General features: G+C 40.6%; 2 protein-coding genes and 1 pseudogene across 4 annotated transcripts in view; all 3 read left to right on the top strand.

Annotated features, from left to right (window-relative positions):
• The first annotated feature begins 2,656 nt into the window (after positions 1 to 2,656).
• On the top strand, positions 2,657 to 144,363 carry Pcl (polycomb protein Pcl). 3 transcript variants are annotated; one of them, XM_071669356.1, is made up of 13 exons: positions 2,657 to 2,780; positions 8,637 to 8,771; positions 11,290 to 11,368; positions 96,238 to 96,375; positions 97,146 to 97,346; positions 98,616 to 98,801; positions 106,562 to 106,734; positions 109,886 to 110,081; positions 118,693 to 118,760; positions 118,996 to 119,160; positions 128,181 to 128,373; positions 135,162 to 135,341; positions 139,396 to 144,363. In XM_071669356.1, exons 3-13 carry the CDS (start codon positions 11,345 to 11,347, stop codon positions 140,023 to 140,025), a joined length of 2,154 nt encoding a protein of 717 aa, XP_071525457.1. In that variant the 5' UTR covers positions 2,657 to 2,780; positions 8,637 to 8,771; positions 11,290 to 11,344; the 3' UTR covers positions 140,026 to 144,363. The 3 variants fall into 3 exon arrangements, with proteins under 3 accessions (XP_071525457.1, XP_071525458.1, XP_071525456.1); XM_071669357.1 differs by lacking the exon at positions 2,657 to 2,780 and adding an exon at positions 2,968 to 3,051; XM_071669355.1 differs by lacking the exon at positions 2,657 to 2,780 and adding an exon at positions 3,132 to 3,398.
• A 15,251-nt stretch (positions 144,364 to 159,614) lies between these two features.
• LOC139753171 (uncharacterized) lies at positions 159,615 to 195,757 on the top strand (annotated as a pseudogene).
• A 6,398-nt stretch (positions 195,758 to 202,155) lies between these two features.
• The window catches only part of v (Tryptophan 2,3-dioxygenase vermilion), a 65,806-nt gene continuing 50,461 nt past the window's right edge, over positions 202,156 to 217,500 (top strand). Inside the window, exon 1 of the mRNA XM_071669353.1 lies at positions 202,156 to 202,280. The gene's annotated coding sequence lies outside the window, so the exon portion shown is untranslated. The remainder of the gene's footprint in view (positions 202,281 to 217,500) is intronic.

Below are 217,500 nucleotides of genomic sequence, written 5' to 3'. Positions count from 1 at the left end.
CTGCGGAATATTTACACGCTTCATGTCACTTTTAATTTTTTTCTGTGACAGAACTTCCGTTCAACCTCATACTGAGCCAGCTTTTCACTTTGTGTGTGTGTGTGTGTGTGTGTGTGTGTGTGAGGAGGGGGAGGATGCAAGCACCAAATTACACCCAAAGCCAAATATTTCAGAAAGACCAAACATTGCGGGATATATCTGAAAAAAATCCAAATTGTGTATGTTCTCAATGCATCAAGAATCAAGCCAAATATTTTTGAGTAATTCGATACACTTATATATTTCGAATACCTTGTTTGTCCATATTATTATACTGACGCCCTAACAACAGATATGCTGCATACACATGTTTTCGCTAGATGTAAGTTACAGACGTGGTCCTGACGTACGAGGTATGCTGAGCTAGTCCTCCCACGTGTGACAACAAGCAGCATATTCTGTACAGGTTATGGCAGTATGGATATGTTGTGCATGTTCCAGCTAATATACATATGCTGTATAGGTCATGATAGCATGTAAATGTTGTAAAGATTCTGCTTCATATAGCATATGCTGTACGAATCAGGGCAGCATGAATATTACCTTGTTCAGGTCTTAGTATGCAGAATATGCTGATAGTATTTGGCGGATGTATGATACGCTGTGCCTGAAAGCATAAAGCGTATGTTGTATAAATCACGGTCGGTGGCATTAATACATGCACGTCCTGTAAGCATACAAGATATGGTTGACAAGTCATGGTAGCTTGTAGTAGCATATGTTGTTGCCATGCAGCATGCACATCAATGCAGTTTTTTTTTTTTAAGAATATCGAATATTCTTTCAGTTACTGACAGCATACCGGATATACTGTGCAGATTTTGGTAACGCGATATATTGTTTAGGTCCTGAGAGTGTGTAGGAATCTGTACAGATCCTTGATTTTCCCAAAGAAGGGGGCTCAAGAAGGATACTCCCTCAAATGCTCAGTCCTCTGTTCTTAACGCTACCTCGCTAACGCGTTAAATGGCGAATAGTATGAATATATATATATATATATATATATATATATATATATATATATATATATATATATATATATCCCTGGGGATAGGGGATTAAGAATACTTCCCACGTATTCCCTGCGTGTCGTAGAAGGCAACTAAAAGGGGAGGGAGCGGGGGGCTGGAAATCCTCCCCTCTCGTTTTTTTTTAATTTTCCAAAAGGAGGAACAGAGGGGGGCTAGGTGAGGATATCCCACAAAGGCCCAGTCCTCTGTTCTTAACGCTACCTCGCTAACGCGGGAAATGGCGAATAGTTTAAAAGAAAAGAAATATATATATATATATATATATATATATATATATATATATATATATATATATATATATATATATATATATATATGAGAGAGATTGATCGCCATTTCCCGCGTCAGCGAGATAGCGCCAGGAAACACGAAGACAGAAAGACCTATCCACTTATACATACACGCACATACACATACATGTACATATTAACATATACAAATATACCTACATGCACAGACATACATATATATACACATGTACATACATATTCATGCTTCCCTTAATCCATTTTCAGAGCTACCCCGACCCCTAGGAAATATATCTATATCTATCTATCTATCTATCTATCAATCAATCTATATATATATATATATATATATATATATATATATATATATATATATATATATATATAATGGAAAGGATCACAATTTTGTGCGTATATTCCTGTCATTTTCCCCGTGGACTCATAGGAATATCTTGATCACACGCAAAATTGTTATCCTTTCCAATATATATATATATATATATATATATATATATATATATATATATATATATATATATATATATATATATATTGTGTGTGTGTGTGTACGGGCGTTTATGTATGTATATGTGTATATGAGTGGATGGGCCATTCTTCGTATTTTTCCTGGCGCTACCCCGCTGACGCTGGAAACAGCGAATATATATATATATATATATATATATATATATATATATATATATATATATATATATATATATATATATATATATATATATTGGGAGAAGTAAGGAAAAATAGCTACACATAACTGTATCTACAATGTCTCGAGATCAAATGGGGAAGGTGTCATCTTATTGTTGATTGTAAATTAATGCATAATTCTAATTCTTTTCCAGCGGGAAGATTAGCGATGTTTGAGATGGGTCACAAGGTACATAAGAATGCAGGTTAGTGAGCCATTGTACTAAACATGTCAGGTGCAGGAATTCTGCACAAGTGGGAGGATATAAGATGTGCTGTGGTGAGCAGGGATGAAACCACATGGGAATTGGCCGGTGTTAAGCAGGTGTGTACAACGTGAGAGGACTCCTAAACGCTCCACCATACTACTTTATAGTCGCCAAGGCTCTGGAGACAACTATGACCATTACAAGTTTATAATCATCATTTATTTAAATGTAAACACTATTATTGTCCAGTACAATCACAAATAGATTAATTTCTAAGGGTTTGTTATTGATCTAAGATACTGTCAAACAAGTTTTATTGTAAAATCATACACATTTATATAAAAAATTTGATAGTATTTAGACTTCTAGTTAATGCCGTATATGTAAGAAAAGTATCAATATTCAACGAAGAGAGAGAGAGAAAGAAAAAAAATGGCGACTTTGCTTGAGGTAAGACACTGTCCTCAATGATGATGCCTGAATGCACAAAGCCTAATGCTGACGGCCTCGGCTGGGACGTATCTCAGCACCGTTTTCGTCAGTTAATGGTAAGTTAAAAGTTGACTCGGGGTTTAAATGTGATTACTAGACATTTAAAACCCGATGTTTTTAACTTCCACAAAATGTTTTGTTTATGCCTGCAATAGATAGTTATGTAAGTATTATACTGACATATCATTCGTTGTTTCCTGGCGACATCTGGTAGGTTCTCCTCAACTGAAAATGATGCATCAGTTCTAACCAGATATCTTGTGTGACTGCGTCTATAGTGTGAAGGAAGCAACCATACCCCATTTTTCTCATGCTGCCACGTGCAAGGTTTGCTTTAAGTGTCCTAGTTGTTTGTGTCGGAGTTTACATATAAATATCTCAAACGAGAGTCTGTTCCGCCGCTCGCCTTACGCCAAATGTTAAATGAAACTGAGAACCATATTTTCTGGATGGTATGGTAGTGTGTACAAAACAGTATTTAGGGGAACTAGAGGGAAAGTGAACAGGTTGGGGCAGTTTGAACTTGGCGGTGGTGGATGCTCGTGCGGGCCGTTACAATCGCTGGATTTCAATTCAGTGGAGGAATATGGCGGCTGGAGGTCCCTGGGCTGACCGCGGATTCCGTATTTGAAGACTGAAAACGCGTCGGCTTGGCTCAAATACATTATATAAAGGTGATATATGGAAAGCATGCTGTTCTTGCTGTAATGTGAGGTATGGTTGGAGGGGTGTTGTTGAGTGCTAGAGCAGCTGACGGTATTGTTATCAATGTGAACGTTAAACAGACTCGGGGGATGAATTGTTGACATTCTACCTCTCGGGTTTGTTGTGTAAAATTTTCAGGGGGAGAACTCGGGTTTGTGGCTCATGAACACCGTAAATTAACGCCGGTATGCAGGGCCATGTCTGTGGATGACGTTGATACCACGTAATAGTAATGAATCGCCAGGAGTATTTTTTTGAGGGCGGTGTTGGGGAGAGGAAGTGGGACCTTGGCAGCTATGGTAGAGAGACAAGCTATGGGGACAGCCTCTCTATCCCTCGCCCTACATGATCATCCATCACACTTTTCTCCCGTGCCCTTCCGCATGATGTTAGTACAGTATTTAAACATCTTCCGGGGAAAATATTCGTCTTCTGCTCCGGCACGTTGGAAGTGTGATTGTTTCTATAATCTAGGTACTTATCTTAAGTCCTAACTCCTTTATCATTTAATTATATTACTCGAGTTGATTTGTTGTATCAAAGATCTTATTAGAAGTTCTTCACAGGTTGGAAGATACTATTGAGGATGTATGCACCTGTTGTGCCTGTAATTAGCACAGTGAAAAAATAGGTCAGTAGGATGAAGTCTTGTGGGATGTCATGACAGAACCACTTGTCGTTACTGGTGACTTCATGTTTAACATATAACAAGAAACGTATTGCTTATGTGTGTTAAGTTAGGACAGATATTAGGTAAGATTGTAAATTATATCAGTGAATCTTTCCTCTGTGTTCTTAATATGAATTGTATGATAAAGTAATTAGAATAGATACTTGAAATTTTCTACTCATTCTTGACTTTTAAATCACTGCATGGGAGTTGACTAGAATGTGGAAAAAAAAGATGGTTGAACAAAGAAAATTAGATAAGAATATTGTAAGATAGCTTTCAGATTTCAGTGCATGCTAAAAGCTCCATATAAAGAACACCACAGAAACAACATGGGTTTAGAAGAGGCCTGTCATTTTACTCCCTTTAGTAAGTAGAAGTGAATTTGACTGGTGTTGCATTATTTGGAGCATAAATGTTTGCCCTGCAATGGTAAATGTGAAAGGGGAGAACTGTGAAGATTTGGGAAATGTGGGTTTCATTATCGTAAAAGTAGGTGAAACCTTTAGAAATCTATAGGATGCAAGAAATTTTCACCTAGCCTTCCCTGGGCACTAAGATTTAGAGTAAAAACATGATAACCTTATTGTGGTGAGCTGCCATAGGTCATGTATAATGAGTGCTTGTGGGGTGGTTGGCAGTCAGTACTGCCATCTGCCTGATACCACTTGCAACGTTTAAATTTTTGGGAGTTCGTGTGATACTGAAATTATTGATGCACAGGTACATTTCAGTATAACATTAGAAGTACTGCTGCATCTATTCTGCAAAGGGATATAGATGTCTTCCAATCTCATTTTGACGTGTGGTTTTCCTGAATAGGTATTTCACTTGTATTATATAACAGAGAAAACTGTTATAAACTTTTATTTTGTATTTCACTGTGTAAATTATGTTCAAATTTTCTGATACACGATGACTTCCAGTTGCTGTGTTGTTATATTGATGCAAGACTCCCAGCAGGTGAATGCTAGAGGCATATTAGGCTGTGGATAAACAGGTACTATTGCCACAGTGAATAATGGCCAAGTTTATGATACATGACATGGTCTTGATGTGGTCTTGACCTATTATTTCACTGGAGAGAGGCAAAGTGCCAAGGAAATGGAAAAGAAGAAATGCCATACCTGTCTCTGAGAATAGGGACTGGGAACAGGCACAGAACCAGACTGATTTCACTGATGACTGTGGTTTGTATGGTTTTGGAAAAGATAATTAGAAAGCAAATGGAGACTTTCTACAGAAGGGAAATTATCAGAGAGATAGCATTATGTAGGGAAAGATCATGGGTAACACACCTGTGAGAGAGTATGCTATGTTTTAGAGTAAGGGGAAGGCTGGATAGGTTTGTATTTTGACTGCCAGAAAGCATTTGTCACTACTGCATGTGGAGGCTGATTATGAAGCTGGATCGCCAGGGAGGAATAAGAGGGAAACTGATGATTAGAAGATTATCGTATTGAAATGGAATAAAGGATGCATAGGATCCTTCCCTAAATTGGTGTAGGTGACTAGTGGAGTGTTGCAGGGTTCTGCCCTGGGAGCAGTACTTTGATTTGTGTAAAATACTTGCCAGAATATTTTTGCAGATGATACAAAGGTCATGAGGGACATGAAAAGTGAGGAGAATTGCATTAACTTACAGAAGAACCTAGACAGACTCAAAAGTTGGTCTGATACATGGTTGATGAAATTCAGTCTGAACAAATATAAAGTCATGAGGATGGGACAGATTGAAGGGACTCAGTATCTAGCAGGAAATAAGATTCATGACTCTGTGCAAGAAGGACTTGGGAGTCGATATCATCTCTAACCTGTCATGAGAGTCTCACATTAGGAGAATAGCTAAGGAGACAAACTGTCTTCTGGCAAATACTACAATAGCTTTCATATATATGGATAAGGAAAAATTGAGCAAGCTGCCCATAAGGCCAAAACGAGATTATGCTTAAGTGTGGTCATTATATCTAAAGAAGCACAGTAAGCTGATAGAGAAGTTCAAGAGGAGGGCAACAAAGATGGTACTAAAGTTAAGAGAGATGAGATACAGGGAAAGGCTTGTGAATTTGAATTTGCCCACATTAAGAGAAAAGAGTGGGGGGGTGACTGATCACAGCCTTTAAATTATTAAACTAGATTGGTGTAGATACTGAACATTTCTCCTAAAGATGTAGGGATAAGGCATCCAGAGGACATAGCATGAAATAAGCAAAACGTTAAGTACTTTTATGATGTAAGAGGGGTGGAAGATTGGAATGAATTGACTAAAAGATATGGGTAATGCAGGCTGATTACATAGATTTAAGAAGTTGTTGATATAGAATATTTGAGAGATGTGGCTCCATGAGTATAGAACTTCTTCCCCTTACAGTACAAAGGGTAATTATATACTGTATCTTTTTAGAGATTTATTAAAAAAAGTTTAACTTTTTGTTGAGAATTTTACTTATGTGATTGCTGTGGAGTACTATTTTGGTAGAAGATATAGATAAGACCCAAGTGATAGATCTACATTAGTTGTGTGATTGTTTTCGCAGAGGTTATTTCACTCCAAATTCCCAGCCAGATAACCATAGGTTTTTCAATTGGGTTTTTTGGTTGACCTGGCCGAATAGCAATTGGTTATTCTGCTCGTTATTATGTAGTATTTTACCGATTTTAACATGTACTATATAGGTATTATGTTACCATGTAAGTGTTTATGATTTTACTGTATTTGTGTATGATTTTGCCATGTAGATATGTTTGATTTTACTATATATATTAGCAGTATGACTTTGTTATCTTAATAGATATGGCTAAGAGGAAGGTGCCCTGGGGTCATAAAGAGGGTAAATGAGAGCTGAGATGAATGAGCATCTGCAGACCTTGGAGAGCACAAGAAATGTTTTTTAAGGAGGTTAATTGTGTGAGGAAGACAAGAAAACAAATGGGAACCGGTGAAGGGGGGATATGGGTTTGTGGTAACAGGTAGAGATGAGGTGAAGAGGGGTTGGAGCAAGTACTTTGAAGGATCATTTAATGTGCCTGATGATAGAGTGGCAGATGTGTGGTGTTTGGGCTTAGGAGGTATGCGAAGTGAGGGGGGTCACAGTAGTTGGTTTAGTTAAAAGAGAAGAGGTATTGGACGCCTTGCATAAGATGAAGTTGACTGCATTTTTGATTGGCTTATTGGTATTTTTGATATATGCTTTTGTATGGCTCATGGTGAAGTGCCTGAAGATTGTCAGAATGCCTGTGTAGTTACATTGTTTAAAGGCAAGGGGGCAAAAAGTGAATGTTCAAATTGTAGATACTATATAAGTTTGTTGAGTGTACATGGTGAGTTGTATGGAAGAGTGTGTTTCAGAGCGGTGGCATGCACGGAAGGGTGGAGCAATGTGGCCTCAGGAGTTGTAGAGTGTGTGTTGCTCAGGCATTTGCTTTGACGAATGCCTCTGAGAAATACTTCATGTTGCTTTTATGGATTTAGATAAAGCATAACAGGGTTTGTAGAGATGCTCTGTAGAAGATATTACAAATATGTGATGGAGGAAAACTGTCAGAGGCAGTAAAGGTTTTTGTCAAGATTATAAGATGTGTGTATGATAAGGAAGATTGGAGGGTGAGTATTGGGTCTGTAGCAGGTTTGTGTAATGTCAGAAAGGCTGTCTAATGTATTTAGGTATGAGGTGGTGAGGGAGGTGAATGCGAGGGTTATAGAGAGAAGGGCAGGTCTGTGGTCTTTTGGGTGAGGGTTGGGGGATGAGAGTGGGTGAATGGGGAGAACCTGGAGGCAGTGGGATGTTTTAGGTACCTCAAAGTAGACATAGCAGTACATGGAACAATGGAAGCTGAAGTAAGCCGTAGGGTGAGTGTGGAGCCAAAGGGCTGGGTTCTTTGAAGAGTCTGCGGAAAGTTAGGACACTATTTGTGAGGGTATAGATGGGCATGTTTGATGGTGTAGTAGTCTCGATAGTGTTGTGTGGGTGTGTGCTCTACGTGAGATATTATAGATTATGGTGGATGTGCTGGATGCTCTCTTGAAAACTATGCAGGACTGCATGTAACACAAGCAGTCTGTGGAAATAAGACATATTTGTGTATGTAGTTTTTTCCATACTTGTTCACCATTTCCTGTGTTTGCAATGTAGTGCCTGGAACAAAGAAAAGGCCTCATTCACCCGAGCCCATTCTCTAGCTGTCATGTGTAATACACCGAAACCACAGGCCATATGTACAACTAGGCCCTTCAAACCTTTTTGTGGTTTTCCCTGGGTTATTCATATGTCCAGGTTCAGTTTTTGTAAGTGTTCAGTGGTATTAACTTTGGTTATGATTTTGTGTGTGATAGTTTGTTAATTCTGTGGTGTTAGAGAGAAGGAGAGTGCCAGTTTGTTTTATATATTTTAACCAAAATTTAAGTGTTCCCATGATAAACAATGGCAGGCTTAAAATCTTTAATTAGATTTAGTCTTTTTGATTGAATATTGATGCATCAAAAAAAAAATATTTTTAAAAATTTTGAACAAGGTGTTAAAGATTGACTTATTTACAGGAGGAATCTGATCGTGCAGACCCAATGTTTCAAGGTGAAATAAGTATGTTTGGGCTATGCCCAGACTAGGCTGGAATGTCTTTAGAGGAAAAATGAAAATATCTGGTGTCAAGTGCTTTTAAAGTACTTTGTAAGGTAAGTCTTAATATTATTGATGATTTTTTTGTGCCTGTATGGATTGATGTTATATTTTTTTTGTACAAGATATGACGTTTCAATACATTTTACTGGACAGCTTTAGAGTGGATATGTGCAAATGATGCTGCTGTTTGTTTGGTTTTAATGCTACCTTTATCAGGCGAGAGAATCCAGGAAACAGACAAAGAATGGCCCATCCACTCATATACACATATATACACAGATGCCCCTATACACACACATACATACATATACATATCAACATATACACATAAACACACACATTCACAGACATATACATATACATGTGTACATATTCATACTTGCTAGCCTAAATCCATCCGTGGTGTCACCCCGCCCTACAGGAAACAGCATCACTACCCTCTGCTTCAGCGAGGTTACACTAGGAAAACAGACAAAAAAGGCCACATTTGTTCACACTCGGTCTCTAGCTGTCATGTGTAATGCACTGAAACCACAGCACTATCCACATCCAAGCCCCACAGACTTTTCCATGGTTAACCCCAGACTTTTCACATGCCCTGGTTCAGTCCATTGACAGCAAGTCAACATAGGTATCCACATCGTTCCAATTCACTCTGTTTCTTGCACGGCAAGGAACGCCTCACCCTCCTGTATGTTTAGGCTCTGATCACTCAAAATCTTTTTCACTCATCCTTCCACCTACAATTTGGTCTCCCACTTCTTGTTCCCTCCACCTCTTATATATATATATATATATCCTCTTTGTCATTCTTTCCACATGTCCAGACCATTTCAACACACCCTCTTCTACTCTCTCAACATATATATACACAGACATATACATTATACATGTGTACATAGTCGTACATGCTATTCTTCATCCATTCCTGGTGCCACCCCACCCCACAGGAAACAGCATCGATACCCCCTGCTTCAGCGAGGTAGTGCCAAGAAAGCAGACAAAAAAGGCCACATTCGTTCACTCTCAGTTTGTCCATTATTATCTCTGTCCACTGTCCATTTTTATTTGTCACACCATAACCTTTTCATTGTGGCCATGAAATTTTCTCTGTTCAGTGTTTATCTATCTATCTATCTCTGATGCCCATCTCCTCCAGAACTCCCTCAAGGGGGTAGTCGCAGCAAAAGTCTCCATAACAGGTGAACTCCACTGTTGTTTCATATCCTTTAGGGCCTCAACCTTACAGGCCATTGACACAGGGCAACTCTAACTCAGTGTTTCTAGAGGCTCTGTTCACTGCATTTTAAAACCCATGTGAGATGTTTCATACATTCATATGTGGTAAATGTTGGCCATTGATGTTTTACTATTTATTGCTGTACAGTATTGACTTATGTTTCTTTATCATGGAGCAAAATCCTTTCATAAGATATTGCTGATGATAAGCATTATGTATTATATACAAGCATTATGTATTATATACAAAATCTTTTCTTTCATACTTGATTGCCATTTCCTGCATTAGCAAGGTAGTGCCGCAAGCAGATAAAGAAAGGTGATCTCTGCTCACACCCATTCTCTAGGTGGCATATGTAGTGCACCAAAACTACAGGTCCCTATCCATAACTAGGCCCTATGGACCTTTTCATGGTTTACCCTGGATGCTTAACTTTCCCTGATTCAGTCCACTGACAGCATCTCAACCCCTGTATACCATATCGTTCCATTTCACTCTATCCCATGCATGCCTTTCATCCTCTTTCATGTACAGGCCCTGATCACTGAAAATCTTTTTCACTTTATCTTTCCATCTTCACATTGGTCTTTCTGTTCTCCCTGTTCTCTCCACTTCTAACTCACATATCCTTTTTTGTCAGCCTTTCCAACCTTTCCTCACTCACTCTCTCTGTATGTCCAAACCATTTCAGCATACCCTCTTCAGCTCTCAACCACACCTTTTTTTTATTACTTCACTTCTCTGTTACCCTTTCATTGTTTACACAATCAAACCACCTCACACCACATATTGTCCTCAAACATTTCACGTTGAATGCTTCCACCCTCCTCTGCACAGTCTTATCTATAGTCCATGCCTTGCATCCATGTGATAATGTTGGGACCACTGTGCCTTCAAACATGCCGATTTTTTCCCTCGCAGGTAATATTTTCTTTTTCCACTTATTCTTCACTGCTCCCAGAAAGTTCACGCCCTCACCCACCCTATGAGTCACTTCCGCTTCTGTGGTTCCATTTGCTGCCATGTCCACTTCCAGGTATCTAGTACACTTTACTTCCTCTAGTTGTTCTCCATTTAAGCTCGCACCCCAAATAACCTGTCCCTCCATGCTGCTAAATCTAATAAACCTTACTTTTATTTACTCTCACACACTCTTTCAAGCTCATTCTCTAACTTCTGCAGTTTCACTGTACTGCACTGCAGGCAGTAAAAGTTTTTTGGAACATCCTTCTTATTGGTAAAGATAGCATATGATGGTTAATGCCAACACTGTAGATATACTTTCATAATGTAAATGCTCAATGTGTGTATAACAGGACTGTATGTTACAGGTCCATTAAGGAGCTGGCTGGCTGTTTTCACTGCAAGGACCTAAAGACAAGAACTATGATGTCCAGTTCCAGGAAGAGGGTAAGCTTGGCTACTTGGGCAGGCCTAGTTTTTAATTTATGGAAGGATTCAGCATGCACCATCTCTTTTGAATATTGGGAGTGGTAAATTGTTTTAGAATTTTGAGTAAATGTATGGGTAATGTTTGCATAAATAAGACATAAGCTCAGTGATTAAGCATTGAGTAGATATTAATTTACCAGTAGTTTAATTGGTTATTGTTTATGTAGAGTAGTAGCATGTTAGTTTATGCTTGTAAATATGATGTTATTTATTATTTTGTTATTTGATGTGTTAATGCTTTGTAGTTTTAACAGATGTTGATAACATGAAAACTGGTTTAGACTAAGGTGTTTTATACATGCATGGGTATACTTTAATGATTATTGTCCTTATAGGCCTTTTGAAAAGATTGTTTTTCTGACTACATGCCTGAAAACATTAATGGTTTATTGGGTCTGGATTTGATTTGTCATCACAAAATGCTTTATAAGCATGTTTGAGCTTATTAGATAATATAAGGTTTTCTCAATTTATTTGCACATGATGTGCTCATTATGTGCTCTGATGATTAGTTTTGCTGTTATGGCTGTCAGCCATACTTTATGGGCCATGATATTATGATTTTCTTTTGTCACTTATGACCAGAAGATTCAGGAACAAATTAAGGGTAGAATATATTAAATAAAGCTGTATATGAACTGTAAAGTGATCTTATCAGATATACTACACTAAGTGCAGCTAATCATAGGAATAACATAGGCCCTAGAGTATATGCAACTTTCCTTATGAAGCATTCATACATACGAATTTTCTAGCAGTCAGAATTGTATTTGTTGTTTTGTTGAGCATATAAACATTTTATTTTACTGTAGGGTGAATTGTCAGCATAAGCACAGGGCTTGTAGCCATAAAATTTTGGCCTAGTAGACAGTCAGAAATGCAATTTTTTGTATGGGTCTGTTTTCAGAAATATTAATGTGTCCTCATCCATTCTTATATTTTGAGCTCAGATCATCCTTGCAGTGTTTCTCCAGACTTCAAATTTAAAGTCATTTTCATTCTTTATATTATCTGTGACAAGATGAGATATTTTACATTTTTGATTTTAGTGTTGTACTCCTTTTTAAGTGATATCGACTGAGACTTGTTTTTGAATTCAGACGAGACAAGTTCGTGGAGATATTAATTACATGGGTGAGTGTTAGTACCCACGTGCTTGGTAATAAGATCGTTGATGAAAATAGTTCTTTTCGAGACAAGCTGAGTGATTGTTTTGGCAGTTTTGATGTGAGGAATTTAATATTGGTGCAAAAATGGGTTTAAGGAAATTGAGTCTATGATATGGGGCAGTGGGGTTCAAGGTTTAGATTTAATTAAGAGCTTTTCAAGTTGTATGCTGAAAGGGGAATAATGACTGGGAGTACTTGTTATAAAAACAGGTGCATACCTGGGTGAGTGGGACTGGTGGTCATTGTGCATTGTTGGATTATGTCTTAATTGATTGGCTTTTATAAAAGTTGTTAGATGTGATTGCTTAAATGGCCAGCAAATGAGTTGTCTAATCATTTCTTTCTTGAGGTGAGTGTGGAAGTTTATAGTGGTTTTAGGAAAAGAAGCGGTGAAAATGATGTGCTTCCAAAGAAGCCTCTGTGCATAGATATCAAGAGAGATTGCCAAAGAAGCTTCTGTGCATAGATAGTGAGATTAAGCAGAGAGTGGTGGAGAATATAGGAAAGAATGGGAGTGAGAGAGGATTGGAAGGTTTTAGCAAAGCAGTGCTTACATGTGTAGATGAAGGGTGTGGTATGCATGAGGTGGGACATGGTTATGTGAGGAATTATAGTAAGTAGTGGGACAAGTGAGTTGAACTGAAAGAGAAAAGAGAGATGTATGGACAGTATCTGCCATGAAGGAGTGCATATGATTTGGTGTCAAGAGAAAGTGTCAGGAGGTCAGTAAAAGATACAGGAGCTGAAAAGGAGGGCAATTGAGAGAAAAAGGGAGTGGGAGTATTCACAAACTTTTGGGAGGATGAGAAAATGTGGAAAAAGGCAAATAGTGTGAGTGAACCAAGAAAACAAATGAGAGTGACAATCAGGAGAGATGTGGAAGTGGTGACAGGAAGGAAGAGGTGAAAAAAGAGCTAGCTTAAGTATTTTGAATGACTGCTGAATATGTTAGATCATAGGGTGGTGGATGTGGGGTGTTTAGGATGGATGTGTTATATTTAGGGTGAGATGATATGTTAGGTGAGAGTCATGGAGATTGTTTTGATGATAGAGAGAAGGTAGCAAAAGCCTTGCTTAACATGAAGTGTGGCAAAACACTGGAGTGGTGTGGTGTACATGGGGTGATATTCTGTCAAGAGGCTGAACTAAGACATAGGAAGGAGCTGGTGTTGAAAACATGGGAAGGTCTCTGGGGCCTTGTTGTGGTTAGGGTGGTGCTGTTGTTTCAGTGCATCACTCAGGGTGGCTAGAGATTAGATGTAAGCAAATGTGGCTTTTTCTTTGTGTATTCCTGGTGCTACCTCACTATTGTGAAACCTGTGAACAAGAATGAAAGAAAGAAGAAAAAGGTAGAATATGATAATGATATTGCTAACACTGGATGTTGTGAAGAGGGTGATGAATGAAGGGGTTTTAGAGTAAGGGAGAAGACTATGATACTCTGGGGTGGGGTTGGAGCATTTAAGGTAAATTAGCTTTTGTTTGCAGATTATGTAGTTCTGGTGCAGAGAAACCCCAGATGCACATGACAGAGTTTGGAAGAGTTTGTGAAAGGATGAAGTTTAGAGTAGATGTGGATGAAAGAACGTTAGAGTGGATATGTGCAAAGGAGACTGCTGCTCTTTTGTTCCTGATTCTACCAGGCCAAGGCAGTTAGGTTGATATAAATGATAGAATAGTTGAACATGTTTGAGAACAAAATTTTTATTATTTTATCATTCTTCGACTCATTACCTTGCTATGCAAGAACTTGCAAACAAATATGAATGAAAAATAATATTTTAAACGATTAAGAGAGGTGATTAATGAAAACATGGTAAGTTTTAAGATGTTGGATTTCTAAAATGAGCCCTGATTCAGTTTTAATGGTTGTCCCAAAAGAATTTTGAAATAAAACATGGACGTATGTAAGAACTTTCTTGACGTGGGTGCTGCTGGTCTTGATAAAAAGAAAATATTAGATATTAAGAATTTCCTAGCAAACTGATGTTAATAAGAATTTCGGTAAATGCGGTTTCCTCCTATAGAAAAAGTAGTTAAATCTATACTGATAAATTGGTACAGAGAAAGTAATGAATTTCCAAATTTATTTTGTTTTTCATGCAGAAACTTTCTTTTTAAGAAAAAGAAAAGAAGTTCATAGAAGAGTACCTGCCCACTACTGATGCAGCATTTTATCATCCAGAAAAGTTATTTTCTTGAACTTTGACTTATTTGCAAATCATTGTTAGTAAGTTTGACTTATTTGATAAATATTATTAGTAAACACGTTCCTTTAAAGAAACCCCATTCATATGGACTTCTTGTAACTGAAATCCTCCACCAGCTGGATTAAACAGTATCAAGAGTGTTTAGTTTCAGGAATGAGAATGCAGAATGGAATTCCGCTTTAGTACTTAAGCAAGGAGAATGTTAAGGAAGAACAGTTAGCCAATGTCTGCATGATTTAAAACAGTGTGCCTCCTCAGATTTTTTTATAGCTAATTTTTTCTACCTTAGTGTGATTGCTATAAGAACAGATAAACAACAACCTCATATGCACACTTCCAGTATTTTGCTTTCATGTGTAATGTACTGAAACCAGAGCCTGCCATTTACAGCCAAGTTCCACAGACTTCTTTGAATTACTGTGGCAGCTTAGTGTGCCCTTGTTAAGTCCATCATCAGTATGTTGCCTGCCATATAGTATATTGATCAATTTCTTTCCATCCCATGCTCAGCTTTTACTTTCCCAAATGTTCAGCCCATTAGCTCAAAGCCAACTTCATTTCATTGATACACTGAACATTTTCACACACTGGCCCTTGCTGTGCCACCATGATTGTGCTATCTCCAAGCAGCAACTGATTCACTTCCCATGTTCCCTGACCCCAAGCTTACCATAGACCTGCCCCAGGTCCAAAGATCCTTGCTTTCATCTTCGAAAAATGCAAAAAAAAAGAGACACAAACTGGATGCAGACCCACCACACATGCTGTGCTCTCCTGATATAAATGCTTCATTACCATAAGTAACTTTCTATTTACTTCATATATTTGCAACATCTTCCATAAGGCTTCTTGATTAGCTATGTCATATGCTTTCTTTAAGTCCATGAATGTCACACAGAAGCTTAAGATATATACTTGACCTTAGTAATGAACAAGAATTAGTGTTTACTGAAACTGATAAGTAGTGTATCATGTGTGAAGGAAATTTTGTTAGTAATAAAATGATTAGTTATAAGTAACTTATGCTTCATGATTCATAAAGTAAAGAACCACTTTTTAAAAGACAAGTTTTTCGCTTTTTAAAAGACAAGTTTTTCACTTCCCTCAAAATTTGTAAATACTTTGCCTTGTCTCTTGCTTTTTCCCTTTCAGTGACCTTTATATTTCAATAAGGGGCTGACCTTTGCGTGGACTCTTGTCTGTGACTGGAGCCACCAATGAAAAGACTTCACCTCTTTAGGATTAACTTGTCTCTTAAAAGAAGACAGTTGGGGGAACTTCATATACAAGATAGACTTGTGGACTTGCAACACTTATCATTGCCTTTTCATGAATTCCACAGTAGAATTAGGGGATGACTATTATGATTCACTAGACTAAGTAACTGAAGTTTACTTATTGAAATCAAAGTTTTCTGCCAAAGCTAAGAAGAGCAGAGCAGCAGTGTAGGTCTTTTGGGAAATATGAATATGATTTTTAGGAGTATTTATGTTCTTGCTAATGATATTTCCTTTTAACTTTAACACGAGCTCGTTTTATCCCATTGAAATAGAAAGACTTGACTGAGATTTGATGTAATTAGAATCATAAAGAGTGGATACATGTCCAGACCATGTATGTATGCTCTCCATGTATAACTTTAGAGATGACAAAAATATTTGTCTATACAGATTTGAAGGTATTTGGTTTTTATACCTATTGCGTACGTATATTGCATATGCTCTGCAGTCACAGCAAATTTAGGGAGTACAAGTATGATTGCCCATTGATATTTTTCTGTGTTGAAGAGATCACCAGCAGTGCCTAGATAACTTGTTGAAGGGTTCTTCGTGTTGTTTTTGTTGTCACTAGTGAAGGTGATGGTATTTGCTTGCATTAGAGAAGGGAAAGTATTTTAGGAATAAGCTGCCACAACAGTGATGCTTGGGGGTAAGAAGGGGTAAGGAAAGCCTGTAATAAAACATAAGTAGGAGGGAAATCTGTAGAATTCATGAAAAAAGGAAAAACAACAGTAGGATTTGGGGGACATTATTGAAGATGAGAATATACATTAGAAAGTCAAGGTTCTGCTGTTTGTGTGGCTGAAGAAAGCAGCCATCAGTGGGATAAATGATAAAGCCAGAGCTATGATTTTCCCACGAGTGTTTTCTTCAATGACGAGTGCCCACCTTCATGATTTTTTACTTTGGAAAGGTTTTGGTATGAACAGGAATAGATGTTTGTATCCACTTTAGATAGAAATAATGGCCAGTATAAGTTGAATACTTGTTTTCAAGAATTCTGTTGAGACAAATGATACTGAAGTCTCTGTGCACCATCTGTTGATAGTGTATATTACTCATATTACCAGTTTTTATTGAAAACCAGGACTACATAATCAGGAGACTGTTCTTTGAAATATGACCTAGTAGCATGAAATGTTTAGATAAGGAATTAGATGAAGCATGACATTAAACTTTATCCAGACTAGTGCTGTTTCAGCTAATTTGAACAGGGGGGGTTCTGGCCAGACCTTAGGAAAAAATATATATATATAGGAATATATATATGTTTGAAGGAATAGTAGTTCCAACAATGTTGTATGGTTGCGAGGCGTGGGCTATGGATAGAGTTGTGCGCAGGAGGATGGATGTGCTGGAAATGAGATGTTTGAGGACAATGTGTGGTGTGAGGTGGTTTGATCGAGTAAGTAACGTAAGGGTAAGAGAGATGTGTGGAAATAAAAAGAGCGTGGTTGAGAGAGCAGAAGAGGGTGTTTTGAAATGGTTTGGGCACATGGAGAGAATGAGTGAGGAAAGATTGACCAAGAGGATATATGTGTCGGAGGTGGAGGGAACGAGGAGAAGAGGGAGACCAAATTGGAGGTGGAAAGATGGAGTGAAAGGATTTTGTGTGATCGGGGCCTGAACATGCAGGAGGGTGAAAGGAGGGCAAGGAATAGAGTGAATTGGAGCGATGTGGTATACAGGGGTTGACGTGCTGTCAGTGGATTGAATCAAGGCATGTGAAGCGTCCGGGGTAAACCAAGGAAAGCTGTGTAGGTATGTATATTTGCGTGTGTGGACGTGTGTATGTACATGTGTATGGAGGGGGGTTGGGCCATTTCTTTCGTCTGTTTCCTTGCGCTACCTCGCAAACGCGGGAGACAGCGACAAAGTATAAAAAAAAAAATATGTAAAAGACTGTCACTTTTTTTTTATTCACATATTTGTAAGAATGTATAATGTAATAAGCAGTACAAGAAAAGAGGGAGGAAGGGACTTTGCAGAGTTCCTTAAAAGTAAAAGTAAAAACTTCTGTAAGAGACTGTTCTATTCATCTGTCTGTACTGCTGACATCCACTCCCTCAAGGGGGTGCTCACGGCAAGAGTCTTCATAACTGAACTCCACTGCTGCTCTTCGTCTCTAGTACATCATCCTTAAGCCATTGGCAGAGGGCAACTCTAGTGCAGTTTCCAGAGGCTTCTACCTAATGTTCCTACTGGCTACTTTTATCTAATGTGTCTCCCTAAAGTTGTATGGATTTTTGTTATTAGCATACATCAAGAATGTATAAAACATCAAGCATTACAGGAAAACATGAAATGTAACCAAAGAAAACTTGCAGTGAATACATTTTGAAAGTATGGTGTACATATTAGATGTATTTGTGATATCTCTAGTACAGTACGTCCCATTTTACTTTAAATTCTTCAGAAATTGTTGTACTGTTGTCATCCCTTAAAGTCTTTTTGTGGCACTTATAGTTACCCTGAAAAGAAAATAACAAATTCACAAGAGTTCGTTTTGAAGTATGATAAGTACTGTAACCTTTGCTAAGTTTAACAAGGGGTTTCTAGCCAGACCTCTCTTTGTTCGGAGGAGGGGTTTATATAAAGAAAATTTTCATGTAGCCGAGGGAAAGATTAACTGAATTATGGTGAAATAAAAGATCTTGTGAGCAGGTTTTTTCATTATACGATAAGATTTTAAGAGTAAATGGGGAAGTACCAGATTCATCAAGGAAAAGGCTGAAGCAGGGTATCAGTCACTTTTCATAATATCCCATGACCATTGTGAAGTGATTATCTGTTTTCTTGGAAATGGTTGGACACTGCAAAGATTTAAAGTGTCCAATGAGTGTTGGATACCATCAGCTGTAGGATCAGTTCAACTCACAAGAGTTCGTTTCGAAGTATGATAAGTACTGTAACCTTTGCTAAGTTTAACAAGAGGTTTCTAGCCAGACCTTTCTTTGTTCGGAGGAGGGGTATATATAAAGAAAATTTTCATTTAGCTGAGGGATAGATTAACTGAATTATGGTGAAATAAAAGATCTTGTGAGCAGGTTTTTTCATTATACAATAAGATTTTAAGAGTAAATGGGGAAGTACCAGATTCATCAAGGAAAAGGCTGAAGCAGGGTATCAGTCACTTTTCAGAATATCCCATGACCATTGTGAAGTGATTATCTGTTTTCTTGGAAATGGTTGGACACTGCAAAGATTTAAAGTGTCCGATGAGTGTTGGATACCATCAGCTGTAGTATCAGTTCAAGCACTGTGTTGTGCTAGTTGCACTTAGAATTATGTGGTGATAGAAAATTTCTTTAGACTAGAATTATATAGTGATAGTAAAAATTTTCTCTAGACTATCAATTCATCAGTGCATTGTCTCCATTTCCACTGACATGGTAGTGGATCAAGTGTGTACAGTATTGTACCTCTTGGGGGATTTGATTTTACAGACCTAGAGTCCCCAACACCAATCTAATAGGCTGGAAAGGGGCATGAAATTCTGTTCAGACAATTGCTATTATAAACTGCTAAGCAGTAATATTGTGAACAGTCATACTGCATCTTTCATTTAAGCACTGGTGCATATCCATGGTTGTCACAAGCAGGAAAGATCTTAGCTTGCAGTCTTATAATCTTGTGTATTTTCACAATTATCTGATTGAGGAAATCAAAATTGTTCTAAGGAAGATTGAATTAAAGCATACTGAGGTTTGGTTATGTAACTGAGACTGCTTTGTAAGGGATTCTGTGGTTGCTTTCATTTTGTATGTGCATGCTTTAGAATAGTTTCCATGCTTACTGATTTATTTATGATGTTTGCTCTTTATACATTTAGGCAAATTTAGTACAATTAAAGGGATGGGTGTGAGAGGAAGACCACCTTTAACATGGGGAAATACGAGTGGAAGAGTACTGGAGGGAGAGAAATGGTAGGAGAACGCATGGAATTGGGTATGCAAGGGAAGCATGTAATGACAGGGTTAAGTGGAGGCTCTTTTGCCATGGCTGTCCTCTTGAGGGTAGTTCCCGGTGGGAATAGGCCTCAGTGATATAGGTGTATAGAATAGCCCTGCACCACTTACAATGTTAAAGTTTAGGAAGGAACTTGGTTAGGTGCACCTGAAATTGGCCTCATCCTTAGGGTTCCTGTGGATCTGCATAAGACTGAATCTCTGAAGTTAGCACAATTGAAAAGCTAAGGACTCTGGTTTCTGTGTATTATTTATCATATTTAGGGTGGTGTAAGCAAATGAAGCCATCTTTTTCTGTTTATGGAGCTACTTTGCTGCAGGAAATGGCAAATAAGTATGAAAAACATGCAAGTCCAGAGAATATGGGCTTGCTTTGAAACTGTTGGAACCTGAAAAACAGTTGTAACTGTTATGTTTGAAGTTCATGTTGTGTTTGTGAGCTTCAGGTTTCTTAGAGTTGATAATGCTCATATTTAGTATGCAAGTTAACACTGCTGCAAAGATCTGCTAGAAATTATTTGAAAGAGGTGTGAATTTTGATCATCCAAAACACAAATACAAAACTAGTATCCCCATAGTTTTATGTGAAAATATGAATCAAAATTTCCTTAGGCTCAATAGACTGATATTAGGGTGTTTGTGAATGCTTGAGTGGCATTAAGGGGAAGTCAGTTTGCTAGTGAAACTGAAAAAGCATGTGTTTTTCAGAAGTGTGAATGGTTGGGAGGATTATGAGAGAAAGTTGAAGGAGTCAAGAGAAAGGTATGAGAGCTGGAAAAGAGAGCAGTTGAGAGATGAGGAGAGATTATTCATGAACTTCAGAGAGAAAAAGAAAATGCTAAGAAGTTGAATAGTGTGAGAAGAACAGCAGGAAAAATGGGTGTGATAGAGAAGAGTGGGTGATGAATTGGTAAGAGACTAAGGATCATTGAATGTATTAGATAATGCAGAGGTGGATGTCATGTGTGTGGGTCAAGAGGGGTTGCAAAGTGAGAGTTGTGATGAATGGGATGATAAAAAGAGGGATGTTGGAGGAAGCCTTTTGCAAGATGAAAATTGGGATTGGTTTGTCTTTTTTTATCTTTTAGCAGGCTGTTTGATGTATGTACATGGTTTGAGGCATTGAGGACTGGTGGAATGCATGTACTATGCCCCCATATAAGTACGAAGAGGAACAAAATTTATTAATTTTCCTTGCTCCAGAGATTTACTCTGCTTGAGTTTTCTTATATGGAATGTATGGAAGAGTTGTGATTGATAGGATGTGGTGTCATGCATTGAATCTATGAATAGAGAGGAAGTGTAGGTCAGGAATTTGCTTTGAAGAATGTGTGAGAGGTACTTTAAGAAACATATGTGAAATTGAATGGGAAGGACCTGGAGGAAGTGGAATTCATGTACGAGTTACATCTTTCCATTGTTGCAAACATAGATGATGTATGTCACAAGACCCTTTTGCCCAAGGTGTGATTTTATACTGAAGGCACTGAAGACTTCATTCCTTAGCTGTCCTGTGCTAGCCCCACAAAGACACACACGCACAGCATCACTACATTATTTGACCTGTGGTCACCTTCATGTTGAATTGTTACAATTTGTGCTGTGGGTTTACTGGGGATACCTTTCTTTGGAGACATTATGAAAAAATTCATTTGACAATTGTAAGTATGAGTGTCTTATGTTCTTCATCTAGTTAGGTTTTACCAAAGTTGAGTTAGAAAATTTTTTAAAAGCACTCTTCACAAGATGTTTACCATGGAGTTATGCCCAGCTGAACTGGTCCTGTTTACTGATCCATTTAAGGGTTTCCTAAGTATACTTTAGATTGTCAAAGCCATTTACATTTATTGGCATCTTAAAACAAACCTGATGAAAATGAGCTAGGTTTTCTAACAAGATTGTCGAAATTAACCAAACACAACATCTTTTAGTTATGTATTATATCATTCAGTATAGATCCCGAAATATTGTTGCAAGAATGGGCTTAGAGTTTGTTAGCCACAACATTATTCATGGTACCTGATCAAGAGGCTTATAATCCAGCAGTCCAAATATGCTTGCTGGTATTTGATGCGTTAAAGTGAGAACTTTAATTCTTACATTTTTTATTCTTGATTCACCTTGAACAACTTTCATTTCTTTTCTTGGTGGTACTGGTACGTATGTTGGGGTCAGTTATAATTATTATTTATCCATTTATTTATTTATTATATGTGATTGTCATTTCCTGCATTAGTGAGGGGGAGGGGGATGTTATTTCATGTGTGGTGAGGTGGCGATAGGAATGAATGAAGGCAGACAGTATGAATTGTGTACATGTGTATATATGTATATGTCTGTGTGTGTATATATATGTATACGTTGAGATGTACAGGTATGTATATATTGCGTGTGTGGATGTGTATGTATATACATGTGTATGTGGGTGGGTTGGGCCATTCTTTCGTCTGTTTCCTTGCGCTACCTCGCTAACGCGGGAGACAATGACAAAGCAAAACTGCAGAAGCTGGTGACTGAGTTTGGTAAAGTGTGTTAAAGAAGAAAGTTAAGAGTAAATGTGAATAAGAGCAAGGTTATTAGGTACAGTAGGGTTGAGGGTCAAGTCAATTGGGAGGTAAGTTTGAATGGAGAAAAATTGGAGGAAGTAAAGTGTTTTAGATATCTGGGAGTGGATCTGGCAGCGGATGGAACCATGGAAGTGGAAGTGAATCATAGGGTGGGGGAGGGGGCGAAAATTCTGGGAGCGTTGAAGAATGTTTGGAAGTCGAGAACATTATCTCGGAGAGCAAAAATGGGTATGTTTGAAGGAATAGTGGTTCCAACAATGTTGTATGGTTGCAAGGCATGGGCTATAGATAGAGTTGTGCGCAGGAGGGTGGATGTGCTGGAAATGAGAGTTTGAGGACAATATGTGGTGTGAGGTGGTTTAATAGAGTAAGTAATGTAAGGGTAAGAGAGATGTGTGGAAATAAAAAGAGCGTGGTTGAGAGAGCTGAAGAGGGTGTTTTGAAATGGTTTGGGCACATGGAGAGAATGAGTGAGGAAAGATTGACCAAGAGGATATATGTGTTGGAGGTGAAGGGAACAAGGAGAAGTGGGAGACCAAATTGGAGGTGGGAGACCAAATTGGAGGTGGAAAGATGGAGTGAAAAAGATTTTGAGTGATCGGGGCCTGAACATGTAGGAGGGTGAAAGGCGGGCAAGGAATAGAGTGAATTGGATCAGTATGGTATACCGGGTCGACGTGCTGTCAATGGATTGAATCAGGGCATGTGAAGCGTCTGGGGTAAGCCATGGAAAGTTGTGTGGGGCCTGGATGTGGAAAGGCTGCTGTGGTTTCGGGCATTATTACATGACAGCTAGAGACTGAGTGTGAACGAATGGGGCGTTTGTTGTCTTTTCCTAGCGCTACCTCGCACACGTGAGGGGGGAGGGGAATGTTATTCCATGTGTGGCAAGGTGGCGATGGGAATAAATAAAGGCAGACAGTGTGAATTATGTACATGTGTATATATGTATATGTCTGTGTGTGTATATATATGTGTACATTGAGATGTATAGGTATGTATATTTGCGTGTGTGGACGTGTATGTATATACATGTGTATGGGGGTGGGTTGGGCCATTTCTTTTGTCTGTTTCCTTGTGCTACCTCGCAAATGCGGGAGACAGCGACAAAGCAAAATAAAAGAAAATTATTATTATTATTATTATCATGACAGCTAGAGACTGAGTGTGAACGAAAGTGTCCTTTGTTGTCTTTTCGTAGCGCTACCTTGTGCGCACGCGGGGGGAGGGGTGCCATTTCATGTATGGCAGGGTGGCGGCGTGAATGGATGAAGGCAGCTTGTATGAATATGTACATGTGTATATATGTATATGTTTGTGTATGTATACATTGAAATGTATAGGTATGTATATGTGTGTGTGGGCATTTATTTATATACGAGTGTATGTGGGTGGGTTGGGCCATTCTTTCGTATGTTTCCTTGCACTGCCTCTCTAACGCGGGAGACAGTGACAAAGTATAGATAAATGAATAATTGTTATTATTATTAACCCTGGGGATAGGGGAGAAAGAATGCCTTTCCACATATTCCCTGCTTGTCGTAGAAGGCGACTAAAAGGGGAGGGAGTTGGGGGGGCTGGAAATCATCCCCTCTCGGTTTTTACTTTTACAAAAAAAAAGGACGAGAGATGGGGGGGCCAAGTGAGGATATTCCCCCAGGCTCAGTCCTCTGTTTTTAACGCTACCTCGCAAGTGCGGGAAATGGCGAATATGTATAAAAAAATATGATTATTATTTTTACTATCCCTTGGGATGGGGGCAGGATCGGGGGGCTTTAACTCCTCTCGTCCAGTTTTACTTTTCCAAAAGAAGAAACAGAGAAGAGGCCCATATGAGATTTCCCTCTTAAGGCTCAGTCATCTGTTCTGGAATGCTACCTCGCTGATGCGAGAAATGGCGAATATGTATGAAAAAATTATTATTATTATTGCTTTTGTTTATTTTTGAATAGTAAACCTCAGTTTAATCTACTGAATACTGTTTATATGTGTTACCTATGTTCTTTATGTGGGTGTCTGCATATCCTTTTTGATATACTGGAGAAGATATTGCAGCTTTAAGTTCAGAGACAAGCATGTGGTCCAACTACAGGATATCTGATTTTGATTTAGGCATTCAGTTATGAAAGAAATAATATGATGGGTTGGGTTGTAGGTACATTGTATATATTAATGTAATACTTGATATATAACTGCATTGCATGTTGATATACTTCTTTAAAGTACTTGTCTACCTACGGACAAGTACCTATGATGAGATTTTGCCACTAGGTAAGGCTAGCATGTAGTGCTCACTGCACATCTTTCTTGATTAACAATGCTGTTTTTCTCTGTTGTCATGCACATTGTATTACTGCCACTCATGGTCTTATCTTAAGCTGTTTTCAGCCATTTATTAAGGCCTTATTTTTAATGTATCTGTGCTCATCCCAAGCAGATGCAGATTTTTTGTTTCACTTGGGATTTAGATTTTTTTCTTGGTATGTTCTAGTTTGTTATTGCTGACATGATTATTCTTATTTGCGTGGGTGCTTTTCTTTTAGATTATTTTGTTTTGGTACCTTCATTTTGTTGCCGTGCATAAATTATCGTATATCTTTTCTCCATTTCTCTAGGCTGTAAAGTTGATGTTCTTTTGACCTCATAGGATAATTCAAATGCTTCATTTCCTCATTTCTGCTTGTGATATGTTTCTGAATTTTTTCTGACATCTTGGTTTCTCCTTGTGCTGATGATCATTTTATATATTGACCAGCTTCATTGCTAGTATTCTGTATCTTTTGGTGAATGTTTTTATTATTGAATAAAGTGCTCATTATTTGACATGTTATATTTTGGAGGTGATCTTCATATTCTAGCTTTTCAAGTGTGAAATACCTTTGAGTCTTTAAGTTTGCCTTCTTCACAGATTTCCTTTCATGTTGGTCCTCTGAAGGGTGTAAACATTTCATTAGATGTCTCCATAGTGTTATTATGATGAGTATTAGGGCTTGAAAACTGATATCTTCCTCATCCAATTTAGTTCCATATGGTTTTACTTAAAATTTTCTCTTTGTTGGAAAATCTTTCATCAGTTTTCCCAGTTACCTCTTATGTTCAGTCTTACTTTTTTCTGTGAAAATCATGTAGTTTACCTTGTCAAATGCCATTGATAAGTAAAGAAGGATGATATCCATACTCTTTCTTTGCATTAGTGTTTCATTTATGATTTTGTTGTGAATTAGTATATGCATTTGTTTACTCCTGCCTAGTACAAATCTGCAATGACTTCCAATAATGTGGTTCTTATTGATTGTGTTTCATATGTTTCTCTGTTACTTTCAAAGACATCTTTGAAGTCAAACTTGCAGGTTTGTACTTTTTTTATAGGAGCTTAAATCATCCCCTGTGTATTAGTAACATGCCATTTTGTGTATTTCAGCAGCACTACTGTTGTTTAGGCTTTGTTTCATTATAAACATCAACGATTTAGTGTCAGTCTCTCTCATTATTAGGACGATCACTGTAATTCCATTTGGCTATGACGCTGAGTATTTTTGTTTGTCTATCACTGTTATATCATTCTCATTTACTTCAGTATCTTTGAAGTCATTCACATTATACTCATTGGATATTTCATCATTTATATTTTATCTAACTTTCTATATCTATAATGACTGTTCCCCCTGGGAGTTCCTTCAAGGGGATAGCTACAGCAAAAGAGTCTCCATAACTTTGTACTGATTTAATTTTTTGAGCATTTCTTTTTGTCAAGTCAATTGGGAGGTAAGTTTGAATGGAGAAAAACTGGAGGAAGTAAAGTGTTTTAGATATCTGGCAGTGGATCTGGCAGCGGATGGAACCATGGAAGCGGAAGTGAATCATAGGGTGGGGGAGGGGGCGAAAATCCTGGGAGCCTTGAAGAATGTGTGGAAGTCGAGAACATTATTTCGGAAAGCAAAAATGGGTATGTTTGAAGGAATAGTGGTTCCAACAATACTGTATGGTTGCGAGGCGTGGGCTATAGATAGAGTTGTGCGCAGGAGGGTGGATGTGCTGGAAATGAGATGTTTGAGGACAATGTGTGGTGTGAGGTGGTTTGATCGAGTAAGTAATGTAAGGGTAAGAGAGATGTGTGGAAATAAAAAGAGCGTGGTTGAGAGAGCAGAAGAGGGTGTTTTGAAATGGTTTGGGCACATGGAGAGAATGAGTGAGGAAAGATTGACCAAGAGGATATATGTGTCGGAGGTGGAGGGAACGAGGAGAAGTGGGAGACCAAATTGGAGGTGGAAAGATGGAGTGAAAAAGATTTTGAGTGATCGGGGCCTGAACATGCAGGAGGGTGAAAGGCGGGCAAGGAACAGAGTGAATTGGATCGATGTGGTATACCGGGGTTGACGTGCAGTCAGTGGATTGAATCAGGGCATGTGAAGCGTCTGGGGTAAACCATGGAAAGTTGTGTGGGGCCTGGATGTGGAAAGGAAGCTGTGGTTTCGGGCATTATTGCGTGACAGCTAGAGACTGAGTGTGAACGAATGGGGCGTTTGTTGTCTTTTCCTAGTGCTACCTCGCGCACATGAGGGGGGAGGGGGATGGTAATCCATGTGTGGCGAGATGGCGATTGGAATGAATAGGGGCAGGCAGTGTGAATTGTGTGCATGGGTATATATGTATGTGTCTGTGTGTGTATGTATATGTGTACATTGAGATGTATAGGTATGTATATTTGCGTGTGTGGGCGTGTGTGTGTGTACATTGTGTATGGGGGTGGGTTGTGCCATTTCTTTCATCTGTTTCCTTGTGCTGCCTCGCAAACGTGGGAGACAGCGACAAAGCAAAATAATAATAATAATAATATTCTTTTTGTGTAATTTTCTTACTTTTCTCCCCATTGTGTGTGTTGAAATAGTTTGGTCACATGGAGAGAATGAACGAGGAAACATTGACAAAGAGGATATATGTGTCAGATGTAGAGGGAATGAGTAGAAGCGGAAGACCAAATTAGAGGTGGAAAGATGGAGTGAAAAAGATTTTGAGTGATCGGGGCCTGAACATGCAGGAGGGTGAAAGGCAGGCAAGGAATAGAGTGAATTGGATCGATGTGGTATACTGGGGTTGACGTGCTGTCAGTGGATTGAATCAGGGCATGTGAAGCGTCTGGGGTAAACCATGGAAAGTTGTGTGGGGCCTGGATGTGGAAAGGGAGCTGTGGTTTCGGACATTATTGCATGACAGCTAGAGACTGAGTGTGAATGAATGGGGCCTTTGTTGTCTTTTCCTAGCGCTACCTTGCACACATGAGGGGGGAGGGGGATGGTATTCCATGTGTGGGGTGGTGGCGATGGGAATGAATAGGGGCAGACAGTGTGAATTGTGTGCATGGGTATATATGTATGTGTCTGTGTGTGTATATATATGTGTACATTGAGATGTATAGGTATGTATATTTGCATGTGTGTGTACATTGTGTATGGGGGTGGGTTGGGCCATTTCTTTCGTCTGTTTCCTTGCGCTACCTCGCAAACGCGGGAGACAGCGACAAAGCACAAAAAAAAGAAAATATATATATATTTATATATATATATATATATATATATATATATTTTTTTTTTTTTTTTTTTTTTTTTTTTATACTTTGTCGCTGTCTCCCGCGTTTGCGAGGTAGCGCAAGGAAACAGACGAAAGAAATGGCCCAACCCCCCCCCCCCATACACATGTACATACACACGTCCACACACGCAAATATACATACCTACACAGCTTTCCATGGTTTACCCCAGACGCTTCACATGCCTTGCTTCAATCCACTGACAGCACGTCAACCCCTGTATACCACATGACTCCAATTCACTCTATTTCTTGCCCTCCTTTCACCCTCCTGCATGTTCAGGCCCCGATCACACAAAATCTTTTTCACTCCATCTTTCCACCTCCAATTTGGTCTCCCTCTTCTCCTCGTTCCCTCCACCTCCGACACATATATCCTCTTGGTCAATCTCTCCTCACTCATTCTCTCCATGTGCCCAAACCATTTCAAAACACCCTCTTCTGCTCTCTCAACCACGCTCTTTTTATTTCCACACATCTCTCTTACCCTTACGTTACTTACTCGATCAAACCACCTCACACCACACATTGTCCTCAAACATCTCATTTCCAGCACATCCATCCTCCTGCGCACATCTCTATCCATAGCCCACGCCTCGCAACCATACAACATTGTTGGAACCACTATTCCCTCAAACATACCCATTTTTGCTTTCCGAGATAATGTTCTCGACTTCCACACATTTTTCAAGGCTCCCAAAATTTTCGCCCCCTCCCCCACCCTATGATCCACTTCCGCTTCCATGGTTCCATCCGCTGACAGATCCACTCCCAGATATCTAAAACACTTCACTTCCTCCAGTTTTTCTCCATTCAAACTCACCTCCCAATTGACTTGACCCTCACCCCTACTGTACCTAATAACCTTGCTCTTATTCACATTTACTCTCAACTTTCTTCTTCCACACACTTTACCAAACTCAGTCACCAGCTTCTGCAGTTTCTCACATGAATCAGCCACCAGCGCTGTATCATCAGCGAACAACAACTGACTCACTTCCCAAGCTCTCTCATCCCCAACAGACTTCATACTTGCCCCTCTTTCCAGGACTCTTGCATTTACCTCCCTTACAACCCCATCCATAAACAAATTAAACAACCATGGAGACATCACACACCCCTGCCGCAAACCTACATTCACTGAGAACCAATCACTTTCCTCTCTTCCTACACGTACACATGCCTTACATCCTCGATAAAAACTTTTCACTGCTTCTAACAACTTGCCTCCCACACCATATATTCTTAATACCTTCCACAGAGCATCTCTATCAACTCTATCATATGCCTTCTCCAGATCCATAAATGCTACATACAAATCCATTTGCTTTTCTAAGTATTTCTCACATACATTCTTCAAAGCAAACACCTGATCCACACATCCTCTACCACTTCTGAAACCGCACTGCTCTTCCCCAATCTGATGCTCTGTACATGCCTTCACCCTCTCAATCAATACCCTCCCATATAATTTACCAGGAATACTCAACAAACTTATACCTCTGTAATTTGAGCACTCACTCTTATCCCCTTTGCCTTTGTACAATGGCACTATGCACGCATTCCGCCAATCCTCAGGCACCTCACCATGAGTCATACATACATTAAATAACCTTACCAACCAGTCAACAATACAGTCACCCCCTTTCTTAATATATATATATATATATATATATATATATATATATATATACCTTGCTGTAGCAGCAGGTAGTAATTGCTGTGGGGTAGTTCCAGAAATGGACAAAGGCAAGGAAGTATGAATATATACATGTGTATATGTTGGAAAGAATCACAATTTTGCGCGTGATCAGATATATTCCTATGAGTCCACGGGGAAAATGAAACACGATAAGTTCCCAAGTACACTTTTGTGAAATAATTGCATCATCAGGGGAGACACAAGAGAGAAATATAACAGTCAGTTGATATACAATGAAGAGACGTAGCTAGGACGCCATTTGGTAAACGTGATTATTACGCGAAAGTGCACTTGGGATCTTATCTTGTTTCATTTTCCCTGTGGTCTCATAGGATTGTGTATATATGTATATGTTTGTGTGTGTGTATATATATGTTGACATGTATATGTATGTTTATGTTCATGTTTGGGCATTTATGTATATATATTTATATGTGTGTGTTTATCCCTGGGGATAGGGGAGAAAGAATACTTCCCACGTGTTCCCTGCATGTCGTAGAAGGCGACTAAAAGGAGAGGGAGCAGGGGGCTGGCAATCCTCCCTTCTCGTTTTTTTTTTTTTTTTTTGTATTATTTTCCAAAAGAAGGAACAGAGAAGCAGGCTAGGTGAGGATGTTCCCTCAGGGGCCCGGTCCTCTGTTCTTAACGCTACCTCGCTGGCGTGGGAAATGGCGAATAGTTTAAAAGAAAGAAAAGAAATGTGTGTGTGTGTATATAAGTGGATGGACCATTCTTCGTCTGTTTCCTGGTGATACCTTGCTAATGTGGAAGATGGCAATCAAGTATCATAAGTAATGAATAAATGATATATATATAGCGATAATGGGATGTCTTTGATTAGGGCCTCAGCTGCCCGTGCCATCTCGGCTGACAAAAAACATCATGGTGGATAGAAATTGATGGCTGGAGAGATGTAATTTAGTATCTAGAAAACTAATTATTCCATTTTGACTTATAGAGATGGGGAGAAAACCACCCCAGATATGGAAGCATCACTTCATACTTGGGTGAGTAGAATCCTAGTAGAAAAATAAGTGCAGCACTTGTGCAACATCCCCAGCTTTGGGGAAGCATATTTAGTAATGTTGGTTTTCTGGGGTAGTCTGAAAGATATTGTTATACCCAACATGCAAGTGGACCAGCTGATCTGTGGAGCTTGTCACCAGCACCTGTCTGTTTCAGAATGGAATTGTTTATGTGCAAAACTTTAATTTAATGTTCATCCCACATCTCCACAGCATCAAAATGAGACTTTACTGAAGACTGTTACTCTCTTGTGGTGCTCCTCTCTGCTCATACATCATAACTAAATCAAAGATGGAAATTGTGCTTTGTGTCTAGATGTATTTTGATGTCATCAGGTACTTCCAGTGATATAAGGTAACAGTTGGAAAAAATAGCATACTAGGGAAGTATCCATGGGGAGTTGGCAAATGGGTAATGATTCATAAGTGCCCACTTACCTTCTGGGGTCATTATTCTTCATATATTTTCAAAGCATATATAATTCTGCCAAGATAGGAGGGAAAGAGTAATATTAGTGATAAAATTAGTCATTAGAAACTAGAAACTATGTCTTCCTTTATCTTAACAGGTGTTAGTTATGGGATAGTTTCCTAGTGAAAAGCCAGTACTATATTCATTAGTTTATTTCAAGCTAAACATATGGTGTCATTTTCATACACAAGAAGGGTTTAGCTTATCTGGTTTCTAGAGAGGATGGATTGAAATCTAAGTAAATGATACAGAATGATTGGATCTGCATGGAGTTTTTGGATTTGCTGAGGTTTCTGGGTTATGAATGTATAAAGTGACCTCCATAATGTAGTAATGTGAACATTATTCTTCATAGTTGTCATTGTCATGACTATTCTTCATAGTTGTCATTGTCATTACCTAACCCTCTGACGGTTTCCAGTTTGATTTGAGTTTGCTATTCACAGTTTTAATATGCGAGTCTTTGTTGAGGGACTTTGGGTGAAGTTCAGCATCTGGGTCAAACAAATTCAAGTATTTGGTGAAGGACTTATGGTGAAGTTCAGGATCTATGTCATTTTAAGTTTTTGTGTTTTGTTGTGACAGAAACACACATATCTTGGTGCAGTGTTGTGTTGAAAATTTGAATTATGAATTATGTTTTGCCATGCAGTAGATATGAAAAATTATCCTCACCTTTCCGATCATGCATCACCAAACTCGTGTTAGTTATTGATTGTTTCATCCAAATTCTTAATTATTTCATCCAATATCAATTGCAGGAACCCTTTCAAGTGTTATGAATATGCTGGAGCTTTCTGATTATTGAGGATAAAATATTTGCCATTGTATGACTAATTATTGTACAGTACTTTAAAAAAACCTTGTTTTGCAATTTTAAACACTTCATAAAGAATCACAGAGAAAAGATAGGCCATTGAGTAATATAATTGTAAGCCTTTATGTTTCAGTACCTTTTTAATGGATTCTTATGCATAGTTGTCTTGCTATCAGAAAATGTTACTTCATTATTTCTTATGAATTTGAGGTTAAAGATTGATTTATTGTATGTATTAGTAGAAAAAAAAGCAGTGATGCTGTAATTTTTTTTTTTTTTTCTTATATGCATGTTCAGTGAACATCATCCCCAGACTTATATCCTCATTCTGCATTGTTTAATTTAATTTCTCTTCTTGTTTGTTTTGTTTTTATCATTTCAGTTGTAACTGGAGTTGCCCACTCTATGTCTTCTTCTTACTTAGGCAAGTGGTTCACGGTTTATCATTTTGCCCTTTTTTTAGCTTAGCAAGACAGATACAGAGTAGACCAAAGTAGACGATCTTTTGTGCCACATCTCTGACAGTGTATGTTGGTGAAAATGATGAGTCTTGGATTTCAATTTTAGAACTGTAATGTGGATGAATGCTCAGTATGCTGATTTGTAGGTTACTCCTTGTTTTCTAATGCAAAATATAGTGTTTATTAATAGAATATCTTATTTTTCATATAAATGCTCATTCATACTGATATGAGAATGTTTATGGGTCATCCAATAATATGCGGTTTGAAAACAGTTGCCAAATACAGATTGGCATGCAGTGACCTTCATAATAGGTTGTTTAAACTGCATTTGTTCTGGAAGTTGACAGATCCTTTATTCAGGACTCATTATCTTTCACCAAACATGTTTCATGCTTAAGTTAAATTCAGATTAGATATGGCTTGCTTTAATTTGCTCCTGCTTTTGTCAGTCCTTGGCTAAATTATGATTGATTAAAATGCACTTGTGGCTTAACATCTCCTCAGGATGAGTGTAACTGATAAGTTATGCTTATATGGATTTTGCTCAGTATTTTCTCAATAAAGACCGTATCCTGTACATATGAGTCATGTGCCATATTTGAAGATATAGTAGGATTGAGGGTTACTTGTATGATACTGACAATTATTGACAGTTATTGTGTTGGCTCTTCCTTTTAATGGTAGCACTCTAATGTGAATACATAACCTGATTTATGAAGTAAGTAAGATTTGTAATGTATGGCTTAAAAGTTTTCCTAAGCATTAAATCATTTTTGAAGGTTTTTAGGTGAATACATGAAAAAGCTCAGTGCCATACAGTTTTTTAGTTGTTTATCATGCAGCATTTGTAGTGATCTCTTCATTGATTCTATCACAGTGTTTTATCACCATCAGGTTCAACCTTTAGGTGAGAATATATGCTAATCTCAATTTTATAACAGAAGCTCAGCATTACTGCAATATGATGCTTCTGTAGTCATTTGAGCATCAGAAGCTTCCACTGCTGATATTAATTCCTCCCCTGTTATTCATAGTATCGTTGATCTTATTAGAACTGTAAGTCAGTCTTCAAATTGCCATTGATTTGTAGGAAGCTGTAGGGTATTCGTTAAGACTGCAAATTGAGGCACGTCAGCTGTAGAAGGTGTATACATATAGGTTTCACTGTAGTTACATTCTGATTCCACATTGGGATAAGTGATGTTATTCTCTATGGTTGAAGGACCAGCAATGCAAGTTAGATGAATAGATGAACCACATTAACATTAGCCATCGGACATGTCAGTTACTTGATAAATCTCAAATCGTCTACTCTGTGTCACTCTTCTCTGTGATACTAATCTTGAAGTTTGTGACTGCTTGTATCATGTTTTTGAAATGTGCAAGATGAAATTCAAGTAGGTTTTTAGGTAATGCTTAATCATTTTGTGTTGTATGCCATATGATATTAATGCTTTTATTGACCTCTTGTTTCATTTCTTTCATAGTGAGAAAGTCAGGAGAAAGCATGATTTAAATTTTGAAATGTAAGCACTGAAGAGTGGAATCCATGGTTTTCTTGGTACAATATGATTTAGGTGGGATAGTGTAGCACAAAAGGTAAAGGTGCTAATTGCATTTAAGAATTGTTTGCTAAAGAGATACTGAATGCTGTTACAAATAAATGCAAGATGCTGATAATAAAAAAAAGTCAAACATAGAGATGGATGCATGTAGAAACAATAGTTCAAAAGTACAGATGAGGAAGGGTATACAAATGTATGAGGGAGAGAAGGGCCATAAGTGAGTGCTGAAGAAAATGAATAAGGGAAAGAAACTCTGGTTAGTAAAGAGAGGACAGGTACCTGGGCTGTGGACAGTTTCAGCCAGAGAAGTGCATGGATGTAAATGAAAGATTGCCATTGATTGTTGATGACTGACGGAATTTATATGTGGGATTGAAGTTTGTGATAGATTACCTTATATGATTTCAGTGCTAAATGGTGTTCATTCCAAATTAGGTTTGGCACCAAAGTAAGAGCAAGTTTCTTGAAGAATGATCAGAATTTGATACTGATAGATAGGCAGTTAGTTTATAGAAACATGTCTAGATGATATGAAAGTGAAGCATTGTTGGATGAGCCAGCAGTTATGAATTTAGAGAAGAAACAGAATTTTTCTGCGTTTGTAGATTTACATTTAGCTTGACAAAATATAGTTTATGATGTAATAGCCATAATAGATATTGAGAATTCAGAAAACAGAGAAAATATAAGGTAATCATATATTCAAATGGTGAATTGTATGAAAATAAATATATGTAAATATATAGTTACCTCACGTAATTACCTGTTTGTACTATATGGAGAGAGAGTTTTACAGTCGTGGGGCCTCATCACTTGAACATTCTCTTCTGTCAAACACCTTTGTAAGATATGTATGCTGTCTGCATTAATAGTCCCCTCAGTCACCTTATTCTTTTCTTCCAATACTCTTGTACTATAAATGTACTTCAATACATCTTTTTTCCAACACGTTTCTTGCTTGATTTCATATTACATCCTCTTGTTACGCTGTCCCTGCATCTCTCTAGGATTGTTCTTTCTTTTTGTCCTCAGTCTGTTTTGATCAGGTTACTTTTCATTCTTCTCTTTTCCAAGGTAGACAAACTTAAAGCCTCTTGTCTCTCCCTGTAACTCATCTCCCTGTACTCTGGTTCTGTCTTTGTTGTTTTCCTCTGGACCTCTTCTGTAAGCACTTTGTGTTTCTTAAGGTTTGATGACCAGACTTGGGAAGCATATTCTAGTGTCAGCCTTATGTAGGATATGAACAGCTTGTTAATATTTCCGTGTGCATAAGATTGAAAGCTTTTACAAAATTTTACGGAAGACGTTTTGTTTCTTTAACTAAATTCATAATGTTGGACTCTGGTGACAGGTTATAAATGATGTTGACTCAGGTCCTTCTCACCCACACAGAATCCTGAAGCTTATTTCCTTGTAAATAACATTCATATTGAGGTCTTCTTTCAAATTGTCTCATCCTCATTGCCTTACGTTTGCTAATGTTGAATTTCATCAGCCTTGTATCAAATCAACTTTGTAGACTGTTTAGTTCCCATTATCAGTTAATGGATTCGTCCTTGCTTTTTACGTCCCTCACACTCTTTGCTTCATCTGCAAACATGTTCAGGAAGGAGACCATACCTTCAGGCAGGTCATTTACATAGATGAAGAGTAATATTCCCAGAACAGAAACCTGTTGCACCATTGCTAACCTCAGCCCGTTTTGAGAAGGCTCCTTTTACATGCATTTTTTGTTTCCTTCCACTGAGGCCATCTATCCATTCTAGGAGTTTATCCCCTTATTCCTGCCTTGTGCTACACTTTCTTAAACAGCCTGTCATGTTCCGCATTGTCAGGTGCTTTCAGGCATCTGACAATGTACCACAGTCACCCAGACATCCTTTTTGTCTGAGATTGAACTCATTCTCCTGTAGAAATCTAAGAGGTTTCTTACACATGACTTGTTCTCTGTAAAGCTATGCTGTCAGGTAATTTCTCCTCTGTAGAAAGTCATCCATTTTCCTTTTAATTATCTTTTCCAGAAACTTAACAAACAACATTCATCAGTGAGACTGGTCTGTAGTTCACTGGCTGTTCATGGTCTCCTTTCTTATATATAGCTATGATGTCCTTTTCCATTCCTTTGGCAGCCTGTCTCTCTCCAGTGACATCTTGAGCAGTTTCAAGATGTTTATATAGAATATTTGCATACGTCTACAGCACATATGGAGAAATTTCGCGTGGACCACGAGCCTTGTTAGCTGTCAGTTAATGTCTTATCTGATATCTCATGTGGTGTATGTAGGTGCAGCTACCACAGCAAAGATACCGAACACTACTCACTTGCTCTGCACTTCCTGCATGTAGATGAACACATATCATGACACTTTATGACCTGTGGTCCTGCCCAATGAACATGGCTATCTCCTAAGGTGCTGCGGGAACATCATAGAGATAGAATGGACTCCTGGGGTGGGAAGTAAGTAAGTATGTATAGGTGTTGCTGGAGTTCACCAACATGAGATTACACTGAGTGGAAAGTCACCTTTAGCAATGCTGTATCATTGGGATTGATATCATGTCCAAGAACTGCTCTTTCCAAGTCCATCCTTTCCCGATACTGGAAGTATTATATCCTTGGGCTGCCGTAGCCTCTGGAAAGGAGACCCTGGTTAATATGAGAACCCTTTCCTACATTTTTATTTTCTTTTGCATTTTTTTTGCCTTTTCCTCCATCAGTGGGATAGCTCCAGAATCAGATAAAGGATGGGCCTCATTCTCTCACATCCACTCTCTAGCTATTATGTATAATGCACTGAAACCAGGGCCCCTTAAACAGATCCCACACTCCTTTTCTTAGACATCCTGACTGCTTCATATGCTGTGGTTCAGCCTATTGATGGCATATCTACCCCTGTATACCACATCACTACAATTCGCCCTGTTCCTTGCATGCCATGCCCTACTCCATCCTTCTGCCTCTTCCCTAGCTGCCCCCTTTTTCTTATTCCTTCCACTTCCAAAATCATTAATCTCCTAGACAACCTCTCTTCAGTTGTTACCTCCATTTATCCAAATAATTTCAACCAACCCCATCAGCTTACAAATACTCTTACTACCACATTTTTCTGACCTTGTCATTTCTTATTTGATGAATCCTCCTAAGAACTCATATTGTCATCAGATGTTTCCTTTCCATTTACTCTTTTTAGTTTTATTTTTCTTTTATCTAGGGCCACACCCTGCATCCATTACTCTGTTTAGTATTATTTTTCTTTTATCTAGGGCTACACCTTTCATCCATACAGTACTGTCAGGACTACAGTACCATCAAACATACCTATCTGTGGCCTCATATAGTGGCTTCTCTTTCCACATACTCCTCAGTGTGCCCAGAATCTACTCTGTGGCTTACTTCAGCTTTTAGGTGTCCATCCATTGCCATGTTCACTCTCAGGTATCTAAAGCATGCCACTTCCTCCAGTTATTCTCTTTTGAAATTCAAACTGCAATCAACCTGTCTCTCTCCTGTACTGAACTTAACTGCACTTTTATTCACATTAACTCTCAACCTACTCCTTTCATATGCTTTCCTAAAGACAGACACCAGCTTCAGTTTTTCACTTGAGTCTGGCACCAGAGCTGTGTTATCAGTAAACAGCAACTGATTCACCTGCGAAGCCTCCACCTCCAACAGACTGCAGATCTGCCCCTCTTGTGAAATCCATGCATTTAATTCCCATACCACCACACCAATTAAGAGATTAAACAGACATCGTAACATTACAGACCCACATTCACCTGGACCCACTCACACTCCTCTCTTACTTGCACACAAGTCTTACTCTCATGATAGAATATCCTCATTGCTTCTGGTAGCTTACTTCCCACACTATATATTCACAACACCTTCCATAAAGTATCTCTATCCATCCCGTCATAAGCCTTCATCACATCCATGAATGCCACATGCAAATCTTTTTTTTTGTCTGTCCATGAGGTGAAGCATTCCTTTATTTAAAGGAAGTGTGATAAACTCTCCTTGTCATCCACCGATATGTTTCTGGTCTTTAGCAAGGGCATCTCAAACAACTTCTGTCGCTCTACCTTTCCTTCACGTTTCGGCTCTAATGGTACTGTAGCTGTCTCCCCATAGACAAAACAACTTTTGGTCCTGTTTTTCCTCTAACTCCACCTTTGATGATTCTAACATTCCTTCACCCCCAGATGCTTTTACTAATCCTGTGCCCTTTCCTGTAATCTCATTGGACTGTCCAAAAAGTGCTTCTTTCTCTGGACACAAGCAAGGCTTATGGCCCTGATGGCATCCATCCTTGTGTACTGAAATGGGGTGCCTTTGAACTTGCACCTGTGCTTGCTCAGCTGTTTTGTTTGTTTAAAAACTTAATTTCCTTCTCCTTGGAAGCATGCATTAATACATCCCATCCCTATGATGGGTGACTGTTCTGACCCCTCTATCATCCTATTGCTGTGACATCTACCTCCTCAACTCCCATACCCTTAAACACCTCAGAAATCAGTCTTCTCTCTGATCACCAGTATGGCTTCTGTAAGGTGAGATCCACTGGTGATATTCTTTCCTATCTTACTAATGTCTGTTCATCATCTCTTAAAGATTTTGGAGAGTCAAGTGTAGTTGCCCTTGACTTACCTAAGGCTGTTGACAGAGTGAGGTATTGGTGTCTCATTTCTAGGCTCCCCTCTTTTGGCTTCCCTTCATCACTTTGCTCCTTCATATCTAGCTTCCTTCTCTGTGGTTGTTGATGGATAGGCCTCCCCTCTTTACTCAAGCAACAGCAGTGTCCCTCAAGGTTCTATCCTTCCATTACTCTTTTTCTCCATTTTTTCAACAATTTCCTCTCCACAAATAATCCAATGCTCTCATATGCTGAGGACTCAGCACTGCATTCATCCTCATCCTTCAATTCTGCTCCCTCTTCTCTCACTTGATGTGCATCTCGTTTTGACACAGCCTTCTTCAATAAACTCAGACATAGACAGGATATCTTAGTTAGGTACACAAAATCTTGTTATGTTTAATGCCTCCAAGACCCAGGTTCTTCCCATCTCTCTATTAAAATCTCCAACTCCACACAACTCTTGTCTCTCCTTTGATGGTTCTGTAATTCCACTTCCTGACTCAGTGAACATACTAGGCATTACTGTTACATCCACTCTTTCTTGGATACCCCACATTACAGGTATTGCTAAGTCTGCCTTTAAGAAATTGGGTGTTCTATTTAGATGTTGAAACTTCTCTTCTGAACAGTTGCTTCCTTTATACACGGGATTGATTCGTCCTTGTATGGAGTACTGCTCTCACATTTGGGGTGGTTCGCTTTTTGCATCCTTGCTTGAGGAAGTTGAGTCTAAAGCGATCTGCCTGATAAACTCTGTCTTAGGCTAACTTCCAAATTTGACCCCCTTGCCCTGTGCCACAATGTTGGTTCACTTTCCCTTTTCTATAGACATTACAATGGTTTTACTCCCGAGAGCTGGCTGCTTGTGTGCCCCTACCACTGGCTAGACAACGCAATACTCACCAAGCTGATGTGGCACATGATTATTGTTTGGCCATCAGCAGTTCAAGGGTGGGCTGTTTTGATACCAGCTTCTTTCCTTACATGTCAAAGCTCTGGAATTCTCAACCCCCTCATGTCTTTCCCAATAACTATGACCTAGCACATTTCAAGAGACAAGTATTTCTCTTTCTCAAAAGTTTGTAACTACTTTTCCTTTTCTTTTTTTGTTTCATAATTCTGTATTTCAATTAAGGCCCGGCCTTGATGTGGACTTTTGTCTGTTACTGGAGCATTCAACATAAAAAGAAAGGTATTTCTCACACAGATTCTTCAAAGCAAACACTTTGCTTACACATCCTTCACCACTCCTGGTGCATACCACCACCCTCTCAATTGCCACTCTTTCATACAACTTAGTACATATACTTAACCATATTCATAACTTTGTAATTTGAACATTCATTTTTGTTCCCCCCCCCCCTTGCTTTTATGTACACTACTGTCACAATATTTTGTGCAATATTTTTTTTTTTTTTTTTTTTTTATACTTTGTCGCTGTCTCCCGCGTTTGCGAGGTAGCGCAAGGAAACAGACGAAAGAAATGGCCCCCCCCCCCCATACACATGTACATACACACGTCCACACACGCAAATATACATACCTACACAGCTTTCCATGGTTTACCCCAGACGCTACACATGCCTTGCTTCAATCCACTGACAGCACGTCAACCCCTGTATACCACATGACTCCAATTCACTCTATTTCTTGCCCTCCTTTCACCCTCCTGCATGTTCAGGCCCCGATCACACAAAATCTTTTTCACTCCATCTTTTCACCTCCAATTTGGTCTCCCTCTTCTCCTCGTTCCCTCCACCTCCGACACATATATCCTCTTGGTCAATCTCTCCTCACTCATTCTCTCCATGTGCCCAAACCATTTCAAAACACCCTCTTCTGCTCTCTCAACCACGCTCTTTTTATTTCCACACCTCTCTCTTACCCTTACGTTACTTACTCGATCAAACCACCTCACACCACACATTGTCCTCAAACATCTCATTTCCAGCACATCCATCCTCCTGCGCACATCTCTATCCATAGCCCACGCCTCGCAACCATACAACATTGTTGGAACCACTATTCCCTCAAACATACCCATTTTTGCTTTCCGAGATAATGTTCTCGACTTCCACACATTTTTCAAGGCTCCCAAAATTTTCGCCCCCTCCCCCACCCTATGATCCACTTCCGCTTCCATGGTTCCATCCGCTGACAGATCCACTCCCAGATATCTAAAACACTTCACTTCCTCCAGTTTTTCTCCATTCAAACTCACCTCCCAATTGACTTGACCCTCAACCCTACTGTACCTAATAACCTTGCTCTTATTCACATTTACTCTCAACTTTCTTCTTCCACACACTTTACCAAACTCAGTCACCAGCTTCTGCAGTTTCTCACATGAATCAGCCACCAGCGCTGTATCATCAGCGAACAACAACTGACTCACTTCCCAAGCTCTCTCATCCCCAACAGACTTCATACTTGCCCCTCTTTCCAGGACTCTTGCATTTACCTCCCTTACAACCCCATCCATAAACAAATTAAACAACCATGGAGACATCACACACCCCTGCCGCAAACCTACATTCACTGAGAACCAATCACTTTCCTCTCTTCCTACACGTACACATGCCTTACATCCTCGATAAAAACTTTTCACTGCTTCTAACAACTTGCCTCCCACACCATATATTCTTAATACCTTCCACAGAGCATCTCTATCAACTCTATCATATGCCTTCTCCAGATCCATAAATGCTACATACAAATCCATTTGCTTTTCTAAGTATTTCTCACATACATTCTTCAAAGCAAACACCTGATCCACACATCCTCTACCACTTCTGAAACCGCACTGCTCTTCCCCAATCTGATGCTCTGTACATGCCTTCACCCTCTCAATCAATACCCTCCCATATAATTTACCAGGAATACTCAACAAACTTATACCTCTGTAATTTGAGCACTCACTCTTATCCCCTTTGCCTTTGTACAATGGCACTATGCACGCATTCCGCCAATCCTCAGGCACCTCACCATGAGTCATACATACATTAAATAACCTTACCAACCAGTCAACAATACAGTCACCCCCTTTCTTAATAAATTCCACTGCAATGCCATCCAAACCTGCTGCCTTGCCGGCTTTCATCTTCCGCAAAGCTTTTACTACCTCTTCTCTGTTTACCAAATCATTTTCCCTAACCCTCTCACTTTGCACACCACCTCGACCAAAACACCCTATATCTGCCACTCTGTCATCAGACACATTCAACAAACCTTCAAAATACTCATTCCATCTCCTTCTCACATCACCGCTACTTGTTATCACCTCCCCATTTACGCCCTTCACTGAAGTTCCCATTTGCTCCCTTGTCTTACGCACCCTATTTACCTCCTTCCAGAACATCTTTTTATTCTCCCTAAAATTTACTGATAGTCTCTCACCCCAACTCTCATTTGCCCTTTTTTTCACCTCTTGCACCTTTCTCTTGACCTCCTGTCTCTTTCTTTTATACTTCTCCCACTCAATTGCATTTTTTCCCTGCAAAAATCGTCCAAATGCCTCTCTCTTCTCTTTCACTAATACTCTTACTTCTTCATCCCACCACTCACTACCCTTTCTAAACAGCCCACCTCCCACTCTTCTCATGCCACAAGCATCTTTTGCGCAATCCATCACTGATTCCCTAAATACATCCCATTCCTCCCCCACTCCCCTTACTTCCATTGTTCTCACCTTTTTCCATTCTGTACACAGTCTCTCCTGGTACTTCCCCACACAGGTCTCCTTCCCAAGCTCACTTACTCTCACCACCTTCTTCACCCCAACATTCACTCCTCTTTTCTGAAAACCCATACTAATCTTCACCTTAGCCTCCACAAGATAATGATCAGACATCCCTCCAGTTGCACCTCTCAGCACATTAACATCCAAAAGTCTCTCTTTCGCACGCCTGTCAATTAACACGTAATCCAATAACGCTCTCTGGCCATCTCTCCTACTTACATAAGTATACTTATGTATATCTCGCTTTTTAAACCAGGTATTCCCAATCATCAGTCCTTTTTCAGCACATAAATCTACAAGCTCTTCACCATTTCCATTTACAACACTGAACACCCCATGCATACCAATTATTCCCTCAACTGCCACATTACTCACCTTTGCATTCAAATCACCCATCACTATAACCCGGTCTCGTGCATCAAAACCGCTAACACACTCATTTAGCTGCTCCCAAAACACTTGCCTCTCATGATCTTTCTTCTCATGCCCAGGTGCATATGCACCAATAATCACCCACCTCTCTCCATCAACTTTCAATTTTACCCATATTAATCGAGAATTTACTTTCTTACATTCTATCACATACTCCCACAACTCCTGTTTCATGAGTATTGCTACTCCTTCCCTTGCTCTTGTCCTCTCACTAACCCCTGACTTCACTCCCCAGACATTTCCAAACCACTCTTCCCCTTTACCCTTGAGCTTCGTTTCACTCAGAGCCAAAACATCCAGGTTCCTTTCCTCAAACATACTACCTATCTCTCCTTTTTTCACATCTTGGTTACATCCACACACATTTAGGCACCCCACTCTGAGCCTTCGAGGAGGATGATCACTCATACCTTTGTGCAATATGGATCAAGAAATTGTGTGGATCAAGAAATTGTGTGAATCTCTTTCATGAATTTCACTTTATTGGTTTTCAGTGTAAATATATTGCTTGGACTGGAGTTCTGTAATAACTTACCAGGTATGAATCTCTTGCATGAATTTCATTTTATTGGTTTTCAATGTAAATATATTGCTGGGGACTGGAATTCTGTAATAACTTCGCAGATATTGCCCTTAAAGTTACCTTAACCTGTTGAAAAAAAAAAATCAGAGAAATCTTGATCATACATGATGTGTGCATACAATCTGGAAAGAATCAGTCATTTACATATTCAGAAAAGTAATGGAAAATTTTGGTGGTAGAATTGGAATTACCATGTATCATGAATGCTTGTTTTGAATTGTGGTAAAAGTTGATAGATAATTGGTGGATGATTTTGTGAATTGCATTTTTCATACATTTCTTTTCTATACTTTCTCTTCAGTAGGTTCTTACATTATGAAAACAATAAGAAAAATATAAAAATGAAAGTCATACTGAGCATTAGCATTATTTTCAGTTTGAAACATTTTGCTTATAACAAAAACAATGATTAGGTAGATTGTATTTCCATATGTTTTTTTCTACAAAGTTTTCTTGAGTAGGTCCTTACCTAATGCATGAGTTTATTTGTTTATAATTATCTCAGGACCAGTTACTATGAAAGAGTCCTGGTATTACATAGGATGCATGACTTCCTGTAGCAGGGAAATGTAGAACCCTTTGGAGTGATTAGTTCTTTATAGAGGCTGTCCTCCCATGATATAGCCTTGCCAAAGATGATTCTTCACATATGATGTAACCTTTTGAAGGCAGTACCCAGTAGTACCAATGCCTGAATTAATAATCATATACATATTTAGAAAGTTATAAGAGAAAAAATACAATCGCTAAAGGAGGTAGATTCCTTGCCTCGTTCTCGCCTGCCTTTTTTCCTTTTAGAACATTCGTTATATAACTGATAAAGAATAAGGTAGATTTGATTTTTTATATATTTTTTCTATGCAGTTCGTTTTACAAGGTTATTTATTGTTTAGTACATGAACTGATAATCAACTACATATTTTGAGAAATGATGATAGTGTAACAAAATCTTGAAATATGCCAAAATTAGCTACATAAACCAGAATAACAAGGTTTATGCCTTCAAAATTCCTTTAGTTGTGTTTAGCCATGGCGATTCCATTCCTGGAAAACCTTGTGTTTGGCAAGGTTAATGGCTAATGCAAAACTAGGATGTAAAGGGCAGTGCTTCTTGAGAGACTTACATTAAACTCTGTAATGAAGTCAAGTTAAAAAGAAGCGTGTTATACTTAAAAATCAGCGTGCTTATTTAATAAAAGTACAAGAAACTGATTTACAAAACTGTAGAATAATAATGTGATGATGGCATCACCTTTGATGCCATGTCTTTGTATTTGCACAAAGCAACCTGCCTGCTACCTCGATACTCGTTTTAGCAACACCACCTGGTTGTGACACTCCTACCTCTACCAAGGAATGGTTCCCAGTGTGTGGAAAAGTTTTGGAGGTGCTTTGGATAACTGTGTATAGTCAAAACTGATGCTGCTGTTGGTAAAATGGCATACATTGTTGCATGCATACACTCTTAAAACTGTGGTTGGCAAAAAAAAAAAAAGGTAGGCAAGGGAACTCTGTATAGATTGATTTAAGATTTGGAGCCATTCAGTGGATAGTATTTTTGCCTTAGTACTCTTATCAGATTGGTCTCTCAAACACCAAATTATATCTATATAACAAAATAGGAAAGTGAATATGCTTTTAATGTAATGAAATAAAATGAAAATTTTCTTAGGATAATGGAATAACCTAGAAACAAGTTATATAATCATCAGCTTAAGCAACGAGAAATAAGAAACTTGTGATGGAGTGTATTAGTAAGATATGAGAAATACACTCCTGCCACAAGTTTTATATTTCTTCCAGGTTAAGTTGAGGACTATATCACTTATTTCTTTGTTGGTCTATTATTCTTAAATGATATCCTTTCATTATAGAAGAGAGAAGTAGGTTTATGATTTTACTGTTTTGGAACTTGATTATTATTATTATTATTATTATTATTATTTTATTATTATTATTATTATTATTATTTTGCTTTGTCGCTGTCTCCTGCGTTTGCGAGGTAGCACAAGGAAACAGACGAAAGAAATGGCCCAACCCATTCCCATACACATGCATATATATATTCACGTCCACACACGCAAATATACATACCCATACATCTCAATGTACACATATACACACACAAACACATACATATATACACAAGCACACAATTCACACTGTCTGCCTTTATTCATTCCCATCGCCACCTCGCCACACATGGAATAACATCCCCCTCCCCCCTCATGTGTGCGAGGTGGCACTAGGAAAAGACAACAAAGGCCCCATTCATTCACACTCAGTCTCTAGCTGTCATGTTAGATGATTTAGATATTATTATTTTTTCCTTGAATAGCTATGAATCTTTTCTTATTTTATATCATTGTTTGTCTAGCTTATTTGAACATAAATGATGCAATTTTGATGACGTGCACTATGTCATTCTGGTTAATTTAGGATATTTTCAAGTTTTTGTTGTCTGAGATGGAACCCTTACTTAAATCTGACTGCATGTATTTCATACTTATAATTGATAAAATGATGTAGAAGATAGTGTTTTCTTCAGTAGGTTTTTACCTGAAACTGAATTGACCATCATATATATATTCTAAAAAATATAGGAGGAAGTAGATGAAATCATTGGAAGCCTTCTACTCATTTCTCTTTTGTAGTTTCTTGACTAATGGATTGAGTTAATGATCCTCTTCATATTTAGAAAATATAGGAGAAATAGATGCAAGTTTTTCCTGGTATTGGCAATTTTTTGGTCACTTACCTAACTAGCAATAAGAATTTGAGAGTTTTGCATATACTCTTAAAGTTATGCGGTGTGATATATGAAACTTTTTTTTTGAAATGCCCAAAATATCATATCACCAGAGAGTCAGCATTCCACCAGTCCTCAGGCACCTTGCCTTGAATCATACATACTGAAAATCCTACCTAACTATTCACCAACAGTGTCACCCCCTTATTAAGAAATTCTACTGCAGTACCATCCACTCCAGCAGCTTTGCCACTCTTCACTTTTATTTTTACCTTTTTGCCAAACCACTCTCTCCCAGTTCACATAATCTATGTCCCAAACACTCTGCATCTCTTACTCTGGTCATTTCACACATTTAATAGTCCTTTAGAATACTTCCTTCATCTCCTCCTCACCTTTTCTCTGCCTGTTGCCATGTTTTCTTCTGTTTTTTCACTGACGCTCTCATCTGTCCCCTGTTCTCCTCACATTACTCATATCCTTCCAAATTTTTTTTCTTTTTCTTTCTGAGGAGTGCTGATACCTCCTCATATCAGCATTCATTTGTCCTCTATTTCAGCCCCTTCTTGCCCAAAAGGAGTCCACATTTTCTAGCTATTGGACTGCAGGAACCTATGGAAAGAGGTGCTTGGGTAATTATATGGTGCCAGGAAACAGGAAGAATGACCCATCCACTCATATATGCACACATACGTACATATATATATATATATGATGATACAGCGCTGGTGGCTGATTCATGTGAGAAACTGCAGAAGCTGGTGACTGAGTTTGGTAAAGTGTGTGAAAGAAGAAAGTTAAGAGTAAATGTGAATAAGAGCAAGGTTATTAGGTACAGTAGGGTTGAGGGTCAAGTCAATTGGGAGGTGAGTTTTGAATGGAGAAAAACTGGAGGAAGTGAAGTGTTTTAGATATCTAGGAGTGGATCTGTCAGCGGATGGAACCATGGAAGCGGAAGTGGATCATAGGGTGGGGGAGGGGTCGAAAATTCTGGGAGCCTTGAAGAATGTGTGGAAGTCGAGAACATTATCTCGGAAAGCAAAAATGGGTATGTTTGAAGGAATAGTGGTTCCAACAATGTTGTATGGTTGCGAGGCTTGGGCTATGGATAGAGTTGTGCGCAGGAGGATGGATGTGCTGGAAATGAGATGTTTGAGGACAATGTGTGGTGTGAGGTGGTTTGATCGAGTAAGTAACGTAAGGGTAAGAGAGATGTGTGGAAATAAAAAGAGCGTGGTTGAGAGAGCAGAAGAGGGTGTTTTGAAATGGTTCGGGCACATGGAGAGAATGAGTGAGGAAAGATTGACCAAGAGAATATATGTGTCGGAGGTGGAGGGAACAAGGAGAAGAGGGAGACCAAATTGGAGGTGGAAAGATGGAGTGAAAAAGATTTTGTGTGATCGGGGCCTGAACATGCAGGAGGGTGAAAGGAGGGCAAGGAATAGAGTGAATTGGAGCGATGTGGTATACCGGGGTTGACGTGCTGTCAGTGGATTGAATAAAGGCATGTGAAGCGTCTGGGGTAAACCATGGAAAGCTGTGTAGGAATGTATATTTGCGTGTGTGGACGTATGTATATACATGTGTATGGGGGTGGGTTGGGCCATTTCTTTCGTCTGTTTCCTTGTGCTACCTCGCAAATGCAGAAGACAGCGACAAAGCAAAAAAAAAAAAATGTATATATATATATATATATATATATATATATATATATATATATATATATATATTTTTTTTTTATACTTTGTCGCTGTCTCCCGCGTTTGTGAGGTAGCGCAAGGAAACAGACGAAAGAAATGGCCCAACCCCCCCCCCCCATACACATGTATATACATACGTCCACACACGCAAATATACATACCTACACAACTTAGCATGGTTTACCCCAGACGCTTCACATGCCCTGATTCAATCCACTGACAGCACGTCAACCCCGGTATACCACATCGCTCCAATTCACTCTATTCCTTGCCCTCCTTTCACCCTCCTGCATATATACTCTGTGGAAGGTATTAAGAATATATGGTGTGGGAGGCAAGTTGTTAGAAGCAGTGAAAAGTTTTTATCGAGGATGTAAGGCATGTGTACGTGTAGGAAGAGAGGAAAGTGATTGGTTCTCAGTGAATGTAGGTTTGTGGCAGGGGTGTGTGATGTCTCCATGGTTGTTTAATTTGTTTATGGATGGGGTTGTTAGGGAGGTGAATGCAAGAGTTTTGGAAAGAGGGGCAAGTATGAAGTCTGTTGGGGATGAGAGAGCTTGGGAAGTGAGTCAGTTGTTGTTCGCTGATGGTACAGTGCTGGTGGCTGATTCATGTGAGAAACTACAGAAGCTGGTGACTGAGTTTGGTAAAGTGTGTGAAAGAAGAGAGTTAAGAGTAAATGTGAATAAGAGCAAGGTTATTAGGTACAGTAGGGTTGAGGATCAAGTCAATTGGGAGGTAAGTTTGAATGGAGAAAAACTAGAGGAAGTAAAGTGTTTTAGATATCTCGGAGTGGATTTGGCAGCGGATGGAACCATGGAAGCGGAAGTGGATCATAGGGTGGGGGAGGGGGCAAAAATCCTGGGAGCCTTGAATAATGTGTGGAAGTCGAGAACATTATCTCGGAAAGCAAAAATGGGTATGTTTGAAGGAATAGTGGTTCCAACAGTGTTGTGTGGTTGCGAGGCGTGGGCTATGGATAGAGCTGTGCGCAGGAGGATGGATGTGCTGGAAATGAGATGTTTGAGGACAATGTGTGGTGTGAGGTGGTTTGATCGAGTAAGTAACGTAAGGGTAAGAGAGATGTGTGGAAATAAAAAGAGCGTGGTTGAGAGAGCAGAAGAGGGTGTTTTGAAATGGTTTGGGCACATGGAGAGAATGAGTGAGGAAAGATTGACCAAGAGGATATATGTGTCGGAGGTGGAGGGAACGAGGTGAAGTGGGAGACCAAATTGGAGGTGGAAAGATGGAGTGAAAAAGATTTTGTGTGATCGGGGCCTGAACATGCAGGAGGGTGAAAGGAGGGCAAGGAATAGAGTGAATTGGATCGATGTGGTATACCGGGGTTGACGTGCTGTCAGTGGATTGAATCAGGGCATGTGAAGCGTCTGGGGTAAACCATGGAAAGCTGTGTAGGTTTGTATATTTGCGTGTGTGGACGTATGTATATACATGTGTATGGGGGTGGGTTGGGCCATTTCTTTCGTCTGTTTCCTTGCGCTACCTCGCAAACGTGGGAGACAGCGACAAAGCAAAAAAATATATATATATATATATATATATATATATATATATATATATATATATATATATATATATATATATATATATATATATATATCTTTTCTTTCTTTCAAACTATTCGCCATTTCCCGCATTAGCGAGGTAACGTTAAGAACAGAGGACTGGGCCTTTGAGGGAATACCCTCACCTGGCCCAATTCTCTGTTCCTTCTTTTTTTTTTGGGGGGGGGGGGGGGGGAACGAGAGGGGAGGATTTCCAGCCCCCCGCTCCCTCCCCTTTTAGTCGCCTTCTACGACACGCAGGGAATACGTGGGAAGTATTCTTAATCCCCTACAGGTTTGGATGGTATTGCAGTGGAATTTATTAAAAAAGGGGGTGACTGTATTGTTGACTGGTTGGTAAGGTTATTTAATGTATGTATGACTCATGGTGAGGTGCCTGAGGATTGGCGGAATGCGTGCATAGTGCCATTGTACAAAGGCAAAGGGGATAAGAGTGAGTGCTCAAATTACAGAGGTATAAGTTTGTTGAGTATTCCTGGTAAATTATATGGGAGGGTATTGATTGAGAGGGTGAAGGCATGTACAGAGCATCAGATTGGGGAAGAGCAGTGCGGTTTCAGAAGTGGTAGAGGATGTGTGGATCAGGTGTTTGCTTTGAAGAATGTATGTGAGAAATACTTAGAAAAGCAAATGGATTTGTATGTAGCATTTATGGATCTGGAGAAGGCATATGATAGAGTTGATAGAGATGCTCTGTGGAAGGTATTAAGAATATATGGTGTGGGAGGCAAGTTGTTAGAAGCAGTGAAAAGTTTTTATCGAGGATGTAAGGCATGTGTACGTGTAGGAAGAGAGGAAAGTGATTGGTTCTCAGTGAATGTAGGTTTGCGGCAGGGGTGTGTGATGTCTCCATGGTTGTTTAATTTGTTTATGGATGGGGTTGTTAGGGAGGTAAATGCAAGAGTCCTGGAAAGAGGGGCAAGTATGAAGTCTGTTGGGGATGAGAGAGCTTGGGAAGTGAGTCAGTTGTTGTTCGCTGATGATACAGCACTGGTGGCTGATTCATGTGAGAAACTGCAGAAGCTGGTGACTGAGTTTGGTAAAGTGTGTGGAAGAAGAAAGTTAAGAGTAAATGGGAATAAGAGCAAGGTTATTAGGTACAGTAGGGGTGAGGGTCAAGTCAATTGGGAGGTGAGTTTGAATGGAGAAAAACTGGAGGAAGTGAAGTGTTTTAGATATCTGGGAGTGGATCTGTCAGCGGATGGAACCATGGAAGCGGAAGTGGATCATAGGGTGGGGGAGGGGGCGAAAATTTTGGGAGCCTTGAAAAATGTGTGGAAGTCGAGAACATTATCTCGGAAAGCAAAAATGGGTATGTTTGAAGGAATAGTGGTTCCAACAATGTTGTATGGTTGCGAGGCGTGGGCTATGGATAGAGTTGTGCGCAGGAGGATGGATGTGCTGGAAATGAGATGTTTGAGGACAATGTGTGGTGTGAGGTGGTTTGATCGAGTAAGTAACGTAAGGGTGAGAGAGATGTGTGGAAATAAAAAGAGCGTGGTTGAGAGAGCAGAAGAGGGTGTTTTGAAATGGTTTGGGCACATGGAGAGAATGAGTGAGGAAAGATTGACCAAGAGGATATATGTGTCGGAGGTGGAGGGAGCGAGGAGAAGAGGGAGACCAAATTGGAGGTGGAAAGATGGAGTGAAAAAGATTTTGTGTGATCGGGGCCTGAACATGCAGGAGGGTGAAAGGAGGGCAAGGAATAGAGTGAATTGGAGCCATGTGGTATACAGGGGTTGACGTGCTGTCAGTGGATTGAATCAGGGCATGTGAAGCGTCTGGGGTAAACCATGGAAAGCTGTGTAGGTATGTATATTTGCGTGTGTGGACGTGTGTATGTACATGTGTATGGGGGGGGGGGTTGGGCCATTTCTTTCGTCTGTTTCCTTGCGCTACCTCGCAAACGCGGGAGACAGCGACAAAGTATAAAAAAAAAAAAAAAAAAAAATATATATATATATATATATATATATATATATTATTTTTATTTATTTATTTATTTTACTTAATCGCCGTCTCCCGCATTTGTGAGGTAGCCCAAGGAAACAGATGAAAGAATTGCCCAGCCCACCCTCATACACTTGTATGTACATAAACGCCCACACACGCACATATACATTCCTATACATTTCAACGTTCTAAAATGGGAAACAGAAGAAGGAGTCACGCGGGTAGTGCTCATCCTCCTCGAAGGCTCAGATTGGGGTGCCTAAATGTGTGTGGATGTAACCAAGATGTGAAAAAGGAGAGATAGGTAGTATGTTTGAGGAAAGGAACCTGGATGTTTTGGCTCTGAGTGAAACGAAGCTCAAGGGTAAAGGGGAAGAGTGGTTTGGGAATGTCTTGGGAATAAAGTCAGGGGTTAGTGAGAAGACAAGAGCAAGGGAAGGAGTAGCAATACTCCTGAAACAGGAGTTGTGGGAGTATGTGATCGAATGTAAGAAAGTAAATTCTCGATTAATATGGGTAAAACTGAAAGTTGATGGAGAGAGATGGGTGATTATTGGTGCATATGCACCTGGGCATGAGAAGAAAGATCATGAGAGGCAAGTGTTTTGGGAGCAGCTGAATGAGTGTGTTAGTGGTTTTGATGCACGAGACCGGGTTATAGTGATGGGTGATTTGAATGCAAAGGTGAGTAATGTGGCAGTTGAGGGAATAATTGGTATACATGGGGTGTTCAGTGTTGTAAATGGAAATGGTGAAGAGCTTGTAGATTTATGTGCTGAAAAAGGACTGATGATTGGGAATACCTGGTTTAAAAAGCGAGATATACATAAGTATACTTATGTAAGTAGGAGAGATGGCCAGAGAGCGTTATTGGATTACGTGTTAATTGACAGGCGCGCGAAAGAGAGACTTTTGGATGTTAATGTGCTGAGAGGTGCAACTGGAGGGATGTCTGATCATTATCTTGTGGAGGCTAAGGTGAAGATTTGTATGGGTTCTCAGAAAAGAAGAGTGAATGTTGGGGTGAAGAGGGTGGTGAGAGTAAGTGAGCTTGGGAAGGAGACTTGTGTGAGGAAGTACCAGGAGAGACTGAGTACAGAATGGAAAAAGGTGAGAACAATGGAAGTAAGGGGAGTGGGGGAGGAATGGGATGTATTTAGGGAATCAGTGATGGATTGCGCAAAAGATGCTTGTGGCATGAGAAGAGTGGGAGGTGGGTTGATTAGAAAGGGTAGTGAGTGGTGGGATGAAGAAGTAAGATTATTAGTGAAAGAGAAGAGAGAGGCATTTGGACGATTTTTGCAGGGAAAAAATGAAATTGAGTAGGAGATGTATAAAAGAGACAGGAGGTCAAGAGAAAGGTGCAAGAGGTGAAAAAAAAGGGCAAATGAGAGTTGGGGTGAGAGAGTATCATTAAATTTTAGGGAGAATAAAAAGATGTTCTGGAAGGAGGTAAATAAAGTGCGTAAGACAAGGGAGCAAATGGGAACTTCAGTGAAGGGCACAAATGGAGAGGTGATAACAAGTAGTGATGATGTGAGAAGGAGATGGAGTGAGTATTTTGAAGGTTTGTTGAATGTGTTTGATGATAGAGTGGCAGATATAGGGTGTTTTGGTCGAGGTGGTGTGCAAAGTGAGAGGGTTAGGGAAGATGATTTGGTATACAGAGAAGAGGTAGTAAAAGCTTTGCGGAAGATGAAAGCCGGCAAGGCAGCAGGTTTGGATGGTGTTGCAGTGGAATTTATTAAAAAGGGGGGTGACTGTATTGTTGACTGGTTGGTAAGGTTATTTAATGTATGTATGGGTATGTTTGAAGGAATAGTGGTTCCAACAATGTTGTATGGTTGCGAGGCGTGGGCTATGGATAGAGTTGTGCGCAGGAGGATGGATGTGCTGGAAATGAGATGTTTGAGGACAATGTGTGGTGTGAGGTGGTTTGATCGAGTAAGTAACGTAAGGGTAAGAGAGATGTGTGGAAATAAAAAGAGCGTGGTTGAGAGAGCAGAAGAGGGTGTTTTGAAATGGTTTGGGCACATGGAGAGAATGAGTGAGGAAAGATTGACCAAGAGGATATATGTGTCGGAGGTGGAGGGAACGAGGAGAAGAGGGAGACCAAATTGGAGGTGGAAAGATGGAGTGAAAAAGATTTTGTGTGATCGGGGCCTGAACATGCAGGAGGGTGTAAGGAGGGCAAGGAATAGAGTGAATTGGAGCGATGTGGTATACAGGGGTTGACGTGCTGTCAGTGGAGTAAATCAAGGCATGTGAAGCGTCTGGGGTAAACCATGGAAAGCTGTGTAGGTATGTATATTTGCGTGTGTGGACGTGTGTATGTACATGTGTATGGGGGGGGGGGTTGGGCCATTTCTTTCGTCTGTTTCCTTGCGCTACCTCGCAAACGCGGGAGACAGCGACAAAGTATAAAAAAAAAAAAAAAAAAAAAATGACTCATGGTGAGGTGCCTGAGGATTGGCGGAATGCGTGCATAGTGCCATTGTACAAAGGCAAAGGGGATAAGAGTGAGTGCTCAAATTACAGAGGTATAAGTTTGTTGAGTATTCCTGGTAAATTATATGGGAGGATATTGATTGAGAGGGTGAAGGCATGTACAGAGCATCAGATTGGGGAAGAGCAGTGTGGTTTCAGAAGTGGTAGAGGATGTGTGGATCAGGTGTTTGCTTTGAAGAATGTATGTGAGAAATACTTAGGAAAGCAAATGGATTTGTATGTAGCATTTATGGATCTGGAGAAGGCATATGATAGAGTTGATAGAGATGCTCTGTGGAAGGTATTAAGAATATATGGTGTGGGAGGCAAGTTGTTAGAAGCAGTGAAAAGTTTTTATCGAGGATGTAAGGCATGTGTACGTGTAGGAAGAGAGGAAAGTGATTGGTTCTCAGTGAATGTAGGTTTGCGGCAGGGGTTTGTGATGTCTCCATGGTTGTTTAATTTGTTTATGGATGGGGTTGTTAGGGAGGTGAATGCAAGAGTTTTGGAAAGAGGGGCAAGTATGAAGTCTGTTGGGGATGAGAGAGCTTGGGAAGTGAGTCAGTTGTTGTTCGCTGATGATACAGTGCTGGTGGCTGATTCATGTGAGAAACTGCAGAAGCTGGTGACTGAGTTTGGTAAGGTGTGTGAAAGAAGAAAGTTAAGAGTAAATGTGAATAAGAGCAAGGTTATTAGGTACAGTAGGGTTGAGGGTCAAGTCAATTGGGAGGTGAGTTTGAATGGAGAAAAACTGGAGGAAGTGAAGTGTTTTAGATATCTAGGAGTGGATCTGGCAGCGGATGGAACCATGGAAGCGGAAGTGGATCATAGGGTGGGGGAGGGGGCAAAAATTCTGGGAGCCTTGAAGAATGTGTGGAAGTCGAGAACATTATCTCGGAGAGCAAAAATGGGTATGTTTGAAGGAATAGTGGTTCCAACAATGTTGTATGGTTGCGAGACGTGGGCTATGGATAGAGTTGTGCGCAGGAGGATGGATGTGCTGGAAATGAGATGTTTGAGGACAATATGTGGTGTGAGGCGGTTTGATCGAGTAAGTAACCTAAGGGTAAGAGAGATGTGTGGAAATAAAAAGAGTGTGGTTGAGAGAGCAGAAGAGGGTGTTTTGAAATGGTTCGGGCACATGGAGAGAATGAGTGAGGAAAGATTGACCAAGAGAATATATGTGTCGGAGGTGGAGGGAACGAGGAGAAGAGGGAGACCAAATTGGAGGTGGAAAGATGGAGTGAAAAAGATTTTTTGTGATCGGGGCCTGAACATGCAGGAGGGTGAAAGGAGGGCAAGGAATAGAGTGAATTGGAGCGATGTGGTATACTGGGGTTGACGTGCTGTCAGTGGATTGAATCAAGGCATGTGAAGCGTCTGGGGTAAACCATGGAAAGCTGTGAAGGTATGTATATTTGCGTGTGTGGACGTATGTATATACATGTGTATGGGGGTGGGTTGGGCCATTTCTTTCGTCTGTTTCCTTGCGCTACCTCGCAAACGCGGGAGACAGCGACAAAGAAAAAAAAAAAAAAGAACCATTTCAACGTATACATACAAATACATACACCGACATATACATATGCACACGTGTACATATACTTGCTGTCTTCAACCATTCCCATGGCCACCCCGCCACACATGAAATAGCATCCCCCAAGTGTGCGCAAGGTAGCGCTAGGAAAAGACAAAAAAGGCCAAATTCGTTCACACTCAGTCTCTAGCTGTCATGTGTAATGCACCCAAACCACAGCTCCCTTTCCACATCCAGACCCCACAAAACTTTCCATGGTTTACCCCAGACGCTTCACATGCCCTGGTTCAATCCATTGACAGCATGTCCACCCTGGTATACCACATCGCTCCAGTTCACTCTATTCCTTGCACGCCTTTCACCCTCCTGTATGTTCAGGCCCTGACTGTTCAAAATCTTTTTAACTCCATCCTTCCACCTCCAATTTGGTCTCCCGCTTCTTTTTGTTCCCTCTACCTCAGACGCATATCCTCTTTGTCAATCTTTCCTCATTCATTCTTTCCATGCAACCAAACCATTGCAACACCCTCTTCTGCTCTCTCAACCACACTCATTTTACTCCCACACATCTCTTAATTTTTCATTACTTAATCGATCAAACCACCTCTCACCACATATTGTCGTCAAACATCTCATTTCCAACACATCCACCCTCCTCCGCACAACCCTATCTATAGCCTATGCCTTGCAACCATATAACATTGTTGGAACCACTGTTCCTTCAAACATATCCATTTTTGCTCTCCCAGATAACGTTCTCGCCTTCCACACATCCTTCACCGCTCACAGAACCTTCACCCCCTCCCCCACCCTGTGACTTACTTCTGCTTCCATGGTTCCATCTGCTGCTAGATCCACTCCCAGGTATCTAAAACACTTCACTTCCTCCAGTTTTTCTCCATTCAAACTTACCTCCCAATTGACTTGTCCCTCAACCCTACCGAACATAATGACCATGCTTGTATTCACATTTACTCTCTGCTTTCTTCTTTCCCACACTTTACCAAACTCATTCACCAACTTCTGCAGTTTCTCACATGAATCAGCCACCAGCACTGTATCATCATTGAACAGCGTCTGACTCACTTCCCAAGCCCTCTCATCCACAACAAACTGCATACTTGCCCCTGTCCCCAAAACTCTTGCATTCACCTCCATAACAACTCCATCTATAAACAAATTAAACACCCATGGAGACATCACTAAAACACTTCACTTCCTCCAGTTTTTCTCCATTCAAACTTACCTCCCAATTGACTTGTCCCTCAACCCTTCTGAACATAATGACCATGCTCGTATTCACATTTACTCTCAGCTTTCTTCTTTCCCACACTTTACCACTCATTTACCAACTTCTGCAGTTTCTCACATGAATCAGCCACCAGCACTGTATCATCATTGAACAGCGTCTGACTCACTTCCCAAGCCCTCTCATCCACAACAGACTGCATACTTGCTCCTGTCCCCAAAGCTCTTGCATTCACCTCCGTAACAACTCCATCTATAAACAAATTAAACACCCATGGAGACATCACACACCCCTGCCGCAAACCGACATTCACTGAGAACCAATCACTCTCCTCTCTTCCTACTTGTACACATGCCTTACATCCTTGATAAAAACTCCCACTGCTTCCAGCAACTTACCTCCCACACCATATACTCTTAGTACCTTCCACAAAGCATTTCTGTCAACCCATCGTATGCCTTCTCCTCTCCAGATCCATACATACCACATACAGATCCATCTGTTTTTCTTTGTATTTCCCACATACATTCTTCAAAGCAGACACCTGATCCACACATCCTCTACCACTTCTGAAACCACACTGCTCTTCCCTTATCTGATGCTCTGTACATCCCTTTACCCTCTCAGTCAGAACCCTTCCATATAACTTCCAGGAATACTCAACAAACTTCTACCTCTGTAATTTGAACACTCAACTTTATCCCCTTTGCCTTTGTACAGTGGCACTATGCATGCATTCTGCCAATTCTCAGGCATTACCATACATACTTTGAATATCTTTCCCAACACATCAACAACACAGTCACCCCCCTTTTTGAATAAATTCCAGTGCAATACCATCCAAAGCCTTGCTGGCTTTCTCTTCTGAAAAGCCTTCACTACCTGTCTGGTCACCAAACCATTCTTCCTGACCCTCTCTCTTTGCACACCACCCTGACCAAAACACCCTATATCTGCCACTCTATCATCAAACACATTCAACAAACCTTCAAAATACTCACTTCACCACTTCACCACTACTTGTTATTACCTCCTCATTATCCCCTTTCACCGATGTTCCCATTTGTTGTCTTGTCTTACGCACTTTATTTACCTCCCTCCAAAACATTTTTTTTTCTATTCTCCCTAAAATTTAATGATGCTCTCTCACCCCAGCACTCATTGGCCCTCTTTTTCACCTCTTGCACCTTTCTGTTGACCTCCTTCCTCTTTCTTTTCTATATCTCCCAGTCATTTGCACTACTACCCTGCAAAAATCATCTAAACGACTCTCTTCTCTTTCACTAACAATCTTACTTCTTTACTCCACCACTCACTACCCTTTCTAATCTGCCCACCTCCCAACTTTCTCATGCCACAAGCATCTTTTGCGCAAGCCATCGCTGCTTCCCTAAATACATTCCATTCCTCCCCCACTCCCCTTACGTCATTTGCTCTCACCTTTTGCCATTCTGCACTCAATCTCTCCTGGTACTTCCTCACACAAGTCTCCTTTCCAAGATCAGTTACTCTCACCACTCTCCTCCCCCCAACATTCTCTCTCCTTTTCTGAAAACCTCTAGAAATCTTCACCTTCGCCTCCACAAGATAATGATCAGACACCCCTCCAGCTGCCCCTCTCAGCACATTAACATCCAAAAGTCTCTCTTTCACATGTCTGTCAATTAACACATAATCCAATAATGCTCTCTGGCCATCTCTCCTACTTACATATGGATACTTATGTATATCCCTCTTTTTAAACCAGGTATTCCCAGTCTCCAGTCCTTTTTCAGCACACAAATCTACAAGCTCTTCTCCATTTCCATTTACAACACTGAACACCCCAGTGCACTAGTTATACCCTCAACTGCCACATTACTCACCTTTGCATTCAAATCACCCATCAATAAAACCTGGTCTCATGCATCAAAGCTGCTAACACACTCACTCGGCTGCTCCCAAAACACTTGCCTCTCATGATCTCTCTTCTCATGACCATTGTGCATAGAAATGATAATCACCCATCTCTCTCCATCCACTTTCAGTTTTACCTTATCAGTCTAGAGTTTACTTTCTTACACTCTTATCACACTCCCACAACTCCTGCTTCAGGATTAGTGCAACTTCTTCCTTTTCTCTTGTCCTCTCCAACCCCTGACTTTACTCCCAAAACTTTCCCAAACCACACTTCCCCTTTACCTTTGTGCTTCGTTTCACTCAGAGCCAAAACATCCAGGTTCCTTTCCTCAGACATACTACCTATCTCTCCTTTTTTCTCATCTTGGTTACATCCACACACATTTAAACACTCCAGTCTGAGCATATATACATACTTATGTACATATACACACACATATGCAGACTTATACATCTTTACATATGTACATATTCATACTTGCTTGACTTCATCCATTTTTGGTGCTACCCCACCCCACAGGAAACAGTGAGGTAGTGCCAGGAAAACAGACAAAAAAATGCCACATTCATTCACACTTGATCTCTAGCTCTCATGTGTAATGCATTGAAACCACAGCTCCCTATCCTTATCCAGGCCCCACAGACATTTTACATGCCCTGGGGATTAGGGACAAAGAATACTACCTATGCACTCCATGTATGTTGTAGAAAGTGACTAAGAGGAGCAGTAGCAGTTGGTTGGAAATCCTTCCTTCCTGTATTGTTTTGCAAAAGAAAGTACTGAACAAGGAGCCAAGTAAGGATTTTCCCTTCTAAGGCTCTCTTATCTATTTTTGATGCTCCTTTGTTCATGTTAGAAAAGGCAAACTTATATAAAAAAAGTGTATATATATATATATATATATATATATATATATATATATATATATATATATATATTCTTTTTTTTTTTTTTTCATATGATTCGCCATTTCCCGCATTTGCGAGGTAGCGTTAAGAACAGAGGACTGGGCCTTAGAGGGAAAATCCTCACCTGGCCCCCTTCTCTGTTCCTTCTTTTGGAAAATTAAAAAAAAAAACGAAGAGGGGAGGATTTCCAGCCACCCGTTCCCTCCCCTTTTAGTCGCCTTCTACGACACGCAGGGAATACGTGGGAAGTATTCTTTCTCCCCTATCCCCAGGGATAATATATATATATATATATATGTATATATATATATATATATATATATATATATATATATATATATATATTTTTTTTTTTGCACACTTTACCAAACTCAGTCACCAGCTTTTGCAGTTTCTCACATGAATCAGCCACCAGCGCTGTATCATCAGCGAACAACAACTGACTCACTTCTCAAGCTCTCTCATCCCCAACAGACTTCATACTTGCCCCTCTTTCCAAAACTCTTGCATTTACCTCCCTAACAACCCCATCCATAAACAAATTAAACAACCATGGAGACATCACACACCCCTGCCGCAAACCTACATTCACTGAGAACCAATCACTTTCCTCTCTTCCTACACGTACACATGCCTTAAAAAAAAAAATATATATATATATATATATATTTTTTTTTTTTTTTTGCCGCTGTCTCCCGCGTTTGCGAGGTAGCGCAAGGAAACAGACGAAAGAAATGGCCCAACCCACCCCCATACACATGTATATACATACGTCCACATACGCAAATATACATACCTACACAGCTTTCCATGGTTTACCCCAGACGATTCACATGCCTTGATTCAATCCACTGACAGCACGTCAACCCCGGTATACCACATCGCTCCAATTCACTCTATTCCTTGCCCTCCTTTCACCCTCCTGCATGTTCAGTCCCTGATCACACAAAATCTTTTTCACTCCATCTTTCCACCTCCAATTTGGTCTCCCAGTTCTCCTCGTTCCCTCCACCTCCGACACATATATCCTCTTGGTCAATCTTTCCTCACTCATTCTCTCCATGTGCCCAAACCATTTCAAAACACCCTCTTCTGCTCTCTCAACCACGCTCTTTTTATTTCCACACATCTCTCTTACCCTTACGTTACTTACTCGATCAAACCACCTCACACCACACATTGTCCTCAAACATCTCATTTCCAGCACATCCATCCTCCTGCGCACAACTCTATCCATAGCCCAAGCCTCGCAACCATACAACATTGTTGGAACCACTATTCCTTCAAACATACCCATTTTTGCTTTCCGAGATAATGTTCTCGACTTCCACACATTCTTCAACGCTCCCAGAATTTTCGCCCCCCTCCCCCACCCTATGATCCACTTCCGCTTCCATGGTTCCATCCGCTGCCAGATCCACTCCAAGATATCTAAAACACTTCACTTCCTCCAGTTTTTCTCCATTCAAACTCACCTCCCAATTGACTTGACCCTCAACCCTACTGTACCTAATAACCTTGCTCTTATTCACATTTACTCTTAACTTTCTTCTTTCACACACTTTACCAAACTCAATCACCTTTACCGAACTCAATCACCAGCTTCTGCAGTTTCTCATGAATCAGCCACCAGCGCTGTATCATCAGCGAACAACAACTGACTCCTTCCCAAGCTCTCTCATCCCCAACAGACTTCATACTTGCCCCTCTTTCCAAAACTCTTGCTTTCACCTCCCTAACAACCCCGTCCATAAACAAATTAAACAACCATGGAGACATCACACACCCCTACCGCAAACCTACATTCACTGAGAACCAATCACTTTCCTCTCTTCCTACACGTACACATGCCTTACATCCTCGATAAAAACTTTTCACTGCTTCTAACAACTTGCCTCCCACACCATATATTCTTAATACCTTCCACAGAGCATCTCTATCAACTCTATCATATGCCTTCTCCAGATCCATAAATGCTACATACAAAGTATGAAGTCTGTTGGGGATGAGAGAGCTTGGGAAGTGAGTCAGTTGTTGTTCGCTGATGATACAGCGCTGGTGGCTGATTCATGTGAGAAACTGCAGAAGCTGGTGACTGAGTTTGGTAAAGTGTGTGGAAGAAGAAAGTTAAGAGTAAATGTGAATAAGAGCAAGGTTATTAGGTACAGTAGGGGTGAGGGTCAAGTCAATTGGGAGGTGAGTTTGAATGGAGAAAAACTGGAGGAAGTGAAGTGTTTTAGATATCTGGGAGTGGATCTGTCAGCGGATGGAACCATGGAAGCGGAAGTGGATCATAGGGTGGGGGAGGGGGCGAAAATTTTGGGAGCCTTGAAAAATGTGTGGAAGTCGAGAACATTATCTCGGAAAGCAAAAATGGGTATGTTTGAAGGAATAGTGGTTCCAACAATGTTGTATGGTTGCGAGGCGTGGGCTATGGATAGAGATGTGCGCAGGAGGATGGATGTGCTGGAAATGAGATGTTTGAGGACAATGTGTGGTGTGAGGTGGTTTGATCGAGTAAGTAACGTAAGGGTAAGAGAGATGTGTGGAAATAAAAAGAGCGTGGTTGAGAGAGCAGAAGAGGGTGTTTTGAAATGGTTTGGGCACATGGAGAGAATGAGTGAGGAAAGATTGACCAAGAGGATATATGTGTCGGAGGTGGAGGGAACGAGGAGAAGAGGGAGACCAAATTGGAGGTGGAAAGATGGAGTGAAAAAGATTTTGTGTGATCGGGGCCTGAACATGCAGGAGGGTGAAAGGAGGGCAAGGAATAGAGTGAATTGGAGCGATGTGGTATACAGGGTTGACGTGCTGTCAGTGGATTGAATCAAGGCATGTGAAGCGTCTGGGGTAAACCATGGAAGGCTGTGTAGGTATGTATATTTGCGTGTGTGGACGTATGTACATGTGTATGGGGGGGGGGTTGGGCCATTTCTTTCGTCTGTTTCCTTGCGCTACCTCGCAACGCGGGAGACAGTGACAAAGTATGAAAAAAAAAAAAATATATATATATATTAATTATTATTATACTTTGTCGCTGTCTCCTGGGTTAGCAAGGTAGCGCAATGTATATATATTATATATAATATATATATTTCTTTCTTTCTTTCATACTGTTCGCCATTTCCTGCATCAGCGAGGTAGCGTTAAGAACAGAGGACTGGGCCTCTGAGGAAACATCCTCATCCAGCCCCCTTCTCTGTTCCTTCCTGGGGAGAGAGAGAGAGAGAGAGAGAGAGAGAGAGAGAGAGAGGGGGGGGGGGGGATTTCCAGCCCCCCGCTCCCTTCCCTTTTAGTTGCCTTCTACGACACACAGGGAATACGTGGGAAGTATTGTTTCTCCCCGATCCCCAGATATATATATATATATATAATATATATATATATATATTATATATATATATATATGTATGTACATGTGTATGGGGGGGGGGTTGGGCCATTTCTTTCGTCTGTTTCCTTGCGCTACCTCGCAAACGCGGGAGACAGCGACAAAGTATAAAAAAAAAAAAAAAAAATATATATATATATATATTATATATATATATATATATATTTTTATATAATATATATATATATATTCTTTTTTTTTTTTTTTCTTGCTTTGTCGCTGTCTCCCGCGTTTGCGAGGTAGCGCAAGGAAACAGACGAAAGAAATGGCCCAACCCACCCCATACACATGTATATACATACGTCCACACACGCAAATATATACATACCTACACAGCTTTCCATGGTTTACCCCAGACGCTTCACATGCCCTGATTCAGTCCACTGACAGCACGTCAACCCCGGTATACACATCGCTCCAATTCACTCTATTCCTTGCCCTCCTTTCACCTCCTGCATGTTCAGGCCCCGATCACACAAAATCTTTTTCACTCCATCTTTCCACCTCCAATTTGGTCTCCCAGTTCTCTCCTCGTTCCCTCCACCTCCGACACATATATCCTCTTGGTCAATCTTTCCTCACTCATTCTCTCCATGTGCTCAAACCATTTCAAAACACCCTCTTCTGCTCTCTAAACCACACTCTTTTTATTTCCACACATCTTTCTTACCCTTACATTACTTACTCGATCAAACCACCTCACACCACACATTGTCCTCAAACGTCTCATTTCCAGCACACCCATCTTCCTGCGCACAACTCTATCCATAGCCCACGCCTCGCAACCATACAACATTGTTGGAACCACTATTCCTTCAAACATACCCATTTTTGCTTTCCGAGATAATGTTCTCGACTTCCACACATTCTTCAAGGCTCATAGAATTTTCACCCCCTCCCCCACCCTATGATCCACTTCCGCTTCCATGGTTCCATCCGCTGCCAGATCCACTCCCAGATATCTAAAAACACTTTACTTCCTCCAGTTTTTCTCCATTCAAACTTACCTCCCAAACGACTTGACCCTCAACCCTACTGTACCTAATAACCTTGCTCTTATTCACATTTACTCTTAACTTTCTTCTTTCACACACTTTACCAAACTCAGTCAATAGCTTCTGCAGTTTCTCTTATGAATCAGCCACCAGCACTGTATCATCAGCGAACAACAACTGACTCATTTCCCAAGCTCTCTCATCCCCACAGACTTCATACTTGCCCCTCTTTCCAAAACTCTTGCATTCACCTCCTAAACAACCCCCTCCATAAACAAATTAAACAACCATGGAGACATCACACACCCTGCCGCAAACCTACATTCACTGAGAACCAATCACTTTCCTCTCTTCCTACATGTACACATGCCTTACATCCTTGATAAAAACTTTTCACTGCTTCTAACAACTTGCCTCCCCCACCATATATTCTTAATACCTTCCACAGAGCATCTCTATCAGCTCTATCATATTCCTTCTCCAGATCCATAAATGCTACATACAAATCCATTTGCTTTTCTAAGTATTTCTCACATACATTCTTCAAAGCAACACCTGATCCACACATCCTCTACCACTTCTGAAACCACACTGCCTTCCCCAATCTGATGCTCTGTACATGCCTTCCCCTCTCAATCAATACCCTCCCATATAATTTACCAGAAATACTCAACAAACTTATACCTCTGTAATTTGAGCACTCACTCTTATCCCCTTTGCCTTTGTACAATGGCACTATGCACGCTTCCGCCAATCCTCAGGCACCTCCCCATGAGTCATACATACATTAAATAACCTTACCAACCATCAATAATACAGTCACCCCCTTTTTTAATAAATTCCACTGCAATACCATCCAAACCTGCTGCCTTGCCGCTTTCATCTTCCGCAAGCTTTTATTACCTCTTCTCTGTTTACCAAATCATTTTCCCTAACCCTCTCACTTTGCACACCACCTCGACCAAGCACCCTATATCTGCCACTCTATCATCAAACACATTCAACAAAACCTTCAAAATGCTCACTCCATCTCCTTCTCACATCACCACACTTGTTATCACCTCCCCATATATATATATATATATATATATATATATATATATATATATATATATATATTATATATATATATTATCCCTGGGGATAGGGGATTAAGAATACTTCCCACGTATTCCCTGCGTGTCGTAGAAGGCGACTAAAAGGGGAGGGAGCGGGGGCTGGATATCCTCCCCTCTCGGGTTTTTTTTTTTTTTTTTCAATTTTCCAAAAGAAGGACAGAGAATTGGGCCAGGTGAGGGTATTCCTCAAAGGCCCGTCCTCTGTTCTTAACGCTACCTCGCTATATGCGGGAAATGGCGAATAGTTTGAAAGAAAAGAAAAGAATAAATATAATATATATAAAATATATATATATATATATATATATATATTTTATATTATATATATATATATATATATATATGTTTATATTTATTTTGCTTTGTCGCTGTCTCCCCGCGTTTGCGAGAAAGCGAAAGGGACCCTTTGGGAAGAATGTGTGGAAGTCGAGAACATTATCTCGGAAAGCAAAAATGGGTATGTTTGAAGGAATAGTGGTTCCAACAATGTTGTATGGTTGCGAGGCTTGGGCTATGGATAGAGTTGTGCGCAGGAGGATGGATGTGCTGGAAATGAGATGTTTGAGGACAATGTGTGGTGTGAGGTGGTTTGATCGAGTAAGTAACGTAAGGGTAAGAGAGATGTGTGGAAATAAAAAGAGCGTGGTTGAGAAAAGCAGAAGAGGGTGTTTTGAAATGGTTCGGGCACATGGAGAGAATGAGTGAGGAAAGATTGACCAAGAGAATATATGTGTCGGAGGTGGAGGGAACAAGGAGAAGAGGGAGACCAAATTGGAGGTGGAAAGATGGAGTGAAAAAGATTTTGTGTGATCGGGGCCTGAACATGCAGGAGGGTGAAAGGAGGGCAAGGAATAGAGTGAATTGGAGCGATGTGGTATACCGGGGTTGACGTGCTGTCAGTGGATTGAATAAAGGCATGTGAAGCGTCTGGGGTAAACCATGGAAAGCTGTGTAGGAATGTATATTTGCGTGTGTGGACGTATGTATATACATGTGTATGGGGGTGGGTTGGGCCATTTCTTTCGTCTGTTTCCTTGTGCTACCTCGCAAATGCAGAAGACAGCGACAAAGCAAAAAAAAAAAAAATGTATATATATATATATATATATATATATATATATATATATATATATATATATATTTTTTTTTTATACTTTGTCGCTGTCTCCCGCGTTTGTGAGGTAGCGCAAGGAAACAGACGAAAGAAATGGCCCAACCCCCCCCCCCCATACACATGTATATACATACGTCCACACACGCAAATATACATACCTACACAACTTAGCATGGTTTACCCCAGACGCTTCACATGCCCTGATTCAATCCACTGACAGCACGTCAACCCCGGTATACCACATCGCTCCAATTCACTCTATTCCTTGCCCTCCTTTCACCCTCCTGCATATATACTCTGTGGAAGGTATTAAGAATATATGGTGTGGGAGGCAAGTTGTTAGAAGCAGTGAAAAGTTTTTATCGAGGATGTAAGGCATGTGTACGTGTAGGAAGAGAGGAAAGTGATTGGTTCTCAGTGAATGTAGGTTTGTGGCAGGGGTGTGTGATGTCTCCATGGTTGTTTAATTTGTTTATGGATGGGGTTGTTAGGGAGGTGAATGCAAGAGTTTTGGAAAGAGGGGCAAGTATGAAGTCTGTTGGGGATGAGAGAGCTTGGGAAGTGAGTCAGTTGTTGTTCGCTGATGGTACAGTGCTGGTGGCTGATTCATGTGAGAAACTACAGAAGCTGGTGACTGAGTTTGGTAAAGTGTGTGAAAGAAGAGAGTTAAGAGTAAATGTGAATAAGAGCAAGGTTATTAGGTACAGTAGGGTTGAGGATCAAGTCAATTGGGAGGTAAGTTTGAATGGAGAAAAACTAGAGGAAGTAAAGTGTTTTAGATATCTCGGAGTGGATTTGGCAGCGGATGGAACCATGGAAGCGGAAGTGGATCATAGGGTGGGGGAGGGGGCAAAAATCCTGGGAGCCTTGAATAATGTGTGGAAGTCGAGAACATTATCTCGGAAAGCAAAAATGGGTATGTTTGAAGGAATAGTGGTTCCAACAGTGTTGTGTGGTTGCGAGGCGTGGGCTATGGATAGAGCTGTGCGCAGGAGGATGGATGTGCTGGAAATGAGATGTTTGAGGACAATGTGTGGTGTGAGGTGGTTTGATCGAGTAAGTAACGTAAGGGTAAGAGAGATGTGTGGAAATAAAAAGAGCGTGGTTGAGAGAGCAGAAGAGGGTGTTTTGAAATGGTTTGGGCACATGGAGAGAATGAGTGAGGAAAGATTGACCAAGAGGATATATGTGTCGGAGGTGGAGGGAACGAGGTGAAGTGGGAGACCAAATTGGAGGTGGAAAGATGGAGTGAAAAAGATTTTGTGTGATCGGGGCCTGAACATGCAGGAGGGTGAAAGGAGGGCAAGGAATAGAGTGAATTGGATCGATGTGGTATACCGGGGTTGACGTGCTGTCAGTGGATTGAATCAGGGCATGTGAAGCGTCTGGGGTAAACCATGGAAAGCTGTGTAGGTTTGTATATTTGCGTGTGTGGACGTATGTATATACATGTGTATGGGGGTGGGTTGGGCCATTTCTTTCGTCTGTTTCCTTGCGCTACCTCGCAAACGTGGGAGACAGCGACAAAGCAAAAAAATATATATATATATATATATATATATATATATATATATATATATATATATATATATATATATATATATATATATATATATCTTTTCTTTCTTTCAAACTATTCGCCATTTCCCGCATTAGCGAGGTAACGTTAAGAACAGAGGACTGGGCCTTTGAGGGAATACCCTCACCTGGCCCAATTCTCTGTTCCTTCTTTTTTTTTTTTTTTTTGGGGGGGGGGGGGGGGAACGAGAGGGGAGGATTTCCAGCCCCCCGCTCCCTCCCCTTTTAGTCGCCTTCTACGACACGCAGGGAATACGTGGGAAGTATTCTTAATCCCCTACAGGTTTGGATGGTATTGCAGTGGAATTTATTAAAAAAGGGGGTGACTGTATTGTTGACTGGTTGGTAAGGTTATTTAATGTATGTATGACTCATGGTGAGGTGCCTGAGGATTGGCGGAATGCGTGCATAGTGCCATTGTACAAAGGCAAAGGGGATAAGAGTGAGTGCTCAAATTACAGAGGTATAAGTTTGTTGAGTATTCCTGGTAAATTATATGGGAGGGTATTGATTGAGAGGGTGAAGGCATGTACAGAGCATCAGATTGGGGAAGAGCAGTGCGGTTTCAGAAGTGGTAGAGGATGTGTGGATCAGGTGTTTGCTTTGAAGAATGTATGTGAGAAATACTTAGAAAAGCAAATGGATTTGTATGTAGCATTTATGGATCTGGAGAAGGCATATGATAGAGTTGATAGAGATGCTCTGTGGAAGGTATTAAGAATATATGGTGTGGGAGGCAAGTTGTTAGAAGCAGTGAAAAGTTTTTATCGAGGATGTAAGGCATGTGTACGTGTAGGAAGAGAGGAAAGTGATTGGTTCTCAGTGAATGTAGGTTTGCGGCAGGGGTGTGTGATGTCTCCATGGTTGTTTAATTTGTTTATGGATGGGGTTGTTAGGGAGGTAAATGCAAGAGTCCTGGAAAGAGGGGCAAGTATGAAGTCTGTTGGGGATGAGAGAGCTTGGGAAGTGAGTCAGTTGTTGTTCGCTGATGATACAGCACTGGTGGCTGATTCATGTGAGAAACTGCAGAAGCTGGTGACTGAGTTTGGTAAAGTGTGTGGAAGAAGAAAGTTAAGAGTAAATGGGAATAAGAGCAAGGTTATTAGGTACAGTAGGGGTGAGGGTCAAGTCAATTGGGAGGTGAGTTTGAATGGAGAAAAACTGGAGGAAGTGAAGTGTTTTAGATATCTGGGAGTGGATCTGTCAGCGGATGGAACCATGGAAGCGGAAGTGGATCATAGGGTGGGGGAGGGGGCGAAAATTTTGGGAGCCTTGAAAAATGTGTGGAAGTCGAGAACATTATCTCGGAAAGCAAAAATGGGTATGTTTGAAGGAATAGTGGTTCCAACAATGTTGTATGGTTGCGAGGCGTGGGCTATGGATAGAGTTGTGCGCAGGAGGATGGATGTGCTGGAAATGAGATGTTTGAGGACAATGTGTGGTGTGAGGTGGTTTGATCGAGTAAGTAACGTAAGGGTGAGAGAGATGTGTGGAAATAAAAAGAGCGTGGTTGAGAGAGCAGAAGAGGGTGTTTTGAAATGGTTTGGGCACATGGAGAGAATGAGTGAGGAAAGATTGACCAAGAGGATATATGTGTCGGAGGTGGAGGGAGCGAGGAGAAGAGGGAGACCAAATTGGAGGTGGAAAGATGGAGTGAAAAAGATTTTGTGTGATCGGGGCCTGAACATGCAGGAGGGTGAAAGGAGGGCAAGGAATAGAGTGAATTGGAGCCATGTGGTATACAGGGGTTGACGTGCTGTCAGTGGATTGAATCAGGGCATGTGAAGCGTCTGGGGTAAACCATGGAAAGCTGTGTAGGTATGTATATTTGCGTGTGTGGACGTGTGTATGTACATGTGTATGGGGGGGGGGGTTGGGCCATTTCTTTCGTCTGTTTCCTTGCGCTACCTCGCAAACGCGGGAGACAGCGACAAAGTATAAAAAAAAAAAAAAAAAAAAATATATATATATATATATATATATATATATATTATTTTTATTTATTTATTTATTTTACTTAATCGCCGTCTCCCGCATTTGTGAGGTAGCCCAAGGAAACAGATGAAAGAATTGCCCAGCCCACCCTCATACACTTGTATGTACATAAACGCCCACACACGCACATATACATTCCTATACATTTCAACGTTCTAAAATGGGAAACAGAAGAAGGAGTCACGCGGGTAGTGCTCATCCTCCTCGAAGGCTCAGATTGGGGTGCCTAAATGTGTGTGGATGTAACCAAGATGTGAAAAAGGAGAGATAGGTAGTATGTTTGAGGAAAGGAACCTGGATGTTTTGGCTCTGAGTGAAACGAAGCTCAAGGGTAAAGGGGAAGAGTGGTTTGGGAATGTCTTGGGAATAAAGTCAGGGGTTAGTGAGAAGACAAGAGCAAGGGAAGGAGTAGCAATACTCCTGAAACAGGAGTTGTGGGAGTATGTGATCGAATGTAAGAAAGTAAATTCTCGATTAATATGGGTAAAACTGAAAGTTGATGGAGAGAGATGGGTGATTATTGGTGCATATGCACCTGGGCATGAGAAGAAAGATCATGAGAGGCAAGTGTTTTGGGAGCAGCTGAATGAGTGTGTTAGTGGTTTTGATGCACGAGACCGGGTTATAGTGATGGGTGATTTGAATGCAAAGGTGAGTAATGTGGCAGTTGAGGGAATAATTGGTATACATGGGGTGTTCAGTGTTGTAAATGGAAATGGTGAAGAGCTTGTAGATTTATGTGCTGAAAAAGGACTGATGATTGGGAATACCTGGTTTAAAAAGCGAGATATACATAAGTATACTTATGTAAGTAGGAGAGATGGCCAGAGAGCGTTATTGGATTACGTGTTAATTGACAGGCGCGCGAAAGAGAGACTTTTGGATGTTAATGTGCTGAGAGGTGCAACTGGAGGGATGTCTGATCATTATCTTGTGGAGGCTAAGGTGAAGATTTGTATGGGTTCTCAGAAAAGAAGAGTGAATGTTGGGGTGAAGAGGGTGGTGAGAGTAAGTGAGCTTGGGAAGGAGACTTGTGTGAGGAAGTACCAGGAGAGACTGAGTACAGAATGGAAAAAGGTGAGAACAATGGAAGTAAGGGGAGTGGGGGAGGAATGGGATGTATTTAGGGAATCAGTGATGGATTGCGCAAAAGATGCTTGTGGCATGAGAAGAGTGGGAGGTGGGTTGATTAGAAAGGGTAGTGAGTGGTGGGATGAAGAAGTAAGATTATTAGTGAAAGAGAAGAGAGAGGCATTTGGACGATTTTTGCAGGGAAAAAATGAAATTGAGTAGGAGATGTATAAAAGAGACAGGAGGTCAAGAGAAAGGTGCAAGAGGTGAAAAAAAAGGGCAAATGAGAGTTGGGGTGAGAGAGTATCATTAAATTTTAGGGAGAATAAAAAGATGTTCTGGAAGGAGGTAAATAAAGTGCGTAAGACAAGGGAGCAAATGGGAACTTCAGTGAAGGGCACAAATGGAGAGGTGATAACAAGTAGTGATGATGTGAGAAGGAGATGGAGTGAGTATTTTGAAGGTTTGTTGAATGTGTTTGATGATAGAGTGGCAGATATAGGGTGTTTTGGTCGAGGTGGTGTGCAAAGTGAGAGGGTTAGGGAAGATGATTTGGTATACAGAGAAGAGGTAGTAAAAGCTTTGCGGAAGATGAAAGCCGGCAAGGCAGCAGGTTTGGATGGTGTTGCAGTGGAATTTATTAAAAAGGGGGGTGACTGTATTGTTGACTGGTTGGTAAGGTTATTTAATGTATGTATGGGTATGTTTGAAGGAATAGTGGTTCCAACAATGTTGTATGGTTGCGAGGCGTGGGCTATGGATAGAGTTGTGCGCAGGAGGATGGATGTGCTGGAAATGAGATGTTTGAGGACAATGTGTGGTGTGAGGTGGTTTGATCGAGTAAGTAACGTAAGGGTAAGAGAGATGTGTGGAAATAAAAAGAGCGTGGTTGAGAGAGCAGAAGAGGGTGTTTTGAAATGGTTTGGGCACATGGAGAGAATGAGTGAGGAAAGATTGACCAAGAGGATATATGTGTCGGAGGTGGAGGGAACGAGGAGAAGAGGGAGACCAAATTGGAGGTGGAAAGATGGAGTGAAAAAGATTTTGTGTGATCGGGGCCTGAACATGCAGGAGGGTGTAAGGAGGGCAAGGAATAGAGTGAATTGGAGCGATGTGGTATACAGGGGTTGACGTGCTGTCAGTGGAGTAAATCAAGGCATGTGAAGCGTCTGGGGTAAACCATGGAAAGCTGTGTAGGTATGTATATTTGCGTGTGTGGACGTGTGTATGTACATGTGTATGGGGGGGGGGGTTGGGCCATTTCTTTCGTCTGTTTCCTTGCGCTACCTCGCAAACGCGGGAGACAGCGACAAAGTATAAAAAAAAAAAAAAAAAAAAAATGACTCATGGTGAGGTGCCTGAGGATTGGCGGAATGCGTGCATAGTGCCATTGTACAAAGGCAAAGGGGATAAGAGTGAGTGCTCAAATTACAGAGGTATAAGTTTGTTGAGTATTCCTGGTAAATTATATGGGAGGATATTGATTGAGAGGGTGAAGGCATGTACAGAGCATCAGATTGGGGAAGAGCAGTGTGGTTTCAGAAGTGGTAGAGGATGTGTGGATCAGGTGTTTGCTTTGAAGAATGTATGTGAGAAATACTTAGGAAAGCAAATGGATTTGTATGTAGCATTTATGGATCTGGAGAAGGCATATGATAGAGTTGATAGAGATGCTCTGTGGAAGGTATTAAGAATATATGGTGTGGGAGGCAAGTTGTTAGAAGCAGTGAAAAGTTTTTATCGAGGATGTAAGGCATGTGTACGTGTAGGAAGAGAGGAAAGTGATTGGTTCTCAGTGAATGTAGGTTTGCGGCAGGGGTTTGTGATGTCTCCATGGTTGTTTAATTTGTTTATGGATGGGGTTGTTAGGGAGGTGAATGCAAGAGTTTTGGAAAGAGGGGCAAGTATGAAGTCTGTTGGGGATGAGAGAGCTTGGGAAGTGAGTCAGTTGTTGTTCGCTGATGATACAGTGCTGGTGGCTGATTCATGTGAGAAACTGCAGAAGCTGGTGACTGAGTTTGGTAAGGTGTGTGAAAGAAGAAAGTTAAGAGTAAATGTGAATAAGAGCAAGGTTATTAGGTACAGTAGGGTTGAGGGTCAAGTCAATTGGGAGGTGAGTTTGAATGGAGAAAAACTGGAGGAAGTGAAGTGTTTTAGATATCTAGGAGTGGATCTGGCAGCGGATGGAACCATGGAAGCGGAAGTGGATCATAGGGTGGGGGAGGGGGCAAAAATTCTGGGAGCCTTGAAGAATGTGTGGAAGTCGAGAACATTATCTCGGAGAGCAAAAATGGGTATGTTTGAAGGAATAGTGGTTCCAACAATGTTGTATGGTTGCGAGACGTGGGCTATGGATAGAGTTGTGCGCAGGAGGATGGATGTGCTGGAAATGAGATGTTTGAGGACAATATGTGGTGTGAGGCGGTTTGATCGAGTAAGTAACCTAAGGGTAAGAGAGATGTGTGGAAATAAAAAGAGTGTGGTTGAGAGAGCAGAAGAGGGTGTTTTGAAATGGTTCGGGCACATGGAGAGAATGAGTGAGGAAAGATTGACCAAGAGAATATATGTGTCGGAGGTGGAGGGAACGAGGAGAAGAGGGAGACCAAATTGGAGGTGGAAAGATGGAGTGAAAAAGATTTTTTGTGATCGGGGCCTGAACATGCAGGAGGGTGAAAGGAGGGCAAGGAATAGAGTGAATTGGAGCGATGTGGTATACTGGGGTTGACGTGCTGTCAGTGGATTGAATCAAGGCATGTGAAGCGTCTGGGGTAAACCATGGAAAGCTGTGAAGGTATGTATATTTGCGTGTGTGGACGTATGTATATACATGTGTATGGGGGTGGGTTGGGCCATTTCTTTCGTCTGTTTCCTTGCGCTACCTCGCAAACGCGGGAGACAGCGACAAAGAAAAAAAAAAAAAAGAACCATTTCAACGTATACATACAAATACATACACCGACATATACATATGCACACGTGTACATATACTTGCTGTCTTCAACCATTCCCATGGCCACCCCGCCACACATGAAATAGCATCCCCCAAGTGTGCGCAAGGTAGCGCTAGGAAAAGACAAAAAAGGCCAAATTCGTTCACACTCAGTCTCTAGCTGTCATGTGTAATGCACCCAAACCACAGCTCCCTTTCCACATCCAGACCCCACAAAACTTTCCATGGTTTACCCCAGACGCTTCACATGCCCTGGTTCAATCCATTGACAGCATGTCCACCCTGGTATACCACATCGCTCCAGTTCACTCTATTCCTTGCACGCCTTTCACCCTCCTGTATGTTCAGGCCCTGACTGTTCAAAATCTTTTTAACTCCATCCTTCCACCTCCAATTTGGTCTCCCGCTTCTTTTTGTTCCCTCTACCTCAGACGCATATCCTCTTTGTCAATCTTTCCTCATTCATTCTTTCCATGCAACCAAACCATTGCAACACCCTCTTCTGCTCTCTCAACCACACTCATTTTACTCCCACACATCTCTTAATTTTTCATTACTTAATCGATCAAACCACCTCTCACCACATATTGTCGTCAAACATCTCATTTCCAACACATCCACCCTCCTCCGCACAACCCTATCTATAGCCTATGCCTTGCAACCATATAACATTGTTGGAACCACTGTTCCTTCAAACATATCCATTTTTGCTCTCCCAGATAACGTTCTCGCCTTCCACACATCCTTCACCGCTCACAGAACCTTCACCCCCTCCCCCACCCTGTGACTTACTTCTGCTTCCATGGTTCCATCTGCTGCTAGATCCACTCCCAGGTATCTAAAACACTTCACTTCCTCCAGTTTTTCTCCATTCAAACTTACCTCCCAATTGACTTGTCCCTCAACCCTACCGAACATAATGACCATGCTTGTATTCACATTTACTCTCTGCTTTCTTCTTTCCCACACTTTACCAAACTCATTCACCAACTTCTGCAGTTTCTCACATGAATCAGCCACCAGCACTGTATCATCATTGAACAGCGTCTGACTCACTTCCCAAGCCCTCTCATCCACAACAAACTGCATACTTGCCCCTGTCCCCAAAACTCTTGCATTCACCTCCATAACAACTCCATCTATAAACAAATTAAACACCCATGGAGACATCACTAAAACACTTCACTTCCTCCAGTTTTTCTCCATTCAAACTTACCTCCCAATTGACTTGTCCCTCAACCCTTCTGAACATAATGACCATGCTCGTATTCACATTTACTCTCAGCTTTCTTCTTTCCCACACTTTACCACTCATTTACCAACTTCTGCAGTTTCTCACATGAATCAGCCACCAGCACTGTATCATCATTGAACAGCGTCTGACTCACTTCCCAAGCCCTCTCATCCACAACAGACTGCATACTTGCTCCTGTCCCCAAAGCTCTTGCATTCACCTCCGTAACAACTCCATCTATAAACAAATTAAACACCCATGGAGACATCACACACCCCTGCCGCAAACCGACATTCACTGAGAACCAATCACTCTCCTCTCTTCCTACTTGTACACATGCCTTACATCCTTGATAAAAACTCCCACTGCTTCCAGCAACTTACCTCCCACACCATATACTCTTAGTACCTTCCACAAAGCATTTCTGTCAACCCATCGTATGCCTTCTCCTCTCCAGATCCATACATACCACATACAGATCCATCTGTTTTTCTTTGTATTTCCCACATACATTCTTCAAAGCAGACACCTGATCCACACATCCTCTACCACTTCTGAAACCACACTGCTCTTCCCTTATCTGATGCTCTGTACATCCCTTTACCCTCTCAGTCAGAACCCTTCCATATAACTTCCAGGAATACTCAACAAACTTCTACCTCTGTAATTTGAACACTCAACTTTATCCCCTTTGCCTTTGTACAGTGGCACTATGCATGCATTCTGCCAATTCTCAGGCATTACCATACATACTTTGAATATCTTTCCCAACACATCAACAACACAGTCACCCCCTTTTTGAATAAATTCCAGTGCAATACCATCCAAAGCCTTGCTGGCTTTCTCTTCTGAAAAGCCTTCACTACCTGTCTGGTCACCAAACCATTCTTCCTGACCCTCTCTCTTTGCACACCACCCTGACCAAAACACCCTATATCTGCCACTCTATCATCAAACACATTCAACAAACCTTCAAAATACTCACTTCACCACTTCACCACTACTTGTTATTACCTCCTCATTATCCCCTTTCACCGATGTTCCCATTTGTTGTCTTGTCTTACGCACTTTATTTACCTCCCTCCAAAACATTTTTTTTTCTATTCTCCCTAAAATTTAATGATGCTCTCTCACCCCAGCACTCATTGGCCCTCTTTTTCACCTCTTGCACCTTTCTGTTGACCTCCTTCCTCTTTCTTTTCTATATCTCCCAGTCATTTGCACTACTACCCTGCAAAAATCATCTAAACGACTCTCTTCTCTTTCACTAACAATCTTACTTCTTTACTCCACCACTCACTACCCTTTCTAATCTGCCCACCTCCCAACTTTCTCATGCCACAAGCATCTTTTGCGCAAGCCATCGCTGCTTCCCTAAATACATTCCATTCCTCCCCCACTCCCCTTACGTCATTTGCTCTCACCTTTTGCCATTCTGCACTCAATCTCTCCTGGTACTTCCTCACACAAGTCTCCTTTCCAAGATCAGTTACTCTCACCACTCTCCTCCCCCCAACATTCTCTCTCCTTTTCTGAAAACCTCTAGAAATCTTCACCTTCGCCTCCACAAGATAATGATCAGACACCCCTCCAGCTGCCCCTCTCAGCACATTAACATCCAAAAGTCTCTCTTTCACATGTCTGTCAATTAACACATAATCCAATAATGCTCTCTGGCCATCTCTCCTACTTACATATGGATACTTATGTATATCCCTCTTTTTAAACCAGGTATTCCCAGTCTCCAGTCCTTTTTCAGCACACAAATCTACAAGCTCTTCTCCATTTCCATTTACAACACTGAACACCCCAGTGCACTAGTTATACCCTCAACTGCCACATTACTCACCTTTGCATTCAAATCACCCATCAATAAAACCTGGTCTCATGCATCAAAGCTGCTAACACACTCACTCGGCTGCTCCCAAAACACTTGCCTCTCATGATCTCTCTTCTCATGACCATTGTGCATAGAAATGATAATCACCCATCTCTCTCCATCCACTTTCAGTTTTACCTTATCAGTCTAGAGTTTACTTTCTTACACTCTTATCACACTCCCACAACTCCTGCTTCAGGATTAGTGCAACTTCTTCCTTTTCTCTTGTCCTCTCCAACCCCTGACTTTACTCCCAAAACTTTCCCAAACCACACTTCCCCTTTACCTTTGTGCTTCGTTTCACTCAGAGCCAAAACATCCAGGTTCCTTTCCTCAGACATACTACCTATCTCTCCTTTTTTCTCATCTTGGTTACATCCACACACATTTAAACACTCCAGTCTGAGCATATATACATACTTATGTACATATACACACACATATGCAGACTTATACATCTTTACATATGTACATATTCATACTTGCTTGACTTCATCCATTTTTGGTGCTACCCCACCCCACAGGAAACAGTGAGGTAGTGCCAGGAAAACAGACAAAAAAATGCCACATTCATTCACACTTGATCTCTAGCTCTCATGTGTAATGCATTGAAACCACAGCTCCCTATCCTTATCCAGGCCCCACAGACATTTTACATGCCCTGGGGATTAGGGACAAAGAATACTACCTATGCACTCCATGTATGTTGTAGAAAGTGACTAAGAGGAGCAGTAGCAGTTGGTTGGAAATCCTTCCTTCCTGTATTGTTTTGCAAAAGAAAGTACTGAACAAGGAGCCAAGTAAGGATTTTCCCTTCTAAGGCTCTCTTATCTATTTTTGATGCTCCTTTGTTCATGTTAGAAAAGGCAAACTTATATAAAAAAAGTGTATATATATATATATATATATATATATATATATATATATATATATATATATATATTCTTTTTTTTTTTTTTCATATGATTCGCCATTTCCCGCATTTGCGAGGTAGCGTTAAGAACAGAGGACTGGGCCTTAGAGGGAAAATCCTCACCTGGCCCCCTTCTCTGTTCCTTCTTTTGGAAAATTAAAAAAAAAAAACGATGAGGGGAGGATTTCCAGCCACCCGTTCCCTCCCCTTTTAGTCGCCTTCTACGACACGCAGGGAATACGTGGGAAGTATTCTTTCTCCCCTATCCCCAGGGATAATATATATATATATATATATATGTATATATATATATATATATATATATATATATATATATATATATATATATTTTTTTTTTTGCACACTTTACCAAACTCAGTCACCAGCTTTTGCAGTTTCTCACATGAATCAGCCACCAGCGCTGTATCATCAGCGAACAACAACTGACTCACTTCTCAAGCTCTCTCATCCCCAACAGACTTCATACTTGCCCCTCTTTCCAAAACTCTTGCATTTACCTCCCTAACAACCCCATCCATAAACAAATTAAACAACCATGGAGACATCACACACCCCTGCCGCAAACCTACATTCACTGAGAACCAATCACTTTCCTCTCTTCCTACACGTACACATGCCTTAAAAAAAAAATATATATATATATATATATATTTTTTTTTTTTTTTTTGCCGCTGTCTCCCGCGTTTGCGAGGTAGCGCAAGGAAACAGACGAAAGAAATGGCCCAACCCACCCCCATACACATGTATATACATACGTCCACATACGCAAATATACATACCTACACAGCTTTCCATGGTTTACCCCAGACGATTCACATGCCTTGATTCAATCCACTGACAGCACGTCAACCCCGGTATACCACATCGCTCCAATTCACTCTATTCCTTGCCCTCCTTTCACCCTCCTGCATGTTCAGTCCCTGATCACACAAAATCTTTTTCACTCCATCTTTCCACCTCCAATTTGGTCTCCCAGTTCTCCTCGTTCCCTCCACCTCCGACACATATATCCTCTTGGTCAATCTTTCCTCACTCATTCTCTCCATGTGCCCAAACCATTTCAAAACACCCTCTTCTGCTCTCTCAACCACGCTCTTTTTATTTCCACACATCTCTCTTACCCTTACGTTACTTACTCGATCAAACCACCTCACACCACACATTGTCCTCAAACATCTCATTTCCAGCACATCCATCCTCCTGCGCACAACTCTATCCATAGCCCAAGCCTCGCAACCATACAACATTGTTGGAACCACTATTCCTTCAAACATACCCATTTTTGCTTTCCGAGATAATGTTCTCGACTTCCACACATTCTTCAACGCTCCCAGAATTTTCGCCCCCTCCCCCACCCTATGATCCACTTCCGCTTCCATGGTTCCATCCGCTGCCAGATCCACTCCAAGATATCTAAAACACTTCACTTCCTCCAGTTTTTCTCCATTCAAACTCACCTCCCAATTGACTTGACCCTCAACCCTACTGTACCTAATAACCTTGCTCTTATTCACATTTACTCTTAACTTTCTTCTTTCACACACTTTACCAAACTCAATCACCTTTACCGAACTCAATCACCAGCTTCTGCAGTTTCTCATGAATCAGCCACCAGCGCTGTATCATCAGCGAACAACAACTGACTCCTTCCCAAGCTCTCTCATCCCCAACAGACTTCATACTTGCCCCTCTTTCCAAAACTCTTGCTTTCACCTCCCTAACAACCCCGTCCATAAACAAATTAAACAACCATGGAGACATCACACACCCCTACCGCAAACCTACATTCACTGAGAACCAATCACTTTCCTCTCTTCCTACACGTACACATGCCTTACATCCTCGATAAAAACTTTTCACTGCTTCTAACAACTTGCCTCCCACACCATATATTCTTAATACCTTCCACAGAGCATCTCTATCAACTCTATCATATGCCTTCTCCAGATCCATAAATGCTACATACAAAGTATGAAGTCTGTTGGGGATGAGAGAGCTTGGGAAGTGAGTCAGTTGTTGTTCGCTGATGATACAGCGCTGGTGGCTGATTCATGTGAGAAACTGCAGAAGCTGGTGACTGAGTTTGGTAAAGTGTGTGGAAGAAGAAAGTTAAGAGTAAATGTGAATAAGAGCAAGGTTATTAGGTACAGTAGGGGTGAGGGTCAAGTCAATTGGGAGGTGAGTTTGAATGGAGAAAAACTGGAGGAAGTGAAGTGTTTTAGATATCTGGGAGTGGATCTGTCAGCGGATGGAACCATGGAAGCGGAAGTGGATCATAGGGTGGGGGAGGGGGCGAAAATTTTGGGAGCCTTGAAAAATGTGTGGAAGTCGAGAACATTATCTCGGAAAGCAAAAATGGGTATGTTTGAAGGAATAGTGGTTCCAACAATGTTGTATGGTTGCGAGGCGTGGGCTATGGATAGAGATGTGCGCAGGAGGATGGATGTGCTGGAAATGAGATGTTTGAGGACAATGTGTGGTGTGAGGTGGTTTGATCGAGTAAGTAACGTAAGGGTAAGAGAGATGTGTGGAAATAAAAAGAGCGTGGTTGAGAGAGCAGAAGAGGGTGTTTTGAAATGGTTTGGGCACATGGAGAGAATGAGTGAGGAAAGATTGACCAAGAGGATATATGTGTCGGAGGTGGAGGGAACGAGGAGAAGAGGGAGACCAAATTGGAGGTGGAAAGATGGAGTGAAAAAGATTTTGTGTGATCGGGGCCTGAACATGCAGGAGGGTGAAAGGAGGGCAAGGAATAGAGTGAATTGGAGCGATGTGGTATACAGGGGTTGACGTGCTGTCAGTGGATTGAATCAAGGCATGTGAAGCGTCTGGGGTAAACCATGGAAGGCTGTGTAGGTATGTATATTTGCGTGTGTGGACGTATGTACATGTGTATGGGGGGGGGGTTGGGCCATTTCTTTCGTCTGTTTCCTTGCGCTACCTCGCAAACGCGGGAGACAGTGACAAAGTATGAAAAAAAAAAAAATATATATATATATAATTATTATTATACTTTGTCGCTGTCTCCTGGGTTAGCAAGGTAGCGCAATGTATATATATTATATATAATATATATATTTCTTTCTTTCTTTCATACTGTTCGCCATTTCCTGCATCAGCGAGGTAGCGTTAAGAACAGAGGACTGGGCCTCTGAGGAAACATCCTCATCCAGCCCCCTTCTCTGTTCCTTCCTGGGGAGAGAGAGAGAGAGAGAGAGAGAGAGAGAGAGAGAGAGGGGGGGGGGGGGATTTCCAGCCCCCCGCTCCCTTCCCTTTTAGTTGCCTTCTACGACACACAGGGAATACGTGGGAAGTATTGTTTCTCCCCGATCCCCAGATATATATATATATATATATATATATATATATATATATATATATATATATATATGTATGTACATGTGTATGGGGGGGGGGGTTGGGCCATTTCTTTCGTCTGTTTCCTTGCGCTACCTCGCAAACGCGGGAGACAGCGACAAAGTATAAAAAAAAAAAAAAAAAAAAATATATATATATATATATATATATATATATATATATATATATATATATATATATATATATATATTTCTTTTTTTTTTTTTTTCTTGCTTTGTCGCTGTCTCCCGCGTTTGCGAGGTAGCGCAAGGAAACAGACGAAAGAAATGGCCCAACCCACCCCCATACACATGTATATACATACGTCCACACACGCAAATATACATACCTACACAGCTTTCCATGGTTTACCCCAGACGCTTCACATGCCCTGATTCAGTCCACTGACAGCACGTCAACCCCGGTATACCACATCGCTCCAATTCACTCTATTCCTTGCCCTCCTTTCACCCTCCTGCATGTTCAGGCCCCGATCACACAAAATCTTTTTCACTCCATCTTTCCACCTCCAATTTGGTCTCCCAGTTCTCCTCGTTCCCTCCACCTCCGACACATATATCCTCTTGGTCAATCTTTCCTCACTCATTCTCTCCATGTGCTCAAACCATTTCAAAACACCCTCTTCTGCTCTCTCAACCACACTCTTTTTATTTCCACACATCTTTCTTACCCTTACATTACTTACTCGATCAAACCACCTCACACCACACATTGTCCTCAAACGTCTCATTTCCAGCACATCCATCTTCCTGCGCACAACTCTATCCATAGCCCACGCCTCGCAACCATACAACATTGTTGGAACCACTATTCCTTCAAACATACCCATTTTTGCTTTCCGAGATAATGTTCTCGACTTCCACACATTCTTCAAGGCTCCCAGAATTTTCACCCCCTCCCCCACCCTATGATCCACTTCCGCTTCCATGGTTCCATCCGCTGCCAGATCCACTCCCAGATATCTAAAACACTTTACTTCCTCCAGTTTTTCTCCATTCAAACTTACCTCCCAATTGACTTGACCCTCAACCCTACTGTACCTAATAACCTTGCTCTTATTCACATTTACTCTTAACTTTCTTCTTTCACACACTTTACCAAACTCAGTCAATAGCTTCTGCAGTTTCTCTTATGAATCAGCCACCAGCACTGTATCATCAGCGAACAACAACTGACTCATTTCCCAAGCTCTCTCATCCCCGACAGACTTCATACTTGCCCCTCTTTCCAAAACTCTTGCATTCACCTCCCTAACAACCCCATCCATAAACAAATTAAACAACCATGGAGACATCACACACCCCTGCCGCAAACCTACATTCACTGAGAACCAATCACTTTCCTCTCTTCCTACATGTACACATGCCTTACATCCTTGATAAAAACTTTTCACTGCTTCTAACAACTTGCCTCCCACACCATATATTCTTAATACCTTCCACAGAGCATCTCTATCAGCTCTATCATATTCCTTCTCCAGATCCATAAATGCTACATACAAATCCATTTGCTTTTCTAAGTATTTCTCACATACATTCTTCAAAGCAAACACCTGATCCACACATCCTCTACCACTTCTGAAACCACACTGCTCTTCCCCAATCTGATGCTCTGTACATGCCTTCACCCTCTCAATCAATACCCTCCCATATAATTTACCAGGAATACTCAACAAACTTATACCTCTGTAATTTGAGCACTCACTCTTATCCCCTTTGCCTTTGTACAATGGCACTATGCACGCATTCCGCCAATCCTCAGGCACCTCACCATGAGTCATACATACATTAAATAACCTTACCAACCAGTCAATAATACAGTCACCCCCTTTTTTAATAAATTCCACTGCAATACCATCCAAACCTGCTGCCTTGCCGGCTTTCATCTTCCGCAAAGCTTTTATTACCTCTTCTCTGTTTACCAAATCATTTTCCCTAACCCTCTCACTTTGCACACCACCTCGACCAAGCACCCTATATCTGCCACTCTATCATCAAACACATTCAACAAACCTTCAAAATGCTCACTCCATCTCCTTCTCACATCACCACTACTTGTTATCACCTCCCCATATATATATATATATATATATATATATATATATATATATATATATATATATATATATATATATATTATCCCTGGGGATAGGGGATTAAGAATACTTCCCACGTATTCCCTGCGTGTCGTAGAAGGCGACTAAAAGGGGAGGGAGCGGGGGGCTGGATATCCTCCCCTCTCGGGTTTTTTTTTTTTTTTTTCAATTTTCCAAAAGAAGGAACAGAGAATTGGGCCAGGTGAGGGTATTCCCTCAAAGGCCCAGTCCTCTGTTCTTAACGCTACCTCGCTAATGCGGGAAATGGCGAATAGTTTGAAAGAAAAGAAAAGAAATATATATATATATATATATATATATATATATATATATATATATATATATATATATATATATATATATATATATGTTTATATTTATTTTGCTTTGTCGCTGTCTACCGCGTTTGCGAGATAGCGCAAGGAGCCTTGAAGAATGTGTGGAAGTCGAGAACATTATCTCGGAAAGCAAAAATGGGTATGTTTGAAGGAATAGTGGTTCCAACAATGTTGTATGGTTGCAAGGCGTGGGCTATGGATAGAGTTGTGCGCAGGAGGGTGGATGTGCTGGAAATGAGATGTTTGAGGACAATGTGTGGTGTGAGGTGGTTTGATTGAGTAAGTAATGTAAGGGTAAGAGAGATGTGTGGAAATAAAAAGAGCATGGTTGAGAGAGCAGAAGAGGGTGTTTTGAAATGGTTTGGGCACATGGAGAGAATGAGTGAGGAAAGATTGACCAAGAGGATATATGTGTCGGAGGTGGAGGGAACGAGGAGAAGTGGAGACCAAATTGGAGATGGAAAGATGGAGTGAAAAAGATTTTGTGTGATCGGGGTCTGAACATGCAGGAGGGTGAAAGGAGGGCAAGGAATAGAGTGAATTGGATCGATGTGGTATACCGGGGTTGATGTGCTGTCAGTGGATTGAATCAGGGCATGTGAAGTGTCTGGGGTAAACCATGGAAAGTTGTGTGGGGCCTGGATGTGGAAAGGGAGCTGTGGTTTCGGGCATTATTGCGTGACAGCTGGAGACTGAATGTGAACGAATGGGGCGTTTGTTGTCTTTTCCTAGTGCTACCTCGCACACATGAGGGGGGAGGGGGATGGTATTCCATGTGTGGCGAGGTGGCGATGGGAATGAATAGGGGCAGACAGTGTGAATTGTGTGCATGGGTATATTTGTATGTATCTGTGTGTGTATATATATGTGCACATTGAGATGTATAGGTATGTATATTTGCGTGTGTGTGTACATTGTGTATGGGGGTGGGTTGTGCCATTTCTTTCGTCTGTTTCCTTGCGCTACCTGGCAAACGTGGGAGACAGCGACAAAGCAAAATAAAAAAATATATATATGTATATATATATATATATATCTTTTCTTTTTTCTTTTTTGCTTTGTCGCTGTCTCCCGCGTTTGCGAGGTAGCGCAAGGAAACAGATGAAAGAAATGGCCCAACCCACCCCCATACACATGTATATACATACGTCCACACACGCAAATATACATACCTACACAGCTTTCCATGGTTTACCCCAGACGCTTCACATGCCTTGATTCAATCCACTGACAGCACGTCAACCCTGGTATACCACATCGCTCCAATTCACTCTATTCCTTGGCCTCCTTTCACCCTCCTGCATGTTCAGGCCCCGATCACACAAAATCTTTTTCACTCCATCTTTCCACCTCCAATTTGGTCTCCCTCTTCTCCTCGTTCCCTCCACCTCCGACACATATATCCTCTTGGTCAATCTTTCCTCACTCATTCTCTCCATGTGCCCAAACCATTTCAAAACAACCTCTTCTGCTCTCTCAACCACGCTCTTTTTATTTCCACACATCTCTCTTACCCTTACGTTACTTACTCGATCAAACCACCTCACACCACACATTGTCCTCAAACATCTCATTTCCAGCACATCCATCCTCCTGCGCACAACTCTATCCATAGCCCACGCCTCGCAACCATACAGCATTGTTGGAACCACTATTCCTTCAAACATACCCATTTTTGCTTTCCGAGATAATGTTCTCGACTTCCACACATTCTTCAAGGCTCCCAGAATTTTCGCCCCCTCCCCACCCTATGATCCACTTCCGCTTCCATAGTTCCGTCCGCTGCCAGATCCACTCCCAGATATCTAAAACACTTCACTTCCTCCAGTTTTTCTCCATTCAGACTCACCTCCCAATTGACTTGACCCTCAACCCTACTGTACCTAATAACCTTGCTCTTATTCACATTTACTCTTAACTTTCTTCTTCCACACACTTTACCAAACTCAGTCACCAGCTTCTGCAGTTTCTCACATGAATCAGCCACCAGCACTGTATCATCAGCGAACAACAACTGACTCACTTCCCAAGCTCTCTCATCCCCAACAGACTTCATACTTGCCCCTCTTTCCAAAACTCTTGCATTCACCTCCCTATATATATATATATATATATATATATATATATATATATATATATATATATATATAGATAGATAGATAGATTTTTTTTTTATAAACTATTCGCCATTTCCCAATTAGCGAGGTAGCATTTAGAACAGAGGACTGAGTCTTAGAGGGAATATCCTTATTAGGCCTCCCTCTCTGTTCCTTCTTTTGGAATATTAAAAATGAGAGGGAAAGGATTTGCAGCCCCCCCATTCCCTCCCCTTTTAGTCGCCTTCTATGACACGCATGGAATACATAGGAAGTATTCTCTCTCCCCTATATATATTTGTTATACTTTCTCGCTGTCTCCGGTGTTAGCTAGGTAGCGCAAGGAAACAGACGAAAGAATGGCCCAACCCATCCACATACACCTGTATATACATACTCGTCCACACATGCACATGTATATATATTCATTTATTTATATTTATTCTACTGTAAGTGAAAAGTCACTTTTATTGAGGCTGTATGATTGCCTGTTAACAAAATAAAGAACAGGCTAATCAGAGTACTTCTTGCCTCAAATGAGTCCATCCTGTCTCCTCAAATGAGTGTAGCAAAGCCTTGGGCAGTGGAAGCCGGTGGGAAAGGGTTCTTTATTAACACCAGGATCTTTTCAGAAGGGGTTCCTTTGGGTAATTATAGATAGATATGTAACATTTGCTAGATTCTGATTTATCTGGTTGAAAGTTTGGAACGTTTGCATTGCTGTTTTGTGTGTGTTAGTTATTGGTTTAATACAGGTTGTGATAATGATGAGTAATGATTCTGATTGAACATGGATGTTGATATGATTAGTTTAACTGGAATAGTTTTGAGTTAGATGGAAGCATTAAAGGAATTCCTGTGGTGTGGACTTTATTTGCATGACTTGAAATTTGCTTTATGGTGCAACTGCCTGTGAATTTTGGAAGTAAGATTATTTCAGGATCATTGATACGTTTTGTATACTTGCATCTCAGGACATTCTACAATCTGCATGCATGTTCACATTCTCCCTTTCCAAAAATTCCTTAGTAAACCATACAGAGATGAAAACCATCATTTTGCTCACTCTTTATGCTGATGTGGATTTTTGCTTTGCATGCATTTATGTGCTTTCAGCACGTTACAAGCATGCTCATACCCTTGTGACATAATGGTACTGACATAGTGACAAACAGACAGACCAAAATACAGTACCCTTCATTCTTTTCGAGTTTTTGTTTGTTCCCCTTTCTCCTATTAGAATGACAGTTAAAAGATAATGACAAAAAAGGCTTAGATCTGTGAAGTCTTCAGAAGAAATGTGTTCTCCAGAAAGTTTTTTTTTCACTATTAGCAAAAATGTTTATTTGACTTTGATATATAGACATGTATTTTTCATAATGAAAAATTGAATGTGAATGGATGAGAACATAAAGTAAAAATCAAAGATTGAGTGATGGAGATGTGATTTAAGATATATACGTACATTTTTTTAAAAGTATGTTCAAATTGTTATTATTGTGGCCACCTCCTTGAGGAAGTTCCCTGAGGGAATGGGCATCAGAGATTTAGGTAGGTAGATAGATTGAAATCTAAAAATGAATTAGTTGCATATGGAAGCCTCTACCTAGGAAGAAATGAAGCAATTCTCTCTCTGTCAGCTTCATGTTGTAACTCAACTAGGGATTCTGTCATAATCTTAAACTCTGTTCCACACATAGAAGAATGTTGTTTTGATTCTATTCTCTTTCTCGTTCAGTTCATTAATAGTTTTCCTTTTTTGAAGTTTCTTTTTTTGAAGATATTTCGTAGACACTCCTCATTATGGTTACAGTGTAATATCCGAGTTGTTGACTTATTTTCTTAATTTATGACTGTCAGTGCACAGAAGTCTTCGAGGTGCCAACCCACCCCACAGGAAACAGCATCATCACCCCTTGCATCAGCAAGGTAGTGCCAGGAACATATGAAGAAAGACTGCATCCACTCACATTCATTCTCTAGCTCTCATGTGTGATGCACTGAAACCTTAGCATCCTATACACATCCAGGCCCCACCACAGATCTTTCCATGGTTTATCCCAGATGTTTCACATGCTCTAGTTCGGTCCTTTGATGGCACACGGACCCCCATATATCATATTGTTTTAGTTCACTGTTCCGTGTATGCTTTTCACCCTCCTGCATGTTCAGGCTCTGATCACTCAAGTATTTCTGTTTCACTCTATCTTTCCACCTTCAGTTTGGTCTCATGCTTCTTCTTGTTCCTTTTACTTCTGACACATATATCCTCATTGTCAACTTTTCCTCACTCATTCTCTCCTTATGTCCAAACCATTTCAACGCACCCTCTTCTTCTCTCACCTACGCTCTTTTTGTTACCAAACCTCTCTTACCCTTTCATTACTTACTTGATCAAACCACATCACAACACATATTGACCTCAAAAATTTCATGTCCAACACATCCACTCTCCTCTGCACAACCCCATGTATATCCCATGTCTCACGACCATGTAATATTATTGGCACCACTATTCCTTCAAACGTACCCATTTTTGCTCCAACATAATGTTCTCTCTTCACATATTCTTCATCGCTCCCCGAACCTTCGCCCCTTCCCCCACCCTTTGACTCACTTCCGCTTCCATGGTTCCATTCGCTGCCAAGTCCACTCTCAAATATCTAACACACTTCCCTTCCTCCTGCTTTTTTTCTCCATTTAAACTTAATCCCAACTAACATGTCCCTCAACCTTGCAGAATCTAATAACCTTGCTTTTTTTTTTTTTTTACATTTACTCTCAACTTTCTCCTTTCCCATATTTTTCCAAACTCAGTCACCAACTTCTGCAGTTTTTCACTCAAATTAGCCATAGTGTTGTATCATTGGTAAACAGCAACTACTTACTTCCTGGGTCTTCTCATCCCCCACAGATTGCATGCTCACACCGCTTCAAAACTTGCATTTACTTCCCTCACCACCCCATCCATAAACAAATTAAACAACCATGATGACATTACACACCCTTGCTGGAGACTGACTTTCACTGGGAACCAGTCACTCTCCTCTCTTCCTACTCATACCCACACAGCTTGCCTCCCACACCATGTATTCTTAAAACCTTCGACAAAGCATCTCTATCATCCCTATCATATGCCTATTCCAGATCCGTAAATGCCACGTACGGGTCCATTTGTTTTTCTAAGTGTTTTCTCACACATTCTTCAAAGCAAACACCTTATCCACACTTTCTCTGCCACTTCTGAAACCACACTGTTCTTCCCTAGTCTGATGCTTTCAAAACCCTCTCACTCAGTACCCTCCCATATAATCTTCCAGGTATACTCTACAAACTTATGCCTTTGTAGTTTGAACACTCTACCTTTATCCCCTTTGCCTTTGATGAAATGGCACTATACTTATATTCTGGCAACCTCAGGCACTTCACCATGATTCATACATACATTAAATATCCTTACCGACCAATCAACTACACAGTCACCCTCTTTCTTAATAAATGCAACTGCAATACCATCCAATCCCGCTGCCTTGCTTAATTTCATTTTCCGCAAGGCCATCAGAAGTTTTGCCATGACCACCCTTTTGAGGGAGTTTCCAGAGGGAATGGGTGTTTTATATATACAGTAAACCCTTGCTTCAACAGACCCCAATTGAACAGATTTTGGGTTTAACGAAACGAGCAAATGATACATTAATTGATTTGAAAAATGTGAAAATGAAAAATCTCAAACGCCATACCATGTATTTCATATTGCACTTGTTTTTGGTAGAGTGAGGTATACTCACATTTTCTCGGTCTCAGTCTGCCTCAAGCTACTGTGTGGTCAGGTTGTACAACATACAGTGAATTGGGACTTTATTTATAAAATACTTTTGCAGTCCTTAGAATTCAAAATGGCATCAAGTGATAGAGGACTTAAAAGAAAGCACATGAACTGTATATTGTATTAGAAAATGCCCATAGGTTGCATTCTTGATTTTTTTTAGCTGAATTTTGGCATTAACAGACACCCCCTCCTTCCAATTAGTCTGATAAATTGAGGGTTTAATATATATATATATTTTTTTTTTGCTTTGTTGCTGTCTCCCGCGTTTGCGAGGTAGCGCAAGGAAACAGACGAAAGAAATGGCCCAACCCACCCCCATACACATGTATATACATACGTCCACACACGCAAATATACATACCTACACAGCTTTCCATGGTTTACCCCAGACGCTTCACATGCCTTGATTCAATCCACTGACAGCACGTCAACCCCGGTATACCACATCGCTCCAATTCACTCTATACCTTGCCCTCCTTTCACCCTCCTGCATGTTCAGGCCCCGATCACACAAAATCTTTTTCACTCCATCTTTCCACCTCCAATTTGGTCTCCCTCTTCTCCTCGTTCCCTCCACCTCCGACACATATATCCTCTTGGTCAATCTTTCCTCACTCATTCTCTCCATGTGCCCAAACCATTTCAAAACACCCTCTTCTGCTCTCTCAACCACGCTCTTTTTATTTCCACACATCTCTCTTACCCTTACGTTACTTACTCGATCAAACCACCTCACACCACACATTGTCCTCAAACATCTCATTTCCAGCACATCCATCCTCCTGCGCACAACTCTATCCATAGCCCAAGCCTCGCAACCATACAACATTGTTGGAACCACTATTCCTTCAAACATACCCATTTTTGCTTTCCGAGATAATGTTCTCGACTTCCACACATTCTTCAAGGCTCCCAGAATTTTCGCCCCCTCCCCCACCCTATGATCCACTTCCGCTTCCATGGTTCCATCCGCTGCCAGATCCACTCCCAGATATCTAAAACACTTCACTTCCTCCAGTTTTTCTCCATTCAAACTCACCTCCCAATTGACTTGACCCTCAACCCTACTGTACCTAATAACCTTGCTCTTATTCACATTTGCTCTTAACTATCTTCTTCCACACACTTTACCAAACTCAATCACCAGCTTCTGCAGTTTCTCACATGAATCAGCCACCAGCGCTGTATCATCAGCGAACAACAACTGACTCACTTCTCAAGCTCTCTCATCCCCAACAGACTTCATACTTGCCCCTCTTTCCAAAAATTCTGGGGGCCTTGAAGAATGTGTGGAAGTCGAGAACATTATCTCGGAAAGCAAAAATGGGTATGTTTGAAGGAATAGTGGTTCCAACAATGTTGTATGGTTGCGAGGCGTGGGCTATGGATAGAGTTGTGCGCAGGAGGATGGATGTGCTGGAAATGAGATGTTTGAGGACAATGTGTGGTGTGAGGTGGTTTGATCGAGTGAGTAACGTAAGGGTAAGAGAGATGTGTGGAAATAAAAAGAGCGTGGTTGAGAGAGCAGAAGAGGGTGTTTTGAAGTGGTTTGGGCACGGAGAGAATGAGTGAGGAAAGATTGACCAAGAGGATATATGTGTCGGAGGTGGAGGGAACGAGGAGAAGAGGGAGACCAAATTGGAGGTGGAAAGATGGAGTGAAAAGATTTTGTGTGATCGGGGCCTGAACATGCAGGAGGGTGAAAGGAGGGCAAGGAATAGAGTGAATTGGAGCGATGTGGTATACCGGGGTTGACGTGCTGTCAGTGGATTGAATCAAGGCATGTGAAGCGTCTGGGGTAAACCATGGAAAGCTGTGTAGGTATGTATATTTGCGTGTGTGGACGTATGTATATACATGTGTATGGGGGGGTGGGTTGGGCCATTTCTTTCGTCTGTTTCCTTGCGCTACCTCGCAAACGCGGGAGACAGCGACAAAGTATAATAAAATATATGAAAAATATATATATATATATATATATATATATATATATATATATATATATATATATATATATATATATATATATATATATATATATATTTGTCACTGTCTCCCATGTTAGCGAGGTAGTGCAAGGAAACAGACGAAAGAATGGCCCAACCCGCCCACATACACATGTATATACATACATGTCCACACACGCATATATACATACCTATGCATTTCGATGTATACATATATATACATACACAGACATATACATATATACACATGTACATATTCATACATGCTGCCTTCCTCCATACCCGCCACACATGAAATGGCATCCCCTCCCCCCATGTGTGCGAGAGGTAGTGCTAGGAAAAGACAACAAAGGCCACATTAGTTCACACTCGGTCTCTAGCTGTCATGTGCAGTGCACTAAAACCACAGCTCCCTTTTCACATCCTGGCCTCACAAAACTTATATATACATACATATACATATTCCTATGAGTCCACGGGGAATATAAAACATGAAACAGACTCATAGGAATATCTTGATCATGCGCAAAATTGTGACCCTTTCCAACATATACATATATATACATATACATACATGTACATGCACAGACATAAACATATATACACATGTACATATTCATACTGGCTTACCTTCATCCGTTCCTATCGCATCCCCGCCACACAGGAAGTAGCATCGCTACCCCCTATCCTGCAAGGTAGTGCCAGGAAAGCGACGAAAAATGTCACATTCGTTCACATTCAGTCTCTAACTGTCATGTGTAATGTACCAAAACCACAGCTCCCTATCTTCAACCAGGCCCCACAGACCTTTCCATGGTTTACCCCTGACACTTCACATGCCCTTTGCCTTCATGAGGTTACACTGTGAATGAAAAGTCACATTTGGTGAGGAGGCTGCATCATTGGGAGTGTAGTTTCTCAAGAGAACCTCTCATTCCAAAGGAGTCCACATTTCCCTGCTGTTGGAAGTAGGGCAGCTTCTGGAGTGGTGCAAGAGCCTCTAGAAAGAGGTCCTGGTTAACAATAGTACTTTTTCTTAAACAGAGGTCCTAGGGTAATTATAAATGATAAATGTATATTATATACATATTTTCTCTTTCCTGAGCTAGAGCAATAAATAGAAATCTTCAGCAAATACTTTTTCATTGCTTTAGTGTCTTTAATGCTAAAATAAAATGGTTAGCAACTGAAATGCCTAAAATATTTGTTTGGGTTACGCTGCTTTGAATGTTGAGAATAGCTTATAGGATTTATAGCATAAAGGTAAATGGAAAGAATGATCTTTTATTTGTGGTTGTATTAGTGTATTTTTATTTAGTATGTTTTTGTTATTGTATTTCATGTTCTTCTCATTTTTGGTATAGGATACAATAGTGTACATTTATTTTGGAAGGACTTGTCTTGTTTATAGGTTTTATTGAAGTTTATGAAGTTTAGCTAGCAATTTCTCTATAGTGCTCCTGTGTAATTGCAGTACAACGGTTGCCTTTTTAAAGGTACTATATTACATAGACTAATACAGCCTAATGTTGATCAAGTACTTCTGTGGGAGTAGTGGCTTTGCAGACATATGTATACTGGTATTAGTAAATTAAGTGTTAATTATGAAATGTTTTTGCTAGTGATAAATGTGTCAAGATTTGCTTGATATGTAACTTATGGTTTTATTTCATGACGCTCTTTGTTAAATAGAGGTATAATGTCAGAGTACTTCATTTTCAAAGAAACCTTTACTTGATTTTGATTGGTAGACATAATTGATAGTGTTATTTATGATATGCCCAATTCCTTGAGATATATTGTCCCTGTGTCTGGGAAAATACCATCTCATTTCATGGGGAGAAGTTTGCTTGTATGCATTAGTCAAGAGTGTAAATTTGTCTTTGAAAAAGGGTAATGGTGACTGGTCCTTATTTCTACCATTTGTATGATGATTTGGCATGAAACTGACATTCTGTTTGGGTTTGACTTAATCATTATGGGTTCGTATATTCAATAACTGTTAGATAATCTATTGAAAACTTAAGGGCTATTTTACCTCATAAGAGTAAGGCAGATTTATTTTGTACTTCAAATGATTTTTTGTAATTTAGATTTTGAGTGAAGACTGCTTGAAACATTTTTATCCCTATTTAGGTGATAGGCAGAAAGCATGATAGGTAGTAAGCATGTATTGTGCAAATTTTTTTAGCTGAATATTGTATGTCTTTGTCCTTATATTTAAGTGGATTGTGCTTGAAGCTGTAGTTTTCTCTTGTAGGAAAATTTTGATAGTTCCTCCAACATACTTAAACAGACCTCTTCTGTAGTTGAGTTGGAATGAATATCTTATTACTTTAATAAGGGGATTTTTATCTCAGACCATCAAATGCAACCATACAGATTCACATTTGCTGAGGCCTTTAGCATTAGCCATAATTATCTCATGGATTTTCCCTTTACTCAGAAATTTATTCATACATATTACCTTTTTCATTCACAAGTGCATGGGATGGAACCTGTACTTTAGGCCTTAGATTAGGTAAAGAAAGTAAGAGTGAAAAACAGGTAAACTTGTGATTTTGATATATCAGTTCTGAACATTAAAGAACTTATCCCTTTTTTTTATTTTATTTTATTGAAGTGCATTGGTCTTTCTATGTTTGTTTGTACTTGTGTGCAGTGTTGTATTGAATTAAAAGTTTATGAGATAAGGATTTCTGTTAACTCTCTTCAAGCTTAATCAGCAGTTCATTTTCTTTGGTCAGGATTAGAAGTCAGTTATTTTGATGGCTATTATCTCGTTAAAGATATCTCTAGAGCTTTGCAGTACATTTCATGAATCAGTCCATCTCATACATGATCTGCCTGTTATCCCCTTTTTTTGAACTGTATTAACTCTTTACTGACTAGCCTGTATTGCCATATTGGATGACACATGATTCTCTTTATTTATAATCCATGGAAGTATTGGATGATGCACTGATCATGCATGTTTCTAATCCATGGAAATATTGGATGACTTGCTGCTTAAACGTTTTTCTATTTAATGGGAATAGGATGACACACTGATTGTATGTTTCTAACTTATATTTTCTTTGTCATCTGTTCTTTTTATTTTTTTTGAGTTGTCATCTGTTCTTTTTATTTTTTTTGAGTATGACCTAACTTATTGATTTTGCTGCTCATGATATTTCTTTCATCTCTGCTTTTATTTTTTCCACATTCATACAGGAGTTAGAAGCAATACATCATCATGCATGATGCCTACACATTCCAAACTTACTTTTCCAAGGTCTGTTAATGCAGTTTATGAAATGATAAGGCTAACTGTTCTTTATTTCAAAATTGGTACTTTTCCATCTTACTTTAGAAAAAAAAGATTCTGCAGCAAATGAATAAGTTGTCTGTTATGCAAGTGTTTGTTGTGTTTGCTATAGCAGGGACATAGCATGGGGTTCTCTTTGTCAGTTTTACTTTTATCATTATTTTTGTTTTTATCTTTGCCATCAATATGTGTGTACCTCAGTATTAGTTTTCTTATGCAAGGCAGAGTGCTTTTATCAATTGCTTGTTTGATAATGAAAAACTGAATTGTTATATGGAGTCAAGTATTGATTTCAGTAAGTGTAATCAGTTAACTGTACAAGTCTGAGACTTAGACTTTTTAACTTTGAATGACTTAGATTTGACTGACTTGAACCTGTAGGACCAAACATACAAACACGACTTGAACCTTTAGGACCAAACAAACAAACACTGTACTTTTGACTATGATATTTAGCATGTTTTTTTTCAATTTGCTTTCCGCTGTTATTTTATCCAAAGAATTTTGTTCTTCGTCTTTCACTATACACGGTGTACATGTCCACATATTTACATTTCAATTTGTCATTTTCAAGTGCTTATTATTTTCTTAATTCCAATAGACCTTCATTACTTTCATGTATCTCAGCAGCATACAGGCTTCTAATGGGAGTATTATTACCATTTCCTCATTCATCTTTTATATCACCACGTATGGTAACAATGTCCTTTTCCTTTTCGTGTGACACTTATGTTTATCTGTATCAGAATTTTCTTGTATTCCTTTACTCACTTTCTTGTCTTGGCACATAATCCCATTTTAAATTGCACTTTCATTACACTTTTTTATTTTGTTATTTATACCATTAACATTCTGAAGCTGAATATTTTCTATCCCACCACTAATTCTCCCATAATTTTAAGGTTTGTTTCTTTTTTTAGAAATACGCATAAGTTTTTGTGATGTGACTCGTGTTTAATTTTTAGATTAATTGTAAATAGTTAACTTCTGGTTGAAAAACTTAGACATTTAATGTAGACTATAGTTTTAAAAATGATTTGCATTCAGTTTGATTAATTGATTTAGATATTTTTGAATATGTCTTTTGATATACCATAGAAAAGACATTGTTATATTTTTCTTATCTTGTTCTGTTTTAGATTGGCCTTATTGTAGTATATTTTTCAGAAAGTTTGAAATTATGATTTCTAGTCAGGTTTATAGATATATTGTAGAATTAACTCTATTTAATCCATCCCATCTTGCTATTTATATTATATCTCTTGTGCAGGATGGGGACAGTGAGGGTGACAGTGGGTTTGTTACACCAGACAGCACTACAAAGGAAAAGGTGGCACCTTTCATAGAGGGCGAGGATGTGTTGTCACATGGAAAAGATGGACTCTTCTACCTTGGAATTATAGTTGTGGTAATTTATCATATACATTTTCAGCTTCTGTTATTGCAGATGTTTATGAAGGATTGTAAAAAAAAAAAAAATGACATCTTTGTATGCTTAACATTTCAGTTGTTCAGGAAAATAGTAACAGATTATATATGTTACTTGATGAAAGTACGAATTACAAATGCAAAACTATGTATTATCTTAAAGATTGACTTATTGAAGTTGTACAAGCTGCTTAGATAGCTAATGTATGTGCAACTAAGTGAAATTCTTATTTGAGCAGTTTGAGTAGTGTGTTTTCATATGGTGTGCATAGAAGGCAATTGGAATTTTTGTATTCACTTATCTTTTATGTTTATGGTTGTCATTTGCAGAGATTTAATGTATTTGTAATGCCTACTTCCTTTTTCTACAAATTAGGGTACTTTTGTTCTGTTTTTGCACAAGGTACTTGTGTCATGTTTTACTGGATGTATGATGAAGTTTTTTTTTATATAATTTTTCAAGGTTTGTGGGCTGTGAATATTTTGTTGATGTATTTACACACCCACATGTATATTAAGATGGAAAAACATCTTGTTTTCTGCTTATTGTCAGGTCCATATCGAGGATACCATATATCATTCTACAGGTATCAGTTTTTTATACATTATGGAGTTTGCTGTAAAGTTAACTTAAGATTCGCATTATTCACTAATTTATTGGTGTCTTCATACCTGCATGTTGTATTGAAATATGTAAGAAATAGTCATATTATACACCATTACTCTCATATATTTGTGTACATCTTTCAGGTTGACAGTGAAAATGAGCGTTGCTTGGTTCAGTTTGAGGACAGTACAGCCCACTGGTCTTTATATAAAGATATAACCAAACTGAAGTTGCCAGAGTCAGATGACCTCTGTGTTATCTGCAAGTCTTCCAAGAGCTGGGATACAAATGAAATTGTATTATGTCACATTTGTGAACAAGGTTACCATCAGAATTGCCTCCAGGTGTGTAGTTTACTGTCAAGGCCAATTGTGAAATGAAACAATCCCCTATGGTTTATACTGTGTGTGACTTATCATTGAGAGTGCAGGTGAAAATTTCTGCTTGAGGATCTGTATATAATCATAGTTGTGGGGTAGAGCGAGCAGTTACTTATGGCATTCTCAGAGCCTGTCAGATTGAAAAAACTACAGTACTTCTTGCAAGGGTTAATAGGACAAGATCATACCTACTGGCTTGTTTTTATATATCTATATATAACTTTTCTGTGTATTTTTGAAATGAATTTTTTTCCCCCAAAAAAAGCTTTATTTGAGAATTAATTTATATTTACATGTGGTGGATGAATTCATGAGACCTGAGTCATACATATTCTCAACTTCATATATACTGTATATACTAAGCTGGTCATCAGGTGAGATGCCTATATCCATTTACTTTGTCATGATTCACATCAATTCCAAATCATTTGACAGGTTGTAACAAGTTTTTGTGTATGAGGCCTTTACTAAGGCAATTTTGCCTCGTGCATAGTCTTTCCCAGTTGTTCCATTTTGGTGATTGTTGATGGAATAATGTTTGCCACTTTCCCTGTAAACAGTGGTACCCCTCAGAGTTCTCTCAGTGGGCTCAATTAGGGCAGATGAAGCAGGAAGATATGATATCCCATGGAGTGGTGTCTGGAGTTTGATTTTGGATGATTGGCTCTTGTTTTGGTGGATTGTGCATGCCAGACATAGACTGGATATGTGCAAGTGAGAGAGTTAGTCATTGTTCCTGATGTTACCTCATTAAGGTGGAAAAGGCCCTTAGGTATTAAATAAGAAAATTGTTTAGGGTTTGAGAACATGAAAGCTGTGAGTAATCATAGCTGGAGCCAATAAATTTTCTGTGGTAAGACTGCCAGTTCTGTTTACTGCCAGGTAGCATATTCAGGCTATGAAATTATGATGCATCTTTATCTATGAGACTACTGAAGAATATTTTTTTGAAAGTTGATAGGTTAATATTCTATTATACATGACATCTAGAGAGTGGATGTGAGTGATTGAGGACATTTTCTTCCCTTCATCCTTGTGCTACCTTGATAATGCAGGAAATGGTGAAATTGTATGAAGATATTTTAACATTGCAGCTTAGAAATTATCATGTTTCAGCATTTGTTGTGCAGAAACATCTTAGTAGTTATACTATGAATTAGAGTTCAAGTATATCAGATTCCTTTTTAGTTTATTCATAGACCATGTTGTCATCATTGTTCTGAATACCTCCAGCCAAGAATCGGCAAGGAGTACTGTGAACCAGAGAGCCAGTGGGAGTGCCCAAAGTGTGCTGGACATTCAGCCATGGAGAAAGAAGAACGGAAGAAATCACGGGAGAATTCTCCTAGAAAACAACGTCCACGTCCTCAACAAAATCGCCAATCAGAAGAGAATAATAAGCTAGTCCTGCCTTATGATGTTAGTATTGTGGTTGATATCAGTTTATATCTTTGTTGCACGAACAGAAATTGCTGTTGGCTCTGACAATAGATGGCCCTCACTCTAGTACTCTTTCCACTTTCCATGTAATGCACACTACTTTCAGTTCATTACAGTACCATTCTAATGGGTATCGTTTCATGCATTTTCATTATCTATAGTTGTAAGCAACCTTGGATTGTGTGTTCATTTCATTAGTTGCTTGTAGAATGCATAGCCCTTTCACTGAAAAACGAGAGTTTGGAAAAATTACTGGATTGGCATAATTACTCTTATGGGAAGATTTGCATGTTACAAATTTTATTAACATTTAGTTTATGGCAGAGGGTATTAAAGTGTGGCATTTGTCTGATATGTGTTTGTTAGATATTTTGACATTGCTCAGTAATGTTAGTTTCCATGGATAGATGTTTGTAAAGAAAAATTTGTATGGTACTAATTACGGTACCATTTGATTTGTTTTAACAGTTTTGCCACATGCTTTTGATTGTTGCACTTATTACAGGTTTATGTATCTCCAGTGGTATCTTCTATTAGCTTTGATAAATTGGTACATATTGGAAAGATATGAATTCAAATAACTCTTTCCTTATTCATATTTTCATCTCATAGTTTTGTCTTGGTGCTTCCACGTGGTGCCTTGCTGTTTCAGAATTTTTGTTGGCACTGTGGGTGTGCCACTTAATCATAGGAGGTCAGGGTATGATGCTTAGTATTTTTTGTAAGGAAGAGGATTAGATAGATTTTGGTAACTTGATAACCAGCATCAATCACATATTCAGAAGAGGATATGAAAAATCCAATCCTGCCCTGCCCTGCCCTTATAGTGTAAAAGTGTGTTGTTCTGCACCTTTTGGGTAGCTGGAATTGTTTGGTAGTCTTAAGCTGCCCAAATTAGTACAGAAGCAGATGCTGTAATTATTAATTGGTTGTATTTCCTTCACTGTGTTGGGCAGTTTAAGGACTCTTCATGTTTCTGGTCACCCAGATTTTAAACCTGGCTTTCCAAAACAGCTTGATAGTATACCACCATTTGGTATGTGGGATGAACAGACTTTTTTTCTGCAGTGGATAAAGTTTGAAGAATGCACACTTATTGTCCCTCATACTTACAATTGATGGACCCTAAGATAAAGCACAGCAACCCAAGTGAAACATCAGCACTCCTTAGCTTTTGTGTTTTTTGTTGCAGTCTGTTCCTGCCACACACAAATGAAACATTTGTCAAAGCATTGCCCTCACCTGGTTGGCTTTCACTCAGATAGTAATCATTGTCACACCTCTCAGACACTGTTACATCAAACATGATCAATCTGTCTCACACCACATGTCATTCTCAGGCACCTCATTTCCAGCACATCCTCCCTTTTCCTTTCATGTGCGCTCAGGGCCCAGCTTGCATCTATGTAATACATTCATACATTCCATCTTTGCCTTCCTTCTTCACGCTTAATGCATGCGGGGCCTTAAAATCCCTCTTTCACCCTGTGACTCACTTTAGTTTCGTAGAATCCATCCACTGCTACCTTCACTCCCAGTTAGCTAAAGCACTCCATTTCTTCCAGGCTGTCTCTCTTTAATCTGTTATTCAGAATAACCTTTCTCACCCTGCTGCTGCTCCTCATTACCTTAACTTTGGTCACATTTGCTCATACCTCCATTTATGCTGACTTCCAAACCCTGTCATCAGCTTTTGAAGTTTTTCTCTAAGGCCTGCCACCAAGTCCCAAGTCATTCACCCGCAAACAGCAACTGATTTACTTCCCATCATTGTACAGAAAATGCCTCTTCCTTTATGATTCTCACATTTAACTTCTGTCCATAAGCATTATTTTAAATGTTGGTATCACACATTGTTGATTTAGACTTGCGTTTGTTGTCAACCACTTTTCCCCCTTCCTTATTTCTGGGCACCTGTGCCTTATTCTTGTGGTAAGAACACCTTACTGTATTTAGGAAATCTCTGTTACAAGTCACTCTTTTTTTCTGAATATTTTCCATGCACACTTCAAAGCAGACACAGTCCACTCTTCTCCTGAGGCCGCATTAATCTTTCCCATTGAGCCACTCTGTGCATGATATCACCTCGTCATTTGTCCATCATGTCTCTGTCCCTTGAATGTAGTGCAGCCGTGGGCTGCAGGAGCCTCCAGAAAGGGTTCCTGCATTTTTTGTGTGTTTCTTGCCTTCCTGAATATTCATGCTCCCTTACACTAAAGCCTCCTTCACTCCATCCTCCCATATTAACCTCCAACAACACAAATCATTATTCAGCTCAAAATTTAAGGAGAAATTAGATTAAGGGTTTAATCAACATGATGACTGTGCTGTTATGAAAATTGAGAAGGAGGATATAAGCACAGCAACTGAGAAGCTTATACAGAACTCAGCCCTCGGACTGAATGGGATTCCAGCTATCATTATGAGAGAAATAAACATAGTTGTAGGAAGACTTCTATGATGAGCCAAAGTCTTGACAAAGCAGAAATAGCAGACAACCAGAAAATGGGAGGATTTAAGCTACTACTGAAGCAGTGTGGATCAATTAGCTTGCTTTCACAAGTAATAATGTTCTATAAAAGATTAGTGAAAGGACTCGTACTATAACTGTTGATATGTATGAGTATGGGCATGTATGTATATATGAGTGTATTGGTTTTTCTTCGTCTGTTTCTTGGCACTTCCTTGCTAATGCAGGAAATGGCGATCAAGTATGAAAAAAAGATAATATATATATATATATTTTATATATATATATATATATATATTTTATATATCTTTTTTTCTTTCTTTCAAACTATTCGCCATTTCCCGCATTAGCGAAGTAGCGTTAAGAACAGAGGACTGGGCCTTTGAGGGAATATTTTTTTTTTTTTTTTTTTTTTTTTTTTTTTATACTTTGTCGCTGTCTCCCGCGTTTGCGAGGTAGCGCAAGGAAACAGACGAAAGAAATGGCCCAACCCCCCCCCCCCCCCCCCCATACACATGTATATACATACACGTCCACACACGCAAATATACATACCTACACAGCTTTCCATGGTTTACCCCAGACGCTTCACATGCCCTGATTCAATCCACTGACAGCACGTCAACCCCGGTATACCACATCGATCCAATTCACTCTATTCCTTGCCCTCCTTTCACCCTCCTGCATGTTCAGGCCCCGATCACACAAAATCTTTTTCACTCCATCTTTCCACCTCCAATTTGGTCTCCCACTTCTCCTCGTTCCCTCCACCTCTGACACATATATCCTCTTGGCCAATCTTTCCGCACTCATTCTCTCCATGTGCCCAAACCATTTCAATACACCCTTTTCTGCTCTCTCAACCACGCTCTTTTTATTTCCACACATCTCTCTTACCCTTACGTTACTTACTCGATCAAACCACCTCACACCACACATTGTCCTCAAACATCTCATTTCCAGCACATCCACCCTCCTGCGCACAACTTTATCCATAGCCCACGCCTCGCAACCATACAAAATTGTTGGAACCACTATTCCTTCAAACATACCCAATTTTGCTTTCCGAGATAATGTTCTCGACTTCCACTCATTCTTCAAAGCTCCCAGGATTTTCGCCCCCACCCCCACCCTATGATCCACTTCCGCTTCCATGGTTCCATCCGCTGCCAGATCCACTCCCAGATATCTAAAACACTTTACTTCCTCCAGTTTTTCTCCATTCAAACTTACCTCCCAATTGACTTGACCCTCAACCCTACTGTACCTAATAACCTTGCTCTTATTCACATTTACTCTTGACTTTCTTCTTTCACACTTTTTACCAAACTCAGTCACCAGCTTCTGCAGTTTCTCACATGAATCAGCCACCAGCGCTGTATCATCAGCGAACAACAACTGACTCACTCCCCAAGCTCTCTCATCCACAACAGACTTCATACTTGCCCCTCTTTCCAAAACTCTTGCATTCACCTCCCTAACAACCCCATCCATAAACAAATTAAACAACCATGGAGACATCACACATCCCTGCCGCAAACCTACATATATATATATATATATATATATATATATATATATATATATATATATATGTGGAAGTGTGTGGAAGAAGAAAGTTAAGAGTAAATGTGAATAAGAGCAAGGTTATTAGGTACAGTAGGGTTGAGGGTCAAGTCAATTGGGAGGTGAGTTTGAATGGAGAAAAACTGGAGGAAGTGAAGTGTTTTAGATATCTGGGAGTGGATATGGCAGCGGATGGAACCATGGAAGCGGAAGTGGATCATAGGGTGGGGGAGGGGGCGAAAATTCTGGGGGCCTTGAAGAATGTGTGGAAGTCGAGAACATTATCTCGGAAAGCAAAAATGGGTATGTTTGAAGGAATAGTGGTTCCAACAATGTTGTATGGTTGCGAGGTGTGGGCTATGGATAGAGTTGTGCGCAGGAGGATGGATGTGCTGGAAATGAGATGTTTGAGGACAATGTGTGGTAGGAGGTGGTTTGATCGAGTGAGTAACGTAAGGGTAAGAGAGATGTGTGGAAATAAAAAGAGCATGGTTGAGAGAGCAGAAGAGGGTGTTTTGAAGTGGTTTGGGCACATGGAGAGAATGAGTGAGGAAAGATTGACCAAGAGGATATATGTGTCGGAGGTGGAGGGAACGAGGAGAAGAGGGAGACCAGATTGGAGGTGGAAAGATGGAGTGAAAAAGATTTTGTGTGATCGGGGCCTGAACATGCAGGAGGGTGAAAGGAGGGCAAGGAATAGAGTGAATTGGAGCGATGTGGTATACCGGGGTTGACGTGCTGTCAGTGGATTGAATCAAGGCATGTGAAGCGTCTGGGGTAAACCATGGAAAGCTGTGTAGGTATGTATATTTGCGTGTGTGGACGTATGTATATACATGTGTATGGGGGGGGTTGGGCCATTTCTTTCGTCTGTTTCCTTGCGCTACCTCGCAAACGCGGGAGACAGCGACAAAGTGGTGGGATGAAGAAGTAAGATTATTAGCGAAAGAGAAGAGAGAGGCATTTGGACGACTTTTGCAGGGAAAAAATGCAATTGAGTGGGAGATGTATAAAAGAAAGAGACAGGAGGTCAAGAGAAAGGTGCAAGAGGTGAAAAAGAGGGCAAATGAGAGTTGGGGAGAGAGAGTATCATTAAATTTTAGGGAGAATAAAAAGATGTTCTGGAAGGAGGTAAATAAAGTGCGTAAGACAAGGGAGCAAATGGGAACTTCAGTGAAGGGCGCAAATGGGGAGGTGATAACAAGTAGTGGTGATGTGAGAAGATGGAGTGAGTATTTTGAAGGTTTGTTGAATGTGTTTGATGATAGAGTGGCAGATATAGGGTGTTTTGGTCGAGGTGGTGTGCAAAGTGAGAGGGTTAGAGAAAATGTTTTGGTAAACGGAGAAGAGGTAATAAAAGCTTTGCAGAAGATGAAAGCCGGCAAGGCAGCAGGTTTGGATGGTGTTGCAGTGGAATTTATTAAAAAAGGGGGTGACTGTATTATTGACTGGTTGGTAAGGTTATTTAATGTATGTATGACTCATGGTGAGGTGCCTGAGGATTGGCGGAATGCGTGCATAGTGCCATTGTACAAAGGCAAAGGGGATAAGAGTGAGTGCTCAAATTACAGAGGTATAAGTTTGTTGAGCATTCCTGGTAAATTATATGGGAGGGTATTGATTGAGAGGGTGAAGGCATGTACAGAGCATCAGATTGGGGAAGAGCAGTGTGGTTTCAGAAGTGGTAGAGGATGTGTGGATCAGGTGTTTGCTTTGAAGAATGTATGTGAGAAATACTTAGAAAAGCAAATGGATTTGTATGTAGCATTTATGGATCTGGAGTTGGCATATAAGAGTTGATAGAGATGCTCTGTGGAAGGTATTAAGAATATATGGTGTGGGAGGCAAGTTGTTAGAAGCAGTGAAAAGTTTTTATCGAGGATGTAAGGCATGTGTACGTGTAGGAAGAGAGGAAAGTGATTGGTTCTCAGTGAATGTAGGTTTGCGGCAGGGGTGTGTGATGTCTCCATGGTTGTTTAATTTGTTTATGGATGGGGTTGTTAGGGAGGTGAATGCAAGAGTTTTGGAAAGAGGGGCAAGTATGAAGTCTGTTGGGGATGAGAGAGCTTGGGAAGTGAGTCAGTTGTTGTTCGCTGATGATACAGCGCTGGTGGCTGATTCATGTGAGAAACTGCAGAAGCTGGTGACTGAGTTTGGTATAGTGTGTGAAAGAAGAAAGTTAAGAGTAAATGTGAATAAGAGCAAGGTTATTAGGTACAGTAGGGTTGAGGGTCAAGTCAATTGGGAGGTAAGTTTGAATGGAGAAAAACTGGAGGAAGTAAAGTGTTTTAGATATCTGGGAGTGGATCTGGCAGCGGATGAAACCATGGAAGCGGAAGTGGATCATAGGGTGGGGGAGTGGGCGAAAATCCTGGGAGCCTTGAAGAATGTGTGGAAGTCGAGAACATTATCTCGGAAAGCAAAAATGGGTATGTTTGAAGGAATAGTGGTTCCAACAATGTTGTATGGTTGCGACGTGTGGGCTATGGATAGAGTTGTGCGCAGGAGGATGGATGTGCTGGAAATGAGATGTTTGAGGACAATGTGTGGTGTGAGGTGGTTTGATCGAGTAAGTAACGTAAGGGTAAGAGAGATGTGTGGAAGTAAAAAGAGCGTGGTTGAGAGAGCAGAATAGGGTGTTTTGAAATGGTTTTTGCACATGGAGAGAATGAGTGAGGATAGATTGACCAAGAGGATATATGTGTCGGAGGTGGAGGGAACGAGGAGAAGTGGGAGACCAAATTGGAGGTGGAAAGATGGAGTGAAAAAGATTTTGTGTGATCGGGGCCTGAACATGCAGTAGGGTGAAAGGAGGGCAAGGAATAGAGTGAATTGGATCGATGTGGTATACCGGGGTTGACGTGCTGTCAGTGGATTGAATCAGGGCATGTGAAGCGTCTGGGGTAAACCATGGAAAGCTGTGTAGGTATGTATATTTGCGTGTGTGGACGTATGTATATACATGTGTATGGGGGTGGGTTGGGCCATTTCTTTCGTCTGTTTCCTTGCGCTACCTCGCAAACACGGGAGACAGCGACAAAGCAAAAAAAAAATATATATATATATAAATGCCCTTACATGCACATACATATACATATATACACATGTACATATTTATGCTTGACTTCATTCATTCTTGTCACTACCCCACCCCACAGGAAGCTGCATCATTACCTCCTGCTTCAGTGAGGTTGCACCAGGAAAACAGTCCTTAGCTGTTACGTGTAAGAAAACCATGTCTACCTAATCCTCATCCAGGCCCCACAGAGATGTATACATATATCCGTGGGGATAGGAGAGAAAGAATACTTCCCATGTATTCCCTGCATGTCATAGGTGACTAAAAGGGGAGGGAGCGGGGCAGGCTGGAAATCCTCCTTTCCAGTTTTTCCTTTTCCAAAAGAGGGAACAGAGAAAGGGGCCAAGTGAGGATTTTCTCTCTAAGGCTCAATCCTCAGTACTTATTGCTCCCTTGCTAATGTGGGAAATGGCAAATATATATGAAAAAAATGTGTTTGTGTGTGTGTGTGTGTGTTTATGTATATGCATGTATGTGTTGTGTGTGTGTATGCATGTGTATGTGAATGGATGGGTCTTTCTTCGTCTTTTTCCTGATGTTGCCTCACTAACTCGGGAAATGGCGATCAAGTATAATAATAAAACCTTTGGAGATGGTAGATGATGATTTAATTTTTATTTACAGATCAACTCTTTAACGTGGGACCAAGGTCACAAAAGCAACAAAGAACAAACGTATTGTTATTGTGGGGGACCTGGAGAGTGGTACAATCGTATGCTACAGTGTCAGCGGTGTAAACAATGGTTCCATGAAGCCTGTGTAGATTGTTTACACTTTCCACTTCTATATGGTGATAGGTACTAAGTTTCATATTTCATAACTCAGTTTATTTTTGTTTTATTGTATTTTTTTTTTTTTCCATTGGTCTGTCAGTGTTCAGAAGATATAGTCAAATAGTTTACATTTATACTTGATCATTGTTCACATTTGTTTGTGCTAAATAATCAGTGATGGTAAAGCAGAAGCTAGATAATTTTAGTGGTAAACTACTGAATTGATGCTACATTGTAGAACCACAAAGACTCACTATTTCAGCTTAGGGATGATCCATATGAATTGAAAATCTTGATGACTAACATTTTTTGAATCATGTGCTAGCCTTATGTCAGAATGTTAGGAACAATAGATATAAGTAGTAGGTAGGAATGTTAGGCAGGAGAATTAGGTAGAGGTAGTAACATTTGTGGGAAGCATTTGCTAGAAGTAGCATGTATGAACATTAGGCAGAAGTAGTCAGTAGGAACACTGTGCAGGCACCTCTGGAAACACTGTGCTAGAATTCCCCTTGGCCAGTGACCTCTTATGAGTGTGGCACTAAAGGCTGAAAAACGGCACTGGACTTCTGTCATTGAGACTTTAGCCATGGCCCCTCTTTTGAGGGAGTTCCTAAAGGGAATGGGCCTCCAAGATATAGACAGATATCCTATTAGCTGGCAGTGTACCTTTCAGTTCATATTCCACCCACCAACAGTCACTTTGTAAAGAAACATGATTATGATCAAGTGCTCATTCTCTATGGAGTTATATCTGATTTTAGCTTTTATATCTGGTGTTCAAGAAATTATTAGGGAATGTGGTAACACCCCCTCAACAAGTGTTTAATGTGGATGAAACTGGCTTAGTTTGGAAAAGAAATCTAGCTAGGAAGAAAGAACTGCTCCAGGATTTAAGGCTGCCAAAGATTACATGATGCATCTGACTGGGACGGAAACTGAGGGATATTTAAACTTTTCATAAGTTATTGGCATCAGTTGACATTTGCATAGTAGGGTGACATTGATGTCAGTCAACACAGTAAATTTCCTTACGCCATTTGAATTTTGCTTGTATTATAGGTTCTGTTAGCTGACCATAGATGGCAACCCAAACAAAGGATGAGTCATTGGAGCTGCCTGGAGGCCTTGGTTAAATATGGATTGTCACATGCCAGCTTTTGGGACCCCCTGTGTCTGTGATGCTCAATGCTAACTGTATTTTCAATCATTGTATCCCCACCATCCCCCTGTGGTTTGTACTTAGTATTAGCGAGTCCAGTAAAAAATGTTTTTCATAAACTGGGAATTATTATGTTTGAAGGAATAGTGGTTCCAACAATGTGGTATGGTTGCGAGGCGTGGGCTATGGATAGAGTTGTGCGCAGGAGGATGGATGTGCTGGAAATGAGATGTTTGAGGACAATGTGTGGTGTGAGGTGGTTTGATCGAGTAAGTAATGTAAGGGTAAGAGAGATGTGTGGAAATAAAAAGAGCGTGGTTGAGAGAGCAGAAGAGGGTGTTTTGAAATGGTTTGGGCACATGAAGAGAATGAGTGAGGAAAGATTGACCAAGAGGATATATGTGTCGGAGGTGGAGGGAACGAGGAGAAGAGGGAGACCAAATTGGAGGTGGAAAGATGGAGTGAAAAAGATTTTGTGTGATCGGGGCCTGAACATGCAGGAGGGTGAAAGGAGGGCAAGGAATAGAGTGAATTGGAGCGATGTGGTATACCGGGGTTGACGTGCTGTCAGTGGATTGAATCAGGGCATGTGAAGCGTCTGGGGTAAACCATGGAAAGCTGTGTAGGTATGTATATTTGCGTGTGTGGACGTATGTATATACATGTGTATGGGGGTGGGTTGGGCCATTTCTTTCGTCTGTTTCCTTGCGCTACCTCGCAAACGCGGGAGACGGCGACAAAGTATAATAAAAAAAAATATAAATATACATATAACAGCTAGAGAATGGATGTGAGCAAATGAGGCCTTTCTTCTTTTTTTCCTGGCACTACCTTGCTACCATAAGAAATGGCAGTTAAGGATGAAAAAAAGAAATATGAAATTAATGATTAAGAGAATGTAGTGTATTGTGAATGGTGCATGTATGGGAGGCAAGTAAGGATAAGGATAAGTGGAGACTTTTGCCATGGCCACCCACTTGACAGGAGCTCTTGAAGAGAACAAGCATCAGAGATATAGATAGATTTTATATTGTTCTAAAGCTGCTTCACTCTATTTCATATGTAAGAGTTAGTTAGAGTGGAGTGAAAAAGATTTGAGTGATTGGGGCCTGAACATGCAGGAGGGTGAAAGGCTTGCATGGGTTAGAGTGATTGGATTGATGTGGTATACAGGGGTCAAAGTGTCATGTGAAGCAGCCAGGTAAACCAGTGAAAGGTTTGTGGGGCTTCGTTATAATTAGTGAGCTGTGATTTCAGTGCATTACGCATGACAGCTAGAAAATTGATGTAAGCGTATGTGGCCTTTCTTTGTCTGTTTCTGGTGTTACCTTGCTAACACAGGAAACTGTGATCAAGTATAAAAAAGAGTTAGTCACTGAAAAATATTAGGAAAACAACTCCCCTTGATTAATTTGTTTCAGTTGCTTGATTTATGATGCTTTGACTTATGAAAGGGGTTTCCTTTTATGAATCAGGGGCTAGCAGTACCCATAAGTAAAATTTAATGCATTTTTGTCGTATTTTAGCATGTTTAATTTGTTATTCTCTCCTTATTAGTAATTTAACAAGCTTTTTAGTTTCTCACTTTTAAGGTGGGGAATGTTTTATAAACTTGCAGATTAATGTGTAAGTGTTAATGGACAGGTTAATTGTGTCCTTACTGGTCTAGTGTAAACTAAGATTTCTATCTTTCTATATATCTGAAACCTGTTCCCACCTGAAACTCCTGCAGAGGGGTGGCCATGGCAATAATGTCCATAACTAGTGAATTCCTATGGTGCTGCTTATTCTTTAGTGTTTCACCCATAACAGGTCACTGGCAGAGGGCAATTCTGGTGCAGCGTTTGCAGAGGTTCCCACATGATGTTCCTACTAACTACATTTACCCAATGCTAAAATGCTTTCTACCTGATACCTAAACTAAGATTATTTATGTCACTTTAAAAATTTTGTTGCATTTCGTGTTCATATTGATTATTATTAGGATGTATTAAAATTCATTAATTTTTTCAGATTTTATGTGTTCGTGTGTGCTTTATGTAATGAGGGAAATGAGTTCCTTCATAGATTAGATGTCAAATGGGTAGATGTTGTGCATCTGTCGATATTTAACTTAACTCTACAAGACTCAAAGATGTACTTCGAGTATGAGGATACAATCACCCAGTGGATAAACGACAATTGGGAACTGCTACAAGCACCACTAGGGGTATGTCAGTATAATTTTTATCAGTGCATAGTTTACTGCTTCCAGTTTCTGTTTACTTTTGATGCTTTTTATTCAGTTTTTTATTTTACTTTGTATCATGTTTGACTAATCTTGTATATGTGTGCATATTAGCACACACTATCTTTATTTTGTATATACTTTTGTTGTGCATCTTTAGTTCTTCACCATCAGTAACTTTGCCCCATATTGTTCAGGTATCTACCCTGGGGATGCTTGCACTTTAGTAAAAATAAAAGAGTCCATAGTACCACATACCATGCTCAGACTTCAGGTAAATTTCAGTTTTTTAATGTCCTTAGTAAAACACAGTATTTCCCTCAGGGACCAGTTTCAGGCCTGGCCAGGCGAGAATGTCTGAGGAATAGGGTTGACAGGTCATTTGATTAAAAAACTATTGCCTTTGTAATAATTTTTTAACCTGTTTTGCCAAATTTCATTTTTTTCCAGAATAAATTATGCACAAAAATATATCCTTTAGTCTTTTAAATTACCTTTTTGTATCAGCAGGTCCTGCTACTCTCTTACTCCTCTTCATGGTGTTATGCTATGTTTTAGGTATATCATTGTTCGAAGTGCTCTACATATCTGATTTTCTTTTGTTTATAATTTTATTTATAATTTATGATAGTCCCAGAGTCCTGGTGTTACTTCCAGTAACTGGGAAATGTAGACTCCTTTGGAGTGAGAAGGTCTGATGAGACTGTATTACAAGTGATGTATCACTTACGGTGTAACCATGAATAGGCAGAGTCTGGGATTACCTTTTCACACATCAAAATGAGCATTTCAAACTATACAGAAACTGACATCCCAAGAGCTGTATACCCCACCAATGGCTAGACTCGGCAAGCTGTGCATCACATGATTAGTGTGTGGCTCTTGGCAACTTAAAGGGTGGGCCATTTTGATAGCTGTTTCTTTTTTCACACCTTAGAGCTTTGGAACCCCATACCGTCATGTCTTTCCCAATGATTATGACCTGGCACTTTTAAAAAGACAGGTTTTTCAACTCAAAAATTCGTAAATATTTTTTTCTTTTTCTTTTTCGTTTTCTTTCATTTTCTCCCTTATATTTCAATTAAAGGCCCAGCCTTGATGCGGACTTTTGTTTGTGACAAGAGCCTTCAATGTGAAAAAAAGAAAGTTAGAGTTGATGGAAGGATTTTATTAATGTTTCAGCAACTTTCATAGGTGCATCTTGTGAAGGAAACTCCACAGATACATTCATGTGTGAATAATGCTGGGACAATTAGTTTACATAAAGATTAACAGTCTTTTGTGGATGATAGTGTCAAATGTCAATTGGCAGTCTCTTTCTGATTTATTTTTCCAATGAAATTAGAAATCTGCCTTGAGTGATTATTGAAAGCTATAAGAGAAGACTTGCAAAATGGCTATGAACATTATCTTATGTCCCTAAGGATGAAAATCATGTAACTTGAGTTGCAGCAGAGAATGATATTTTGAAAGAAGTAGTATATGTAGTGTGTTAAGCACTAGCCAGGCCTAATGGTCAAGTATCATTATAGATTCTCATAGTCCAAAATATAGAAAGAGATAGAGGGGATAGAACTCCTGAACTACCATGAAGACTAAAATAAGTAAATGCAGCTACCTCGCTAATGCAGGAAATGGCTAATATGTATGAAAAAAATATGTGCATGGGATAGGACAAAAAATATGAATAATTTGGACTTAAAACCCTTACAGTTGTGCATATACTGTCATGAAACCTTCAGGTATACTTTGAAATATATTGAAAAGTCACCAAGCAAAAATATGGGTTCTTTGAAAAAAGAATGTGAGGCTTGTCAGTGTTTTACTAAGTTAGATAGAAAATTTAACCAGAGTAAGCAATGGTTCCTTCTAAAGGAAATTAGATGATCGACTGAGAAAATTACTGGGTCAGTCAAATATTGATAATTGCACCATGTTGCAGCTGATAGCAACAGCATTGAAAGGCAAAAAAGATGTACAGTGGGTACTGGGCATGTTGAGGAGAGCATTAGATTAAAGATGGGTAAGTTTGATGGTATAGTTGTCTCATCAATGTTTTATGGATGCAAGTCATGGGCCCTAGGTGGTAAGGTGCAGAAGCAGGTGGGTGTCCTAGAAATAAAATGTTTGAGGACAAGTGATATGAGGAGAGTTAACTGAATAATAAGTGGTAAGGTAAAGAAAGATGTTAAAGTAAAACTGCTGAGAGGTCTCTGAGGCTTGGCTTTGTATAGGGGCTCAGGTTTCAGTTTATTATACATGACAGCTAGTTTGCATGAGCAAATAAGGCAGTTCTTCATTTGTTCCTTGTGTTACCTTCCTATGAGGGAAATGGCAAACTTGATAACATATTTGTTATTCTAAATGTAGATAATATGCTATATTGCCAGAACATGATATTCAAGAGTAGTTTATTCTTATGGAAAACATTTCTCGCTTCTTTACTATATTCCCATCCACTGATGGATCCTAGTTCTAATCTAGTCACAGTGATATCTGTATGCATATTCTTTCTATATGTTTTATATGTTTTGAGATCCTACACCTCTGTTTATTTCATCATAGCTCTTTATACTTTCACCATTTTCTTTCATATCTTCTCTTTTCAGTTGCTTTTTTTCACCAGAGGTCCCTTTGACAGCATTTTTTAGTTTATAGTTTATGTTTTGGTCCATGAAAATATATCATTCATCATACATCCATCTTTTGCTATGATAGTACTGTGATAGCCTATTAATTTCCAGTGAGTACAACTATGATAGTACTGTGATAGCCTGTTAATTTCCAGTGAGTACAACATGTGCAGGTACCTAAAGTAATGAAACATGTTTATCCCTGTTTTATAGATTCCTAACACTTCATCCAATATCCTTAGGAAGCACCCCTTCATCTGTGAATTCTCTTAGATTTATCTAAAGCACCCTTTTTCACTTAATTACCAAGATATTGTTTTCAGATAAATAAATATTATTTTCAAAGTATGCCTCTTTTTCATCCTTTAGAATGTCATTGATAGCAACAAGTTCTGCATGTGTTGTGGAAACTGTCAATCCTCTATCATATTTTTTTATTCCAAGACCCTCTTCTACATATCACAAATTTCTTCCCACTCTCTTATGATACCAGACATGGAGCAGTTCCTTTTCCCACTCTTAAGAAAAAAAAGAATAAATAAATAAATAAATTTAGGCCTCTAATATCCATGCGTAAGTGAGCAAATTTTCAGTTGCTATTTTAGCCCAGGGCACTAAAGCTTGCTGAGACTTGCAAGAAAAGCATGATACATTGTGTATTGTTATTTTTCATTTATTATGGTACATTTGTTCCTTTGATTTATTAACTACTGTGCCCTTCTTTATTGCAAACTGAGCTATTTTCTTTTATAATCCATATGATTCATAAATATTCATTGCTCATGATAGCAGATGGGAGTATGTGTATAAATGTCTCATGGTATTTGGTTGGCAACGTTTATTTGCATGTGCCTGTGCTGTCATGTGTGTTCACTAGCATGGTGTACCAAGATATGCCATCCCTGTTTATCAGTATTTGCCTTTTTTCCCCTCTTTGTTCTCTCTCTTAGTCTGATATATACCCATTTGCTTTTGGAAGACTGATGAATATTATTACTGGTATTAAAGTGTTATATATGACTGAAGTTTTTTCCAAAAAAGTAATAATGTAAAGTAAATTATATATGATTGATTCCATAATAATGCTTATTATAGATAAGACTAAGGGTCATTTTGTAGTATGATACTTGGGAAGGTAAATGATGTCAAGAAAAAGAAGAAGCAAGCTGTATTTCTAGATTGTCACTGAGAGGTTATAGATAGAAAATATTATGTCAAGATAAAGGAATGCTTAATACACAAAACCTGGCCACATGTGAGTATAGAGGAATTCTTAAACATAAGAACATATTGAAGGTTTGTTGATTGTGTTTGATGATAGAGTGGCAGATATAGGGTGTTTTGGTCAAGGTGGTGTGCGAAGTGAGAGGGTCAGGGAGAATGGTTAGGTAAACAGAGAAGAGGTAGTGAAAGCTTTGCAAATGATGAAAGCCGGCAAGGAGGCAGGGTTTGGATGGTATTGCAGTGGAATTTATAATAAAAGGGGGTGACTGCGTTGTTGATTGGTTGGTAAGGATATTCACTGTATGTGTGGGTCATGGTGAAGTGCCTGAGGATTGGGAGAATGCATGCATAGTGCCATTGTTCGAAGGCAAAGGGAATAAAGGTGAGTGTTCAAATTACAGAGGTATAAGTTTGTTGAGTATTCCCGGGAAATTATATGGGAGGGTATTGGTTGAGAGGGTAAAGGCATGTACAGAGCATCAGATTGGGGAAGAGCAGTGTGGTTTCAGAAGTGGTAGAGGATGTGTGGATCAGGTGTTTGCTTTGAAGAATGTATGTGAGAAATACAAAGAAAAACAGATGGATTTGTATGTGGCACTTATGGATCTTGATAAGGCATATGATAGAGTTGATAGAGATGCTTTGTGGAAGGTACTCAGAGTATATGGTGTGGGAGGTAAGTTGCTAGAAGCTGTGAAAAGTTTTTACCAAGGATGTAAGGCATGTGTACGAGTAGGGAGAGAGGAAAGTGATTGGTTCCCAGTGAATGTCAGTTTGCGGCAGGGGTGCGTGATGTCTCCATGATTTTTAATTTGTTTATGGATAGGGTTGTTAGGGAGGTGAATGCAAGAGTTTTGGAAAGAGGGCAAGTATGCAGTCTGTTGTGGATGAGAGGGCTTGCGAAGTGAGTCAGTTGTTGTTCGCTGATATTACAGTGCAGGTGGCTGATTTGGATGAGAAACTGCAGAAGGTGGTGACTGAGTTTGGTAAAGTATGTGAAAGAAGAAAGCTGAGAGTAAATGTGAATAAGAGCAAGATTATTACGTTCAGTAGGGTTGAGGGACAAGTTAACTGGGAGTTAAGTGTGAATGGAGAAAAACTGGAGAGAGTGAAGTGTTTTAGATATCTGGCAGTGGATTTAGCAGCAGATGGAACCATGGAAGGGGAAGTGAGTCACAGGGTGGGGGAGGGGGTGAAGGTTCTGGGAGTGTTGATGAATGTGTGGAAGGCGAAAAATTTATCTCGTAGAGTGAAAATGTGTATGAAGGAGTAACGGTTCCAACAATGTTATATGGTTGAGGCATAGGCTGTAGATAGGATTGTGCAGAGGAGGGTGGATGTGTTGGAAATGAAATGTTTGAGGACAATATGTAGTGTGAGGTGGTTTGATCGAGTAAGTAATGAAAGGTAAGAGAGATGTGTGGTGATAAAAAGAGTGTGGTTGAGAGAGCAGAAGAGGGTGTGTTGAAATAGTTTGGTCACATGGAGAGAATGAGTGAGGAAAGATTGACAAAGAGGATATATGTCAGAGGTAGAGGGAATGAGGAGAAGTGGGAGACAAAATTGGAGGTGGAAGGATGGAGTGAAAAAGATTTTGAGCGATCAGGACCTGAACATAAGGAGAGTGAAAGGCATGCAAGGAATAGAGTAAATTGGAACGATGTGGTATACCGGGGTGGACGTGATGTCAGTGGAGTGAACCAGGGCATGTGAAGCACCTGAGGTAAACCATGGAAAGGGAGCTGTGGTTTGGGTGCATTACACATGACAGCTAGAGACTGAGTGTGAACAAATGAGGCCTTTTTTTGTCTTTTCCTAGCACTACCTCGTGCACAGGGTGTGTGTGTGTGTGCTATTTCATGTGTGGCGGGGTGACAACGGGAATGGATGAAGGCAGTAGGTATGAATATGTACATGTGTATTTATGTATATGTCTGTGTATGTATATACACGTTGAAATGTATAGGTATGTATATGTGCGCTTGTGGGCGTTTATGTATATGCATGTGTATGTGGGTGGGTTGGGCCATTCTTTCGTCTGTTTCCCTGTGCTACCTTGCTAATGCGCGAGACAGTGATTGAGTATAATAGATAAGATATAATGAATAAAGAACATATTAGATATACAGTAAACAAACATCATGATTATACTCTGGAATCTCATCAGAGGATGAGACTCCTCAAAGCAGGGAATCATGCATAAAGAAATGTCTTAAGCACAATAGCAGCATGTACTTTCTATATGCCTTTGTTGTTTGTGTTGATATGTGGAGCACCAAATATCCTTTTGTAGTGTGCTTCTGTATGCAGGATGTCTTCCAGGAATACTGTTATAGGAATATCTATTTTTCGTACTTGTTCACTGTTTATCATGTTTGCAAGGTAGTGCCAGGAACAGACAAAAAAAAAAAAAAAACTGCATTTGCTCACATCCATTCTCTATCTGTTATGTGTAAAGCACTAAGACATACCATCTGAAAAATGATCATGAACCCAGTAAGGCCTTTGGCACTACTTTGGAGAAAATGGAGCATGAATTAATGGATCTGTAGCTTAGTATTCATTTCCTCCTTGTTTTCGTAATGCCTCATCATACTTAGGCCTAAAAAACATGGAGTTTCATGAACTGTTACAATTTCCAAAGGCTCAGACACAAAGGTGGGAGTGTTCCTTGCTTGTCCTTAGAAGTATGCAATTTGTTAGTTAGCCTAAGATGATTTAGTGTGTGTCTCTGGTCACTAATTCTTCAATTAGCAGAAACACAGCTGGTTGCTATGTTGAAAGCAAACAAATTTGGTGAAAAATCACCTTGTTTAGGCTGTGATGGGTGATGGCCCTAAGCAACACTGCCTCTACTTGTTCCTGGGATCCCATCTGCATTATTTTCATCTTTAGTATTGATACTGAAAGAGTGTTTTCAACATCACTATCCATCATTTGAGTTACAATCATATAACTCCTTTGAATGATATACTATGTCTTTCTATCAATCTAGCAGAATTTGTTCAATTTTTTGTCCAACAACTAGTCATATTGTCATTTTGTAGTATGGTTGTCATTGTCATGATCCCCACCTAACTATCTATTTATATCTCTGGTGTCTGTTCCCTTCTGGAACTCCCTCATGGGGGTAGCCACGACAGAAGTCTCCCATAATTAGTGATATCCTAACCTTTAGTGCCTCACTGTCGACAGGCCACTGGCAGAGGGCAAGCCTAGCACTGTTTTTGAAGAGGCTCCTACCTAATGTTCTTACTGACTTCTACTGAATGTTCCTGCATGACATTCCTTCCAATTACTTCTACCTAATGTTTCTTCCCTAATGCTCTTACCTAAATGTTCCTACCTATTATTACTTCTACCATTTTGCCAAAAGGCAGGGCTAGCACATAGTGCTCATCACAGGAAAATTTAGAGTTACGAAGAATGAGCTGTGTGAGTTAAGTGTTGTCAAGTGTTACGTGTGACAAGGAGAGATTGGTTGTTTATGGACAAAATACCAGTAGGCCATGTGTGGTAAGGCAGAAAGATAAGACAACTACCTGGATTAGAGGAGTTCAACTTGACAACCACTCAAGTGCTGGCTTACTACTCAGCTGTCACTAACCCTCCTGATACCCAAGCAGGTAGTACTTCTGATATACCTCCTTGGTTGTAGGCTGCCTACCAACAACTACGTGCCATGATCCCTGCCATTTCTACACATAGGCTTTATGTGCTAGGATGAAGACCTTTGTTTGTGGATTTTGATCACATGTTAAAGGGTGATTTGCATGAACCTCTTCAATCCAAGTCCTTTGCTTGTTCGTATATGGTAATCATACATGATTGATATTTAAATCAGTAACAGTACCTCTTTCATATAACTGTTAATATATCTGACACCTGTTCCCTTTAGGAACTCTCGCAAGGGGATGGTCATGGCAAAAGAGTCTTCATAACTGGTGCATTCCAATGATGCTTTTTAGCCTTTCGTGCCTTATCCTTAACAAGCCACTGATACGAGGGCAACTCTCTTGTGCCGTGTTTTCAGGGGCTCCTAACTAATGTTCCTACCAATTACTTCTACCCAAGGTTCTATCCTACTACCTCTACCTAATACTCCCAATTAATGTTCCTACCTACAATTTCTACTCACTGCTCCTGCCTACTACTATTTCTATCTATTTCTCCTCCCATTTTGCCAAAAAGGCAAGGCTAGTGCATAGCGCTTATTTCAGGAAAAATTTAGTTACAATGAATGAGTTTCATGAGTTAAGTGATGTCAAGTGTTAAGTGTGACAGGGAGAGTTTGTATGTTTGCTAATAGAATGCCAGCAGTCCATATGAAGGTGAGGCAAAAAGGAAAGACAGTTTTCTGGATCAGAGGAATGCAGCTTGACAACCATTGAGGTGCTGGCTCACTGTACTGCCATCAGTAACCTATCTGATACTGGTGATATACCTCACTGGTTGGTGGCTGCCTATCAACTGCTGCCTGCCAGCAGTTGTTCAGTTCTTGTTAAGTCATTACTGTGTGCATGTGCTTTACTATCTTTTCATACCTAAGGAGGGTTGTAAATGCAAGACAAATTTTGAAAATTTTATTGTTCTGGGATCCAGGGCTCTGTAGATGACCATGAATGCTGTGGTTCTTGTTTTGTTTAATTTGTGAGTTATAGATATTTCGTCAATACTTGTTTTTAGGTACATGCATGGATTTCTTGGTGAAGTATGACCTATCCTTTAAATTTCAGCTTCAAAATATGCGGGTTAGTGAACGAAAACATGAGGTATTGAGAGTGCTGGAAGGAAATAGGCCAAGGTATGATAATGAATGCATTATGTTATACAAAATTGTAGTCATCAACAAGTCATATACACTCATTTCACATTTTGAATAGCAAATTTTTTATTATCCCTATATGGAGCATTATGTGAAAGTTTGTAATACCTACTTCATATTTAGATACCTTTGCCTAAAACTTTTGTTACTAAAAATTTCTTAACATGTTTTAAATCTAAAGCACTCTCATTTTTGTTTGTTTGTGCCTTTACAGATTTAAATGTGGACGTGAAATAAAGAAGAAGACTAGTATTTGGGGTTTGCGCGTTCGTGTTCCTCCACCAGTGCCAGCCATAACATTACCATATGTTGGTCCCATCACAGAAGATTCAATAAAGCACATAACACTACGAAACAAGAAGACTCGCAATGCTGACAGGTATTGCATTAATAATATTGTTTCTGTCCGAGGTCAGATCATCCCGCTGGCTGTAAGAGTATGTACGGGAACCCTGGAGTTTTAGACCTCTTGTCTTCTGGTGAGGTAAATGCCTCTCACTCCCTTCTGACCATCTTTTTGATGCTAGCAGACCACTATCTCTGCCTGAGACCTGACCCACCATAACATTGTCATCCCCAGTCCTTTAGTTCAAACCTGCCTTGTAATTGTTTGGATCTCAGATGTATGTGGATGCTTTACTCCAGCCTTCTTATTTATTGCAGCTTCTTTCACCTTACTTTGGATAAGTATCCTTTTCTGATTTGGTTTGAGTGTTTTGAGTTTGGAGTATTATGTAGATGAGTTAATTATATATTTTTTATTTATTTTGCTTTGTCGCTGTCTCCCGCGTTTGCGAGGTAGCGCAAGGAAACAGACGAAAGAAATGGCCCAACCCACCCCATACACAATGTATATACATACACGTCCACACATGCAAATAAACATACCTATACATCTCAGTGTACACATATATATACACACACAGACACATACATATATACCCATGCACACAATTCACACTGTCTGCCTTTATTCATTCCCATCGCCACCTCGCCACACATGGTATACCATCCCTCTCCCCCCTCATGTGTGCGAGGTAGCACTAGGAAAAGACAACAAAGGCCCCATTCGTTCACACTCAGTCTCTAGCTGTCATGCAATAATGCCCGAAACCACAGCTCCCTTTCCACATCCAGGCCCCACACAACTTTCCATGGTTTACCCCAGACGCCTCAAATGCCCTGATTCAATCCACTGACAGCACGTCAACCCGGTATACCACATCGATCCAATTCACTCTATTCCTTGCCCGCCTTTCACCCTCCTGCATGTTCAGGCCCCGATCACACAAAATCTTTTTCACTCCATCTTTCCACCTCCAATTTGGTCTCCCACTTCTCCTCGTTCCCTCCACCTCCGACACATATATCCTCTTGGTCAATCTTTCCTCACTCATTCTCTCCATGTGCCCAAACCATTTCAAAACACCCTCTTCTGCTCTCTCAACCATGCTCTTTTTATTTCCACACATCTCTCTTACCCTTACATTACTTACTCAATCAAATCACCTCACACCACACAAAGTTTTTATCGAGGATGTAAGGCATGTGTATGTGTAGGAAGAGAGGAAAGTGATTGGTTCTCAGTGAATGTAGGTTTGCGGCAGGGGTGTGTGATGTCTCCATGGTTGTTTAATTTGTTTATGGATGGGGTTGTTAGGGAGGTAAATGCAAGAGTTTTGGAAAGAGGGGCAAGTATGAAGTCTGTTGGGGATGAGAGAGCTTGGGAAGTGAGTCAGTTGTTGTTCGCTGATGATACAGCGCTGGTGGCTGATTCATGTGAGAAACTGCAGAAGCTGGTGACTGAGTTTGGTAAAGTGTGTGGAAGAAGAAAGTTAAGAGTAAATGTGAATAAGAGCAAGGTTATTAGGTACAGTAGGGTTGAGGGTCAAGTCAGTTGGGAGGTGAGTTTGAATGGAGAAAAACTGGAGGAAGTGAAGTGTTTTAGATATCTTGGAGTGGATCTGGCAGCGGATGGAACCATGGAAGCGGAAGTGGATCATAGGGTGGGGGAGGGGGCGAAAATTCTGGGGGCCTTGAAGAATGTGTGGAAGTCGAGAACATTATCTCGGAAAGCAAAAATGGGTATGTTTGAAGGAATAGTGGTGCCAACAATGTTGTATGGTTGCGAGGCGTGGGCTATGGATAGAGTTGTGCGCAGGAGGATGGATGTGCTGGAAATGAGATGTTTGAGGACAATGTGTGGTGTGAGGTGGTTTGATCGAGTGAGTAACGTAAGGGTAAGAGAGATGTGTGGAAATAAAAAGAGCGTGGTTGAGAGAGCAGAAGAGGGTGTTTTGAAGTGGTTTAGGCACATGGAGAGGATGAGTGAGGAAAGATTGACCAAGAGGATATATGTGTCGGAGGTGGAGGGAACAAGGAGAAGAGGGAGACCAAATTGGAGGTGGAAAGATGGAGTGAAAAAGATTTTGTGTGATTGGGGCCTGAACATGCAGGAGGGTGAAAGGAGGGCAAGGAATAGAGTGAATTGGAGCGATGTGGTATACCGGGGTTGACGTGCTGTCAGTGGATTGAATCAAGGCATGTGAAGCGTCTGGGGTAAGCCATGGAAAGCTGTGTAGGTATGTATATTTGCGTGTGTGGATGTATGTATATACATGTGTATGGGGGGGGGTTGGGCCATTTCTTTCGTCTGTTTCCTTGCGCTACCTCGCAAACGCGGGAGACAGCGACAAAGTAAAAAAAAAAAAAAAAAAAAAAAAAAAAAAAAAAAAACACACTTTGTCCTCAAACATCTCATTTCCAGCACATCCACCCTCCTGCGCACAACTCTATCCATAGCCCACGCCTTGCAACCATACAACATTGTTGGAACCACTATTCCTTCAAACATACCCATTTTTGCTTTCCGAGATAATGTTCTCGACTTCCACACATTCTTCAAGGCTCCCAGGATTTTCGCCCCCTCCTCCACCCTATGATTCACTTCCACTTCCATGGTTCCATCCGCTGCCAGATCCACTCCCAGATATCTAAAACACTTTACTTCCTCCAGTTTTTCTCCACTCAAACTTACCTCCCAATTGACTTGACCCTCAACCCTACTGTACCTAATAACCTTGCTCTTATTCACATTTACTCTTAACTTTCTTCTTTCACACACTTTACCAAACTCAGTCACCAGCTTCTGCAGTTTCTCTTATGAATCAGCCACCAGCGCTGTATCATCAGCGAACAACAACTGACTCACTTCCCAAGCTCTCTCATTCACAACAGACTTCATACTTGCCCCTCTTTCCAAAACTCTTGCGTTCACCTCCCTAACAACCCCATCTATAAACAAATGACCTGTATATTAAGTGATTTTATGAAATATTCAAGTTTGTTACTTTTTCTAAGTGGATGACATTTTTTAGGCCCACTTAATGTAATAGATTGATTGCTTGCATAACCTCTTTCAACATTGGTCCTCTTAGTGTTTTTCACACAGCTCATGAGCTGCTACCTAGTCAGGTATCCCATTGAACATGTAAGCCAGAGCTCCCAGTGTGCTGTCAGGCTAAGGCAAGATCTGTCTTGGCTGAGTTCTATCCCTGATGAACTTCAGATTGACAGCGATGTGAGATATGTCAGTGGAGAGAAATATTGCATCACATACAACAAGCAGTGAGTGCAGTGTCCTATCCCTGCCATTCCGACAAAATCTCGTTGTAGGTACTTTTAGGTCAGTAGTCACTCAATCTCGTGAGTCATCACAAGGGGATGTATGAGGGTAGACATTAGCCACCTTATTTCTGGAAAGTCCCTCTGCCTTGGTTAGTATATAATCGATTTACTAGTTGATCTATTCACTGATGGCTGAATCGCACCATGATTCTCCCGTGATGTAGGTGAAGTTACAGTTGTCATTACTAGACTAGAAGAATGTGCATGGCAGAATCTTTTCCTTAGTAGAATCATAGGACAAGGTCTGTCTGTATCCCTAATTCATCTTTAGGGGAGTCCAAAGATAAATCAGTTCTTAAGAGTATCACGTCCTTGCTATCTTGCCAGTGATGTGCTAGGGTCCATTATGGAGAGGCTACCATGATTTGCAAAGTATATCTATATAGATAGATAGATGTAGTTTGCTTCTCCAGGTTTAGGTCCCCTGCATCTAAATTCAGGGCATAACGTTTTGGCAAAATTTAATCAATCATGAAAATGAAAACATTCACTAGGAACCAATCACTTTCCTCTCTTTCTACACATGCATATGCCTTACATCCTTGGTAAAAACTTTTCACTTCTTCTAGCAACTTACCTCCCACACCATATACTCTGAATACCTTCCACAAAGCATCTCTATCACCCCTATCATATGCCTTCTTCAGATCCATAGATACTACATACAAATCCATCTGTTTTTCCAAGTATTTCTCTCATACATTTGTCAAAGCAAAAAGCTGATCTGCACATCCTCTTCCACTTCTGAAACAAGACTGCTCTTCCCCAACCTGATGCTCTGTACATGCCTTTACCCTCTCAATGAATACCCTCCCATATAATTTCCCAGGAATATTCAAACTTAAACCTCTTTAATTTGAACATTCACCTTTATCCCCTTTGCCTTTGTACAGTGGCACTATGCATGCATTCTTCCAATCCTCAGGCACTTCACCATGAACCATATTTCATTGAATGTCCGTACGAACCAATCAACAAAACAGTCACCCTTTTTTTTTTAATGAATTTCACTGCAATACCGTCCAAACCCACTGCCTTGCTGTCTTTCATCTTCCGCAAAGCTTTCACTTCTTCTCTGTTTACCAAACCATTCTCCCTGACCCGTCACTTCGCACACAACCTTGACCAAAACACCCTATATCTGCCACTCTATCATCAAACGCATTCAACAGACCTTCTAAATACTCACGCCTTCTCCTTCTCACTTCATCACTTGTTATTACCTCCCCATTTGCCCCCTTCACCAACGTTCCCATTTGTTCTCTTGTCTTACTTTATTTACCTCCTTCCAAAACGTCTCTTTTATTCTCCCTAAAATTTAATGATACTCTCACCCCAACTCTCATTTGCCCTCTCTTTCGCCTCATGTGCCTTTCTCTTGTCCTTCTGCCACTTTCTTTTATAAATCTCCCAGTCATTTGCACTACTTCCTTGCAAAAATCGTCCAAATGCCTCTCTCTTCTCTCTCACTAACAAACTTACTTCTTCACCCCACCACTCACTACCCTTTCTAATCTGCCCACCTCCCACCTTTCTCATGCCACAAGCACCTTTTGTGCAAGCCACCACTGCTTCCCTAAGTACATATATATTTATTTATTCATATTTATTATAAGTAACCACAACCTACTGTGTTAGCAAGGTAGCGCAAGGAAACAGAAAGTTTGGGGTGTCTAAATGTGTATGGATGTAACCAAGATGAGAAAAAAGGAGAGATAGGTAGTATGTTTGAGGAAAGGAACCTGGATGTTTTGGCTCTGAGTGAAACGAAGCTCAAGGGTAAAGGGGAAGAGTGGTTTGGGAATGTCTTGGGAGTAAAATCAGCGGTTAGTGAGAGGACAAGAGCAAGGGAAGGAGTAGCACTACTCCTGAAACTAGATTGATATGGGTAAAACTGAAAGTTGATTGAGAAAGATAGGTGATTTTTGGTGCATATGCACATGGGCATGAGAAGAAAGATCATGAGAGGCAAGTATTTTGGGAGCAGCTGAATGAGTATGTTAGTGGTTTTGATGCACAAGACCGGGTTATAGTGATGGGTGATTTGAATGCAAAGGTGAGTAATGTGGCAGTTGAGGGAATAATTGGTATACATGGGCTGTTCAGTGTTGTAAATGGAAATGGTGAAGAGCTTGTAGATTTATGTGCTGAAAAAGGACTGGCGATTGGGAATACTTGGTTTAAAAAGCGAAATATACATAAGTATACGTATGTAAGTAGGAGAGATGGGCAGAGAGTGTCATTGGATTACGTGTTAATTGATAGGCGCGCGAGAGACTTTTGGATGTTAATGTGCTGAGAGGTGCAACAGGAGGGATGTCTGATCATTATCTTGTGGAGGCGAAGGTGAAGATTTGTAGAGGTTTTCAGAAAAGAAGAAAGAGTGTTGGGGTGAAGAGAGCGGTGAAAGTAAGTGAGCTTGGGAAGGAGACTTGTGTGAGGAAGTACCAGAAGAGACTGAGTACAGAATGGAAAAAGGTGAGAACAAAGGACGTAAGGGGAGTGGGGGAGGAATGGGATGTATTTAGGGAAGCAGTGATGGCTTGCGCAAAAGATGCTTGTGGCATGAGAAGCGTGGGAGGTGGGCAGATTAGAAAGGGTAGTGAGTGGTGGGATGAGGAAGTAAGATTATTAGTGAGAGAGAAGAGAGAGAGGCATTTGGACGATTTTTGCAGGGAGATAATGCAACTGAGTGGGAGATGTATAAAAGAAAGGGGCAGGAGGTCAAGAAAAAGGTGCAAATGAAAAAGAGGGCAAATGAGAGTTGGGTTGAGAGAGTATCATTAAATTTTAGGGAGAATAAAAAGATGGTTTAGAAGGAGGTAAATAAAGTGTGTAAGACAAGGGAACAAATGGGAACTTAAGTGAAGGGGGCTAATGGGGAGGTGATAACAAGTAGTGGTGATGTGAGAAGGAGATGGAGTGAGTATTTTGAAGGTTTGTTGAATGTGTTTGATGATAGAGTGGCAGATGTAGGGTGTTTTGGTCGAGGTGGTGTGCAAAGTGAGAGGGTTAGGGAGAATGATTTGGGAAACAGAGAAGAGATGGTAAAAGCTTTGCAGAAGATGAAAGCCAGCAAGGCAGCGGGTTTGGATGGTATTGCAGTGGAATTTATTAAAAAAAAAGGGGGTGACTGTATTGTTGACTGGTTGGTAAGGTTATTTAATGTATGTATGATTCATGGTGAGGTGCCTGAAGATTGGCAGAATGCTTGCATAGAGCCATTGTACAAAGGCAAAGGGGACGAAGGTGAGTGCTCAAATTATAGAGGTATAAGTTTGTTGAATATTCCTGGTAAATTATATGGGAGGGTATTGATTGAGAGGGTGAAGGCATGTACAGAGCATCAGATTGGGGAAGAGCATTGTGGTTTCAGAAGTGGTAGAGGATGTGTGGATCAGGTGTTTGCTTTGAAGAATGTGAGAAATACTTAGAAAAGCAAATGGATTTGTATGTAGCATTTATGGATCCTGATAAGGCATATGATAGAGTTGATAGAGATGCTCTGTGGGAGGTATTAAGAATATATGGTGTGGGAGGCAAGTTGTTAGAAGCAGTGAAAAGTTTTTATCGAGGATGTAAGGCATGTGTATGTGTAGGAAGAGAGGAAAGTGATTGGTTCTCAGTGAATGTAGGTTTGCGGCAGGGGTGTGTGATGTCCCCATGGTTGTTTGATTTGTTTATGGATGGAGATGTTAGGGAGGTAAATGCAAGAGTTTTGGAAAGAGGGGCAAGTATGCAGTCTGTTGTGGATGAGAGAGCTTGGGAAGTGAGTCAGTTGCTGTTCTCTGATGATACAGCACTGGTGGCTGATTCATGTGAGAAACTGCAGAAGCTGGTGACTGAGTTTGGTAAAGTGTGTGAAAGAAGAAAGTTGAGAGTAAATGTGAATAAGAGCAAGGTTGTTAGGTACTGTAGGGTTGAGGGTCAAGTCAATTGGGAGGTAAGTTTGAATGGAGAAAAACTGGAGGAAGTAATGTGTTTTAGATATCTGGGAGTGGATCTGGCAGTGGATGGAACCATGGAAGTGGAAGTGAATCATAGGGTGGGGGAGGGGGCAAGAGTCCTGGGAGCCTTGAAGAATGTGTGGAAGTCAAGAACATTATCTCGGAAAGCAAAAATGGGTATGTTTGAAGGAATAGTGGTTCCAACAATGTTGTATGGTTGCGAGGCGTGGGCTATGGATAGAGTTGTGCGCAGGAGGGTGGATGTGCTGGAAATGAGATGTTTGAGGACAATATGTGGTGTGAGGTGGTTTGATCAAGTAAGTAATGTAAGGGTAAGAGAGATGTGTGGAAATAAAAAAGCGTGGTTGAGAGAGCAGAAGAGGGTGTTTTGAAATGGTTTGGGCACATGGAGAGAATGAGTGAGGAAAGATTGACCAAGAGGATATATGTGTCAGAGGTGGAGGGAACGAGGAGAAGTGGGAGACCAAGATGGAGTGAAAAAGATTTTGAGTGATCGGGGCCTGAATATGCAGGAGGGTGAAAGGCGGGCAAGGAATAGAGTGAATTGGATCGATGTGGTATACCGGGGTCGACGTGCTGTCAGTGGATTGAATCAGGGCATGTGAAGTGTCTGGGGTAAACCATGGAAAGTTGTGTGGGGCCTGGATGTGAAAAGGGAGCTGTGGTTTCGGTGCATTATTGCATGACAGCTAGAGACTGAGTGTGAACGAATGGGGCCTTTATTGTCTTTTCCTAGCACTACCTCGCACACATGAGGGGGGAGGGGGATGTTATTCCATGGGTGGCGATGGGAATGAATAAAGGCAGACAGTGTGAATTGTGTGCATGTGTATATATGTATATGTCTGTGTGTGTATATATATGTGTACATTGAGATGTATGGGTGTGTATAGTTGCGTTTGGGGATGTGTATGTATATGCATGTGTATGGGGGTGGGTTGGGCCATTTCTTTCGTCTGTTTCCTTGTGCTACCTCGCAGGAGCGGCAGACAGCGACAAAGCAAAATAATGATTATAATAAAAATATATATATGTATATATATAGGGAGTTGTGGTGTCAGTGCATTACACATGACAGCTAGAGACTGAGTGTGAACGAATGTGGCCTTTTTTGTCTGTTTTGCTAGTGCTTCTTTGACGCAGGGAGTGGCAATGCTGTTTCTTTTGGGGTAAGGTGGTGCTGGGAGTGGATGAAGGCAAGCAAGTATGAATATATGTGTGTGTGTATGTGCGTATATGTCTATGTATGTGTATGTGTATTTATGTATATGTTGATATGTATATATGTATGTGTGTTTGTGTTTATGTATATATACGTGTATATGAGTGGATTAGTCTCTCGTTGTCTGTTTCCTTGTGCTACATTCCTGATGTAAGAAATGGTAATCAGGTTTATTGAATAAGAGTAAGATGAATATATATGTGTGTGTGTATGTATATTTATTTGTATGTGAGTCGATGTGGCCTTTCTTCTGTTTCCTGGCACTTTGCTGAAATGGGAAATGGTGATCAGTTAAGAAATAAAAAATTGTGTGTGTGTTCATACTGTGAAGGAGTTTGTCTGTACAGTGCAGTTACAAGAATCATGTGAAGTTTGTGCATCATCATCATCATTGCTATTGGAAGTGGGTAGTGTTCAAGAAAGACTTAGTAAATGTTTTTGATTTCATATCCACACAGAGCCCTTCTCAAATGCATGTCGACTTTTTTGAGAATATGTTTATGTCTTGAGTTTCTGTTACAGTCCTCCAATCCCACGAAGTTATAAATTGCGAGAAGATAAGCAAGAGGAAGTAGAAGAAGCTTTAGCTCGTTTCAGTCCAGCAAAAAAGCGTGCAGCATCTCCTAATGCACTGGAGCAAGATGATGAGAGCCCAGGCAGTTCTGGCAAGAGAAAACGTAAGCGTGAACTGGATATACTCATGGAAGATAAAAAGGTGAGTATTTTTACCAGTCTTGGCAAATATTGATACCACAGTAGGGGGCTGGAAATCTTCCCCTGTAGAATAATCACTTTTTAGAATTAGGAACAGGAGCTGTATCACTGATGCTTGTTCTCAACTGGAACTTCCTCAAGGGGTTGGCCATGGCAATAAAGTTTTCCTAACTATTGAACTCCACTGATGCTTCTTAGACTTTAGTGCTCATCCTTAGTAGGCCATTGGCAGAGGGCAACTGTAGCACATTGTTTCCTATCTAATGTTCCTGCTGACTCCTCCATATTGCTCTTGCCTAATGATCCTGCCTACTACTACTACCTAATACCCTTGCCTAAATATTCTTACCTACTACTTTTCTCTGTTGCTCCTAACATTTTGCCAAAAGGCATGGTGAGTGCATACTGCTGACCATAGGGAAATTTAGAGTTATGAAGAATGAGCTGCATGAGTTCAAGTGTTGTCAAGTATTTTGTATGAAAAGGAGATTGTATGTTTGTGGACACCTGACTGTGACACATCCATGGGCCTCCCAGAGTCAAGCACATAGGTTCGAATGGACACCTGACTGACACATTCATGGGCCTCCCAGAGTCAAGCACATAGGTTCGAATAATGGTTGTGGCAGTCGGTCCATAGTGAAACAGCTGTTCATCCACCTTTAGGGGTTAGTTGATAAAATGGGTACCTAGCTCAGGCTACCTCGCTAATGCGGGAAATGGTGAATAGTATGAAAAATATATGTATTTTTTTTTTTCACACAATTCGCCATTTCCCGCGATAGCGAGGTAGCATTAAGAACAGAGGACTGGGCCTTTGAGGGAATATCCTCACCTGGCCCTCTTCTCTGTTCCTTCTTTCGGGGGGGGGGGGGGGGGGGGGGGGGGGGGGGGGATTCTGGCCCCCCGCTCCCTTCCCTTTTAGTCGCCTTCTACGACCCGCAGGGAATACGTGGGAAGTATTCTCTCTCCCCTATCCCCAGGGAAAATATATATATATATATATATATATATATATATATTTTCGCTGTTCTGTGTTTGCGAGGTAGCACAAGGAAACAGACGAAAGAAATGGCCCAACCCACCCCCATACACATGTATATACATACGTCCATATATATATATATATATATATATATATATATATATATATATATATATATATATATATATATATATATCCCTGGGGATAGGGGAGAAAGAATACTTCCCACGTATTCCCTGCGTGTCGTAGAAGGCAACTAAAAGGGGAGGGAGCGGGGGGCTGGAAATCCTCCCCTCTCGTTTTTTTTAATTTTCCAAAAGAAGGAACAGAGAATGAGGCCAGGTGAGGATATTCCCTCAGAGGCCCAGTCCTCTGTTCTTAACGCTACCTTGCTAACGCGGGAAATGGCGAATAGTATGAAAGAAAAAAGATATATATATATATAGTCAATTGGGAGGTGTGTTTGAATGGAGAAAAACTGGAGGAAGTGAAGTGTTTTAGATATCTGGGAGTGGATCTGGCAGCGGATGGAAACATGGAAGCGGAAGTGGATCATAGGGTGGGGGAGGGGGCGAAAATTCTGGGAGCCTTGAAGAATGTGTGGAAGTCGAGAACATTATCTCGGAAAGCAAAAATGGGTATGTTTGAAGGAATAGTGGTTCCAACAATGTTGTATGGTTGCGAGGCGTGGACTATGGATAGAGTTGTGCGCAGGAGGATGGATGTGCTGGAAATGAGATTTTTGAGGACAATGTGTGGTGTGAGGTGGTTTGATCGAGTAAGTAACGTAAGGGTAAGAGAGATGTGTGGAAATAAAAAGAGCGTGGTTGAGAGAGCAGAAGAGGGTGTTTTGAAATGGTTTGGTCACATGGAGAGAATGAGTGAGGAAAGATTGACCAAGAGGATATATGTGTCGGAGGTGGAGGGAACGAGGAGAAGAGGGAGACCAAATTGGAGGTGGAAAGATGGAGTGAAAAAGATTTTATGTGATCGGGGCCTGAACATGCAGGAGGGTGAAAGGAGGGCAAGGAATAGAGTGAATTGGAGCGATGTGGTATACCGGGGTTGACGTGCTGTCAGTGGATTGAATCAAGGCATGTGAAGCGTCTGGGGTAAACCATGGAAAGCTGTGTAGGTATGTATATTTGCGTGTGTGGACGTATGTATATACATGTGTATGGGGGTGGGTTGGGCCATTTCTTTCCTCTGTTTCCTTGCGCTACCTCGCAAACGCGGGAGACAGCGACAAAGTATAAAAAAAAAAAAAAAAAAATATATATATATATATATATTCATTTTGCTTTGTCGCTGTCTCCTGCGTTAGCGAGGCCGTGCAAGGAAACAGATGAAAGAATGGCCCAACCCACCCACATACACATGTATATACATACACATCCACACACGCAAATATACATACCTATACATCTTAACATATACATATATATATATACACACACAGACATATACATATATACACATGTACATAATTTATACTGTCTGCCTTTATTCATTGTGCAGTCCACAAATATATTGGTAACATCAAGGAAAAAGAGACTTGAAGATTCCAGCATGTTTTCATGAATGATTCACATCTTCAAGAGTACAGAGATAATGAACATTTGCTCATTTTCTATCTTCCTGAAGATGTGGATCATGAAAGCATTCTTAAGTTTTCATATTTCTTTTTCCTTGTTGCTGAGAACATATTCATGAATCGCATATTCGTTTATGATTTATTAACAAAATTAGATAGATAGGTCATAAATGAATAAGTACAGAAGAGGATGGATATACTGGAGGGGCCACAGGACGTTATGTGTTGTGAGTAAGGTTGAGTGAGTAAGAGATGAATTTTGGTAGCAAGAAGATTATGGTTGAGAGTTGAAGAGGGTCTGCTGAAACGATTTGAACATATGAAGAGGATGAGTGAGGTGAGACTGATTAATAGAGTATATGTTTGGGAATTGGAGGAAACAGAGAATGAAGTGTAAAGTGAAAGATGCTTTGGGTGATTGGAGCTGATTATGGGGTAGGGTATGAATCATGCAAGTAATAGGAATTGATGTGATGAGGTATACAGGGTGTGTGCTATTATTACACACACAAAAGAAGGAACAGAGAATTGGGCCAGGTGAGGGTATTCCCTCAAAGGCCCAGTCCTCTGTTCTTAACGCTACCTTGCTAATGCGGGAAATGGCGAATAGTTTGAAAGAAAAGAAAGATATGTATATATATATATATATATATATATATATATATATATATATATATATATATATATATATATATATATATTTTTTTTTTTTTTTTTTTTTTTTTTTTTTATACTTTGTCGCTGTCTCCCGCGTTTGCGAGGTAGCGCAAGGAAACAGACGAAAGAAATGGCCCAACCCCCCCCCCCATACACATGTACATACACACGTCCACACACGCAAATATACATACCTACACAGCTTTCCATGGTTTACCCCAGACGCTTCACATGCCTTGCTTCAATCCACTGACAGCACGTCAACCCCTGTATACCACATGACTCCAATTCACTCTATTCCTTGCCCTCCTTTCACCCTCCTGCATGTTCAGGCCCCGATCACACAAAATCTTTTTCACTCCATCTTTCCACCTCCAATTTGGTCTCCCTCTTCTCCTCGTTCCCTCTTGGTCAATCTCTCCTCACTCATTCTCTCCATGTGCCCAAACCATTTCAAAACACCCTCTTCTGCTCTCTCAACCACGCTCTTTTTATTTCCACACATCTCTCTTACCCTTACGTTACTTACTCGATCAAACCACCTCACACCACACATTGTCCTCAAACATCTCATTTCCAGCACATCCATCCTCCTGCGCACATCTCTATCCATAGCCCACGCCTCGCAACCATACAACATTGTTGGAACCACTATTCCCTCAAACATACCCATTTTTGCTTTCCGAGATAATATATATATATATATATATATATATATATATATATATATATATAATATATATATATATATATATATAATCCCTGGGGATAGGGGATTAAGAATACTTCCCACGTATTCCCTGCGTGTCGTAGAAGGCGACTAAAAGGGGAGGGAGCGGGGGGCTGGAAATCCTCCCCTCTCGTTTTTTTTTAATTTTCCAAAAGAAGGAACAGAGAAGGGGGCCAGGTGAGGATTTTCCCTCTAAGGCCCAGTCCTCTGTTCTTAACGCTACCTCGCAAATGCGGGAAATGGCGAATCGTATGAAAAAAATATATATATATATATATATATATTAGTGAGGTAGCGCAAAGAAACAGACGAAAGAACGGCCCAACCCACTCACATACACATGTATGTACATACATACCTATACATCTCAATGTACACATATATACACACACAGACATATACACTTTTTTTTTTTTTTTTTTTTTTTTTTTTTTTTTTTTTGTCTCCCTCGTTTGCGAGGTAGCGCAAGGAAACAGACGAAAGAAAATAGCCCAACCCACCCCCATACACATGTATATACATACGTCCATACACGCAAATATACATACCTACACAGCTTTCCATGGTTTACCCCAGACGCTTCACATGCCCTGATTCAATCCACTGACAGCACGTCAACCCCGGTATACCACATCGCTCCAATTCACTCTATTCCTTGCCCTCCTTTCACCCTCCTGCATGTTCAGGCCCCGATCACACAAAATCTTTTTCACTCCATCTTTCCACCTCCAATTTGGTCTCCCTCTTCTCCTCGTTCCCTCCACCTCCGACACATATATCCTCTTGGTCAATCTTTCCTCACTCATTCTCTCAATGTGCCCAAACCATTTCAAAACACCCTCTTCTGCTCTCTCAACCACGCTCTTTTTATTTCCACACATCTCTCTTACCCTTACGTTACTTACTCGATCAAACCACCTCACACCACACATTGTCCTCAAACATCTCATTTCCAGCACATCCATCCTCCTGCGCACCACTCTATCCATAGCCCACGCCTCGCAACCATACAACATTGTTGGAACCACTATTCCTTCAAGGCTCCCAGAATTTTCGCCCCCTCCCCCATCCTATGATCCACTTCCGCTTCCATGGTTCCATCCGCTGCCAGATCCACTCCCAGATATCTAAAACACTTCCTCCAGTTTTTCTCCATTCAAACTCACCTCCCAATTGACTTGACCCTCAACCCTACTGTACCTAATAACCTTGCTCTTATTCACATTTACTCTTAACTTTCTTCTTTTTTCACACTTTACCAAACTCAGTCACCAGCTTCTGCAGTTTCTCACATGAATCAGCCACCAGCGCTGTATCATCAGCGAACAACAACTGACTCACTTCCCAAGCTCTCTCATCCCCAACAGACTTCATACTTGCCCCTCTTTCCAAAACTCTTGCATTCACCTCGCTAACAACCCCATCCATAAACAAATTAAACAACCATGGAGACATCACACACCCCTGCCGCAAACCTACATTCACTGAGAACCAATCACTTTCCTCTCTTCCTACATGTACACATATATATATATATATATATACATGTACATAATTCACACTGTCTACCTTTATTCATTCCCATCGCCACCCCGCCACACATGGAACAACAACCCCCTCCCCCCTCATGTGTGCGAGGTAGCACTAGGAAAAGACAACAAAGGCTACATTCATTCATACTCAGTCTCTAGCTGTCATGTAATATTGCACCGAAACCACAGCTCCCTTTCCACATCCAGGCCCCACAGAACTTTTCATGGTTTACCCCAGACGCTTCACATGCCCTGGTTCAATCCATTGACAGCACGTCGACCTTGGTATACCACATCGTTCCAATTCACTCTATTCCTTGCACGCCTTTCACCCTCCTGCATGTTCAGGCCCCAATCACTCAAAATCTTTTTCACTCCATCTTTCCACCTCCAATCTGGTCTTCCACTTCTCGTTCCCTCCACCTTTGATATATATCCTCTTTGTCTTTCTATCCTCACTCATTCTCTCCATATGTCCAAACCATTTCAACACACCCTCCTCTGCTCTCTCAACCACAATCTTTTTATAACCGCACATCACTGTTGCCCTTTCATTACTTACTCAATCAATGCACGTCACACCACGTATTGTCCACAAACATTTCCTTTACAACACATCCACCCTTGTCCGTACAGTCGTATCTATAATCTTAATGGGATGGTCTTGATTACGGCCTCAGCTGCCTGTGTCATCTCAGCTAACATTAAAAAAAAAAAGTCCACATGTGGGTTAGGCAGAAAGAAAAGACAGCTACTTGGGTCAGAGTGTAACTTGGCAACCACTGAAGTGCTGGCTGACTACACAGGCATCACTAACTTGTACTTCACCTGTATATTGTCCTTAAGCCTTCAGTGAGACATCCCTTAGATCTACATTTGCCATTTAGGAGGATCTCACACAGGTCTGTAATTCTTGTTTTTTGCTCATCTATTTATACCTCTGACTCTTATTCTCTCCAGGAAATCTGATCAAGGGCGTGGCCATGGCAAAAGTCTCCACTCATGTCTGTCATAAGCTTTACATGCCTGCATACAAAATTCCACACATTCTTCCACCATTTCACTTGTTCTTACATGATGTTCTTTTGTTTCATAAGAGAAATAGTTTTCCATTTAAATGAAAGACATCCATTTTTTCAAAAGCACCAGGAAATAGTAAGTGCAAGATTATGAGTTTAAATAGCCGATTATTCTTGCGTGATTTTAGTACTGCTGATGTTCAGTCAATTACTCATTAAGGTTTGGAGATGGACAGATAAAAGAAAATTAAAGGTACTGTTTGCTTTTCCAGGCCAAGAAAATGATTGAAGAGGTTGGGTCAGCAAAGGCAAATAGCACTAGTGATTCACAGGTTCCTGTCAAGAGAAAAAGAGGGCGTCCACCCAAAAACCAGCAGAGCAGTAAATCAGATGACTTACGCGATCTGAAACAAAAGCGAGCACAAAAGTTGTTAAAGGAAGCTCTGAAACAGGTATGTAGTGTGGTTTGCTTGTTGATGTTCTTCATTACTGATATTATGTTGATACTCAGATATAGCTACACACTCTCTCTCTCTCTCTCTCTCTCTCTCTCTCTCTCTCTCTCTCTCTCTCTCTCTCTCTCTCTCTCTCTCTAACTTGCACAGTACTTGAAGACATGGAGAATGTGTTAGTCAGACATTCAGCAGTTTGTTGGAGTTTCATGCTATAGTAGTCTCACCTGTGTTCTGTGGGTATGAGTCATGGGCCTTAGTTAAAAATATATAGAAGAAAGCGAGTATGTTAGATATAAAATATTTTAGGACAGCATGTGTTGTGAAGGGGTTGATTGAATTAGAAATGATAGGACTATAGAAAAGTTTACTAGGAAGAGGAATATGTATAAAAGTTTAAGAATGTTTATTGTTTCGATATACATAGACAAAGCATTTTTGAGGGGTAGGTGGAAGCAAGTGTAGAATGTACAGTGGGTACAATACATTGACATAGAAGGATGACTGGTGGGCCTGATTAGGGCCCAGGAACCTAAAGGGTGCCTTTCCATCAAAGGGGAGGGAGGTCTACAATGCATCAAATGCATGAAATATAATTACAGGATGAGAGAGCTCAAGAAGGTATACTGAAATGGTTTAGACATATGGAGAAGAAGACTAAGAGGGTATTTATGTGTGAAGTGGAGAGAAAAAGGGAAAGAGGAAAGCCAAGGAGGTGGAAGGGTGTAATGAAAAAATCTTAAGAGTATTTGGGATGTGAACATGGAGGAGGTTGTTAGGCATGCATGGGATAAAGCGAACTGGGAGCTACATGGCATATATGGGATGATGTGCTGTCTGTGGGCTGAATCTGCATGTATGAAGCAGTCAGGGGAAACCACAGAAAAGTCTGTGGGGCTCTGATTTTGCTGCAACATACATGACAGCTAAAGAAAGGGTATGAGGGAATGAGACTATTCTTTTGTTCCTGGTGCTGTTTCACTAAAGAGGAAATGGCACAGTTTTGAAAAAATATATATATACATGTTTGTTTATTTATTTAGATTTGCCCTGGTTGTACTCAAGGAGCTTCAAGGCTGTACTACTTACAGTAGAAGGGAAGTGTGGAGTAAGAAGTTCCTTGAATGGATTGTACTTCATTTTGTCATCTGACAATGATGCAGCCTTGCTGAAGGAGTCTTTCACTTATGGTGTGACCACAAGCTGGCAAAGTCTAGTAATTCAGGAGAAAGGAGCAGTTGACCCCATTTAAACTCGCACTCATATAGTCCTGTCTTACCCCTCTGCTGCCTGTCTTTGTCTTACTTTTTTTCAGTTTATTCAACTTTCTTTTATGCTCTCCTAAACTCTTTGCACACTTTACACTCTCCTGCATGTTCTGGCCCTGAGCACTCTAAACCTTCTATACTTCATCTTTCCATCTCTAGTTCGATCTTTCCCCTTCTCCATGTCTGCCTCACTTTTGACACTTTTATCCTCTTTGTCATCATCTCTCCCATTATCTTCATATTTCTAAGCCATTTCAGCACACTATGTTCAGTTAAACAATACTCTTTTACCACCCTTCTCTCTTACCTTATCATTTCTTACCTGATCAACCCTCTTCTAACCATATGTTGTCCTCAAGTATTTCACTTTCAACACATTCACTCTCTTCCATACATTCTAATCTAGAACCCATGCCTCACATCCATACAACACCATGAGGACTTGTATATTGTCATACATACCCATAGTCACCCTACCACCCTTCACCTCTCTTTCCACACATTCCTCATTGCTCCCAGGACCTTCATCCCTTTATTGAACTAGTGTTCATTTCAGCTTCCATTTGCTGCCATGTCCATTTTAACGGATATTCGTGTATTGGAATTTGGCATGTAGTGGACCCTTTTGTTCCCACCAGACGTAAGTTATGGATTGAACAGACATTATTGTAGAACTTTGTTACATTGAGAATATATTCCTGTAAGTAAAAGGCACATCATAATGAGTTTTGGGTGTAACAGAATAGTCTTGTAGTTACTGACCTCAGTCTAGAATGCTGGGTGTCAGTAGAACACTTGACTGCCTGTTGCGCTTCACCTCAGTGCATTTTTTCTTTATTTTTTTAACATACCGTGTGCTCTCTTCACACATACACTTAATTTTACCTTGAATTAAGATAATCTGTGGGTGCAGTATTATTTTTGTACATTTACATTTACAAAAGTAATTTAAGTAGAAATTTCAAGATAGAAAATATATAGCTTGCTCACTGCCCACTAGTCTGTGATAAGCACCCACTTAATCAACATGTAAACAAACGTAGTTCCCATGTTTTCATGCACTTGTGTTTTTAATGGTACAAATGCCTGTCTTTTTATATTTATATGTTATCAATGCAGTTAAGAATGTCTGTAGTATTGTGTGTGATGAGAGATCCAGGAAACATCTCAGCATTGTAAAGCTGAAGATTATTGAGCATCATGAGTATGCTAGAAGCTTGTGCCTAATGCAAGCACAGTTTCTGACCAGATGATTCAGATGACCTTGGAATTATTTCCTTATTCAGTAGTCTTTGCTATTCCCTGAACAACTTCAACCTCAGAGGAATAAGGAAGGTTTCCAGTACAATTGTTGACATTTCATTTATTAATGTTCCCAGAAAAAATTGAGGATGTAATGGAATTTGGCTTTTAATGGACCACCTTTTCCTCAATTAGTCTGTTGGAATGGGGATTAGGGAGCAGGGGGCTGGAAATCCTCCCCTTCTGTTTTTAATTTTCCAAAAGAAGGACCAGAAAAGGGATCCAAGTGAGGATATTTCCACTAAGGCTCGGTCCTCTGTTCTTAACGCTATCTCGCTAATGCAGGAAATGGTGAATATGTATGGAAAAAAAATATATAATGATAGATAGCATGCAAAACTACAGGAGAATGCTTTTCTGCCTTTGCCTTCCTGCCCAGAATCCCTTGCTTCTGAGTTCCCATAGCACTCAGGAAGCCGACAATATCTACCGGGTGGAACTACAAGTTAAGAAGTATGGTAATAAGTGTTTCTTTGTTGGATGAGTTTGGATGCAGTTAAGGTATAAGTGTTCAGTGTCTTTATTGTGGAAGTTGCATCTTAGGCTTGAGGGGGCTAGTGTTTATAATGTTAGAGAGATGGATGTTGTACAGAACATAGGCTAGAAAGTGTAACTTGTATGTTGTATATCTGGTGGTGTTTAACACTGGATTTGGAGGGCAAGTGATTAGTGCTTATAAGGTCATTTTGGTGTGTATTAGTTTTGTCAGTGTTTTGATTGTTAGAAAACAGGGATCTCTTGAATGAAGGTGATTGCTGAAATATGAAGCTTTGGTAAGCTTTTCACTTCTAATTAGGTGGATGTTTAGTTATGGTTTGGATGGGGAAAGTGTAAATGTGTTGCAAAAGATTGAGCTTTAGATGTTGCAAAAAAATTGAATGCCAATTATATTGAAGTTGGATTGTATTAGAATTATATTTTTATTGTTGTATAGGTGTTTTATGTTTGTGGTTGGAAGGCTGCTAGTGGTTGTTCTGAGTGCTTTGTTTTGTGTAGTTTACAGCCATGTTATATTTGCTTTTGACAGGGTGGATGACCAGGCAGGTTCAGCATAGCTTTGGATGGAGGGGTTTAAGGGTATTTAATTGTTTTTGGTCTTTGTCTTTTTTGTATTATTCAATGTTAATATCATATATGATATCCAGTATATTTGGAGTTTTGTTGAGTGGGAATGTTGGCCTTGTCTAGTGCTGAGTAATGGACATAGTGGGGGTGTGGTTGACATGTCTGACAACTCTCAGTAAGAGAGAAAGAGTCTCCCTTTTTCACACACAATTATTTCATATACTCATAGTTCCATTCACTGTCATGTCCACTCCCAGGTATCTAAAACACCCCTACATCCTCCATGTTCTCTCCATCTGAACTCATACTCAGACCAAACTCTCTCCCCCTCCTCCTAAACCTCATGATCTTATTTTTGTTTACATTATCTCAACTTTTTCTTATCTCACACTCTTCATGATACTTTGCATATTTTGCAGGGACAAGGGGTGCGACCTGTCAGCAAATCTGGCCTTGATATTCCTACGCCTAACTGCATCACTCCAGGTGACACCAGTGGAGATGAGACTTCATCTCATGGTACCTTAGATTCCTTCATTCCTCCGCCTTCCAACTTTGAGGGGCAGAACAACCCCTTCCTTAATCTAGACTCACTCAGCTATGGCATGCCTGTAATTAGACCTCTCAAACGGAAATTGAATGAAAATGATATTCGCATTGGAAAAAATGGGGAAGTAAAGAGGAGACGTTTCAGGAAGAAGTGTGACAAGGCTAAGCTAATGTTCCTACTACAAAATGGGTCTTTGAATATAAATGGTGGAAATGGAATCAGATTAAATGGCACTAACAGCATAAAAAATTGTGTGGACTATGCCCTTAGTGGTAGGCTCAATACAGGCTCTAAAGATGACTGCAGTGATGTAGTGGAGGACTCCAAAGTGGGAGACTCAGGTTTTTCCTTCAGTGACCTAAAATCAACTGTTAATAATTACTTCGGAGCAGCAAACCGGATTGCAAATGGTGAAAAGTTCCATATTATAGCAAGGAGAGTCAGTTTTGAAGATAAAGTTCAGTACCTCATAGAGTGGGACAGTCCAAGTTCCTCATAAGCTGAGCTCCAAATTTTATATCTGGTCTCTGGCTGCATTACTTCGGTTTACTTCTGAAAGTAATTTTAGAAGGAACCAGCTTGAAGATAGTCAGTTACAAAAGAAACTTACTTAAGGCACCAACCCCACAACCACATTCAGACTGTGTTCATGATGCACTGCCAGAGTGAGTGATGCGAAGTGTGCGAGGTTTGTGTCAGGTGCAGTCTACAGCCTCAACTTCAGTTTGTGATATGGTTGCTTAGGGAGGGAGAGGGGGGATAAATTTTTATCAAAATCTTTTCTGAAGAAAGCTATAATTGGATCATAGGAACAGCCTAGGTAAAGACAAAGTGAAAACAGTCAGGCAATTTTGTATATTGGAAGTAGTGACTTTCAAGTGGTGTGTAAGGTGGTGGAACAGCCCAAAGCAACCACATAAAACAAATTATTTTACTATTGTTTAGTCATGTACATAAGTCATGTATTTGTTTTATGGTTATATTTATCTGGTGATGTGGATGCCAGACTTGTGTTTTGTATGACTGTGGGTGTACGATTCCTTAAAATGTGAGGACGCCTACTGAACACCACATGGAAATGGAAAGTTTTCCAAGGTTTAAGTAGTGAGTGTCCATGTCTTGACTGAGTGATGGATGTTTTTTATTTATTTTTTCTTTTTGAACCTGCTTCATTTTGAATCATTATGAAGTGACTATCCTCTGTGTAGTGGTGCGTGAGAAACTGTGTGTAGCCATGCAGATATGTTATAACTTGTTTTGTTGCCAAAGATTGCCGACAGTTTGTCAAGGCAGGCAGTAGGGAAGGGTCAGGTTAAGAGAACCTTCCCCCCAAAAGGATGTATAAGCTTTCTGTGATGACTGTCTCCCTCTACATATTTAGTTGTGACCATTTTTCTCTATTGTATAAGAAAGTGTTATATACTTCATTGCAGTTTTTTTAAACTTTTATTACCAGTTTCATATGAACTTGACCCAAAAATCCCTACTGCTAGCCCTTCAACTATCACTGCCACTATTCCATCGTGCTCAACTTGTAAGATGTTTCAAGCATTGCAGCGTGTGACATTCCAGGAATCATAAATCTTTCTGAAACATATTTCAGCATTGTACCATTTACTGCCATTGACCATAGTTGCTAGAGTACCTTATTTCTGTCCTTTTTGTATACCTAATGATGACAGTACAAAACGTTATCATGCATGAATCTTCCGCGAATGTACAGATTATGAATATAAAGGTTAATTTTTTGTGGCACTGAGACATAACTAGTGTTTAGTAGATCAGTAGTCAAAAATTAACAGTATTTGAGTTTTTTGTTTTCCCCTACAAGTACATAAATGTTTTTTACACGGTGCTTAAGAATTTGTCGTTGAGTATGATTAAATATTTAAGTAGACTTTCATGAATTTTAAGGATTTGTGTGGTCATATGCCGGTCAATAATTTTTTAAGAATTTTCCGTTGGCTTCTTGCCAAAATAGAAAATATAAATCACTCGATGTAAAATGCATAATGTCGAATTTAAATTTCAAAAATATGTAATCAGGCAGTTGTCATCTTGAACTGTATATATATTTTTTTATATGTTTTCTTGTGTGTCACAAACCTTAGCATATTTATGCTGTTTGTGAGTATTTTGAAATTCCCTGTAAATCATTTAGCTGTAATGTGCCCCAGACTTTTATCTGTTTGTTCTCTTATGGTAGGCTTAATTAAGTACTGTATTGCCCCTTCTTTTTTTTTTTTTTCTTTTTTTTCTCTTTTTTTTCCAGTCTAATGCCTGTTTACCAATCATTTGTAATTTTTATTATTATTAATATTATTACAACTTTTTTATATCTTTCATGTCTGCTCTTACTGATATAATTGTTCTGTTTCAAATATGTACCAACCCCTTCTCTGTTTCAATTTGCTCATTACCTGCCAACAACACCTGGACACACTGCCATTTTTAATGTCGTATTGCCTATTCCTAAACCCCAATTCCCGGAAACAGGGTTGCACCGAGCTAAACTAAGAATGTGTCAAAGGCTTTTGGGTATATTGTTTTTCATTTTATCTATTTATTTATTTTATTTATTTTTTTTTCATCCCTCACATCTTAAGAATTGTTATCCCGAAGGTAATCATAAGGTGCCACATATGCTCACTGTGTGAGTAAACTGTCACGTTAGTTGAAGTGAATGAATACTGTATATAATTTGTTAAGTTAACAAGTGAATATCAGTGATACCTTTGCTCTGACACATTCTTGAACTCGTCTGGTAGTCTAGTCATATTTTTTTAACAAGTCAGCACAGGCAATAGACATGGAGTTACCCACCTAAGTTCTCTGTTATTCATGCACTCTTAAATCAAATCTTCCATTATTCATGGAGTACTTAAAGTTTTCCAGACGTCTGGAATGTACTCAGAATAATGATTTCCTTACAATTTATTTGTTACTTTGTAATTATTGTGCACTTGGTAGAAATTAAAATTCTCATTGAATGTCATGATCCATGTAAGCCGCAGACATGGTTCAGTCCAGTCAATGACAAAGGAAAAATGATAAATTCTTAATGGAAAGAATTATCACATTTAGGAATTGCATTGACCTTGATAATTTTTTCATGGTTTGATATTTTATCTCTAGTATTTTGATAATTCCTTTGAAATTTCATGTGGAATTTGTCTTTTTTGGAAAATACTGTAGTGTACCCAGCACTTGCCCTGATTGCACTTGAAAGCTCTTGTAACCAGTGTGCTGATGATTTGGTTGGTGTTAACCTAGGATTGAAGTAGTTAAATTACCGGAAATGCACAACCACTCGAGGAACTATTTTCAGGATGGCTTTTCTGTTTTGTAGCCAAGCAGCACAATGTGAAGTTTTGAAGACAGTTTTGTAACGTTACATGACACCTTTGTTTAATTTATTTGTTTACATTGAAAATGTGCAAACACTCAACAACATTCAGTGTATTGATGCATTCCAAAGAATTTTTTGTACACATTTGGGATATTCAAGCACTTGGCAAAGTCCAGTGTAATCTGTGCATTCCAGTGGCATGTAAGCAGTGTAAGAGAAGCAAACAAAATTTAAAGCTCAAATAAGTATCTGAATTGTTGAGGTTTCCAGAGTATAACTTTTTTTTCCAATATTATTGCATTTGTTGCTCATTTATACAATAATTACAATGTAATATTTTGCATCTCATTTTCTCTTGTTGCACTGTCTTTTTATGTCGCTGTTTTCATAATCATTGTTTTAAATGTTTGTGATTTCTGTTTTCTGTCACTTTTTACTTTTAATGGCAATTGTATCCAAGAAGAAAATTATGATCAAATGTCCTTATTGTTTTAGATAAAAGATGTATTTTCATGGTAAACAACTTTTATGAATATACTGTACATGAATACTGTTTGATATATATTTCCCAGCTATTACTATTTTTATTAATAATTTAAAGGTGATATAGATGCATGCATTCAGTTGTTGAATTAGAATATAGATAGGATGTTATGCTATGTTGAACTGAAGAGTTCCAACAGAATAGTGGTTTACCAAAGGTTTAAGTAGTTGAAACACATTGTGCAGTTAGCATAAGTATTCATGAAACTAATTAGTTATTTACCATGAACTTTCATCTTATATTATATGATCCACTGGTGCTCCTGCTAGAGTTCCCGAGTATAGTTGTGAGTTGGAAGGTGGAGAAGTTGGTAATTGGTGCAATTTCCTCTCCATGTTGGTATTGTTGGCAGGATGTGAAACTGAAAAAAATCCCTGTGACTTTAATATTAAGAATGTAGAATGAAACTGAAATCTGATAAAGTTATTTTGCCACAGCTTCAGTATGACATCTGATGTACAGTACCTAACAGTTTGTGTACACAAGATGCTTCATTACACATCATACTGCTCAGAAATCAGTGATCTTTTGAAGAGGAATTGCTTAAGCTATCACAAGGGCATCAGTTCTGGCAATATGTACTACCTTCTCCTACATCCTCTCATGGTTTTACCTTGTTGGTAACTGCAGGGCTTTCATCGTGGAAATTTATTTCCAGATTTGAGACAGGTGTAGTTACACTTGGAATGAGTAGGCGGTTATAAGTACATGATAATTTTTATTATTCCCCATAGGGTTTGTCCCATTAGTACAAAATGCTTCCTATATGTACTGGGAACATTAATTTTTTCATTTTAGATCTGTTACAAAGAAATGTTGACTCCAAAGTAAAGTATTTTTCAAGTTAAGCAAATTGTTGTTTTTAAATTTTTATGTCTTCTGGAAACAAAGATTACAAAATTGGGTTCCATGTAGTCCATTATAAATAAAAAATTCTTAATTTTCTTGAGGCTCTTGTATTCCTGTGAGGGTAAGTTTTTAATGTGCTTTTATCATAAATGCTTCATTTTGCTGGTGAGCAGAGTAGTGCATGCGCTACCATTTGCATGCTGTCCCTATGGTGAATGTTCAGTGCTATAAAACACAATAGAGGTCATTGCTGATGGTACGAAGACATCTTAAACTGATCCCCTTGTCATGGAAAGCACCTAGAGAGGCTTGTTCTCTTCATCTCATGAGTTAATGCTTCCTGCCTCTGTTAAATGATCCAGCTGATGTTTCCCCACACCATTTATCCATAGATGTCACTGGTGGCATACCTCCGCAGCCAGAAAAAATATCACATCTCGGTCAACCACAGAATTTCATGCATGCCAATTGGTTGAGAAGCCAGTTGTCAGTGCTCACTCTTGTAGGTGGTTTTAGAATTAAAGAATAATTTCATGTTTGAACATTGATATTTATGGTGCAAAGTATTTTGTTTGCTTATTCATGTAAATAAAGTTATGTTTATGTATATAACATATACACATGAAAATTATTTATTATTTTTTATTATACTTTGTCGCTGTCTCCCGCGTTTGCGAGGTAGCGCAAGGAAACAGACGAAAGAAATGCCCCCCCCCCCCTACACATGTATATACATACGTCCACACACGCAAATATACATACCTACACAGCTTTCCATGGTTTACCCCAGACGCTTCACATGCCTTGATTCAATCCACTGACAGCACGTCAACCCCGGTATACCACATCGCTCCAATTCACTCTATTCCTTGCCCTCCTTTCACCCTCCTGCATGTTCAGGCCCCGATCACACAAAATCTTTTTCACTCCATCTTTCCACCTCCAATTTGGTCTCCCTCTTCTCCTTGTTCCCTCCACCTCCGACACATATATCCTCTTGGTCAATCTTTCCTCACTCATCCTCTCCATGTGCCCAAACCACTTCAAAACACCCTCTTCTGCTCTCTCAACCACGCTTTTTTTATTTCCACACATCTCTCTTACCCTTACGTTACTCACTCGATCAAACCACCTCACACCACACATTGTCCTCAAACATCTCATTTCCAGCACATCCATCCTCCTGCGCACAACTCTATCCATAGCCCACGCCTCGCACATGAAAATGTGCATAATATTTACTTAATTACATTAGGATCCTTTCCATAAAGGGTCTAGGTGTTACTTCAGGACCCCCTTTTTAGGGGGTCATGTGATATATACATCACATCGCTTGATCGCTGTTTCCTGTATTAGTGAGATAGCACCAGGAACAAAGAAAATCTGCATCTGCTCACATCAATTCTCTATCCGTCATTTGTAATGCCCTGAAACCACAGCTCCCTATCCACAATTAGTCCCCACAGAATTTTCCATGGTATACCCTGGATGCTTCACATTCACTGGTTCAGTCCACCAACAGCCCTTTGACCCTAATATATACCACATTGTCCAAATTCACTCTTATCTCTTGAATGCCTTTCACCCCCCTGCATGCTCAGACACTTGATCACTCAAAATCTTTTCACTCCATCCTTCCATCTCCAGTTTGTTCTTTTTTCCCGTCACTTCTGATACATTTATCCTCTTTGTCAACCTTTTGTCACTCATTCTTTCCATATGTCCAAACCATTTTAGCACTCTCTTTAGCTCTCCCGACCATGCTTTTTTTTTTATTACTTTTCTCTTGCCCTTTCATTACTTATTCAGTCAAACCCCTTCACACCACATGTTGGCCTCATATATCTTATTTCCAACATATCCACCCTCTTCTTCACATCCTTATCTTTAGCCAATGCTTTGCATCCTTATGATATTGTTGGGAATACTATTCCTTCAAATGTACCCATTTTTGCCTTCCCAGTGAAGTTCTCGCTTTTCAAATATTCTTCAGGACTCATAGAGCCTTCATCCCTTACACCCACCCTATGACTCGCTTCCCCTTTTAGGGTTCCATTGACTGTCATGCCCACTCCTTTAAAGCACTTCACATACTCCAAGTTTTCTCCATTCAAACTCACACCCCAACTAACTTGTCCTTCAACCCTGCTAAACCTAATAACCTTGCTTTTATTTACATATACTTTCACACTCTTAAGAACTGTCACCAACTTCAGTCTCTCATTCGAAATCACCAAAAGTGCTATATCATCAGCAAACAACAACTGACTCACTTCTGAGGCACTTTCATCCCCACAGTCTGCATACTTGCCCCTCTCTCCAAAACACACACATTTACCTCCCTCACCCCCCCATTCATAAACAAACAGAAAAACCATAGTGATAAAACTATCTCTGATGCTTATTCCTACCTGGAACAATCTCCAAGATTGGGGTGGTTGTGATATCACTTGCCTTAGAGGAAAAAATCATTACCTAGCTTCTTGCTCTGTTCTCTGTTTTGGAAAGTTATACAGGAAATAGGATTTCCAGTCACCCACTCCTGCCCCTCTTAGTCGCCATCTACAACATGCAGGAAATACATGGGCACCATTCGTTCACACTCAGTCTCTAGCTGTCATGTATAATGCACCAATACCACAGCCCCCTTTACACATCCAGGCCCCACAAACTTTCCATGGTTTACCCCAGACGCTTCACATGCCCTGGTTCAATCCATTGGCAACACGTCAACCCCAGTATACCACATCGTTCCAATTCACTCTATTCCTTGCACGCCTTTCACCCTCGTGCATGTTCAGGCCCCGATCACTGAAAATCTTTTTCACTCCATCCTTCTACCTCCAATTTGGTCTCCCACCTCTCCTTGCTCCCTCCACCTCTGACACATATCCTCTTTGTCAATCTTTCCTCACTCATTCTCTCCATGTGACCAAACCATTCCAAAACCCTCTTCTGCTCTCTCAACCACACTTTTTATTACCACACATCTCTCTTACCCTTTCATTACTTACTCGATCAAACCACCTCACACCACATACACTTGTTGTTTTCCCGTGTTTGCAAGGTAGTGCTAGAAAAAGATGGAGAAAAGGCCATATTTGCTCACATCCATTTTCTAGGTGTCATGTGCAGTGCACCAAAGTAAGTTAATTAGGATGTAAGTTTAAACAGAAAAATATGAGAAAGAGAAGTGTTTTAGTTATCTGGGAGTGGACTTAGCAGCAAATGGAACCATGGAAGTGGAAGTGAGTCACAGGGTGGCAGAGGGGGCAAAGGTTCTGTGAGCAATGAAGAATGTGTGGAAGGAGAGAACGTTACCTCGGAGAGCAAAACTGGGTATGCTTAAAGGAATGTTAGTTCCAACAATTTTATATGGCTGCAAGGCATAGGCTATAGATAGGGTTGTACAGAGGAGGGTGGATGTGTTGGAAATGAAATGTTTGAGGACAAAATGTGGTGTGAGGTGGTTTGATCGAGTAAGTAATGAAAGGGTAAGAGAGATGTGTGGTAATAAAAAGAGAGTGATTAAGAGAGCAAAAGAGGGTGTTTTGAAATGGCTTGATCACATGGAGAGAATGAGTGAGGAAAGATTGACAAAGAGGATATGTGTCAGAGGTGGAGGGAGCGAGGAGAAGTGGGAGACCAAATTGGTGGTGGAAAGATGGAGTGAAAAAGATTTTGAGTGATCAGGGCCTGAACATGCAGGAGGGTGAAAGACGTGCAAGGAATAGAGTGAATTGAAACGATGTGGTATACCGGGATCGACGTGCTGTCAATGGATTGAACCAGGGCATGTGAAGCGTCTGGGGTAAACCATGGAAAGTTGTGTGGGGCCTGGATGTGGAAAGGTAGCTGTGTTTTCAGTGCATTATACATGACAGCTAGACAGTGTGAACCAATGTGGCCTTTGTTGTCTTTTCCTAGCGCTACCTCGCGCATATGCGGGGGGAGGTGGTTGTCATTTCATGTGTGGCGGGATGGCGACGGGAATGAATAAGGGCAGACAGTATGAATTATGTACATGTGTATATATGTATATGTCTGTGTGTATATATGTATACGTTGAGGTGTATAGGTATGTATATTTGCGTGTGTGGACGTGTATGTATATACATGTGTATGCGGGTGGATTGGGCCATTCTTTCGTCTGTTTCCTTGCGCTACCTCGCTAACGCGGGAGACAGCGACAAAGCTATCTATCTATCTATCTATATATCTATCTCTATATATATATATATATATATATATATATATATATATATATATATATATATCAGGTCGGCTGATTATTATGAGGTAAGGAACTTCATGAATAAAAGAAAAAATTGCGACCGGTTATGGAAATCGTAATGCTGTAAGATAATGATCAGATTTTGTAATGGATTTGTAGGACTAGAGAGAACGGGAGAAAAATCGTGAAAATATAAAACGTCCAGGAACAGAACACGCGGACGGCCACAGAAATCTGTTACTCATTGTACTGCATGGAAGTGTACCTCCAACCCCCACCCTTGGCTGTTCGGACTGTTCCCAGTTGGGGCCCGGTATTGTTACCGGTAGGGAAGGGTGAGTCGAGCAACCTAATGTATTCTTAGGGCGGGTGGGCGGCCGTTGCTGGGGTCATAGCACCAGTGAAGGGAGGGTGACTCCCTCGTTCCCAGATCTGGGGTACCATGATAGACGTGGTCGCCTCTCAGGAAAGACAGCATCTACGTCAATACGTCATTGCATAGAACTATACTTGAATTTTGATTGTTTATAAATGAAATAGATCTATAACGCGCATGAATACCCGCGAGGTTAGGCAAGTGTCTTCGTGAGTGTATCGCTAGATCAGATTTTTTTTCTTTTTTAAAATTGTTGGGCCTCTGCTTGGTCCGACACGGGCCTTTGCCTGTTGCCGGCTCGTTTCTAGATCAGACGAGCTGAATAGTTAATAAGGGATTACTGTTGGTCTGTGTGAGTACGTGGGACGGAGGTGCCTGTGAAGGCTTGTTTATTTTATGAAGTGTTGAAATTTAGCCTTAGGACCAAAAAAGAAATGGAAAATCTTATATATATATATATATATATATATATATATATATATATGGGTATGTTTGAAGGAATAGTGGTACCAACAATGTTGTATGGTTGCGAGGCGTGGGCTATGGATAGAGATGTGCGCAGGAGGATGGATGTGCTGGAAATGAGATGTTTGAGGAAAATGTGTGGTGTGAGGTGGTTTGATCGAGTAAGTAACGTAAGGGTAAGAGAGATGTGTGGAAATAAAAAGAGCGTGGTTGAGAGAGCAGAAGAGGGTGTTTTGAAATGGTTTGGGCACATGGAGAGAATGAGTGAGGAAAGATTGACCAAGAGGATATATGTGTCGGAGGTGGAGGGAACGAGGAGAAGAGGGAGACCAAATTGGAGGTGGAAAGATGGAGTGAAAAAGATTTTGTGTGATCGGGGCCTGAACATGCAGGAGGGTGAAAGGAGGGCAAGGAATAGAGTGAATTGGAGCGATGTGGTATACAGGGGTTGACGTGCTGTCAGTGGATTGAATCAAGGCATGTGAAGCGTCTGGGGTAAACCATGGAAAGCTGTGTAGGTATGTATATTTGCGTGTGTGGACGTGTGTATGTACATGTGTATGGGGGGGGGGGTTGGGCCATTTCTTTCGTCTGTTTCCTTGCGCTACGTCGCAAACGCGGGAGACAGCGACAAAGTATAAAAAAAAAAAAATATATATATATATATATATATATCGTTCGTGTCAGCCAGATCTGTGCACATGTATGAGGCTGTTGGGTCAGGTGAGTGTATCCCTGACTTTAGCAACCACGGGTGTGGGCCAAAGCCTTAACCTTCCCCAGGTTGCGACATGGGTCCTCCGAACCATGGCATTTCCGACACACCCATGGTAGCTATGCAGGGGGTAGGGGAGGTATGGGTAAGGGAAGGTATATTGTGGGTGGGGGTAGGGGAGGTAATGGAGGAGGAGAGCGTGGGTGACTGGGAAGTGAGGTGGGCACGCGAGAGTGGCCTCTGGTGGGGGCAGCATTGCCAGTGGTCACGAATATCCGTTGACAGTTTCCATTGGTCTGGGTTACCGAGAGAGAACGGTGACCGATATGGATAGAGAAAGGAATGGAGAGTGAGGCAAGGGGATATATATATATATATATATATATATATATATATATATATATATATATATATATATATATATATATATATATATATATATATTTTTTTTTTTTTTTTTTTTTTTTTTTGCCGCTGTCTCCCGCGTTTACGAGGTAGCGCAAGGAAACAGACGAAAGAAATGGCCCAACCCACCCCCATACACATGTATATACATACGTCCACACACGCAAATATACATACCTACACAGCTTTCCATGGTTTACCCCAGACGCTTCACATGCCTTGATTCAATCCACTGACAGCACGTCAACCCCGGTATACCACATCGCTCCAATTCACTCTATTCCTTGCCCTCCTTTCACCCTCCTGCATGCTCAGGCCCCGATCACACAAAATCTTTTTCACTCCATCTTTCTACCTCCAATTTGGTCTCCCTCTTCTCCTCGTTCCCTCCACCTCCGACACATATATTCTCTTGGTCAATCTTTCCTCACTCATTCTCTCCATGTGCCCAAACTATTTCAAAACACCCTCTTCTGCTCTCTCAACCACGCTCTTTTTATTTCCACACATCTCTCTTACCCTTACGTTACTTACTCGATCAAACCACCTCACACCACACATTGTCCTCAAACATCTCATTTCCAGCACATCCATCCTCCTGCGCACAACTCTATCCATAGCCCACGCTTCGCAACCATACAACATTGTTGGCACCACTATTCCTTCAAACATACCCATTTTTGCTTTCCGAGATAATGTTCTCGACTTCCACACATTCTTCAAGGCTCCCAGAATTTTCGCCCCCTCCCCCACCCTATGATCCACTTCCGCTTCCATGGTTCCATCCGCTGCCAGATCCACTCCCAGATATCTAAAACACTTCACTTCCTCCAGTTTTTCTCCATTCAAACTCACCTCCCAATTGACTTGACCCTCAACCCTACTGTACCTAATAACCTTGCTCTTATTCACATTTACTCTTAACTTTCTTCTTTCACACACTTTACCAAACTCAGTCACCAGCCTCTGCAGTTTCTCACATGAATCAGCCACCAGCGCTGTATCATCAGCGAACAACAACTGACTCACTTCCCAAGCTCTCTCATCCCCAACAGACTTCATACTTGCCCCTCTTTCCAAAACTCTTGAATTTAACTCCCTAACAACCCCATCCATAAACAAATTAAACAACCATGGAGACATCACACACCCCTGCCGCAAACCTACATTCACTGAGAACCAATCACTTTCCTCTCTTCCTACACGTACACATGCCTTACATCCTCGATAAAAACTTTTCACTGCTTCTAACAACTTGCCTCCCACACCATATATTCTTAATACCTTCCACAGAGCATCTCTATCAACTCTATCATATGCCTTCTCCAGATCCATAAATGCTACATACAAATCCATTTGCTTTTCTAAGTATTTCTCACATACATTCTTCAAAGCAAACACCTGATCCACACATCCTCTACCACTTCTGAAACCACACTGCTCTTCCCCAATCTGATGCTCTGTACATGCCTTCACCCTCTCAATCAATATCCTCCATATGATTTACCAGGAATACTCAACAAACTTATACCTCTGTAATTTGAGCACTCACTCTTATCCCCTTTGCCTTTGTACAATGGCACTATGCACGCATTCCGCCAATCCTCAGGCACCTCACCATGAGTCATACATACATTAAATAACCTTACCAACCAGTCAACAATACAGTCACCCCCTTTTTTAATAAATTCCACTGCAACACCATCCAAACCTGCTGCCTTGCCGGCTTTCATCTTCCGCAAAGCTTTTACTACCTCTTCTCTGTTTACCAACTCATATATATTGGAAAGGACCACAATTTTACGCGTGATCAAGATATTCCTATGAGTCCACGGGAAAATGAAACACGATAAGTTCCCAAGTGCACTTTCGTGTAATAATCACATCATCAGAGGAGACACAAGAGAAATATAACAGTCAGTTGATAAACAACGGAGACGTAGCTAGGACGTCATATGGTAAACATGCGGTTGTCCAAGACCCCTCTGTGTGAGTGTGTGTGTGTGTGTGTGTGTGTGTGTGTGTTGCTGAATATAATGAGGGTTTCTCAGAAGATGATGCAAGTCAGTAGTGGGTCGCATTCCCGCCACAATTATTTCCACCTTTAACCATGAGCACACCATCACCAGCAGCACAGGGCGATCTGAAAAGCAATACACAAGGAATTGCTAAAGCTACACGCATTGCATAATCTTACCCATCATACACACACACACACACACACACACACACACACGGAGGGGTTAGCGTTACTGATCATGAGTCAACACGGGCCTGCATAAGTTCCATCTTGTATGGTAGTCGGCTCACAGGGTAATCCCAGTTGTTAATCCATCCATCGAGGTTTCATCAATTCCACAAAATCAATCAGTTTATGATTGGCAACTTTTTTTTTTTTTTTTTTTACTCTTCGGAACCCTCGTTTTCTTTCTCTTCACTCTATCCATCCCATTTTCTTTACACCCTTCAACCTCTTACGCTTCCCCACCCGATGTTTTTTCTTTTTTTTAGATTACATTATGCAGTCTCATTCTTTTTGTTTATAATTTGACTTCATCTTCCTAATTGTTCAACATTTTGCAACCCATCATCATTTGCTTTCCGCTTCACATCCCATTTTCTTATATCTTTACCTCCCACTCAAGATAATTGCCTCATACAATCAGATGAAATATTAAGTCAAACGCTGTTTGATATTTGTGGATTAAAAATGCCTTTCCTTCTTTTCGATACTAATTTTTTTTACGAAAGAAAACGGAATGTGGATTGATTAAAAGTGAAGTTCATAAAGGTTCGCTCTCCCGCCGGCGCTCAGGACGCAAGCATCGCTCATGCCAGACTCGAACCCCACCCACCCCTAGGAGCACACACCCAGATTGGGCAATCAGGCCCTCTCCCAAGTGCAACACAGGATAGCCAATTAGGCCTCTTTTCTCTGTGAAGCATACTCAGGGCGGCCAATCAGACCCTCTCCCCGGTGGAAGACACTCGGGGCAGTCAATTAGACCTTCTCCACTGTGGAAGACACTCAGCAGGGCGGCCAATCAGACCCTCCCCCGAGTGGGTGTTGATTCTCCACCACGCAAACATTAGCCACATGAAGTGGCTAGGAAACTGATGAATGTCCTTCGAGAGTGTGGCAGGAAACCTGTATTTTTTCCGGGGAGGAACACGCCGTTCTGTCGTAAGGGCAAGAAGCTGTGGTGTTTTGTACGTACATCAATCAACTTCTGTACTGGCAGGAGCTGTTCTGCTGCGCCCGCCCTATGGCGCTTCAAGCGCACATGACGGCGCATTTACGTGGTTCTTTTCGACATATGAGTTGGGGGGGGGGGGGGGGGCACGTCACAAGCTGCAAGCTGGCCTGCATCATGGAGGGGCGTCATGCATGTAAACAACTTGGACGCTGTGACTCCTTGCTGCCAGCCTCAGCCGCTACGTCCTCTACTGATTCTCAGTGACATTCAGGCGAATGACTGGTTGCCTAGGCTTCCCCTGGTCAGCTGCAGCTACAAGGCATTCCTGGTGGGTGACAAGCTCTCCAGGTCTCTCCTGTTTGTGGCGAAGAGAAAGGACTGGTCTGTTGACATTGGTTGGTTCAGTACAGTCATACAGTTGACGAACCTCGACCTGACATCGTAAGTTTGACTGATAGTTTCCAGCTAGTCTCCATTCCACGTCCGGTGAAGGCTCATGTATCGCGTTCCGAAAATCAGCGAGATTGTCTGTGGCTCCATTTCACAGGCCCTCTGGCCAGACGACACTGTGTCCTAGATAACGAAACAGCGTTACTAACTGGGCAAATGGTGGGTGCAAACCATCTTCAGAAACTTATAACGATCCAGGGAAACGTAACGTCTAATCGGAAGATTTCCACTGGCCATCCACCTCTGACGTAAGCGGGCGACCTCCACGACGCTCGTGGGCATGGCCACAATCGCCTCTCAAACGCTCGTCAGGTTTCTTTATCAACTCATGGGTTCTCTGAGCCGGCGAGGCATCACTGAGATCATTCACAGCATCAGTAACATCCTCTTAACCGGACCCACTCTTGCTCGAGGCCAACGCCCAATCAGGAAGCCAATCAGGGACAAAGGTCGTCCTTAGGGCGACTGGACGTCGACCATAGGGCCTGGTACCTGGATCGCCTTACCCTTGAGAATAGCTTACGAATAAGGCTACTTGATGCCATCATAAACACGTCTGAAAGTCGACCAAAGGAATACCATTACGTCTCGTCCACAACTGACGGTCTTGTGCACCTCCGAAGTCATAAAAGGTTTACAGGCATTTTTCCTGAAGTCATTAGTTGGTTTGTCCATTCCCTTAGGTCTCATTCTCATTTGGCGTCACAGAGAGCCTGGCTAGAATCCAGGGATGTGTTGTTCGTGGGCCATCCAGGACCTGCTTGCACGTTCCTCCTGGACCCCGTGTTCCATGTGTTGCTGTCGACTCTTCCTCACAATGTTTCGGAAGCTTTGTTCATTTTCGATAGTGTTCCATGTGTTGCTGTCGAGTCTTCCTCACAATGTTTCGGAAGCTTTGTTCATTTTCGATAGTCTTCCATGTGTTGCTGTCGAGTCTTCCTCACAATGTTTCGGAAGTTTTGTTCATTTTCGATAAAGACAGAAACTTGACGATTCAGTGGAAATGAGAGACACTCTGGAGAGATGTTTGCCACTTGAGGCGCCTCAACGACTTGAATGATGAGCTACTCTCTCTCTCTCTCTCTCTCTCTCTCTCTCTCTCTCTCTCTCTCTCTCTCTCTCTCTCTCTCTCTCTCTCTCGTGGTTCACCTGTTTAGTGTTGTGAAGTGAACTCACAACAACAACAACATTCCTCTCGAGATAACAACACCTCTGTACTGGCGCACATGTACACAGTGTGAATTTGCCGAGGTATCACAACCTCATCTCTGGTGGTGTAAGCAGACCACCTCACAGCAGGCCTCACCAGTGGTGTAACCGCACGGTACGGCCGACCTGAAATCAATACCTACCAAATGAAATGTTTTCGTGAAGGAGGAGGAAAGGGGGGGGGGGGGCTGCTGGGGGAAGCGGGCCTTAGGTCATTCATCAAACCCCCACTTCCCCTACACCCCCCCCCCCCCCCCTCCCCCGTCTCCTCCTCCACTTCCTGGGAAATTCTGGGCCGATTGTCCCCGGGTCGTACCGTGTGTGTGTGTGTGTGTGTGTGTGTGTGTGTGTGTGTGTGTGTGTGTGTGTTCCCTTCGTGTCCGTCTTACTGTTCGTTTTCCCTTTCATTCATCCGTTGATGTCGTGTGTGTGTGTGTGTGTGTGTGTGTGTGTGTGTGTGTGTGTGTGTGTGTCTGGTATATAGTCAGTCGTCTCTCGTGTCCCGTCTCGCCACATCCCGTCGTAGTCGCTCTAGCGAGGTTGACCCCGGGCCAGGGTCGGGGTCACTCTGAGGCGAGTAGACCCGCCCTGACCTCTGGGACACAACCTTTGACCTCACTGAGGTCTCGACGCCCTGATGTCATGGCAGGAGCAAATTTCTTGTGATTTAATGAGCTGCAGATTACCCTGATTGGATGAGTCTAGTTGTGAGAAGGGGATGCTTTGATTTATAAATCTTTGGCTTTATGTTGTGTTCCTTTGTCTTTTGTTTGTCGTTTGTGCTCGTTCTCCGTCGCCGTCTGCGTTCTTTGAGGTCACCGCTCCGGCTGAAGTGATTCTGGTGTGACCCCGAGTATGTCAGTGTGTCATGTCTTGCTTCTTGGCTACAGGGTCAAAGGTCTCTCTCTCTCTCTCTCTCTCTCTCTCTCTCTCTCTCTCTCTCTCTCTCTCTCTCTCTCTCTCTCTCTCTCTCTCTCTCTCTCTCTCTCTCTCTCTCTCTCTCTCTCCTCACGTCTTTGTCTTTCTCTCTTTCTCCATGTTTTTGTTTTTCTGTGTGGGTGTGTGTCTCCCTCTCACTCTTTCTCCTCCCGTCTTTGTTGTTCCCCTCCTGTCTCTCTCTCTTTCTCTCCCTCTGCCCCCCAGACCTTTGTTCCCAGCCCTCCCCTGCATCCCTTCCCTGCAGCCCTCCCCTCCACAACACCACAACTCGTCAGACGTCCACTTCACCCGGAAGGGCGTCCTGGTCTCCGGCAGCAGCCACTGCTCTTGGCTCTTGCTGTCATCCAAGTCAGGCTGGGCCACAGATACTCATGCCAGTTTGCTGCTTCTGCTGATAACGCACACAGAAGACGTAACACACCTCACCATCATAGCTGGTCTCCCACCCTACAGCATTGCGTACACCTGAGTGTTGTAAAATTCAAAGATAATTCGAAGTATACATTACGAGACATAAGTGAGCAGTTCATTAAAAATGGCAATTTTCCCTAGATCATTTAGACGTATCCTAATTTCATCTTACATACCTGAAGAGTATCTTATCTGCACCCTAGATACTTAGAAAGCATCTAAACTTTCCCCTAGATACTTGAGAAGTACCTTGGTTTGTCCCACGGGCTTGAGAAATGTTCTAACGTTTTCTTAGATAATTGGGAAATATCCTACATTTTCTTCGGCGTAGAACTCCCTCTCTGTACAGTACAAGAGATGGAGCCCCACCAGTGTAGAACTCCCTCTCCGTACAGTACAAGAGATGGAGCCCCACCAGTGTAGAACTCCCTCTCCGTACAGTACAAGAGATGGAGCCCCACCAGTGTAGGACTCCCTCCCCGTACAGTACAAGAGATGGAGCCCCACCAGTGTAGAACTCCCTCTCCGTGCAGTACAAGAGATGGGGACCTACGGGTGTAGGACTCCCTCCTCGAACAGTACAAATAGCTAATTACAACAAGGTAATCACGCGTTACGGGCTGGGTCAGTACCATCTTAGCATTTTCAGGGTTGTCTAGTTTTTCCTCCCAAACCTCCTGGAGGCGGCCCAACCTCTACGAGATAGTCTCTCCCGCCCCGAGAACCTGCTCTGTGTCCTTGAGTCTCGCGTACCTTTGTTACCAAGACAGGATAGACATCATAATAGACACCAGATCATCCTGCACATTGTCTCACTATGTGGGTCCCCCAACCCCCATCCCCCCTTCTCTCTCCTTCTCAGAAATACTGTCATATCACTTGAACACGTATCCACTATCAGTCAATCAGGAAATGGTGTAAGATTCATGTTGAGTCGATTGTTGTGCAAGGCTCATGTTGATTTTCTTCAGTCTTTGAATATCTGTTCTGTGTTCTAGAGAACGCGATGGACGAAACTAGTTCGGATTCATTTTTCTTTTATGATATAATTAACATACATGATCACAGGAACGATTGACGTCATCTATTTATATTTACGAAAGAAGCTGTCACGTAAGGCAGGTCGGGCAGATTCTGTGGTCTGGAAATGATCAGACGTAACAAGTGGAGTGCCGTAGGGGTCAGACGCAGCAAGTGGAGTGCCGTAGGGATCAGATGTAGCAAGTGGGGTGTCGTAGAGATCAATTTTGGAAACGGTTCTGCCCTAATATTGATAACGGGCTTTGAGGTAAGACATTTAATAAGATTCACAGACGATACAATGCTGGGAAATATATCTACAACTGAATGTTTATAGACAGGCTGACATTGACAAACTGAGGGATTGAGTTCGCAGGCGGTAAATAGATTTTGATATCGACAAATGCATAGTTTTATACACCGAGAGTAAAATCGGGTAGACATGCTGGACTGTGAACTCTGTTGAGCTGGAAAAGGTAAATTAGGCTACCTGAAGCCAAGGAAGCAATGCACAGAGGCAGTGAAGAGTGGTAAGAAAATTCTAGTATTCATAGGTAGGTCAGTAGAAATCAACTCTAAGAATTTGATCCTCATAATTTACAGTTCACTGGTGCCTCACCACCTTGAATATTGAGTTCAGTTTTGCTCATCCTGCATGGCGGGTGGGGTGAGGGTGGGGGTGGGGGTGGATAAACAGAAGGGGCAAGGTACTGTGATGATTCCTGGGGTCAAAAGTCTTTGAAAGCCAACTAGCTTGGAAAAGTGTGATCTGATACAACTGTTTAAAATATTCAGGGTTTAGATAATCTCGATCTAAGCAGCTATTCTAAGATTGTTTTATTACATTAGCTGTAATGAATACACATACTCGAAGGCAAACGTTTTACTTCAAATGAGGTACGGTACTTTTTCTTCAACATTATTATTTCCATGGAAGGATTTACTAGTTCGGTAGTTGAAAGTTTTTAACGTAAGTTGATTTGTATGCAGAGATTGATTATCTTACCGCACTAATCTATATGTTGTCATCATTATTACTTGTTATCTCGTTTTAAAGTGTGTTTGTCACCCCAGCCCCAACATTAAGCTAGTAATTAAGGTAATTATTGCAAGTCTCATATTTTATTCATCTCGCGTCGTTTGTTTTTGTCCGTCCGTGCGTATGTTCGTTTCCTAGTCATTCTTCTACTATATTCCTCTCTCGCCCTATTCTCATCTCCCTCACCTTCCCCACATCATAAAAATTCTCCCAAACTTAAGGTCATTATAGACTACCCTTTCACATTTACTTTACAATCACTTTAATGAGCGTTTTACTCCGCAGCCGCACTAATCTAGTCTCGCCCTCCTTATCGGCTGCGTCATCTTCACACATTGAATCACCCACTCTTCTCTTCTTGCTTATCATATCTAATTTATATGTGCTTTTTGATGTTTTCTTCTTTGATAAATATGATTCACAGCGGGGAAACGTGACATTAAGAGGTCTTACATCTTCCTTCGGTGTTATCATCAAATGGATATGTATATATAGTCCAGTGATTTTCATTCTTCTCTTCCTTTCTTCGTGTTTTTTTTTATTTTTTTTTTTCTCCAGCTGCTGAGCATCTTCCTCCTCTCTTCCTCCAACTGACCGCCGGGGGCAATCACGTGACCAGGGCCGCAACGGTCGAAAATGTTGTCGTGATGGTATCCATCTCTTGATACCCTCCTCGTAAGTCCTTCCCAGCGGATAGTCTCTGCTATAAAATGTCACATGTCCGTTCTCTTGCGTCATGTAAAGTTTTGGAGATCTCCAGGGAGTGGTATAAGGCTAGAGGAAGTGACGCAAAAGTGGCGAGAAATGTGGTAAGTGGCCACCGCATGGCATCGGGACAGAGCCTCTACTCCTCCAAGCTCACTTGAGAGTCTGGAGGGCGCGCGATAGTCACTATTTCCTCGACCCGCCCAAGGGACCACTCTTTGCCTCCTGAGCTTTTTCTCTTTAACCAACTTCAGAAAGAGGAGGGGTTGAGTAGGAGGGCCAGGATAAGAAGTGTTGTTTAAGGGTGCCGTGTGGAGGAAAGAGGTGCAGTGAAGTGTTATTATCTATGACTGGAGTGTCGCTCACCTGCCGCCGGGCATGACGCCTGCCTGGGTTTTAAACCTCCCGCGCGTCCTGCTGACCTAGGTGAGGTTTCACCTCCTCTTTATTTGTTTACAGATATTTGCTAGTCATTAGATTTATTTACTTTTGCTTCCGTATGGATATGATGTAACACTAATATCCTACGCTAGTAGACAGTTAAGGCTATGGAGGAAATTTGGGATGATGAGGAAATGCGAAGCGGTAATTGGAAAATTGGTAAGTTTTCTTTACAATTGGCACAACGAGAGCAATTTCCATGTAAGCTTTAGGACAGTAACCATTGTAATTACTTTTAATAACAGTCATTTCGCCTAATGTTGTGATTGAACATGTGTCATGAAGGTGTTACTTAGGAAATGTGTAGGCTTTGTCATGCCCTTCCCTCGCGAGCGGACAGAGTATAGCAGTATTCCAGGTGTTGTACACGCCGTTAACTGTTGAGATTGATTTCCTAGCAATAAGCAGATAGCATGTAGACGGCATGGAAATTATAGCATTTAATCTTTGCATACGAATCTGACAGTATCTGATTTTGTTTTTGGTTTGAAGAAGCCTACTAGGATATTTGTAAACTTAGGCGGCATTATTCTTCATGGTCCAGGCCGCCTTATGTAAGACAGAGGGGCTACGCCAGGACAGTTCGGTGACGCCCAACCAAGTCCCAACCCTCCTAAGGACTAGGACACCGCCCTTGGAGCTGCTACGGGCTGGTCGCTTGTGTTGGGTCAAGTCTCAGTGGACTTGTTGAGCGAAGTGGAGTCTTAGCCACTGAGGTGAAGTAAGCCAGAGATACAGTATTTTGCAGGGGCTTGGGAATAAGGCCAGTAACGGTGAGGATTGGGAGATAGAGACAATGACGGACAGGAATTGGAGTTAAAATCAAGGACAGGTAGGACGGCACAAAGCCGTTGCCAGGTAGGATTGGGGACCGAATACAGAGACTGGGGGAGTAGGAAATGAAAACAACAGATTGGAGTAGTAATGTTATCAACCAGTTTAGAGAACAACCAGGATTAATGAACTGAAATCGACCAACGATTAACAATGATATTCAGTGATGTCTAGAAATGGAGGGGGGGGGGGGTGGAATAGGATCGAGTTTACGGAGTTTCTTGTATGAATGTGATTCAAGAGGCTAGAGAAGGATTTGCTGTAGTGGGAGGTGTTTAAGCTTTGATAATCACCCGAACAAGACAAGAGGTAACTAATTTCAGTTGTGAAGACAAAGAATAATACTGATTAGATAAAGACGGTAATTTCCTGTGTAAGGTGCATTATTTGTGTATGTGGATTGCATATTTTGTGTGCCTCGTTCAGCGGTAGTATCCCTTCGAGGTTAACGTATTTGTCTTTAATACATAAAAAGGAAATTTTTAGTCTATATGTTCACCAAGTCAAGTAGACTCGAGTTCACAGGGATGATTTGTGTTGGCTACGATGCACTCGGTGTGTTTACTTAATAAGCTCATTAAAAAACATGTTGATATATCCTGTAAAGCACTTGAAAAGCTTGGCTACCATAACCAAGGGTCGTACCGTCGTGCCCAAGGGTCGTACCGTCGTGCTCAAGGGTCGTACCGTCGTGTTCATGGGTCGTACCGTAGGGCTTGAAGAGGTTAGTGTTCACATAGTGTAAACTGTGAATCGTTTATTAGCTTACACCAATGTTTGCTTTCATGCCAACGTATATTGTAACATGACATCAGTCTGCTTGTGTTTATGTATGTTGTGCGTGCGAGTGTGTGTTTGAATGAGGGGGGTCAAAGGTTAGAAGAAGCCGAGAGACCGATGAAGGCTTAAGAGACTGACCAAAATTTCCGGGTTAGTACAATGTGCGTTCGTAACTTCCTCCTGACTAGTTGAATAGGCTACTGTTGGCATGAAGTGTTTGTTATCAATGCTGTTGTTTGTTCCTGTTAGTTCAATGTTATTACACTAAAACCGCTGCTGCTGTTCTGTTGCCTTCACTAAGATCTGTTGCTTTCGTTTTTCAAGCTTTTCTTACTGTTGTTAATGACTGATGTTTCTGTTCTCGTGGTCCATACGCATACGCACACTTGATTTATGCATGAACAAACCTAACTAACCTATTTGCAAACCTGACGTACGCATACGCACCAGTGTAGGTAGTGTAAGCCTCGTGACCTTTACTGAGGGTGTATCATGACAACCTCGCCTTTTCTGAAACATACTCTCTCTCTCTCTCTCTCTCTCTCTCTCTCTCTCTCTCTCTCTCTCTCTCTCTCTCTCTGTATCGAATTAACTTCCAGAAGTTAGCTTTCTCTTAACGAGCTTCATCATCACCATCACCATGGCCACTGTTACAGCACCCCTTCATTTACTCATTCTCCCTCCCCACAATAACTCGCTAGTGTCACCACGTCTACCAAAAAAAAAAAAAAAAAAAAAAATCAGTCCTGCAGCGAAAACGAAAACAGCCTCCACCACTCCCTAACCCCACACTACAGTACCACTTCCTCTTCACCAACCCCACCACTCCCTCACCCCCCATCGCTCCCTCAACCTTCCACCATTACATCTCGCACACCCTTCCTTACCCCCCCCCCCCTCAGTATGTGCGTCAGACCTTCGCCAAACGTTCTCTGGTCAGACCGGACATTCTATGATGTTATTGTCGGCTGGATTTTTTGTAATCTTTCTCTGTGAGCGCAGCTGTGTCAGATATAAGATTTGATTTTTTCTCCTGTCAGTAGCTGAGAATACCATGGGATGATATTGCCAAGTAACAGTTCCTCGATGCCATAGTAATCGCCCATATGTTTAGAGTTTGCTGTTTTTAGATCTTAATATACTATTGCGTCAGTATACTTATTAAACAAAGCCTTTTATATTCGCTGATTGACAAGTTATGATGGTTTGTGCCTTGGCGGTCGTTGTTCAGAGTCGTTTTAATGGACATTACACAGTTAAAGCCAAAAATGGCTACAAACAAATTGGTGCGGCGGTTGGTGGGAGCGGCTGATGTTAACTCGTGATTTACTCAACAGATGTCGCTCTTGTCTTCTGCAGAACCTCGCTATAGCATCCAAAATATTCTAATGAATTTTAGCATATCTGGATTATTTTTATAACCCAAACTTATGTCTCAACCACAACAATGAATGAAAGAAAATCGAAGATTATTGTTGCTGGTCATTGGTGAGTTCATTCAATAGTGAATTACTGAGGTGCGAATCGAAACTCCGGTATAGCAAACATTAAAATCGCAATCTGATCCTTTTCGTAATACCTATTCCATTTCATAATGTTAAGATTACAAAGACAAGTTGAAAATGAAGTTGAAATTCAGAATCCATCGTTCACTGTTCACTAACCATTGGATATCAAATTACTGAGGTTAAGATGTTGATCAGTTTCGTATTCACAGACCACCATTATGACGCAACCCTCTCGCCTTGCACTGGGATCACCGGCCTTATTGACGTTCCTGCTTAAAGGACCGCGCTGGGGAAGAATGTCGTCAATTGACCTAAGAGTTTACAGGATCATCTAATTATATATATATATATATATATATATATATATATATATATATATATATATATATATATATATTTTTTTTTTTTTTTTTTTTTTTTTTTTTTTATACTTTGTCGCTGTCTCCCGCGTTTGCGAGGTAGCGCAAGGAAACAGACGAAAGAAATGGGCCAACCCCCCCCCCCCCCCCCCCCATACACATGTACATACACACGTCCACACACGCAAATATCCATACCTACACAGCTTTCCATGGTTTACCCCAGACGCTTCACATGCCTTGATTCACTCCACTGACAGCACGTCAACCCCTTTATACCACATCGCTCCAATTCACTCTATTCCTTGCCCTCCTTACACCCTCCTGCATGTTCAGGCCCTGATCACACAAAATCTTTTTCACTCCATCTTTCCACCTCCAATTTGGTCTCCCTCTTCTCCTCGTTCCCTCCACCTCCGACACATATATCCTCTTGGTCAATCTTTCCTCACTCATTCTCTCCATGTGACCAAACCATTTCAAAACACCCTCTTCTGCTCTCTCAACCACGCTCTTTTTATTTCCACACATCTCTCTTACCCTTACGTTACTTACTCGATCAAACCACCTCACACCACACATTGTCCTCAAACATCTCATTTCCAGCACATCCATCCTCCTGCGCACAACTCTATCCATAGCCCACGCCTCGCAACCATACAACATTGTTGGAACCACTATTCCTTCAAACATACCCATTTTTGCTTTCCGAGATACTGTTCTCGACTTCCACACATTTTTCAAGGCTCCCAAAATTTTCGCCCCCTCCCCCACCCTATGATCCACTTCCGCTTCCATGGTTCCATCCGCTGACAGATCCACTCCCAGATATCTAAAACACTTCACTTCCTCCAGTTTTTCTCCATTCAAACTCACAAAGGATCACAATTTTGCGCGTGATCAAGATATTCCGTGGACTCATAGGAATATATATATATATATCTTTCAAACTATTCGCCATTTCCCGCATTAGCGAGGTAGTGTTAAGAACAGAGGACTGGGCCTTTGAGGGAATACCCTCACCTGGCCCAATTCTCTGTTCCTTCTTTTGGAAAATTAAAAAAAAAAACGAGAGGGGAGGATTTCCAGCCCCCCGCTCCCTCCCCTTTTAGTCGCCTTCTACGACACGCAGGGAATACGTGGGAAGTATTCTTAATCCCCTATCCCCAGGGATATATATATATATATATATATATATATATATATATATATATATATATATATATATATATATATAGAGAGAGAGAGAGAGAGAGAGAGAGAGAGAGGTTTGAAAAAAAGGAGGGGGGAGGGGGGAATATACAATACCGATACAAGAATATTGTATGGTTTAAATAAAACCCCTTCATTCATACATTAATGACCCGACTAGGCCAATGGACTGCCAAGCATACTTTGACTACTCACTTCCCTGTAGGCTAAGGGAAGGCAAATAACCTTACATTCAGTACCTAAATAGAATGACATGAGTACACATAACGTTACAATTAGATGTGCGTAAACACGCCGTAACTGGAACCTAAATATCTAACTGGTTGCAACACCACTAACATAATCATTCATTATGCATGGGTCCGCGGACGTCTCCTTGATATTAAACACTTAAGGCTACGCGTGTATCAGAAATAATGTGGCATGTATCCTAACACAACTGCTTAGATATCTAAGGCTACTCACAGTAGCAGAAATAACGTGGCCTGCCTCGTAACAAATTCCAATAATAACTAAACATCCTAATTCTCAATTGCACGAGACTTCTTGTTCTCTGGTGCTGTCAGTTCACTTGAGTGAGTAGCCCATCAATGTCTTAGCTGGATTTTTTGGTAGCTGGAGGGCAGCCAGGTCTCTGGGCGTGAGTTTTTGTTTTTTATGTGGCCAAGCAAAAGACCCTCGTCCTCCTCGTCGTCAGGCCGTTCCGTGCTCGCGTTTTCTACAACTGCTCGACCAGGATTTACCCATATAAACTGCCCGGAATTTCTTAGTGGATGTTGGATACTATACTATCCCACCACGGGCTCGGTAATTGCCTCCGAGAAGGTAGGGTACATAACTGACTCACAGCTGCGTCTCGTCTGTTTACTGCGTGACTGTAATCACGTTGGGTTGCCAAACCGATCATTTCAATTTCCTTGGTTGATTACTTCACATTATGTCACTTTGTCTTATTTCCACACTCCTTTTTTTTTTCGTTCAGGAGGAATTCAGGCTCTTTGAGGAAGGGGGAAGGGGGGGGCGAAAATTATATGTAGTCTGCTGTTGTGACGTCATGTCACGGATGCTGCAAAGGTGTGTTCCATATGGAATCTCCAGCTGTCTGAGAGGGCCAGAGAGACGCCCACATCTGGTCAGGGAGCCAGTTTGACGCCACGCAGCTTGGCAGGGAGCCAGTTTGACGCCACGCAGCTGATCAGGGAGCCACTTTGACGCCACACAGCTGGTCAGGGAGGCAGCATGACGCCCCGCAGTTGGCCTGGAAACAACGTGACTACAAAACAAATGGTTGCGGGGCCATCTAGTGGGAAGGGAGGAGTAATGTAAATCAACAGTTTCCTCATGGCTGGTCACGATGCTTATATCCTGGCCTTTACGCACATACACACTGACTCTCCTCATTACCAGCTCTTACGTCATGCCCTCACTCTCTCAACTCCCCCACTGCTTACCCTCATGACCCTTTCGTGCCCCTTGCATCCGTCTGTTTGGCATGAGGAATGAGGCAGGCATCACTGCCAAACGTGCCTGTCTCCCTTGGTAGATGACGTTGCAGCTTCTCCAATGATGGTAACTTTGAGCAATCGTTTTATGTTGGACATTTCGACGACAAAGTTCGTGTTGAATTTTCTGCCAGCCCCAAAATCACAAGACCTTGGATTTCACTGCTTTGACCGAGGTTCACCCAAGACGGGCATGAGGAACTGAACCTCATCAGGATTGAGGTAGTGAGGACCGTGACTCCTGCAACCCAACTGAACCTCATTTGCGAAAAGAGTGACTGAATTTTCGGTCAGGATTATTGTAGATCTCGTCATGTCCTCACGAACTTAAAGGAAGAATCAAGAAATAAGGCAGATGATATTTTGTAAAATCCATCGTCTGTAAAAGAAACAATCTGTTGTTCGACTCACGGGCAGGGGGGGGGGGGGGGGGTGTTCGACCATACCTAAGGGTCGTTCCGTAGTGCTGAAGGGTCGAACTACCGTGTTCTAGGTTCGTATCATCATGCTCAAGGGTCGTACCGCCGTCCTTAAAAGACGCACCACCTCCTCCAAAGGTCGTAACATGGTCCTTAAAAACGCCCCACCTCCTCCAAGGGTCGGACATTACACCATGAGAGCGAACAAAGCGTTTATTTGACCACTTAAGTCTCGCCAATATACATGAACTACATAGTTTATTTTGCTAAAGTGAACGACGTAATCATTAACTCAGCTCCGGCAAATAAGATTATTTTTAATACAAAAAAAAGGGGGGGGGGGGTTACAGGAGATACTCTGAGGGTAATTAATGTAATCAAATTTGATTTCAGTTTGATTTAAAAGCTTGTAAAATACGTTGAGGGAGATGAGTCATGAACAGAGATAGCTATACATACATACAATGCAAGACTATCTTTACTCCCTCTTACGCCAGCTAGCAAGCAGTACTCAACACACTGGTCCTCCCGTCTCTCTCTCTCTCTCTCTCTCTCTCTCTCTCTCTCTCTCTCTCTCTCTCTCTCTCTCTTCAAAACCATCACTTGGCCCTCATCCAACGTGTTCGGGATAAAGCTGCTGCATCATTCTCTCCACCGTCACCTCTTATTACCAGAGATCCCTCGTCCCCAGGGATGCAGTTCCCCACACTACCAGTCGCATCGACCCACCTCGATCTGTTGTAGACTGCTACAAGGACGGCACCATTATCAATATTGTTATTATTATTATTATTTTTATCATTATTGCTATTATTATTATTATTATTATTATTATTATTATTATTATTATTATCATCATCATCATAGGGAATGAACGCATTTGAGTGTTGACGAGAGGAGCACGAGCATTATAAATATTAATGTGCACGACCCCCTGCCGTTTTCTATTCCCAGAAGCTGACACATTGAACGAACATTTCGGGAACGTTGTTTATTGTTTGAGTCTAAACCTCCCTACACAACTCAGGAAGTGTGCGCCCTATGCTCTTGGGCGGCCCGACGCCCAAGGGTGGTGAGGGACCTCAGCACTGGGCCTAAGGGGGTTCGTTCAACCTTATCGCCGACCTTCCACGCCCAGCAGACTTGTGCACCCAAATGATAACCTACATCAGGCCCACCCTGCGTCACATGCCTATTGCACACTAGTATCTGAGCTACTGTGTACGTAAGACAAATACTTCTGTCTCCCCTCTTTACTACGTTTTCTATAATGCTTGAGCTGCAAAGTGCTGGAGACAGAATATACTTATTTTTTTCTTCAAAATTTAAGGTCAGATTGTTTTTAGCAAATACTCTTTGATTTGGTGATTATCGCATAATAGCTAGATTTCACTGTTGATGAATATGTATACTGGCTTATTAATATGGTTACTTAAGTCATGAGATGTGGTTACGTGAAGTATTTTTCCTTAAATAGATGGCGAAATGATGTATTCGTTTCTGAGGCATTAGGCCCACCTCCGGTACGTGGATTCGAACCCACATATTGGTAGTGTGGTCGAGACGACCACATGTGTGGGAAATGGATGGAAAAAGCCACATGTCTTCAGCCAAGCTTACACGTTGTAACTTGTTAGGGTTTACCATCGTCAGTGCGGGAAAGTCCCAGAGATACGTCCTCATGACTGTCCGGATCCACTCGCTTGACTGACCTGCTTGTTTGACAGCACTTGACAACAGCACCCCACCCCACCCACCTCACCCTCACCCCTTCACTTGACAGCATCTCGTTTGACGCCATTTGGCTGAGGCTCATGCTTGACGCCACTTGCCAACAAGAGGCATTTCTAGTGTGACCTGGGAACACACCGATCCAAGTGGTGTGACCTCAGAGCATAACAACCCCTGTTATGTGACTTCAGAGCACAACGACCACAGTGGTGTGACTTCAGAGCACAACGACCACAGTGGTGTGACCTCAGAGCACAACGACCCCTGTGGTGTGACCTCAGAGCACAACGACCACATTGGTGTGACCTCAGAGCACAACGACCCCAGTGATGTGACCTCAGAGCACAACGACCACAGTGGTGTGACCTCAGCACAACGACCCCAGTGGTGTGACCTCAGGCACAACGATCCGTAGTGTGACCTCTGAGCACAACGACCACAGTGGTGTGACTTCAGAGCACAACGACCCCAGTGGTGTGACCTCAGGGCACAACGACCCGTGGTGTGACCTCAGAGCACAACGACCACAGTGGTGTGACCTCAGAGCACAACGACCACAGTGATGACCTCAGAGCACAACGACCCCTGTGGTGTGACCTCAGAGCACAACGACCACAGTGGTGTGACTCAGACACACGACCCAGTGATGACCAGAGCACAACGACCACAGTGGTGACCTCAGAGCACAACGACCCAGTGGTGACCTCAGAGCACAACGACCCCTGTGGTGTGACCTCAGAGCACAACGACCACATTGGTGTGACCTCAGAGCACAACGACCCCAGTGATGTGACCTCAGAGCACAACGACCACAGTGGTGACCTCAGAGCACAACGACCCCAGTGGTGTGACCTCAGAGCACAACGACCACATTGGTGTGACCTCAGGGCACAACGACCCCAGTGGTGACCTCAGGGCACAACGACTCGTGGTGTGACCTCTGAGCACAACGACCACAGTGGTGGGATATTTTGTAGACTCAAACTCATTGCAGAATTTTCGTGTGTTATAAGTTCAAGACTTTGGCGACTGTGCTATGTCGTAAGCTCAAGACACTAGACAGCCTTCACTGAAAATGTGGTAGGGGGTGGTAGGGTTCAGAGAGATGCCAGTTTGTGTTATTCAGGTATAAGGCTAGGGATACACGCCGTCCGTCTTGCCTTAAGCACCTTATTTCTAGTTTTATTTTCACTTTATTTCTTCCTTTATCAGTACTATCTCTACTTTAGTCTTACTTCTCTGACCTTTTCAGCTGCCGAGGCATCTTGTTAGTCAACATCTAAAACTAAGTTCATCAGTTTGATGGTTAATACCATTTACCTCATTTTCTTTGCATTCATTTTCTATTATTAAGTCATTTCTATGATACTTTGCTTTATTGCCGGCCTTGTAGGTTTATGAACCATTATTTTCATTATATATATATATATATATATATATATATATATATATATATATATATATATATATATATATATATATATCCTCCCCTCTCGTTTTTTTTTTTAATTTTCCAAAAGAAGGAACAGAGAAGGGGGCCAGGTGAGGATATTCCCTCTAAGGCCCAGTCCTCTGTTCTTAACGCTACCTCGCTAACGCGGGAAATGGCGAATAGTATGAAATATATATATATATATATATATATATATATATATATATATATATATATATATATATATATATATATACATACATATGTTAGAAAGGATCACAATTTTGCGCGTGATCAAGATATTCCTCTGAGTCCACGGGGAAAATTAAACACGATAAGTTCTCAAGTGCACTTTCGTGTAATAATCACATCATCAGGGAAGACACAAGAGAGAAATATAAGTCAGTTGATATACATATACGACTTCGTCTCTTCGATGTATATCAACGGACTTATATTTCTCTCTTGTGTCTCCCCTGATGATGTGATTATTACACGAAAGTGCCCTTGGGAACTTATCATGTTTCATTTTCCCCGTGGACTCATAGGAATATATATATATATATATATATATATATATATATATATATATATATATATATATATATATATATATATATATATATATATATATATATCTTTTCTTTTCTTTTCTTTCAAACTATTCGCCATTTCCCGCATTAGCGAGGTAGCGTTAAGAACAGAGGACTGGGCCTTTGAGGGAATACCCTCACCTGGCCCAATTCTCCGTTCATTCTTTTGGAAAATTAAAAAAAAAAACGAGAGGGGAGGATTTCCAGCCCCCCGCTCCCTCCCCTTTTAGTCGCCTTCTACGACACGCAGGGAATACGTGGGAAGTATTCTTTCTCCCCTATCCCCAGGGATAATATATATATATATATATATATATATATATATATATATATATATATATATATATATATATATATATATATATATATATATATCCAACTTCATGAACTATGCGATTAATGATTTTGGCAGTTTGTGTAAGTAATTAGACTCGACTTTAGATCATTGTAATCCAGTTTGTATCGGCGTAATTAAGCCTTTGGGGTGTCACTGAATTGCCTGACCTGATGGATGGCTGGTTCATGCAGTGCGTTTGTGAGTTTCGTCTATTATTACCACTCTGAAACTTACGTGTTCATAAAGCGATTAACACCAACGTTGGTGTGAACGTTGACCTTAGCAAACTTTAGCCGTAAGATGAATATGATGAGAGAATATGTCAGGCTGGAATGATGACAGAGATATGGCTCGGTTAAAGCGTATTTCGAAAGTCGACTTGATTATATTAATCCAGTTTCTCTCCCGCCAAAAGATGTTTTGTGTTAGTGGCATGAATATATTTTTCTCATCCTCATGCTTACCCATCTTTTGGTCACGAGTAAAATTCATCTCTGTGCATCAGTCGTCTTGTACATGATTGTACAAAGTCAGCCATCTCTGCCCAGTTCCTGGGTCCTCTGTGTTCTCTGTAGCCTCGCCTCTCGTTGTGGCCATCCCTGTGGCACTGCCATCGCCGCCGTGTTCAGTGTGGGACGCTCTCCCCTGGAATCTAAGAGGGACTGAAGTTCGTTCCACCGTCGAGCCACCGACGCTGATGGACGCCTACATTTTTGGGTCCTCAGCTGGACGCCAGCAGCCTCCCACACGGACTTCTGAGAATTCCCAGCCTCCCAGGGACTCCCAGGAATGAAGATTCCCCCCCCCCCGACCGCAGTGGATTCCCAAAGGCTGAAGGACTTTCCCCTCACGTGTCCTGAGGAGGGAGATCCCCATGGGAGTAGCTCCTCCCACTGTCCTTGGGGGTGAGACCGGTTGTCGTACTTATCTCCCCTTGCACCCAGCGCCACACATGGCCATTCCCCACTTCCACCACCCCACACAGCTCTCACCCTCCTCCTCCTCCTCTTCCTCCTTTACCTCCTCCTCCTCCTCCTCCTCCATCTCTGATCGTTCTCTGACTCCCACCTTCCTCATTAACACCGTATTACTCCTCTTCTGCTCCTCTTCCACTTCCCTCCCTCCACTTCTCGAGTTGCATCTTCTTTCCACCTTCACCACCGTCTTCCTTGCCTCCTTTTCCACTTCGTCTTCTTCCTCTTACGCTGGGAAAGAACTGTAAGGGTTAAGGTCTCATTTCCACTTCCCTGATGTGGCTGAGACAGATGTGTGATCCGAGAGAGAGAGAGAGAGAGAGAGAGAGAGGGGGGGGGGGGGGGGACGTAATGATAGCAACAGAAAAACTTCAAAATCCTGTAGCACTAGATACTCTTGATTTCAGAGATTATCGTCCTGAAGAAAATGTCTATATTCAGTGGTCTGTCTTCCTGATGAGTGCCATCGTCTGCTGACGCAGGCCATCTGTTCACCACCTGTTGTGGGAACGTCTGTAGAGCCGCAGCAACACTACAACAAGACATTTTCTTCACAAAATGATCGACGTATCACTCAGATCATCAGTGTAAATATCAAACAGCCTGGGAGACAGTACATCCCCTGGCCAGACCCCCGCAAGCATCATGTTTCTTCTAGTTTCGTTCTCAGCTGAAACTCGCAAAATCAGTTGCGTAACTAAGCAACTAATGTAGGTCTTAGTTCTGCTGGTAACTCCTCGCCGACTCCCACAGTCAGTAAGATTACTGCTTAGATGATTTATGAGATAAGGTCGTGTTACCGGACTCCGCCTGCTTGATTTAGGGTGGGTAGCACAGCTGGTGGGGTCGTATTATCATCATTATAATCAGTTGTATAATCATGCAAGGAACCTCAAGTGATTTAGCTTTTTAAGGAAGGGGTGGAGAAACCAACCAAGTGTCAGGTCGTCCTCGAGGATGAGACGAAGTCGTCCTCGAGGATGAGTCGAGGTCGTTCTTTTCTCGTGCACCCTCACACGACACCTAATAAAGACAACAAGTGAAACGTACAAAGATAAGCAGACAAGGAAGTACAATATGTTTGTTATCAGAGGTGTAACTGAACCAACATTCATCTCTGGTGAATCCTTGCAACTCCTTGAGGCACATAGAGAACACAAGCTCTGGTTGTAGAGAACCACTTTTTTTATTAGAGAACATGTAGAGAAAGTATTGGTTGATAGAACACTACATAGAAAAAGTTTGGTTTCGAGAACATAGAGTTAATGTAGTATTTCGAGAACGTTACAGAATAGATGGTTTTAGAACAACATGCATATAGGCTTGGTTCTTGAACATGCGGAAAGTTTTAGTTTTATTGAAAATTCAGGAAGTTTTATTTAAGAGAATGAGAAAGTTGGGTTATAGAGAACACATTACGGATTATGGTTTTAGAGAACGACGTACGGAGGAGCTTTAGTTTTAAAGAATTAATATAAGGATAGATGTGGCGGTCATCTCTGTGAACACGCACCTTTGAAATTCATGTGGTTAGGCACGTTAAATAAATGAGCTACAGACAATGATTAGAAAATTTTCAAAATAAGAAAAGAGAATACATTCGAATATTTTCTTTAGGTAGTTTCAACAATACCTGAATCATTCATATCCGGACATCGTAAATTGGTGGGCACTTCAGCATCTGTAGTGTTAATGGCAACCATGGCTTCGCAATGTTTAGCTTTACGTAGTGTGATGAAATGACAGATAAAAGTTCTCTATGGGCAGTGTGGCAAGGACGCTCGGGTTATGTGACTGGAGTGACTAGTTGGTGGTGACTTGAGATGTCTGGACGCCAGCCACCTGTGAATCCTCAATAATGAAACAACAGAATGGCACGTAACGTGGTTTCCACGTTTGGGCAAATATTTTGTCTTATTATTTTCTCCATATTTTCAATGTCTCATTCATCTTTTTTCTTTTCTTTAGTCCACAACTGGTATTTGTACTCCGAATGCCATAATATTGTATGCTTGTGGTATTATTATATGTTTCTCGGCATGACTTTTTATGAGATATGGAAGGCATTTTTATGTGCCTCAAGGTCATCAGCGACATTGAAAGAATATTTTATCCATTTTTGTTTTATATATTCGTTGGTTCCAACACACACACACACACACACACACACACACACACACACACACATTAGTTGACGTATCTGATAAGCCACTAATAGACTCATGCCTATCAGTTTATCAATTTAACAAACTAGAGTATGAAATGTGTCCACAATCTTAAAATTTAAGTTGAATAGGAACAGATTTTCCTAACTCGGTTAAAATTATTCGGGTTCCGGTTGGTTACACATTTTTATGCATGCGAACCAACTATATTGTTAACGTGTTTTATAAACCGTTCTCATAACAGCGTAGCCGCTCGTTAACCGTCAATGTAAAGGATGTTTCCCTGAGCGTCTCCATTTGTTGTGGTTCTCATGATACCCATGGAAACATCGTACATGACTGGTGGCATGAGAGGCGGTGCTGAATCACGAGGCAAGGTGGGGCTGGCTGTTCATATTTGGAAGATAAAAGAGATGTTTGGAAATACTGGTGGAAAGGTGGGTGAGGGTGGGGATGGGGGGAGATGAGTCACTCCTCACACTGGCTGCTCCATCCTGTGTTGACACAAGGCACGTACCATCACGTACGTTACGTATACCATGGTCCTGGTTGTTTGGCTAGGCTTCATTGAGGCCTATCAACTGCCAGGGTTTTAATTAGGGCCTCTCCACAGTGTTAAGTTACGCCCACCAACCGGAAGATCCCTAATAACTCCTATCGCAGGTGTTAAGGGTTATACTTTTACGACAGAGATGTAAACTGCTGAAAGTGGTTTACACAGGTCATGCTCCCTCCAGGGGCATATGCGAGAGAGGGGGATACAGGTCACAGCATTATGCTCTACAATACGCCCAATATTAATGGTGATTTACACATATGTTATTCCACCGCTTTATATCCCCCCCCTCCCGTTTTAAAAGCAGTGTATATGTATGTCTAATTAAATGATTCATTGATATCCGCTTGATGGCGACCGAAATAACCTTATCCATTCCAGAACTTTGTTGAAACTTGGGCATTTTTTTATTATCAATCAGTTTTTTTCTGTCCGCAGAGGATTTCAGTTGGTTTCATGTACATCACTCCATTGATTACAGCTATCAGCCGTTTTATCAAATATCATACTTTAATTCTTATAAAAAAAGATGGTCGCTGGACTTATTATAAACTTTAAGCTTTATAACAGTTGTAATCAGTTTTATGAGAATGTCAGAGGTTACATTTAACATTCAAAACGCTCGAAAAAATGAAAAAAAAAGCGTTACGGCCCTTAATATACGAAGTGTCCTCCGCGCACGCCCTCCTTGACCAGTTCTATAAGACGACAGAGACGTGGCGATGATCGCGTCCCATCTCTTGTTACCTCGTGAGGAGTGAGCCTGGCGGGCGTAACGCTAGCTATATTGTTGTCCGTTGGGGGTAACGCTGTCTTGGTTATGAAAGGTGTAGTAACTAGTCATTATAAGCACAGAGATGCAGCGTGTTTCCTGCCTTCTCGCTAAGCCACGTCGGCCATGAAGATAATCCCCGTCTCTGAAAGCAGACCCGGGCTACTCCTGCAGTGGTGACAGTTGTTATATGAGTTAAGCTGGAAGCGTGACCGCTCGGGAAGAGTAAGTAGCATTGCTGAGGTGTTGCCCGGAACAATGATGCTCCATATTGGAGTCAGGATTCTTGTGTTACTTCCTCTGTCATTACAACATACACTTTACAACTGCCCTAATGTTTGATTATTGTCCCTACACCCTTGCTCATCCTGTCTCTTGCTGGAAAATGTATTTCTCCCAACAACTATAACTTCCTAAAAAAGAAAAAGCTGGTTTTCCCCTCCTCAAAAGTTATACTTTTCTTTTTCTAAAGATCTGGCTGTGTATATATAATATATATATATATATATATATATATAATATATATATATATATATATATATATATATATATATATATATATATATATATATATATATATGTTGGGAAGGATCACAATTTTGCGCGTAATCAAGATATTCCTATGAGTCCACGGGGAAAATGAAACACGGTAAGTTCCCAAGTGCACTTACGTGTAATAATCAAATCATCAGGGGAGACACAAGAGAGAAATATAAGTCAGTTGATATGCATCGAAGAGACGAAGCTAGGGCGCTATTTGGTAAACATGTGATTGACAATCACTTATATATATATATATATATATATATATATATATATATATATATATATATATATATATATATATATAACTACTATAGGTGTTTCTGTGTAGAAGGTCTGCTTTTTGCCACCATTTTCCTTGTCTGGTATTTAGAAGTAGTGGGAGGTGCTGTGACGCAGCAGATCATGGGTAAGATATCCCTCGTTATAAAATGTATTTGGTCATAACGCGCTCGACATCGGCCATATCGGATGTAATTTCAGAACTAATAAACTTGGTTCCTCCTATATAGAAAATACCATTTCGGTACACTGTATTTATTATGTTACAAGTGACAATAAACAAATATTTTTAGGATACGTCCATGTTAAAGGTAGGTTACTGGTCCCGTCTCTCGGTTGCGAAGCCTGCTTGCCAGTGTACCAGTATTCAATGTTTTCCCCATTATTTCTACCAGTTGTGCAGTTCTCTGTCCTACACCAAGGGCGAATGATTTGCAAATATGTGCACCAAATTAAAAAAAGAAAAGAATGCAAACATTATGTCACGTTGTCTGTGGTATCCCCATGTTTCCCGCTATCATGGCATCGTACAGTTGAATTGCCAGGTTTCACCTTTGCCCCAACATATCTGTTGTATAACACCTTTCCTCTAATACAGTATAAGTGTTATTAAGTAATTTTGTATATATCTTAGCAACTTAGGTACTACTCTTCTCTGTATTCCCCACCCCCTGTTTTACCATTGCAAGTTACTAGTAATAAGGGTGATCATGCCCACTATTGAATACTTTTCTAATGTAACTTTCTTTGCATACGAGGGATTTTTATGCATTATGTTCATATTGAAAACTAATTAAGAATTTATAATGTATTTGATAATAATTGCAGACGAATAGAGGCTGGAGGAAACAGAGGCGGCACTGGTATATAAAGCGTGCAACATGGTGAAGTTGTGTCAGTTGAGCGCTGTTGCTGCCGTCACAATGGTCATCCTAGTTCTGGCTGCGGCCATCGCTACCCTCACATCTGTCATCACGGCACAGGAGCCGCACACGCCAGGTGAGACTTCAGTTGTCCAAGAGAATTCCTCTAAAATTCTCACGTCGTGAATTTCAGTGATCCATTGGGAAGTCTATGTCCAACCTCCGTCATTAAACGGGATTTTTTTTTCCAGTGACATTTGCTAGTTTAGTGGCGGCAGGTCTTCGTTGTTATCAACATGACTAGGCACACATATTTCAGAGGGATCTTTCGTCCAAGAGAGGGTGACTATATTTCAGAGGACGTCTTTTATACATATCCTTCGTGGCTGACTGTATGTTTCAAGACATGTTCTATTCGTATAGCAGATTTCACCCATAATCGAACAAATGAAAGCAGGAAGGCCGAGTAAATGACGGTAGTACTGAAGAAAGTAAAATTTATCTTGGTGTGAGTAGCTGTATGGAAGCAGCTGACCTGTGGGAAGATAAAAGCGGTCTAGGGTCTGTGTGTTTTACATATTTAGTTTACCCATCTTCACATGGATTGTTTCCGGACTAAATTATACATTACACGTCTGTCGAGTGGTTGTGTGCAGATGAAGCCGTAATTCGTCTGTTCATGGCTTTACTTCGTTAAGGTGGTAAACTGAACAAGCGTAAAATGTGTGTGTGTGTGTGTGTGTGTGTGTTTATTCGAAGTTAGGTGTAAGATAAAGGTTAAAGTTGGCAGTAAATCCTGGGTGTTGGTTATGAACAGATTAGTAGACTTTAGAAAGTACGAATGTAATTGGATTTCGCAGGTTGAATGATACCGAGAAAACGCGATGTGAGTGAGTTGAGTGGGGTCGGTCAGGTTAAAGTGAGACCCTGGCAGGAGATGAAAGGGTCATGAGGAACAAGAGTGAAAGTTTAGGTACATGTTCAGAGACTGGTTCATGGTGTCTGCATTTTCCTTGTTGACAGTGGGGTCGGTAGCCTAGCTTGAACATCGGTCAACTGAAACCCACAGCTGTCGTCTGGGAGGAATACATTTAATTTAATTTATTTATTTATTTATTATACTTTGTCGCTGTCTCCCGCGTTTGCGAGGTAGCGCAAGGAAACAGACGAAAGAAATGGCCCAACCCCCCCCCCCCCATACACATGTATATACATACGTCCACACACGCAAATATACATACCTACACAGCTTTCCATGGTTTACCCCAGACGCTTCACATGCCTTGATTCAATCCACTGACAGCACGTCAACCCCGGTATACCACATCGCTCCAATTCACTCTATTCCTTGCCCTCCTTTCACCCTCCTGCATGTTCAGGCCCCGATCACACAAAATCTTTTTCACTCCATCTTTCCACCTCAAATTTGGTCTCCCTCTTCTCCTCGTTCCCTCCACCTCCGACACATATATCCTCTTGGTCAATCTTTCCTCACTCATTCTCTCCATGTGCCCAAACCACTTCAAAACACCCTCTTCTGCTCTCTCAACCACGCTCTTTTTATTTCCACACATCTCTCTTACCCTTACGTTACTCACTCGATCAAACCACCTCACACCACACATTGTCCTCAAACATCTCATTTCCAGCACATCCATCCTCCTGCGCACAACTCTATCCATAGCCCACGCCTCGCAACCATACAACATTGTTGGAACCACTATTCCTTCAAACATACCCATTTTTGCTTTCCGAGATAATGTTCTCGCCTTCCACACATTCTTCAAGGCTCCCAGAATTTTCGCCCCCTCCCCCACCCTATGATCCACTTCCGCTTCCATGGTTCCATCCGCTGCCAGATCCACTCCCAGATATCTAAAACACTTCACTTCCTCCAGTTTTTCTCCATCCAAACTCACCTCACATTTCATTTAAATAACACGAATATTCATAGAAAACATATGTTTGAGATGAAGAATGTCACTAAAGCAAGTACCAGTAAACTGGAGGAAATAACGGTAATCAAACTTGTGGATGTAACGGTTACTTTTTCACACCACCTCCGCCGTGTTGACAGTGTTCATTACTATGTTTTTGACAGGCAGGTTCCCTTGAAGTCAGAACCTGGCTGTAAATGATGTTGAGTTTATGCTGTGCGTAGTTTTATGAGTCCTAGCCACGTCATATGGATATTTTGATGGAAAACAAGTCATGAAGTCTTTCGGGAATCAACATGATCATTCGCCTGTAAACTTATACTTTTTATATATCGTTCTCTCATAATACCCACGTTTGATGTGTTTTATGTGAAAGTTTGGCTATCGTTTGGTAACACGTGGCTCTTGTATCATGTATAAATAATTGTGCTGTCTTTTTTTTCCTGCTTGGCCGTACATGCTCTCATGTCGCGCTCTGTAGTGTATAACTAAGTAAATTCAAACTATTTAAAGCATAGACGGCTCTGAAATGAACACCACAGTAATCAGAGGGTTCCCAGAGTACGTCTGATAAGATAAACACCAAATTAGGAACGTTTTGGATCACCCTGTTAAAATATTAAGACACTAGACAAACATATTTGGTCACGTTGTCGACAAGACGTAAGCTTGTAGACTGCGGCTCCTTAAAGTCTTTTAGACCAAAGGAACAACATAGGTCTTTCCCTGACCTGCTTGCAAGCAGGCTGTGGGCGATACTCCTTAATGGCCGCGAGGGGGAAAGTTAAGGTTTTGACGTAACAACAGCTGATTTTCTTCTTTTTGTCTTGAAATTGCAGGAGAAACCTTCCTTTTATGTTAGCGTTGGTGGTGAAGTAGGAAAGTTTGGACAGATCATGACGTCATGTAGTGGTGTTGGGATGGGGTTGCTTAACCTGTTAGATTGCCCCGAGCTGAACCCCACGTTGGAATGTGGATGACTGACAGGTGGAACATAGTCCTCGTAAACTGAATAAAGTGTGTGTTTGCCGGAGATGCCATGGCGTTATACTTGAATTATGAAGTAGGTGTTATGTAATCAGCTTGCACTGGAGTACGGCACCGCGAGCGAAAACACGCCCTCATAAAACCTGGATCGCCGTTCAAGGACAACCTTGCCCCTAAGGAGTCTATCATTTCCCTGTACCTGCTTAGGGTGCAGCTGCAGTAGCCCCATAAGAGAAGATGATGTGCATAATTGTCAAGCCTCGTTAAAGACATTCTCGCTTCAAAGGAGTCTATCTTATCCATGCTCCTGCGTGAAGTGCAGCTGCCTCGAAGCAGCAGGTGGTAGAACTAAGTAACGACAGGCAGGGAAACTTGAGTTAATTTAGCGGGAACTTGACAACGTGTGCCCAGCAGTTCACTATCCGACAATGTACGCCGTCTGCCGTACACGAGCTGCCCAAACTTTCCTATTTCTGTGCCAGAATCTTGATGTACGCAGAACGAATGGTTTCTTAGTGTCGCGGTTCAAAACCCTGATCATCTACTGTGTTGACGTCGCGGTCATAAGGTTAACAACCGCCACAACTTGGCTGGTGTCTTTGGCATAATTGACGCTACCTAGCTAAAGCCGGAAAGAGAATTAGGAGGAACAACTTCTTCTTCTTCTTCTTCTTCTTCTTCTTCTTCTTCTTATTATTATTATTATTATTATTATTATTGTAGTAGTAGTTGTTGTTACATTACTTATGAACTGCGTCTCTGAATCTGAAAGGCAAATTAAGTTAATCAGTCTTGGCAAGATGTATGTGGCCAGTGCTAATGTAACGGACCAATAGTCATGGCTTGATGCATGATCACTCACGCCCATGAATATTTCCCTTACGAACTGGCTTTTATCATGACCGATAGGTTCACAGTCTTGTTGCAAGGACAACGAGAAGACGGACAGACTTGGTATATTCTCAGTCGAGAAGAGTTACGGTACTCACTGTTTATTGATTAGTATGTGTGGGATGATTTGGCGATCCGCTTGGAGCTGGTTCGTGATATCCATCTGAATTTTAGATTATCTGACCTGCAGGTTGTTAACTTAGGGTCCTCTGGCTGTTTATGTTTTCAAACTGTGTTTGTATGCGGCCTACAAGAACGTTTCTTATTCCAGGCAAGAACTGCTTCAGAAAATGTGTGGAGGGTGACACGAGAGTCTGCCACTTCCACTTCAATGTTCATGCGTACCAGACTATGTCCAGGTGAGTAGTTTTTGTCTTTTGTGTGTGTATGTGTGTGTGTTTTTTTTTCTAAGGGGTGGCAGTAGTAAGTACGACACCAGCCATTTGATTGCGTATGAAGGAATACTAAATTTTATGCGGTTATACCTTCAGATATGACCAGTGATTATAAACACCAGAGCATCTGCCACCACCCTGCTTTACACCAGTATTAATTAGACTACGAAACTAAGCACAATTCATACAGGGAGAGTAGCCAACATGAGATGTGTTTTCTTGTCCCCAGGGCATGTTACAATTGCCCAACCAACGCCACAGATTGTAATCTTCCGGACTGCATCGCTGGAGACGGTGTAAAGCGTCGAATCATCGTGGTCAACAAACAAATGCCTGGACCCCCCATTCAGGTGAGGAACTGAGCTTTTCAGCGACGCATGATTTAACAACTTTTTCTTACCACTGTTCATGTATAGACTACAGATAGCACAGGTACCGTAGTCTGCCTAGTCTCTTGCCTCTATTTAACCTGGTATTTCTTGCCATCGTTGGTTTACTCCGTGGCCGCTATTGATATAGGCTTTATAACAATTTCGTTATAAATATTTGTTGGGCCTTTTCTGAAAATAACTTAGTTCGGTAAACCTGGAACTTCAGAAGCTCCAGTTTTTATTTTTTATTAGGGAATGTTTTCCTTTTCTTGTAAATCCATATTTTTCCTGTGATTCAAGATCCTTCAAGGGAATTTGACGCTAAACTGCGTCTCCTAATGACTTAAGAAATTAGAGTCGTGTCATACAAGAACTTTACTTTGCCCCATTTGAGCATAAAGAGGTGTCCTTTACCTCTGAACTTCATAGGAAATGTAATAATTATAATTAAATGCTTAACCATTCCAGTAGGTAAATCCAGGCCGATAAATTGTTACAAATCATTTTGTAGTATGTAAATAAGGTTTAGAGTTTAATGTTTAGATAATTTGGTACACAGTGTTTAGTGACGTTATTAATTTCAATTCAGATTACCAGGCTGAGGTTCATATGTATATTTCTGATATATCTATTCACCTTGTCTTAAACATTCTCATCCAGACATTCAAATTCGCAGATTAACACTAACTCCATATTTGCATGTATTCCTTATAATTCGTTTTGCTACCCATTTAGTATTTGTACATTGTCTTATTTTCAAGAATATGAAAGATTGGTAAAGGATGTAAGTAATGGTGGACGGTGTTAATGCTGGATGAAGTGTAAAGTATCAATTAAAGATGAAGAGTTGATGGTAAGGTATAAGATGGACTTAGAGATTGAAGGAATAGGCAAAGGGTTTGAGGACATATCAAGGCAGATGAGAGATGATTTAAGGTGGGCTACAGAGTTTAGGATGTATCAAAAGTTGAACGAATTGGAAAAAAAATGATTTTAATCATGAATAAAGATAGCAAAGCAAGAGTGGATAAATGAGTGACATGACAGTCAAGAAATTTGAATTACGAATGTTAATTCAATTCAAATTTATGTATCAACCGACCACCAGCAAACATACCGCTCAGTCATGTGTTTCCTTTCCATCCTTAAACTGAACCTTATATTGTACAAGATTAAAGACTTCAGTCATAACGTACGCTTAACCCACAGGTTTGTGAAGGTGACCGGGTGGTGGTGGATGTTAAAAATTCTCTGCATGATGAGGGCATGACAATGCATTGGCATGGCCTCACCATGAGGGCGACCCAAACCTCGGGTGGTGCTTCTAACCCAGGGTCTCCCTACATGGACGGTGTCCCCGGCATCACTCAGTGTCCCTATTCACTCTGGGGCGACCTTCAGATATAGCTTTTATGCCAGTAATCCCGGCACACACTTCTACCATTCCCACACAGGCAAGTGTTTAGTAGAAAACATTTCATTTGAAGTGCTTTGCATATTCCTACGCTGATTTTTTTTTCATGTTGATGGCTCCAGCCAGGGACAAAAGTCCACATCAAGGCCAGGCCTTTATTGAAATATTGGAGATTTATGAAAGGGTTTGCTTTTCAAAGGCAGGCTATTGCATAACGTAGGAATGTTCTGTCAATCACAACAAAATTTTAGAAAAAGATTGTAGAACAAATTTGGTAGAGAATAATGAAGTTAGTTAATTGAACCAAGTGTCACCATTTTTGTTTGACAAACACTGACCGATTTCTTTAAGATATGATAGGTGAGCAAAATTGTCTGAGTGCACTTTCTCCTGGCAATTAATACTTTTGGAGAAGTATATGTTTAACTCATCGTGGCTACTGAGTTTTGGAGATTTGTATGGTTACATGCCATTTATTTGACAGGGTTCCACCGGGGGGATGGTGTGTTTGGTGCTATCATCGTACGGCAGCCGGTATTAGAGGATCCTAATCATGATAGATTTGATTATGACCTTCCCCAGCATGTGCTTATGGTATGAAATATTCTTGTTTTGCACATGTGTATTGATTAGACTGTTATTCATTTGGAGTTGATAGACATAAATAGTTTTTAGCATATACAAATACAAAGATATTTTTCGCAATACTTTTTGAATCTTTCGTTTTCAATAGTGATTTTTTTCATTCTCATTTATGATTGAGAGCCCAAATTTTTATTTGCTGTGCTTTTGATTGTTTATATTGATTGATATTTGGAATCTTTAGTAAGTATAGTGACTATTTTCATGCCACCCCTTCGAGGGAGTTCCATTTGGAATAGGCATCATAGATATAGATTAATAGATAGATAGAGATATTCATTACCCCCAAAGGAGTTATTGATTGATTTTTATTCTTTTATAATTCAGTCATTCACCCATGTATTTTGTTAGTAGCAGTCAGCTTGGAGAAAATCTTTCAAGATATATTTGATATTGTCCTCATTGTATTGTAAATGAAACCATTAGATATCTGAATGGGATTAACAAACTTTTAATATCCTCTTTCTACAGTTCCATGACTGGCTGCACATCCCAACAGGGGATAAGTTTGTCTTAAGACATCATAGTGGTGGTGACGACTTTCCAGAGTCCATGTTGGTAAATGGTCAAGGTCCTCACCAGGTCAGCAGTGATTTTTTAGAATCATTTGATTATTACCTTGTTATCCTCTCCTGATCATTACCTCTCAGCCTTCCATGGTCATTACCTTGTTACCCTTTCATGATCAAAACTTTATTATCCTTTCATGATCAGTACCTTGTTATCCTTTCATGATCAATACCTTACTATTCTTTCATGACTGCTACCTTGTTATCCTTTCATGATCAGTACCTTGTTTTCCTTTCATGATGATTTCCTTATCATTTCATGATGAGTACCTTATCCTCTCGTGATCAGTGCCTTGTAATTCTTTCATAAACATTACCATGTTATTCTTTCTTGATCAGTACCATGTTATCCTTTTATGATCATTACCTTGTTATCTTTCATCATCAATACCTTGTTATCCTGTCATGAGCATTCCCTTGGTATTCTTTCATGGTCACTACCTTCTTATCCTTTCACGATCATTACCTTTTATCCCTTCAAGATCAGTGGTTTGTTATCCTTTCATGATTAGTACCTTGCTTTCCTTTCAAAATCATTACCTTCTTATCTTTTCATAATCATTAATCAATTTTGGAGCAAGAAGGAGAATGTCAAATGTTCACGAAGAATACCCTGAAAAAGTATGAGTAACAGAATTAAACCCACCTTCAGTTCATCCTTTGCCATCTAGACCAACCCAGACACATCCACATGTAAGCTAACCAACCTGACTCGGATGCACCCAGACCCAACCTTCTAATGTGTGGAAATTTCACTTGGTGAATTAGGATCACTCCCATTGATTTTAGTTTTGTCATGTATGCATGTAAATGAATCATCCTTGATGTAAGACTTTTCCATATTATAGATATCAAGGCCTGTTACCCAGTAAATACTTCAGACAATGCCAAAATTATTTTTCTCTTGTCCACCTTTTCCTTGTTCCCTCTACTTCCAATATATATACTCTTTTTGCCATCCTCTCCAGATGTCCAGATCAATTCAGCACATCCTCTTCAGCTGTTTCATACATAATCTCTAACTACCACAGCTCTTTTTGAATTATTGTATAATATTTTTGCATTACATACTGAAGAATAACAACATTTAGGGAATGGAAATATGATAACTATACAACATATCGTTGACATCAAGGTACCACATGTAAATTGAATACTTGGTGATACCATTACTGTACTTTTGATGTACTTATAATGTGCTTTTAATCAGAGCAACTTAATTTTTTTCAGCATGCAATTGATTCATCACTCCCAGCTTCAATTCCATACAGACGATTCAAAGTTATGCCAGGTAACGTCATACTGTCATTGAAGTAAAACAGTACCTAAGTCTTCATGATATTCCTGTATTTGATTGGCACAATATTTCACCCGCTTTTTAGTGGAACATATGATGGAAATAAGGGCCAAAAAGGTTTACATTGACTTTAAATGCTTTAGGTCATTTACTAGGATTATAGTACTATTTGATATGAATTGACAGTTGATGTAATTTATGTCCTACAGGGAACAGATACCGGATGCGGCTGATCAACACTGCCATTCTAAACTGTCCTATTGTGGTGGCCATTGATCAGCACATACTGACTGTCATTGCAGCAGATGGAAACCCTGTAGTGCCTGTTAATGCTACATCTTTGGTTGTTTATCCAGGTTAGTGTTTCATTGTTTTATGTATCTAATCATATGTGCTGTGTATGGAGGGAGTTTTGTTTTTATGGGGCCCCCTCCATCTCTTGAACATTCGCTGCAGTTAGATTTCTCTATCATTTCTGGTAGCCTGCACAAATCCATAAAAATTACCAAGTGTAAGTTGGTATTATGCAGTTCATTGCGATTTGTGTGAGCTGAGTATAAACTGAAATTCAGGCAACAGGTGATCAATTTTGAATGGCTTATGGGCCAAAAGAAGCATAAATGAAGATATTTCACTTTTATGATGATTTATAAGCAAATTCTCTGCCTTTGTTGAGTACATAAGGTACTGTTTAGGAAGTAACTTTTATTGTTTTTGTATAAGTAGTTTTCTAGAGTTGGTATGATGATAAAAGCAAAGCACTTTAGCATTTTTAACAATACATTCGTTGGTTTACTAATTAGTCTTCTGAAAAAGGATATACTGTTTTTTCCTGTTAGCAGCAGACAGAATTTAGTGGGACAGTATGCTAAAGGCAATTTGATAAGATCTCATGATAGTCATATATTGAGTGTCTGTATAGATTAGTACTTTAAAGGAGGAAAAGTGCTTCAAGTATGATATTTGTTTTACATGGGTATTGATGTTTTAGGGGACATTTTCATAGGTGATAGATAAGCTGAGCATAAGCCCAGGCTATTCAGTTGGCACCTTATGGTTTACTTATGATTACGTCATCTTTCGAAAGCATCATTTAATTTTTCTGTTTGAAATTGCTAATGATTTGATAAAACTACATTATGCTAATTACCATAAGCATTGGCTTTGTACAAAGTAACAGAAAAGGACAAGTTTTGCTCTTTCACTACTATCCATGTTGACAAATTTCTCTCCCAGTTGATGAATATAACATTATTCAACTCATTGAAAAAAAATTGAACTAAGTTAACACAGGCACTAAAACCTTAGACTAATGCTTCCCCATTTCAGTGAAGGCATACCAAGGCTATCCAAATCATCTGCTTACCCTGTGGCCCATTGGGTCCAGTTTCATTTTCTTCAGTTGTACTTGGAGATTGAGTGTACCTCTAGTTGAATATTTCTCTAATTTTAGATTTAAAGTCACTCATGGTCTTGTAATATATCAAGGTATAATAGTTGTTATCTTCATCTGAACCCCACAAAGTCTCATCTCTGTTAGTTTAAAAGGACCAAGTTTGCATCTCCTTGCCATGGTTTTGTATGAAGGACTGAATGCAGTGGATATTTTTGTTTACCAGCTATAGTCACAGGTGACATAAGGCGTCTATGTATGTCTCTAGTCACTGAAGGAACAATTCAAATGTTGGTGGGAAAATTCAGAACATGTGTGTTTGGGTGTCGCTACTATTCATTTATATGGCATATGTTATTAATACTGAAGGGGTAAAGTACCAGCTTTGTACATTAACACTAATCACTCCTTTTACATGAGCAAATTGATATATGGCATTAGGAACATAGCACTGTTTGATCTTTATGTTTTATTGCACAGCATTAGTTCTGTAAGAAATAGCTGAACTTTGAGGCAGTAATCAGAACAACGCAGTAATTCTGTAACTTTCTCTTGTGTGTTTTAGGGGAGCGATGGGATGTTGTGGTCAAAGCCAGTAATGATAAATCTGGAACTTTCTGGATAAGCTTCATGGGAGGAGTTGACTGTGCTGAAACTGAAGCTCATCAGTTTGCCCTTTTAGAGTATGAGGAGTTTGGGCCTACAGCTCAAGTCAAAGTTGATAATAGACAACAACATATTGACGATTTCACACTTCTCTCCATGATGCCACCCAAGCCAAAGTTTACAGATGCACCACCTGCAGGAACGGTGAGCATAAGAGTAATGGAATTAAAGTGATATAGTAATATATGATGATTCACCACTTTATTTTAGGACTTGTTTGAGATTTGTTTCATCACTCCTGTTTTGTTCCAGCACATAGGATGTTATGTTGTCGTGTGAGTGTGTGACTATTTTTTTCTAGTCATAATGTTCTTAGCAAGATAACAAAAGAACTTTGTGTGATAAAACCTTCATACTTGTGCTTAGATTGGGAAATGTAATTGCATAAGTTGGCATATTTATCTGGAAAAAGATTTTTTTGCAAGTGTTGGATAATGGTTAATTCAGATTTTCAACATTAATGTAACAGGTATAGGCAAATAGCATGGCATACAATTTTTAGTGATCTATAATGAGTTCATTTGTTATTGTGGACATATGTATGCAGGATATATGTGTAATTTTTTTTGTACTGTTTTCTACCTTATACAGTTCTCAGTGAATGTAGGTTTGCGGCAGGGGTGTGTGATGTCTCCATGGTTGTTTAATTTGTTTATGGATGGGGTTGTTAGGGAGGTGAATGCAAGAGTTTTGGAAAGAGGGGCAAGTATGAAGTCTGTTGGGGATGAGAAAGCTTGGGAAGTGAGTCAGTTGCTGTTCGCTGATGATACAGCGCTGGTGGCTGATTCATGTGAGAAACTGCAGAAGCTGGTGACTGAGTTTGGTAAAGTGTGTGAAAGAAGAAAGTTAAGAGTAAATGTGAATAAGAGCAAGGTTATTAGGTACAGTAGGGTTGAGGGTCAAGTCAATTGGGAGGTGAGTTTGAATGGAGAAAAACTGGAGGAAGTGAAGTGTTTTAGATATCTGGGAGTGGATCTGGCAGCGGATGGAACCATGGAAGCGGAAGTGGATCATAGGGTGGGGGAGGGGGCGAAAATTCTGGGAGCCTTGAAGAATGTGTGGAAGTCGAGAACATTATCTTGGAAAGCAAAAATGGGTATGTTTGAAGGAATAGTGGTTCCAACAATGTTGTATGGTTGCGAGGCGTGGGCTATGGATAGAGTTGTGCGCAGGAGGATGGATGTGCTGGAAATGAGATGTTTGAGGACAATGTGTGGTGTGAGGTGGTTTGATCGAGTAAGTAACGTAAGGGTAAGAGAGATGTGTGGAAATAAAAAGAGCGTGGTTGAGAGAGCAGAAGAGGGTGTTTTGAAGTGGTTTGGGCACATGGAGAGAATGAGTGAGGAAAGATTGACCAAGAGGATATATGTGTCGGAGGTGGAGGGAACGAGGAGAAGAGGGAGACCAAATTGGAGGTGGAAAGATGGAGTGAAAAAGATTTTGTGTGATCGGGGCCTGAACATGCAGGAGGGTGAAAGGAGGGCAAGGAATAGAGTGAATTGGAGCGATGTGGTATACCGGGGTTGACGTGCTGTCAGTGGATTGAATCATGGTATGTGAAGCGTCTGGGGTAAACCATGGAAAGCTGTGTAGGTATGTATATTTGCGTGTGTGGACGTATGTATATACATGTGTATGGGGGTGGGTTGGGCCATTTCTTTTGTCTGTTTCCTTGCGCTACCTCGCAAATGCGGGAGACAGCAAAAAAAAAAACAGATAGCACCAGGAATAGTGAAGGAAATGGCCACATATGCTCATGTCCACTTTCTAGCTGTCATATATAATGCACTAAAAGCTTAGCCCGCTATTCACAACCAGGCTCCACAGACTTTTCGCTGGTTTCCTCTGACTACTTCATATTCCCTGGCTCAGTTCATTGACTACATGTTGCCCCCTTTATACCACATTACTCTATCACTCTACCATGCACACCTTACACCATCCTGTACACACCTCACACTCTTCTGCATGTCCTGCCATCAAGGACTCAAAACCTTTTCCATTCCATCCTTCCAACCTCACTTGGTCTTCTTCTTGTTACTTTTACTTTTAAGATGCAAATCATCAACCTCAGGGCATATGAAGTGTCTGTGGTAAATCATAAAAAGGTTTTGTGGGGCCTGGTTGTAGACAGGGTGCTGTAGTTTGCGTGCATTGCATATGACAGCTAGAGAATGGTTGTGAGTGGATGTGGTTTTTCTTTGTTTGGCACTACCTTGCCAATGTGGAAAATGGTGATTCATTACAAAAAAAAAAAACTAGTGGTAAGTAAACTCTGTAATTAATAGATTGACTGTTAAGAGATATGCTTCCCTTTCAGCAAGTCAACAGTATCAACAGTGCTTGTTATGATGATCTCATTTGTGTAGCTAACTTGAGATCACCAGACCCTTTACCGGATGAAGTAAGAACTCCAAAGGCTGACTACACTTTCTATTTGGCTTTTGAGATGCGAAGAATCCATAATGCACACTTCTATTCTCGAATGTACTATGATTTTGATTTGAGTAAGTAACCATGGACTTCCTTGCGAAATGATTTTATTTTATGTAATCTTTTTACTTATGTTAAAAAAGCATATGATATCTCTTTATTACTCCCTAAATCGGGTGTGAGGAGGAAGACAGGAATTTAATAGAAAATATATGACAGACCATTAAGAACTAGCATCTGTACAAGAGAATTTCCTAGTTTACCATGTACAAAATCTGCCTGTTGAAAAAACATATTTACCTTTTTGATGTTTTACTGATTATCTATATAATGTGTCATCTTCTTGTTATGAAAGCTCTTAATATTATAAAAAGAAATAAAATTGTTTGGATATTGTCTGTGGCTTAATCTGATACTTAAACTTGTGATTTTTCTTTTGGCATTTTTTGAGATTAATCTTTTTTACACCTTTTGTTATCTTTTATTAAAAAGTTTTTAAATTCACAAGTTACTGAATTAATGAAGATTAAATTTTTTTTTTAAAAGGTGTCATACGGTGATCTAGGGAGATTAAGGAATGCATTATTGAGTGAATGCATGGATGAATTTTCAAATTTGTTTTTGCTGTCACCATACTTGTAGTTAATTAGGAACTCAATATTTGAAATTATCACTCATTGTTTTTATTCTCAGTGTTGGAAGACCAACAGATACCAACACCACAGATCAACAACCTATCTTTTGTGCAGCCAGCCACACCTTTAATCCTAAGTGGTGGAAAAAGTGAAGAACCTTTGTGCAATGCAGACTTACCACTACCAGGCAGAACATGTCATGATGATTACTGCGAGTGTCTCCATATGTACAGCATCCCACTAGGCTCAACTGTTGATATGGTCTTGATTGACGAAGGTTAGGCGATTGGGATTTTTTTATTCTTATTGTACTTCTTCAACTGTCATCACTAGATTCACTCCAAATTCCTTGGGATGGATCAGGTACTTATAGCCTTTCAAATTACTCTTAAAATTCCTGAACCCATGACCATAATGTTAAAGTGTAAACTTTGTGCATTAAGATTATTTCTCCAGTGATAGATTAAGCACTTTTTGTCCTGGATGTTTTATCCCAATATTTTGTAAGAGGCTATTGCAGAACTTGAAGAGTCCTTTGATAAATAATGCTTTTACTGAAGAAATCTCTATTTTCACTTTACAGTGCATTTGGTCATCTATATCTATCCTCATTTGCATCACTGTCTTCTTTTCAGATAATATCTCATTATGAAATTGTTTTATGCAAAACTGTTTTTGACTTCTTTCTTTATAACATTAAACCTTCCTTCTCTTTTCTGTTCCTCATTCTGTTCATATTCTTCAGTTTGATAAGAAATCCACAGCATCTTTTACTTTACTGATATTTCTTTTGTTACAAAACTAATTTAGCATACAAATATTCAGCTGAATCACAACTTCTTATGTACTCCCACTATTTCTAATGATTTTTTTCTGTGCTTGTAAGTTGTCTGTATCATGGTGCTGCTTTCATCCTACTGTCTGCATCAAATATACAACCTTTGTGTCAGTACAAATACTAGGATGGTAAAAGATCTTAATGATTAATATTATACATGTCCTTCCAAATATAAAAGAATCACAGGAATCTTTAAGATTTTAAGAAGGATGAAATATTGAGAAGTTAATACTTACCTTGCAATGAATGAGCAACCTGCCTAAAAATCATGTCAGATTAAAATGATCTATTGTAATAGACATTCATCATTTTATGATCCTGTTAACATCTACACATTCTTACGACAAATTTTTGTTCTAGTGTAAACTAAATGAAAAGCTTCTGTGGAGAGCTGGAGTGTAAGGCTAATTATCAAAAGTGTAGAACTGTAATATATGTCAAAGTATAGCTCTTAATTATTACTATATGCCATGGTATTTATTTGAGCTTCTTCTCTTGAGATCCAGCACAGTAGTTGTACTCTTAGATTGTTTACATGGAACAAGAAAATTAAAATTTTAGAGAAAATAAAGAAGCCCTTGCAGTGAAATGAGCAGTATTTGTCATTTTAGATGGAGTGTTAACGGTACTTAACAAAGCTATTTTTCAAATGTGAATGCTAGTAAAACTTGCAACATGCAGTGATGACTTGCTTGATAAACCCAATACTTTAAAGAAAAAATTGTGTATAAGCAATTTCATGAGAAAGTTGTGTGTGAATTCTTTTAAATAAAACTCCTTTTGATTCCTTAAGTAGTTGCATGATCTTGGTAATCTCAATGTTTTCTTATGGTTTTGATAATTGATTTGTAAATAATATAATCACTGTGTATTATGATATCCTTTAAAATTTAGTATACTCTGTTTTTAGGTCAATATGGTGATGAAAACCATCCTATACACCTTCATGGAGAGTATTTCTGGGTTTTGGGGCAAGACCGGCCTGTAGATGTGGTAGACACTAACATTACACGAAACCAGGTCAGTACCGTTTATGATGTGCATACCATAGATACCAACATAGTTGTTGAGTGTGTATAGGGTTGTTTGGTGAGGTAGGTAAATACAGTGGTCTTAAAGTGAGGGTCAGGTCTACAATATGCCAGGGATGAGGAGCATGGGAAGTGAACCAGGTGCTGTTTGAAGATGTCTCTAGTGTCAGACTTCACAGAGAAACTATAGAAACTGGTGGTAGGGAGAGTTTGTGAAAGAAGAAAGTTAAGAGTACTTTGAACAAAATGGATTGAACCAGGGCATGTGAAGTGTCTGGAGTAAATCATGGAAAGGTCTGTGGGGCCTGGATGTGGATAGGGAGCTGTGATTTCTTTGTATTACACATGACAGCTGGAGACTGAGTGTGAACGAGTGTGGCCTTTTTTGTCTATTTTCCTGGCACAACTTCGCTGAAGTCAGGGGTAGTGATGCTATTCCCTGTGTGGCGGGGTGGCGACAGGAGTGGATGAAGGCAGGCAAGTGTGAGTGTGTACATGTGTATATATATATATATATGTCTGTGTGTGTGTATGTATTTGTTGATATGTATTTTTTATTTTTTATTATACTTAATCGCTGTCTCCTGCGTTAGCGAGGTAGCGCAAGGAAACAGACGAAAGAATGGCCCTACCCACCCACATACACATGTATATACATAAACATATGTATACATATGTATATTTGTGTATTTGTGCGTGTATGGCCGTTTATGTATGTATATGTGTATGTGAATGGATGGGCCATTCTTCGTCTGTTTCTTGGCACTACCTCACTGATGTGGAAAACAGCAATTAAGTATGATAATATAATAATAAATAGATAACTATTTTAGGCTCATACAGATTTTCTTTGCTGTTTCTTTCTTAGTAGTTACAGTATGTTGTATTAATAAGGATCATAGCTTGATTTAGAAATTCTCCTTTCATACTTGCTTACCATTTCCCAACTTTGCAAGGTAACTTCAGGAACAGATGATTGAACCATGGAGGTAAAATCCTCTTTTAGCTTCTTTTGGAGAGTAATGATATAGGAAGGGAGGATTTTCAGATCTTTCCCACCCTTCTTAGTTGCCTAATACAACATGTAGGAGGTACATGGGTAGTATTCTTTCTCCCCTAACTCATTGATTAAAATTAAGGCCTATCTTCCCTCGAGATTTTGTAGAATTATATTGATTAGTCTGAACATATTATTGTGTTAGGAATTGAATAGGATGCCTTTAAAATTACTGCTGTTTTTGAAATATGAATCTTTGCTGTTTTGTAGGTGATGGATATGGACCAGAATGGTCTGTTAATTAGAAACCTTGACCATCCCATCTACAAGGACACTGTCACGATACCTGATGGAGGCTATTCAGTTGTCAGATTCCATGCAAATAATCCAGGTAACACGTGGAGTTATTTTTATCAGTAAATGATATGTTTTTAGGTTTCTTTTATTCTATATGACATTACAGTTTCAAAGTCTTGTAACATACTAGATTGTCACATGTCACACTTCCAGAATCAAATACTTTTCCTGCATTTACAAAAATCTCAATTTCTTTTGTATTTTAAGCTATCATGCATGTAAAGCAGTATCTGGCCACATCATTTTTCATTATCATATAAGGTATATGGTAGTAGAGTAATTGGTTTGGCTTGCCTATAAAAGATTTACTGAGAGAAGATTGAGGTATAAAGTTTTATAGTTCTGGCTTTAAGTGTAGGGAGAAATGGTGCAGAGACATTGTGACTAAGAATAAACAATGTTCTTAAAAAAAAAAGGCCTGTAGCACAAAAAATTTTCCTCTAAAGTTGTCACTGTTTGGAAAATGCCATCCTATCTGTTTCTTTCTTGCAGCCATTGGTAAACTTGCCATGTTCTTCCTTGCAGGATACTGGTTGTTGCACTGCCACCTCCTCTTCCACTCTGTTGCGGGTATGAACTTAGTCTTCAAAATTGGAGAGGATCATGAAATCCCTGAACCTCCATTAGGTTTTCCTTCCTGTGGCAATTACAAAGGTTCAGAATTGTAAGATGAATTTCTTGCTGATGAGACAGTAAACATTCCAGAGTGTTGTTGGCTGATAGTGACATGATTTGTTTATGGTATATATTTCCAGACAAATTGTGAAATACATGTGTGATTTGTTTGAAAATGGCATGCATTTATGAAGAGTATGAAGGAATTTTACAGATGCATTTCACCAAATTTCTTGGGGTGTTAATCAAAATTTATAGTGTCTGTCCATTATAATATGACGTACAGATCTCATACATGTTTACTTTTACATTAATTAAGATTTGAGTTTGGGTATTTCTTTGATAGTAATGTTCTGCAAACATTTACTTCAAGAATTTAAATTGTATTAGATAGACAGTGCTTTGTATTTAGGGAGACACCAGATGCAAAAAAATTGTCTGAAATCATAATTGACTGTATAGAAATTATGTTAAGATTTTTATGTGCATGATGTCATAAGAGTCTGTTGATTGAGATGATTATTAGGTACCTGTTCTCAGAATGTGTTTTTTGTGATAAGTGGTTTAGAAAATATATATAAATGGCCAGACTGTATATTCAAGAAAAGACATGAAAACAAGAATATATATATTAATGGCCAGACTATATATTAAAAAAAGACATGAAAGCAGTATCCTGAAAGATTTTAGTTTTTTGAGCTTTATTCACCTGAGCCACAGAATCGTTAATTATTGCTCTAATGAACTGCACAAGTGATGACAAGAACCAAAAAGTCATTGTAGGTGCTTTATTGTTGTGAAAATGAAATGTATGCTTTTTTATTAATAAACTATGACAGTTAACCCTCCAATCAAGTTACTGACATATTTACATTTTTGTTAACTTTAGACTGGAAAAGTCAGGCATCATGTGTATGTAATACTAGATTGTTATGTAACCAAACTAACCCACTGTATTTATTAGTGTGTACAGGATGTGATACATTGCACAGCATTGATATTATTATCAGATGCAAGTAATGAAATTAAATTTTTTTTTTGTATGCATGTGTGTCTTTTGACTTGCAAAGGGCATGCATCATGGAGCAGTAGAGTGTGTGAAATGCAATACTTTAAGGTGGTTTGGGCATGAGGGAAGAATGCAAGATGGAGTTTATAAGGAGAGTGTCCAATTAAAGGGGTGTGGGAGGAAGACCACATGTGACTAGGGGAAATGGGGAAAAAATACATGCCATGGCGTACAGGACACAAGTAAGGACAGGGATAAGTGGAGAACTTTTGCTGGGGCCACCCTTTTGATGGAAGTTCCTGGAGGAAACAGGTGTCAGAGAGATAGGTAGATTGCGCATTTCAACTCTGTATACGTAGCTGTGGTATAATTTAGATAGTTTTACAATCCATACTAAGAAAAGGTTCATTTGCAAATTTTGTAAATTTTCGCTTAATGTACGAAGTGAGTATTTCCCCCTTGGAAGTAAACCCCTGTTAAATGCCTCTGTGTTATTCATCTTTTATATTTTCCAGTGGAATGTAAATAAAAGTGTAAATCCTTAGTATATGTGGGAATCTAGGTTAAGAACCCTGTATTTTGTTATGTGAATACCAGAATTTTGTACAACAAACTGTAAGGTGCTGATCCCATCAAAAATTTAAGTTATACCCTGGTTAGTGAGATGGATAAGAGAATATGTCCCAGGAAAGTAATATGCTACGAAAGATTTAATTGGATATTTCTTTAGCAGTAACCATGACTACCAGATGTGGATATCACTTATGGTAAAATGTTTGTGGTTTGTAAAACGGAATCCAATTTTGTTAAACTGAAATATACACTTTCATACATTTTGTACATAGAAGTTTGCTTGATTCAGAAATTCAGAATTTGATAAATAACTCTCTTTTAGACTGTACTACACCTAACATTTTTAGAATTTTTAACATAAGTTTCACCAAAGAATGTAATAAGCATGATTTTAATTGGCATGTAGTAGTACCTGATAGCCAACATACATTCCTAATACTAAGTGACTGCATTCAAAGAGTTGCTTTTCCTTTTTCTTTTTTTGAACTTAAGAGGGTCAACATAATTCTGCCATTAGTAGAACTACTGCTAATATTAGTATTAAGACAGTGGGATTTCTCCAGTTACTGTTGGGGTTCTGTGCATTTGGTGGTAGTTTGTGGTATGTGTGTTTATTGATAGTGTAACATTGATGAGGGTTTTACAAGTTTTGGCAACTGTTATATCATCACTGCTCCCTTTGACATGACAAGAATGGAAATACTAAAGTTAGGGTACAAGTAACAAGGGGGATTCTTTGAATGCATTCACAACATTGATAATTTTTTTCCAATTTTTACAGTATTCTCCAACCTCTTCAGAGAATGTGTTTGTATAAAACACTGAACAAAACTTTTTTTCTTTTTTTTTTTTTTTCCGCTGTCTTCCGCGTTTGCGAGGTAGCGCAAGGAAACAGACGGAAGAAATGGCCCAACCCACCCCCATACACATGCCTTGATTCAATCCAATGACAGCACGTCAACCCCGGTATACCACATCGCTCCAATTCACTCTATTCTTTGCCCTCCTTTCACCCTCCTGCATGTTCAGGCCCCGATCACACAAAATCTTTTTCACTCCATCTTTCCACCTCCAATTTGGTCTCCCTCTTCTCCTCGTTCCCTCCACCTCCGAAACATATATCCTCTTGGTCAATCTTTCCTCACTCATTCTCTCTGTGACCAAACCATTTCAAAACACCCTCTTCTGCTCTCTCAACCACGCTCTTTTTATTTCCACACATCTCTCTTACCCTTACGTTACTTACTCGATCAAACCACCTCACACCACACATTGTCCTCAAACATCTCATTTCCAGCACATCCATCCTCCTGCGCACAACTCTATCCATAGTCCACGCCTCGCAACCATACAACATTGCTGGAACCACTATTCCTTCAAACATACCCATTTTTGCTTTCCGAGATAATGTTCTCGACTTCCACACATTCTTCAAGGCTCCCAGAATTTTCGCCCCCTCCCCCACCCTATGATCCACTTCCGCTTCCATGGTTCCATCCGCTGCCAGATCCACTCCCAGATATCTAAAACACTTCACTTCCTCCAGTTTTTCTCCATTCAAACTCACCTCCCAATTGAATTGACCCTCAACCCTACTGTACCTAATAACCTTGCTCTTATTCACATTTACTCTTAACTTTCTTCTTTCACACACTTTACCAAACTCAGTCACCAGCTTCTGCAGTTTCTCACATGAATCAGCCACCAGCGCTGTATCATCAGCGAACAACAACTGACTCGCTTCCCAAGCTCTCTCATCCCCAACAGACTTCATACTTGCCCCTCTTTCCAAAACTCTTGCATTCACCTCCCTAACAACCCCATCCATAAACAAATTAAACAACCATGGAGACATCACACACCCCTGCCGCAAACCTACATTCACTGAGAACCAATCACTTTCCTCTCTTCCTACACGTACACATGCCTTACATCCTCGATAAAAACTTTTCACTGCTTCTAACAACTTGCCTCCCACACCATATATTCTTAATACCTTCCACAGAGCATCTCTATCAACCCTATCATATGCCAGATCCATAAATGCTACATACAAATCCATTTGCATTTCTAAGTATTTCTCACATACATTCTTCAAAGCAAACACCTGATCCACACATCCTCTACCACTTCTGAAACCACACTGCTCTTCCCCAATCTGATGCTCTGTACATGCCTTCACCCTCTCAATCAATACCCTCCCATATAATTTGCCAGGAATACTCAACAAACTTATACCTCTGTAATTTGAGCACTCACTCTTATCCCCTTTGCCTTTGTACAATGGCACTATGCACGCATTCCGCCAATCCTCAGGCACCTCACCATGAGTCATACATACATTAAATAACCTTACCAACCAGTCAACAATACAGTCACCCCCTTTTTTAATAAATTCCACTGCAATACCATCCAAACCTGCTGCCTTGCCGGCTTTCATCTTCCGCAAAGCTTTTACTACCTCTTCTCTGTTTACCAACTCATTTTCCCTAACCCTCGCACTTTGCACACCACCTCGACCAAAACACCCTATATCTGCCACTCTATCATCAAACACATTCAACAAACCTTCAAAATACTCACTCCATCTTCTCACATCACCACTACTTGTTATCACCACTTATGGACTACTTTTAGAACTTAATTTTTTTGTCAGTTATTCCCAGCATTTTATATATATATTTTTTTTTTTATACTTTGTCGCTGTCTCCCGCGTTTGCGAGGTAGCGCAAGGAAACAGACGAAAGAAATGGCCCAACCCCCCCCCCCATACACACGTATATACATACGTCCACACACGCAAATATACATACCTACACAGCATTCCATGGCTTACCCCAGACGCTTCACATGCCTTGATTCAATCCACTGACAGCACGTCAACCCCGGTATACCACATCGCTCCAATTCACTCTATTCCTTGCCCTCCTTTCACCCTCCTGCATGTTCACGCCCCGATCACACAAAATCTTTTTCACTCCATCTTTCCACCTCCAATTTGGTCTCCCTCTTCTCCTTGTTCCCTCCACCTCCGACACATATATCCTCTTGGTCAATCTTTCCTCACTCATCCTCTCCATGTGCCCAAACCACTTCAAAACACCCTCTTCTGCTCTCTCAACCACGCTCTTTTTATTTCCACACATCTCTCTTACCCTTACATTACTCACTCGATCAAACCACCTCACACCACACATTGTCCTCAAACATCTCATTTCCAGCACATCCATCCTCCTGCGCACAACTCTATCCATAGCCCACGCCTCGCAACCATACAACATTGTTGGAACCACTATTCCTTCAAACATACCCATTTTTGCTTTCCGAGATAATGTTCTCGACTTCCACACATTCTTCAAGGCCCCCAGAATTTTCGCCCCCTCCCCCACCCTATGATCCACTTCCGCTTCCATGGTTCCATCCGCTGCCAGATCCACTCCCAGATATCTATATATATATATATATATATATATATATATATATATATATATATATATATATATATACTATATATACACGTTCACCATTTCCTGCATTAGCATCAAGAACAAATGACAGCCTAAGATGGAAAATCCTCACTGACCCCCTCCTCTGTTCCTTGTTTGGAAAAAGTGAAACGGGGAGAAATTCCAGCCTCTGCTCCCACCCCTTTTAGTTGCCTTCTACGACATGCAAGGAATATGTGTGTAGTATTCTTTCTCCTCTATCCCCAGGGATAAATCATATTTCATATAAAGACAGTACAAGAGAATAGCTAAATACAGTGAGGAGCAGTTTAGTAAAAAGTAGGAAGAGTCACTGATAAAATTCCTGTCCCTCATGAAATGGCTTGAGATACAGTTGTCCTCAGCACTGTCAATAAACTCCATTCCTCGTCAGTATATCACTTTTGATCACCTCTGACATTACTACCCTGCCATCTTGATTCATCTGTGAGCAACTGTGTGCCATGTTTATACAATAATACTTTTTGCATGTCTGATGTTAAATGGCACTGACTGATAATGAGGAAACTTCAAGTATCAGTCACAGAAATCATCCGTAAACATCTATTCTAAAAAAAAGATATAAAGTATGATTTTGATATAGATGAATTATAATTAAAAATAAATCATGGAAAGGTTTCACACCCTTACATTTGCAGACTATACTACTGACCGGTGAAGTGGCGGTAAAGCTGTGAAATTAACCGTTCTGTTGGCCGTACCCCAGACGAAGGTCGGTCGCAAACCGTCCAATCTTTACTCTGTCTTGTGTATACTTTATGGTTGTGTCTGTTGCAGTCCTTTGTTATTTCTGCGTATCTTGCCCCTGTACTGGCATTCGATAAGTGTTTAAGGTTGTGATGAGTGTAGTAGTATGCATAGAAATCGCAGTATGTATACGGTTAAACAGTAAGCAGCTATTCCACAGTTGAAGTGTCATGCATGTGAATTCGTGTACCCCTTGGGTGATGATTATTCAGCATTTAATGATGTAAAGAATCTATGAAAAGTTGCAGAAGTTCTTTTGCGAGTGACACCGGTAAGGCACAGTGAAAAGTAGAAAAATGCATGGGGCAGGATCTCCCTTCTAATAAGCTTAAGTAAAGCTACAGTGAAGTTGTGCCCATTGTTGAACATTCTCATCGAAATACCATCCAATTTCATATAGGTTAGATATTTTGGCCTCGTAAATTCTTCACTTATGGAACTGGCTACCTGAAAACGAGGGGAGAAAAGTTTTTCAGTCAAGGATTCGATTGAATTAATCGGAGTATCTATGGCGCAATATTTCAAATGATCAGTTTAGTATTGTCTAGTTGCCATGAGGAATTAGAGTTTGAAGCAGATAGGAGTAAACTGCAAAAATGTCCTTTAGATCTGAACGTGACTTTAGTTATCTTTGCTTGGAGTTGCTGTAATTTCATTAATGTTAGCGGAAGCCCTAATCAAGGCCATCCCACTAACGCTATATATATATATATATATATATATATATATATATATATATATATATATTATATGGTTTTTTTTTTCCCAAAAGAAGGAACAGAGAAGAGGGCCAGGTGAGGATATTCCCGCAAAGACCCAGTCCTCTGTTCTTAACGCTACCTCGCTATCGCGGGAAATGGCAAATAGTATGAAAGAAAATATATATATATATATATATATATATATATATATATATATATATATATATATATATATATATATATATATATATATATATATATATATTATTTTATTCATTTATACTTAGTCGCTGTCTCCCGCGTTAGCGCAAGGAAACGCGAAAGAATGGCATAACCCACCCACATACACATGTATATACATAAACGCCCACATACGCACATATACATACCTATACATTTCAACTTATACATACACAGACATATACATATATACGCACACTTGCTGCTTTCATTCACCTTGTCGCCACCCCGCCACACATGAAATAGCACCCCCCATTCCCCGCGCGCGCGAGGTAGCTCTAGAAAAGACAACAAAGGCCACATTTGTATACACTCAGGCTCTAGCTGTCATGTGTATATTATACTTGATCGCTGTTTCTTGCATCAGCGAGGTGGCGCCACAAAACAGACAAAAAAGGTCACATTCGTTCACAGTGTCTAGCTGTCATGTGTAATGCACGGAAACCACAGCTCCCTATCCACATCCAGGCCTCACACACGTTTCCATGGTTTACCCCAGACGTTTCACATGCCCTGGTTCAGTCCTTTGACAGCCTGAACCAGGTTCCCATTTTGTCGACCAACCCCTCGTGGTAGATGAATAGCTGGGTCGACTGTGGACCGACTGCCACACCCAGGATTCGAACCTATGCGCTCGATTGGTTAACACAAACTGACGGCGAATCTGTTGTAATGCATATAAATATTTAGACGATACTAAAAACCCAATTTGTTTGGATGTGAAGATTAATCACTGATGAATGGCACGTTAGCGTAGGGTTTCCAAGCATCGAGTAAGGGTGTGAAGCTGTTGTGACCTTCCACCCGGCCGTCGAAACATGTCAAGGTTGGCAGTTCTCCCTTGGTTTTATTTTGTTACTTCTCTATACTCAGTAACTTAAGTTTCCTTAGTTTATCCGAATTTTCTAGTTATAATAAGTAATCTTGATTTCTTGTGGGGTCGCTATAACCTTGGAAGACTTAAAATTGGTCGTCTCAAGAATGATTAAGAACCACAGTCAGCTTCTTTGCTGACATTCCATGTTTCAACCTTGGGTCGAATCAAACGAGTACTGCCGCAGATTCTGGAATTTTGTGACGAATCGTTGCAGTCCATTCATCATTTACTATACTTTGATACAGTCTAGCTCAAGTGTGTAAGTTGGCATAGAAACTGTCCTTGAAAAACGGAAAATGATATGGATGACAGTGCAAACACAAAGGAAAACACTAGTTCGAATGCAGAATATGAAGGTGCCCTCTACTCTAAGTCACCGTAACTTAGACCCTTCATCTTAGTACTCTAATTGCGACGTTTAAGGTAAGTTAGATTTCATTAGCTGATATGATTTATTTTTTCATTTATATTTAGTTTTACCACATATTCCTACAGCTTCACGACCCCCCCCCCCCTATTTTAGGGTTCAGACCTGTGAGTCTACATCGTTGTATTTGTGATTGCTACACATCTGATAATGAGCTAGTAAGTGTAATGATTCCATGTATGATATTCGTTTGTTTCCATAAGATAAATTTCCTGCATTGCTGAAGTTCACGTTCCTGTATGGTAAGGTTTAAAACATCATATTTCAAGGAAAATAGATTCACAGGTTATGATTTACTCTATCCATTATCTAGTTCGTTTGGCTGTATGTATACTCATACTTAGAAAAACCATCATTTCGTTCTAAGCTAGGCCTTAGGTTGTCACTAGAGACATTAAAATGTAATATCTTTTTGCAAAGTACAAAATATATTTCCCCTGTCACAAGACACGCAGAGCAGATCGCATTCTCTCGTAATTTAAGGTGCTTGTTCCCATCACTTCTGTTTGTAAGATAAAGCTTTATGTCTTGAAAACACCTATTGGTATAGCCTATCTAGGATAGGATAGCCATTCCACCCCTTTTATCATCCAGTTTTTCTGACGTTATATGCAAATCCCAAGATTTCGATTCTCATTTCCAGAAGCACCCGGCTACATGGAGCTATTTTGACTTTCTGAAAATGTTTTAATATCCGAAGTTGCAAAGTCGCATTCTTTATTATTACATATTTGTATGTATTTTAAGGTTAATTTTTGTTCACCTTAACCAATTCTTTTATCCCATAATATATTTTTGAACGGCTGGTTGCACACATATCATTTTAACTCAGTCTAACGGGTAAGTGTTGTTATAGAACTATGTATTTTATAGTATAAATGATGAAGCATTGCTGTTCGGAATTTGGATAATTCTAACCGCCGCTTCATATGGTTATGGATGTTTTGTTTTGCATTATTTACAAACTGCTGGGGTAATTTTAACAAAGTGGAGTATGACCAAACTTTAGAGTGTGTTAATACTGATAGTATTAACTTTCATTTGTTTGTCATGATACAAGGTATAGCAAGGCCAACAACAGTAATATTTAGAAAATAGACATTATCACTTTTTGCTTTTAATGGCGTTAAATGACAAACATTTCAAGCAACCCTATATAACGGCATCTTAATTTTCAGTCTTCTCTTTGGTCATCCGTATGGCTTTCGCGCGGCGAGATCCACCGGTGATAGCCTTTCCTGTCATACTAATATCTGGTCATCTTATCTTAAGAGACTATAAGGGAATCCACGATATATCGAAAGCCTCTATGCATGGTATGGCATTGGGTTCCAGTCTCCAGGATCCCCTTTGGCTTTCCTCCCACATTTGGGTTTTTTTTTCACATTTATTTCCCAGGTTTGTCTTTCTTCCTGTTTGTTCTGTTTATTAACAGCGATGTCCCATACGCTTATATCCTGCCACCGTTCTTACTTTTTATTATTCCACAAGGATAAGGTCAAAAGCCACTGTTTCGATGGCGTGAATGTGCGTTTCCTTCTACTTTAAGGGTCAGGTACAAAGGCTAGTTATAGAGGGTGTGGTGAAGATAGCCTTTGACCCAACCCGTAAAATTAAAGTCGAAAGCCAGTTGTAAGGAAGATGTGCTTTGACCAGGCTTGTGAGAGCTAGATCAAAGACCTGTTAAGGTTGTAGTGAAGATGGCCTGTGACTTCGTCCATAAAGCTTAGTTCAAAGGTTAGTGAATTTTGAATCGAAGGGAGTCTTAGTAATGAACATGATTATGTGAATGTGGAGGGACACTGGTCACGCGGGGATGTTGGCATATGTAGTCTTCATATTGAGGGACAGCAGTAATATTGGTTTTACAGTTTCTTTAATGTCCTCCTCTGTTGAAGGGAAACATTTTGGCTTCGTTTTTTCTCTCTAACAGCCAGCACTCTGATCCTGGCCTTTGACTCGACCCTTTGGGATTAGGTCAACGGTCAGTGGTGTTAAGCGTGTGATGACGATAAAAAGAACGACCCGGAAAGCGGGGAAAGCTTGAAATGAAAATTACTAAGAATATTTGAAGCTTATTACAGGGGCGATTACTCTACATGGACATTTCAGTGTCTGGTATGTAATCGGTATGAAATCTATACAAAGATGAGTTTGCTGCTCAGTTAATGATATTATCCAGACAATTTAGAAGCAGACCGGTACTTTCTGTTGTGTTGTTAAGTTACACACAGGTTTATATGCAGTTTATGAAAGGAAAATGGAAGCATAGTCATGTCATATGACATAATACGCCAACCGCCCAGTACAGTGGTACAGTCATACTAATATATAGCTTTATGATGATGCACTGATAAAGTTAACTCATTCTACAAGACTATGGCCACAAACCTTTTGCCATATAAATGCCGAAGTAAGATCACTCAGACTCTCATCTCGGGATCCGAGTTTGTAGAGGGGGATGCTTACATTACAACACATTCCTCGTTGCCGCTGTTCGACGTCTCATTCTTCCTGGTATCTTCCTTGTTCGATTCGGAGGTTCAACTCGTAGCAGCCGCAAGGCCTAGCACGCCTACCCCAACTGCAGCGCCGATGGATATCTTCCCAAGGACTCCAGTGGCGAACTCATCATTCCCAGGGCCCGTGGTACTGGTAATCCACTGGGGAAATGTTCTTCTCTCTATTTTCTTACTTTCAACCCACTCTCGGACCTTTAGTTTGACTGGATGTAGACTCGCTCCAGTATGTTTCTCCAGGTCACTCAGTGTCTCCATATATAAATTAAGCAGTGAATCAAGGTTTTCATTTAAATTAGTTTCATCGTGTTACTTCTAGAAAGGTGAACATCTTCATTTCTTTTAATGAGGATTCATTGTAGACTTGTATATAGATCATCACTTATCTTGAGTCCTCAGACATATCAAATTATAAAGCAGCTTTCTTTATATCATATTCATGGTAGGGATATGATTCAGAATACTTTGCTGTGTCAAATCGATGGCTGCCATATACCCACGTTTGCCGCTTAGGTTTTCATTGCTCTCGAAATATCTTTTGGGATGTAATTGTCCACCCTCGTCATGAAAACTTGCGTGAAGCTGGAGCATTTGGGACTCTAATAGAGTATTAGGACATCGTTAAAACTTGGTTCACGTTATGAAAGAATCCGTGAGACTCCTTCAAACCAAGGAATGCCTCGGAAACTTCATATACAAATTTGAAAGCTGTACAGTTATGACTTGCCTATTCCCTATAGATCAGATTTGTCGTTAATTTGGTTACTCTGACTCAGAAGTGACTTAATTTGCTGATGATTGTCGAGTGATAACTTTTACAGACCTAATGCAGAGATTTATCAACAGTCTAGATTTCTGTTGTATCCCGCCCTCACCCTACCACCACCACCGTAGCTACTTTACTAGCCAGTCTGTCTGAATCCGTGAGTGCCGACCGTATCAGCGATGCATACTTTTAGATTTGATTCTGAAACGTGACTTGAATACTGGCTTTTCTGTATCCATGTACTGAGGGCATATGGCTTGCCGATTTGTATGGTGTTTGTTGGCAGACTGGGTACATTGACAAGCCTAAGTATAGAATAAATACTGTATTTATAAAAAAGAATTGGTTTATAAATAGGTATGTAACTACCATATAAAGGAGGGTGCTTTAAGGCTAGGTTGGTTGGTTGGTTATTCGGGCTTCATTACAGCCTGTCAGGGTCCTCAAGCCCAAAATATCTTTAATACCTTCTTCAGGTGTTAGAAATAATTTTAAAAAGCACATACCATCTCGATATGTATATGGACCATTTGTGGCCATCTGGACTAGGAGCTAGTTAGTATATGTACCGTACCTGGATACTCCGCCCTACCAGCCGGTGGCAACCACCCAGTAGGACCCTTAAGCCGCTGAGGCTTATCGTACATCGGGCAGAGAGGTGCCACGTATTGCATTAAAGCTTAACTCTGGGTATTTTGAAAGGAGATAAAGTTGTCCACTGTTAAGGAAAGAAGTTGATTTAAGTAAAGACAGTAGTGATAGCGTATCTCCCCCTCTAGCAATGTATAAGTATGGATTAGTCTCGAGTGTATATGCGTTGTCTGTTGTCTGTGCGTCTGTTCTCTGGAATTGTCTGTGTTCAGTGTATACCATGAACAGACCAACTCATTAGTAATGGACTATATTATCAGATGTAACCAACATTGCAGTGGCAAAATATGCCCCAATTATTACCTTCTTGCCTGAAAGGAAAATAGGAAAAGACTGTACCTTATCTCCATGGTGTAGTTCACTCTATCTGGAGCACGATTTATTCCACACCAGTGTGTTCCGGTGCGTGTGTCTGCAAAGGATTTTATGTTCGTATTAAGGAGGGTGTTAAGATCGTAAGGCTTGGTTCCGGGGTTCGTCTGTTGGGTGTTTTGTAGGTGAGGTTGGGTTTTGGGGGGTTCATTAGGCAGTTGTTGTCTCAAAGAGGTGAGAATGTAGGGTCTGTTAAGCAGGTGTTAAAGTGTAAGGTTGAGCCAAGGTGTTCCTCTTCTGTGTTTGGTTTGTTGAGGTTGTTAGTTCAGATGTTAGGCCGTGGCTTTGGTTGAATGACATACATAGATGAACGATACACCGTCATTGATTATTCCGGGGGAAGAGGTTGGATAGCTGTAAGGAAGCACTTTTTTTTTTTTATGAGAGTAGGTCCGGGAAGTAACGTATTCATTCTTGTTGAAGGTGACTGGTGGCCTGAGGTGCAGGGTGAGGCCACAATTGGTGTACACGTTTTAGAACTCTCGGCACCTCAGAAATTGAAGGTTATCAATTATTTTTTTTCCCCTCATCTGGATCATAAGGTCCCTGTTCGTACCTGGTGTAAAAGATTTGTACATTATCACATATTTACTCGAGAATATGCAAGAAATAAGGACGGAGATTTGCCTGCTAGTATTAAATGGATGTGAGTAGGATACTTACCCAAAACGTTTATTTTGATAGCAAGTCCAGCTGCTTGAGAAATTCTAATCAATTTGTTTTGAACTCCACTTACCCGAGCTTGTCTGGTTGGTCCCTAATCACGTGTCTGGCTTAACCCCCCCCACCTGCTCTCTCGGCTTCCACACCCCTTCCTTTAACCAATCACCGACGAGAGCTGTCAAAGGCCAGGTGTTACTCCGCCAATCAGGAACCAAAATGCACTTTGAAGCCGCGTCTGTTAGCCAATCACCGGCCACCTTGCAGTCGTCCCACATCACGTTACCTCAAAGCGTTACAGTTTACAACATCCTTGGGCAATAATTATAAATAGTGATTGTGTAATATTTGTATAATGTTGATGTTGATGTCCTCGTTGTTATAATAGTTATGAGATGATAATCTTTTTGTTTACAGGAAGAAGTTATTTCTTGCTGGGGTCCTAGGGAAGGCAAGCAGTTTATTACGTTAAACCAAAGGAGTACGTAAGGCCAAGACCCCCCTGAGGAGCACAGCCTGTGTGTGTGTGTGTGTGTGTGTGTACACATTTGTTCGTTCATGTATTTTGTTGTATTCGGATGCCTGCTTTTCTGCGCATTTGTTAGGGATATCATTTTGTATGTTTTTGGCTGTGTATATTTCCCCACGGCACTTCATTTGTTCCTCAGTTGATTTTTGTATATATATATATATATATATATATATATATATATATATATATATATATATATATATTTATATAATTTGTCGCTTCTCCCGCGTTAGCGAGGTAGTGCAAGGAAACAGACTAAAGAATGGCCCAACCCACCCACACACGCACATATACCTATACATTTCAACGATACATACGTATACATACGTATACATACACAGACATATATATATATATATATATATATATATATATATATATATATATATATATATACATATACATATATATATTATTATTATTTTTATTTTTTTTATTATACTTTGTCGCTGTCTCCCGCGTTTGCGAGGTAGCGCAAGGAAACAGACGAAAGAAATGGCCCCCCCCCATACACATGTATATACATACGTCCACACACGCAAATATACATACCTACACAGCTTTCCATGGTTTACCCCAGACGCTTCACATGCCTTGATTCAATCCACTGACAGCACGTCAGCCCCGGTATACCACATCGTTCCAATTCACTCTATTCCTTGCCCTCCTTTCACCCTCCTGCATATATATATATATATATATATATATATATATATATATATATATATATATATATATATATATATATATATATGTGCATATTCATACGTGCTGCCTTCATCCATTTCGCCGCCACCCCTCCATACATGAAATGTGTGGCTGGGTGGCGGCCATATATATATATATATATATATATATATATATATATATATATATATATATATATATATATATATATATATATGAGATCGTCAAGAGGAAGGTGCATTGGATATTTATAAAAAAAAAATGAAAGGTGAGAGTTGGGATGAGCGAGTATCAGCAAACCTTAGGGAGAATATGTTTTGGAAGGAGGTTAATAGTATAAGAAAAATAAGAGAACTAATGTGAACGTCGGTGAGGGAGGCAAAGGTGGAAATGGTAACAGGTAGTGGTAGGGTGAAGAGAATTTAGAAGAGAAGATGGAAGGATTGTTGAAGTATTTGTTGATAGGATGGTAGATGTAGGGTGTTTGGGTCGGGATGGTGTACGAAGTAAGAGAGTCATGGAAACGGGTTTAGTTATGAAAGGATATGAAATCCTTGAGTATAATGAAAAGTGGCAAGGCGGACAGAGTGGATGGTATTGCGGTTGAATCTCTTGAGAAAAGGGTGACTGTGTACAATGTTGACTGGTTGGTAAGGACTTTTAGTGTATATATGGATCATGGTGAGGTGCCCGGGGATTGGCGGAAGGCATATATAGTGCCACTGTATGAATACAAGGAGGACAAAGGTGAGTATTCAGACCATAGATGTATGTTTGTTGAGTGTACCTGGGAAGTTTTGCGAGTGAGTGGTGATTATGGAGGTGAAGGCATGTACAGAGCATCAGACTGGGAGGAACAGTTTGGTTTCAGAGGTGATAGAGGATATGTGGATCTGGTGTTTGCTTTGAAGAATGTGTGAGAAATACTTGGAGAAACAGAGGATTTGTATGTGACGGTTATGGATCGGAAGAAAACACATGATAGGGATGATAGAGATGCCTTGCTGAAGTTTATGCGAATATGCGGTGTGGGAAGAAAGCTGCAAGAACGAGTAGGAAGAATGGAGAGTGAATGGTTCCAAGGGAAGGTTGTATGGATGCGAGGCACGGAGGATGTGCGGAGGAGGATGGATGTGTAGGAAATTAAATGTTTAAGGACAATATGTGGTGTAAGGTGGTTTCACTGAGTAAGAAATGAAAGGGTCAGAGAGATGTGATAAATAGGAGAGTGTGGTAGAAAGAGCTGAAGAGGGTGTACTGAAATGGTGGGCATGTGGAGAGAATTAGTGAGGAAATGTTGATAGAAATTATATAGGTCAGAAGTGAAGGGGACAGTAACGGAGAGACCAAATTGGAGATGGAAGGATGGAATGAAAAAGATTTGAAGTGATCTAGGAATGAATATGCAGCAGGGTTAAAGACATGCACGGGTTAGAGTAATTTGGAACGATTTGGTGCAGAGGGGTCGACGTACTGTCATTTGATTGAACGAGGGCTTGTGGAGCGGCCGGAGGAAACTATGGAAAGGTCTGTAGGGCATGGTTGTGGATAGGGGTTGTGGCTTCAGGGCGTTGTACATGACAGCTAGGGAATGGACGTGAGCGAATGCTGCCCTCTCTTCGTCTGTTCCTGGCGTTGCCTTGCTAACGCGGGAAACGATAAACAGTTAAGTATATATATATATATATATATATATATATATATATATATATATATATATATATATATATATATATATATATAATCTCGTCGTAAAGTACTATCTTCTCCCAGCTCAGTCCTTCAAGTCCCCAGAAGGTACGATGGGAAGGACTGATGAGTCAGCTGATAACATTGATGAGTTGGCTAGCAACCTTTGTGCATGAGCTGACAATTTTCTAGATGAGCATAATAACTTTGATGCGTTATCTGTCAACTTGAACGAGTGAACAACTTTGATGAGCTATCTGACATCGTTGACGAGTGAGTTGACAACAGTGATGAGTTGGCTGACAACATAAGCTGACGGTCAGTGGAGTAGTTGAAGACGTTGGCCGGCAGTTTGTATCAGCTGACAGCTCTCGAGAGGATGGAGTCAGCACCTGTCGAGCGGTAGAAGCCATCCTCTTAAAGGATTTGAATCTGTCAAGGATTTAAGCCTACAGCGGCGGCCGGGGGAGTCAGGTTTCAGGTCATATCACGTTACAGGTCACGTGTTTCGAAAGCTTCACTTATAAGGTTGTCCTCATCTGCCCGTCCAGAACTCACTGTACACTCTTAATAGCTTGGTGAGGTTATCCTCAATCAACTTACCGCTGAAGCTTCCCATATGTGACCATAGAGGGCCCAGCAGGGCCTGTGGTTTCCTATCACTGAACTGCAGGTATGAGTTCTGTGGCGAGGTTTTGGCTGTATGCGGATTTCGTCGGATCGGAAATACCGTTCGCGATGCGGCCTCTGGCTCATATGACCTGGTGGTGATCTTGTTCATGGAAACCCAGAGGACTGTCCGTCCTTCCCTTGTGTGATTGTTCTCAGTACGCAAGTCTTAGCTTGACTGCTTGAATATGATGAAATTATTCAGACTTTTCAATCTTTTTTTTTTTTTTTATAGAAGTAACATGTTATACGTGATTTAGCCATGGTTCAGTCGATGCAGTGGTCTTAATTACTAACGTTGATAGATAAGACAAAAACTGGCCTGTTCTCATGATTTTTTTTAAAGTGTAATAGAAAGATCCTTGCTAGTCTGCCTCATATAAAACTTATTATATTTTTATACAAGATAATGTGTAAAGAAGCCAGTAGAATTTTGTCTTTTTTTTTATTAAAATATTCCTCATAGCTGTGGGCTATATTGACATTAATGGTTCTGAGTAGGTGGGGAACTACAGTAGAATTATCCCTAAAAGGCAAAAGTGTAAGATTCTCGGTATCCAGGGGAGGCTAAGGTAAATTTTATCAAAGAAAGATATAGGATATTTTAACTTGGATGCGGTAATGTCTTCTCAAACCGTTCTTCAATAAATTCTGGACTGCGTATACGTTAATGCCTTAAGGGACATCGGCAAGAATGATGATTGTTTAATTCTGTCTTGTGCTGAGTAATAATGAATGTACGAAGAAAAGTTGATGTACTTTTTTTCGTAGATGCTAAACTTAAACATATATCTAACGGTATGGATCATACATTCTAAAAATGGTAACATGCAATGATTTTCTAAAACTTCCACAGTAGATTTGGTAAATGGTACTAAATTAAGATTTTAAGTGAGGGGAGATGTACTTGTGAATTTTCTTTAGTTGGCCAAACACAGAGCACCATCTACATAATCCAGATTGTCTTCGAAGGTAAAATAACTTACAGTGATTTAGTTTCAAGTGATTTATACGTGGATGAGATTGGGTAATTACATTAGGGGTATGCAGGGAGTGCGCAGTTTCTATCGCGGGGACTGCGCACTTACATAAGGTGTGATGCGCAACTTAGGGAACTTTGCAAATTATGTTTAGGATTGTTTGCTAAGCAGTTGTTAGGGAACTGACCGACTCTCGTTTGGTTTTTGAAATTCAAAGATTTGGTTGTTGAACTGCGCTGGTGTGAACGTTCAATTGTGCAGGTCTAGTTGTTGAATCTCGCCTGTCCGACTCAGGAGGTAGGTAGGTCTGCTTCTGTCTTTGTTCATTTTAATGTTTGGAGATTGAATTCATCTTCGTCTGGACCCAGTTTGTTGTTATGGAGTTGCAAAGGCCTCGTTTTTGATCTGCACAGGAGTGACAGAAGCATTAGATTAAAGAAAAGCTTACATCTGGTTACTGTGGGACTGAACATTTATTGCTTGACTAGGCTTTTGATTTGTGAATGAGCGCACATTTCGTTGCTGTAGAACTGGACATGGTGTGACATAGAGTATACACAACGTAGTAAGTAAGGTATAGACGAAACATTGAGCATTATTTAAAGTAGTTGAGCTGTTGTCTGCAGTGTTCTATATTAATACAACGATGACGGCGAGGCAGTGGTTGAGAAATGACGTGAACCCCATAATTCCCTCGCAGATGAGTCGTCAGTTTTGGTTCACAACACGATGCTGGCCAGCCCATTGAAAATTAAGTTTATAGTGCACTCGTGCTCTCGATGTGGACGGTGGCGCAGAGGGGGATACAGAGTGCCCAAAAGATCCAGGAAATGGACCTCTGTGACTGAATTGTATAAAAAGTCAAATGTAGATGATAAGCAAAGTCAGGATATTTCTCAAGTATTTACGGTAAAGTTACGATACTCAGGTATCTGGATGGATGCTGGGATAATAGCTGAAGTATTTAGAACAAGTCATTACAGAGGAAATGATCATACACACGCGCGCATCTTACAGTCTTGAGTAGGAATCAGTCAGGTAGGGAGTGTCAGAGAGTGCGGGAGGGAGCGTTTGAGATATTCCTTGTGGGGTCATGTCTCAGGCAACCTGGATCAGATCAGTTTCAGCTTAGGAGGGAAAACTTTCGTTAGCTGCGGACAAATGTGGTAGAGAATTTAACGCCTCATAAATCCCTCTTAGCCGCGAGGTGCAACGCTTGGCACAGCTGAAGTGGTTGGTTGGGCTTTGAAGACCAGTCAAGTGCCAGGGTTACTGAAGGCCGTCAAGTTAGGAACCTCCAGTGTAAATGTCTTTTAACGCCTTTATTAGGTCTTGTTTAAGAAAATTGTAAGACACACACTCTTCCCATTCATGTGGCAATTATCATGTGTGTGTGTGTGTGTGTGTGTGTGTGTGTGTGTGCAGAAAAATTATTCAAGTCTGCCATGGGCTCATGTCAATCAATAGCAGTTCGATCTCTTCGAGTGTGTGCATCACCCCCCCCCCCCCCTGCAGTTGTGTTACTGCTGCTGGCACAATTCATGTGTGTTTACCTAGGTGTGTGGCCACTTTACGTGCAGGCCCCCCTTATAAGGCTGGTAAGGTCGTCCCCCCCCCTTTTTTTTTTGATGTCTCCCAGTGACACAAGACCCAACAAGTCATAGATATACTCACGTTCCTCCTGTGTTAATTAATCTTCCTGTTCAAGAATGTACGTCATTCTTATTGCCATACATTTTTTTTATATACCATTATCAAATATAGATCGTCGTACATTTGTGCCTTATAGTTGAAAATCTTGTATCAATATCTCACATTTGTCATTGCCATATTTGTATATATTATTGTATAATTGTGATATATTAGCTAGTTGTGTCATGCTGGATTATATACGTGTCATACTGCCGTACATTGTGACATGTCACTCATGCCGTCATGACCTGTGACCTACTTCTTGGTCAAGTTATTTAGCCATAGTTACGATGATACGACGATGGACATGTTACAGGATGATTCTGTTTTACAGTATGCGGAAAAACTATTTTCAGTAGCACTCATGTCGACGTGTCTCTATACCCAAGCATGTTCCAGTCGTTAGCCGCAGATCTACCGTTAACATAGTTTCCTTGCAGCGTCCAGTTACCCTTACCTTTGTTCCTCTTCCATTCGTTCATTCTCTTTCTGTTGCTCCTCCAAGGTTGACCTTGACACTAGCGACGCATCTCTAACTGGTATTCACACAGCGCGACCCGTTGTAGGGCTTCTAAGTAGCCAAGGCCTAACGCAGCCACCGCCTTTCCCGTAGGCCTAGCATTCCTGTACTCTACTTAGCTAGGAAGGAAAGCACCTTTACCTGGCCCGGATAATGCCTGTAGAAGAGACCAACGTACTCCAGGACCTGTACCGAGCTGGGGACTCGCTCCAGGCAGGCATTCGCCACACCTGACCTGCTTTGCTTGTTTTCCAGCCTCCGGGTCACTTAGGAGTGGACACGTAGCCCCTGACGCCTTGTGACTTCACAGTAAAAAGCATAGTTGTTACAGAGATTTTTTTTCGGTAATGGTTGATTCAGGGGAGGGTGATTTGCACATTCGTGGGCTATCATACGATGAACTTTGATTAGGTTGATGTTTACCTGAATAGGATATTTGATGGGGGGTTTCTTCACTTGAGACGTAAACATTACTCTTGAATGCAAATTAGGAGACTGATGAGACGGTAAGAAATATTTCTCGACAGCTTTCATAGCATTATTTTATGCTGAGATTAATTCATGTGGAGTTGATGTTTGATTTAAACATGTACTGCTAGTATAATGTTCCAAGTTTTTGGTAAGTGACGTCACGACCGGACGTGAAATTTCTTCCTCATTTTAGTCTCATGGAAGATTTTATGTAGGTAGAGTGCAAGAAATACTTCAGTATAGTGACACCGCCCACGCACGAAGGTAAAAGGTGTGAGCATACAGGGAATATTCTCCGGTACAACGGTACGACTCTTGCCTTACTGAACTGACCAGGGTCGTACCGTCTTGCTCGAGGGGTTGAAACGAAAAGGCTTTTGATCGATCGTGTTAGACTGAAGGCGAGTTGCGGCGGCGCGCCGCTCAGACTGGGTGGTGTGATAGGTTGCTTGATTCTGGGTATGAAGTTACCTGACGCCTAGTTGGTAGGCTCTCTGATCCTGGCTATTGGGCTACCCGATCCTAACGCCTGAATAGTTGGTGGGGCTATCTGATTCTGTCTATACGGCTACCCGATCCTCAGGCCAGTAGCTGACGTTACAACCGCGGCAAGCACTTGGGTTGCAGGCATTCCTGGATGATTATATCCCAACCACCTAGCTCGTTTATAACCTGAGATACGTCGGTTGGCTAATAATTTGGTTAATTCCGAGGTAGGTAGCCTTTGTGGATTTCTTTTTTCGGAGCTGGTCTACACCGTATACAAGCCTCAACAAAAAGCCTACTAATTTTGTCATATCTAACCGACTTTTGGATCATTTTTTGATGTTAGTAAAATGCAATATCCCAGCGACGATTTTGTATATTGCATAGGATGTTTATGGAATCTTACACAATACATTAACGCACTGTAGGATATAGCGGCTTGATTTTTTTCCCCTTCCCGATCCGTCTTGAGGCAACAAAGTAGCGTGGCTCGATCTGTTTCGCGAAGAGTGACAGGAAAAAAAAAAAATATTTGTAATTTAAAAGCAAATGGCGCGTGGTGAGAGTTGTTAGTTATGGATGAGGGTGACCTTAGTGAAATTCGTGGTCTAGCCGGCTTAGTGCTTTCCATTTCCACGAAAAAACGCAAGCAATTATGTGGCTGGCGCGCTTTTCCCATAACCCGGACATTGCGCGTCCAGTCCCTGACTGAGAAGAAACCTAAAGCCACTTTTCCTATTCTTTAATGAAAGATCTTCCTTAAACTATGAGTAAACATGGATTTCAGGAACTTAGATAAACGTGTACAAGATATATGTGATAAGTTACAAGTTACGCTAGGACGGCACGCCAGCGGGCCACGACAGCCTGGCTGATCAGATTAACATCTATGCATAGACCCAATCTGACCTCCAGAGGTAGACAAGCAATATATATATATATATATATATATATATATATATATATATATATATATATATATATATATATATATATATATATATATGTATGTATATATAGCACACAATTAGGAAGTAGGGAGTGTATTTAAGGTGCTGGTAAAACCCACAAGGAAACGAAGCAAATAGGGTGTCATGTACTTATATCGTTAAGATTCTTGACACCAAGAAACTAAAGCGTTTGACACCATTTTTCGTTTCCTTTTGGTTTTACCTACACACACACACACACACACACACACACACACACACACACACACACACACACACACACACACATACGGATAAGATACCGGTTAATGCGTGTGGACGAGTGAAGGATTAGGAGCTTAACATTTCCTGAAAACTGCAAAATGTTTTTTCATAGTTGATTAAAGAGCGTCTGGTCCAGAGCGAAGGTTAATAGGCTGACTAACGCATTCCTTAGAAGTGCGGTTATATTTATTTGTATATTTATTTTGCTTTGTCGCTGTCTCCCGCGTTAGCGAGGTAGCGCAAGGAAACAGACGAAAGAATGGCCCAACCCACCCACATACACATGTATATACGCACACGTCCACACACGCAAATATACATACCTATACATCTCAACGTATACATATATATACACACAGAGATATATACATATATACACATGTACATAATTCATACTGTCTGCCCTTATTAATTCCCATCGCCACCCCGCCACACATGAAATAACAACCCCCTCCCCCCTCATGTGTGCGAGGTAGCGCTAGGAAAAGACAATAAAGGCCACAATCGTTCACACTCAGTCTCTACCTGTCATGTAATAATACACCGAAACCACAGCTACCTTTCCACATCCAGGCCCCACAGAACTTTCCATGGTTTACCCCAGACGTTTCACATGCCCTGGTTCAATCCATTGACAGCACGTCGACCCCGGTATACCACATCGTTCCAGTTCACTCTGTTCCTTGCACGTCTTTCACCCTCCTGCATGTTCAGGCCCCGATCACTCAAAATCTTTTTCACTCCATCCTTCCACCTCCAATTTGGTCTCCCACTTCTCCTCGCTCCCTCCACCTCTGACACATATATCCTCTTTGTCAATCTCTCCTCACTCATTCTCTCCATGTGACCAAACCATTTTAAAACACCCTCTTCTGCTCTCTCAACCACACTTTTTATTACCGTACATCTCTCTTACCCTATTCTTACTTACTCGATCAAACCACCTCACACCACATATTGTCCTCAAACATCTCATTTCCAGCGCATCCACCCTCCTGCGCACTACTCTATCCATAGCCCACGCCTCGCAACCATACAACATTGTTGGAACCACTATTCCTTCTAACATACCCATTTTTGCTTTCCAAGATAAAGTTCTCGGCTTCCACACATTCTTCAACGCTTCCAGAATTTTTGCCCCCTCCCCCACCCTATGATCCACTTCCTCTTCCATGGTTCCATCCGCTGCCAAATCTACTCCCAGATATCTAAAACACTTCACTTCCTCCACTTTTTCTCCATTCAAACTTATCTCCCAATTGACTTGGGATGGCATATTTCATCACAAGCTGACCAGCCGGAGTCGAC

The sequence above is a fragment of the Panulirus ornatus genome, chromosome 14, assembly GCF_036320965.1.
Source record: "Panulirus ornatus isolate Po-2019 chromosome 14, ASM3632096v1, whole genome shotgun sequence".
Classification (NCBI taxonomy): Eukaryota; Metazoa; Arthropoda; class Malacostraca; order Decapoda; family Palinuridae; genus Panulirus; species Panulirus ornatus.
Note: the sequence above shows the minus strand (reverse complement) of the source record. Positions and strands in the feature narration are given on the sequence as shown.

Coding starts and splice junctions, on each gene's coding strand:
- Pcl (XM_071669356.1), top strand. CDS start 11,345: ATGATGTCCAGTTCCAGGAAGAGG. Junction 110,082..118,692: donor TGCTACAAGCACCACTAGGG/GTATGTCAGTAT, acceptor TTTAAATTTCAG/CTTCAAAATATGCGGGTTAG. Junction 119,161..128,180: donor AAGACTCGCAATGCTGACAG/GTATTGCATTAA, acceptor TTTCTGTTACAG/TCCTCCAATCCCACGAAGTT.